The sequence below is a fragment of the Amyelois transitella genome, chromosome 10, assembly GCF_032362555.1.
Source record: "Amyelois transitella isolate CPQ chromosome 10, ilAmyTran1.1, whole genome shotgun sequence".
Lineage (NCBI taxonomy): Eukaryota > Metazoa > Arthropoda > Insecta > Lepidoptera > Pyralidae > Amyelois > Amyelois transitella.
The window spans coordinates 5,934,571-6,217,749 of NC_083513.1; the positions used below are offsets into that span (position 1 = coordinate 5,934,571).

A 283,179-nucleotide genomic window follows, 5' to 3' on the forward strand; every position below is an offset into this window, starting at 1 on the left:
CGATGTGGGTTAATTACATCTACGTGTTTAAGTATAAGTTATTAGGTTAAGTTTAAGAATAAACGTTAGTGTCAATGTGAAATATTTATTTTTTTATAACACATTTGATCCCTATTCATCAAATACTTCTATTGGAAACTGGCGCACGAGTCACTTCTAAAGGCTGTCACCAAGACACATGATCAACAAATCTCTACAAAAGACATATAGATTTTTATTTGCTAGGTATGCGTACAGTGTGTAGGTAATTTTTTTCTTTTCTATCTATCTATCTTTGTACACTATTTCTATTAATTTCCTTTGTTTGTTCTTACTTGGATTGAACTGTTGGGTTTTAACTAAGGTGCACGAATAACCAAAATTTCAGCCATTTATTTCCTACTTGTTTTAATTGTTATTCTACAGACAAAAACAAGTTTATATCACACATATTACGTATTAAATCCTTACGCGATAGACAAAGTCAATGGTCTCAAAACTATAACCTTCGATAGAAGGCGCAATACAACATACGTTATAATGATTATTTCCTCAGGTTTCTATAAACAATCCACAAACAATACAACTATACATTTACGTACCCGGTAGGTAGGTCTATAGGTAAGGGGTTTTTTCTTATCGGAAATCCTTACCGGAACTTAGTATTGATAAATCAAGTGAGTAAAGTTTCAAAACATATGATTATAGGTGGCATATTAATTCTATTATTGTCACGTTTCCTCTTTGACTGATCTATTTACTGGTATTACGTATATCTTAAGTAAAACCACTAAGTACGTTATCCATTTTTATATAAGGATCAGAACAATTAAAAACAATCAGCTTCACTTTGATAAGCATCAAAATGAATTACAAAAATTGCTGGTTTCGAAAAATATGTCATGAAGTGATTTTAAACAATGGTAACATAAATAAGTTATGTCTACATACAAGTAAAACATATTACAAATTACCTATTTTATTTTATAAAAGATAAGGAGATTTATAGAGGTACCTAATAAAATGATTCCCATAAATAATAATAACAATGACAAAAGCATAAAAAAATTGTAGATAATGTTTTAATGGAATATTTACATTATTTTCGCATATAGGTAATCTATTATCTGATCACTTCGATTGATAACAATGCGCTTTTAATACCTACGCAGTATAATAAAGAATATCTCCTCTATTTGCATTTCTTATATATAACATCTGTAAGTATATGACATTGCATAGCTAAATGTTTATAAACATAAACATATCCAGTCCAACCTCTTTGCTTATGCAAAGAGATTTTATCGCCATATATACATGTAATCATGTCTCTAACGGGGTAGACAGAGTATACAGTCTTAAAAAGAATAAAGCCATAGCGAGCGCAAAGTTTGTATTTTTTATTGTTTGTTTGTGGGCTTATCTTCGAAAATAATAACCCGGTCATGCATTCACCGTTAAAAAGGTACATTATCACCGTTAAAAAGGTACATAGCTGCAGATACGTACATACGTACTACAGGTGAACCGTAGTGTGTCATTGTGTGTGTGAAAATGAAAATGATCTGAATAAAATCATAGTTTAACTAAGTTTGTACACATTTCATGCATGTATTAGATCCTATAAGGAAGCTTAAATACACTATTACTACTTCTAGGAATCTTGAACTGTAAAAAATCTTACCAATTTTTCTACAACAAGTATTTATTTCTTAACCAAGGTAAATTGTAAAGATAAGAGCAATGATGTTGTGCTGCACAATTGACGACTAGCTGTAAAAGGCGTTATTGTCTACCAAAGAAATTCGGTTGGCGAAGGATTCCTTTACACTTGCTCTTCGTGGTTTTTGTGGAATGTCATTCACAGTCACAATAATATATATACATACATATAATCACGTCTATATCCCTTGCGGGGTAGACAGAGCCTACAGTCTTGTAAAGACTGATAGGCCACGTTCAGCTATTTGGCTATAAGATAGGATTGAGATTCAAATAGTGACAGGTTGCTAGCCCATCGCCTAAAAGAAGAATCCCAAGTTTATAAGCCTACCCCTTAGTCGGCTTTTACGACATCCATGGGAAAGAGATGGAGTAGTCCTATTCTTTTTTGTATTGGTGCCGGGAACCACACGGCACTAATATATATTTTACAAAAAAATATCACTTATGTTAAACCTGCACTATCTTATTCCTCTTCTTCCTCCAGGCTATAGTCCCGGCTGCGTCCTAACCACTAGAGAGGAGCCCGGGGCATGCCTTTGACCATGGATCCTGGATTGGGTGAGTTAGGTTCTTACAGAGAGCGACTCCTATCTGACCTCCGCAATCTTTGCAGGGGAACCTTGAATGTATTGGAATATGGGTACAAGTCCAGTTGCCTGAATATACAGGTTACCTGATGAGGAATAACATCGTGAAGTTTTTCCTCACCGTATCACTCTCTTATTACCCGCGGACAAACTATCCCACCAATACCTATGGTACCAACCGAAATACAGAATACATGTGATTTCTCTAACAGTGCACTCTTTCTTGGAAATCTCTTCTCCCTATAAAATCTTTGTACTGCCGAGAAGAACGACACTCAATTTCGTTCTCTATTACTCACTACCTATCTAGAGGGGGTTGACGAGTCGTAAGCAGAGTGTACCAAAATAACATCAAGGTAGAAGTGGATCTGGATTTAGGCCTCTTCCAAAGGATCAAACTTGGAAAATCTTTGAGGAAAACCAAGTTTTGGATGGAATTTATTAAAGCTGATTACAGTTAAGAAAAGCACTATGAAATTCTACAAAGAGACATTGTTTCTACGAAAATTGATAAGAGCAAAGGTCTAATTCGAATATGATTCACATATTTATTGGAACGACTAAATCAATTGCGTAATGGTTTACTAAAGCCGATGACATTACTCATAGTCCTATGTTCGTTTCTTTCAACTTTTTATCTTTTAAGCCTTGTCTAATCTATTGTATATAGAAAAATGCACGTCCACCACCTGTGCTGAAAACAATTTTGATTATTACTTGTCACTGTCACTATCTCCGAATCTCAATTCCACCATTAGGCCATCCAGCGAAACGTGATCTTCACGTCTTGTGACCATTCACTCTGTCTACCCCTAGCTGCAGTACAGCTGTGTTGGCCATTTACACCCACGATAAAAAGAATTAATAACTAAAAGCGATTATAAGCAACCTACGATTATAAGCAAGAGTTAATAGGCATTATTTAAGCTTGCGTGGTCCATCCAAGGCCTCATCTTGCTTACTTATTGATGTCAATTGCACTCAAATTATTATAAATAAACAATAATCAAACTACGAGAACTTAAACGTTGTATTAAACAATTATCTGCTAAAAAATTTGTAAAATACAAATTTTGCTAATAAATTCCAGTCCTTTGTTAATTTCTTTTCAAAATTGCAAATAAGGAGATTTTTATAAATACACTACACATATTAGACAAAACATATGCTATCAGTTAATAAACTCATTAACCCAGTTTGATACTAGTTAATGTTATAAAAGCGATAGACACTATATTTGCTTGAATAATCCCCGGTTATCCTCAACTAAAGAGATCGTTTATTCACTTCAAAGTTTAGACACTTCGAGTCAGGGATCGGTTGACCCATCAACTGGGTCAACCGGTCCTCTGCCAGAGTAGGTATAATTTACTTTCTACATCAACATTTCATTGAAAAATTAGTGATAAAGAAGATGGGCTCAATGACTCGTATAATTCATTTCATTGACCTTCTGATTCTTAGTCGGTAAGCATGAATGAAAACTTTCAGGTTTATATGCCTTCACTTATTATTGCGAAGAAGTGATCGATTGAAATCAACGGTTACCGAGGGATAAATAATAATTGCCAACAGACAATGGACAGAAAAAACTACTGAGCCTATAAAATAAGGAAGTGTGTGAGAATAATAAAGAATTTCTCTAATAGCTACGACTACTGTTAAATTAGGCAATTTTTTCAGTTATAAGCTGCCGTTTTGTCAAAGTTACTACTAAATTGCTTTAACTCTCTTAATCTGACATTGCCTTTTTAATTAATAACAAATAAACTACAGACAGTTTCATTTGCTTTTTGTTTATTAATTTCAGTCACGCCATGGAAGACACAAAAAGCCATTTCAAGATAAAAGTGAACTTTCTATATGTACATCACCAACGTCGGATTAGCAGTGGATAATGTCTCGAATATGATCAGTTGAAAATCCAATCAAAACTTTAAAGCTCGCCTTAGGCTTGTAAGGAGCTATATGGGACCACTTTAGCAACTTCCAGAAGGCCATTGTTCAATTTACCTGAAGCAAAGACATGCATACATAATTATACAGTTAGTAGTCTATTTCTTAGGCAGGTACTTAAATAAGGCTAAACAATCATGATCCATCTTTTATTAAAAGAAATGAAAAATGAAATTAACTGATACTGTCATAACGAATTACTTTGCCATTAAGATTAATTTGATTCTAGTACTTTACTAGAATTAAACGTTTTTATTAAATATATTACAATATTGTTTATTTTTATTTAAGTAACTAAAACTTAACCTTAAATAATAAAATTTTGCATTGAATATAACTTAGACGTTTTATATTATTTCTACATTTATAATAACAAAAACTTAATGTCATATGTAATTGTAGATAACTAACCAGAACAATAAGTGACGCCTTGATAAAAAAAATAAACCTTTCAGTGTTTTCAAGACTGTTGGCTCTGTCTATCCCACAAGGGCTATAGGCGTGACTATATTTATGCATGTACTAAAAACACATACAATTATGTCGTCACGTATGCAGTTTTCTGCGCATTTGTTAAGTTATCTATTAAAATGAAAACATTTAAGTTTAGTGACCGATGCGTCGACATATGCGAATTCTTTGAGCACCGATTATAAAAATAACATAAATTTATTAGTAATAACACTACTTACTGTGCAGCACGCAGTTTTCTGCGCAATTAGAAATACTTATAAATGTCTGAATTTGATTGCATTATGCACGTGCTATTGTATCAAAAGCATCAGTTGCGACGTCACGTTCACCAGAACTTACCACCTCCCCAATTTTATTTATCCCCAATTTTTATTTAGCTTTTACAGCAACTATTCCACTCAAATCGCAAATTCTGTACTTGCTATGTAAGATTAAAATTGTTGGATGTTACAACGTATTGGGTTTTCACAGGGAATGCCCAAACTGATAATGTCAACGTTGATAGCGTAGACTTGTATTTTGACAGACGTGTGATGCGTCTATTTTGAAGACTACTTGAATAATAGAGTTATTCGGAGTGATATTTTTAACGTTTACAATTATTGATATGGTAGGTACGAGGTATCTAAATATTTTAATATATTATAGAGCCCATTCTATCCATCTCCATTGGCATAGGTACATATGTCACGTTGTCACACGACGATGGCACTTTATTTTTAAAGTACACGTTCATGAAATCTCAAAAACTATTGAGCCAATAAAGATGATATTTTGCAGAATCGTAGATTGTAACTAGAACACGTCTGCTAATCATAGATTTTTAAAAATCTCGCGGGCTCTGGTTATAATTGCCTTATTCGCCACTAAGGGCGGCGCCGCGGGCAGTCTCTAGTACCTAATAAATTAAACTACATACTCTTCAATTTTTCAAAACCGAAACACCATGTAAATGTCCTTATCAACCGGGCAATTGTTATCACAGATTTTCGATTTTTCTTCTCAAATTAGAAAATAAGACAACTAAATCAGTCAAACGCTTTGGGAAATCCAAATTGAAGAAGCCTCAGATAATTCTTTCAAGATAAGAGGAGATATGTCTTGTGTTATTTAAAGCATATTTCAGCTGTGGAATTAGTTAAAACGATACTGCCGGTGCCTTAGTGACAATCTCAGGACTATACAGAAAAAGAAAAAGCCTTAAGGTCAGTATAGAATTTTCCGCATGAAATACGCTTCGTATGAATATAATTTCTCTTTCATTTTCAAATAATGCATTAGACTGATATACAATCTCTAATAAAAGTTCCACCTGATCTTCGGAAAATTTGCAAGGGAACCTAACCTGTCCTATCCGGTCACGGCTGCAGGCCGCACTTGATAAATAAATATATACGGGACAAATTACACAGATTGAGTTAGCCTCGAAGTAAGTTCGAGACTTGTGTTACGAGATACTAACTTAACGATACTATATTTTATAATAAATACTTATATAGATAAACATCCAAGACCCAGGCCAATCAGAGAAAGTTCGTTTCTCATCATGCCCAGGCTGAGAATCGAACCCGGGACCTCCGGTGACACAGACAAGCGCACTACCGCTGCGCCACAGAGGCCGTCAAAGTGTGATGGATGAGTGAACCTAGTTCCCTAGTCTATTATAATGTACCGGCAACCACACGGCGTCATTATATTCTTTAATAGCCCAAACACATCTGTTTAATATTTATCTACTTACCTAAGCATTTAATTATGGTTTTACATTTTTTAAAGTATAGGAGACAATTAAAAAATTTGATTATTTTACAAATATTGGTTATTTCTCATCTGCAAAATAATTAAGCGGCTTTGCTTCTTTTAATAGCAATTGATATACTTAGAATTACATTTATTATTTCTTTCAGATGTCTGGTCCCGGTGACAGAAAAGAGGATAAACCTTTCCGCCCACCGCCTTATGAGAGACCCAATGGAGCCCCGGACACCAACAAGGAAAGACCCAGGGGCTAACCACGAAACATTGACCCATGCTATATCAAACACACTGTGGTTAACAATTTTGATTTTTGATATACATAGATATCGTAATATCAAATACATACATACATAAAATAATCACATCTATATCCCTTGCGGGGTGGACAGAGCCAACAGTCTTGAAAGACTGATATCTTATATATAAAATTCTCGTGTCACAATGTTTGTCTCCGTACTCCTCCGAAACGGCTTTACCGATTTTAACCAATTTTTGCATGCATATTCAGTAGGTCTGAGAATCGGCTAACATCTATTTGTCATACCTCTTATTGATAAGGGTTGTCCACACTTGTCATTTTTTTTACCTAGAAATTACTTAAAAACTATTTATATGGCAAAACAACGTTTGCCGGGACAGCTAGTAATATATATATATATATATATATATATATATATATCGTTCGTCGTCGTTCTCTTATATAAAAGACAAAAAGAAATGCTGCATTGTGTTTAAAACTAGAAAGATATATTAAGAATGCACGCAGTTTTCTGCACAGTTGTAAAGCTGTCAAATACTTAGAATTAAAAATTCAATATCAAAATGGTGGTGATTACCATCAGTTGCGATTACACATTTACTTTATTTACACCAAGGTAATATACAAATTAAGACGTTTCAGCACAAATAGATATTTGGGATCACTTAACAATTATTTGTTTAAAATATCTAAGGTACAGGCACCGATGATGGCCCGCTTAATATTTGAAAACATTTAAAACCATTCGGTTAATGTAAATACGGAAAAACCATTGATATAAGTGTAATGCATTTCTTCATGATCCAAAATAACATAAAATGTACGCCTCTTCTATCATTGTAACATAAAAAATAACTACTTTAAAAATCTTTGCAAATGGGCCATCATGTAGGCATTTCCCCACCAGACAAGCCTGTATCGGGAAAGTCAAACTTAGCACTGATCACTTCTAAAGTCTCATATTATTCCGAATTATATGGTGATATAATTAGAATTAAGATGTGCTTGTTGATATTTTGTAATTCATACACGCAAAAAACGAAAAACAAAATAATAGCAATATCTAATAAATACAGATTTGTATAATAGAAAAAGCACAATAGTTATCGTTGATTTGTGTACTTATTAAAATGTGAATTAATTAAAAAATTGCTAAATTCGTTACAGAAAGTCTTGTTGTTATTTCATTGTGAGATATTTTTATTCACTTTCACTTAAATTTTTAATTTACAAATTAGTTCATATTTTAGAAGTTATCAAAATGCGGTACTTAATTAAGTTATTTTTAAATATTTATTATTATTTTTATCAATAAGTTTTTTTGATTTTTTATAGAATCTCTCTTCTATTATAATAAAGCCACTTGCTTCAGATATTGTTTCATTTCCATACAAGTATATATACGAGTTTAGAGATACATAGTACCTTACAGAGTTATTTTGTGTAATTTCAGGTTTTTATTCATCATCACTCATCATATAAACCGTTTTAGTTAATACTTTTTATTTTGGTTGATTTCATTTTCAACTAGCTTTCTCCCACATATGTATACAAAATTTCATGTAGATCGGTTCAATGGTTTTGACGTGAAAGACGGACAAACAAACACACTCTCACACTTATTAGTATTAGTATGGGTAAAACAGAGTTTTACAACGAGGTACAAATTCCGTTATCACTAGCCTCTGATTCTCGTACCTACGAGATCAGGTTAGATTCCGGACAGAAATATACTGTCACTTAATAGAACAATAAGATTAAATTAGCTAAATTATGTTCATAAATAATTTTGTTGCGCGTGATAATCTTATCGTTTCGTAGAATTTGCGATAAAGAGTGAGTCGTTGATATTGTAATGTGTTTTATACTGAAAGTTGTGTGAGACGCGAATCCCTTGTTCTCTTTTGTTTTGTTGCCAATAAAATCTACAAAATGTCCGGTTGTAAGTAAAGTTTTATATAATGTCTGCTCCATAGAAATTCCGATCCTGTTAACATATAAATATAAGTACATATCTTAAAAACTAAAATTAGATAGTAATATTTTCAATTATGTGCTAATGTTAATGCTTTTTCCGACATTTTTATTATGATTTTGACCTTGATACGAAACAAATTCATAGAATAATAGCATGGCTTCTAAAGAATATGTTATTCAAAGTATAATTTTCTTGTATCAGAACATCTTAATTTCTTGTGAAACAGTGTCTATTATATTAAATGGAAGATAAACATGTATCCGTTCAAATATTCGTAAGCAGACAAATACAGTTTTAATGCCGTTGACTGTACACTTACTGTACCTTTCATTTTTCTTTAATTTTTGTAGATATACCTAATAATAATAAATCATGATTGTTCAAAACCATTTGCTTGATATAATAGGATTATGATGAAAGATGTAGTCTCACGCCTACCCCTTCGGGAAAGAAGCATGATTTTATGTTAGTATGTAAACTTGTTCTAACCTTGCTTTGCTTTCTTTAATAGCAGGGCCACCACCGCCGTACTTCGGGCAGCAGCCACCAAACCCAGGTCAACCAGGGTACACGTACGTGCCGACGCCTGTATACATACCAGCTTACCCCCACCCCCCGCCCCCGCAGCCCTATCATCCCCCACCAAACTCTACATACGTCACTAATGTGTACCAACACCCACCAGTGGTAGCGGAACCTATCGTCCAGCTTCGTGAAGGTAAAATTACTTTTACTTTTGTTTATACTAAATCGGTCAAATTGGTAGGGCACTTGAATGTCATCCCTATCGATCTAATGGAATAACCCAGGTTTGGTTATATAAATGTGGTCAACATTTGGATAGGCGATGGATCACAATGTTTAAGGAAAAAGTAACCAAATCATATCCATTGGTAAGTACTGTCATTAACCCATCACTACTTATTCATTTTCATTCATTATTTATCATTTATTCATTTCCCTTTCGTTCACCATCGAAATATAAATACATAATTATCTCAAAATATACATATTTTTCTTTTTAAGCTGACATAGACTGGATTCCTGCATCAGCGGCGACTGCTAAATCTTTAGAATACAAAGCGTTCGTTGGGGGCAGGGAAGGTTGGGACGGCAGCCCACTGTGGGTCATCCGGGCTCGTCACAACGATGAGTACGTGCCCGGAAAGCTGGCCATAAAACATCGAAGCGCTTACATCCCGTACGGTGGGCAAGAAGTGACTGTCATGAATTTCGAGGCGAGTATTTTTACTTTTCATGTACTATTTTCCACTACGTTAAAACAAAACTCTTGTTAAATTTACAACATTGGATGGGATTAAAATTTTATTCAAGTCAATCATCATTCATCTAGTTTTAATTGCCAGAAGTAGGCCTTAAAAAAAGGTAAACGCTAAATTTAAAAATAGTATAGGTAGGCCTAGACGGACATACCGTGACGTAACGTGATGGTGTAAATCAGGGACGGTTAAGCTAAAGGTTGATCAAGACTGCGCTATACCGACAATCATGCATGAACATACTTTTTTCGCTTCATCCATATGCACTATATTCACTATGGATGAAGCAAAATAAGTATGTCAGGAACATGGCAAACAGCCAACCAAGGAAAAGAGGCGTCAATGTACATCACAGAATAGGTAAAATCGGTTCCAATTCACTGAAGAATGTCTTTTTTACCGGATCTAAAATAGTTATTATATATTTACAGGTGCTGTGTGCGAATCCCGGTGTATTGAGGTGGTTGCCGTCCAGCAACGGTCAGGTTCCTGTAGGAGCAATTCCAGCTGGTAATACTGTCAGCGGGGAACCATTGTACGTAGCCAGGGTACCACATCGAGGTTCTATTACACCGGGAAAGGTATATTTGTCTTTTTATCTCTTGAAGGAATATGTGACGACACATATATTAATTCATCCGGTCATTATCACAGACGAAACCACTGCCTACATGTCGTGTGATCCCCATGCCGGGGATTTAAAATAAAACCACTCCAGCTCTTTCCACAAGCGACTAAAATGAAGGTTTTACCATGATTCTACATTGTTTAAGTTCTCCCGAAAAGGTTGCGGAGGTCAGACGGGAGTCGCTTCGTATAAAAACATGACTTACCCAATCCAAGATTGTGGTCAAAAGAAACTAACAGGTTTCTACGCCTGAAAGAAGAAGATGGATGAGATATTCGACAACACATCATTTTAATGACGTAGGTGCAGGGTTTCTGAAAATTATACAGATTCGAAGCTACGGCGAAAATGAAACAATGAAAAATAGATAAAGAATGAAAATTGAGTAGGTATCTCAACTCATTCGAGAGAAAAGCTTATTGCCTTCAGATTCGTCGTTAAGGCGTTGGGCAAACAACTTGTCACATAAACGTGGCCCGCGACTCCTATAATTCTGAGTAACCTGTAAGGGAAAAGGAAGTCACATATTGTATTTATCAGTTTTAATTTGATATTCAGTAAGGTGTTTGTAAAAAACTTTCATTACTTTTATTATATTTCCAGGTCCACCCTAGCCATGGCTGTTGCTACATTTCGTTTGGAGGAGTGGAAATGCCTTTCAAAAATTATGAAGTTCTTTGCAAGATTGTCGGATAAAGTGGCCAGTTCTCGAAACTTTCTGCTCTACAGATGTGATATTTTTGAGATATTACACGTTATTAAGTCAATGTAATATTATTAACATTAAATGATTCTTTTTATAAAAATATCTGTTAAATTGTAACCAGTAACCAAAAGGAATCCCTGCATATTTCTGTCGCTTCATCCATATTCATAACTTTCTACATGCAAGCTCGTCGGTTTCGGGTACTCTTGACCAGACCTTTGCTAGAACGTCCAGATTATACATGAAACTATGGAAATATGTTTTTTTTACTCAGTTGTATGTACAAATAAATCTCATAAATAATATTGACAAATAAATGTCAGAATTATCCTGTGCACAGGGGCGTGTTGGTCCCGACATTAATGTATGGGAGTGAAAGTTGGGTATGGCAAAAGAAGCATGAAAGCAGAATAAATGCAGTGGAAATGAGAGCGTTAAGGAGTATGATGGGTGTGAAATTGAGTGACAGGATAAGGAACAGCGTGATAAGGGAATGTTGTGATGTGAAAGAAGATGTAGTTACAGGAATAGAAAAGAGTATGTTAAGATGGTTCGGTCATGTGGAGAGGATGAATGAAAGCAGGTTGACTAAGCAGATATACAAGGAGAGTGTGGAGGGAAAGGTCGGAGTGGGAAGACCTAGACGAACGTATCTTGATCAAATTAAGGACGTCCTGGTAAAGGGTCAGGTCAAAAGCACCCGAAACCGCCGAGCTTGTATGAAGAGAGTTATGAATGTGGACGAAGCGAAAGAAGTATGCAGAGATCGTGGCAAGTGGAAAGAGGTAGTCTCTGCCTACCCCTCCGGGAAAGAGGCGTCATTTTATGTATGTATGTATGTATGTAAATGTCAGAATTAAGAAACCACATGAAAACTTTATGGTGTGACAACATAACTATTCGTTGCGGCGACAGATCCACCGTATTTACCATTTCTATAATCTTAAAATATTCCTAATTCTATGCGTTTTCCAACTACTAGCGACTCGGCCTGGCTTCCTCTTGAATCACTCTATCTAACCCGCAACAAAATATGTCGTGTAATTTTAAAGATTAAAACTTACAAAGGGACAGACATCGTGAAACGACTTTGTTTTACTACTAAAAGTGATGTAATGATTCACTGCACAAATAAAAATATTATGAAAAAATTTAACAAATAATTTAATATTAACAATTATATCATCAATTGTGTGAACATCATCTTCCGACGTTGTCCCCTCCCATTGGCTGGTCCACCACCATCACGGGTTCAGGGTAGCCTCCTCCCCCAGGAGCATGGTCCACCACGTTGACTCCGCCCCCGGGAGCGTCGTCACAACAGCTGCAACAAGCACCCATTGTGGACTCCTACAAAGGATGAAGGTTATTTTATTAATATATAGAAACATTCACACATTCGTAATTTCTGTATCCCTTATAGGGTAGTCAGGGCCAACAGTTTAGAAAAGAATGAAGGGCCACGTTCAGTTGGATGGCTTAGACGGAATTGAAATATAGATACATAGACGACAGTTTGCTAGTATATCGCCTAAAGAAGAAACCTTTCCCTGCTATCACTCACTATGTTTTACTTTGCTACCAGACATATATATGGGAGCTTGCATTAGAGGAATAATTTATAAAAATCATAATAACACAACTAGTTCTTCATATCAGTTGGTTCACGAGGAAAATTTAGTGCTTATTTATCTAGTGCAAGCTTATCAAGTGCTTTCTTATTCACCTTCACGATATCAATAGGTATACAAATATATTAATTAATATGATTTGACGGCAGCCACCATAAATACTGATTTAAAAAAAAATAATACTGTACTTACAGTTTAATGAGGTGGTTACTCCAAAAGTAAGTGGAAACAACTGAGTATTAAAGTATTTACATAAGTTCATACTTAGCTATATGTTCCGACACTAGGCGAATTCCAGATAAGATTTGTTGATAAAGTCATGCATCATATCGCGATTGATAACATTATCGATATCTATTAGTACTTACCTACGCCCAATGCTTAATCATACATAGGAATGATTTAATGGCATATCTTTGTAAGAAAATTAAATGTTTATTTAGTGGTTGGGACAATAAATCGACCAAAAGTGACGATATAGCAAAGAACAAAATTATATTATTTAGTTTCCTTATATTGTCTCAAACTCTCAAAAATTATTTTATCGCTGCTTTTAAGCTTCCAGCTAAACGTTACTTTCTCTTAATGTGTGTGCATGACGCTTTAGAACATTAAATTCATGGAAATCACATAATAATCGTTATAATCCATAGTAACTGCGGTAAAACATTCACTTCGTTTCATGTATATATGTTTCCTTTTATATAGGTTACTGACTGTTTCCCAAGGTTTCAACAATATCTGTTTAAATCTTAACTGTACTCAACCATACATGCAAAAAGGGATTTAAGTGGGTAGGCTGACAGACTAGTTTCCAGCAGTCCCCGACTCTCCCGGGTGTGATGATGATTGGTGATGACCTGAGTGGGAGTCCGTAAAATTATTACCCCGTCGAAAACAAAAAAGTAAAGATTTCAACATATATGGAATTTCTGATTTTTTTAAATATTTTAAATACCCATGACACTGATTAAGCTTCATTAAGGCGCTTTAATAGAATAATTTCACTCTTTTTCTCCATGGATATCGTAAAAGGCAACTAAGGCACATCATTTAATGTAGGTTTTACCATGATCCTATGGGTCAGGTTCCCCTGTAAAGGTTGCGGAATTCAAACGTGAGTCGCTTCATGTAAAACCCTGATTTACCCAATCCAGGAACCAAAAACGGCTCCTCCACAAAGAGGTGAGGGTGTCACCGGGAGTAATTAGACTGTTGAGTCATCAAAGTGTTTTTCCAATTGCCCCCTCAGCATACTTTAAAGCTCAGACATTAAGTCACAAGTTTATTCAGGTTATGTAGTAATTAATTTTATACAATAATAGCTTCCATGCAGGACAGTAAATTTACATACATACATACATTTGGTCACGTCTATATCCCTTGCGGGGTAGACAGAGCCAACAGTCTTGAAAAGACTGAATGTCCACGTTCAGCTATTTGGCTTAATGATACAATTACAGACAGTAAATTTTTTCACTTATTTATTACATGTTACAAGACCCATATAATATGACATAACATTATTAAATACATTAAATTTTTATTAAAATACATTAAAACAATAAACTTATTATAACAATTGACTCTACACTCGGCAAGGTGGGATCGCGCCTGTCACAGTAATGCCGAGTGTAGCCGCTACATCGACAATCAATCGAGTCTGGCAGCGATCAGCAGTGTGCACCAGCTGCTTCTCTTCTCGAGCAGATTGTAAAAGTCCATCAAAGAAAAAGCAAATAAACTTGAGATTCTTCTTTAAGGCGTTGGGCTAGCAACCTATCACTTTTTGAATTTCAGTTCCATCATTAAGCCGTAACTACTCTTCTGCAAATGTCATTTTCAGAAGACTGTTGGCTCTGTCTACTACGTCAGGGATCATATGTATGCATGTAATACAATAAAACTATATAATTTACATATTAAAAAGTTTATTTTCAACGGATAAAACAAGTCATTCTGGCTGATGAGCACTGGTATTACAAAAACCACATAAGTTTTATTTAAATGCAATCTCAGGTTTCAAATCAAACTTCCATTTCGCATACAAACTGATATTTTTCATCGTGTCCCTGTGTTCTTAAATACAAATTGTCTCTAGAGTTGTAAATAGAACCGTATATAAAATTTTCATTTCTATCGTAAAAGTTTGAATACGTATCTTTAATATGTTTCCCTGAAAAATAAAAAATAATGTTATAAACAACATCAATGTCATCATCACATCCCGTGTCTTAGTTTCTATTTCTTCACAACTCTTTGGAGAGGAACCCAGGACGTGCCTACAACCATGATCCAGGACTTTTGTAGTTCGGTTTTTACAATAAACGACTCCCGTCTGTTCTTTTTGGGAGAACTTAAACAACATGGGATCGTGGTAAAAGCCTCATTTTAGTAGATTAGCTTATTATTAATAACTTAAGTGCAATAAAAATAATCATGTACAAATATCTACTATTTTTTTTTATATTTTTTTTTTACTTAAGTTGTTTTATTGTTACATGCTCATTTTCTTCTTTGTTTTGTACTCACAATGTTTTTGATTACTCAATCAAGAGGTGGGGCCTGATGACTTGTAATACAGGTAATACGCGTAACCTAGTACAAGCGTCAGCTCCCACAAACAGGCTGTTTAGCAGTACTCCAATCTTTGTACCTTAGTATTAAGACATTTATTTTGTGGAGAGAAATAAATGCTTATTATTATTATTTATTTATTATCACGCCCGCTTTCAATGCAGAGATATTCATTACAGACAGAACAGACACTCATCTCATCCTACCTTTATGCTCAAACTACCTTCATACAGTATGGGTGGTCCAAAAGCAGGCGGGCAAACCAATAAAAAATTGCCGAATACTTTTATGGCATGTAATGTATCACCTTAATGCTGTCTAGCTTCGAGACTCGAACTTGTTGCAGTCAGATCTACTTTTGCCGAAGAGTGTCAGTCAAAATATATTTTAACTGCAAATTTTGATAGTCAAAACTCCTAATAACCAATAATTTTCGATCAAAACAACTTTTGACCACCAATATGTTCAGTCAAATGTACTTGTGACTAGTTAAAAGTCCTGACATGCATATACGAGAGTATATAACATATGCATAAGAAACCAACTTTACCTTTTAAAGTGTAGTACTCGGTACTCGGAGGAATCATCCGAAACCCGGCATGATACATCTCATCTGTCGAGATCATCTTCTTTAAAATATCAGCTTCCATTTCATTTTCAATACTGGCCAAAAGGCCGCCTTCCATCACACAAGTATTTAGAGCTTCTTGCCAAGTTTGTTTAATTTTGTTGACTTTGTAGCATTTTTTATTTTCCTTCACATATTTATATTCTAGAACATATAATTAGGTGATTGATAACATTTTCTCAAAAGTATTCTGAAGGATAGGCATAATTTGAAGAGAAAGGTACATTCCTTCTCACTCATAAAGCAAACGGCGTAATAATTTATCATCTGAATAATATTTATACATATATGTTGTATCAATATAGTTATTTAAGTATGTTTACTATTTATTTGTGTATATTTTTCCCTTACTCTTGAAAACACCGGATTATTTGTCTGTTTGCTACTTTCTAAAGGTTGACTGTTAGAAAATGCTACTATCATAAGTCCACATATCGCACCTTTGATAGATAGATAGTAAATAGATAGATACGGGACAATTATGCTTATATAATTTGCTTTACTTAGACATCCCTCAGGAATTTTTATACAATACAAAAATCAGTCTTGAATGAAAAGAGCATTATGTATACTAATTAAACTAGCCTCGGCTGGAGAGAAAATCACACTGCTAATTTAGAGTTATAAAGTGCATAGATAGGGCCTTTCGTTTTTAATAATAATTTATAAGCAGTATTTTTTTTAAATTGTCCTAATTAATATGCATACCTAGTACTTTGCTTCATTTTACACTATAAAAAACATTTTGTAAATATTAGTCTTGAAGATTATGGGAACTTATAGATGACGGGCTTTAACTATGAACACTAAATCAGGGTGACATAAATAAAAAGACTACCTACTCGCACCGCGTAAAACGAAAGTTACCGCGGGAATTTCGGGAAATCTTGTTTATTAACCAGCGGTTTGGGCTGTTTGGGTTGTACGTCAATCAGTCAGTTTATTTTTTATATATTATTGATAGAATAGATATATGAAACTTACCACGATCAACAGTAGGGCATGATATGTCTTCAACCTTTTTACAAACGAACGGTACATCCTCACTGTCTTGGTTTAGGGCGAGACTCCTACAATTATCGGCGGATAATAATCCTGTCTGAATATTCATGGTAGTGCAAAACTTGAATAAAGGATATTCATAGTTTGATAATGGAAATGGAGTCGTGTTACCTGTAAATTTAAATTATACACATTAGGAAAACAAACATGAATAAAGCAAAAAAACACTTAAAACTTTCTATTACCATTATTAAAGAACTTTGCACTAAAAAGTGTCAATTTACAAAATTCTTTTTTTTTATCATTACCAATAAATACTCGTAATTTTAAATTTATTGTACTGTTTAACTTATTTAAAATAGTACCTACAATAAATATACTTCGGTCTGATATAAAAATTATATTAAATAATGTAAATACCGAATATATAACATCGGTGGGCCACAATTAAAATGTGAACGAGATAAAAGACAAAATCAGAGATCTAGTCTAGATCGTAGTCAAAGATATATACAAACATATTTATAGAATAGTCCTGTTCATTGTCCTGTAATCTGCTAGGTATCAAATTAAGAATTGTAGCTTAACTAACCTATCACTGAGTTAGTTGAACTTTTCATTTTATAGAAACCCAGCGTATGCTCGTGAATCCGTACGCGTTAAACGAAAACCCATATACGTTACCTATTTTATATATAGGTACACATTTTGCCGTGCTAAATAGCACAGAATACGCAAAAATTACGTTATACAATTTTATTACGAGAGTGTTTTAAGGGTTTGCTTACCATCAACAGTTATGAAGTCCTCAATCCCTTCGTTTCGAATACCTACATAAATAGAAGTAAAGTTGAAACTCAAAGAATCTTGTGCTTCTATTAAAGTGTTAACGATTCGCCATTCTTCAGGAGCCTTTGGATAGAAAAGCTGTGAACCTTCATTTGTACACTTAAAAAATGCAGTATACCAATCCAAATTACTTTCTGCGTGTAATTTGTAAAAAGCGTCAAATTCCACAAAATAAGTATAATCTTTTCAAAAAAATTGAACATGACGACACAATACCATGGATACACCTGAAAACATAATTTTTATTTGTAATCTTTAAATTTATGTTTTCTCTGAGAAAATCCTTTTTTCGGTAATCACACGGTGTATTTCTTGTCTATATCATGGTCACAAGTGGGACGGGGAGCAAAGATAAATGCCAGGGTTGGGTGGTGATGAAAAAATCTAAATAAAACGGAAGCTTGACGTATTAGTAACAAAAATATAAACAAATATTTCTAAGAATATAATTAATTTATAAAGCTTTTCTTAAAATTCTGAATAATTTAGGAGTATTTTCACTTGAAAACGGAAAAAGAAGACAGCAAATATGGCTCCCGGTCACAGCCCTGAACATGCAAAAATAAAAGGGTGAGGCAGAAAACAAAATTTTCTTACCAAAAGAAATGATGAATAGTTTTTGCAACATGATTACGTGCGTTGCGATCTACGAACAGTGGGAGTATATCGAAGTTAAGCAGAGTAAGCATTGCTTGCAGCAGGATGTTCTACGTTTCGCTGAATTATATGTACATACAAAATTTATGGGTTACATTGCGGGTAATTACCGAAAATATATGGTGCTTCTATTATTTGTTTCCCTATTACATGCATAATTGATATGATTTGGTTTGACGTTGCTTCATCAGGCTTTTGGCTAGAAAATATATAAGGGTGATTTAAATACGCCAACTAAAATATTCACCAACGAAATCAGAATTAATTTTATACCGAATTCCTTCGAATTGCAATCTTTCAAATATCTTGGAAATCCCTAATGTACCGGAGGATAAAGAGATGTGAGCAGAAAAATTTAAAGAGCCAATTAGCCATTTGACTAAAATTAACTAACAAATTAAGAAGGCTTTTAAAAACCAACCAAAAAACCTGTATTTTTCACGTGTTACAATAATTTCTTTATAATATTATATGTAGTGAAGTTCATAGTATCGTTAACTAGATTTCCATATGTGTTATGGAATGCTAGTTAACGATTATGCTAGTCTCGAACTAACTTTGGGACTGGCTCAATCTGTGTTATTTGTCCCAAAAATAACTTGGTTTACGTTTATTATATTGTATGAGTAATTTGAAAAGATGCACGCGGGGTTTTTTACATTTAAGTGTGGACCATAGTGAGTAACGAGTTGTTCTCTTTTGATACGACGGTTACAATCAATATAAAAAAATAATCGAACTGAATATTGATCATCCTGTAAAACAAATTATTAAAAACACTATGTCAGAGGTCTATTGCTGATAAGCATATAATGATGGTATTGTAACAATAATCATATTACAGTAACGAATTACATATGTATATAGTAGTTTTTTTATTTTGGTAAGTAATAATGTGATGAAAGTTTTGCCAATCGTAACCAAATTACCTAATGTCTCTAATTCAGCCCGCGGTCTTGTTACAAATAAATACTAGCTGTTGCACGCGACTTCAAACTTTTTATTATTATTTTATTCCAATGTCTATATGATATTACTTTGCAGTAAGTAGTTTAGTAGTTTGATGAAAATCCGTTCAGAAATTTTTGCTTATATTATAAACTTTCCGAAGAGGCCGCGGGTACTCCAATTATAATAATTTTAATTTATTGATTTGACAAGATAAAAAAAAGTATACTAAAATTCCGTAAAATAATTACATAGGTATTCTTTTAACTTAAAAATAAAATATTTTTAACAAAAACATAAATTCATTGTTTTTCTGATACGATCACCATCTTCCAGGCCCATGAGGTCCCGGTCTGTGGTGAGGTGGGCCTTGATGGTGTGGGCCATGGTGTGGTGGGCCGTGGTGGGGAGGCCCGTAGTGCGGTGGACCATAATGAGGTGGACCACAATGCGGTGGACCCCAACAACAAGAAAAAAGGAGCCCCATGCTGAAAATATTAAAAATATGTAGTAAATAACATTAAAACATAACCCTTTCTCTGCAGTGGAGTAAAAACATCAGAGTAATGGGATTCATCAACTGTTTCCTATGAATGTCGTATAAGGCGTCTTAGGGAATAGGCTTCTTCATTGAGTGCAGATATTACCATGATCCAATACGAGTATGACTTAGGTTTCCCTGAAAAGGTTGCGGTGGTCAGACTGAAGTCGATTCGTGTAAACCTGACCTAAACAAACCAGGCTCATGGTCATAAAGTACATCCAGGTTTGAGGAGGAGAGGTGAGGATGTGATCGGGATTTACGCCAGGAGGAAAAATAAAGTGGCCAAATGCGAGTCGCGCACAAACGTACCTATGTATAAAAAAATTGCTTTTCTTGTGTGGTAGCCTCCGTTTAGTAAATAATCTATTTTTATTTTGAATTTCAGTTTAAAAAATCTGTGAAAATTTAAAGCCACTACATACCTGTAACTATTATTAATATTGAGAAAAAATACCAAAACAACAATTCATTGCATGGGGAACCCCTTAATATTTTCATTTTTAGTATTTTTTGTATGGAGGCAAAAAAAATTTGTCAAAATGTCAGTTTTCTTGCTATCACGGTTTATGATATACAGTCTGGTGACAGACGGGAGGACAGACAGACAGCGGAGGCTTAGAAATGGGTTCCCATTTTTACCTTTTAGGTACGGAACCCTAAAAACATCCGATAATTACTTTACCTAACACCCACTTAATCTACTTATGTAAAGGTTAACTGTCAGATAATACATTTAGTATTAAGTCTGGACATAGTATCAATATTGTTGGTACTATAAAATTTAAGTAAATAATAAGTTTATAGTAGTTTTTCGTTATATTCGGGTCCTGTAATGAATGTGGATGAAGCGAAAGAAGTATGCAGGGATCGTGGCAAGTGGAAAGATGTGTCTTTACCTACCCCTCCGGGAAAAAGGCATGATTTATGTATGCATGTAATATCCACATAAAAGGAAAGTACCTTAGCAATACTAATTTTTATTCTGAATTATTTTTAACTACTTTTAGTTTCCAGTGCAGTGTAATTAATTTACATACGATAATGGTTTTATCCCTTACAGGGAAGATAGATCCATCAGACCTTAAAAGACTGTAAGACGACGACTTCTTAGCCTCAGTATTTTATCTGAAATGAACAGACATACCTACATATTTAAGTTTTTCTTCTACCTTTGTTTTTTTTTCTTTCAGCCAGTCTAGGATAAACCCAGTCTAATAGCAGCTTTTAATCAAATATTACATCTATTACTGACCTTTGTGCAAATGTGAATGATGTATGAAGTTTTTAAAAAGATTCACCAAACTTAGTACATAATACGGCTGATTTCGACTATTTAGTTTACTCAGTTGGATTGTTGAGGGGCTAAGTATAAATATGCAATGATAATATCGCTATACTGCCGATATCGATAAAGCAAGATAGCATAAGTACAGGCTAAATCGCTATACACACAGGTGTAGAAGTCATAATAATGAGTCATAAGAAATATTTTATTTTTATTTAAGACCACTCTTAAAGGCGACTCATAGAATAAGTTCTCGTACACTCGTAGAATTGCAAGATTCCGAGAGGCGATGAGCTAACAACCAGCATTACACAAATCTCAATTACATCATTAAGATGAATGTGGCCTTTGAGCATTATTCTGATTTCTGTGGCGTTGAGTTTTTCCAAGATTTGACACTTTCTGCCCTGTAAGGGATAACGATTTTACACGTCATACCAATCGAAAGAGAATCATATATGTAGGTACTTTAAAAAATAATAGTAATAGATAGTAGCTTTCTTCTTACCTAATAAATTTTTCCTCAGACTCTTGACTTAACTCAGATCGAAAAAGCTGCTATTACAGACGAATACTCAGTTTAATTATTAAAACACATATATATATATACATTAATTACATAATATTTTACTTATTTTAAACATAACCAAAACATATGTGAACATAGGTTTCATCATAAATCGGAAAAAGGGCCGCGCTCTTTATAGAGAGCTCTATAAAGAGAGTGGAATTTTCAAGTGGTCCTCAAACGAGTGAAACGACTCAATGCTACAACAAAGACGCCCTCCCGTAGGTACTGAAAAAAAAGTTATTAGTTTTCATAAATCATCTAGTGCATACTCAATTTTTTTTTTATTTATTATTTACTAGCTTCGCACCGGAAGCATTTATACATATTAACTACCTCTTGAATTACTCTATTAGTAAAAAAATACTACATCAAAATCCGATGAGTAGTTTTAAAGATCTAAGTATAAATTACATACATATAGATATAGACATCAAACATATGGACATTGCTATAATCTATGGAGTGATTTGAAACCACTGAACTTATTCCGAAAGTGGAATAATCTGTTTCTGAACTTCTTAGATAATATAAGTAGAAAAGTGGTTCAAATAGTAGAGATGTCTTATGGTCAGTGGTTGACGATCTAGACACTTTATCATTAAGTTTTCCAATAAATTAACCTAAGATTTACCAAAATGTAATTGCTTGATTGACTTTTACAATCTGCACGTGAAGGGATGTCGCACACACTATGTTTTTTATTCGCATTTTAGATCAACGTGGAAGCAAACTATAGAAGAAATAAAAGTTCATAATATCTACTAACCTACATCTGCCTCATGCACATTGTTGTCACATGTTGTGACATCTTACTTATTACCTCCTTCAGGCTTTTCCGTGTAAGGTGGAGGGAAGTCAGTTTTCAAAGGTACATCGCAATAGGCCGGGGGAGGTTCAGGGATTGGTCGGTCCCTGGATTCTTGTGAAATCTCCGTTTCAGATTCGCAGACACACTTGCAGCAAATGCAAGGGATGAAGCAACAACAGAACGGTCTCACAGTGATTTTGAAACCCATCCTAAAAATAATTTTCATAAACGCTGTGTGAACACGGTAGCAGGGGATGATGTTTCCTGTAGAATATTGCCATTTAAATTTATTGTGTCAAATCTCAACCTAAATTTACTAAAGTATGTCAAAATCTGTTTGACAAGTTTGCGAGCACAGAAATTGGACTATTTATTCCTATTTCTGTGATTGGGAGACAAGTGATTTTAGATTGTTTTTTTATATTCTCTATCTAACTATTGTTTTCCACTGTCACCATTGAAATCGGAAAAATATTGAGCCTCGATTGAAGGATTTTAAAAAATATTATATAATGGAAATAGGGTCATTTTTATAAGTTTTCAGGTTGCACTGAACCTTAAGGTGTTGACGTACTGCTTTTCATTATGATGTTCACACATGCTTGCAACAACCTGATAGCCTAAGTTTTCAACGTAAATAAATGTGTGTAGCTGGTCTTTCAAGGTCTAGTAAACAAGTCTCGTAAATAATAACAACAAATGCATTTGTTGGTTTACTGGTTAACAAATGGTTCATTCGTTTACTTACCTAAATAACCACTAAATAAGAACTCTAGTCACAGTTTATCAACATTATAATAATTTTCATAAAACAAACACTTTAATTTTCTTATCAACTTTTGTTATCATATGGATTGGAAATCGCTGCGTTCTTCAATTTCACTTGTTGGTGCGTCCGCTACGTGTGCCTGTTACAAATTGATTCTTGCGATGTATTTGCACCAGCAGTACCATCGCAAGGTCGAAACCAATTGTGTAGACGGATTGGGTAAAAAAACTATTAAAAACAAATTGTTAACGCTTCAAAAGATTCGATCGGAAGATATATTTATCAAGTATCTTTAGCCCTCTTCCATTTAAAGGGTCTAAGAAAATAATGAAAATCAATCGTTATAAGGAAGTATGTTGATCTAAGATAACATATTTTAATAGATGAGATACTTAAGTGTGTTCTGAAATAACTAGATGATATTTAATTCATCAAATACAGAATTTTTTTGAAGACTTTTAATATCTTTTTCCTACTGACGTTACAAAAGAAAAATAATCCTAACTTGTACAGATTGTAACAGATGACAGTATTTGAATAAAGAGCGATACTGAGATGTTATTACATGTGACCTTCTTTTTTAGAATCAGATCAAGTAGACATCCATAGTCCCTTACAATTACCTTGAGAGAACCAGGCATGGTATAGTGTTGTACATTTTTGAGTCCTCAATAAAAACAAACATTTAAGGTTGGTGCATCTGTCATTTTGAAGCATCATGGAAGTTGCTATCTACCCAGCATTTAGTTAACCACAAAATTCTATTTATCAGTCCATCCAAAGCTTAGCTTAGATTAGGTAGATCATATCGATTTCTAACTTTCTTTATGTTTCAGGGTTCATAGAGGTATTTATACTTATAATAGTTTTAAACGATAACCTATAACTTAAACACATTAAAACTAATAAGGCTTTGCCGGCAGTCAGTTTCTCGGCTGGTAGATTTTTTTTCAAGGTCCATCTAGGAGGTGACGAGTGGTTGGTGTACAACGACTTGTGGCTGAGGGACCGTGGTGACGTGGTGATGGTGAGTCTCGACATGACGCGGCGGAGGGTCAGCGCAGCATCCGCAGCAGTCGCAGCAAACGCAAGGGATACAGCAGCAGCAACAAGGACGGCAAGAGAAGTTACAACCCATACTGAAATATAGTGATCCTCGTTATTCTGACGTACCGTATACCATGCAAAAACTACCTATTGCCTGATGCATCGTAGGAAAAAATTTAAAGAGAAGAGTCAGTCAACTGATTTTGATCAAAAGATATGTTTTACTGGAAACATTTGTCATATTTTACAAGAATGATTAACAAGAGGCAAATTGGTGTATTTTTACAATTTCCGAGAATCCTCTCTTAGACCTCCGTGCTAAGTTTCTAGACCTAGCGGTAACTTTTACTTGTAATAAACTGTATGCAACTTTAAGAGTATTTTATGTCATTAAACCTTTATTTTCTTATAACTGAATATATTTTATAAGGCATTCAATGCGGCAAAAATAATTTAAGTTAATATGAGTATTATTAATTTCTAACAATTTATTTATTTACGCATGTACACAAATACAAATGTAGGAGTGTTACAATAAAAGTTGTTGCACAAAGTTGCTACTTATTTAATTTGTTCCAGTAGATCCGTACATAGTCTTTCTTTATTACTAACTTACTGATTAATTCAAACCCAAGAACACGGGAAATTTTCGGACATTTCGAAAAAAATATAAAAAGATATCGACATAAAAATAAGTCCTTTTCCAAAATTTATTATTTTATAAGACTTATCGAAATTACTAACATTTCACAAATATTCTTAATTTCAAAATCCATATTGCTGCTTGAAGTAAATAGTTACCTCGCATTTATTTACTTATATTGATAGTTACGTTAAATATAAACTTACCTTAAAAATAGTGTTATATCCAATTAAATCGTTGCAATATTTATGTATTAGATACAAATATTTTAAAAATTATTTATAAATATTGCCTTTTTGCGTGTCTTACTCGACCAAAGTTATAGGTAAAACTGTAACTTTTACCAAGCATGTTTATCTTTTTAGATAAAGGTATACTTAGTAACATACTCACTTTTTCGATAAATCCATGGACAACGAGATATATCAGTACGAATCATATTTTCTTCTATATGATGCATCATTAGTCAATGATGACTATTTTTGTTTTAGTCATGTTTCCTTTGAATTTAATTTCCATCGTTAGGTCATAGAACTGAACATTGCGTTTCACTCTTTTCAAGACTATCGGTTATATCTACCTCGCAAGGATGAAGACGTGATTATATTTTTGTTACCCTGAGTTTAACATTATGCGCCCTCATACGGAAAGGTCCAGATATGACCACAATCCAAAAATCGATAAACCTATCAATTATGCGGAAGCTATGCCCGACTGGTGTCTGTGACCTTATTAACTAGAGAACCTAGCACAGCTTGGAAACTACATACATTACATTACATATAATCACGTCTATATCCCTTGCGGGGTAGACAGAGCCGACAGTCTTTAAAAACTGACAGGCAACGTTCAACTGTTTGGCTAAATGATAGAATTTAGATTCAAACAGAGACAGGTTGCTTGCCTATCGCCTAAAAGAAGAAGCTCAAGTTTACAGGCCTATCCCTTAGTCGCCCTTTTCGAAATCCGTGAGAAAGAGAGGAACCATACGGCACTTAGCCAATACATTCAATTGCCTGAATGTTTTTCCTCGCTGTAAGAACGTCGTAAATCTCGATCAATATTTATGTTACGCAGGTTTGAACCCCACGAGAGCTATAGTTAAACCAGTAATGAATTACTCTTTTCTGAGTTACGTATCATCATGTGTCGCGCTTAATATTTCTTTATAAAGGTTCTCAAGTTCTCAGTGTAAAAAACACCTTTGCTTACATCTTTCACTTTGTTCACATTCATCACCCTCTTAGTAGTTCAATGGTGTGCCCGAAATACATACATGCGAGAATGTAAATTAATGGGAATTTTTGTCCAACGCTAACGAAGCCGCGGTCGCAGGCATACTATAGTTTGTTAGAGTACTTTCCACCTAGATATTTTTTATTACAAGTATCTACATCGGGGCTGTGAGATTCTTTTTCACAAATAAAGGTATACACCTAAACATAATTTATGAATCGAATAGAGTCAGATTTCAAACATCAATATTAAATCTTTCAAATTTATTTTATCCAATACAATCGATTAATTAATTTATAAAAAATATACCTACTTAACTATACGTAGATAAAGAATATACATTAGATTCTATTATATTAAGTAAAATATTTTAGAATTGCTATTTATGCCATAAATATGTTCTAATAAAGGAACCTAATTACAATAAACAAGTGTGACCACAAACCTGTTTCACATTTGTATGATCATTTCTAAAAATATTTATTTAATACAATAAAATCATTAAAAATATTTTTTTGTAATATAGCCTTACAAATCGGATCAAATTCCACCGGCTGTACGAGAAAATATCAATAAAAATTTTAAAAACAACAAGTTAAATATAACATAATAAAACAGTCGCATTGAAAATCTCCTTCTTTTTTGAAATCGGTTAAAAATGTGTGCTTGTACTTATTTAAAAACATTATTGTACCTTAAAACTATAACATGTGAAATCGGATCTATAGGAATTATGTACAACTGCTTGCTATATATACAGGATAATCCATTTATATATGTACCAAGGATAATGAGCTAAACGCGTAAGAGCAATAAATATTTACAAAGTTATAACTAAAAAGATTGAGGTTAAATAAATGATATTTTTTAAATTTCAATTAAATATTTAGCTATATACCTATAAGTAATATCTTTTTTATGATGTTGGATGGATGATTAAAAAATAATATATACTAATTAATTTTATTAAGTTTAACAACGCCTGTACGAAGATTACGCTAACTAAATGCCACGAAACTGCTGTATGTTTGCTATGATTAAAATGTTTGAAAACATTACGAAGCTTTGTCATAAATAGGAATGTTATTTCTAAATTAACTAGTGGTGAATTGTGTACACAAAACTAACTTAACAAAACTAGAACCTACCAAATTTAAGTAAGTATTCCACCCAGTTTTTATTTATATAATTTTTTTATTGAAGTAGATTGAAAATGATGAATTTTGACTTTGGAGAAAATGCACCCCATGGTTGCTACAAAAAATAATAACACAAAGTTAACCCTAATAGCAAGACGTTCCTGTTAGAAAGCCTAGCTGGCTAAGGAAAGAATGTCTAATTTTCCAAATCCAAACTAATTATTAGATAGTTAAAACTTACAACAAAAACCTTAAATCAATACCTGTAGAAGTTCATAAACTAAATTATGATTTATCTAGGTAAATAAACATACTTATAATAGTTTGTGTCGCGAAAAGTTTTGTTTAGTCCAATTAATTTTCGGTACGTATGTTGATATCCCATAAGCCGGAATAATATAAAACAAGAGAAATACCATATTGTACCTACTTGTAATCTGTGCAGTTGTAATAGTCAGAATTCTGTGCAGAATCTGACGAAACTGTTTGGTGCCACGTCACATTCACCAGTAGGTAGGTACTTTACCACTTCTATAGTCTTACATTATTCCGAATTCTATTATTAACCAGAGGTAACTGCCTGCCAGCAATTTAACGATCTTCATAGTAAATTGATCGACAAAATCATGTACCTAATAACGTAAAAAACATCCTTTTAACAACAGAATATTCTATCTATACGGAGGTGGTGGCTGGTTGATGATGACTTGAGGCTGAGGAACTGTGGTGACGTGGTGATGGTGCACCACGGCGGTGCGAGGAGGGTCTCCGCAGCAATCGCAGCAGAGACAGGGGATACAGCAGCAGCAACAGGGACGGCACGAGATGTTACAACCCATTCTGGAAATAGAGAAGATGATTTGTTAGCTTACACGGTCTCGGAAACCCTTGTTTAGTATTTACAGCTTCGCATTAGTTTGATACATACAAACATACATATGGTCACGTCTGGGATAGGTATTAGTTTGATAGTATTGTAATTTAAAAAAATGCTAATGTAAATTTATTTGTTTGATGTGAAAATTGGTACACATATAGTTGAGACCTTGGAAAAGGACATAGGACACTTTTTATTATTCCTACGGAGACGGGTAATTGATTATATGCGAGCGAAGCTGCGGGTGAAAGTTAGTATGCTATTATTTCAAAATAGTGTCAAGATAACATGATATTTGGATTCAGGGATGGCTTAGCAGATAAAACAGGAAAACATAAATTGACAAGTTACTTATGAAACATTTTAAAAAAGTATATAAAAACATCATAAACACTCGAAGTTATGCTTTCACTTCAAGAAGGATATTTAAATCTTGTTTATATCCATGACAATTCGTATAAGAAATTTCTACTATTCATTAATTACCAGAAAAATAAGGCAGATACTAACCTGGAAATTGCTTTAATTAGAAATTAAATTATTTCATAAACCTTATCGAACGTTTATTTAATCAGTACTCCAGCTTGACTTTGAAGGCAGAATACCCTTCGCATTATTTATGTATTTCGATAAAGATAAAACTTTAGATAGGTATATAATTTCATTAATTTAGATAAACAAGATACGTAGGTTATATTGTTTTTATCACTTTAAGAAGCCACCGCATTATGTAGTGTGTATGACTAACTGATTAGTGTGAATCACGTGAAACATTACCATAAATGACTACAATGTAATTGACTGAAATAACATACAACATTCATTATGGCAACACTGAAAACCCCTGTGTTAAAACTCTCAGCTATATTTTTAGTGCTTCTCTTATAAGAAAACATGTTATAAAAATATAACCAATTGAGTTTATTTGCTTATAATAAACGAAATAATATAGTCTCCTCTCTTTCTGTCTTATCATTGCGTATTTATTCCCGACTACATCCTCAACTGTTACAATAGCTTATTTCAGGTCTACTAACTTCATGAACGTGACAGTGGTAATACCAGCGCTTCTTGGGGTAGTCCTATTCTATTTTGCCAGAAACCACACACACACAATGTCCGTCTATTATAACCAACACTAAAATATCTTTAAAAATTTATAAAAAATGTAAGTACATTTTTATCAACTCTTTACAAATATTGATTAAAACTTAAACTTTGTACTAAGTGTATAGTTTCCCTTATCAGGTACGTAGCACTTTTATTGAACAAATAAAATTTTACCATTAACACAAAAAGAAACGGACTTGTAATACATTTCGACTTACTTTTTCCTGCTTACCTAAACAAAAAAAAAATATAGGTACTAAAGATACGACTATTTTTACAGTAAGCTTAGGGTCGTCCACTAATAAAAATGATTAAAGTAACCAAAACTCACCTCAACAAGACTAGAGATTATCTTCCTACTGGATACTGTGGGTATCCCGGCTGCGGATGTGGGTACCCGTGTGGTGGAGGCGGGTAGCCGTGTTCGTAGCCTGGGTACGGCCCTGGCGGCGGAGGTCCGTAGTATCCTGGTGGAGGAGGTGGCTGCTCGACCACCACTGGCGGATGGTGAACCACGACTGTTTGAGGTGGCTGTTGTTGTTGCCCACAGGCATTCGGACATAGACAAGGAATCAGGCAGCACGCACCTAACGCCATACAACAAGGATTGCAACAAACGTCGCAATCCCCACAGTCAAACGAAAAGCAGAGACCCATCTTGGTTTTTACTAAAAAAAAGAATTCAGCTGTAAGAACAAGACTACCAATGAAGGACAGTGAGAGAGAATAGTGTTCTACAAAATGGCGGACCGTTATCACAGCTACAGTATTTGTTGGACGTGCTGCTTTATCTATTGATAAAATGATAACATAAAGCACTGCACAAAGAATTGTTGAAGTTATTATAATGTAACTATATATATGTATAAGTATGACTAATTGCACATATGAGTAAACTAGGCCTTAGGCTTAAAATTCAGGTGAGGAATTTTTTAACATTCCGTGTTCTATATTATGGCCTCAAATCAGATATGAAGTACAGTCGCACTAGTCATATAAATTGAAATAATAAAGGATTAATTGCCTATTCCGCATACCTTACTTCTAAGATCAATCATCGTGCTTAAAAAGACACAATAAGCCTTTTAAATATTTTAGAAAACTGATGGTTAAAGGATCGCGAGGTCCATTATAAAAAGGAGCAAAACTGCTTTCCAACAATTATAAAAATTACTATGAAAATGCCAAATAAGAGACATATTATTTTCCTAATGGCATGGGAAAATGATAAATTCTAATATGTGGATTTTATATCAAACATAAATACGTGGTCCATTGTACGTTTGCAACAAAACACAATTAAGTCCCTACTCCATTTAAGTAAGTGAGTAATTAACACGCAGGTAAATATGGTGGTCATTTCATTAGCGTGGCTATGGGAATAACCTGGCTGTCTATTATACCACAGGGACATATTCCTCTGTCTGTGCATAACACAGGTACATATCCATATTAATTGTATAAGAGGTAAAGTTTGTTACTTTATTGTTTTGTTTGTCGTTCGGATATATCTTAAAAACATAATGAACCGATCATGTAAATTCTTTCACTGATATTAATTTCATTTCAATTGTGCTGTGCAATATTTAACTGTACCCTAAGCTGATATACTCGTATACGAGGTACGCCTGTCATACCGGATTTCCTCATTTCCATATTGTTCATTCCAGCGTAGACAAATATTTGGATTCACAGATAAATCATATTTTTTCTGTGTTTCTGTGAATTTTAGTGGTCTATTTCGTTTTGTCTAAAAGAAGCACTGCACTATAAAACAACATAAATGGCCATTAACGTTATGATTTATGTCATTTCATGGAGTACTTGGGTGTTGTGTATATTTTTGTGTTTTGTTCCTTCGTTATCCCAAAACAGAGTCCAAGATATGAGAACAACACAACTTAGACATTAAAGAAAAAGTTAGAAAGAAGTTAGATCTCCTTTACTTTATAATTCCTATTTAGAGAAATAAGGTCGTAATGGAACTAAGAAAGATCATTAGCATTAGAAATTCTAATGACTTATTTGTTTAACAGTTTTGTTTACACCTTGTTCACTGTAAGTAATATTAATAAAGCTATTAGTTAAATTAAATCAAGAAGACAACAACGTGCGTCACTCATATCAATCATCATCGAAGGTTGAAAGTGTATATGCTATAGGTAGGTGCCACTATATGTTATTAATACTTAAGTAAAATCTTCTTTTCTATACACAAAAGGAAAATTTAAAAAAACAAAAATCTCTACCAGGGTCACTATTCGCCGTGTGGATTCCATCCATATCCATACTTCTATAATAATATTGTGCCGTGTGGTTCCCGGCACCAATAAAAAAAGAATAGAACCACTCCATCTCTTTCCTATGGATGTCGTAAAAGACGACTAAGGGATAGGCTTTCAAACTTGGGATCCTTTTTTAGGCGATGGGCTTGCAACCTGTGACTATTTCAATCTCAATTCTATCATTAAGCCAAATAGCTGAACGTGGCCATTCAGTCTTTTCAAGGCTGTTGGCTTTGTCTACCCCGCAAGGGATATAGACGTGACCATATGTATGAATGTATAATAATATTGTAAATGCGAAAGTTGTGTATGTTTGTTTATTAGGTACCTTCTTCACAGCCACAGAACCGATCTTCATTAAATTTTTTAAACATTTAGAGTGGTGATTATTTTTTACGGCGATCTTAGATTTGAAAAGTAACAGAACAACAGACGCACCCCTTATTACTGGTTTTACACTAATTACAAAATTCAGTAGGTATATACAAGTAACAGAATTATTTGCTTACTTTGGCCATTCCATTGAAACCAATAACGGCGAAAGCCTTGACCTTACCATAAATAAGTCTACTAAAGACACCGTTTTCACACTTATTGATATTATTTGATCAATTTTACTTTCAAAAGAAAACCGATACCGATAAGGTAAGACCGTCACGTGATTACACTTATGCACTTTCTATTGTTAGTGGACGACCAGCTGTTAGTAAAAGCGGTATTTTAAATGCATTTAAATTATTGTTACCAACCTTGTATCCACGTAGAATAAAAAACATTTGTTTATTATGCTGTACGAGTTTTCAACCGCAACAACAACACTTTGTAAACACGTAAATTAAACTGGATCTGAGCGCGCTACAGGTTGTCATACAATGTGGGGGAAAACTGCGGTGACGCAGCGTCGGCGCCTGCGCATATCGCAGTACTCGGTGCTCTCACAATAACTGCAAAGGAAAACAAAGACAGGTATACCACAACATCACTACGTCATCGTGGAAAACGAGACCAAATTCACCTTGCAAGCAGCAAGGTACGAGAAAACGCTACTGAACTAAATTAGAGCAAATGTTGTTGGAGCCTTCACTATTTTTCAGTCACGCAATGTAAAAGTGGTAATTTAATCACATGTTAGTGTCATTAAAATGCTAAGTTTTGTTTACTTTTGTTTAAATTATTTCGTTTTTCATAGATTCAATATTCAGTAAGCGTTAAATTTATTTTACTTTGCTGCAAGGTTTTAGGGTAATCATTACGACACCATTTCAGATTTATGATAATTTCTATGCTGTTCTGATGACGACGAAATTCTTAGATAGTGTATACCATCCTGAGAGACTGAAAGCGACTACTTTCATATTACGTATTGATTACTATTTTGGTTCCTTTCCTTGTTGTTCCTTTGCAATCATTATCGGAGAAAAGGAGTGTGTACGAACTAGAATATTATAGGTCGCATCCTCTCAGGAGAGAAGCTCGGGGTGCGTCTTTTGACCATGATTCTGGATTGGGTAAGGCTGCTGTTTACGCAAGGTAACTTCCGTCTGCGCGACATTTTCACGATAACCGACCTATATTGGATCATAATAAAAGCTGAACTGAATAAATTCATAGTTACTTAATTGCCTTTAACGATATCCTTTTGAAAGAGATGAAAGTGGTCCTATTCACATAAAGTTAACCACATGGCACCACTACTAACTGGGTTTGTATTTCGTAAATGTTTGTTAATTTACAGTACAAACCACGGAAGGCAACGTCTCGGCCTCACGGCGAATGCACACAAGGCCGGAATGAGAGTTGGTCACGCCATTTTTTATTTATTTCGTGACACAATTTAACTGCATTGTTATTATTTATGTACTACTTACAGTTTGATAAAATATTTTCAGTAAAACAACTAGTTATTTCGTCACTTGTAGTTCTCAGGCTGAACTGAACTTACTTTTGTCCCTTTTACGTCTCCCCTTCGAAGGAAGGCGGATACTGCGCTTTGTTTCGTAAAGAAGCAATGTACCAGTTGCAAAATATAAAATAAACATATGGAATGATCCTACAATATTTAAGTGCAATCTTCAAACCAGGCTGGCAAAAAAGATCCATATACATATAATAAAACTGTAACTCAACTTTGTCTGTACATTGAAGATATTTAAGAAAAAAAATTATAAGCGGTCTTTTTAGGGTCAATAGAAGCCAAAACAATTTTTTTTAGAATTTTTGTCTGTCTGTCTGTCTGTCTGTCCGTCTGTCTGTCTGTATGTTTGTACGCGCATCACGCAAAATCTACCGAACGGATCTGAACGAAATTCGGCACAGATATAGTTAGTAACCTGGATTAGAATATAGGCTACTTTTTATCCTGAAATTCTATCCCAAGGGGATGAAATAGGGGGTGCAAGTTTGTATGGAACTTCGTCATTTTTGATTTGAATCGATATAAAAAGCTATAAATAATTATACATACATACATACATATGGTCACGTCTATATCCCTTGCGGGGTAGACAGAGCCAACAGTCTTAAAAAGCGTAGTAAAAAGGCTGAATGGCCACGTTCAGCTATTTGGCTTAATGATAGAATTGAGATTCAAATAGTGACAGGTTGCTAACCCAACGCCTAAAAAAGAATCCCAAGTTTGTAAGCCTATCCCTTAGTCGCCTTTTACGACATCCATGGAAAAGAGCTGGAGTGGTCCTATTCTTTTTTGTGTTGGTGCCGGGAACCACACGGCACTATAAATAATTAATTCTTATATTTATAATAATGATTAAAAAAAATAGCATTTTATTGATTTAATTCATTATGCTTTGTTTATTGATTTAGTTCCCGTGGTTTAGGTATTTATTTTTTTACCACCCGATACGAGATGGCGCCTCATGAGAATTTAAGAAATAACACGATTGTAGCCGCCGGCAAAATTTTTGATTAATTAAGTTTTAATTAAGTAATTTTAGTTTCGCCAGTACTTACTGTTTCACCACATCTTTAAGAAGATTTTTTTTTATGTATGAGAAGATTTTTTTATGTAGGTAGTTTGACGCACCCCGCATCGGCGACGGTTGCCATGTTCCTCAAGATTAGCAGGAATAACACACATATAGCAACGTCAGTACTTACCGTTTCACCATTGATTTAGTTCCCGTGGTTTAGATATTTATTTTTTGACCACCCGATACGAGATGGCGCCACATGAGAATTTAAGAAATAACGCGATTGTAGCCGCTGGCAAATTTTTTAATTAATTAAAAATTAGTTTTTCATTGATTTAGTTTCCATGGTTAAGACATTTACTTATTTGGAGAAAATAACAGGGAATCGCATTATGGGTGGTACCACTGTATTATTTTGTGGTGATTTCCGCCAGACTCTACCCGTAATAAGCCGAGGTACTAGAGCTGATGAAGTAAGCGCATGTCTCAAACGATCCATACTCTGGCCTCAGGTTAGGAAATTAAGTCTAACACGTAATATGAGAGCTCAGTTGGGTGGTAATCCTCGAGAGCAAGAATTCTTAGATGTGTTATTAAAAATCGGTAATGGTATGTTGCCTGAATCGAACGGGTTGGTGACTCTGCCAGATAACTTCTGTCAAGTAGTCACTTCGGTGGAGGAACTTATCCATTTCGTTTATGGAGACCTATCTCAAATAATTCATCACGAGGATTCTTGGATATGCGAGCGAGCAATCCTAACACCCAAAAATGAGCAACCAGCTGCTAATAATTTAAGTATTTTGAAAATAAAATTATATACCAATCCAAAAAACAGTTTTAGATAGTACCGATGCTACAACTTATCCGGTAGAGTTCCTTAATTCACTTTCGGCATCTGGACTGCCCGCGCATACAATTGCACTAAAAGTAGGCATTCCAACTTAACGCCGCCGAAACGTTGTAATGGGACTCGCCTTAAAGTGGTGTCGCTTCATAACAATATTATAGAACTAAAATTCTTACTGGTTGTGCAGCTGGTGAAATTGTTTTTATACCGCGCATTCCCCTCATTCCCAAAAACTTTCCATTTCAATTTAAGCGTGTACAGTTTCCAGTGGCTATATGTTTCGCGATGACAATTAACAAATCGCAAAGTCTTGGAGCAGCCGGAGTCGACCTCAGGACGAATTGCTTCTCACTCTGCTCTACGTCGCTTGCTCGCGGGTCACCAGCTGTGACAGTTTATTTGTGATGTCTCCAATGGGCAAGACAGCGAATGTTGTATACAAAGAGATACTTTAACTTTCCATTATTATACTTACCTTTTTTTGTCTTTAGAATTTATTCGTTTTTTAACAGCTGCGCCCCCGGGACTTTGCTTTTGTAGGAAAAATAAATTATGTTCTATTCCAGGCATTATTCTTCCCGTGTACGTAAGTTTCATCAAAATCTATCCAGTTGAATTTGCATGATTGAATAGCATCCTCAAACACGCACTCACGTAGGCACATCAATTTTTTTGCATAATATTAGTTTATGTCAATGCAAGGCTCTTAATCTAAGCAATATTTTTATGGAAGTGAAATTAACGCAGGCGAAGCCGCGGGCAAAAGTTAGTACGTAATAAAGTTACATCATCATGTTTACCCCTTGCTAATGTTTCAATACAATAAATCTACTGATAGGTTTCAGTATTCGTTTCTTATCTTTTTGGATCTTATCAAATAAATTTAGAAACAGAAATGCATATGTAGGTACCTACATACACAAACAATCCAACCAAAATCATTGCTGATTTTACCTGATCCATAAATTATGGACGTATGGCTTTATTTGTAATCACTATAATCTAAATATCTTATCTCCAAGATACGTCACACTCAATCAATGCCAAAGAGCTCACTCAGTCGTGATATTCGGCTAACGCTGCTTCATATCATGTGAACAAACGACGTATAAGTTATGAGTGGTGAGGATTTTCCGCTGATCGTTCTAGCAGAAACTACTAAAAACTACGTAGAATCGTGCCCATGTGATGAAGTTACTGAAAGAAGACAAAACAATAGAAAAAACCATGAGGAAAAAAAGTCCTTGTTGCGAAGACTGCCGAGCTTTCAAACAGCGCTGAGACCAAACTTGGGGAAAATCCAAAAAGGCATTCGGAAACTGAACTGCTTTAAAAGTCATGAAGATGATGATGATTCTGCTCCCATGATGGAAGTCCCAAGACATAAAAGCATAGATATTGGAGTGGGGTTGGCGCGCAGAGTCTCTCTATTCATCTTCACGAGGAAGACTGTATCCGCACACCCCTTCCATCCTTATACACCTACCCAGACGACAAGAAAATTGTATTTATTTGCGGATGAAAAACATTAATAAGGTGTATTTACCTATTGAAATGGCCAGGGTGTTTTGTAGTTCGAGGAAACGTATTTGGATTTGCAAAACTGTTATGAAGTGATTGATGTTAGCAGTAGGAAAATGCAAAAATGAAGCTGTGTATCGATTTGCGTGGTATGATGTCATAGATTACAACATGGAAAGTTATATTAATATTTTTTGCTATTTGATTATATTTAAGGTTTTCCATGGAAACGGCAAGTTACTCAGAGATCTCTGTATTCGACATGGTTAATGTTAAGTTATTTTATTTAAAAAGAAAATAAAACATATTCCAACGTTTTCTATTTTTCCATGAGCCACTATTTTAATAGTTACCATAATTTCATGTGTTGGGTAAATCTTATTATGAGACCACGGAGCCCAGAAATCAGTGTTCATGTTAGCATTGTGAAAATTTTAAAAAGTACAGGTACTTATTTATGTACCTAACTATTAAGTATCTATTGTTAAAATTTTTATTATTAAGTTTTACCTAATATTGGTTAAAAATATCTGCCTACAATTAACTCTTTTTCAAAAGAGGATTCGCTTTTCTGGGGTTTAAAATATGACAGACCAACCACAGTTTTGCATTAAATAGGTACGTACCTAGTGTATAGATTTTAGTCAAAAATTTCATTATTTATTGTATTTTTTTATCTGATTTGTTTATTATCAGGTACGTTAGATTCTTAAGACTAACACAATTCTCACTCAAGTGTAGATGAATTATTTTGATAACATTATTACTGTAAGATTCAACGCATTTATTTTAATTAGCGAGTTTTAACTGGTTTTGGCGATAATTTGGCCATACTGTAGGTTCATACGTGTAGTGTGCCTTGACACACTCAATGTAGGACCTATCTGTTGAGTTTCCAATGATCTCACTCGAGAACAACAAACAAAATGAGACTGATACTACTTTCTGTCATAGTCGCGTATTCAGTAAAATACAATTTAACAAAAAACTTTACGCGATGCGATTTGGTGAAAGAGTTGCGGTATCAAGGTTTTCCGGAAGAGCAACTTAGAACATGTAAGTTGAATCACTTTACCGATTAATGTACCTAGGTATATTACACGAATACTATACTACTGAGATACTGTGGTTTTTCCGGAGTTTGCTTTGTACCTCGTGAAAATTCTTATTCTTAGGCTTATTTTAGGGGTTTGTCTCGTAGAAGCTGAAAGTTCCAGGCGTAGCGATGTGATTGGGGGACCAGACGACGACGGTTCTTATGACTTTGGGCTCTTCCAGATCAACGATCGATATTGGTGCAGTACTGGCGTAAATCCTGGTAAAGGATGCAACGTGCTTTGTAAAGGTGAGTGCGACAACTAAATTGGATTGCAGTAAATAGGGATGCTATTCTTTCGAAAATTGCGCCCATGATACTAAAATGACTTAGTGTGTGCAAGCTGCTTCCCGCGCAATAAATAAAAAGGCTTGGTAACTTTGAATTCTTCTTTCTTCTAGACGATGGACTTACAATTTGTCACACCACTAAATTTTAATTCCATCATTAGGCCTTCCAGCTAAGTGCAGCCCTATCTAGACCCTGTTCACTCTGTCTTACCCGTAATTAATAAAGACAAGATCTTATGAATACTGCATGTTTTACGGTATCACGAGCCAAAGTATTAGCGGACAAACTGACATGTTGACATTAGATTTGGCAACTAATCCATGCCTAATGATTAGTCACTACATCAAACAAAAAAGAAACATCCAGCAAAGTCAGTTCTCATATGCTACGCGGGAGCGAGGTATTCACCAATTCCGGCAAGACGTATGTCTACCATTCAACCACCAACCACCGCAGTCAAACTGTGAAAACAGTTTTGCGGAATATTGTTTAAGTTTAAAATGAATATTGTGTAATATATAAATAAAGGCGTTTGCAGTTTTGCATATTTATATGAACTTTAAGGCCAGTCTCCTTTTTCAGAATTCTGGGGTGGGCAAATAGACTATATATACTAGGGTATGCTTTAGACTGTTAATGAATTTCATAAAAATAAGCCATTGAAGGACTTATGTACTATTTCACTTCAAATATATATTTTTTTAATTTCAGATCTTTTAACAGACAACATTACTAAAGCGTCATTGTGTGCTATGAAAATCTACAAACAACAAGGATTTTCGGCGTGGCTTGGGTGGAAGAACGAATGCTATAGTCAGACTTTGCCAAACCTTCGAAAATGTAATGTTTAAGCAACCTTCTAAATTAATACCAATACTTATGATTTATTTTGTTCTTAATTGTGTTCTTTATAGTAAAGCAGCCAGTATAACTTCTGAAAGTCTAGTAAATAATGGTACAGCAGTATTTGAGTTATTTGTTACGAACAAAACTGAAAAACACAAATCTTATCTTTGTAATATTTTAGTTTGAGTTTTTAAAGTTAGTCATTTAAAAGGGTAATGAAACCTTATCACCAAGGCAGACAGTTTAGTTTCAGTGTGAATTATTAATTCTTATCAAAGCCATATACCAAGACTAAAATAAATTAAGTGGAAAAAATCCAAGCTGTAAATTGCCTTAGTAAATTTAGTATCGACAAAATTCATTCATCGAAATATTTGATAGTGATCAAAAATTCTAAAAGTATAGCATATAAGCTATGCATTTAATACAATGATATATCTATTTTATACCTCCTTTGACCATGATAACGAAAAGTTATGCGTAATTCGGGAGTTTGATAACATTAAAAGATAGTAATAAGCGAAGCACTTTTAATTTATTGATGTCTTGAAAAGTAAACACAATATAATCCCAGTAATGCTAATGTGCAATCTTTGTAAAATAGATAGGTACATACATTTTTTAACAATGAAATTGGTTAAGCATAGAATTCGTAATAATGTAAAAACCATACAAATTTCATATCTACTTTATAAATGAAATGTCTTGCATCACATGCAGATTTCTGCGCAATTGTAAAGTTATCAAATAAATACCAGAAGTAAGATTCATTGTGAAAACATTATGGTGTCACAACCATCACTGGCAACGTCACATTTACCAGTAGATATTTACCATTTCTATTGTCTAATATTATTCTGATTTCTATGGTATTCACGCAAGAAAAAGTAAGTAATGAAAACAATACATTCAAAAGATTTCAAACGAATTTGAATTTCAAATTTTTCAAATTTGTGTTTCAAAGTAATTAAATTTTGGTTAAAATACACAGTTAAAATAACCCAAATACAACTTCGATTTATTACACCGTTGAAAGATTTTCACGTTATACCGTATATAGCGCAGCACACATTTATGAAGAACAATCGATTTTTTTATAAAGAATAAATAAATTGTTGTACTTTAAGTACTTTTAATAAATTTAATATAACATATACATTACATATCGCAGACAATTTAACCCTCCTTTTGAAGTCGAGCAATAGGAAACAAAAACCTGAGATTCTACAAAGAATGTTATATTAAAGGAAATACTGTCACATTTAACCTAATTTTATTTCAAGTCATAAGTTATAATAATAACATTAATATAGAGGCAAAAAATAATAATAATTAAAAACTTGTTTAATACTGAATAAAATAAAAAAGTAGGCACGAATACATTTGCACTGGTAATTTACAAATGTTTGATTTTATGGAAAGATTCAATAATTTCTAAAAACTTTTTAAACATTTTATATAATCCGCTTGCTTTGTTGTTTTTCAAAAACTATGTGTTTACTTCAGAAAAAAAAAAGTTTAATAAACGAATGAAAGTGAATGAAAAACAGCTCCTATACCATAACCATATTTTAACTATTGCTAGCCAAACTATATATTCTAAACCTGAATAAGTATAAGCAATGAGGTATACAATTGTGAGTATTGCAATAATGAGGAAAAAATTCACTGGATTTTGCGCCAGCCAGCAAATTTAAAACAAATTGATTTCGTCAATGTTACTAAGAATCTTATCTGATCAATAATTCGAGATCAGATAAATCCAGCAGATATTAAGTCATAAATACTGCGAATTGAGTGATAAAAAAACTATGTGCTATTTTATTGTTGATAAAAGGACGCTTATCGATCACAAACTATCAATGTAGTTGTCATGGTGTAAATAAAATAAATAACATAACCATATTATATAAGTGTGAGAATAAAATTTATACTAATTCAGATCATTATTCTTCTATTACTTCTTTCCCAGCTCTCTGCTCCTCAATGTTGATGCTTCAACTGCGGCAATCAATGTAGACCTGAAAAAATTAGGAAATAAAAATTATTAAATGCAGTCTGGTTCCGCAAAATTTAGAAAAGGACTCTCTCATTCAATCTCTTTTTACTTGTAATGTCGTATAAATTTACTAAGGGAATCGGCACATTTAACTCAAGGTTTTCTTACCCAGGAGTCACTCTGTGTAATACTTGGCTTACTTAAACCAGGATCATACTTAAAACCCAACTTCTCTCCAGAAAGAAAGGTGACTATCTAACGTAGAAGGAGAAAGAATAATAAAAAAAATCATTATAATAAGCAGTTTAAACTTTATCTGAAATTTACCTTATCTTCCCCTGTTCCAAGGCAGCCACTCCACAAATAGTGGATCCTCCTGCAGAGCACACCTCGTCCTTAAGGATTGCAGGATGCTTGCCCGCCTTCAGGACCATCTGCCCGCTGCCCTTGACCATTTGGGCAGCCATGCGGATAGCTGTATCACGAGGAACACCCTGCTTCACAGCTCCATCAGCTAAGGCCTCTATCACTATGTACATCTGAAATGAAGAAAAACAATAATTTCAACCTACATTTTATTTCAAAAGACTGAGATCTTACTTTGTGAAGACCAGAGTCTACCGAACATGCCATCTTACGAGTTTCAGCCAGAGTTATGCCTAATGTCGTAACTAACTTTGAGACTAATGGAGGCCTAGATAGGTAAGTGAATTTGCCCTTATTTTTTCATATTTTTTCGACGAAAACCACTTTAAATAATTAACTGCCCCATACAGAAAAAAATCCTGGTGTATTTGTTAGAAACAAAAGGAAAATGTTAATAATTTTAAAATAACTTACAAATGCTGGACCACATGCTGTCAAACTCCCAAGGGAATCTATAAGGTACTCAGGCACCTTCTCACACAATCCACAACCATTCAACAGCTTTTCAAGCAAGAAACACTGTTCCTCAGAAACAGTTGAATCAGGAGTGTACAGGCATGCTCCCGTCCCCACCATCATTGGTGTGTTCGGCATGATACGGATAACATTTACATTCAGGGATTTAAGAGCCTGAAATGCAGTAAACAGAAGAAAAAGTTAATACTGATATATCTATAGAGTACTTAATTTTATCGTCATCATAATTAGATAAGCAGTTATTTTTTTTAATTAACAAACAATACAAAAGCTCCTAATGGCAATTTATGGTGTTATATGTAAATATTCAATCTGTGAATAGCATTGCATAATTAATAATATGTGCATACCTACTTTATTTTATTATTAAGGTTATATTATGTAACTTTTGTGTTTTGTGTTATTCTTAAATAAAATAAAAATATATATAAATAAAATAAAAACATTGAATACAATACAATGTATCCCTGAATAAGTGGCAGAACTAATTACACTTTCACCTATAACCACAATGCTGAAAGGAAATATATTATAATAACATTGTAAGTTCCCTATTATTGGAATGCAATTGCATTCACGGTGATTTACTTTATTATACTTTTCTCTCCACTATAATCTATTTTTAAGCTTATTGTTCTATGTAATAACCAGAGATCGGAATAGGTAGATTGATTTTATGTACTTGCATCATGAATTTCCATAGAAAGCATAACATGGATAAGCCTCTTTTCCGGGATTCCATTGCAGTACTTACACTTACAGTAAACTACATTGTCCGCGGGTAACATAGGACTACAACTTACGTGAACGAAGTCGGGGAAAAACAGCTACCACTAATATATTCTTCATCCCACTTGTAAAAATTCCAGAAAAAATCTTAATAATTTACAAATTCCGCAATCCCGGACAGAGGCATGTCCATATTAATATATATGTTTCAGTTCATTGACCCCAATTCAATCTACCTATTCTGATCTTTAATAATAACTATGTAATACTATGGAATTAATAATTATATGTACATTGTGGATAATCATTAATTACACTACAAAAATTATTGGACAGACTTCAATCTTAATTTTTAAATGTTATAATGTTAGAATGGTATAAGGCTATAAAATTCATGCATATTTAGACATAACCTAGTAAATTAATACACAGACAGCTGTATCAGAAACAAGGGCTCAAATTGTTAAATAGAATCACTTCTATATACCTATGCTTTCCTGTTTGATTAATAATAAATTGTTTGTGTATTTTTTTTCCAAATGTTTTCTAATAAGGAATGTATGAATTTTTAGGTATGTAGGTACTTTATTACTTAGTAGGAACACAATTTTCTGGCAGGTGATTTAACTATTTGGCCAGATAATTTTACACTGGCAAATTGCCTAATATTAAAATACTTTGGTACCTATCATGCCTTAGTATCAATTAACTACATAAATTATGTTTTGGCTATAAATACTTGTTGTTGGACATTTTTAATTAAAACCATATTTAGTGTCCAGCATGCTGATGCTGAGCACTTATTTGGTTTTTTGATATACAGAAAGCAAATGTTTTAAAGCTAAGTCACACTGTCAACAAACCTTATGTAATTGGTCAATAGTAACTCCGCCAAGCATGGATATAAACAGAACTGGTTTGGATTTACCACTAGGTAAAGTACTGATGCATTCATCAACAGCTGTGTTCAACATGTTTGGTTTAACACCCAGAAACACCACATCACAATTAGCAAATACTTCACCATTTTTCGTTGTGGTATTAGCCCCAAATTCACTCCATTGTCTCAGGTTGTGTAATCGGGGTCCAGACACCCACATATTTGATGATGGATGAGCATCTAAAACAAGAAATTACAGGCTATATTATATGATATGTAAGCAAGGGCAGATTAAAGACTGCTTGTGCTAAATTATAAAACCGGTTATCTATTGAATAAGTAATAAAACTTGGAAAATAAAAAATGACACAAACAATGAGATACTAACTATCATTTAAAATTCCCTTAGCTATTGCGGTGGCCATATTCCCGCCACCAATGAAACCTAAATTAAACATTTTTTCGGGGATATTTTAAATAAATTAACAGATTTTCTTTAGAAAAAGAGCCGCCTATTGGAATTGTTTTGCTTTGCTGAACTAAAATATTGTTACTTATTTTCCCACGTTGGCAAATGAAAATCTTTAGCGACATTGACAATGACATGAAGTAATTGCGGCAAGAGAAACAATCTATGCAACCACTTTTATGTTTAGTACTTCTTTACTTAATTTCCTACCAATATTAACTGTAAAAATCTGAGGCACCACTCACACAATCAACGTTTTAGTGTCAATAACCCAAACGCATGCTGTCCATGAATAAAACTGTAAGCTGTCGACGCAGTAAAAACACAAGATTCTACACAAAATTAAACATCTCCCTCCTCTTCTCTTGATCATTTCCATCAAAGCTCTGTGAAGAGAAGATGTGGAAATAAGGAAATCCAATTATTACGAAAAACACATCTCTCTTCTCCTCGCCTCTCTGCTTTGATGGAAACCAGTATTTACGACTTGTGAGTCCTAACTTACGTATTATATTGGGGTATTACGGGGTATTGTCTCAATTTCTCTTCTTTGAGTGTATAGTTTTAGGTAATAATGGATAAATATGCATTTAATACGAGAATTGTTACACAAGTAGCTAATGTCTATAACTTTATTCGTGTGGCTTAACAGATGTTATCAGTTTAGCTGGACTCTGCATTGGATAGTTCTTCGATATTTGTTCATCAACAGAAAATACTCATCGAGCTGAACAATTTTTATAAGTGTGTTATTTCCATACCCACACTAATAAAAAGCAGAAAAGATTTGTATGTTTATAATGAATAAACACAACTGAAGCGAAACCCCGCACAAAAGCTAGTTTATTAAAGTTTAGCTAGATTGGTTCTCCATCAGGTGTTACAGTTATATACGAGTACAATATCATTTAGGTACAATCTATATATTGCCTAGGCTTAAAAGCTATAATTATAACAAAAAGTTTCATTCGGATTTACATTATACAGTATTTTTTTTTTCTAATTCTAACTCTTCTACTATTTTATCACTTAATTTTGTTACATAACAAACATACATAAAATCACGCCTCTTTCCCGAAGGTGGTGACAGAGACTAAAGTAAATCTTTCCACTTGCCACGATTTTGTTTGCTCCTTTAGATGGGCAGAAATTTTTATATCTACATCAGTTTTTGAGTTAAACCAAGCCGGACATATCTGAAGACACCGCATTATTCAACTCGAAGTAATAGTTTTTTTCTCGATCTGATTAAAAATCAAATTTTAGTCTTCTGTTGGTTATAATAGGTCTTTCAAATAGACTTTTAGACAGGAAATTTCAAGCGCAGATATCGGTCGCTAACTTTTTTTTATGTGTATGGATATGAACTAGTGTTGAAATACGATTGGTGAAATCCTGTGGTAAATTGAAAATAAACCATGATGAAAAAAAAAGTACTAATTGTCTACCATTATTGTCAATAATTTGCAATGATGGTAACACTGACAGTTCGTGGCTTCATTTTCTGGGGGTGAGGCGTGAGTTGTATTTTTCGGATTATTTTGATAAATTATTATCAATATAAAATGCTAAAATAGTGTAAGAAACTGGAAAGTGCTCAAATATGTGTCGTAGTAGTGATTTTTCTATTTGTAATTTGTGTAAAGTGTAGTGTCCAACATGTTTCGATGTATACCTTTGTTTAAATGTAATCGCCAAGTGGAATGTGTAGACAAGCGGCATTGCTCGTTGCCAACAGTGCCTGAAGACATATTGAGATACTCCAGGAGTTTGGAGGAGCTGTTTTTGGATGCTAATCACATACGAGACCTACCGAAGGTAATCTTTCATTTTACGCGTGGTAAAATTTTACGTGGGCGTTTACCTTATCATTGCAAGGTGTAAACTGTAAATAACATCAATATTAATAACGTCTATCATCGCATCAGAGTTGTTTTGACTTTCTTAAGAATTTACTTTCAATACGACGATTTAAACAGCGTAGATATTATGTTTATGGTTTGATAACAGTTGATAAAATAATATATTTTTGAATTTCTAAACTTATACTTCAAAACCATCTGATAGAAACAACCTGAATTCGCTTTAGGAGGGACCTGTCAGTATATTACCGATTTTCTGAAGTATCACAGGTACAAAATGTAGAGACTACAAATTTATCTACTTGTGTCTAAACATATGTAGGTAAAATAGTTGTATATGATAATCTTCAACATGTCTCAGTCCTACAAAGAAAAAATGTTACCTGAGTATTTGTTGGTTGTGACATGTATCTTTTGAACTGCCTGTCTGATTTTGATGAAATTTAAAATGTATGTATGATCTGCTATTTTAAAGTTCATAGGGCATCAATGCTTAGTGTTTAGTTTAAAATATAGCGTCTCCAAGGTCTTTGTCCACTGGGAACAACTACGATAGTATAGAGAAATCAAATTTCTTTCATGTTATTAAAGCAGAAAAGAAAAAATCAGTTAGCACAAAAACATAAATGATAAATATTAAAGCCAGCTAGCTAAAAATTTAAGCCAGGCACCTATACTCCTACCCCATACTGTGAATTCAGTAACGGCAGGGGTAGTGCGCTTCTCTGTGATTCCAGAGGTCCTAGGCTATTTATTATAACATCGTTAAGTTAGTGTCCATAGTAACTCAACTCTTTAACTAACATCGTGACTAACTAAATCTGTGTAATTTGTCCCATATATGTTTATTTATTAATTAACAAAATAATCCCAAGAGCAGAATCTTATTGAGTTTACAAGAACCTTTTCCTTAAATTGCCTTCAAATCTGTTGGTCCTGTGAGGTGGACATGAGGGAATATGGTGTAACTGTGTTGAATAGGTATGTGTTTTCCATTTAGATTTTAATCTTGCCGTGTGAAGAATCTTGAGTACCTATATAAAATAAAATAATATGTAGAGTACTCATATTTATTATTTTTTTTATATAACAAGCCAAAGCTTGATATTATAAGAATGGTATTAGGTCCAAAAATATGAATGTATAAAGCAAATTATGCATTAACTAACTACTTGTAGTAACAAGGTAAAGAAATTAATTACCTGATGACCTGATTGGGTAATCAGGTCATTGTGACTATGAATCATAATGACACTACCTTGAGCAACTCAAGTCTTTATGCTATGATGGTACCTAACATTAAATTCTCTGTTTCTCATTAAATCACTGTTTTCGAGGTTTCAATTTTGAATACAGCATGTAGCACATCCCAATTCCTGACTCAGGAACTAACTTCATAGATGCTAGTGCCCGAGTCAGGGCCTGGTACGAGCCATGGGTTAACCTTGGAGAGATAACTTATAAAACAGATTTTTTTTGTTTCAGAATTTCTTCAGACTTCACCGGCTAAGAAGATTAGGACTTAGTGATAATGAAATTCATAAACTTCCACCTGATATTCAAAATTTCGAAAACTTAGTGGAACTAGATGTTTCCCGCAATGGTAAGTAAATACTTCAATATGTCACTATATTATTTACAAATAGTTTACTTATAAAGAAGCATACATACATACATATTGTCACATCTTTATCCCTTGCGGGGTATAAAGAGCTAGAAGTATTCAAAAGACTAATAGGCCACGTTCAGCTTTTTGGCTTGATGATAGAATTGATATACAAATAGTGACAGCCCATCGCCTAAAAGAATAATCTCAATTTTATGCGCCCATCTCTTAGTCGCCTTTTACGACATCTATGGGAAAGACAAGGAGTGGTCCTATTTTTTTTTTATTAGGAAGCAATTAGATATTTTCCTAAATAGTTCAAATAAAAATGTTATTTCTTTTAAAGAAATTAGATTTTTATTAAGCTTTTAATAATCCTTACGATTATAATTATCTAAAATACTTATGCCTGCACTGTTTTGAGCATTCCAACTCATCTAAAGGCTACTCTGCAATAATTTTGTACATAAGTTTGGATTAACTATGCTCAGAATTTGATAATATTAGACTCTATCCTATTTATGGTTGTTGGAATTTTTTGAACATCAGACAGGATGTTAGCGGGACATTCATAGCCCTCGCCGAAATGGCATCGAACCATACACAGATTTATGGAGTATTGTTTGAATGCCGCTTCGATATCACATAACTGCGCGTACGCAGCAGGTGTGGTTTATGAATGAATTTTTTTGATGCTTTGATTCCATGCAATTTTGAAATGGAAAAGTCATTTGCTCAAAAAGGTAAATGATTACTTAGTTTTGTAGTATATGTCATAGGCATTTATCATTAAGAGCGCGGCGATTGCAATGATTTGACTGATTGTATCTGCCTGAGACGAATCTCATAATAATATCCAGATATAAATGTCGGTTCATTTAATTCCAATGTTCATGGTACTCATCAGATTCATCTCCTGCAGATCTAGTAAGTCAAGTTATGCAATCATTCATCATCATCATTGTTATAAAAAGTATAAAATGTCTAGCATGAAAAAGTACTTTTACCTACGTAGTCTTGTCATAAGCTGCATTGTCAAGGTGCATCCATTCGGAAGAGCACTGCAATTTGCACTGCATTGCTCATATGAGGTTTCCGTCGACCTCGCTTCATATGCGAATGCCGCACTCGGGACGTAAATCTCGGTTTAACGCCTTCTGATGAATCATACGCCTGTGCGTGGTGCAACCTTAGAAAACAAAGATTTTTTTATTATTCGCAATTTTCCCCTTTATTCTGCGAATCTACCTTTAATTAAGTAATTAACAAGGTTTTCGTTCGAAAGTTTGTAAACGTTATTACTAAAATTCAGAACTAAAACTTATCTAATAATTGCTGATTTCACTCATCACTAACTTCGAAAGGTTGCTCAATTTAGTTAATTTCAAACTTTGTTATATGAAACTTTTGTCATCGACAATATGCCTTCGCTCGTCTACGTCATAATTAGATACTCCTCGACGTATCTTGATATAACTGATTTCGAGAGAGTTTGCTGGTATGGACATTGCTGGAATGTACTCTTTATGGTTTTATATAAACAAAATCCACCCTCCATTAGAATTTTAGAACACAGGTGACTTCTTTCTTTATAAAGTAATTTAAATATATTCTTCTACCATGAAACTACAGAAATTTTTAGAAGTTTCACACTGTTTTTGCGTACGTATCATAATCACAGTAGCAAGTGCAACATCAGTACAACGAACGTGCATTATAATCTGCTGTTGTGTACTGTCATTGAAAATGACTAGCTATTTAACGCGGAAATATCGCTAATTATTAGGTAACAATTAATGCAGGATATAATCGACATTCAATATATTGAAACAAAGATTTTCATAGATTCAACAAGTATTTCATCCTTCTATACGCAACCATCAAAGTATACATACATACATATGATCACGTCTTTATCCCTTACGGGGTAGACAGAGCCAACAGTCTTGAAAAGATTGATAGGCCACGTTCAGCTGTTTGGCTTAATGATAGAATTGAGATTCAAATAGTGACGGGTTGCTAGCCCATCGCCTAAAAGAAGAATCCCAAGTTTATAAGCCTATCCCTTAGTCGCCTTTTACGACATCCATGGGAACGAGATGGAGTGGTCCTATTCTTTTATTTTTATTGGTGCCGGAAACCACACGGCATCAAAGTATACAATATTACAATTATAGTTTTTGTTACAATAACTATAAGTTTGTTAAGCATAATACTTTCGAAATAACGTTTCTCCATTTGTAATTAATTTTGTTAGGAAATGGGACGCACCTAATTTGAGATGTAGAGGTGTATTGAAAGCGCTACAATACTTTGCATTATCCAGCGGTATTGTACAATACCATTGTATTATGCATTTCGCGAGGTCTATCAAGATGATATTTGACGCAGAACGCAATGATTCTGCTTACACCTGACCTGTAGTAGAATCTTATAATAATAAGTAAGCGATATAAGCAAATAGGTACATCAAAAATAGGTCAAACTACTATTGCAAATGTAGCAAGTGGAACAGCAACTAATATTGAAATGTCGACGCGGAAGTAATAGTATTAGTAATGTATGTGACGGATATTGTATCCCACATACTAACACAGCTCTGAACTTAAATGTTATTTCCGGACTTATACCAACGGACATCCAGTTGTAAGTGGTATTTTGGTAGTGGTTTGAGAAAAATTTACCAACTGCATTATTCGCGGATGTCAAATATAGCTACCAAGTTGAGAGTGAATAAAAGGATTTTTTTTGTACAAGAGTTTTTTCATACGGTCCGCCGACATAATGACTGAGTAAAACCACAGTTTAATAAACACTACTTGGGAAAACTTACTTATACTTGTACCACAAAATATTTATACCGTTAGATGTGACGTCATCGTATGCATATTTAAGACCTCGTTGCGCATGAATGTGTTCCCACATTAGACTGAACTAACAGAAGCTTGCGAACTGATACTGTTTATTTGCAAATTATATTGGAATTTGTTTATAAAAATAAATCCAGATTTCTATACTATCTTTGCCTTCCTGTACAAATTCACTGAGGAATTCCTGAACAAATTCTCTGAGTAATTTAGTAGTTTCTTCTTTTGAGTACTTAACCATAGCAAAACCCTAGGAAAGTGTTCCTTGCGAGTTCTTTTATCTAGTTCCTTTTCTTTTCCGTGCATTATGATGCATACAAGTTTAGAATATAAGCAGGATATATTCTCCCTCTACTTTATTTTTTCGCCCAGTTCCTTGCCATAGCTGTAAAGCCTAACTAGATGTATTTTAAACGGTTTTATTGTAGTTTATGCATTACCCGACTGCTGTAGCACTTGATACATCGTGAAGGCTGTAGTAATCAGGTTAGTCCGAGACACCTAACACTGAACTGATATTATCATGACCTTGTTAGGAGTAAAGTTAGTTATCTATCGAATATTGAAAATCTGCTTCAATTTCGCTAGAAGAATCTTAATTTTCTCTCGAGTTTTTGCGCCATAAAATTTTGTAATCATCGTTTAATTTTTTAAGTTTCATTTTACGAACGTCAATTAAGTTACCTTAATTTTGCGAAATACCAGTGTGCACTTCCCCGGTATCGCAAGCAGCAACTGTGAGCCAGCCAGAAGCCCCGTTGAGTTTCACTTCATTAGCTTATTTGACGAGGGTACGCTTTTACTCAAATGTAATACAATATGGCTATCCTTTTATCTCTTACTCCATACTTCACTAAGCTGTTCACTTTATGTCTTAATGGAGCAAAATTACGTAATTTTTGTTAAGCTTTCTAAATCAGAACATGTCTTTTATGCCTAACATTATATGTCGTCATCACTAAGTGCGTTTACTTGGCTTTGAATGTACGTGGTCATTAATAAATGGTCTACTGATGTTTAAACAAGAAGCATGTGTTTCTTTTCTTTCTCTAACATGTCTTTTGGTAAAAAAAATATCTAAGCCGCGGTACTTCTAACCTCTTCATTTTACCCTTGCAAAGCTATTTCATTAAAGCCTTTCAAATTAACAAAATTTTATAATCAGATGGTTGGTTCAATTAAGTCATCAATGTTATTTGCCTGCATTGCACATTAATTTATGACATATTATTATATTATTATTACTCAATTTCCCACCTTAGTTATGATGTTTTTTTAACTGACAATAACGGCGTATTAGATATTCCAGTTGTACACTGTTAAATTACAATAGTTTTAAATTGAGATACCGAGTACGTTTTTTATGTCGCTATTTATTAATCAATACCCTAAAAGGTTTGGTTTTTTTTTATAACCTTTCCCATTTTGTTGGCAGCTAATGTGCATGGAATGCACAGTGGAGTAATCGGCCATCCGCCAACCTCGTAAATCACCTTTTCTATGAGGTTATTGAACCTAACTTTTAGTTGTATCTTGGCGTGTTTTAGCTATGCCACTTCCGCGGTAGTCAGTCCTTTTCATTGTAATTATTAGTTTGTCGAACATTTTGAACTGTAGGGAACATGTGTATTTTGCGAATTGTATTGAACATGGTTTTTATTTTTACATATACATCTCGTCTTGTTCCTAGAGACGTAAGCAGAGAGGACATCATTCCACTTACCATATCTACATTATTTACCACAAACACTATAATCCTGCATATACTTCTTTCTTCGTCTACATTCTTTAATCTTTTCATTTATATTTGTCTGAATATTCCTAAAGTAATTTTTTGCCATACAAATATTTCCTGAAAAATGTGTTTTATCGGGGTGTATACGTATTTACAGTGAGTGATTCGAATACAGCTGCAGCGACCCGTGGAAGTGAACTAGATTTCCTGTTATAACGCAGCCTCCGTTATTGTGCTCGAACTATCTTCCCATCCTATCATTTCAAATAAAGCATCTTTACCGTCTCTCGACACACTGTTGAACAATATATTTTTGTTGAGTATTAGTAGACTAGTTGTTATACGGAACTCTTTTCCATGGGAATTAAAAATAATATATAATCATGGCAAATAAATAATCGTTTTATGAACAATATGCAGGCATATTAAATATAAAAGGGTCTAAGGGTTACCAAGTGCGGTTTAGCATGACATTTAAGTGAATCAGATATCTATTGCTTCCGTATGGTTACTTATGATTGAGTGATTTAGAGGATTTGACTTTTAAAGATACATTAACGACTGTCAAGTGCTTTCCCAGGCTAATTATAAATTTAAAAGAACACACCACAGATACACTAGTCATTTAAGCCGTCTGGAGAGAAGCCGCATTTTTAATATTACGCAGTACAAGGGCTTAGTAAGAAAATTAATTTTGCGAGAATCTCTAGTATCTACAGGGATATTAAAAATCGTCGTTATTACAATTATCCTCCCACATCTATCGCAGTTATCACAAAGTTTATTTTGTATAAATTTCATTAATTATAATTTGTATACATTTTTACTAATTCTTATTGTACTGGAAAAGTACGTTTTTTACTAAAGCGCCTGGCAACATTGTTACGAAATAGATAACAGCATGAAATACTCGAGGCGGAATGCACCTGATAACATGGGCTGTACTTAGATAACGTTAGCGTGTTTCATGAACAGACAACAGCTTAGCAGCGAGCAGAGTTGGATTAACGTAAGCTATGTTCCATGTTGAATAAAGAACCGTACATATCAAATTTATCGTCATAGGAAGATCTCAAAAACAACATTTTGATTCATCATAATGATCGTATGTCTGTTATATAGTCAAACCATTAACCGCTTTATACACACTAATTTAATAGAAACCTATTTTGAACTATAGTTTTTATAGCAAAATTCTTGTCGAGTTCGGCATTGGCATTCGTCTGTAGGTCGCGTTCCGATCAGAGGTGACTAGTCTCGTGCTCGGGTATTGAACCGGCAACCGCTTGGTATTGTCCCGAAAGCAGACTAGCTACTCTCCCACGCTCCACGATCAACATAAATCTGTGCCAGAACACGAAGCTCCCATGCTACTAATTGTTAAATTCTAAACACCTTTCTATTGTTAACCCCGAAATTTTCTTCCAGCTTTTTGTAGATAAATTAAAATGCCAAAGCTGGCGAATCACCAGACAGTGAGGTCACTTTGCGAACAGGTTTAGATACGATAACAAGGTTTTCGAAATGTTGTTTAGAAGAAAGAACGCAGCCGAAAGAATAATATTAAGCGCAACTAATAAGCAAATGTTTACTTTATCAGCGCAATAATTCATTATTTACGCGTAAATATAACATTTATTCCTGCGTAGATACGTTATCCACTATTTCTTCCGTAACTGATTACATCATAGGTTTGGCTCAGTGGATTGTAGGTCATAACTACCTAGAAATACCAGTTGGAGGAGTGGATATGGAGTGACAAACGCAGTTTATGCAGCAATAAATGGTTTCTCTAATATTCAACTTTGTATAACACAAAATACGAAGAGGCAATAAAACGTAATATGGATAGTAAAATGCTCGTGGTTCCATCTCTGGTACAGGTTTGTGTCCAATCTTTGCTCGAGCGAATATATAAATGACGTAGTGGGCACGTGGAAATAGCACTGGCTCTTATCGGTTTCAATTTATTAGTAAACAAATTTTAAGTTCCCAAATGTTAGCGGCCGGCACAAGGCGGCCCCGGAGAGCGATGTGTGAGCCATCAATCGTCCACTATGTTTATATTGTTATGCCGGCCGTCTGTTCGTTACCACCCAGCTTTTAAAAAATAGATTTCAGAGAATGCACAAGTTTTATATTATACATTAAAATTTAATGAATAAATATATTACCGGTGAGTATATGTGAATAATTTTATTTCTGTGTGCGTTCGGTCAACCCGACACTGGCCACTGCTTCGGCTCAAAATAAAGGAAGTACAGGACAACTGTTAAATCTGTATTGTTCCACGTGTTACTTACAAATCCTTTATTTTACACTAAAGGCCGCCCGCGACTTCGTCCGCATGGAAACCCTATCTATCCCGCGGGAACTCCGGGATAAAAAGTAGCCTATATGTTAAACTGGGTCTTCAGCTACTTACATACGAAATTTCATCGTAATCCATTCAGTAGTTTTTGCGTGAAAGAGTAACAAACATCAATACTGACATCCTGGCATACTCACAAACTTTCGCATTTATAATATTAGTAGGATTATCCGGAATAAAAATCGCGACAAACCTTTACATAAACAGGATCATACGAAGCATAACGATGACAGCGGTTTCTGTAATCTTTGAAATGCCTGCACCAATAATATTTTGCAGTATGATAGGGTATAATTCCTAAAATGTGTTTCTTTGATTTCTGTTTTAACTTCTGTTTTATCCTCAATTTGCTTAGTTCAGTCCGTTCGTCGCTTTGTGCTGTGTACAACTCAATAACGCCATAATGGGATCCACTCGGTGGTAAGCCACGCGAGACCGCTCGACCGCCGGCTATAACTTTTACTGCAGTTCACTTTAATCAGAGAATGGCCGCTCTTATCGAGCGACCATTGTTTATGCAGCCTGCTGAGCCGACCTACAAAACGCTGGATTAAAGTTCAGTTAGTTAGAACCTCTGCGTTCGTAACGGAATTCTATGCAAATCCCGTATTGTGATTTAACGTTGGCGTATTAACATTTTGATTAGAGCAAAATTTTGCGTAATGCTGTGTGAATATTTTCGAACTTTATAACAATTTACTTACTTTATGAAGAGATGTGTCCGATCCATATAAGCATCAGTCTTCCTTAATCTGTTGAATGAGGGTCGCATATTCGTCAATAATAATAATCTCCACCAGCCTTACTAACCTAATCTTATCAGTTGAGTTGAGAAGAGGGGTCTATTTTTAAAACTTAGTTAATGGAGGTTACGACCCTTTAGACTTTTAACTGATAACGATTGCGCTTACAAATTTGGTAGAGTGTCGAGTAGTGTCTTATAAAGTTTAACTCACAATGATAAATAAAAAAACCGATTAAAAACATTTTTTTAAATTATGAAGCGGAAGTCATGGAAACATGTAGAGGGGCATCAGCATTTGCGATCCCGAGTAACTGGTTTTTCACGAACGATGACAAAGCATTTGCTTTGTCATCGTGAAAAACCCGTTTTAATTCCCCCCTCACTCTCTCACTCTCTGAATCTGTAAGGCTAGTCGAAGGGATAAAGAGGAGTTATAACATAGGCCTTACGTTCGTAAAAACGCCCCGTAAAAAAACTGGACAATAAATGATGCCCATCTAAGAGTATGTCTCCATGGCTTTCACGTGAACAGAAAGTAGGTACTAAGTAATATGCCATGTACTTGACAAAATACAAGGCCCAAGATTATTCCGCGAGATGAATGACAATTTCCTATAAGACTCGAGTGTCTCCATCCCATTTTATGTATTCTACGGATATTGCGTTACGTGAGTACTCTTAAATATGTAATAAAATCACTAGAAAAAGTTATTTACCTTATGTCCTCTTTTTGCATACAGTGTAATTAATATTGGGCGTCGTTGCTGAAAACAATAGAGGCCAGTAGGTCACAACGTGCAACGCAGCAGCAACAGATGTTTTATTTTTAATTTAATTAAAGTAGCTATGAATTTTATGTTTCTTATAAAAATGGAAAATAACTACCCATATTTAAAATGATATTTGTGTCTTGGATCTACCTAGACCAGCATATCCAATCTCCAAAACACTATCGATAAGAAAGTGCCAATTATATTCACCTTAACCTTTAGATAAGCGTACTTGATTACGTTGTACTATTAATAAATTCTGTGATAATATTTCGAAGTGGCTACCGAGTAAATTGTTTGACTTGACCTACAATTGTGAATAACAATACGCTGAATCATGACAACAAAATAGTGGAACTTATTCGTGCTACTTTATTTTCACGTGATTGGTTTCATTTATTCTTCAAAGAATTTAATTGCTTTCATTTTTTTCGCGAGCAAATGGGAGTGTTATCTAGGTACTCTTATGCATAACGATTATACTGTTTATAAATAAACGTTTTTAAAACCTCTTAAAACAAGCAGCGGAAACAACGTTGCCGCAGGCTTCAGACTGAATAGTGGTTCGTGCACAGCGCCCATAAACAAAGCAGTGCACTCAGAGACATATTTCCCGTAGCCGTAGAGCTGCATACCTTTCCTAAAATAGCATCTCTCTCATACAACGCAAACATTCCTCGTTCCCTTTGAAAAATCTGTAATGTAAACAAAAGGCTATTGTAGATCGCTCACCTACGATAGTACCACATTTTAAAATATTTTTTAAAATCAATCTCGTCTCCCAATTGACACGAAATGTTTGACCTAATTGCTTTGTTTAAAATCGATAAACGACAATCAGCGTCATCGTTTCGTGGCGTTTGCTCATACATTGTGCTGGTATCCTGTGCCCTGTAGCTAGACAAATAGATGACGTGCTCGCTGGTATTCTAGCCGCAAACCGGAAACCGGGGCGCATTACCGTTAACACCATGAAATTAGAAAAGCAGACTGGTACTCAATGTCTATGATAAAACTATTACAACAATGGTTATCGAAACATTTCAAAATTACAACATCATGACGTAATTATTTAGATAAATAGGCGGCATCCGAGTTTCGTCATTTAAATTTTCAGGTCAAGTTATTGTTATAGAATATTATTAAAACGAAATATTTTCAAGGAAAGTCACAACCTCAGTAACCGCTTTCTATATAAAGAAGTTAAATAATTTTCATTCTGCTTAATTAATATTTGGGGAACTCTTTGAAAATTTCAATTTGCCCAAGACTTTTGGTTTGAATTCGTTACTTTTCTGAATTAATATAATATGAGAATGGTTCTAAAGGCAGGCTTAAATTTTTAAGTGTGCTCATATAATTTGAATTTCTACCTTTTAGTTCTTGAATGTATGTACATATGTCATGATTTTGTTCATCAGTAAGAAATTTATATACCTACACTAGAAACAACCATAATCAGTTACACAATTTTAAAGCCAGAGATTCAGAAACTAATATTTGAATTTTCGATACTAAAGTTGAACTTTTACTAGATCCACTCTGGAGCTGGCTAACATATCCGTGAAGAGAACAACAAGTTTCAACATTTCAAAAGTTCCTATGTCGCTTCTTCTTAGATCATGCTCACATACTACTTATACTTACCAAAGATATTTCACCGGAACGAGCCGAGTTGCAGTTAATATGCATATCAGTTGGAGCGTGCTGCTGTTTGCCTCAGTTTGCACTCCACACACGTACTATATACCTATCTACTAGCAGTTTTACAACTGAATTTTACAACAACACAACAATATCCCTGTAATATGTCAATATAACAGGCATATCTTTTGTGCCTTTTATCATAACTTTACATGAATTACCGGATTGGGATTTCGCGAATATCAAAATGATTTTATATTTTTAGGAGAAGTCTAAAATGTATTATAGCTCAAGGTGTCCCTGAGTGGGAAGACCTAGACGAACATATCTTGATCAAATTAAGGACGTCCTGGTAAAGGGTCAGGTCAAAAGTACCCGAAACCGCCGAGCTTGCATGAAGAGAGTTATGAATGTGGATGAAGCAAAGGAAGTATGCAGGGATCGTGGCAAGTGGAAAGAGGTAGTCTCTGCCTACCCCTCCGGGAAAGAGGCGTGATTTTATGTATGTATGTATGTATGTGTCCCTAAACCTTGCATGAAGATAGTGATGAACATGGATGAAGCGAAAAAAGTTTGCAAGGACGTGGAAAGTCGAATAAGTTAACAATGTTCTCTTTACTTTTTTTTTATGAAATTGCATCTCTTATTTTATGTACGGAAGACAGCAACGTCATCCGTTATGTCTCTTAATAGATCTATTTTGCGCATGGAATCGTGTTACCAATTGAAGCCAATAAACGTAATCTGTTCACTTCATTTTTTTGTGGCGGTAGTGTAGACATAGGCAAGACCAAGAGGCATTTGAGTTGTTTAAATTTGTCAATGAGTAATAGTAACAATACAATTTGCTGCGAAAAAAATATTTCTAAGATTACCTAAAGAAATATATAACTTAAAAGTCTCTGACACCATGGTGTTTGTGTTCTCTGTTCACTATAAGGATTGTAACTGTTCGTATTTGATAAGCTCGTTAGGAGCTTCAAACCGACTAGAACTTTCATAATATTTATAATCCACCAAGCAGGAAAGTTTTGATCTGAAGGAAATATTTTATTACTATAATAATCTTAACCTATCGAATTAATGAAGCTTGTTAATCAGTTATTTGAATTAAGTATGACCATTTCCTGTATGGTAATGTAGTACAAATTTGTATAAACAATAATGCACATCGTTTTTTAATAAGGTTATTTGCAACTAGCGACAAGATTGTTATTGATATTGAATTATATTAAGCCTGTTAGCCTTGTTTTCGGTTCAATGTTTTGTTTTACGTCTGCAAAACATGAAACAATTGCGGATTATTTTGAGGACCGCAATGTTTACACGTCCGTGTGCCAATTATTCTCGTATCGACCTTCGACAGCCCTTACAAGCCACGTCAAGAGTTGAGACGCAGCGCCGCCTCTTCGTCATCACCAAGGTTCTGTTCAATTAACTGCACCGCAGGCTCACCGCAATCAAAATCATGTGGCGTTATAGCCATGTACGGTTTCTCAATGACTTTCTTTCGTAATACACATGAAACGAGTTTATGTAAAACACAACTGTCATGATTACCTTAAATGATCAGGATTTCATCACAGGAATTTTTAAACTTGTTGGTATGGTCATTTTGTTAGTTTTTCTATCCTGTTAATTACCTCTTTTGGTTAAGGCACTTATTTGTGTTGATACTGTATTATAAGTTATTATATCTTTTTGGCATCTGAGTCGCTTGTCCGCGTTCATAAATAAGTAAGCGCCGAAACAGATACTATCTTTTAGACGGTTTTAAAGAGGAGACGTGGTTGTCAATGCTTCAAACGACTTTACTCATGATTTTGCTTAATCCAAAGTAAAAATTAAAATATTAGGAGACATACATACCTATGGAATTCGGAATGATATAAAACCATAGAATTTAAAAATATTACTGTTAAATGTCACGTCTTAATGCAACTGATGGTTTTTAAATTGCATCGGTCTTAATTCTTAGATAAATTTGACTGCTTGCAACTGTGCAGAAATCATTGCTATAGTTTTCATTACAACATGGCATTTCTATTTTTATTATTATTTTGCTCGTCTAGCAAAATAATATTATATAAATATATATGTTCTTTATTTTCTGAAGATCCATTTATCCCTTTACCTACTATAATTTATGTCAATAACTTGAATACTTTGTTCCCAGACATTCCCGACATCCCCGAGGACATCAAGAAGCTGCGCGCGCTGCAGATCGCTGACTTCAGCAGCAACCCTATTCCCCGGCTGCCGGCGGGCTTCAGCCAGCTGCGAGCTCTCACCGTCCTCGGCCTCAATGATATGTCGCTCACCAGTCTGCCCAGCGATTTTGGAAGGTAGGATAGCTGGAATGCTAAACATTGCATGAACTATACAGCTAGCTAGTGCCGTCTAGTTGCACATTCATTTGTTATATTCCAGCTTTTATCATGTTCCAAATGGGTTACGTTCCCCTGCAAAGGTTGCGGAGATCAGCCAGGAGTCGCTTCGTGTAAAGACCTGACTTATTCTTAATCATGGTTAAAAGGCACACCACGGGCTCCCGGTTATGTATGATGTAACCAGCACTAACGCAAGAGGAAAAATAAATTACACAGCTAGTTTTAATCTACTTAGATTATTATGTTTTGTAGCATATAAATATTGAATACACGCTGCTTCTAACTTTAGATGGTGCTATCGGTCAACCCATTGGCAGTTTAGCTCGGTTTTTGTCAGCTTGTTTTATGCTAAGTGACATTTTTGTTTTTAGAAAAATCAAATCGTAGTAATGTAAGTTAGTTACGAATTCACGCCCTTTTCATATGTTTTGACTGTTTCCTTTGTGTCAAACAAATATAATATTTATACAGATACTGAGGCTCAGAGAAGGTAATAAACTTGAGTGTTTGTTCATGAAAATTGAAACGGGTTCTTACGTACTAAAGCTGTGTTGATATGCGAATTTAATATTTACGTAAAATACATAACTTTACCTACAATAACGTAGGGAATATTGTTATTGTACTTTGTTATTGTGGGTGTATTATAAGCGGTTTGCCTGTGACTCGCACTGTTAGTTAATTAATTAATTCTGTGTCTGGGTACATGTATACAGAATAGGAATAATGATATGTTGTTAATATGGTGCAACGGGCACAAGTAATATATACTAAAAAGTAGATTTAAGAGCATGTACCATTTTTTTATATAATCACATTGTGCTTAGTTGACATAGACAAGTTCAAGTAGGTACACATTCAATGTCACTCCCAGGCTCCGAAACACGGGGCAAGGACAAAGCTAGGATTACAGCCCTTTTTGTAGGTACTATACTATGTACCTTGATTTTATAATTGTGTGCTTTAATCAAATTTATAACATTTTAAGCCCACGTTCCATGGTAAAATTCCATATTCCTATTTAATAATACATTTAAACTACCACGAGACAATATACTCGTACATTGCGTGATGGCGATTTATTTGTTTAAACCTCCATCTTCTAAGTTAAATTATTCAAGAGTACTTTTATAAGAACTCTATCCTAATTCATGATATCTTTTTACAAAAACTTTCTTGGATGAAATAACCCCGAAGGTTTATTTATTTCAAAGGTCACAACATTTTTACAGGCAGGTCCAACTTTGTGTGAAAGTATGGTCATTGTAAAATAAAAATTCGATAGAATTAAATATATTTTGATGAGATTTCCTGGAGATCATTATATTCATTGAGCTTATCATGTCGCCAGGAGGTGGCGTAATAAATTGATATTTCCAAGTATATTGTCGCTTCGGTAAACAAGCGTCAAACCCATAAGAGAATTTATTCAAATGCGATTAACGGTAATTGATGAATAATATCGGCTTTTGCTTGACAACACGGTATAGGTGATCAAACCCTGTGAACGAGAGTACAAACGAAAGCGAAAGTTCGGGAAAGTTACTGGTCGTTCGGTCCTTATAAAGGCGCTGGCTAGTTCTTATTGTTACAAACAATACTTACATTTCGTGTTCATCGAGTTCTCAAAGAGTTTCTATTTATCGATTCTCTTTTTATTGTGTTTGTATAAATCTAACGTTATAATCATATCATGTCTTTTTATCTTGGATATGTTATCCATTTTAATAATATACTCCCTGGCTCAATATCATATCATTTATACATATGTATAGTCGATCTCCTACGCGTTCAAGTTTTATGCGGCCGCATCATCATTGAATGGATTGACCAAGCATGACTAATAAAATTGTTTTGTCCGGTTGTAATTATTATATGTTTTGTGATTGATGTAGTCTCTGCCCACCCCTCCGGCAAAGATGCATCTATATTTGTAATTATAACAAAATTTGTATTGTATTTGATGTTCTAATTTCAAGTTATATCTAAATTTGCCCGATTAGGTCATTAGTATATATTATGAAACCAACCACTTCGGTGACAATTTAATTTTCGATCTTGAGCGAGGAGCCTACAACATTTCATGAATTTGAGATTGAGACCCTATGATTTGAATACGAAACCACTTAAAAGCCAATTAGATGTCGGCAAAGTATTAGAGCATTTTCGTTTAAAGATGTTTGTTTCATGATACTGTCTGATTAATTTTGTTTAAGTATTAAAACACTTTTGCATGCCGTCGATTTATTATTGTAGATAAAACTATAATAAAAAAGTGTGGTTCAGTCCGAAATAAATATTTACCATAGCTATCGGTTTTGCTTGTGGTATTATTAACAGCATCAGCATGGATCGTCTGTCGTCGTGAAGTTGATAAAGGTTTTGTAGATTGTTTTGGTTGTATAATTAAGGGGTTAAGTACTATAATTTGTATTTCTAGTATTGGAAAGATTTAATATTTTAACCGACAAACCGAGTGCGGTTAACTCTTTTTCTTAGTCATTATGGTTGGACCGATATGTCCCATCTTTTCATTTTTATTTTTATTTACCCATATCTTTAGGTTTTTCATTCAAGGCTAGCACCATCTAGGTAGTGGCGAGGTACCTCCTTCTAAAACCTAATGCGGAAGGCCTCTTTGGTTAGCGCCTGACTGGCCACATGAGCGATAGTGTGTTGTTTTTCTTTTTAAAAACATTATGTCAAAATCTCTAATGTCGGAATCTTCCGAATTTTTCTCTTCTCCGTTCTTTTAATTGATCTTCGACTGAAACTGTTAATTTATGAGTTTTATTGAGTCGTTAGTCATTATACTACTTCGATTTGTGAAGTGAACATACATACATTTGGTGCAATCAGTATTATTCAAGGACTTTACAATAGCCGGCCGGCAGAACTTAGAAGCCTCCCAGAGCCCTGGTCAGCCTCACTGCGAGGATTTCTCCTGCACGGTGGATGTTGGTGAGTACCTTTTAAACTGCCTAGTTATACGGTCGTCTAGCCTTGAATAATATCATATTTTTTCCATTTCCTTTCTCATACTTTTCTTTTCGGTTAAGCTCCCCGCAGGATAGGCCCTATTTACACGGGCTATCCATTATTTTATTTGGTCCATTCGAGTACGGATACGAACTGGTTTAGGTCAATCTTTTGAAATATAGTGCGTAACTATAATTGGCACGTAAATTCCTTAGGGCGACCGCCATTTTGTTTTCCAAAGAAAGTGCATAATTATTAGCATTTTCTCATTTTAATACTATTCCATCTTTATTTAATATTATTCTCATTAGGAGAATTTATACGTATTAGATAGGAAATACCTAGTTGAGTATTCGTACGTAATTATTGGTACAGAAATTCAACAAAGGGATTTCATCTGTCGCCATATTATAAAATTTGTCATAATTGCATAATTTTTAGCATTTCCCTTTTACGTTATTTTCGGTTTTCTGATATTATTTCATACCGAAATAATCAATAATTATTATTTATTGGTTTTGTGAAATACCGCAAGACTTCATTCATTTCTATTTACGTAATGGCTTCATCCGATGTAATGGAGAATAATCCCGAGATTTCCCTTTTGAATTCTAAAAAACAAATGCTTTTTTCCCGTATTAGTGATATATTTGAACTTTCAAAGAAGGTTACTAGTTACACATTAAAATCCTGTGAAAGTTTCATGGCCACGTCGGAGACAATTGACGATTTGCGTGGTAATTTTGAAAAAATAATTGATAGACTCAATTTGCTAATGCTGGAAGAAAACCCTAAATTTGTTCCTAATTATCAAGAGTTGGCCGTCTTTGACGATCTGTACTGTCGTATCAAACGTGTTCGTAATAAAGTGAATGACGAGGTCAAGGTCAAGGAGCCCACGGTATCAAAATGTAACCAGAAAACTCATATTAAACTTCCTGCCGTTGAGATCCCTAGTTTCGATGGACGTACTGAGAACTGGCCTATTTTTTATGAGTCATTCAAATCTAACATACATAATAATACTCAATTGTCAGATTCTCAGCGGGTGCAATATTTAATAGGTAAATTAACGCACAACGCCCTCAAGATCACGGCCGGAATCGTACCTACTGGCGAAACCTATAGAATAATATGGGATAGCTTAGTTAAACGATACCAAGATAAACGCACGCTAGGTGCACATTATTTGTCTAATATTTTTGATTTGAAAAATACTTCTTATACTGCACAGAGCTTAGAGATATTCATTGAGAAATACTCTGCTTCTATTTTAGCATTAAAACAGTTAGGGATTTCGGAATTGTCTGATTTTATTTTCCTTAATTGTGCATTACGTAATTTTGACACTCAATCTGTACAAGCTTTCGAGTTATCGGTACGTGAGAAAGAAATACCGTCCTCTGACGACTTAATTACATTTATTCGTGATCAAGTTAAAATATTACAACGTTCAAATAATTTAAGCTCTAAAAATTCGAACGTCAATAAACCTCTTTCTCAGTCTTCTAATAACTCGCGTAAGAAGAATACGTACACGTTGTTAGCTCATAGTGATAACGCTGTTGATTCCGTGTCACTTGAGAAATGCCCTTGTTGTCATGGCAATAAGCATGCGTTGTATCACTGTTCATCTTTCCGCAATTTAGATTCACCTAAAAGTAGATATGATTTTATTAAACCTAAGAACGGTTGTGTTAACTGTTGTGGATTAAATCACACTGTTTCCAATTGTAATTCGTCAGCTGTTTGCGGATTATGTAACAAGCGACACCATTCTTTGTTGCATTTCGATAGAGTACATAATTCTGAGCAAAATGCTATTAAAAGCAAAACTCATTTCCAAACTTCGCAAGTCGGTAAAACTGATTCTTCATCTCGAGTCGAGTGCGCGTGCACTAGTCAGCGGCCCGCTTGTCAGGTCGTAGAGAATGTTTCGAACCTGAGTATGAACTCCGCCAGTGGCGCGCAGAACCCGCCGTATCAACCCGCCCCTGTGACGTCATCTTTGTTTACCGATGCCGCTTCGATGTCTTTTAATGCTAAAGTGCATTCGAGCGCTATTTTACTAGCTACGGCACAGGTCTTCGCCAAGGGTAGGGATGCGAGTAAGATGTTGATTCGTTGCTTGATTGATAATGCTTCAATGAATAACCTTATAACAACCGACACTTGCAAATTATTGAACTTACCAATAATTCCATTAAGTAATTCTTTTGTTAAGGGAATTGGTATGTCAACGCGTCCTATTCATGGGCATGTTGTTTTAAATATAGAGTCTCGTGTAGACAGCAAACAGTCATACCGAATTAGTGCATTAGTGGTTGATTGTCTTACGGATGAATTGCCATCCTGTTTTATTGATAAATCTGATTTTACTCATTTAGAAAATATTTGTTTGGCTGACCTTACCTGGAACATTCCCGGGGATATACACTTAATCCTTGGCGCTCAGCTATTCCCCTATATTTACCTAGGTGACAGAGTTGAATCAGGCACTAGCGCACCACCCGCTGTATTGACTACCTTTGGTTATGTTTTAATGGGTGATGTACCCAAAACATCCTCTGTTACTTCGTTCACTGGGTTCGCTCTTAACGATGTCCTTCAGAAATTCTGGGAGTTAGAGGAGATACCGCAGATGAAATATTTAAGTCCGGAAGAAACAGAATGTGAAAATTTGTTCACATCTTCGGTGTCACGTGACGAGTGTGGTCGCTATTCCGTTTCTCTGCCGTTCTGTCGCACGCCTTCAGAATTAGGTAACTCAAGGGATATTGCTCTTCGTCGATTTATGGCTTTAGAGCGAAAATTTAAACATACTCCCGGGTTAAGGGAGAATTACAATTCTGTAATTCATGATTACATCGATAATGACTATTTATCTGAAGTTCCCCAATCTTCTTTAAATGTTGAGGGCTATTACATTCCTCACCACGCGGTTATTCGTGCAGACAAGCCTATGCCTCGTATAGTTTTGGATCCAACCGTTAAAACACATACTGGTCTTTCTCTGAATGATATCCTTTACGTTGGCCCTAATTTGCAGGCGGACTTATTTTTACTACTTATTGATTTTCGATTGTTTCCAGTAGCTATGACGGCTGATGTGAAACAAATGTATTTACAAATTAAAAATCCCGAAAATGATCGGAAATATTGGCGTATTTTGTTTTGGTTCAATGAGAACAAACCTACTCGTGCTTTTCAATTCAGTCCTTTACCTTTTGGACTGAAGTCAAGCCTTTATCTCACTATGAGAACTGTTAAGCAGTTAGCTGAGGGTACGTCTCATGAGTTTCCTGAAGCAGTCGCTGCTTCTAAGAGTAGGCTTCATATAGACGATTTAGTTTATTCAGTGCCTAATGATAAAATTGCAGTTTCTTTGTCCAAACAATTGGTTTCCCTATTTAAGGCAGGATCTTTCGACCTTATCAAGTCGACTAGCAACTCTTCTGAGCTGTTGTCCCACTTACCCGAGTTTCACCGAAGTACGGTGAATATTTCTAATGGGGGGAATTTTTCCAAGGTGTTAGGTCTCGCGTGGGAGCCTGGTGATGACAAGTTGTTTGTTACTGTTTGCGATGTACATGATAAATGTACTAAGAGGAATATCCTCTCTATTGTAGCTCGCTCATTCGATGTTCAAGGTGTAAATGCCCCAGTCATACTATATGCTGAATTATTGCTTTCCAATAGCTTGTGGTGGAATTACCTTCCTTGGTTTATCAACCCACCAAATATGGATTATTTACCTGAACTCAAAGTCAATGTTTTAACTTATCAAAATGAATCGCTCGTATTATATGAGTTCTCTAAACGTTTTTCTTCCTGGGAGAAACTTTTGCGTACTACGATTTATGTATTGCGTTTCAAAAAGAAGGTGTCAGTTATTAATATTAAGGCACATTTAATATGTGAAATACTTTTACTACGTGTCGTTCACAGTGTACATTTCCATAAGCATATAAAGTTAATCAAAGCTGATAAACTTCTTTGTTTCGGTTTAATTATTTACATTCTGAAACTAAAGTTCGGGATATTAGATGCTAGAACTGTCGTAAGATTTAAACTTAAAAAAAGTAATACTTATTTCGGGTCTCATCTCATTCACTTCGCTTCATTTACTTGGCCTATAGGTTTAATTATAAAATTATATCCAGGCAATGATGAAACTATCAGAGTTGCCTTAGTTAAAAACAAAATACGGTGTTATAAAAGACCGGTTGTTAAATTTTATCATTTATAAACTCAATAAATAACTTTAATTCATTTGCCTAAAAATATAATTTTTAAATTACGTTAATTGTTGAATTGTCTCTTAATTCAGCCGTGTTCTCTCTCATCATATATTGTAATAATTAATATACTTCAACTTTCTTTTCTTTGAAAGTTCTTTGAACTTCCAAGCCGGGGAGAATGGTTGGACCGATATGTCCCATCTTTTCATTTTTATTTTTATTTACCCATATCTTTAGGTTTTTCATTCAAGGCTAGCACCATCTAGGTAGTGGCGAGGTACCTCCTTCTAAAACCTAATGCGGAAGGCCTCTTTGGTTAGCGCCTGACTGGCCACATGAGCGATAGTGTGTTGTTTTTCTTTTTAAAAACATTATGTCAAAATCTCTAATGTCGGAATCTTCCGAATTTTTCTCTTCTCCGTTCTTTTAATTGATCTTCGACTGAAACTGTTAATTTATGAGTTTTATTGAGTCGTTAGTCATTATACTACTTCGATTTGTGAAGTGAACATACATACATTTGGTGCAATCAGTATTATTCAAGGACTTTACAATAGCCGGCCGGCAGAACTTAGAAGCCTCCCAGAGCCCTGGTCAGCCTCACTGCGAGGATTTCTCCTGCACGGTGGATGTTGGTGAGTACCTTTTAAACTGCCTAGTTATACGGTCGTCTAGCCTTGAATAATATCATATTTTTTCCATTTCCTTTCTCATACTTTTCTTTTCGGTTAAGCTCCCCGCAGGATAGGCCCTATTTACACGGGCTATCCACATTATGTCCCATGTATGTTTATTTTTAAAATGTTACCCTCATTTATAGACGAAAATGCATGAGGATATTGGGAATGCCTAGGTTTTCTTATAATAAATTTGTGGTTGCTTCATGAAAACGTGGTATATTTAAAATAATATTTGTATTTAATTCATACGATGTGGTGAGATAAAGATAACTTATATCGTTTAACAATGTTAGGTAATTGGAGTGTACACATTCACCTATCTCATTTGCTTCATCCAGTTTGCAACAAAGCCGTGTTGGTAATCCCAGAACTGGATTAAAGCGTAATGCTTATGTCATGTAGCTTCTTGTCATAGTCGTACATAGGTCCGTATGGTGTTAGTGATTCACTTCGATGCCTTGTATACAAAACCAACACTAAGTACTTTGACAACTGTTTAGGAATGCGGCCTCCGTTCGGTACGCGAGGCTCGTTGTGTGTTATCAGCAAACAATATTGTTTTGCGCAACAGTTCATTCTTATACTCATCAGAACTTGCTCAATCATCTTCGGTGTAGGATGCTTACTTATAGTGTGTTTTGGAATTGCGATGTTATCTTATTGAGTACGTTGACAATTTGGATCTTAGTGTTATTGCATTGTAGAAACCTAATTAAATTTAATTAATTGGAATGTAAAGCATTCTGTGGACTTAAAATAAATCTATTAACCTTTTCTCGAGCATAATGGAATTACTTTCATCACTGGGTATATCAATGACAATGGAATTTGTTTCTTATTTCTTTCCTGGTAAATAAAAATACTCAGAACATGCATTATGAAATGACGACAAGTATTTTTCCTTGTTCATTCTTCCACGCTTATATTAAGGATGAGGAAATATTTGTATTTTTGTTTGATGTGAATAGTCCCAAAACTTTCTGGAAGAAATTTTACGGACATAAGTAAACCTTCAGGACATTCAAATTTTCTAAAATAAAAAAAAAATTTTAATCTTACAAATTCAATTAAATAAAAAATTTTGTTTATTTACATACATACATAATCACGTTTATATTTCTTGCGGGGTAGACAGAGTCTTGAAAAGGCTGATAGGCCACGCTCAGCTGTTTGGCTTCGTGATAGAATTGAGATCAAATAGTGACAGGTTGCTAGCCCATCGCCTAAAAGAGGAATCCCAAGTTTATAAGCCTATCCCTTAGTCGCCTTTAACGACATCCGTGGGAAAGAGATGGAGTGGCCCTATTCTTTTTTGTAATGGTGCCGGGAACCACACTTGTATATTTATTTGGGAAATAATTTGAATATTTGGTAACTTTGTTCTTGCAGAGCCTTCTTGTTGTTTCGTTTTTAAATAGGACGTATTCTCATCTACATTTCACAACAGTAAGACCTCGACTCCAATACGATAGCCAAACAAATTGTGTACAATTTCAGTTTAGTACCATTAGCGTCCCTATGGTGTTTGTTAAGAATTTACAAGCACCATAACTAGTAGGCTTTATTAAAGACCGTTCTATGATTCGTTCGATGTGAGTAGGTACATTTTAGTTTTGTTGTTAATCGTAGTTTATTTATTCACTGTTTTAGTTTGGTAAGGTCCAAAATAAAATCACATGACTGTGGGTACCTACTTATTCATGAAGTACAACTTAAGACATGGTAGGTATTTATTATTTCTTTGTATTTTTAAGCCTACGACGCGATTATGCTATGTGACGGCAATAACTAGAGTTAGCGTTTGAGAGAAAACCTTAAAAGGAAAACGTCTTCCACCTAACACTGGTGCTACTGTAAACAATCCCTTAATTTTGTTGAATAGGTTTTAAATTACCACATCATACTCTGATTGTGTCTTGTCCCTTTGCTTGTGATACATGTCAGGTATCCGACGGGTCGGGTAGTACTATTTAATCCCTCAAATGGATTGAGCTTATTTCAATTCCAGTATTATTATTCTGACCTAAGGTACAATTGTTTTTATTCATATTTAACATGATAATGTTTTATTTTCTATGAATCCCACTAACATTATGAATGCGATAGTTTGGATGGATGTGCGTGTGTGTGTTTGTTCTTACACGCAAAAACTAATGAACGGAATTAAACTTTGTAGTTACTTAGCTTGATATTGGACTGTCATAATACGTTCAAATTTAAGATAAACGAAGTCGTGGGCAACAGCTGGTAATCTATACTAATATTATAAAGCTGAAGAGTTTGTTTTGTTTGTTTGTTTGTTTGTTTGTTTAAACGCGCTAATCTCAGAAACTACTGAACCGATTTAAATAATTCTTTCACTGTTAGATAGTCTTTTTATCGAGGAAGGCTATAGGCTACATTTTATCCCGGATTTCCTACGGGAAACGTCAACAATGCAGGTGAAAGTTGAATGAGTCGGCCATCTGCGAGCTTTCCACGCGAACGCTGCGCAAACCAACAAAGATATAGTAAAACAATGTACTAAAGATGTGAAGTACTCATTTTTTGCCACAAAAAAGTCCGCGAGAGCATATATCTATCTCTTAAGGTTTACTTACAATAACCATTTTTATGTTCATTTTTTAAGATTATTTTTTCATTATAAATAAACATAAGTTATTTTTAAACCAATTTTCTTTAATTCAGTATTAATCCTTATCCAAATAAATATGTTTATTACTTTCGGCTTTTCATGTAGACTAAAATTGCCATTTACAGTATATAAATCAGACGAATAGGTTTTGAGATATAGTCGTTATAAGCAATTTGCAGTGAAACATTTAATACGGCGAACCAGCGTTCTTTCTAATACGCGTGACCGCCTGACCGCCGAGGAGGATGTTTGCAAAAATAAATATGATGCCCAAAATAACTATTCCACGCGGACGAAGTCGCGGGCACAGCTAGTATCATATACTTAACCGAATATTATTCGGGACGTACGTCTCTTTCATATTCCTTCTGTCAAATACCTTTAACATACCCTTATCCCTCATCACCCTTCAACACTACATCTATTTCTCTTCGGTTTCAAAGAGTACTTAAAATAATTGTTTAGGTCAGTGGTTTTTGCTCTGCGTTGTTAGGTATGTCAGTCATTTTTATTTTTTATTCACACTGGAGTTCGTCCGTAAGTTCAAGCCCATGATGAACCTTATGATAGAAGACATTTACCTTTATCACAAAGGCTAACCTGTATGCAGACATTTCGAACAACTTCAGTCACCTTTTCCTTATATCCTTATAAGTTTTATAAAACCCTTGTGACGCTAATGTTATTACGCTGGTAATTTGAATTGTCTTGCTATGAAATTATTTAACCGGTTTCTCTGCAATAACAGAGTAGTTGTTGAGTGTATTTGTACCACATTCCTAACAGGATAATTTTCTGTGTTGGTTCGACGTGTGACACGATGCAAAATAAATAAAACCGGTTCATGGACAAGTCAACTCGCTTGGTGTTACTGCATTTAATATAAGTTCATAAATTAAGTATTTCCTTTCTTATCACTAATAAGTATAAAGAATTATAGTAATGATTATAATGATTTAACAAGAAAATAGCAAACCTTTTATACACTTGTTATACCTAAGCATTGCAATAAAAGCTCTTATTCTAACTTTATTCGATGTCCCTAAGGAAGTGGTTGAACCCGTTAAGCCTAAAATAACTTTGCATTGAGATCTCCTTTATTTAAACATCAGCCGCTATCTTCTGTGAATAACTCAATGCTATGCAATGATTATATGGTTAAATTAACCACATGGTATGACAACCTTGCACTGGTGCAATGAGATAGCGGCGGAACGACGTCCTGTGCGGTGGTTATTCCATTGTGTTTCCACACCGCTGGTTTGTCTCGTCAAATTATTATGTCATACCCATAGCTAGCGAAGGTTACCGCGGTTTCCTACTAAAACTATCTTTGTAAAATTACTTCCAGTTTTATGTGTTGTATCAACAATTTTTCAGAACCGGTGGTTTGTAATATGTTTAGAAACGTCAGAGATGTTTTATGATTCTAGTTTTTATATGTTACCGTTATAATTTGATGAAACGAGCTATCTAGACTTGACAAGAAAATTATGAGTCATTACTGTAATATAATGTTTATAGTCTCATCATAATAAAAGTTATATGGTAGTTTATACCAATACTTACGAAGTAAATGATGTTCTTTTCAGTTTGGTGTCACTTCAGTCGCTGGAGCTGAGAGAAAATCTGTTGAAGTCATTGCCTGAGTCCCTCAAGAACCTCACTAAGTTACAACGGCTAGACTTGGGCGATAACGAAATCGAAGAATTGGTATGTTTCGGCCATTTAACACTTGGATGATGTGTATTTTTTGTTATAATTTCAGGGTTTTAATTTAATTTTGCAATTCTTTTACAGCCTGGATTTATTGGAGAATTGCCGGCACTGGAAGAATTATGGCTCGATCACAACAAACTTCAGTACTTGCCCCCAGAAATAGGAAATTTGAAGGCTCTAGTGTGTCTAGATGTCAGCGAGAACAAATTAGAGAAGCTTCCAGAAGAGATAGGAGGGCTCTGTTCTCTTACCGACCTACACCTATCTCAAAATATGTTAGAAACAATACCCGGCGGTATCGGCGATTTATCCAAGTTAGCTATACTGAAGTTGGACCAAAATAGATTACATACGTTAAATGAAAATGTAGGAAGGTTGGTACACTGTTCGATGTAATAAATACAGTAGTTTGTTTATCGCTGACCTATTTTTAGATTCTAATGATTCCGTATTTCTCTTTCAGGTGTACAAATCTACAAGAGCTTATATTAACGGAGAATTTTTTAATGGAACTGCCTAAATCCATAGGGAATCTCAATGAACTGACAGTACTGAATGTAGATAGAAATTCCTTGGGTGAAATACCGCTAGAGATTGGGAATATGACATTATTGGGCGTGTTAAGTTTAAGGGATAACAAGCTAACGAGACTGCCGAATGAACTGGGAAATTGCAAATCACTGCACGTTTTAGATGTCAGCGGGAATAGGTGAGTTTAAGTAAATTTATTGTATTATAATAGGTACTTTGGGAAGTGAGGAATTGTCTTTTGAGAACCTTACCTAACCAAGAGAGGTTAGGGTATTACGAGAACACACATGTTTATACACAGTGTGAAGGAATGCAAATAAATAAGTGAATCTGTATTACATTCATACTAATCTAGGCTTTTAGGGCCATTAAAAAAAAATTGTAATAAGGAAATGACTTACTTACATGCGGTATTTATACTGTAACGACGCCATGTTGTATTTATGGCATAACACTATAACGACAATGTGTAACTGGAATGTGGGAAACTTTTAAAATGGTTGTGCATTTTAATGTTTGTTAATGTCAATGGGCAAACAACGTGACGAAATTAACGGATGCTTTAATTAAAAAAGTTAAAATCAAAACATGAATCATGGAAATATTTAATAAAGTTCGCAGTATTGGCCAAATCTTACTTTTTAGTCTGAAAAAGATAAAGTGACAGAAATAGTTATTTGTAAAGCGATAGTAAATGGTAACATTGAAAGGGGAAAGCCTAAGTGAACGTACCTTGATCAAATCGAAGACGTTCTGGGAAAAGGTCAGAGAAGCAAAAGAAGCATGCGGCATCGTGGATCTGTTGATTTTTAATCGGACCAATTTCATAGGGCCCAATAAACAGAGCATGTATGATTATGATATTTTACATATGAAAATGTTAGGCATTATTATCGCAATGTACTCGTTCCTCATTTTTTGAACCGCCTTCAAAGAAGGTGATTCTCAGTTTAACCTATATGTATGTATGTATGTATCTTTGTCCGCTATTATCTCGCATTGTGCTGAACCGATTTTGATGTGGCTTTCAGGAAAGTGTTTGTTACACTTAGAAGAAGGTTTTACAAATCAAACCAATTTTATAAATGAGAATACCGATTGGAGGCTTTTCTCTTTTTTACAAAAGTTATTATAACTGATGATTTCTTACAACAACATCATCATTTCAGGTTACAGTACTTACCATACACACTAGTAAATCTAGAATTGAAGGCGGTGTGGCTGTCTGAAAACCAAGCACAGCCGCTGCTCACCTTCCAGACTGACAGGGACGAAGCCACGGGCGAGAACGTACTTACCTGCTTCCTACTGCCTCAACTCAGTTACACCCAACAACCAGGTATAAAGAACAATAATTTACGCTTTTGGTGTTATTTAATGGTTACTTTTGTATTTTGTTTCTCTATTTAAATCGTAAATAACTGATTTTATTTGTGAACTGAAGTTTTGAGACGGAACCTTATATTAAGAATGTATTTGGATAATTTAAGTGGGTAAATTTTAGGCCCAGATGATTCTGATCTTATGAAACCAACAAATTGTTTATGCATTAGCGTAATTACCGCATTGTTAAAACGATTTATTTATTTCAAAACAAATCATTTGGTATTAAATGAACGGATGCTCACATTTTGTTTGTAACATAACATTCGACTAATAAAGATACAGACTTGTTCCTTTAAATATGCGTTGAATGTCAGTTGATCTTCAACAGACGAAACAAATCCCTCAAAAATCATTCACAATAAATCAGTTGAGTTACATTTATCTCTTGATATGCATTTTTCAGTCGCCTTTCTCATGGTGGCAGTTCATTAAGACTGTAACTTACCACCAAACACCATACAAATTGTGCATTCTATCATCAACCATTTCTCTTTTTAATTTTGTTATCTCCATATATCGGTGTCTTAACAATATCTTATTCACATAATTTGGTTCATTGATACCACTAAACTATAGATTTATAATTTAAGATCTTAAACTTTTATCTTATATTTTTTCCCGTGTACCAAATTATGTGAGCAGTTAAATTATGTGAGCAGTTAGATAGTTATATACCAGTTTGAAAAAGACTATTCGAAACTGACATGCTCCCCATGCGGCCTGCAATTCAAGGTTTTCAATATCATCCACTGTAATTTACTTTGAGGTCGTGTTACGTAGCCGTGTCGGTATGGACAAATTGTCGAACATTGTTTTATAAATAGACATGTCGTTTCAATAATATTATTGGAAGAGAAGACTATTTGTTTATGAATTTGATTTCCCGTGAAATTTCACTAACGAATAATGTAAAAAGGGCAAGTTAAAAATAGAGTTGACTGATGATAAAATGCAGAATGTGCATGGACGGAGTAAACATTCTTTTTTAAATATTTTTTTCTTCTTTAATATTTATATTTCACGTGTTTTTTTTGCTTACACTGATGCGTATTTTACCCCCTAAAATGTTGTACGAGTCTATTAAAGATATTCTTTTTCGTTATTGTTTAAAAATATTAATAAAAAATGAATCTTCATAGTAATATCTACTATAAAGAAAAACGAATATAAAACCTATACTTAAAGAACTATGTAATCAATGAAAAATTTGACATTATATTTAGTCCATTATTTTTGTTTATTTCATTCATTTTGTTATAATGCAGTGTGAAAAAAATATTGTGTCGTCAGCATATGTTATATTAATGTTGCCCTTGCATATGCTTTTTTGTGCTTTTTTTATTTGGCTTATATCAGCAAAACCTTTTCGACTTGACACACTCAATACTGAACTTTATGGATAAAGAAATGTTAAAATTGATCAGAAAAGGTTTTGCTGAATATTTTCCGTTTTGTTTTTGCCGTGTAAATACTAAATGCCACTTGTCACACAATGAATAGAGTTGGAACACACATCAGAGGTCGGCAGTCAACACTGGTACAGGGACAGATTTAGTTCACGATCTCAAGACCTGTACACGCAAGGTAAGGGATATATGCAATTAAAATAGTCTTAAGTGGGTAAGCCAACTGAGGAAAATGGAAACGTGTTATATTAAATTTTCAGAGTCTATTATGTCACCTCAGTTATGTTATGACACAGCCACAGCTTATTTGCAGAATTTATAGAAACACTTGATTGTTCAAGAATTATTAATATTTTAGATTAGATAACTTCAAATTGTCGCATATTTAATTACTTAAAACTGCCGTTTCTTTTAACCTCTGTTGACTTTAACCCCAAAACAGGAATTAATTTACACCGATTCACCGCTAAACACAGCCTTTGAGCACTTTATTAGTTTGCACACATATTGTTTGTAGATACCATATTTATTTTATTAAACATGCAATCTTTGATAGTGCCATCACGTCACGAGATCATTTGAAATATTATTGCTGTCGAAATAAGAGTGAAAATAAATTGTGTTCGAGACGCTATCGCATTTATCAATGTTGTCACTCTGGTATCAGATAATTATATGTTTCATTAGTTACGTGGATGTTTACTTGATTGTATTGTCTATGTGATTGTATCTTGTAATCTGTGTTGTCTTAGTTAAAATGCATCAAGTATTATTATATGATAAACAGGTCTCAATGATATTGGAAATCAAATAATGCTAAAAATATTTGATTTTCTTAAAAAAGAATATAAAGTTTGTTTACCCTTAAATTTCTTTTTCCAAAAAATTCTTAATTTTCTATGGAAGTTTCAGCTTTACACTAATAAAACTTCGGCTGTCGCTATCAGTCATTCTTCTAGTCGACAAATGTAACAATACATATGTACCTATATCCGTATATATAACCGTTGCCGTGGTGTATTTTCCTAACGTAAACAGTATTTTATGAATTACCAGATACAAGTTCACGTGATCGGGATCTCGACGACCCTGACTGGCAAGAGAAAGAAGAATCTAGAACGCATTCCGTCAAATTCACAGAAGAGTACACCGAAGCGAAAGAGGTGAGCTTTTGCTGTTGCAACTATATGGTAACTAAAGTAAGGTATTCGCATGATTCTTCGCCTACAAAGGAAAGACACGCTTACAAACCGCTAGCGAGCTTCCACGGTTTTGGTCGCACTGTTAGAGGAAAATACAACAAAACAAGGTATTGGTTCAGGAGCCATGTCATCGAAAAATTTCGTATGCGTAGGGCGTATGTAACTTTGACACAACTTTAACACTTTGAGCACTTAACTTGTCGCTTTGGATTGAATTGTACAAAATGTCGTTGACAAAAGGAAATTTGATTTATTATTATTCTTAGTTGCATCATAGTAAAACTCGGCGTTTTATGCAAGAATATAGTCGTGAGACGGAACATGAACATGCAATTTCCAGTTTTGTTATCAAACTCAAATTGTGTAGGTATACTTATTATGATATTATATTTTATGTTTTTGTATGTTTTTCTTATATTATATTTTTTGTACATTTGTATAGTTGTATATATTTTTTTGCTTTTTAATTATTTTCTCAACTGTATCAGTATTATTATTTAACTAGGCACTTTAAAGGTGTCAGAAAGGTAACTATAATCCCATTGTTAACGTCGAAATAAAGATTGTTACTAATAATTGTAGTAATTTTATTTTCGTTTGAAAGTCTTTTTATTTTCCAACCAACAAATATTTATAACATTATTTGATCAAATACTGTTTGCGACTAAGCAATAACGAATAATTAAATGACATGATATGAAATAGAACATAATTTTTTAAACTGCTGTCTTAGGCAGTATCAAGATAAAAAACATCTGTGCCATAAATTTATGGACATTTGAAATTAATTTTAATTTTGAATTGCCACTAATTAAATATATTGTTTTCTAAAGTCTCATTCATAAAAGACAACTATTTATTTAACAATTTTTTTAAAACTTTAAATTTAAAAACACGTGTATATCAATTTAAATTTCATTTAGTTATTAAAAACATTAAGTATACAATGAATTTTTAACGTCCGAATATTTATTCGTATCAAATCAGCTTAGTAACGCAGTATGAGGGAAAGGCGTGAAATAAAATAAAAACACAAATGATCGCGTTTATTAATAGTGTAGTAAAACTTTTATTTTCTACTGTACAACAAATGGTTCAATGGGTGCACTGACGGTGAAAATGTTTTAAGGTTCCAACGATTCAGGAGGAGAGCGAAGATACCACGCCCTCCGACGTTGCACCGCAATCGTTGCTAGGGCTCCGGAGGCCCCTTAACGTAGTCCGCAAGCTTGTGACCACGCAACGGAGGAGTTCCCTGCAACGCCTCTCCTCCTCTATAACTAACCTCGCGGAGGTACGCGGCAAAGCGTCTTTAAGGGTGCAATTGCAAATTAATAAATTAAAAAAAAAATGTCGAGTATTGTTGACAAATGTTATCGTCTGTTTAAAAGAGTTTTCATTAGTCGTAAAATTAATTGTAAATGCACCCAAAAGCCCGTATACGCTGCCCGCCATCAAACCTCTTGTTCTTTTGTCAAGTTCTGTGAATAGATATAGATTATAATTTTGCTAAGGTAGACTGATGCGCAGTTAGATTTTGTTTTTACTTCCATCAAGCATTACTTTACACTTATTTAAATATACACTTAAAATCCTCTCGCTGTCACAAGTCCTTGTATGTGAGAAACCTTGCCTATTTTCGCTATAATTTATTCTCGCAACTACTATCCATAACTGAACCAGGCTTGACAAGAACGACGCAGGACCGCTCAACTCATCTCATGCGGCACTATTTAAACTGCACTTATTTGGATTATTTTGTTATCAGCACAGACGTCGTAGTTTCACGGAGGCGAATATACGTGTGATATCATATCCTGTGATTCACTTGTCTTACCTTATGTCAAGAATATGTGTGCTGTACGGTTAATAGGTTAATTGATAATTATCTCTCGTCGGATATTTGAGACATTTCTCTGAGGTTTTAGGTCATATTGGATTGACTTATTTTTTTACACTGTGTCGTTTCTGACGTTTATGTGTAATATAATATTATGCTATTATAATCACTATTCATACATGCATACGTCAAATTAATATTATCATGCACATATCAAACTTACAACTTGTAAACTTTTTTATACGCTCAAGCACAGCATATGCTATTTATTTTGTAAATATTACTGAGTAATAATAATGCTTCCTTAATTTCTATATTAGCTTTCTATATTTTTATACGCATTATAATGCATGCGCACGTTTTTATCAATCTAATTTTATTTTTATGAAGCCCGTAGGGCTGCTATGTCTTTATTTATACCAATATTAAATTTAATAATATTTTGCAGACTCCTTTCGTGCGCCAGAATACGCCTCACCCGCGGGAATTGAAAGCGAAGGCGCAAAAGATACTCGGACGTTCGCCAGAGATCGCTAATGTGCAAACTGCACAAGAGCCGCCCGCGACAAATGGTCTTCCTTTATCTCCCCCTGAGCCACAGCCAATAGCCATGGATATTAATGAGGTAAAGTAATATTATCTTGATACAATATTCTTAAATGTTTGCTTCTAACCTTAGTCGAATCGGTGACGACTTGGCGAAAAAATCAAATAAACAGACAGATGAATTCATAATAAAACAAACACAGGTATTGTCACATATTTCAAGCCCTGTAAAAACAGATTAAAAAATAAGAAATTAATTTTAATTTGACTTGTACTATTTAATAAAGATACTATTTGTACATTTCGTTTGTTTATATTTTGTTTCGATATTATTTAAAAGGCGTAATTATTGCGCAGGCACACGACACCCAAATACCCGATACCAGAGAAGACGAGAACGAATACCAACAGTCGATGGATCGAGAATCGTCAGAAGGCGAAAACGAAGATAATGACGACTCCGATGAATTAGAGGTAAGCTTACTACTTTTGCAGCAATTTAACATTTATTTGACTGTTAATTGAGTAGGAGGTCCACGTTTTAAAGTTTAAAATTTTTATAAAGTTAACGATGGAAATATTTACCTCTCAAAAAGCATTTTTTATTATTAAGGGGTTATATTCCAACTGACAACCGATGACTAAATGACTTTCATTCTTTAAATTATTTTCGAAAACTGTATAGAAAATAATAATTAGCGTTTGCTTTTTCGAAAAAATTAAGCATTTAATTAAATTCATATTAAATGGCATGTCATAATTATTGAGTTTTATCTTTAGTCACAGTATTCAATTCTATAGTGGCCTCTTTGTAATATTCGAATTATTTACTGACAGTTAGTCACAAGGAAAAGATTACTTCAGTCAGTGGTTATAAAGTTTGAATCACCTAAAATTAGCTTTTAACCTAATGAACAACATTTTCCCCACCAGTGGTTCAATAATAAGTAAATAAATAGGATTTTATAAGATATCACATGTAGTGTTTATTAACATTGGGTGCAATGTAGAAACTAATATAATGCAAGTAAATCTAGCATCAAGTAGTATTCAACTTATTAACATATTAATCTTATGATAACATAACACAAATTTAGCAGGTGTTATATTTGCCTAGCTTTTAAGATTATTTATTTAATTTATAAGTGTAATGGGTTTGCATTCAGTTACTAGTACTTACTTTGTTAAGACTCAAAATTGAAAGAGATAAATTTACGACCCAATTCTTTCATTAAGTAATCGTTCATAATATATATTGCAGTAAAACGGCGTTTTTTATTTTTAAAATATTCTAATGATAGAAGTACACCAATTCTTTTGGTATTAAATTATGATCGTTCTCAATCCCACAAATTCATAGATTCCTTGTATAAGCGCAAATTACCGCCACATTAGCATTTTAATTAGAATGAGAAAAAATATTGAATGCACAGTAATATTCATTTATTTTAATAAAATGGTAATTTCTATTACATTCTTTATGTCAATGATAATTGGCACTAGTTCTAGCAGTGGCGCTAGTGTGCATTAGAAAAAAATGTGCTTGACAAAAACCAGAATAATAATATTCTTCAGGGGAAATTATAAAATAGTTAAGAAAATTTATTAAATGATTCGTGGCATTGAGAAGATGTTACAAATATCGGGTGTGTGTCGGTGGCGGGTAGCACGGGCCCCGACGCGTCGCATGGCGAGCGACCGTGCAGGAGCGCGCAGTGGCGCCAACTGGCGGACGATTGCATCGACGCGACACACCCCACCACTTGAAGAACAAACGCGTCAACCAGATAGACGCGGGAAGGGCGCGAGATTTAATTGCGCAGGTGCTGCTTGTGTGTTGCATGGATAGACAGATACGCAAAATGACAAAGCACAACACCCATTCTCTTAATATTTTGCATTATATTGTGCTTGATTGTTTTTTCTAACGCTTATTGGGCTTATCTATGGAACTTGGCAATACTATTTGTGTATACCTATTTAACATCAAACGGTACAAATGCGTAAATTAGCTTAAACTGATTGATATTGTAATATATACCAATTATGCAAATCTAAAGTCGATTTAAAAAGTAGGCATAACAGAATAAAAATCTGCTCAAGATTTCTACAGTAGGCCAATGAGAAACATTGTTTCTCGCATTATCATTACTCGGTCGGCACAAGCCGACTGCAGTTAAGTATGAAAACTGCAAAACAGTATTTTGAAATATATTAGTCAAGGCATCTGCCGATAAAGTGTATATCAATACTTACTTGTGGCTATGCTGAATTGGTTGCGATCTACCATAGACTGCTGTATTGCGTAGTTTTCATAAAATAACTTGTGTTATAACAGTTAAATAGTGCTTGATTATAACGCAAAACGCTCTTGTCTGTGTTGTTTTTGGGGTTTGAGTTATAGAATAAGTAGTATGATTGCATGTTGTCTTCGTGTTTTAGTGTATATGCCTGGTTATTTTATCACATAAAAATGCTATTTACATAAATCGATATTTACCTGCGAAATAAAAAATAATACACGGGACAAATCACACAGATTAAGTTAGCCCAAAAGTAAGTGCGAGAATTGTGTTATGGGATACTAACATAACGATCCTATATTTTATATCAAAATATTGAATTAGATTAACATCCAAGACTCAGGCAAATCAGAAAAAATCTCTTATCTTTATGACCCTACCACGGTTTTCATCCCTTTTGGTTCAGAGACAAGAATCTGACAGCTTCGCTAAACAGGCTAGAAAAATAATAAATAATACGTAGTTGCTGCCATTGTTGATTTGATAATGAAAGAGAAATAGTGTATAGATATTTTTATACGTGTTTTTAGCAAACGCAAGGCTTAGTTTAAGGCATAACTATATGCTGTGATCATATCATAAAATACTGTCATAATGTTGGTATAATAAACATACTTATATTATTTTGAAGCCTTCATTCTTGTTGCTCCACATAAAAGTATGCGAAAGGGTAAAAGTTGACGGTGCCGCACATCGAAATTTCTTGCCGGGCGGAGAATAGATGAAACAATAGAATCGTGAGATTGTTTCGCATAGCACCCATAAAGCCTGTAACCACAGTAACGTAGAAATGTCGACTACATCCACGCCAACTGTTACTCTCTCGTCTAATTGGTTCTAGTATAAGATATAATAGCTTCACGTCTAATTAATTTAACTATTTTATATACAAGTTGAAGAAGCGTACAGATAAGATCGAGGTGATTCATTTAAATTAGCAATAAATCCGTGTAGGAATCGCTCCGTTTCTGCAATCACGCCCCGACCGTGGGTAATTGTTGGAATACGGCGGGTGTTACGGGCTGGTGAGCGCGGGCCCTCGACCACGACGCTCGCAGTAGACCCTCTGTGAGGCTCGCAGAAATGACTGTCTTGCACTGAACCGCTCCCAACAATGCTTCGTGTTCCGCGATTAATCGATAAGTGAAGTGCTGGAACTGCCGCTTTCTATACCGGTGTTAAATAAATCGCCAATAAACACCCACTGCGGCTTTATCGTCTATTAAAATGAGGTGCTTGAAAGTGGCAGGAGGATGGCTTGCCCGGGTGAGATACGTGCGGCGATAAGGGCACATTCGGCGCGAGATTTCAATTTAGATTCAACTGCATTTTGTTTTGCTTGTCTTGCTTCCGTGTTGTGGTACTGTGTTACTATCTTTATATCAGGAGGAAGTAGTGTCCTCGTTCATTAAAACACTTTTCGTCTCTTGCACGAACAGCATGTGATTATGTTAAAAAACATAGTTTTGTAATGAGAGTTTGTTTACAGGCGATCAAAAAACGCGAGCAACAAGACGAGAAGACTGATGATGAAGAGGGAGTCGAAGACATTCCTGACGGTAAGCTTGTTTATTTTTAAAAATTATTTTTATTATTTTTCTGACATTTTTATTAAAAACTGGCTGCTACCGTTAACATGTCTAATGTAGCGTTCTAGCCTAGATAAAATAACTGTCATATGAAAACAGAATGTAATGTAAACGGGGCAGTAGTTTTTACCATTCCAAGCAAACAAACAAAATTTCCATTTTATTATAATAGTTAAGATATAATGTTTTGTTACACTTTACTTGAGTTTATGAAAAAGATAGATCTACTTGAAGAGGAATATAAGACAGTTAGTTGACATCGGTAATGCACGCTCTATCTGCAAGTTGGTCCCCGGTTGCGACACGGTCGTGACCATCACAAAATATTTAAAGTACAGAATAGTAATAGATTTTTTTTGTTTATTTGCATTTCACGTAGAACAAGAATGTCTTACACATGAAATTGGCGATTAGTATAGGAGGAACAGAAAGTCGAATATTGTTTAATATTATTTATTTATTTAATCAAAATAAGAATCAAAATACTTCTGCCATTGCATAGGAAGTTCATTGATCCCACAAAAAAAAAACCGTTCAGACAGGCGGGAATCAATAAAATCTTTGAAGGCGGTTTGGACTGCCCTATCGGAATTGAATTTTTTCCCTCAAATTTTGAAAAAAGTGGTAATTGTTGTGCAGTGTGTGGTATAGCGTTGTCGTGAAGCAGCAGTGTCGTGGAGCGATTGAACAGCCTCGGTTGTTTAGCAGCTACTTTTTCCATTATAGTTTGCATTTGCTGACAACAAAACGCCAATTTCATATGTAAGGACCTAGTATTAATAGGCGATAACTGTATTGGAATCAAGTGAACACATAAAAATAAAGTAAAATGCACAAGTGACTTAAATTAACTTACATAGTGACATTATACATTAGAAAGTTTTTTGCTTTAGGAATTTTAGACCATTTATAGATGAGGTACAATTTAAATTGTTTAAATTATATAAATTTTCTAAGCACATAACAATTCGTAGTGAATATATCATACTCATTATTTTGTATATACCACGCTCAATCGCGAGCGTGAATCGACCTGATGTCACACTCAATAATACACAAAGACGCCAGCTGGGATTTTTTATATGAGAAATGCAACTTTCCAACTTCTTACGCCTCGAATGCAAAAATGTTTACAGACTCGAATGCACTCAGCATTAGTGAAAGCTCAAAAGTTACTGCCAGTTAAATAAAAATGCATACTTGAATTTCATGTGTATCAGATTTTAAAACAAGCTTATCAAAATGTTTGCGCTGTGCATATGACACAGATTTTACTTTGCAAACAAGTCTGTGAATATCTCGCGGTATATCGCAGTCATATATAGGTAATAAGAGTGTTAGTTTAAATATATATCTGGTCTTCACTATCTGTTTTTTTTTTAATTTCAATACAAGCTTTTTTATATGTCTTCAACCACGGGTGAAAGCTTAAAACAATAAGCCCATGAGCTGCGCGAGGCGGAAACCTTGATAAATGATCTAAAAACTTTGTCAACCGTTATAATGAGGATTAAACAAAAATCCGCAATGATCATCAGATTAAGTTTGGTTAAGCGATTTGAACAACAAATCTGCTTTATTCGATATTCGCTATGTGTAGCATCGGTATCGGCAACGTTATCAGCTTATCTCCAGTGCCCGCGTGCCATTTCGCGACGTGGTCGAAGCCCCGCAGTGTTTCGTTGGCTTGCGACTGGTTTGCTTCAGATTCTATCATCATGTGCTGTGAAATTTAATAATCGAGTGTTCATGTCGCGTGACACCGCATGCCAGCTCTACGACGTAGAATTCATGATCTGTGACAACCAAAGATATCAACGTACCCTGTGACTCAGGCTAGATACGAATACAATCGATTAGTATGAAAACGGTTTGCTTTGACGCGCTCTCTAACCTACACTAAATTTGGGGACAGATTATAAGTGTTTTTCTTGAATCAAATTTGTGCAGTGTACCCGCGCTTTATGTGATGTTTTTGTTAACGATGAATACGTTCATTAATGAAGAATTGAATTATTCTTTTGGTTCACATCTAAATAATCATGTGTTAATTACACGTTTCTTGTAAGAAACGTCGCACATAACCAAGCGCATGAAGGTCAAACTTGGTTATTGTTGTTCGTAATGAACATTGTACCGTAAATTCTCGAATTATCTAGGTTTTTCCATTTCATAAATTCCACTTTACACGGAAGTTCTGATTTGCTCCGTTTACCCTAAAATTGCAGGTTGTATCCAGCACTTAACGAGTGGCTACCATACCAACTTTCTCTGTGCCTTAAATGCACCGCACAAAGTGCTCGAGTTATTTAATTGTTTATAGGCTCGCTGTCAGCACATTCCTCTTTGCAATAACTTTTTGCTTTCATACAGAGCTATGCAAGCGAATTCTATAAAATTTGCTAAGTTGAGTCATATCATTTAAGTTTAATACCTGTGGCGATTGTTGTAATGGTAGATAATTGTATGTTTGACTCACAAATATAAAGTTTCCTAACATTTGGGCTCATACCGTGTCGAAACGTTTACGTTACACGCTCATCTGATACGCGATAACATTCCAAAAGATACGATCTTCGCGGTTTTTCTTCCACAAATAGGTCACTAGCCGCTACATACTTTTGTCCTATTATTTACTTGGAAACCTTAGTAGAGCACGCCAACTACAGCTGTAATTTCATTACGTTTTGATTTCATTTATGTTAGAAAAGCGTAAACCTTCTTGTATCAACTCGAAATTGCTTATTTCTTCATAGTGCAGAGAAATAATTAAAGTTAGCGCTTAATTGTTGCAACACGTGTAACACCTTTTTATCGCTAGAACAATGATTCAAGTGTTCGTAGTGATCAAATATGTGTATCGTATAAGGAACGACCTTCACCTACTATTTTCCCTTAATATTCGTAGCCGTTTCCTATAGCGGCCAGTAGCATCTGCCATGACTTTGTTTGGAACGTGTCATGGGCATTAAGCCAACTACATGCATTAGTAATCACCTTGTTAAGACTACATCATGAAACAATAAGTCCTTAGAGTATAAACATATACTTATTGCTTATTGTTCATGTTATTGAACTAACGGACGACGCTATCTTATCAATTTCAATATTGATGTTTCCACTGTCACAGTCCACTGTTGCATTCCAACAAGAATTGGAGTCTTATTTCTATGGTAATGGATCAAAATGGATAAATTCTTTCTGTGATCAGTTCACTCCCATATTGAATGTTTTACTTGCTTTGTGAATTGTGTTCAAAAAGTGTCATTCAAATACATTAAGTTAATTGTGACCTGATGAAAATTATCATCTATATTGTGGTTTCCGCATTGAAAAAGTTGCACTAATTTCTCTGCATTTTCTCGCGAGGTTAGAACCGAGCTGACCTTATCCGAGATCTTAATTTGATTGATACCGGTATTGATGTTATCACACTATCGAATATACGCATAGCTTTGTGTGAAAGATTACATACTAATCATCTCACGATTCGCCATCGATGTATTTTCTCTCGTCAATTTTTTTCTCATCCATCGTATAAGAATTTTGACAGTATCTTTGTCTGAGTCGTGTCGATGTTTCGGCTCTGCTATTTGAACCTCAATTAACTCCGACAACGGCGTTCTTGTTCTCGGTCTTGTGGTCATTTACTAATACATCAACGATCATTACTCATCGTAGTCATCGTTCATGAAGAGCTTCGCAAACGTCATTTAACTTTCCTTCATGATAAGTTACTTTGTTGTGTAATGCTCTATGCGATGAAATTAAATTCATGTAATTTTAGAGAGTTTCTAATTTCAGCAATCTAAATAAATGTCGGTGCGATATTTTTAAACGTGCGGAAACAGAAACAACTTATACATTTGATTATACATACTATCAAATAGATAAATATGAAAGATAAAAGATTGGAATTAAAGATTAGTGTACGTGGAGATGGTTCGCTAACCCGAAATAGCACCTTAAGGAGTAGTAACAGAAGCAATCGCAGCATCGAAAGTAGTAGAAGTGGCGGATCCGGACTTCCGGTTAGCGAAATTTTTGCTATCGACCGTTTTGGGCCCCCGCAGAATAGACCGTTCCAATTACTGGATAAATATAGGCGGCAGCCTATTCAATACGGGTATCCCGGACAGAGTTTACAAGCTCTAAATCAGTACGAACAGAGACATAATAGATATGAGCCAAGAGAAAGAAGAAACTCTTACTTCGAGTTCCCTGAAAATAAAATGGCATATAGACCGCAGTCTAGGTATCGACCAGATTTTCAATATATACAATATCAACCTGTTTTTGAAGAGTCTTCTGGTCAAATATATGGCACATTACCACGCACAGCTTCGACAGTGTACCATAACCAATACGGAGAAGCAAATGCTGGTCAATATACGTTGCCGGTGAGATCGGGGCCAAGAAGAGTTCGAATAAGTGAGCATCAGCCCATTGTATACGGATATGGTACGTCATAATCATAACTCAATTAGATGTTGTTTTAAGTTGTTTTTAATAAAAATATTTCTTATCGTATATTTTCACAAAAGCCCAAAGAGCAGAAAATTTGTATTTAATAGGAACTTCTTTAATACAACTATCTATAAATTACAAAAATTTTTGTATGTGAAACCTTACGGGCCATGAAATTTTTTTCACAAATATTTTACATTTCACGTTTTGTATGGTCAATTTTTTTCGATAAAGTATATATTCTACTCTGATTGGACCTCTGCCGGCTTTTTTTCCTTATATTTTTAACCTTACAACATTTAACGAAACAGAATTGTAAGCAGGTAGGTACCTAGTAATGAAGTTATCAATTGCTGAGTAAATTGTGTATCCTAAAACGCAAGGTACGGCCCTATCAAACACAAGCACCCATTAATTTTTAAAATTAAATGGCCTCTAGTTTTAGCGGGGAGAAATTGCCTAGAAAGTTTCTGAACGGGAACTAATCTAGTCGTTAACCAATAATATATCACATTGTAGGTGCTCCTAACATAAATTTTCACTTTCAATCCATTGCTCGGCCACTGTCTTCAGTGACATCTACATAGTTTAGAAATCTGCTGTAGAACGCTTAGGGTGTATAAACTATGTATAACTGTTATTGACATGAGAAAGTGGTTGCAGTAAATTAAGTTTTAGTTGACTCTGTAGGAATTATAAGTGTATGTGTTTCAACTGTCAGACGTGTTATTCTAAATCGCTCGCACAAGTTGTATAGATAGTTCTTAGATAAACTATTAACGGTGTAGTGAGTCTTTATAATGTCAATCTAATGACTTTTACCGTTTTAATATATCACATTTATGCGTGTGTGCGTAACTAGGACGAAAGCTGGCCTCACCTCCCTAGGGATGGACAACAATAGCTGCAACAGGCTCCCCGCGTTAAATGGTGCGCTCTAATGAACCAGGCGAAATCAGGTGCACGCCGCCCCTGGCCTCAGTCAGTATTTCTAACTGGCACCTAACATTCACACGTTCAGACCCAAACAGTAAAAAAAGGAAAAACAATAAATGAACTAAAAATGGCGATCACTAGATCAGCCATCCGCGGAGTCATGTGTTCCATCATGGAGATTACTTTCAAAGCAAGTAAGATTGTATCCTACACATATCTTCCAAACAAGAAAGCCCCTATTTTTTTTGTTGTGGTTATTTTTTTTTAATCTAATTTCTTTCAATCTCTTTTAACCGGACGAAAACACCAATATACCGTTACGATTCGTTGCGGCTGATATTTCTGAAGTCATCTCCTTGGTATGTGCGATACACAAACGGCTTTTTGTTTTTGGCACGAAGCTCTCCGATAGTTAATTTATTTGCCTTTGACTGTAAACTTTTAATACTCATGTCTAATTTTTATTGACTATCAATTCTATGATTTATATTCATAACGAAATCCGTTGTAAGTATTTTAGTTGCTTTACTGATGTCTGAGATGTCATAATAGATAAACGACTGGAATTCTTTCTTGATTTGAATGTTGCGATACATAGTGTATTTGAAAGTTCAAGCATAAGACCTTTATATTCTTTATTTGGGAGTGTATTTTGATACGGATTTATGTAATGAGTTCTTTATAAGCAACAAATGGTAGTTCCAACAGTTGTATCTATTCAGTTTAAATATCTGATGGAAAGTAAGTAGGTATGTCGATATAAGGTTTTATAGAGTTTTCTAATTAACAAAACCTATATAAAGGTCTGTTAATAACTTGTCTCTTATAATAGTGTATTCCCAGTCTGTAAAAACAATTTTCCTATAGCAAAAATTATCTTAGGGTAATTTATTTTGGAATCTGGTTCAGCTGATATCGAACCATAGCAACTCAGCTAAACTATAGGAAATATCGAAATGACGTCAAAAGTTGTTCAACCTGATGAGCATTTTCTGTTGGCGTTTAAAAATCGAAGATCTGGATCACCTGATGCAGAACCATTATAGGCTAGCTAAATCATCCGAATTATGGAAAAGACATCTTGACAAAAGTTGTTCAGCCTGACGTGCAATTTCTTTTGGCGTAAAAAAAAAATTGAAGGTATCATGTGATGTCGAAGCCAAAGGGAGTAGCTACTCTGTAATATGTACCGAAATTTGAGAAAATTTTATAACCTTCGTATTTCCAATAACACGCAAGCGGAGTTGCGGGCGTCAACTATTGTATTCATATAACTGAAATTCAAATTAATTATATTTTATATTCCTGATTATATGTATTCAGTATAGCCTTGTGTGGTCTTTAGCCTGGTAAAACATAACGGGAATATTTTAAACGATGGGTAAATAGACACGAATGAAAAGCTTATGGCTTGCCATCAGCTTGAAGTCGGAATTCGTGAGTAGATGGCCGATAGGCAGAGAGAAGAGCACGATTGACACTAGTGAACTCACTGTGGCGTTGAAAATAACTTGTACTTTACAAATATATCACCTTATACAGTTAGCATTTCATAGATCTTGGCCATTGCGTACCTAAAATTAATTTACTATTAAAATATGAGAATATTGGAATCTATAATGTCAGTAAATACAGTACGTTTTGTAATACCAAAGCATTTGACAAGTAATTTAACAGTATGTACACAGTGTATCTTTCTATATTTTTCATTCACGGTGGGTTGAGTAATAAATGAAAATGTTTCTTTGCATTAGGGTACTGTCAGTCATGAATATGAGTTTAAATTACTGCGTTTACTTTCGAAGTGCGATAAATTAATGTCATAGATTGTAATTTGGGACTTGTTGTTGTGTTATACACAAAAACACCTTTCTCTATATTGTAATTAACGTCCGCAGTGTACTCACGTTTTTCTTTTACAATATCAATCTTCGTACATCCGTGTCTGTACATTGTGAAAGTCCTTGTTATTATATTGGCCTTACGAACTTATTTATTAGAAAATATATTGTTTTATATATGGTAACTGAATGTCTTTCCGGCTGCTCTTGAGTTCTGCCTTATAGATTTCCTCTGGTCTTTGATTTTATCTTTTATGCGCACCATCTATCAGTTTCACTCCAGTACTTATCTCTGAGAAACTATCTCGACAGATTCACTATTATCCCGACTTTGTACTCTTGGAGCTAATTCATGCAATCTGTCTAAATCAATCTCGACGTAATGACTCTTGCTCTAGGTGGAGTTTCTAACATTGTTTGGTTAGGGCCGTCTAACCGCATCGTACATACAATCACAGCTCAGGAAGCCCTTTGCGGTTTAAATCCCTGCTTCGGGCGCCTATCTCGAAAGCGAACCTACAAAATGAGTTATTGAATCGCGACGAAAACATGATACCCTGATCATGCGATAGCCAATTCGTTGTAATTTATTTTACACCTTTATCTACGCTCGTGATTAAATCGTTTATTTACCTGTCATCCGAGTTCACGATAAACTTAAATCACCGCTCCCTTTCCAATGTAAATCTAATTTAAATGTTGGTTTTGGATTCACTTTAGTTTTAAAATAAATAAATATTAATTTTTGATGTTTTAGTGTCAACTCATTCAAAATGACGAAATCGTTGCATTTTATCCGAAACGTTGTGTCTAATAACCGTTACTTGAATAGCTGATGAGCAAATTTGCAAGGAAATATCCTTAAGAGAACGAGTTAGATTGTTAGTGTCAGTGGGTCTTAGAGCCCATTACTGATGACGCGTGCCGTATCTAATTGGCATCCTTGCATATTAATGGCAAATCTCTAGGTGCATCGGTCTATCTAGATCACTTGTTGGACGCCTATTTGAACGAGTGCAGGTCCTGTTTATTAATCGGCTTTATACTTGAGAGCTATATTACTTTGCAGTTTCTTGTTTTCTCTAATAGCTCAGCGTAAAGCATGGTTGTTACCTTTCATTTAAATTTGCAACCGGGAATATTCAATTAGGGCTTACTATCTCACATCAATTTATTTATATGTTTTTAGTCAAGATTGTTACAAGTTGTTGATGGTTTATTTTTAAGGCCTAGTTTAGAAATATTTATTCATGATATGAAAATGCTTTTACAGTTTAAAAGTAACATTATCTGCGGTGTTATAGGTTATGTATGGGGTGAAACCATAGTAAGCCAGTAACTGAGCCAAATGCCAAACTACTTCTGTACCTCATAAAAATGAAAGTTCTCTTATATAGTTTGATAATAATGTAGATGAGATCTATTGGCGCAGATAATGGGTAGGCTACGCAAGGGTAAAAATAAAAGGAGTCGGTATGCGCCAGGTTACGACTTTCTATTTTTATTCGAGCGGAGAGGTCGCGGGCGCGGGCGCCGGCGCGGGCGCCGGCGCCGCAGCCTCCGAACTAAAGCGGTTCGGTGGTGCGCGGGCATTCCGTCACTGAATGCGCCCCGGGCTGCGCGCACGCACGCGTAAACTCGATACTCCACCAAACACTTTTTTGTTTGTTTTGTTTACATCCAAAATTCTCGACGTCGTTCGTACTATTACACGCATCATCACTCAATTCTATCTAATGATAATGGACAATGACCGGTTGGGAATGCGTTAGACTTAGGGTGAACCCGTGCAAGTTGATTGACGTCCGATATTAACTCGATACCAATATAGCAAAAGCCGGTAATTCAAGATCCGCCTACGGATATAACTGCTCCTGATCAGGAAAATTATCGGCGCTTGTCTGAAGCGAGGAAATGGGTGTCATAAGAAGGAAAAAGCGTAAGTTGACTTTTATCACACTATCATTACTTAATTTGTGTAATTCTATGTTACTTAATATAAAATATAATAATCGTTTGAGGAAGTAAATATTGTAACATACTAAGACTTAGTATGACTAAGTGTTCAATAATGTATAATGTTCGTTTTCGTTAAATAGCCACATTTTTAATGTGTTATCTTTTGGTAAGAAATAAAATGGCTATTATTTATCCTTTGTTTTTATTTTGGGCGCTAAAATTTTTGAACCATAAATTCTTAATGAAACATCACCCTAAAATCTTTTAACTGTAAACGACTTCCTTTTTACCACATGGTTAATGTTTGTATTAATCTTATCCAATACGAAAATTTACAAGCATAGGCCATAAATATTGAAATGACATCGTAGTAAATTATTATGCTACGGATATGACTATCCATGTCAGCGATTGCCAACTCTATAGTATTTATTATTTCTTAAGTAAATTGCATTCATTATCAATGCCGTAGTAAAATAGCTTTTACAGTGATCTAGCTATAGCGATTTATTGATTTGTTAGAGTCGTGTCTGTGTTATGATAGTGAACCGGGTTGGTCTTTATTACTTGTAAGTGCATAGTAAATAACTGACTCGAAAGCCACCATAGCGAAACAGATCAATATAATCTTTTTTTTTTGTATGTTATAAAAAAAATATTATTTTTGAAAAAACAATTCAACACATTTATAATACTCGTAATAGTCTATGTTAACTACTTACCATCAATGGGCCGGGTTTGATCTGCATAGTATGGAGTGTACAAAAATCTGAAAGTATCAATAAAAGTAATATCGAATTTTGTAGAAGTCTTTTTGTAGGAGAATCTTTAATATTTTTTTTGGGTCTTATTTGCCAACTAACAAGTAGATCGTTAAAGGTTCTATGGAAAAATATAATAGAGTTACATAATGATCTGCGCTGGTAATAATCAATTTGAAATGCTTTTTATAAAGAATTAGAGATTTAAATCCTAAACCAAAACATCAAAGTGGAAATAAACTTTATATTCATTTAGGTAGGATGACAATCGTGCCGAAAAATAAATTGAGATCGAAAATACCGGTGGTTTCACTCCCTGCTGAGAAAACAATGGTGTATCAAGAGTACCTAACGGTGATCAGATTAATTTGTCGATATAATTGCCGCAATGTATCACTTGAATATTCTCATTATGCGCTCAAGTGGTGCATCGGTAAATGAACTCGGTAAAGATTAAATGTTAAATACGCATCTGCTATTGATATATATAGATGTTATAATAATAAGAGGAACATTGTCTAGTACACTTATATAAAGCTTTTGCCTTGGCTCATAGGAAATATGTTGGCATGGCATGTTTCTTCTTTGTGATTACAAGTATATTGAAATTTTTTTTCGCAATAATTGAAACTCAAAGTATTTGTATAAAATTGGTTTCTTATTCATGTAATAAAATAAAAAAATCCTTTTTACAGGGTGTTGTTATTTACTTAATATACCTCTTTATGAATTGTATCGTGAAATAATATTAGTATTGCTCAAATGTTAAAATTATCAACCACAAGTGTTGGTTACTTAAAACGACCATAAACAATTAAAATTAACAAAGCCATATTACATGACTTGGTCATGTATAGTGAACATTCAATATAAGTTATAATAGACTGACGTCTTTTCAATAGACTACGTAGTTTGTTTTTATGTTCCTCAAGAATAACCCGCGACGCGAAGGTAGAACAGTAGTAGTTGTGATGTGGTCATCGCTTACATATTTTGTTTGGGCGCGTCATAAGACCATGGTCACATTCAATGAAAAATAATTGTTTGTGCCATAAGCTTGAGGGGTATACAGTCGTATGTAGCTATGAGCTAAGTTACTTCTTCGTTTTGCACGTTTGTTTTAATTATTCCAACCTTACGATGTTTACTTCCATTTGTCTATCTTTTACTTATGAAATATCAATATCATTTCTGAAAGTTCCAACAACGGAGTAAAGAGTCAAGACATGCACGTTTTGCACGGTAAACAAATCTAGATACCGTGTTGTAAGACAACGGTATTTGAATTTGTATCTTGATTGCATTTGCTTAATAGCCTGCCGTCTTCCGTGTAGTGTAGTCTCGACCTTAAGTAACTTTGATGTGTATTTCGCAACTGCGTAACAAGAATTATGTTTGTTTATTCATGGTGTTATTGCCACTAAAGTAACTACTCGACCTGACCGATTTGTAGGCTTTTGGGTAACCTTCAATTATGTCATCTCCAAAAGTAGCTTCATGAGGTTTGTGTGTTAAGTTTTCGTTGGACCAGTTCCTGGCATATCATTATAGGTTAAGCAAAGAGTAAGATACCACAATGAGATTCCTAACATAGGATACTTACATACTATCCTTACAAAAATATCGAATATCAATTGGCAGTAACTGCATAGTATTAAAGATAACATTACAGCAAACAGTGAATAGGTCTACTATGTGATGATTATAGGTCACATCACATCTGATCTAAATGATGTATGAAGTCATGTTTTGTAGTACGGCTCGGCCTCGAGGCCACAGACAGCGGTAGTACATAACTTGCGCAGTTCGCGCACTAAACATTTACACCCATTACGCACAGTCGACCGCTGTCATTAAATCAAATTGCCCCTCTTAATTTAACTTAACGTCCCGCCTCCAAGCTTTTACCTATCATAACTGCAATTTCTTACATTACATTTACAATTTCCCTTATTAGACTAATTGCTGCACCCGTCTTTCCCACAGAGGTAACGGGTGCAATTTTATCTTCGTCACTTGGCGTAATCTAACGAGATAAGTCCGACACTTGTCTTTATTTATATCCTGACTTTCACCTGTCTCGAGTTTCAATCGGTACTAAATTACATCTGTACTTAGAAAAGAACATTTTCCAATAAAATAAGACTACTGTTAAACCTTAGTCACGAATCCCACTGTAAACTATCACGATTCGATTCTTCGTACAATAGTTGCGTTGTTATTCTATTAAGGTTATCCCGGGGTGAAAGTTACGTCTGATTGGCCATTGTGACTGACGCAGGACGCTCTGGATCATGATTTCACTGCGAACAATTCATCCATCTTGACATGTTGATTGTCGTGCGAACGCAATACTCGCGGTCTATACAAATCTCCGTCTACTTTGTGACTTGTTGCATAGAATGAAGCTAGTATTGGATGCCTATCATCAATTGTTGTCAGTTGGATAATACTTAGCTATTTTCCACAACAAAACTCGTTGTACGTCACTTCCATTGACAACATTGTGAGGAAATCATTTCCGAAAAGGAGCGTCTGTCTAATCTACATAAATAAAGATACAAGATGTATAAAAGTTGCCTTTAATCCACAAATATTCTTCTCTACGCGTGCCTATTCTTATACAACCCTTGCGAAAGTATAATGAATAGATGGCATTTCTACCCGTTAATGATCTCCAGTCACGTGATGTCGTGACAATATCATTTCAAGATCATGATGTTAGAGTCACAAGGTTGAACTTGTGAATGAAACCACATTGCATCCTCCATGCATTCGTGTGTGATTGTCAAAGGGCATCTGCGTCGGCTCTTTTATAACGCCCACTCCCTATTAAATCACTTATTTTAAAACTGCACTGCAATCCGTAAATAAAAGAATAAAGACGCAGAAAGCATCATTTATAGCTAAAAGCAGAAGACTCAATATTCGACTTTACGGAGACGCTTTTCAAATTAACCCTAATTTATACTTGAATAACTCCGTGTAGAGTTACATAAAACGGTGTCAATTTACTACGACTTCAAACGTAGTAGCGTCCTTATGCATGATTAGCGATAGCCTGAGTATTTTAGTGACTAAGACTGCCGTTATATAACGTGTGATAAGATCGACTCGCATATAATTTGTTATATATATATATTGTTTACAGCAGTGATTTATCAACCGTGATTGTCGCGACCGCAACAATGCGATTCGGTATCACGACTTTCTATTATTTCTGGTACTTGCTAGCATTTTAATAATACTTTCTTTGACAGATTGTATACCCTTTGGGTTCAATTTATCATTTTCGAAATTGTGCCATATAGAATGCGATATAGAATTGGTTTTAAAGTCTATACTTTAAAATCAGAAATACACTCTTAAGCTAAAAAGATCCATTTTTGTTTAAACGAATGGAAAAACACTCATATTTCTCATCTTATTTCTCAAACCTTTACAAACACACAATGACGTATATAAACTGAAATAAACGTTTCTAATTTAAGTATTTTTTTAAGATGAAAGGTTTTGATTAAGTTCTATTCTATCAGAAGAATTAACAATTACTTCAGGTGGAGTATTTTTAAAACAAAATAAATGGTTTTAGGCATAGGTATATCTAATGGGACCTATAAAGAAATCAATCGTTAAATAGCGGTCGCAGCATGTTCCTGCTATAAATATAAATGATGTATTTCTTACTCGAGCGTAAACAGGTTGCTTAGGCTATTTTATCGCAATTAGTGTTGCCCAAATGCAAGAACAAGACGAGACTTAGCCAGTCTTGGTCTTGGTCTTGCGCCAATACACCTGGTCTTGGTCTTGGTCTTGGTCTTGCGCTCCCAGTCTTGGTCTTGGTCTTGCAGCAAGAGTCTTGCAAGTCTTGCAATTACCTATTAGTCTATTACTATTTATTAAAGTTTACTTTAAATCTTAGAAAAACGTATTAGAATTGGAACATTGTGAGCTTGAATTAACATAGCCATAGTAAAGATCAAGCAGATTAATAAATAACTGAAGATTTGATAAGAAATTCGAAAAATCAACTGACCTACGATATATGTCGTTTTCCATGGAAGTAACTGTTTCTTAACCCTTGGCATGCCTGGTAGGGTTTATTAGACCCACCACTTTGAAAAACCTATGATATTTTTTTAAATTGAAGGCTATTGTTGACGTGGGTTATAGTAGCTTCGCGCAATAAACCGGCGGCCATTTTGACGAGCGAACTTCAGTCTCACGTGAGCGTGCGTGCGAGTAGCACGTGTGTAAAGTGCGCGCGGGCCCGTGGGACCCTACCAGGCATACAACGTAACATTCTGTCGGTAAGAATATTTTCTTTATTTTTTGGCATTTCTTTGTTTAATGTGTTAAATTATAATACGAAAAAAATATTGTTGCAGTAGAAATGGCCAGAGGACTAACAGATTTAGAAATAAATCAAATTTTGGAATTGGAAGACTTAGAAAATGACGTAATTTTTGACGAAAGTGGAGACGAGTCCGATCATGTTAGTATAAGGGTTGAATCGGACACGGAAGAGGTAGAAATACCTACTCTTGAGCCTCAACAAGGAAGTAGTGACAGCGAAAATGATCAGCCTTTGTCAAATCTGGCTCGTAGATCTATTTATAAAGGCAAAGACAACACAATTTGGAACCGTGCTCCTCCGAATCCCCGCGTCCGCACAAGAAGTGAAAATATAGTCACAGGGACACCAGGAATTAAACGTCAAGCAAAAAATGCTCTTCTTGAACTGGATTGTTTTCATCTCTTTGTCAACGAAAGTATACTATCTGTTATTCTAGAACACACCAATCACAAGATTCGGAGTGAGAGACAGGGTAAGAATACTTCCAATGAATATGCTTATTCAGAGACTACTTTGACAGAACTTAGAGCTGTCATTGGACTACTTTACTTAGCTGGACTATTCAAATCTGGGAGACAAAACCTACAGGATTTATGGGCATCCGACGGAACGGGGATCGAGATATTTCCAATGACAATGAGTCTGAGAAGATTCGCGTTTATTGTGAACTGTTTGAGATTTGACGATAGTGATACGCGCGAAGAAAGAGCAGCTATTGATAGATTGGCACCCATTAGACAGATCTATGAAGAATTTGTAAAAAATTGCAAGGACGTTTACACACCATACGAAAATTTAACTATTGATGAAGAACTCGTGGCATTTCGTGGTCGATGCAAATTTCGGCAGTATCTACCTAATAAACCAGCGAAGTATGGGATTAAAATTATAGCCCTAGTAGACGCTTATACTTACTATTCCTTGAATATGGAAATATATGCAGGGGACCAGCCCGATGGGCCGTACAAAGTGAGTAATAAGCCACATGATGTTGTCGATCGCATTGTCCAGCCCATTTCTCAAACAGGCCGAAATGTAACCATGGACAATTGGTTTACAAGCTATCCCACATACGCCCACCTATTAAAAAACCATAAACTGACCGCAGTTGGGACTATGAAGAGTAATAAAACCTGTATCCCACCAAAATTTCGTGAACGTCGTGAAATAAACACCTCGCTCTTCGGGTTTCAAGATGATTTCACTATTGTATCTTACATACCGAAACGCAACAAAAATGTTTTCATGCTGTCATCTCTCCATCATGATAGTGAGATAGATTCTGAAACAGGAGAACAGCAAAAACCCTCAATTATAACGTTTTATAATAAAACTAAGAGTGGAGTAGACAATGTGGACAAGCTAATAAGGACATATGACGTATCGCGAAATTCAAGGAGATGGCCGCTAACAATTTTTTTCTGGATTCTCAATACAGCTGGGATAAATGCAAAAATAGTACAAATGCTGAACAGCTCCGATAATACTCCAACCAGAAGAGCATTCATAAAAAAATTAGGCATGTCATTGATTGCACCACATCAAGCTGAAAGAAAAACAAATTCTAAAATTCCAGTGAGTCTCCGCAAACGAATTGGCTCTCATCTTGGTGAATCATCAGCGTCACCTGCCAAGATACCTAATGTTGGCGTGAAGAAACGATGCTATATATGCCCAGTGAAAAAAGATAGGAAGTCTAAATACATTTGTATATCCTGTACTAGTCACATTTGTTTGGAGCATGCAAATTTCGTATGCGAAAATTGTCGCCGAAATGAAGAAGAAAATTCAGATAGTTCCTAAATCTTTTCGATTATCCAAAGATAATAGTATTTTAGTTGATTTATTAGTGCCTTAAATTAATGAAAGTCTGACTTCGATCTCTGCATTATATGTAAGATTGTTAATTATAGAACTAAGAGTTTAATTTCTGTTAATTAAAATTAAGCGATTTTGAATAATTGTTAAATAAAGATATTTTCACATACATTTACATATTTTATTTATTATCTGTAATAATAATACATTCTAAAAGACATAAATATAAAACAAAATTTTCCTAGCTTGTTCATTTGTGTAAAACATGTATTTTCAATATCGGGTTTGACAGACCCACCAGGCATGCCGTGTGATTTTTATGTACCAGGCATGTCAAGGGTTAATAAACATTTATGATTTATAAGCTTACATTTGCTAAAACATGTAAAAAAACAAATTAATTACAATAACTTGACTGTATTTTAAAGAACAATACTTATCTGTCTAGAAAGAGATTGAACCCTCAACTTATAAGAAATTTAATAAAAGATTTTTACGATTTATCATTTATTTGAAAAAAAAATAAAATACAACACAAATCAACAGCTTTATCATTAGGTTATGATATTTTATATCAATTTTTTTGACCAAGAATTAATACAAAGTAACCATCTGGCTGACTCATCACTTAACCTATTTCTATGTTTTCTAATTACTAATGATGCTTTAGAAAATAACCTCTCAGCAGGTACTGAAGTTGCAGGTATTAAGAGAAAATCACGGGCCATTTTCGATAAAATCGGATACTCTGTCTCATGCGTCCTCCACCAATCTAAAATGTCATCCGAGCTGGCAGTTCTTGGTTATCTCAGGTACTCCTCCAACTCGTCTATCACTAAGCCTTGAAGACAAGATCCAGATGACGTCGAGGGACATTCATAGAGTTTATCAAAGTCTATTACGTCTTCATCTTCATCACATACTTTATTTTCTTTTTCTGGTAATTCCAGAGATTTGTTCAGTGAGTGTAGACTTTTATATTCTTCATAAAGTTCATTGAACTTGCGCAGACTTTCTGTTTTAAGTTGCTTCCCCCACATTGTCAGGTCAAAAGTCTGAGTCTTATTCCTTGGGTCTAAAATTAAAGAAGTACAATAAATCCAGTTGCTCTTCTTGTAATGTTTAAGCATTTTGTCTCGAGCTGCTTGGAAAGCTAGAATGAGCCTTTCATCCACTTCAGATCGATTAGGTTTCTCATCTAACTGTTTTACCATGGATTCAATTTTATCTAGCAAGAGATTGAATGATACAATGACTAGCGGTAATGTAACATATTTGTCTCCACCAAGTTTTGTACTTAAAAGTTTAAAGTTTATTAGTATACCCTCCCTATGGCGGCAATCAAATAGTGTCAAATGTTATGATTTCGGCGTGGCGGCAACGATTGTTTTTAGATTTTAAAACAAGCCGCCGGCGCGTGTATCATAACCATGTACTTCCGAAAAGCGGCAAATTTCTTTGAGAAGTAAGTACAAAACCTTTGATGCCGCATTATCAAAGTGCCGATGGTTAAAACATAACTATGCATGCACTCAGTTTGATTTTAATAGATATTTATTTATTCGCTATGTTTATGGTATTAGTCGTAATGCGCATAGGTCCAGTTTTTCATATTCTTTGATACAGTTTTTTGCGTCTCTACCTACCTATACACAGAACTGTTACACCTAACAACTCAGTGAAATAGCGCTAAGTCCTAGCTGCAAGACGCAAGAGTCTTGCAGGCTATGTCTTGTTCTTGCTCAAGTCTTGCACGGTCAGTCTTGGTCTTGGTCTTGCACCAATACACCTGGTCTTGTTCTTGGTCTTGGTCTTGCAAAAACGCAAGAACAAGACCAAGACTGCAAGACCAAGACTGAATTTGGGCAACACTAATCGCAATAATCGTTCACGAGCGCATTTTATAGATAGATCACATGGAGTTTTACGTGTATGGCCTTCTCATTTAAAGTGAAATTATCAAACTCGTAAAGCTTCTTTGATTACGACAGTACTATGAGAATAAATAATCATATTTAAATTTCTCTCATTTAACAATAAGCTTTTTAATGGGGTGTTTCTCCGTGCGAATTTCAATTTAAACTGCTTAGCGAACCTTACGTGATTATAACATGCTTAGCTTATTCGTTCTTCTATTTCGTTTTTGGGTTGATAAGTTACTCGTCTTTGCCTTTTGAATAATATAGAGAGAAAGAAAAAGAGGGTTGATTTGAGTTCATTTGACTTCTAAACTTAGGAGAAGAAAATATTTATTCCATTAATGTCTCATTATAACAACGTCGTTATTTTTAATTTTATTGTTATGTCCCTAAACCGTTATGTGTCACGGATTGTTGCTGCGTGCGTGCACACACACCATGATTTTAGAGTCCGAATCTAGCCATTATAGCTAGCATATAACACCTATATTGGTAAATTCTCATAAACTTTCGCATTTATATCAAAACTGAAATTGTGGTGTAATAAGGACACCACACATTTAAAGGTTATTGAGTCTAGTTAATGCTAAAATGTTCTATCAAATTCTATTAACGATTTTATATCGTATGAAATTTATACACATGTTCACTCAAACGTTGAATATGTTTAATACTTGTTACACATTCATTCTTTCATGTTTTTTAATGAAGACAATGTGCATTCGTCCACGATTTAGATTTAAGAGATCTATATTTGTATGTATTGACGTCCGGTGAAACTGCTGCAGTGTAGTTTGTTCCGCCGCTTCTCCTACACATGCGCTTTAGAAGCGGTAGTAGTTATAATTAGATTTAAGTGATGTGACGTCAATAAGTGATACCTTGTATCCAATTTTTAAAATAAATCTATTCTATTATATTTTACAAATTTAAGCTTTTAAATATCCTTAGGACAACTAAAATATAAAATATTACTTCAAATAAAAACTATATAATTGATCGGTTAAAACTAAACAATAAAAGTAAACTATCTTTGTAGCATAGACGTTTCGTAGGTGATATTCTGTTCTCTTGTACATTTTAAAAACAAACTATGTATATTGATTAAAGTTTAATGTCGATATTATTTATTTATCCAACTGACTGTACTAAACGTATTATATTTCATGATATACCATGATAATTACATATATCATCAACACAGCTTATGACGAACCCTGTTAACGCATTAACAGCCATTAATCATCCGATAACATCAATTCCAGGTGAATCTGTATCGGAGCGAGCAGAAAGTGAGACGCGAGTAGTGAGCGACCAGCGATGCATAGAAGTGAGAATCGCCCGGGCAGCCGGCGGGTTAGGCCTGAGCATCGCCGGTGGAAGGGGCTCCACGCCCTATATAGGCAATGATGAAGGCATCTTCATATCGAGGGTCACGCCTAATGGGCCCGCGTATTTAGCTGGATTAAGGGTAAGTTTCATTTTCTCTGTTAATATGTAGAAAAGACCTAGTAAATCACGGGAGACCGGACGCTTCCTTTTCAAATATCTATTGCTTAGAGATATAACTCTATGGTATTCCGGGATTCATCGTTCGAGCTGTTATCATAGTGACTATAAATATAATTGATATTGACTATTATATTATTCTTACCTTGAATTAAAGTTGTTATCGATTTTAAATGTTTTGATTATCGAAACATCAATTATTTATGTAAGATCATGACATTGAGTTTAAACTTGAAGTTAATGAAATGAAGTTTCATACATAAACGAAAGATCTTAACAATGCTAAAATCAAATAAGGTCAATTCGATTAGGAATCGCTTAGCACTTGGTTCTAATTTTATAAATCGGGTTGTTGATCTTTCTTACAGCAAATAATATGCAACCGAAAGAATATTGACAATAAATTTAAACATCTTATTTATTCTAGGTTGGTGATAAGGTGCTATCAGTGAACGGGACTTCGGTGGTGGAGGTCGACCATTACTATGCCGTAGAAGTCCTCAAGGCAAGCGGTCCTGTGTTGACTCTTGTTGTTACTAGGGACTCTCCGAATTCCACCAGGTGACTATAACCTATTATTATTAACGAACTTGTTTTCAGGCGATATTATTTTGTGTTACCTACTTGTGCTATTCAGACGTCTCCATCTCTCGATTATCGATTGCTGGGAATTCATTGTCTTTTTTTAAAATTTGGACTTTTCGATTTTGTAATCGAATGAGTATATCCGTTTTGTTAAATATGTATTGTTGTATAATGAAATAAATAAATTTTATTATTTAATAATATCGTCCCTTTTATTATATTTAAGTTAATAGATGAACATTTTATTTAATTTATTTATTAAGATTCCCAAGCTTAGCTTCCGGATGTAAACGGATAGGCTAGCGACACACTTGATTTGCTACACGGCTGGGTAGCTGACATATAATACTTCAAGTTTACGGATGGGAGAAACTGTGATATGTAGTTAAATTACATGAAAAATAGTTATGTTAAATCAACACACACTCCGTGATTTATTAATCAGGAGAAATGAGTGCATTATTTTGGTACCTTGTACTGTGTGTTTCTTTTTTTCTAAAGCGTAACTAAAACATTGTCTTTGTCGATGCACGTGAGTAGTTTTGCAATATAATGTCGGTTTGGTTTTCCGAATGCTGTCTGAATTTTAATGTCCAAAATTTAGGTTTTTAACCTCTCAATACCGTTCGAATGGGAATCGGCGTTGGAATCGTTTATACAATCCACAAATTGTACAGCCCTGTCATTTCTGAAATCTAAATTACCCAGAAAAATTAAGAATTAATTATTCAAAATTTTTATTTGAACTGATATCTTGAGATTACTATGATTATGCATTTGCAAAATGTTTTTGTTTCAGGACACATAGTCGAGCGCCGAGCGGCGCAAGTCATCATTCTGTTTCGAGTACCACCGATACGATCTCGACCCTGGAAAATGGACAGGTTTGTACGAATTGTATTCCTAGTGTAATTATTTCATATAACATCTGTTTCTACATAATTATCTATATCCCTCTATATCGTAACGGCCTCTGTGGCTCAGCGGTAGTACGCTTGTCTGTGACACCGGAGGTCCCGGGTTCGAATCCCGGTCAGGGCATGATGAGAAAAGAACTTTTTCTGATTGTCCTGGGTCTTGGATGTTTATCTATATAAGTATTTATTATAAAATATAGTATCGTTGAGTTAGTATCTCGTAACACAAGTGTCGAACTTACTTCGAGGCTAACTCAATCAGTGTAATTTGTCCCGTATATATTTATTTATCCCGTTTTATATACTTTATCGAAAACGTTATTTTTATTTTTTATGAAATCAAAACATACACTAAACCAATCATAATTAGTTCCTTATTACCTTGAACTGTTTATAGGTAGCAGCAATACTTCATTATCAAGAGATCGCAAGAATTAGTATTCAGTTGTATATCAAAGTTGCCACACAAAGTAAACCTGTATGTGGCTGTGTAGTTGTTTATATTGTTTCTTTGTGGGCCTATATTGGACCGCATAAAGTTTAATGGCATTATCATCTTCTTGGCGTTTTGTCAAAGTATCCTTTTAACGTTATGGGACTTAATATGCACGCTTTCTTTATCACACTATAAACGCTAAAAACATAAGTTGATTTATATTTGTGAGTTTTTTACGAAAATAATTTATTTCGACTTTTAATTTCTACAGGTCCCAACCGGCCGCGGCATACCATCCAAGCCGTTGATAATAGGGAACCAATACGCCCAGGAATTCGAACCGGAGTACAAAGAACACAAGATCAGCAATCAGACGACGCCTATAGCGACACCTACCGTCAACTTCAGTAATGTCCCGGGTGAACCTGTCACAACTGATACGTATCAAAGGTTGCAAGCATCGCCGCCGCCGCAAACAACACCTTATATCCCACCTGGTAAGTTATATTCCGTATTTAATCTTATTTTACTGCTTAGTAAGCAGGTATATGCTTTCTGACTTAGGTGAATAAGATACCTACTTATAACAATGGCAAAGTCCGACACAATGAGTTGAGAGAGAATTTAGGGTATGAAAACAACTCATTGAAGACCTGATTTGTTAATAAATAGTCAAAAATATACTTTACAATCTGTTCAATGTTTATTTTTTATGTCAGTTTCCATCTATAAATTTCCGCTAATATGTTAGTTAATAAAATTTAAAACATTCCGTTTTTGTACAATTTAATCAAATAAATAATATATATTTTTTTAATTTCCAGTGTACCAACAAAAAGTACTAGTGCACACAACATTGATCCGTGATGGAGCGGGATTAGGGTTCAGCATCGCGGGAGGCAAGGGTTCTCCTCCGTACCGGGAGGACAGTGATGCCATCTACATCTCGCGGATATCGCCGCAGGGCGCCGCTAGTAAAGACGGCAAGATGATGGTCGGGGATAAGGTGCTTTCGGTGAGTCCGCTGTGGTTTTAGAGCGAAAAGCTTTTCCGTGAACGCAATAGTATACACAGGATTTAACGAAACGGGTTAATGTGTTTTTGTGGTAAAAGTAACTGACATATCTATACAGCACAACATAGTCCAATCGCTGAATCTATTGAAACAGTTGAGAACAAAAGGCACAACAATGAAATAAGCATTTTGTGTCTGTTCTAAAAAATAATTTTATTACATATCTTAGAAGTGGTTTCTTGGGATCTTCCGGGATTGGACAATATGGGATTTGCGTGTAAGATCTACGTTCTTTAATCCTATCATTTCTTACATAGATCAACGGCGTAGATATGGAGAACGCGCCCCACGAAGCGGCCGTGTCATTGCTAACGGGTCACGAAAGGTTCGTGAGGCTGGTGCTTCAAAGGACCATCACTTCAGAACAATGTATGTGAAAATGCAATCAATTTATATCTACGTTATTTATTGACAGTCAGGCATGCACAACCGATACTGATTTTATAGAGAGAAAATCTCACAAGAATCTATTTTGCGCGTACAAAGCTCTGGACGATATCTAGAGCCAACTAAAATCCGCCTTTGCTCAACAAATTCATTATCACCGTATTTTTTTTTTATAAAATAAGGCAATAAAGATAATTTGTATTGTATTGTAACTATAAGTCCAGTGAAGAACTACATATACTTTTAATGTTTTTAATTAGATTTAAGGTATATCGCTGTGCTGTGATTTTGTTTTTTATTTATGCTCTTATTATTCTGTCCAGGCGAGAAGCTCCCGCGGAAGTCGACATCAGACGAAGTGAGAGAGCACAAGACGAGCCTACAGAATGTCAGCATCACGCCCACACCGAAACCCACCAATCACATGACAGCACCTGTAGTCGGCAACCACACGCACACGTCGCCGCGTGTGACGCACATATCACCAGCACCCACACCGACACCGCCACAAATAAAACCGCAACCACAAATAAAACCACAGCCGCAACCGCAGAAACAAACTAGTTTCGCGCCCAATGTGCCGCCTCAACCGGCGCCGAGGAAACTGAGCCAAACCAACGGACAGGTGAGGCTAAGTAATGGCTTTAGATCAGACTTGAAGTCGTAGTAGCTTTTTTTATAAATACAACACCCGATTTATTCCACAATATAGAGCATCTCAATGGGTTGAAAGGTTGCGCAAGCTAAGGAAAACTTGCAATTTTTAATTAATTTGAGTATCAGTAAGTTTTACGCACTAACTTGACTCGTTCACTCAATAAGATGAAAGCGCGTTATTTTTTTTTTTTTTTGTTGCGCATAGTCAAGGAAGTTTATACCGATTAATCAATATTGGGTGTCAATAGTCTGTGCCATTATTATGCTTCACGCGTAGTAGTATGCTTTAATTTGGTTTCAAGGTTAAGGGTAATGTAGTTAATGTTTCAACTTTTTAATTATTACAATTAATTATCTTGAGCATTTGCTTGTTGTCTTTCCAGAGCCAAATCCATAGTAATTAAAGCACAAGCGTCTCATAAAACTATACAAGAGCTTGCTTGACACAAAATAATATATAATAATTCCACCACAGGCGCCCAAACCAACGACTAACAGTACGAGCACGCCGCTAACAGGAAATAACACGCACGGCTCCAATGACGACGTATTCGACGACATACAGGTGAGCAACGATCATGTTACCAAGTTATTAATGTCCCCAGTCGTTTCGCAGGTGATGGTCGGTTAACATGTTCACATCGCGCTTCATTCGCTTACAGCCTACACTATGTAGTCAACACATTTGACTCTGAAATCGATCGAATTTAATAATTGGTTTTCATCGATTTAGTTTTGGGTTCGATTCGAGATGTGTTTTTCAAGCAATTTATTAAAATTGTAAAATGTATTTCGAATTGATTAAACTATTTCTATTGTCACACTTATTTATTCAATTTATTCTTTAAATCGACGTAAATTGATTTTCGAATTCGATCGTCAGTCGCGAAAGATATGAAACCTGCTGCGTTTTGAAGTAACGAGCTCATACTTCGGAATGACAAGGTGTAATATCGATTTCGACTACAAAAGAGTCAAATGTAGCTAACACTGAACGCTTAACATCACCGTGTTTACTTTTCAGAAACGTTTAGTCGAGTCCAGCTTTAATGTTTATTAAATTTGGGCATTAATTAGACTTACCTGTGTAATGTATATTTTGTAGGCCTGATTTTCACATATATATGTATAAAAAAATGATAATGTTGTTTCAATAAAATCTTCGTCATATTTTATTTATGCAAAGTGTTATACGAGTACTTGTTTTTTTTTATGCTACTATTGTTTATGCTTGTTTGTTTTTTATTTGAACCCAATTTTGTTCTTAATTTTTTTATCACTGCAGCGTACCAAATATAAATACAACGGGTAATTGATTCAGAGCTATCATATGCGAATCATAGCAATCATTTTGTAAAAAAAGGTGTATGAGTGTGAGAGAATATTCAAATTATAAAAATAAATGACATCTAATAATGAAAACTTTCAATCTGGCGGACTGTCCAGAATAGCGGGCTAGTTACTACTGGCCCTCCCGTTGATATTATTTTGTAAACAAAAATTTTGCTGAAATTACTACAAAAGCGACGGAATACAAAGAAAGTTGACCGATTTGTGTCTCAGATATGATTTGTTTATAATTTCTTCGTATTTAATTACCTATTAAATTAAAAACGTCCTAGTATGATAACTTATCACAGTTATTTCAGTATCGATCACACATATAGAATCTAGCAATATATTCATATTCTTAAAACAAGAAATCATCATAAGAACACATTTTGCAATGTTGGGGACTGCAATCCATTTTTCAGTATTTTCTTTATAAAATTCACTTTCACCCGAAATATCTTACACACATAAGTCATTGTGTTAACAGACCAATTCGCCCTATCTATCAATCAACCAATAACTGGACACGACTAACTTCCCTATACTATACTGATACGATGTGAACGTGTTAAACGCGCAGCCCTCTCGACCAATCACGAACGAGGAGTTCCAAGCGATGATACCGGCGCACTTCCTCGGTGGACCTCGGCCGACTTCGGAACCTCCCGAGCGAGGCGTCCGAGTCACAGTGGAGAGACCCTCGACCGCGGGAGTGGTACTTCCCCCCGCCCCCTCCACCCTCGGCAGAGTCACGGAAACCATCACGAAGTCAACCTTCACGGAAACGACGGTCACGAGGATCACGGATAACCAGCTCGTCGCGCCGCTCATCATTGAAGTAAGAGTCGGTTTGTTAAGGTTTACCCGCGATTTTATTACGTGAAATATTTATAAGGCTTTCACTATTTCGCACAGTAGCTATTAAAAGTCTGTCCTTCACACAAAGTGGCGCGTTTAGAAACGTGAAATAAATAGCGTGATATACATTTTCCATGGATTCAACACTGAAGCGCCGTTGCTGTACAGGCACGCACGTGCGGTGGATCGAATTTTCTGAAGTCCGGTCGGATCACGTTCTGGCCATGTCCCGGGGTATGACCCAGATGTGTGGGGAAGGTTAATAATAACGAATGAAGATACGACTCATTTTAACTCAATTTTCGGGCTACTAGCTTTCGCCCACAGCTTGCCCGCGCTGCCAGCAACTCGCGTTTAAAGCTCCCCATGTCCTCTATATTCCACACGATATGTTTTCGAAATTTAATGGAGTTCGATTCAGTGGCTTTGATGTAAAAGATAGACAAATAAACACACTTTCACATTTTTGATATCGGTATGGATTAATTCCAATCTAGTTTGGCGTGTTTCTAATTTTTTTGAATCGTGGGTGGATCTTTAACAAATGGTATATTTATTTAGTGCACATTTCTTATAGCTTTCGGCTGAGCATCAGCTTCAATTATATGCGGCCCGACGATATAGGTTATATAGCAAAATAGTTCCAAGGCCGAAATGCATGTTGGATATCAAAAGTAGATTTTAAATAGAAAAAAAAAAACAACTTTCTCGATTCAGTAAAATTAAGTGAAGGTGAATCAAGTGTGGCAGACAGACCTACTAAGTGACCCTGTACGATATCTTATTCGTTTTGCATTATAAAGTGCGCAATCCTAAATGCCATATTTGGATACTTATTTAATTCTTCCTAAGATATCCTCAATAATTACTTATGCAAAAAATAAAATATTTTTTGATCATATTATAACTGACCAAATTCGGCCGAAGTTTTTGTATTTTTCGTTTCGTTACTTATAAATTAAGAGAGGCATTTGGGTTTTGATGAATTTCAAGGATAGCTAGAGCTACTGTCTGTTGAAATTTGTTGTAATTGTCAAATTATAATGCAAAACCAAATATTCTGATACCCAAATAGGGTCATTTTGTAATAAATTAGCAAAAAAGGTCGATAATAACCCAGTTTAGAAATAATCCTTGAGAGCCTGCGCACAACTATGAAATCGAGGTGGAAGGTAGTTGATAATAGCAATTTAATATAAACCTTAAATACAGTAAATTAACAAGAGAAAACATTAACAACAAATTACGGTTATTGCAATTATTGACTAAAAGACGATGTCATTAAGGGTTATTATATCGAATTGCAGTACTATCTATAATTCAAAGAGTATTCAAAGAGTATCCCAATAAAATGGTTTTTCCTCATTGTTCCAGGATGTGGTATTGGTTAAGGAAGGCGGCTCACTAGGATTCAGTATTATAGGTGGTACAGATCATTCGTGTGTGCCATTTGGTGCTAAAGAACCTGGCATATTTATATCGCATGTGAGTATGACGTTATGTTTCATTCATGTACTTTATCTTATTTTATAGATAAGGTCCAGTGAAGACTAAGATCAAGGCATAATATATAAGGACCTTATGTTTACTTAGCGACAATGATCTATCGCCCTATATTATATTATCTGTTTGCGATAAAGTTTTTGTTATTTGATAGTATTTGTATATTGTAGACAGTTTTAGTACACTTTTATTTGATTCCCAAATGCAATCACTAGGACTCTTGTTTATTAAAGGGTTCAAATATATTTCGTAATATTGATTTAATCTTATTTTCATAGAAATTTTACCGTGTCAGGTAGACATAAAGTTTCAAATACAAATTTATCCCAGATCGTCCCGGGCGGAGTCGCAGCGCGTTCCGGCAAACTTCGCATGGGGGATCGCCTCATCAAAGTCAATGGCAACGAGTTGACTGGCGCGACTCACCGCGACGCCGTGCAGCTGCTGCTGCAGCCGGGGCCGACGCTCACGCTCACCGTGCGACACGACCCGCTGCCGCCGGGATACCAGGTCGGTGGGGGGAGGGGGATGGTGAATAATGGTACAGGATTCGCTAATTGAAACAGCTAATCGGAGCTTGATGACTTGCTTGAGCTAGGTAGAAAGGGGTGATTGAATAATATGTGGTTAGAAAGACTCTGTTTAAGAGATTAAGATAACTTTGTATCTGTTATGTATTAAATAATCACTTAAGAAGTACGTAGCAGATGAATTCAAAATATATAAAATGATTCAATGGGCATCCTGTACCAAATATTTGGTTCATGTTACTTGAATGAATGCAAATCGAGTGATTATTAATTGTTTTATTGGTTTTTTAAATTGTAAGCGGTACCTACTGAATTTGTGACGAAATGGAATTAAGTGTGGTACTTACAACAGCCGCAATGTTTTGCATGAGTGCAAGCCGAATTGTGGATAATAATTGACATAAATTACGCAAGCAATATCACACTAGAGATTTAGTGGGTAATTCTGGCGACGCAAATTGAGCGTTTGTTTAGAACTACAATGAAAATTGCCATGATTATATGACGTTAATGGGTATACTTATTAGCCGTGCGTTATAAACTTGTTACTTATATCAACATATTAGAAAATTTGGTCTACTCCCTCTACCGCGGATGTCGTAAGTGGCCACTAATTAAATAATCATTTTCAAGCTGGGTAACGTTACCCTCTTTGCGTGCTCAGGAAGGTCAGTCGGGAGTCGTTCCGTGCAATAGACGGGCAGACCCGAATAGCTTACTTTGATCGTGATCATAAGCTGAACATGGGATCCTATCCAGGGATCTGGGACAAACGACGTTCAGATAATAACTTTAGGTGAAAGAAGCAACTGATACAATAGTTTGGTTCTGGTAATTTTATTGCACGTTCATTCACCCGAGCGCTCGGTTAATCCTTGCCCGACTTACGTTCGCAAATTTCTAGTGTGGTATCGCCCTAATCGTAATGTAAGATTGAGTAGAATGAGTTATTGCTTACATGTAGACTTTGGCGGTAAACAGAGGAACGCTTATGCACATAATAAGGCATCTAGACTATCTGTGCTGCGAACTCTATCGCTTTCTGCAGACAGACACTAAGACATAACACTTTGATGGAACTGTATTGTTATAAAGGGTAAAATGTTTTGTTCCACACGTGCGCACGACGGCCGTCGCGGCATAATCAGGGTCTCATACAAGTTGAGATTGTTGACGCAACTGTAAGTGTGATCGTCGCCCGCCGATAACGAACCTTTGTGTGTTACTTTACCGATTTATGTCAGACCCCATCCAGTCGATCCGTGTGCCCAGCTATCGTCATATCCTGAATGGTTATTTGAAGCTTTCTTCTATTGTAGTCTGTGTACAGTACCCGGAATTGTTTAGCATTTGTTGCAAATTAATTCCAATAACTTGTGCAAATTTCTGGGAAACTTGGATAGGAGAAGGCACCTTTATCGAGGGTTCAAATGTTATTTCACAATATTATGCTACTTTCAATGGCCTTGCCACAGGCGCCATGTAATTTTTCTAGAAAATTTGGGCAACTGAAATTCTATTCTATGTGAAGACAAACACAAAGAACAATACATCAAATACTATGTAAGTTGTCTTATTATTTTAAATGAATAAAATCTAGAACTAGGTAATGAAACTCGCTGCCTTGCTGGAATAGCCTACTCTTTTACTCTTTTTACAATTAAAAATGTGACCAATCCAACCCCATTAAAGAAAAACTCAGATCTTTTTAATATTTAAGCCCGGGTACTGTACCTCTTTGATACTCTTAAAGCTGTATGATTTCTGTAGCTGACACATTCAAAGTTTAATTTTGGAACATTTTTATACCATATCTCCACTTACAGCTATTGTCTTGTGCTAGGATGTTTTATTTTTATACGTGTTATGGTGTCTAGTGTGACAGCTTAAATACGAAAGCATGAAGTGTATTTTGGCTTTGCATGCAATGTTTTTAAGTGTGTACGTGGCGTGTTTTGACGGATTGCGATTTAATATTTCAGATATATTACAATTTAAGTCGATAGGAATTCATTTTCAGATTATTCTTGATTAATAATAATTTATGTTCAAAGTTTTCATAATAACAAGTACAATAACAGTACAATTGAACTCTCAATCTGTCATAGTCAAAGATTTTTTTAACAAAGCTTTAATTTTTTTATTAATATCAGTAATAAATTGTGTAGGACCTGACGATAGTGAAACAAGAGGGCGAGAAGTTAGGCATGCACATCAAGGGTGGTCTGAATGGTCAACGCGGGAACCCTAACGATCCTAATGATGAAGGCGTCTTTATATCGAAGATCAACAGTGGCGGCGCTGCTAGGAGGGATGGCAGACTAAAGGTAATTTCATGTTTATAATTACGGAGACATAAGGTTCATTCTCTAGGAATTAGAAACCTTCTTCTCTTCGCTTATAGCCTAGCTTATTGTATAAATAATTTGAATATATGGAAAATTTATGACCTGATCTTTAAAAATTCTGCCGAGTATTAACTCAAACTTATACTGAACGAAAAATAAAAAAGATTAAGATTTTGTGAACTCACAAAAAACAACATTTACAGGTCGGCATGCGTCTTCTAGAAGTGAACGGTGTTTCGTTACTCGGTGCCACTCACAACGAAGCGGTGAACGCCCTCCGCTCCGCCACTAATGCTCCGCTCCACCTAATAGTGTGTCACGGGTACACACGCCCAGAGAAATATACGGTACGATTTTTTAAAAGTATATGTGTTTTAAACATGTTCTTTTTTTCCTTTCCACAACACTTTAAATTGTTTCAGTTTCTATTTATATTTTCACTTTATTAAATGTAAACAGGCGAACAACGACTGAACCTGTGAATAGCAAATTGAAGTGTAACGTTTTTTTGTTATTATGCACCTACGTGTTTTAAATACGGATCGAGGTACGAATGTTCTGCAGATACATAAATATCTTGCAAACATTTGAACTAAAATCAGAATACGACACAAATTGTATTGTCTTTTTTAATGCATTAATGTATGTGCACTATCACGCAAAATTACTTCTTTGATTCGCTTCAAGTTCACATTTAGAAGTAGTACCATCACGAAGTTTATTTGCACAGACCGGCAGCGAGAGCGGGACGGCAGACACGGGCGGCTCTCTGTCTCACTCAACCTCCAGCCTCGATCGGGATGAGCCGTTGCATCATCATCAACAGGTGACTCCTCGTCGTAAATTAGTTTAGACAATTTACTAAAAGATAGAAAGAGAGAGATAATATGACATACCTTGACAACGTACGTGAATAAAGGGGCAGATTACTTCTATTAGACAACTTCATGCAAGCATTATACATCTATTGTAGATCTAAAATGAAGCAATGAATGGGCGAGTGTAAAAGCCACCATTGATTTTTCACGCGAGTGTTCAACCCACTTTCTACCGCCCTAAGTTAAGGTGTAAAATATTCAAGCTTGACGACCTGTTCCTAACAATCCCTCCTCTTTTTCTACAATAAGCAAATAAGGAGCATAATATGTTGAATCTTACAGTTGAACTACTAGCAACGAAGTGCCTGCACTAAGCGCTGCACCTTTTAACTAAACGGTTATAGTTACACATGTCAGTGAAATTTTTAAGTTTTATTTAATTACAGGAGCAACAATTCCATCAGGATCTAGTTGAGTTTGAACATGAGAAAACAGTCGCAGAAATGAGGGAGAAGTCTACCCCAGAAAAGGTAATTACCGGCACAATTTTTCATTTCTATTATCACAGAGTTTAGTAAGATTAAAACTTCTCAATTTTAATATATTTTCTAAAATTACTCTTCTGTATCTGAATGTCATTCAATGCATATACTTACATACATTTTCAAACGAGAAAAATGTATACAACAGGTACTAGACATAGTCCACGCCGTAGAAAGCATGGCCCTAGAGCCGGTGCCACCAACCTCGCCCGAGCCGCAACACAAGACCACCACCGTCGTTATGTCAAAACACACGCTTCAACCTCAGGTGAGAACTCATTTAGTATCGTAGATTTAATCATGCTATTTACCATGTTTTTCTAATGAAACATTCGATTTGAATTTGGAATATTTTACTTAATTTTTATCTCTTTTGATTTCACACATATTTTAGATTCTCGCTCGCACCCGAATTTATAATAACGCTGCTAAAGCGAAGTAAGCTAACGCTGAATAATGTCTGCTGTCATGCTACATCATGTCATGTTAATCGACTTTACAAATCGTATGTTTCACTAAAAAAGCTACATACTAATTTAGAAAATTGTATGAAAAAAGAAAAGAAGTGTGGTGCTAGTGTTAAAATTCCTGTAAATATACTCGTATCGTGATGCTATCACATACCTACTAGAGACAATTACTTGAAATTTTAATAACCAGTAGACCAAAAGTAATTTAAGTAGGAACTTTCGAACTTGCATGTAATTTTCAAATATCTTGACCTTAACAAAATATTTCAATCTAAAATAAGCTTGATAATTAAATATTTTAGCATGAAAATTAAATTTTGCTTTGTAATATACCTACCTACTTTTTAACTAAGTATTATGGCCAAGAGAAAGTTGCAGTGTATTTTTGCGTGATTAGCAACCTTATCTTTTCGACGGCATGCACTGTATATTCTGTAGTTTGAAAATCTTGCTTGCATGAAAATATACTTATGTATACCTTATGTATATTATACGTACGTATATTTAACAATTTATCTTCCAAAATAAATGTTTAGTCTATTTTACATATAGCCTTTATTATGTAGATGATATGTTAATTGTTATGGATGAATCTGAAGGGTGGCACAATACAATTCAACTATATGGTACACCTGTTTATCTTGACTTTAGGTATTTTTAATACAACTGACCTATTTTTATCTATAAATTGAGGTCGATGTTTTGCATGAACCCCCTCTTAAGTTCGATCGTCATACTATTTGAAGTGTAATCGCGGTCCTATTGGATTACGGTAGCTTAGATCAATGTCGTCACGTGTTAGCTTGCGGCCATCTCCATATAGAAGAGATGTTCACTTGTGTGTTATTGACAGACAAATTACGTCCATTGCAGAATGCAAACCCAGAGGAAACGGAGGGAAACACATAGTACATCATGTATGACATCTGTCCAAAATGTAATTGTAAAAAGTAATTTATGTTCACTAGGTTATATTGAAATATTTTATGTCCAGTTTATCTAAAAAATGTATGAGAAATTTGAGTCTTTATTATCGCTGTAAGAATTAACGATGAAATTTCTTCACTGAGGCGAATGGACCGATCATTGTCGGTATAGGTCATTTGGAATCAGTATTCGTCCTTTTTGACAATTAAGTAGTTAAAATGTCATGATTTACAATCAATTATTTACACCAATATTTATATTACAGTTGTAGGATCGGTGCATTTGCGCTAGTTTATAATATTAAAACAATGTTATATTTACGATGAAAAATGGGATTTTCGGTCATGAATGTTTTACTATAGCGAATTTTTCCGAGCTAAATGTATTTAAGGAATTATATGTGTGTTCTTGGTAATGGTAATGTCTAACGTATGTTAAGTGTGATCGTAGTTATATTTACGAGTGAGAATACAAGACAAAGTAATTCATGTCGAGATTCTGAGAAATAAGATAGACGGCGAGCGAGGGGCTCGTGCATTGAAAATGCACGAAATGTTGCGCGTATTTTACTATACATTTATGTATATAAAATTCCTACTGTGAATTATTTTTTTAACAGGTGAATCAAAAACAATTTTGATAGTTTATATTGTTTTTCTTTACCCAGCCAAATAGAGTATTATTAGTGGTTTAAATTGATTTACGTACGACATTGTGTGTTGTTTAAAAAAAAATTGTTATAATAATTCTCTGGCATATGAAATAGTTAAAGATTCTAATCTATCTTAAAGTATATTTTTTACAATATTTGTAGGTAGCTTTACAACTTAGTATGTGATTTTACAATTTTTTTTATTAGAATAATTTGAGTATAAAAAGAACTACGCTGTCTCTGGCCTAGCCAAAATAGACTCGATATGTAAGCAAGCATAAGCAAGCGAGCAAAGTTAAACACATATGAAATGATTTTTCTTCGTATGCAAAAAGCAAGCGAGCAAAGTTAAACACATATGAAATGATTTTTCTTCGTATGCAAAAATAATCCATCATTAAGAAAAACCTTAATAAGGCGCACAACCGGGTTCTTCTCAGAGAGGTTAGGATGTCACCAGGATGTACGCCAGAAGGAAGGAGAGGAAAATATATTTTCAAATATAATATCAGATATTCTACGTAAATCATTTACCACACATGCTCGCTGGCGGTTATATTTATAAAGTAATTCGTTAAATCACAGAATAAGTTAACCTGCCGGAGTTGCGTAGAACTAAGTAGGTAAGTGATGTGTATATGTCTCTTGTATTTTTGTGAAATCATGACTGTTCCCTGTTATTTAATAGTGTCTTAAATATATTCAAACATTCCATAAAGATCAACAGTATATTTCTGTCACAGTATACCAATAACAAAGACTTGACTCCCAAAATCCTGAAAACTGGTCAGTCTAATATCAAATAAGCTGTTTTGGATGTAACCTTTACTATTACAGACCAATTTTTATACTATTTCACCTCGTTTTTGTACCCTTATATAATGTTCCAAACGTTTCGTCACTTGTTAACCATGAATCTGTTTCTATAAGTAATCAATAATATTTTCATGATACCTAGTTAATTAGAATAAAAAAAAAATTTATTCATTTTTACAATCAATGTTACAGTCTTTATGTAAAACATATCGATAAAATCCTTTTACTCATATTATTCATGTATTGGTGATCAAATCATTATCAGATATATCTTCCTTTAGTCGAATGTAATAATTTAGCTTGATAAGAAATAAATTTAAATATTGTTTCAGATTTACGTAAGTTGTGATGTTTGGCCAAATGTAATGTTTGTGACTGCCAATAATTATTTTAACGTTTCTTAAATTACCTAATTGTTAAATGTAAATCCTTTAAATATATTTATTTTTAAGAATGAATTATTATAATTGACGTTATGTTTTGGTGTTGCATTCAAATACATGATGTTTCTGAAAAAAATTTCTTTAATTTTTTACGCCATTACGTTTTAGTAACATTTATTTTGGAAGATTTAAGTTCTTTTTTTTCTGTTTTTAAAACGAGCTTATCAGTCATTTCGTGCCTGGTTTATTTGTGAATAGCATTTCTATGTTTTCGTGCAAGTGGCTTAGATAGTAAAGTGTGAGATTTGCTAAAATTACCCTTTTACTTTTTTATATTGGCTAATAATCTCGCACTTCGCCTTTCGGTTTAGCCTTATTTAGCTAATGTAATGAGTTGCATTTGTACCGAGAGGTACAACAGTATATTTGTGTTGGTTTGGTTAGTCGTCTAGTTCGCAAGCGGCGCCACCCTCGCCGCTCGCGGTGTTTACCCAGCAGAAGGTGAAGACGCCGCCGCCCCCCACCCCGCCCCCCGCGCCCGCGGACGGCACGCCCGTGGATCCGCCCGCCGCGCCGCCGACGCCTAAACAGCAGCCGCAGCGACCGATGCAACCGCCGCCGCCTCCCCCCGTGAAACAAAAACCACAAGTGCCACGCAAACCCCAGACGAAGCGAGTTAGTTTCACCCGGGAACCGGAATATGAGCCCGAACTGTACGAACCGTTGTCGACGAACGAACCGAAACCGACCCCCCAGCCCCTACCGCATGAAGTGCATGATGCGGGACCTAGAGATATTGACACTAACGATGCATGCGCGGGAGTTAGCTCATTACTAATACGAAACCGACCGCCGAGAGCCGAAGTAGAGGTCTCGCAACCGGTACCTCAGGCGAGTCTTGTCCTTCCCGAAGACTACATCATTCCCCCTCCGCCCTCCTTCGACTCGAACGTAAGTGGCGTTCTTTTAGAAAATGAGTTGTGTGTGCCGCCTATTACTATAGTTCCGAAACGCATAGTTCTACCCGAACCAGATGTTGCGGAAACATCCATGCAGTTTTCCAATACGACAAATTCTCCCGAATCCGAAGTACCTCCTCCAATTAATTTTGATGCCTATCCGGCTGCAGTTACTCACCTCCCGATCATTGATCGTCCCTCACATTCTTCCATAATTTCAGATGTGCCATTATGTCAATTTTTGCGAACTTCAGAAGATCCTAGTATAATTTGTGAGGATTATGATGAACTTTTATCAGCTAGCCCTATTGGTGAAGCAGTTCCCGAATTGCTCCAAGTACATTATAAGACTTTACCTGAAGTTTCACATATTCCTAATACTCCATGTATTATTCACCCAGACCAAACATTCCACAGTGACAGTCCGAAAGATTCTCCTTTACATCAATCGTTAAGAGATTTAAGAGTAAAAAGTTTATCACCGGGTATGGTGCATTCGACAACATACCCAACTATAAATCCTTATCCGTCTTTGACGACAGTTGCGGGAACATTTAATCCCTACACCAATACGATTCCAGTATGTACACATCAAACGTCCCAGCATCATAAGCCGCAGGTGTCCCCATCGTTACCTTGCTCGCTAGGGAAGGATATAAACGCAAATGTCACACAGACAATTAAAACTGATATACCTAAAAGTGTTCCACCGGAGAGAAGAGTACGTTTCGGCGATGTGACCACTGCGCCCGAGTCCGAAATGAGTACTTTGTTGAACAGTTCGGATCTCTTGGAGGAAGAGAGTTCCCCGCCCGCATCCACTCCGAAACCCGCATGGAGCAGCAAAATCAAAGCCTTCGCCATCGGCGAGGTAATCATCAATGTACGGCATCTTACCCACACACAGCTTCTTTTGATTGTGTTCGTCGACAACCTTAAATTGACTAAAACACACATAGTTTTTCATCCCTCAATCTCCCATTTATTTTTTCACTTACCCAAAAACATTGTTGTTAACTAACTTGCAATTATTTATATTTTGCATGATTGATTTTACACTCACATTATGCATTCTGGTTTTATTTCGAGTATTTCGCTGAATATTAACAACTATTAAACTGACTGCATGGTTGTTGCCTTAGACAATGGATTTTCATGGCTTGTAAATATCATCGGCTTTTTTACTAACTTTTTTTCTAAAATTTTGTTATTCATTGCATAGATTTCGGATATAGAATTTTTACTAACGGATTATATCCACAGGCTTCCCCACCTCCTTCCGGTAACTTTGTGAAGGCATCTGTCAGCGACAAGAAAAAGTTTTTCGAAAACGCTATGGAAGAAAGTCACAAACCGTCGCCTAAGCCAGGTAAATAATAATTCGATATGACATTATTTAGGCACATATGAATCTTGAGAAATTGAAAAATTCTTTAAGTTGGTACTTTGCTTTCCTTAGCTATAATTAACCAATAAAACACCATATTTCGTAGACATCAATGATGAACACAAGATACCTCTTTATTGGTGTGCCCTAATAGTGGGACAGCTAGCTAACCTAACCTGTCATTATTTCAATCTCAATTCTATCATTAAGCCGCAGCTGAACGTGGCCTACCAATCTTTGAAGACTGTTTGGCTGTGTCTATTTCGCGATAAAGATATTATGTTTTCGGGATATAGACGTAAATTTATTTTTGTATGTAAACTTCGATTATTTTTTAGTATATAAACATGATTTTTAAAACTTCCAACAGAGAGAGTATTCACATTCTTATCCGCGGATGAAGTGGAGAAATTGAAGCAGGAAGAGGAGAAGAAGATGGCGTCTCTATCGCGTGCGGAGCTCGGCTCGTGGTCCCCGGGGGAGGACCGCCAGAGCGACAGCTCGCACTCCGACGATGAGCCATACGAGAACGGCCATAGGTGAGGACGGCGTTGCTTTTATCTTAATCTTAATTTAGATAAAGGATTTATCTTTACTTTATTTGATTTTACCTTACGTTTCTCTTGTTCAGAGTCCCCAGGGGACTGAACTGTCAGAAAGCCCGACGCTTGAACCATATTAGTTCTTTTTTCCACAAACACACACTTTACTCATACAAGAATACGTATGAGCAAATAAAGAGGAAGCTTTTAAAAAATATATATTTTATTCAGTGTGTCCCTGGGCGGTGTTAGCCCATCAGCGAAGTCCCAGCGTCGACGGGCGGCCCGCGAAGGGAGCGACGGTGAGAGCGCCGACGAGCGAGCGGCCAGGCGAGCCGCTTGGCGAGCCGCCAGGCTTCGGTCTTTGGAACAGGTGAAATAAGCGTTCTCATATACCTACATATATTTTCTTTCGTAGTCAAGCTATCGGTTGGACGAGCCGCCAGGCTTTGGTCATTGGAACCGGCGATTCTTAGTGATTTTTTCCTTTCTTGGTTGAGCGAGCGGCTTGGCGAACCGCCAGGCTTCGTTTTTAGGAACAATTGTTTGAGCGTTCTTAGGACCTTCATTTAGGACTATTCATATGTCGTTTCGTAGAAGGATCCAGGGGGTGGAGGAGAGTCAAAAAGGATCCATCTATGATAACCATCTATGAGCGAGACGGCCAGTGGTTAAATTATTAAAGTGGTGCAACCTTTGTGTCATCTTCATTAAAGCTACCTTTGATAGTCTTACACTTCTTTTCGTGACAAGGTTTCAAATACGAATTATAGCATTATTACTTCCATTTTTTCTTCCAAGAGTTAGTTAACTTACATGAAGTTTATCAATCCGGCTCTTAAAATTTTAAACCATGGTTTACAGTAACTGCTTACCAACAGCTGTTACTTGACCAACTCCAGAGTTATTTCACTAAGGTCCTTAGAACAATAGTACAGCTGTATTTGATATTTAGACTATAACTTTTTATTTCATTACAGGAAGCCATTGAATCGTCTAAAGTGATAAAAAATATGGTCGGGCCGGCAAATGATATTATTGGTGAAGACAAATCTCCGTCTGAGGTAATTATGTTCACCTCATAAAGCCTCCGTTTCATTTGAATGTTGTCCTGTTAATACTACTAAGGTTCGAAGTTAGGTGGAACATAGGTATATAAATTTTTAAATCACCCAGAGATTATTGTTTATCTATATTTAAATTACAAATTATACATAGGTAAAAACTTCTATTTTGATACTTCTATGGATAATTTAAATCAATAACAGCATTTTAATCAATAATATTAAAAACAACGACTTAGGATTTTAATGTATGTACCTTATTTGCATTTGCATGTCAAAGAATGCCTATATGTTCCACCTTAGACTAGAATGTGTTGCCATAATCCAATTAATAAAATCTCATGTTGTTTGTCTGTAACAGTTAACATCCAATATAATTAACTCTATTAGTTGGTGTTTCAACTATCATTGAATGAATTTTCGTTAGCTCGTTAATTATCAAATTACTGATATAAGAAGGATACTTCTTCATTAAGTATGTCAGGTTTTACCAAGTACCTTTATTGGTTACACGTTATTGTCACTAAAACTTAACATGTGGTAAATAAATGTGGGTGGGGTTTCAATGTCGCTTGGTTGGCGTTTGTCCGTCCAACGGGTTGTGAATGTCAAATTGGCTTTACATATTATAGAAATGGCCTCTTCCACGTATCGCATTACGTACAAAACCTGGGCCTATACTAGCGGTGAAGGAGAAGGAAAAATTGGTAGACGAGAGAATAACACTGCGAACAGAAGAGTACGTGTGCCCCTCCACCGGCGAGACGAAAGTGCGGACAGTCGAATGCATTGAAAAGGTGTTTGAGAAAGAGGTACGCGTCGACCTGCACTGTAAATTGTGCCGCATAGTATTACGACGCTGTACACAAAGCAATGCCGTATCGTGTGTGGTTTTATATATTGTAATTTTTTTGGAATATCGCTTAGCTTTCTACGTGCAGTTATTGACTCGTGACTTTTCTTATTTACACTTGAGGGGATTGATTTAGGAATGTTCGCAAGCAGACTAAAGTCTAAACCCTTTTTTTTAATTTTATGGCCGTATTGTTGCTCAGGACACGAGGTTTTGCCCGGTTTTTTAGTTATCCTTTCTTTTCCAATAACAATGATAATAAAACAACGAAACTCGGAAATGTTCTTTCATTAAACGAATAATTTTCTCAAGTGTAAATTTGTTGGACTGAAATGACAAGTCGTGTAAATTTTGTCGACTACGTGACATTGAATTGACTGACTAACTGTTGTAAAAACATTGGATATTTAGCGGGGCCTATTCACACGCACTCGATGTGATATATACGCGTGAAACACCATCGTTGATTTAGAATAGAAAGATAAGTGAAACACGTAGACAAACTTACACTGTACTAATGTGGTGATTGGTTAGTTCATCGATAGATAATTATAAAATTGGTGTCTTTTCTTATAGCAACTTAAATTAAACACTGGCACTTTATCAAAATCTAATCAATCATCGATTGTTTGATCGTGTACACCCAGAATGCTCATTCATCATTTTCATAATACTTACTTGTTTGAAGGAGCCTTGTCCATAAAATTTTTAGGAATCCGATAAATCCTTTAGTTCACTTGAATCGACACCAATATACACCCACACACATTATCTGAATGTTGTCTCTTGTTTTGCATGTTATTATGGCATGGCATGCTAATATGATTGTATGTTATTTGTCAGACGATACCTGGATTCTAGAAATGGACACTTCATCGACAAAACAGTCAACGGTTTGTGCATTTATTACTATGTATGTATATCATTCAACTGCTTTTATGCTGAACATATAACGCATATTCTTAGTGCTTGCTTGCTTTTATTTCAATACATGGTGGCTGTTTTTATTGTTACAAATTTAGTTACTTTAATAGTTAGTTTTACATTGCTACGCTGGTAGCGCATTTTCGTGTATTGTAGTTTTTTCTCGTACCTACTCTTAGTTCATATTACTTTAATGTAAACTTTAGTACATGTACCTACTTTTAATGTAAAGAATATTTTCCACGTAATGATATGAACTGAACTGCTTGTTCATATGAGGGAAAAGAGAGAACAGTTATTTGCCCATGGATTTTTCCAAACAAAAATATTTAAGCATACTTTCTTATTTATTGTAATTAACTGGGTATTCTTGGAACTTGTATGTCTCAAATGATGTTCATTTAACCTAGATATGAGATATTATAGTAGAACCGCCTAAATGAGTCCTCGCCCGCGGAGTACAGGGGCGCGGGGGTATGACGACGAAGGGGACCGAGAGAGGTGCGGGCGGCGGGCGCATTCTTGTAAAAACTCAGTTCGCTCGCTACGCGGTTAGCGATCACACGTGTTGACAGTTGCGGACGCCTTGTGAAAATTATACATGAGATTACATTCTCAAGATGAGTCGAAATATTTTCGGACATAGAATTAATAGTCAGTGCAAACAAATGGCGTTTAACGTATATGAATATTTTAGAAAAAAGGAACTCGACCCAAATTCTGATGAATATAAACAAGATATACCTTTAAATAAAACTGTAGCAGAAGTTACTGGACTATCAGAAAAGACTGTATCTAGAATTGTACAACAAGGGAAAGCATTAAATGACAACGAGAGATTTAAATCACCGAGAAAACCAAAACAGGTTCGTAGAAAAAGAGTGGAAATAGACGATTTCACAAAAGGAGTGGTAAGAAGAAAAGTCACTCAGTTTTACACAATTTTCAAAAAAATACCTACTCTGAAAACTTTGAACGCTGTACTTAGAGAAGAGAATATATTACACTGCGGCAGGGAATATTTAAGGCTATTATTACATGATCTAGGTTTTAAATTTAAGAAATGCGGATCTAAAAGGAAACTCCTTATCGAACAGCCAAATATCACATCGTGGAGGTGGAAATACCTAAATACTATTAAAAAATATCGTAGAGAAGGAAGACATATTTTATACCTTGACGAAACTTATGTAAACGCGTCTCATAACGTTTCAAAATGTTGGCAATCAAAGGATGAACTTGGCGTTCTATCTCATATTGGTAAAGGGGACCGTTTGATCATCGTACATTGTGGAGGTCAAATTGGATTTGTAGACGGAGCCCTTGTGATATTCAAATCCAAATGTAAAACAGGTGATTATCACGATTCTATGAATTTCGCAAATTTCAGTAAATGGATAAATGAAAAGCTCATGCCTAATATACCGCAAAATTCTGTCATAGTAATGGACAACGCAGCTTATCATTCGGTTCGAGAAGAGAAAAAGCCAACTATGGCTTCTACCAAGCCAACTATGCAAGAATGGCTACGACGACATAACGTGCCTTTTGATGAAAAACTTAGAAAGGATGACTTATATAAATTAATTAAAAGTAATTTCACAGAAGATATTTACAAAATTGACGAGGTATTGAAAAGAAACGGACACGAAGTATTGCGTTTGCCTCCATATCACCCAGACCTGAACCCAATTGAGTTGGTCTGGGGTGATATCAAAGGACAATTAGCACAAAAAAGTATCGACTCTAATTTGGACCAGAAAAAAGAAATATTAGAGAGATTATTTGCTGAATATCCCAAAGAGAAATGGGAGAATTGTGTTAAACACGTGATTAAAATCGAAGACGAATATTGCAAACATGATGGAGTCCTAGATGAAGTTGTTGATTTTATTATTAATGTGCAAGACGATTCTGATGATTCTGATGATGGCTGTTGTGAAAGTGAAGAATCAAGTTCCAGTGATAGTGATATTATGGACATAAGTGATTGATTTATAATTTTGATAAATTTTGCATAAATAAATATTACATACATAACTTTATTACCTTTTTTTTACCTACATATCATACCTATATATCATAAAATCACATTTTTATCGAATTGTTTTGTATGAAAAATAAAAATTTGAAAATAACAATAATCGAAAAATGCTTATGCTATTTAATTCATGTACGTGGTCTCGTTGATACCATGGAGTTATGGGATAACAAAAGGAACACGTTGTATAGTTTACAGTTGTTTCATTCAAATTTTGTATAGCCATTATTATTTTTTTAATAAAAATCTTCACCTGTTTGCCGCTAACCACTATGACGTCACATATCTCAAGAAATGTCCAGTAACATTTCGCCCCTTGTATTACACGCTACGCTCGACCGCCGCCCGCACCTCTTTCGTTCCCCTTCGTCGTCATACCCCCGCGCCCCTGTACTCCGCGGGCGAGGACTCATTTAGGCGGTTCTACTATAATTTTTCTTTTCGTCTAGGTGGAGACAACGCAAGAGAAAATAATATCACTAGAACTCACCACTAGTCCGAGTAGCGAAACGGCGCCCACTGAGCTCGCAGACGCCAGTATCAGTTTAGGCGAAGGGGAGATCGAAGGGGGAGACGCGTCCCTTCAACCCGACATCGTCCAGGTTGTTAACCCTCTACTTGACGGCAGCGCGGGAAGAGTTACAGCCATCCCCGTGGGCCCCGCACAGAGACTTACCGCCTATAACGACCAACAACAGTAAACCGGGCCCGGCACAATCTCCGCCTCCAAAACCATACCCATGACAAATAATCGGACCCACAATTACCACGACTCGAACGAACTCGATTGTAGATTTCTTCAACGAAACGAACAGCGACTGCACTGAACGAACCATCATAATTTGTATTATAAACTGTGATAATAAGTTTAGATTTCCACCACCGATTTCTTGTGTTACGTAAACGGCTATTTTGAAGAAATCCACTAACGAGGACACCGGCATAGTGGCATTTTCTGATCACAATTATTTTTATATTAGATTATTTTGCGACGGAGATTTTAGTTGTACTGTACGTAGGGAACTCCTATATATTTTTATATAGAAAACTATTCTTTGAATACTTTATGTATTTAATTTTAACGATTTTCATTCCGTGGAAGTTTTTAAAGTTTGACTGTTTGATGCATTATCTGCTAAGTGGAAAGTGTTAAGAATGCGAATGGTTAGTAGATTACTATCGCGTATTTAAATAATATAAATTATGTAAATACCATCAGAATCAAAGCATTAAATATTTTAATGCCATTTGATTCGTGAAGAGGACAGCTTTTTTAGGAATAGTGTCAAAATTGAAAAGATTTATTCGTAATATTAATTAATTAATTAGTTTAAAATGATTTGTGCATTGTTATTATTAATTATTACAGTATTCTTTTTTTCTGGTGAGCTAGTATTTTATTAATTTAATCTTTTAGAAACTTTTATTTTATGTATCTGGTGCCTTATTTTCTCAGATTGATTTATGCAATTATGTATTTTATTATCAACGTTTAATAAACATTTTAATTAATTCTCTTTCAGTATTAGATTAGTTTTCATGCAGTTTCAGTGATGAACAATGCATTTTCGTCATAAATTCTATAAGTTAATTGTATTGTATATCCTGTCTGTTGTCATATAATCTTAATCTCAATGTATATTTCCATATCTGAGAAATAGTATTTGATAAATATTTAAAATGGGAGTAACGAATATTGATGTGTTGTATGGGAGAATGTTTTATATGTGTGACCTTTATACCTTTTTAAGTCTTTAGCGATATGTGAATTGTAAACTAATGAAAATATTGTATGTTTGTCCCAATTAAATGGTTTAATATATATTTTAATAAAATTATTCATTTGTTTTGTTTCCTACAGCTTGAAAATTCCTTATCTAAAGAATTTGATTATTACAAAAATAAATTATGAAATATTTAAACTTTTTATTAGATATATTCTGTTAGAATACATATTAAATATATAATTAAGTATAATTTTTTGATACATCACAATTTAAATGAATTATAAGTCTGCAACTATAACAAAAACATCTTAAAAATAAGTAATAACACACCCTTCTTATTTCTTCGGTGCAATGATTCCTTCCAATTGCGCCTGAAATAAAAGAAATGGTATCACTTCTCATAGAAATACAAGAAATTTCATTCCGTTAATCCAAACATTCTAATATTATTCGCACGTTTAAAACCGCATTAATTGGGTTTTAATAGACAGAGGAAAGAGAGAGTGGGAGAACATTATTCTCTATATAAACTCATAAAAAAAATTGAATAAAAGAACATACTTTGAGTTGTGCGTTAGTCTTTTTCAACGCCAGCAATTCTTCTTGGTGACGCTTCTCTTCAGCGGCTCGCAACTCGGCCGCGCGTCGCTCCAGTTGTTCAGTCTTTTGTTTTAGTTCCATGCACTGTTTCTCCAAAGCTGAACGTTCGGCTTCTAACTTCGCTACTTGGTCCATGAGGTCGGATTTGCCTTGTTCAGACTGAAATGTATTTTTAATTATAAATAGGTCCGACCTCCTGGCTTTAGTTTCGGTTGCATTTTGCCGTTCGACCACCGACACTCTTTAAATTATGAAAAAGTTTGAATTAACTTTTTAATATCGAAGCTATATAAAATAGAAAATAACGCAAAATCACAAGAAAGTATGACCAGTGACGGTCTATTTAATTTATCTGCATACATTTTTTTAGGTAGGTTCGTTTGTTTAGTCTATTAGTAGTTTGTTTAGGTAATTATAAAGTTATTTTTATAAATAAAATATATTGTGTTGTCAGTGATATAAAATGTAGAACGTACTTGTAATGCCTTCCTCATACCAAACGCGATTGAGCTGCAGTAAAGCGTTTGGTAGGCTTCCATTGTGATTCTCGCTTCATCACGTACTCGAAGAAGTAAGAGTCCTCTTTCTCCACAATTTATTGTTACCTGTCATGATTTTTATACCACTTTAAAAACCTTGATATAAAACGCGGCTATTCAAAGTATAAGGTTCATAAGAGCGCTTTATCGGAACCATATCGAAAATAAGGATATAGAAAAGAGCATAAGCATTCATTCGCTTACCAATTTCTGTTAAAAGAAGTTCCCAACTAACCAATTTCTGTTAAAAGAAATTCCCAAGTATACAAAGACTAACGATGTGAATAAGATTTTACAATATTGTACCACCTTATAATAAACCAAACCTTCTTCGTTTCGTGTGGCGTGTAGTTGTCGAACTGGACATTTAACCTTAACCTGTCTTATCTCCATCTCTTTCCCATGGACGTCGTAAAAGGCGACTAAGGGAAAAGCTTATAATACTTGGAATTCTTATTTTTGACGATGGGATAGCAACCTGTCACTATTTGAATCTAAATTCTATAATTAAGCAAAATAGCTGAACGTTTTAGCCTTCTGAAGAATGTTGCTCTGTCTACCCCCGCCAGGAATATAGACGTGATTAAATGTATGTATGTAACCTGTCTTATGAGTTCGTCGAAGCATTGCGTGTACAGTTGTCGTCGAACCGGACATATGCCAGTTTCCCGCGCCTGCCGCTGTTGCAGACGGGTATCCAACATCTCTTGCAAATTGATGACATCTAGGCGCGTCGCAGGCGTCGACGATATCTATAATTCAATAAAAATGTTTGAAGAATAGATAATTGTCTTAACGGTGCCTCATTGATGGAGGTAACACCGGCACACAGAAATACGATTAGAATAGAAAGACCTTTCACACGGAGACCTTTGCGACGAAATCGTTCGTCTTCGTCGAAAAGGCTCGAATTTAAATTTTATTAGCTGAAGTATTACCGGATTCTGTGTCGCGATTTAGAGCATATTATTATTGTATTTGGAGACAGTGCCAATTGAAGCACAGAAAATGGCTTCAAGTCAAGCACAGAAAATTTTCAGTATAGCTAACCTGCCTACTTATTATACATACTTACATACATAACATTACGCCTCTTTCCCGGAGGGGAAGGCAGAGACTACTTCTTTCCATTTACCACGATCTCTGCATACTTCCTTCGCTTCATCCACATTCATAACTCGTCATGCAAGCTCGGCGGTTTCGGGTAGGTACTCTTGACCTGACCATTTACGTTTTACGTATCTTGATCAAATTAAGGACGTCCTGCCTTAATTTGATCAAGATACGTTCGTCTAGGTCTTCCCACTCCGACCTTTCCCTCCACACTCTCCTTGTATATCTGTTTAGTCAACCTGCTTACATTCATCTTCTCCACATGACCAAACCATCTTAACATACCCTTTTCTATTCCTGTAACTAGGTAGGTAAATCTTCTTTCACATCACAACATTCCCTTATCACGCTGTTCCTACTTATTATGTTTGTTTAATTTTTACATGCAGGAATTTTGTATAAAGGTAATTTAATTACCTTCTGGGTCCAAATCTGTCCGTCTTCCTCCCATTCCTTAGGAGGTAAGATGGCATTCAAAATTTCTTCAGTCTCACGTTTGGCTTCAGTCGGCACACACGGTTGGATTACATTGGCGCTGCGGGGTGATGTCTGGAAACGGAAGAATATTAGGACGAAAATGTTTGTTCAAAGAACAATCATCCAAGACCTTAAAAATTGGATTGGAAACTGCATCAAAATCGGAACATACTTCATGGTTCTACAACAATACAATAACTTTTTGTTGTACCGCAATAAATTATAGCAAACTAGCGACCCGCCCCGGCTTTGCACGGGTGCAAAATTATAAATGTTATTATACATAAAAACCTTCCTCTAGAATCACTCTATCTGTTACAAAAAACCGCATCAAAATCCGTTGCGTAATTTTAAAGATTTAAGCATACAGACAAACAGACTAAAATAGCGACTTTGTTTTATACTATGTAGTGATTCAACACCTCTCCTTTGGTAGGGGTTAAAAAGCAAATCTTGGTAGATTTGCCCTACTTACAACTTTTTCGGGTTGCTTAGTCACTAACACTGGGTTATCGTAGCGAACTAAGGTATCCTCAGCCGACACTGGGGCTCTTTCAGCCATTCTCAACTCAGATAGAACTAAAGAAACTCAGAATAATAATATTTGGTTTAGAAAGCTACATTGACATTAGAGCAGTCATGGCAACCACGTTGCTAGGCAACTTGATGTTGTTTTCAAAATCTCATTGCAACGGTTCAGGCTGTTTTACTTTATTATTGTGTTGAGGCAAAATATGTTTTAGTAAAAATATTATTAGGTATCATAAAAATATTTTGTTTTAAATAAAAATATTTTATAAATTAGTATAGAAAGGAACCTTTTCATGTTTTTGTTAACTTTTCTCAAACTGTTCAAACAATTTCAAATATAACAAAAAAATTAAAAAGTATTTTCTTATTTACTAGCTTTTCAACAACATTGTATTGCTTCAGTAATCATAAACTAATTGCCATTGCTTGCCTAACATTTAGAACTTAAATAACAACAAAACAGATCAGATCTTTACCGTTTTAATAAAGATATATTTATTGTTTTAATGCTTACATTTTTATAAAATACATTAGGTGGTAAGCAAAACTATTATAAAGTACATATTTTCAAATCACATCATACAAATAATGTCCACATACTAAATGTTCAGTTCACCATTTTCATCATAACCACAGTTCACTACACTTTTCAAAATTTGATCGGAATAAGTCCGAAGGCGCTGTCTTTTAAAAGAATTTATGAATAACCTAGCAATCCACGAACAAGAAAAGAGAAAGGTTATTACACGGAACAACCTCTTTTTGTTGTGGCACTACTTACTGTAAGTGCTTCTTTTCTTAGTAGCTTCTTACGACATCCGTGGGAAAGAAATGGAATAGTACTATTCTAAGGAGACACGAGAATCACACATCCTGTTGTATATACACTATTTCTCCAAAAATGATTTGCTAGGGTGGCATCACAAACAGTCCAGCCCCGTATTGTTCACTCTTCATTGAGAATCACTGCTTGAACTCGAACTAGAGTCGGTGGACATAACTTCTACGTCCTCCTGCGTGTGCGCATCTTTGCCGCGTCCGTCTATCGATACGGAGTTACCCCCTCCTACTGACATGTGAAGCTCCCCTGATGGGTGCCATGTGAACTGGTTGGTGGCTGAAGCTGGAACTGTAAATTAAATAATTAACGTATGTTTTATTGATTGTTTAGTATCATTTAAATAATATTATTATTCTGCCTGTTGGTTAGCAATATGATGTTTAAGATGGAACACATGGTAAGGTGGTATATGTTTTCAAAAATCGAAAGTTTCCTCAAATTTTCTAATGAAAAAAAATCCTCTTATCACCTTAATGAGATTATTAAAAATGTGTCTGCAATAACCACTGGGCAAGTGTATTATGAATCATACACTAATTTATTGAATTTGTTTAAAATACAAGCCCTAATCACAAAACATCGAAAGTTTCGAGTCATAATAAAAAATGGGAATTCCCCAAGGTATGCAGAAGTAATATACATAATTCATGACTCAAGGAATTGTCACATTTTATTTATAAAGGGCTTTTACCTCTCCAGTCACCTAGTCTAAATATTTATAGTATAGTTGGAAAATTAACATATTAATCATCTAACATGGACAAAGCTAATGTTTTTCATGTGCTCTATGCATGTAACATGATCAACTCAGGTTCCGAGTATTGAGTGATGTATAAAGACGAGATACCTCCTCCTGTGGTGATTCGATGAAGCTCGTTTAATGTGGAAGGAGTGTGGCCGTTGCGGGGTAGGTCACAGAGACGGCCCAGCATTCCCAGTCTCATTTCAAGGTCAGTGGGATACGGACGACGAGGATCGCCTGGCTGCCATGATAGTGGCGCACTCACTGCGTTTGATGCGCTGATTCTGTGATCAAGAGGTAAGTTTAAGTAAAAATTGTCGATAGTTTATCATGAGGTCAAAAAGTTCAGCTAACTTTGGTCCAGTTTCATTCTTATGCTAATATTATTTAATTTATTTTATCTAAGTAACTAATAAACTTAGTTTCAACTTTAGCTTGTTGTTTGTAATTATTATAGCTTTTAGAAGTTAGCACTTTCATGCAATGTAGTTTACCTTTCATTGCCAAATGATGCTATTATTAATTAATATTGGATTATGATAAAATTTTGCCGAGAAGAAACAACACATGTATCTATTCTTACAAATATAAACAGCTATTTCATAAGGCATCATCCTATCAGAGGACTAAATAACCCAAGAAATGCCTAGATATTTCTTGGGTTATTTAGGTTTAAGAAGAAAATAAAAGGAGCGTGGGTTTGTCGTCTCCTTGCTTATTTCAGAATGTTTTTCAGATTGGAATTGGAAATGCATAGTTTTAAAAGTGCTTATCGGTAAATTGTAACAAAGCTATCTAGTGCAAATTGGTGGAATTACAATGCAGTCAATACATATTGTTGTGTGTCCACTACTTCTATCTAGTGCAAATTGGTGGAATTACAATGCAGTCAATACATATTGTTGTGTGTCCACTACTTCTATCTAGTGCAAATTGGTGGAATTACAATGCAGTCAATACATATTGTTGTGTGTCCACTACTTAAAGTTCTGAGAAACCAGTTTGATGACGCTGTCGATGATGTTATTTATTATATTTGTTTCATGTCAATATTTGTTTGCCCTTACACAAAGACACCCATGCTTTATTCTGATTACAATTAAATCAAAAATGTCCCAACATTACCTATGTGCAAATTTAATCAACTCCTCAGAAGGTACTGGTCGTTTCCTAGACTTTACAATTGATGCTAGCTTCTGTCTCGCCTGGTATAATGAGGTGGCTAGGATTTGTTCAGCATCCTTCAGTTGCCTTTGCAGAAGATGGATGTCTTGATCCTATAAATGAGCATGATATGCTAATACAGGTTGAGATTATTGTATCTTGGAAAGATTTATTACAAGACCGGGGCAGTAAGTGAGACTAGCAACTTACTAGTTGTCCATAAAAGTAAATCCCGATAGTCGTGCCAGGGAACCAAAAGACATCATGTTAGAATGTATAGTCGATCACATGATGCCTTCACAATGGCAGGAAGGCAGCGCATGAGAGGTTTTAGTGTGTTAGTCTGGCACACTTGGTGCCAAGGGTCCCACACTTTCCCAGGTGAAGACCCGAAGGCTTGTCAGTAAAGGGATTTCCCCTACATTAAAAATACAGGCAAGAATTACCCTTCTTAACCTCAATACATCAAAATTAAAAAGGGTTACTATTTGAGGCAAAAATGCAATTTTTGTATGAAGGTATGTTTGTAACCACTAATGACTAGTTACTAAAATTTATATTGGGTACCTTATTATCCACTTCAGCTTTTAATTCATTCATCTTTTGCTGTATTTTTGCCTGATCATCAGCTAATTCCAACGTCTTTTTTAACTCTACATCCTTAGACAAAAGCAAATCTGTTAACTGGGCGAAGTCTGCCGCCGATAGTTTTTGAGGCTTTGGTGCTATAGAAACCTCAATAATCTCTCTGAAAGTATGAAAAATTAAAAAAGGAATGTAAAGAAGGAATTGTAAAAAATGCAGATAAACACAAATTACACATAACTTACTTTGCTATTAGTTCAATGTCGTCCACCAGCGACAATAGACGATCTTTTGTGCTTAAATGAGACGCCATAGCGATGTTCTAATTATTTATTCTTATCACAAGTAAATCAAACAAATGAATTCACATGAATTCTTTCTTTTTTGCTTGTCTTAATGTTTATTTGTTGATGCTGTCCTGAGTGAGCTGGATGGCTGTCATGTCACTTGCCTGTCACCTATCTGTTAAGCTTTATGTTTCCAACTTTATTTTTTCAATAATATTGAAAAAAAGATCAAGTTATATTAATTTTATGAAACCTACTAAGGAAATGCGCAGTATAGCAATAGTAGGTAAGTACTTAGTAAATAGATATTAATAAAATACCACATCGCGATATCATATATAAGGAGTGGATTTATTTTTTATGGGAATATTAGACCCTAGAATATTTCTACCATCAAGTTTCCTAGCCGAACATGATTATGGCCGCAGCTGCCATAACTCTGTCCCACTGGTACTGGCTCGTCATCGCTTGTAGGATGCTTGTAAGCAAGCTGAACGGGCAGGTACATGGCAATGAGACAGTACTGGTCCATGAGACTCTCACCAGGAATGACTTTGCAGTTGACCACTCTGCCATATGATGGCGCCTGGTTAATCGGAATCGATATGGGTAACGTGCCTGCCGCTTCTGTAGGTAATTAAGGTGTTACGGTTTCTTTTTAAAGAACGAGTTCACTATATTTTGTATGATTATAATATTTATTGATAGAAAAAGGGCCTAAAATAACTTGGTATATAATTATACACAAAACTACTATGTAAAAGTTGGAAACACTGCTATAAAATACATAAATTAAATTAGCCAGTGACAGAACTGAACTGACTATAAATGAATATTAAAATTTGTGGAACTGACAGACATGTTTTTGTAATCCTGTTTTAATTTTGTAAAGCCACATTCTGTGGGTATCACGAAAAATGAATAGCCTCCTATTGTTTCTTGGATACCAGTTTTCGTGACTTATCTTAAAAATATTTTTTTCCAATTTCATTTCGACACACATGAGCCATGATCTAGGCTCTCCAGCTCTGTGATAATCAAATAATAAATTTGAATAATCCATTGATAGCTCCTTTTCAAGAATGTAAAATACGTCGACTTATGTACCTACACGTATTCAACAAATAGAAAATTGTAAATAGTAGCTGTAGGATATACTAATAACGAGTCAATGTCTTAAATTATTGTGTTGTTGATGTTTCGATGATATTACCTAGGTAGGTAACCATAGCCTTCAGATTAGGCTGCTACCTCCAGTTCACAAAGAAACTTCAACGCAATGTTTTTCCTTACAATTTCCATAATATGCAACGTTGGTGTCTGCCTGTGCAAACTGCAAACCGGCATTTCAAGTTATGCACGCGGTCACCGCGTGAACATAGATGTCAGAGGGGGGAAACGTGGTGAGGGGTGACCGTGCCATGAACATGCGCACACCACGTGCTGAGGGGCCTTTATTGCTGAACCACAAAATTTTGTTAAAATAATTATTACGTCCAATAAAAAACAGTCTTCGTTCATAACAAACGCTACATATCTAAGCATAAGTATGTATATTACGTAGAAGTTGAAGATATTAGTTACTTTTATAGATCTACTGTATGTAACTACTATAATATAAACTGCAATAACATTTAAATATGTATTCATGTATTCAAAACCATTAAACGTATACCTAAGTTTTGATAATGAGGTAAGTACCTGTGAAGTGGTACACAGGTGGTGGTGATCACAGGCACCTACTTCTAAATTATGTGTACTGCAGGTAAGGCATACCTGGATAACAAATGAACGTTGACATCTGATAAGGAAGGAATTTTGGAAACTACTAAGATGTCCATAAATCTTCATATTCTGCAGAACTTCTGGAATTCTCCGAAAAACTGTTCCTAACTATATTTACTACCAAGATTTTTAATGAAGTCTTCAGTAGTAATTAAATTACATAATTACTTAGTATATAATTAAATTACATAATCTTGCCTCCATAGCGAAGCAGGTAAGATAACTTTTCGGCACACTAACAAAGGCTCATGGTTAAATTCAATACCACAGTACAATTTTTGCAGTGTCTAAAACTTCGAAAGTATTTAAGAACGTGTATTAAATTATTTCAAATTGAAGTGCGTCTTTTAATTCTGTTATTATAAGGTTTAAAAGTCCGTCAAAGAGCAATTAATAATGGTATATTCTTAAATTTTTATAAAACAAAAATACGAAATTGTCCTACTGACATGTTTATGTCCTTAGTCTGTGGCACAAGTTTCTTTTTTTACGGCAGCCATCTGAAGTAGGGGAAGCGGGGGGAGGAGTTATTGTTGATTCGATCGTATGCTGACTCCATCCAAGTCTCCAATGTTCTAGTACCCGTTTGGCCGTAGAGGTGTAACTGGCTCCTCTGCCAATCTAATGGAACAACGTTCCTTCCAGCCAGTGTCAGCGGTCGTATTAAATAAATCAAACATTCGTCACAAACGAGACAACTGCCGTAAACAACAAATCCTGCTCCTGCTATTATGTTGCTTAAACGGATCATTGAAGGAAAGTCCATGTTGAATGACTCCAAAAAGTCACCGGAGAAATGTTCTAGACGGAAGTCTGAATGCGATGGATGTGGCGAACACTCCACGTAAGTTATGTTATGATCACTTGTTACCCTAAGATCAAGGTTATATTCATGTTAGATCCACCTGTCAACTTATTTTCTTACCTTCTGCTCAAATGATTGCATAAAACAATAATTATAAGGCCATTGGAACATCTCCAGGTAGGTACCTACTTAGTTACTTACTTAAGTACTTTTACAGCTTAATAAAAGGTACCTAGTGACTTTTATGCCTAAGTAATAACTGACCTAGACAATAAATTTTAATTACAAATGTCAATAATAACTCATAACAAGCAGTGATTATTTATGTAGTTATGTGCCTGCCTACGTAAATACCTACTCCTACTACTACCATACTTTCCTTTTTTATATTGGAATCACAGCACACTTAGGTCTTTGGGAATAAGCCGTCAGGAACATTCAAGTCAACAAACATAAAACTTGCTTTTTTATCAACCATTAATTAATCTATAAAATTAATTTTTTACTTAGATAAGAAGTATCTTCCCTTACATTATTAATAATTTTGGATACTTATGAAATACTAAATACAATTTTACAATAAATAATTTCTATACAAACCTACAAATACAAAAATGTTATAGTATATAATAAACCATTTGTGTCATCAAATTAAAAAACATAGCCAACTGGTTTGAGTTGCACCAAATAGCAAACAAACCAGAAAGCCTAAATTTTAAACAATAGAAAAAATAAATTTATAGCTACAACAAATAAAAAAAAAATACAAAAACGTAAACCAAGATGCAAAGTCGAAGCGCTTTCAGCAGTTTTTATTATTTTCATCATGAGTAGGATAGCAATTTAAATGAAGTCATCACCTAGGTTTGTTCCCATTCAGTCACACCCCGATCTGTAACATTTTCACAATATTTGAAGCTTACAATATCGAAGTTTAATCTGCTAACGTAAGCGCATGCCACGTAACTAATTATGTACATTATGTCTTTGAAAATCTTTCTATGTGTTTTATGGAATGCGATCATTATTAATATATAAACAGGGTCATCACATATCGCGAACCAAAACATCTGTTACACATCAACCAAAACATCTACATTTCAGTGACCAAAATACATACGCTTTTCACCACATTCATAATACTTTTATGTAGTAAGTACTAAATGGATTGTCTATTCATTCAATTCAACGAATCATTAAAAAATTTATGAATATCTATTGAAAAAATATTCAAAATTTTCTTATATATGGTAGGTATAGTTATATGAAAAAAAATCTGTACCACTCATAGAATGTAGACCATAAAAATCAAAATGCCTAGCATAATTTGTGTATTGGACTGTAGATACATAATATTCAGTTTCTATAACTGTGCTAGCATGCATAAATACGTAGGTAGTATGTATCTACTATTGAATGATCCCGTGGTCACTAAAATGGGAAATTTTGAGTAAACGCCGCGGGAAAATATAGGTATTATTCTTTCATATCATTCACTCAACCCTTTCCCCACCAGCAGCCACCCTTCACCCAAACTAGACACTCGGAAATTATATACTTACCTACATTCTGCGTCAAACTTGGACTGTTAGGGAGATCGACAAACATATAAAAATTCTATGCCTATGTTCGTAAAAAGAATGCATAGGTACATACATTTTGCTTTAAAGGTATCGGTTTAATAATTAATCTACTCACTATAATGCAAGGCAATCGTTGCACATGCAACTAGGTACAATTTTGCTTGAACTTGGTTGTTTATTTAAAACAGCTTTGAATTAAGGCTGTTTCACACTATCGAGTTCAAAATACTTTACAAAAACATTACACTATGTTTAGCACACCAGCTATGGGTATGTTGGTCATCTTATGCTAATATTATACTAAGGCGCCATGCTTGATAAATATTAAAAAGGCGTTGACAAAGCCTTTGAAAATCACATTAGTCTTCTGAGTTCTAGAGGCTAGCGGTGTTTTGAGATGTAAGTTGCAATAATTATTTGTTTATGTTTATGAAACGTTAAAACAAAATAAAGTCGGTGTTGATAGATACATTAACTTATTCATGGATTAAGAATCAAGAAAGAATTAAATACTCATACCTAAAGATGGACACTTGCATCAAATTTCCAATAGATACCTACTCGTACCTTAAACTTTTAAATCTGTACTATCAGTTGCTTTCAATGCATATGAACACCATTAAGTCAACTCCAACTCTCTTGCTTGAATTCACTCTGACCCTTCGGCTATGCTTATGAGCTCGGGGTCCATTTTCCGAAATTTCAGGTCTATTTGTTCTCATAATATGCGCCATTGACGCAAATCATCGATGCTTAAATTACTCTATTAACGTAAAGAATTCTTCATTGTTGTGGTACCTGAAAAAAGAACCTAAAAAGATCATAATTTTATCATAAAGACCTGTTTTGTTCTTAATCCGTATTAGGAATTGGTTATTAATTAACATAGCTACGGTATAATTATTAAGTAAGTGTAATCAGCATACTACCTACCTACTCTGAAACATTTTTTTTATCATGTTCATGTGAAATAAGCTTTATACCTACCTAATTAACATTACTTAATATCAGTTATGATAATAATCAGTACACGCGTTACCAGATAAATGTTGTTTAGTCGTGAATCTAGACTTTGGATTAACCACAAATTAAACAAATAAATACTGTTGATACTTATTATCTACGTAAATAAGACCTTATAATGTAATATTTATTATTAAAATTTTGTTTCTGATTGGATCACTTTTTGATAAATATTTTATGAAAATTGCTCAGAAAACTTAAAAAATATTATCGGTTTAGTGTTATATTTCAAGTAAGTATAGGTATACATTATTAATTAATAGTCATATCAAAATAATTTGTATGGACCGTAAAGGTGTAAGTATTTTATTGAAAATCCTTAAAACTTAGTAACGGTAAAAACAGTAAACCTTTCTTTATTTTTTTATTTATTTACCTAACAACAATTTGATAAAAGATAATAGTGTAATACAGGACTTAAAGTATAGGACAAATAAGAACACGTGTGGAAAATATCAAAGTTTTGTTGAGTAAAATAGTTTATATTAGGTATTAAAAGTACAGACTACAATCAAACGAGAATAAATGTCCGCTGTTGCGGCTTTCTGATTGATACGGGGTAGGTATCTGATATGATTAAAGCTGAAGAAAGAAATATAAGAAGAGATTAAGGCGCAAATCAATGACTTCAAATGTAGGTAGTTACTAATCATATTATCACGGAAATCTCGAGATGAATGAGGTATTATAGGTACTTATACAACGTATTTACGTGAAGGGGCTCGTCGCGCCCATCCTCTTTGTTTGTGACGAAACTGATATTAAGGTCAAGTTACCAAAGGTCGACAGATACCCTATCTGCAAGTCTTTATAAAACTGTTTGCCCGCACATTTATCGACCAGTCTCATTAACAATTCCACTAATAGAGTTTGTCATTTACGAATGGACGTCAAACGGTTAGTGAATTATGTGACAAAAATGCCTGTTAACTGCTGCTGTGTAGAACAAAAATATCGACAAATAAATATAACAGAAAAATCTTAAAAATGAACCTACGGTTTTGGATTGAGACTAATCTAGATATAGTCGCTCTACATTAAGGATTTTGGTAAAGAAATGAAATTTCTTTGAAAAATCGATTGATTATTGTTTGTTGTTGCAGCATTCTCGAGGAAATGACGAAGTTGGTATTGCTTGGCGTGGTGCTGTGGGCGGGAGTGACGTTTGGAGCACACGTGGCCCCGTACCCACTCAACTTGTTTATTACTAGTGGTAAGTACGTTAGACGAGTTTAATTCTTGTTTAATGATCGTTTAAATTGAGTTTGTCGGTATTTTGTTCGCTTCACTTTTGAATGAATATTTTCGAATAATCCAAGTCTTAATACAAAAGTGCTCTATGTGTATTTGCGGTAACCAGTTAGTTACGCACATTCCGCAAAATAAGTTTATAATTATGAACCTCTAATATCTATGTAGGGAGCCTAGCTTAATAAGAAACAGTCATTGGAGCCATACAAACCTAAACAAATGTAAATCTTGTCCCCAGACATAATCCACCCCCCACCTATGTACGACTTTCCGTTCCCAAGCAAGGAGATGCTGAAAAGATTGCCACCGGTGACTACGGCTCACACGAACAGATCGATTGAAATAAGCAAGTTAACCGTTAAAATGCTTGAGAGGTTCGAAAATAACCTGCAAAGTGCTGGTATCATGCCCAAATCGGGTTCGGCGGCGAAGGGACTGGCCATACTCGGCAACCCTTCCAGTGATGCCATGCATTATGAGGAGTCCTCCATGATTATAACAAAGGCCTCCCAGAATTTAGTCCATACGAGATGCGGAAGGTGAGTTGATTGTGACCAGAATAACATTTGAATGGTAAATGCTTAACTACGCATTTGTCATTCTATTTTACGACGTAATTTTAAATTTACTTGGTACTTACCCAACCCGTACCTACAATATCTAAAAGTGTGACTGACCTTCTAAATTCGTTGTAAATATTATTATGACCTATAGGCAAACTCAAAGTGGCATCGATTGAAAATTGATTCGAACTACGGTTTACTTCTATCTTAAATGGTACCGAAATAAGAAAACCTCGTTATTCATTCAGTTGGTGGCAGCGTACCAAAAATACGACAGATTACCTTAATAGACGATGACCCGTACAGATCACGTGATTTCTTTGTTTACCTTATTTTAAATACCTAGAATAACATACCTACTATAAGTTATGTTATAACGGGAATCGGCTACCGTGATAGTTTTACTTTAGGGTCATACGCGTTTGTTTCCAATTTATAGTACAAAAATGTAGATAAATGAGATTATATAGGTACCTTGAAATTTAATATGCATTAAAATTTAATTCTGACAATTAATTGTACAATACTGAGTTATTCTCATAAGAACTTACGATACGATACAAACCAGATATCAGTTCACACTATATAAAGTTACCGTTAGGTGCCTCCTTGATCCACATAGGTAGCGTGAATTACAACAACAAACATTTTACGCAGATACGGACTAGCAAACGACGAATGTGCGAGTTTCATCAGCACATTGAACTTGAAGGAGAGTGAATATGGCGGGGAATGCGCCGCATTGGAAAGATTCACATGCCGGACCAATAAGATGTCATCTAGATATAGGACCTTTGATGGTTCCTGCAATAATCCAGTGAGGTCATCGTGGGGACAAGCGCTGACGGGTTACAAGAGGTTACTGCATCCGAGATACGCCGATGGCATTGAAGAGGTTGGTATTGTGTTAATTGCATTTGTAGTATGCATTTGTACGAGTACGAGTTAAAGTTATAATATGTAGGTTACAAAAACAAAACATCTGCTAGGTACTCCATTAAATACAAAGTTGTAGTAGTAAAATATACTACTCTGTCAAGAAAGTAGCAGGAAAAGATCAATAATACACAAACTGTTTGTTATTCATCCAAATTTATTTTATCACCTTCAAAATATGCTCCTTTAGAAACGATACACTTACGCCAACGAATAATCCAATCATCAAAACATTTTTTAAACGCTGTTTCCGGAATTGAGGTCAGTTCTCGCCGCGAATTCTCTTTTATGTCTTCTACCGATTGAAAACGGGTGCCACGAAGTGGTAATTTGAGTTTAGGAAAAAGAAAAAAGTCGGCTGGAGCCATATCTGGTGAATATGGTGGTTTCTCGATGGTATTTGTTGAGTGTTTGGTTAAAAAGTCGTTCACAATGATGGCCTTGTGCGAAGGCGCATTATCATGGTGCAAAATCCAAGAATTTTCTTTCCACAAATCTGGCCTTGTTCGTCGGATTTGCTCTCTTAAACGCCGCATAACACTCAAATAATATTCCTTATTTACCGTTTGACCTTCCGGCAAGAATTCCGAGTGCACAACACCGCGATAGTCAAAGAAAACAGTCAACATGACTTTGACTTTTGAACGACTTTGGCGTGGTTTTTTCGGTTTCGGTTCAGTTGGAAGGCGCCACATTGCATGTCAAACTCGTAAACCCACGTCTCGTCACCAGTAACAATGCGTTTCATGAATGTTGGGTCGGAATTGACTCGTTCTAGCATGTCCTCAGCGACTCTGATGCGATTGAGTTTTTGAAAAAAATTCAGGTCTTTTGGGACTAGCCGAGCGGCAACATGTTTCATACCCAAATTATTAGTTAAAATGGTACGGATCGACTCGTGAGATACAGAAAGTTCGGTGGCTATCTCTCTCAAAGTTGAATGAGGATTTTCAGTCACTATTTCCTTCACTTTTGCGATGTTAACTTCAGTTGCAGACGTTGATGGCCTACCAGAGCGAGGCAAATCTTCCATCACATCTCGACCGCTTTTGAACGCTTTGTACCACTCATAAGCACGAGTTTTTGATAAAGTCGATTCACCGTAAGCCTTCTGTAACATTTTCAGTGACTCCGAACACGATATTCCATTGGCAATGCAAAATTTAAGACAAACTCTTTGTTCGATGTTTTTATCCATTATGAAATTAGCAATACACACTAGATATGATATAACTAAAAATAGCACTGTATTTAATGTAAACAACAGATGCAACTCAAACTCCGCGCCAAAATGGAAAACAGTTGTGCCAATCTAACAACAACAAAAAAAAACAAAAATTTGAATTTGGAACCATAAATAAATAATCCATTCCCGATACCTTTCTGACTGAATGTATGTACAATTTTAACTGAAGAATAGTATTAGCACATAAACTAATTAATATCAAATGGTTTTCCAGGTAAAGGGTAATAGATTCGAATTGCGACGAATTAAAAGAGCCGACCCTGTGTGAAATGGGATAAGGCCATTTTAATACTAGGCAAAAAAAGAAAGGTATGATCTAGATAATCTTCATACCTGTTATGCAATATCCATGATTCATTCTGATTTTGGATATAAGGTCAAGTCAGAATTTTTTTGTTTCTTACTAGTAGTTTTTCTTACGACAACCACGGAAAAGAGATTTATAGTCGTTTTGCTAAAGTTCTTACAGAGACGGTGATTGTTTGTCTGTATAATTTTGAGATATAAACTGAATTCCTTGTTGCAGCCTCGTCGTGCCATGAGCCACAAGGCTTTGCCGTCAGCTCGTGTAGTCAGCACCAAGCTAACGAACAACTTAGACCGACCTGACGACTCGAAGACCATAGCCTTGGCTGTTTGGAGCCAATTTGTTTACCACGACTTGGCCCACACTCCCGTGCGAAAGACGAGTAAGTTTATTTATATATCTAATGCATAATGTTCAGCAAAATATTAATTAGATATTTCACAATAGTCACATAAATTATATTTTTTTAAATTGTAGTAAGACATTTTGTTCTAGAAAAAACTGATTTAATTTTCATAACATTTATATAATATCTAACATCACAGAATATGTAAGTACTTACATAAAACATAGTTATATAAAAAACTTACTTGCAGACGTCGAGATTTTTTAAAGACTTTTATAGATTTTACATGCATACATAAAGTCACGTCTATGTCCCTTGCGGGGTAGATAGAGGTTTTAAAACGACTGATAGACCAAGTTAAGTATTTTGGCTTGATGATAGAATTGAGATTCAAATAGTGACAGGTTGCTAGCCATTTCGAATGGCGCATTAGCAAAGAAGTTGATGTGAAGTTTTTTAAGGGTGAAGCAAAAGCTATGTAGGGAGAGATAAAGATATGTATGTGATGCTAAATAGATTCGGTTTAGTTTATTAAATATAACTCTAGTAACAGCATCGATCTCGATATGAAAGCAAGAACCATTATCATAATTACAGTGTAAATTAATTAGAAAAATATCTATAAAGATAGATTTACCCATTTAGAAACTGTGCTTCGATAAATGTTATACTTATCATTTTTGACAAAAAATATAGGTATATACTTTGTACCTAAGCTCGTAAAAAAGTTATTTTAGTGAATGAGATTTTTTTATTGAGCATTAAAGATAGCTTTATCAATAATTTTTATAGGCATAAATGACTAAGAATTTAATAATCACATACACTTGATGTGAATATGATCGTATGATTTCTTGGAATTAAATTATGTTTTTTTTTTATTTTGTAGTATTTTCCCGATGTCAGTCTTGCGATTTAATCTAGTCAATATATTTAGGCATGCTGTGCGATTGGATTCCACACAATTTAAAAGAACCATAGCTTTTAAATTTGTTCCTTGAAAATTTCGATATTTGTTTTCGAATCTCAAAAAAGCCTGAAAAAATGTTATTGTTTTTTATTCGTTAATAACTGAAAATAAGTACACAATTTTTTTGATATAATAAACGCACTTAAATTTACTTTGTGTCACACAATATCGAATCTTATCAAAACATATTTCACTTTCTTGTGCCTATTTTGGTGTAGAGAGAGAGTCTCAGTTCTCTCGGAAAGCGAATCACTCAATGTTATATAGCACAACTCACATATTATGATTCTTGGTTTTTGTTCTCATACAGTTAACCTTAGATAACTTAATTACCCTAAGCAACGATAACAATGTTTTTGTTATAACAGTCCACACCGATGAGGCTATCCGTTGCTGTGAAGACTCTGGCCTATCTCTGACTCCTCGATACATCCACCCTAGCTGCCTACCTATCTCAGTGCCCAACGACGATCCGTTCTTCAAAGATAAATATGTCACCTGCATGGACTACACGCGATCTGTCACCACGTTTAGAGGAGATTGCACTTTTGGAGCTTCGGAACAGGTGAGAATAAAATATACCCACTTAAGTTAATCACACAAACTGTCATTGTATTAAGCCCCTAATGTTGTGAGACATTTGGATCTGGGGAATTTGGGAAACGATACTTTCAAATATTTAATTAAAATTTATATTTCCGTGCTACTTTGTATTTTTGTGGAATTTTTTTTTTTAAATAACTTATGAGCGGTAAAGCTACCAATAGAATTTTTATGCGTTTGTATTCCGCGTAAGAAGATTTTTTTGAATCAAGATTATTTAACGTCTTTAAAAAGTCTTTTGGTAACAGTATTAATATCATGGACGGAATATCAAGAGATACTCTTATGTCAAGTTAATAATAAGGTTAGCGATGACTTTAAGTACATACGTGTATTAAACAAACATTTACTGTAAACTATTCAATTACATTACACATCACCACGCAACACGTATTTACAATTTTACTACTAGAAATATAAATAAGTAGGTAATAAAGATTGTGGGATGATACGATAATGTACCTACAAACATGCATTCACTGCGTGATTAGAAAAGTCTAGGCGTGTGGCGAAATAATGCATCTACTCGTTATTATCAATATGCGATAGACTGATAAGAAAAAAAGTTAATATATTTATAACGTTTTAAATAATATCGTTTTTACATGCCGTTACTGTTTTATAAAAAACAATCTTATCTCGACCGGTAAAATGTAAGAAACATTCGATTCATAAAATATTTTTAAATTTGTGAAGATACTCGTAATTATTTTATTCGAAGTTTACGTGGATTGTATACTCTGAGCTTAACTTACTTTTTGATACATATTACTGCTGATAACAACTAAATATTTCAAAGCAATTTTTCTTTGCTCCACTAAATTCCTAACGTCCGCATTTAGATCCGACCTGAACAAAACAGTTTAAATGCATACAATGAGAACAATTAATTAGGTAAGTGATTCGTTGTATTGGTTTAAACAGTTAGCTCTATTGGTTCGGACTTGAACTCTAAATATTGATGAGGATTGATTGAAATAAATTTAAATTTTCCATCAGAGTGCATAAAGAATGATTTTGATTGTAGAAAAAGATGATAGGTAGATATTTTTGCCTTAGGGTTTTCCCATTAAAGTTTCCGTACATGATAATAGCCAAGGGACAGGTGTAGTCTAACTCTTTGGAGAACTTGATCAAATCGGTTTAGTAGGTACCTACCCAGTGTTTTTATTTCTCACAACGATCAAAAATACAAATCTTTTTTCTAATGCTTATTACGAATAACCGAAAGATTTTTAATTGTCTTTTTGAACATTATTCAGTTGCTACCACTTGTTAAATTTAAATCTTCATATCCTTAATGCGCTTATCTTAAGATTATTTAGTATGCCCACTACAAAATTTGGTTGGCTATTTTATTAGGTAGGATGAAATTTAGCATCTATTTTTATTCTCAATCGAGTTGTTTACAGAATGTTAGATAACTGAGGAACTGCGCAATAACATACAATATGCTGTAGGTATGTAATGTCACATGGAGGCGATGACTAAAGGATTAACAATGGCAATTGAACAGAAGACCGGCGGGGTTATTACGTAAATTTATCAATCAGCAATCTATTTGCAAGATCAATTGCATCATGCGTTTGCTCCATAATCGCCATAAAAGTCTTGTACTACTTACTTGTCATTAAATTGCAGTAGCAAACCAAAATTCAACTAAAAACGAAAAAATAAGATAGATATATAGATAGATTCTTTATTGCAATATAAGAAAAAAAAACCACAGGTAATGTGGTACAAAGGCGGTATTGGTTGGAATATTGGACTGTTACTCATTCCTAAAATATTTAGAGATTTATAAATTTTGTCGTTGTTGTATTTGCAAGTTTAAAGACCTTCCGTGAAATGCTCCAAAACTGTTCTATCTTATCAATGTAACTAGTTAACTTTGATTTGGAGTGGTCAAGTCATTACTCCAGTTTTATATAGTTATCTATAAATACATATCTAAATTGTACATTGACCCATATGTTCTTTGTTATTATTAACTTACCCACCTACTTACGCACGTAGTGAATCAATCTACTACCTAGCATATTCTAGACTTTTCAGAGATGCCAAATCAATCGCTTCGTTTAGGTCATAGCTCGGTATAGAGTTTCTTGTTATTGTAAATATGAGATTACAATTATAACAGTAGTTATTCTGACTCTTACTGTGTATGTCTAAGTAATAAAAGGTCTATACATTGACAAAATTAAAAAGTTTTTAGTCACCAGATTTAGGCACTAGTAAAGCGCATAGCTGAATTGTATACAGAAATAGCGAAATATTACTTGTTCCTAAGATATAGTTGCGGCCGTTCAGCCTCCATGGACAAACAAACTCTCTGACTTTACATTTAGACGAATATAACTGACTAACTGATTAGGGAAAAAAGGACTATCGTTTGGACTGAGAAGACGACGTCTAGACAAGACACGCCTTGAACGAAGATCTGAAATTCTGGTGTATTTTTATTGTGACTGAACCACCAGACATTCGGCTCATTCGATAAATAACTGAAATTTCCGTACAGACATAAGATACAGATTAATTTTAATACTAAACCAGTAAATTAAATTTTAGGGTTTAATATAGGTATTTTGTTAACATATTTGTACTGAACTCAACTCTATAAAAAGATGGAAAAAATTACAGATACATGTCATAGCTACGTGACATATCGCATTGCATGCAGATAAAGAAAGTGAGGCCTATTGTTGCCAGTGGAAAATTTCTTTCTCAAAACAAATGAACGTTGTTCGTGTAAGCAAAACGAGAGTTAATTTCCATTGCTGCACAGCATATACGAGTTACGTGACGTTGGCTTGTTATACTTACTAAAACAGTATGCGTAGCGATGCATTTAACAAATTAATAGGGCTTTTATAAGATAAACATAAATTATGTCAGGTAAATCCTATAAATATCCTATTTCTTTTTTGTAATAGTGCCGTGTGGTTCCCGGCACTATTACAAAAAAGAATAGGACCACTCCATCTCTTTCCCATGGATGTCGTAAAAGGCGACTAAGGGATAGGCTTATAAACTTAGGATTCCTCTTTTAGGCGATGGGCTAGCAACCTGTCACTATTTGAATCTCGGTTCTATCATTAAGCCAAATAGCTGAACGTGGCCATTCAGTCTTTTCAAGACTGTTGGCTCTGTCTACCCCGCAAGGGATATAGACGTGACCATATGTATGTATGTAAATCCTATAAAACAATTAATTCATAATACTAAATCGGATTCTATGATTTTTGTGATAGAATTTCAACATTTTATAGTGCAGTCACCTGCAGATTTGACCCCCATAACAGTACTTTTGGCTAGACGAGTCCTGTTTTTATAAATAAGGTTTAAGGTTATTACATCATACTTACCTACATTCTATAAAGGCAGGTACATATTTAACAGATTAATAATAATGCTAACGTAACCTACCTTAACAACGCAGTCTATATAAATAAAAAAAAGGTAGGATAATAATGCTGGCCGTTAAATAATATGTATGACTCAAACAAGTTTGCCTTTATTTTTATCGTCCTGGCTGCACAGCCATGAGTTAGTGTAGTGTACATGTCCTCGACCTTCAGATGTCCAGTTCCACAGAGTACTTTGATATTCGAAATGCAAAAAATATTTACATACTTTAAAAGAGGCCAGGTTCATAAATATCATAATATTTGACACTGATGTGAATGTTGAATGTTTATTTTTATTCCGCTTATAAAAAAATATAGGTATAAACGTTTAAAGTTCGATAAGAATAAGATCCAACGGAATAAGAACAAATTCAGTGCATTTATGTACAGAACTCCATTTCTCAATTAATGGATAAAGAGAGAAATTATTACCGTGACGTGATATACCTATTATTGCGTAATTAATAAAGTTATACATACATACATGTAATCTCGTCCATATCCCTTGTGGGGTAGACAGAGCCAACAGTCTTGAAAAGACTGATAGGCTACGTTTAGCTGTTGACTTAATGATAGAATTGAGATTCAAATAGTGACAGGTTAGCTCATCGTCTAAAAGAAGAATCCCAAGTTTATAAGCGTATCTCTTAGTCGCCTTTTACGACATCCATGGGAACGAGATGGAGAGGTCCTATTCTTTTTTTTTATTGGTGCCGGGAACCACACGACACATAAAGTTATCTCTATACCAAATATCACTAATTTAAAATTGTAGAATATGGAACTATTAAAGAAACTATTTAATTTATTATAGGTATGTGCTTAGCTTTATAGTAACAAAAATTTGGAATTGGTAACAATTATTTACTTTTTTTGTTGCACAGATGAATCAAGCCACTCATTTCTTGGACGGCTCTCACATCTACGGTTCAAACGGCCGTGACGCAGCAGCTTTACGAGAAAAGACGGGAGGCCTTTTGAAGACTTCAAATATTGATGATGAAGATCTTCTGCCTTTAGCTAACAATCCAACGGAAAAATGCCTTGTTGACTCCAGTTCTGGTACTTGTTTCAATGCTGGTGAGTTATTTATTTATAAGGTATTTATTTAACATAATTATAAAAATATTTAAATGGCGGCTTAGAAGCCTAAAGATTTATCTGCTAGTCTAGATAGTTCTGGGTATATCACAGTTATTTTGTTTGAACATATCGGCGGGCACATATTTGGTTATAATACTTATTTTGTCAGTGGATGGCTAAATAAAAAGTGCATACAGCGTATGCGTAAGCGTATATACTTCCTATGAAAAAACCAAAGGTAAATAATAAATAACAAAGATTTTCACTGTTAGTACTGGTTCGTCACTCTCTCTTTCTCTGATTGTAATAAAAAACCGATCATATCTATTCGAACCTAGGTCTACAGTTACGATAGCATTTGAGTGGTAATTTATTGCTGTAAAAGTTGTGCTGACTCTTGCTTGTAGCTTGCTGACCAGTAATACTAAAGTAAATAAAGTTTAGTTTATTATACATATTTGGGAAGTGATGATAAAAAAACTAAATATTCCTTTGCAATTATGTAAATACCAACAGAACTGATAAGGATACATTTTTGGAATTTGTACTGTAACATCATGTGACTTTTGATGGCTACAGATTTTTAGTTAGGCACTAATAAAATTGGCACTATCATAAGTCTTGTTGATGCCTATGTTTACGCTTAACATAGCCAGTGTTAATATTATGCTGATATGTGGCTGATAAGGTAGATAAATTTTGATAAAGTAAAAGATAATTTTGATAAAAAGCTTAAATAGGATTATTAAATATCACTGTGTCATTCAAGATAGAGAAGATGTTAGGTTTCGTTTATTTCATGGCAAACACAAAGCAAGGTGAAGGTTTTCTGAAACTTCATATAATTTAAATACCGTACCTAGTTAATAGACCACTATTGGAAAATTCTTGATTTTTTCATACAGCACCTCTATGATCAATAAATGCGTTAGGTTTTTACTATGGCATTTAGATTTAAAGTAGCCGAAATCATTCAAGGTTTTTGGCTAAGCGTTAATTGAAATATCTATCTGCCACATTTTTCTTTTATTTAAAAATAGGTATGAAAATTATGTGATGTCAAGCTATATTCTTATCTAGCTGCAGCCCGTGACTAGTTATGGAAAGGTTTATCATGATGATACTTAATACCACAGATGTTCTTGTTACCAGAATGACTTGTAAAAGCTTAAAAGACAAGAAAAAGTTTTATCATATTCCGTATAGAAGTTCCGGAAATGAATGATCATGAGATGAGATGATGAAGCTAATTTTTGCATTTTTATGTCCTATGTATTGATGATATATCCGAATTATAATTTTGTCTCCAGGTGATGTCCGTGCTAACATCCACCCTTGGATGCTCGGCATGCAAACCCTCTGGGTGAGGGAGCACAACCGCATAGCCCGGGCCCTCGCGACCCTCAACCCTGGGTGGAACTCCGACAAACTGTACCACGAGGCCAGGAGGGTCGTGGTCGCTGAGATGCAGCATATCACATACAAACAATGGTTGCCTGCTCTTACTGGTGAGCTTTCTTCTTGTATATCTTCTTTTTAAATTTAAAAGCTGACACTTGTCGGTGAGGTTTAGTGAGCGTCTTCCAGTCATCTCTTTTCTCTGTATTTTTTTTATTTGTTGGTATGATTATGCGTTTACCTACTTTTTCTTTTATATGATAAAAATATTTTATTCTTGGTCATCATCTTTATTAGTTCTACTATTTCAATTACTTCTTAAATTAAATTACTGTTGGTTTACGATAGTGGTTGGCAAATCCAAAATTACGTTTGTATTGCTTTTATTTAACACAACTAAGTATTTTGGCGTGAAAATATATTTCGGCTACGAATTTATCGGTGCGTAAAAACAGTACTTGTTTTACAAATTTTAATCTGAATCATTATACCAGGTAAAAGCTTCGACGAACTCCACGAAGGTTATGACACCGGTTACAATCCAGAAGTAGACCCCACCATCACCAACTCCTTCGCCACAGCCGTGTTCCACTTCGTCAACAGCCTTCTCGACCAAGACGTGCAGATGTTCGACGAAAACAATAACATTACGACATCACGTCTTATGGACAGTTTCTTCAAGCCGCAACTGCTGGCAAAGCATGGTGCCTTGAAGCAAATCCTGAAGGGAATGATCAGTCAGAAGAGCCAGGGGCTTGACTTCAATTATGATGATGATGTAAGTTTATTTAAAATGTATAAAGCACTTCTAATTAGAGAAAAAATCCTAAATTTGTGTGCCCATTTTTCGAATTTTGCGTCCCAAAATCGGAATGTCTTGATTATATTTGCGGTGTCGGTTTCATAAACCAGTCATTTATTGGTATTTAAAATATATTTCACATTGAACAGTGGGATGACTGACCTTTTTTTTGTGTCAAGAAATGTAATGTTTTTTGCAATTTTTAGGTATTTGGGTTAAAAAAGGTTACATAACCCCAGGTTTAAGACATTAGGCATTGTATTCAAAATCATTGTTCTCAAGGTATAAAATATAACAACACACAAAACAACACATTATTATACATGAGTATGAATTTCTTAACATATATTTTTTGAAATTCGAGTTCAACATTTTTTGCAAATATTTACCCAGCCGAGCCTCGAACAATAGGTACATATGTAGATATCTCAGTGACAATCACCTTGAGCAAAACTGAATGAATCCGACTATTGTGTTGACTTTATTTAAACAATAATTACTTATCACAAATCTATTTAATGCACCTTATATCTAGGTACCTTTTATTCGAATTCAGGTAATGTGAAGGAAAATTGTATGGTTAAATCAATCCATTTTAACCTGGTCGTGTGCAGTACACCATGTGCCCCATACGTTAAATATAAAGCCACTAATTTATTACTTACATACCACTAATAAACATTCGAGAAGAAGACCCTTGAATAATTTATGTCCATAAAAATCAAAGTTGTAATCAATAATACTTACTTAGTAATAAAACAGAATCGATAAAGAGAGCGGTAAACAGACCGAAGATCTTGTTTATATAATTTAAATCATCTTAATTATCTATTAATTCCTCTTTGACACGGGGGCACGACGTTTTACTAATTATTTTAATTAACCACATCCGTATTAATCAGATGTCGACGTGTTTCATTAATTAAAATTGGCTTTACTATAAGTGCATTAATTAATCATAATGAAATTGTTTTAGATCAAACATCAACATTAAAATAGTCGCTTCGAATATTTTTATATTGACATTAATTCTGGAGCTACAATTTTTTTTATCAAATATTGATTTTAATAAGTTTAGACAAGAATGTTACGTGGTCAAATTGAAACATTGCAAAAATATTTATCCATACTAATTTATTATGCTTTTTTATGCCTGCGGGAGTGAAGCAAAAAGCAAAAGCTGTAACTACTAAACTATTATAAAATAACTTTCTTAACAACTTTGTTTACAAAAATTAAGACTTCATACTTAAATCAGAGCGCCCGTAGCATTTCTTATAATCAAATAATTTTGTTGCGTTACCGCATTATGTCTGTTTTTTACACCAGTAAAGTGCCAGTGTCGCATTCCTCATTTCTAGAAATATTTAATTAAATAATACAAACATTTTCCTTCAACAGCTTCACAACCATTGGCTGGGCGGTCTAGACGTGTTAGCAGTAGACATACAACGTGGTCGCGACCACGGCTTGCCCGGGTATACGCAGTACCGGGTCATGTGTGGTCTGACCGCCGCTACCACCTTCCAGCACCTTGATGACGTCATTCCTCAAGAGGTAAGCTAAATTGGTTTATGCTACTTATCATAATCAGTTTAAGAGTTCCTTATGTAGATTCAAGGGTGTTAGTTGTTCTTTTATGAATTTTCGATCATTTAAATATGATTTGTTTTGTATAAAATGCGTAATCAGTAGATCATGTCCTCATAAGTCAATTTATGTTGACCGTAACGGACACAGATAGGTATCTTCTCAATATGTTTATACTTAATACTACAGTTACCATAGTACAGTTTCGCGATGAAACTACTGATAATAATTTATAAGGAGAAACTACATTTTACATATAGCAATTGTTTCATGTAATCCCCCATGCAGGTGCTAATTATCTATTTTTAACTTCCAGGTCATAGACCGGTTGTCAGGAGTGTACGAGCACCCTAACGACATCGACTTGGTTGTCGGCATGATGGCGGAGACTCCATTGCCTTCATCTCTTGTGGGACCGACCGCCACCTGCTTCCTTAGTGAGTATCAGACATTGATAAAAAATATCGTTTTCAACTAATAGGTTTTATTAATTGAAGGGTACTCACAGTCAATTATATAATAAACCAAAAAGGCCCGTCTAGTGGTGTGTTGGTTCTAACCAAGGTTACAAAAAAGGTTCTAACTAATAGATAGTGTGGCAGAACAAGCCCAAAGGCAAAATAAACAAGGTGGGAAAAGCGTAAGGAGTATGATCGGTGTAAAACTGAGTGACAGATTATGGAACACTGTGATAAGAGAATATTGTGATAATAAAGTATGTATATAATAATGCCAGGAAAAAAAAGAATGAAGAGATATTACTATCCATATACATTTAAGACATTACTATCCGTCTCACGCTAATTATCATTGTTTAAAACTTGAACCCCTGTAAAAAAAAATCAAGTGGCATAAACTTTCATTTATCAGTTAAAAAATATTTCTTTACAGAGGAGCAACTCTGGCGCACGCGAGCTGGCGATCGTTATTTCTATACGCACATGAACGAAGCGGGCAGTTTCTCTAAACGACAGCTATCTGAGCTGAAGAGGGCTTCCTTGTCTAGGCTGCTCTGTGACAATGTAGCCTTTACTGAGGTGCAACGGGATGTCTTCCAGCCGCCTTCTGAAAGGTACTTAGATGAAAAGTAAACTTTTAATTAACATTTAAAGAAATGAAATGAGTAAAGAGAGTAGTCAGATCTGATTTAAAAAAAATTCTGGATAAGATTCGTCACATGATGATAACATTTTGCGGATTCGGAAGTGCAACGGCCAAGGGTGCAACTGGGAACACGTAATGAGAGAGATAGGCGTACGAAAGAGTTAAATCAGCACCTTAGAATACACTCGGGGATACATAATTAATTATTACAGTAAACAAATAGAATCCCTAATGGTTCGTTTGTTTTTGGAAAATTTTATTATCAAGTATTGAAACAAAGCGAGACAATTTCGACACGTAAATATAGTTCATTTTGAATAATTTTACAAATACTTGTTCCAGCAACCCCGTGGTATCTTGCGAGGAAATCAAGAAAGTAAACTTAGAGGCATGGCAGGAGTCCTCGTCCCAACCTGACATCCTTACGCGCACTAACAAATGGATCAAAAATAAAGTCGGCACAGGAAACTCTACTAAATAGCCTGCGCAATATTATTTAGGGCTTCGCAATTTTTATTCGAAAAATTATATTGTTTTGAACAAAAAAGCAATGGACGCGAGGCTTCAAAGCTTGCGGCTTAGGGTGCATCTGGGTGCACACTAACAAGAGCGAGAAAAATAACAACTAAATGAACCCGTTATTAAACCCTGGGCTCCAAAGTATATCGGTCGAGGGTGCAACTGGGGGAACACACAAAGAAAAGACAGAAAAAAGCAACCTTCTTTTACTGAATAGAAAATAAAAAATTTAAACTAAGACCTTCTCAAATGGGGATTGACCATTGTCTTTAATTGAAAATATCGAAAACAAAATGATTTTTCGAGTAGAAATCGCAACATGCTTTAGATTAGTATCCAATCATTGGTTGGTGGTCACGGTGCAAGTTGTGATGCCGTCAGTGAAATTTAAGACTGATTTTACCATAACACGGTTGGCATTTTGTTATCAATATTATTTTCTTCTTTCAATACACAGTTTTCTTTTATATTGGTTTTCTTTCAATATCCCAGTATAGTATTGTACGACCTGTTTTGTAGTTAATTTTTTTTATAAATTTTTGGTCGATTTAAATAGTTGAAAATAAAAACAACTTGTACCGTGGTATTTAGTACTTAGTTGAGTGATTCAGTATTGATGGTCTGTAGTGTATTAGCTGAATAGTTCCTGTGAACATAACGAAGTAACTGTTTACAAAGCTTGTTCGTACAACCGCGGCCTCTTAGAATTCAGAAAGACTCATCTATTATGGATGAAATGTATTTAGACAAAAAGTAATAAGTATTGTTGGTGGACGAGTGGTTATAAAGTGTCTGTAGGTAAGTAAGGCGGGTATCTATTCCACTGCGGTCTAACCAGTCTTTTCCGAGTTAGTTTTTTGCATCAGTTTAATAGCTTACCGATGCTCCTACGGCGAAGGGAAATATCGTGAGGTGAACGGCACATTCAGACAGCTGAATGTGTAACCCTGTTAACAGGGTTTCCGTTGGTCAAATGGAGTCACTCCGTGTAACCTTAAAGTTCCTTGGTCGTATGTGTATCCCGACCTCTTCCCTAGGGAGGGTGAGGGCCAAGGCTAGGAGGATGGAGTCATATAGTCGTAAGGTTGTACTATACAGTACAATGGCTGTGATAAAGACAACGTGGGTAAAACCACGGATCACTATTCATATAGGTAGCATTTGTGTAGTCCTCGTGATCCATATGTTAAAAGATCAGGGGACTCTAGCAATCATATGATGTTATTTCATTTAAAAATGTTATTAGCGAAATCTGAGATTCAAGGGGATTTGTACCTACATGATGATTTAATTTGGTATCCTGATTTGGATAACAGCTAGTATATCAAATGTATTCCCAAATAGCCAGTTCTAATTCAGTCAGAACCAGTTGCTTTAATTTATTTTGTTAGGTTAGTGAGATTTGGAAAAAGTTAACGACCAAAATTTTAAGTTTAAAATAAGTTATTTTAAGACAGACATTTTTTTCGTCAAATTATTTTTATTATAAAAATCATGGCGAAACGGTAGAAATATATGTTTTTGATTTAATTATTATCTCGTCTCATTTAAGTAAGCAATCTCAATATCATCCTTAACATTGTATTTATAAAAAAGTTCTTGCCTATATACAATAATTAAATACATGAGGTACATTTTAGCATGCCCTACGGTCAGTAGCTAACTTTTAGTGTTACATTGTTCAGGAATATAGAAAAAGTTAAGAAAAAGAATAATTAACGTTGATAAATAATCTCACTTAAGTACATAGTATTTATTACCAATTGATTTAAAAATATATTTCCTTCTCAGAGCTAATTTTTAAATACTGAGTTGAATAATGCGTCACGGCTATTAGTGAATAATTATGCAAGTAAGTTTATCAAAACTGCAAATTTATCATGACATGAATTTTGTAAAATGTAAAACATTTTGAACATCTCACCAATACGTCACCAAAATAAAGACCAATCAAGAATTCAATAAGGGGCTTGCATTGTACCTATTAATGTAACAAGTTTTATAAATTATAAAATTTTGTATTTTTGGGTGACATATTGGTGTTTCTTTATATTATTATTAATTAAATTAAATTTTTTGCTTTGTCTGTCACATATTTTTATAAAATCGATTTTTTCTGTCGGAATGTATCAGAAACATTATTAAATTTGTGTCCCGATTATGTAATTAATTGTTAATTTTATACGATTTTAAATAAAATATATTATCATCTTTAATACAGTGGTTTTTCTTACTATTGTTTGTCTAAACAAGTATAAAAACTGAAGCATTTCTCATTTCTTTTTTAACTGTTTTATTACTTAAATGTCAACCCTTATTTCATTGAATTAAATACTAGTTTTAGCCCACGGCTCTACCCGCGTGAAAGTACTCTATATCCTCTAATTATAAGGTGAGAACCGTTGGGAACACGCAAAAATGAGAGAAACAAAAATCTCCCTCTCATTTTTGTGTGTTCCCAATTGCTCCCTCCACAACGCATTGAGGCTTGAAGCTCGCGAAAAACAATCTGTTAGTCATTCTTTACAGTTAAAACTAAATATTTTAATAATATAGAACCTTTTTAAATTCCAAGATTTTTGAAAAACTCATAAAAGAAATCGTTCTACCTAGATACGATCAGTACAAAGTATTTGTTAGAATGAAAATTTTCACTTCAACGGATTTCTATTCGACTGAACCTCGCAAATGTAGCTTAGATGAGTTTAAAGGGAAAGTATGTACATTTCAATGAACTCTAGACGTAAATGTGGTGTTATTTAAATACCTATACTGACTGAAAATAACAGATGAGGTCCGTTCATGTGAAAAGCCAAATTAAGCCTCAGGTAATACATGATACAAATTGTTTTTTAGAATTGTATTTTGAGAATAAAGTAGTACAAAAGGAAGAAAATAATTATTTCATTGTAGTCTACCGTGAGGCGCGGGAAAATCCATTCTATATTGCACCAAAATCATTGATGCACAAGTGATGTACGAGTGCTTACCTACTTCATAATATCTACTATATAATCTAGGACACAATCCTTCTTATATTAAAAATGCGAAAGTTTTTAAGGACGTGTGAAAATGTGTCTGTTTTTTACTCTTTCACGCAAAAACAACTAAATGGGTTTTCATAAAACTATGCAGCAATACCAGCTTAGATATTGGAATAACATAATACCTAAGTAAAAAAATTTAAAATTTATAAATATTAAATGCTGTTGAAGTCGCGGGCAATAGCTAGTTTAGTAAATGTTTCTGATTTGACAAAATAATAATATTGTATAACCAAATCGATGTTATTCGCACTCATTCCAATTGTCTTACGCAAGAAATAGCTGTGTAGAGGCGTTCTTGGTCCAGCGCGCGAAGCATTCAAGGGTAGTGATTGTATGGTGCCAAACAAAGCGGACATCGTTATCGGGCACAAATAATGCATGTGCAGAAATAACACGATATGTTTCAAGGTCTGTCTAATTGTTTGGCATATTTCTTATCTTTTGTCTGATTTTGTGTGTGACAGCGCCGTGTGGTTCCCGGCTCTTTTGAAGATCAATCTACTCGTATGTCTTTCCCGCATGGATGTCGTGAGAGACGACTTCTCTTTTTAAACTTGAACTTCTTTTTGTAGGCGATGGGCTACCAACACGTCACCATCCTGTCACTATTTAATTGTAAATCTTAATTCCATCATGAAAAAATTGAAAGAAATCTTTTCATGTTCTGTCTATCCCGTATGGGATAAAGACGTGTCAGATTTTGTACAGAAACCAAATAATCGGTTATGAAAAAATTATAGCACTGTCTCTCTCTCCTTTCCAACATTGCCTTTCACAACCGAAGCTTAACCAGTAACGGTTAAAGCTTTTATGATTCCCTTTTGACAAAGAGGTCATAATAAAGCTTTAACTTTAAAACTATTACCAAATGCAAACATTGTTCAAATCATTATTTCCATACTTATTAGTATAATAAGTCTATATATTTTTGTATTTCTGTTTGCAAATTTAAAAACTACTCTTCAGGATGTAACATAGGCTATTTTTCATATCTAAGTTTCCTTTCTGTCCTGTTTATATTTTTATTAAAGCTATTACCTGAGAAGCTTACGTTCACAATCGTACAAAACAATTAAATTATTGAACCTTCCGACAGTAGTAAAATGTTGTAACGCGTTAATACGAGTATGATATTGCTAACATTTGTTTTATTCTTCGAGTTTATGCAATGAAACTATGAGTGAATTATAATTGATATAAAATTGTTATATAGATGAGTTATCATTTCATTTATTTTCAGACAGAAATAAAATATCGTAATAAACTTTGATGATAATACTGGCAAATGAAAATAACAAAACATAAAAATTGTTTTCTTGTAAAATGGTTGGGAGGAAAATGACTGAGGAGAAAACACGTGTTATGCAGGAGGTAATGAGTATGGTTCTTAAATTAAGTGAATCTATTTTTCACAAGTCAACATTTAGTTACTTTTAAATATAAGCTGCTACTGCTTCCAAAGCGAAACTGTAAAATAATACTAGTGACTTTTAAATAGGTATGTATCAAAAAATTATATGTAATAACTTGAAGGACTTTTGATTGAAATTGGAAATTGTTATATTGAATCATAATGTACCGGGAATTACCTTAAAAGGCCACATGGATATAAAGCCATAAGTCGCAACCAGTTTATTAACTTTTAATGTTGACGGAGCCTAATCAATCTCTTCCATATTTAAAATATGATATATTGAACCAGTTCTATTTGTTGATCGTAATTCCACATGTTATTAGGTATATTTTATCAGAGTGGGGTAAAATTTAATGTAAACATATCTCTCACTTAATATATCGCATTAATTAAAAGGGGTAAACTTAAAGATTTAAAATTTCGTATGTACGTTCCTTAAATGATCTAGAGACGCACTAAGAGAGGAATTCCCGATTTTCGTTTTACACAGGCTTACTTTATCACGGAATCATTAAATAGGTGATCTTATCAGGACTATGATATGATTCATGCTTTTTAGTTCCATGCAAGGGCATCAAAAGGAAAAAGGTGGAGTAGTCTTATTCTAAAATACAGAGAATTTTACGGAATAAGAAATGATCAGATAATCGACAAGATTATAATAAAAAAATCGATATTGCTTGCAGTAGGCTTACTTATATCTATCACATGACTCCCGAAACAAGTTTTTGACTATATATTGTGCTTTATAAGACCTTCACAAGTGGTTGCAACTCACGTGACTTTCAACTAGTTTTACCGAGTTCATGAGCTAAGTGAAATGGTATCATGTGACTTAATAAATTATGTCAAGACCCGATTGTGATTTTAGTGGGCTGGATAATTTGCATGTCTATATTTAACCCCATGTTGCATTAATATACATATAATATTAAATGCAAACAAAAACTGAACTACTTTTAAGAAGAAATTTTAGCGTTCGGCCATGTAGACTTTCGTGCCTAATTATTTATTTCTTGCGGACAAGGTTGACAAATTGAGCTACTAGGTACGTATTATACGAGTATCTACATGTTTTGTTACTTTTATAGAATTAATTTCAGATCATTCATTTCTTTATTTTTTATTTTCCATAGCTAGAATTGGGAAGTTTTTTTAGTAATTAAATTTGAATACTTTATTAGTTAGGTATATTTTAGACTATTTTGTAGGGTATTGACAGTTTCTCAAATAAAAATAAAAAGGATAGAGACCAGGGTCCCATAATAATATAGGGTAAAGCATTGTATCTTTTTAACTTTTCAGGAGAGCGACCACGTGCAAGTTTGACGCGGTCACACAATATTTCAAACCATAAATACTACTTCTCTGAAACATTTTATGCAGTATGTTGGTGGAAAATGAAGCTGTGTTTGCGCAAGGATTTCACTTTGCAGTAAAAGAACAGAATCTAATATTTGTACTGCTTGCTGTTGCTGCAAAGAAAGTGAGATAAGATGTTAGGTCTGAATTTTTTTCCTCTTTCATGAAAATTATTCATTTTGAACTAAGTGTGGTATTGCAAAACTTTTGTTATATTAATTTTAAGAGAATCAAAAATAAAAATGTGATAACTTAACGTGTACGTTTCTAAATATTAATTCTACATTTACCGTTTGTTCAGTAGGTAAAAAACAAATAATATGAAGGCTGTCCTATCAACGTATCTATTCAAATACTAACTATTGTTCGTTTGATATACCTAGTTATTTGAATTTAACAACAATGTATAATGCGGAAATTAATACGATTGTTGTAGTTTCATGTTCAAATAAAAAATGGGTTTGAATTTGTATGTTAAAACAATATACCTATCTATTTGTAACTTAAAACAAACAAAGCGTACTTAAAAAGTTTAAAAATATGTTAAATACAAAAATACTTGTACAAGTACATTTAATACGTGCCTACTTAAAGATATCAAAGACGTACGTGGCGAAAAGTCAGGTCGAGACTTACAAGCATACCTACCCTCTGCCTAAACTGACGACCTTGCATTTAGAGAGATGAATGTGGAAAGCGATAGAGATATATGGAAAGATGTAGTTTCTGCCTAGCCCTCCGGGAAAGAGGTGTCATTGTTGTTATGGAGTCGTTATTCACGGTAGACCCGCAGCTCTCAGAAATGCCCTTTTATTGCGACAAGATTAATTAAAATACGGTCTTTACTTTTCCAATGACAAAACGAAAACTCAAAATATTCAAAAAACACTAAGTTAAAAAAGAATCATTTTAAAACCCAATCTTTTTGGTGACTCTAACAGTTGTTGTATCATATCTTGCTTCTTCACAAGCTTCCAAGGGAACCTTATCCATATTTGACCAGAATTATACAGTTGCCTGAATATACAGTTTTCCTTACGAAGCTGTTCTTTACTGTTAGAATGAATTAGAAATCAAATTAAACTTAGAACAAATTTAATTCAGTTATAGTTTTAAAATTGAAAGCTTAATATATCTAATAAAAATAAGAAGTTATTTTTATACTTTTGTAAATTGAAACATTGTAATTATATCATAATTTGGAGTTAACTTCATCCTCTGTATCGCAACAATATTGTGTCATTCTATAGTACATTGTAATTGAAACACGAGCATCAGAGATAAGTCGTTGAGCAAATGCCTCTAATGACATCCTCTCAGCCTAAATACCATTTGCTGGGCAACATGTTATCTTGGAGAGCCTTAAATATAAACGTATTACTATAAATACACTTAGTAGTAATCTTCTATGTTAATAAAGGCATAGACGTTCTTATATTTGATCGAAGGTAAAAGGATTTTTTTCTGGTTAAAAGGTTATATTTTCCTTATATAAAGTAATTTTACATTTTCTTATATCTCATTAAGAAATGATTGTAGATAATTATTACTTTTGTAAAAACCTTGTTTTACTTGAAATATTATCCATCAGTTTCCACGTTAAAATATAATTAAGGTACATACCTACTTAAAAATATATTTTTATAACCCTAGATTTGTAAAAAAACCCTTTCATTATCTTCTTCTTCTTCTTCTTAGCCTTCTTCTATCAGCATTCTGATGTAGGCCTCCTTCATCTCCTTCCATTTTTCTCTATTTTGGGCAGTAAGAGTCCAATTGCTGCCCGCCACCTGCTTGATGTCGTCTTTCCATCTCATTTGTGGCCTTCCCCTGGGTCGCTTTTGGTCCCAAGGTCTCCAGTCTAGCAATCTTTTGCACCAAGATTTAGACTTCCTGGCAATATGACCAGCCCACTCCCACTTGAGCTTCGCAACTCTTCTGCCGACATCCGTGACTTTGCTGCGCCGTCTTAGGTCCTTATTGGTCACACGGTCCTTCAGACAGACGCCTACAATTTTCCGCTCCATATGCCTTTGTGCCACCCCCAGCTAGTGTATCACTTCTAGGGTAGTCACCCAGGTTTCGGCGCCATATGTCAGGACGGGTAGTATGCACTGGTCGAAAATTTGGGCTTTTTGTCGTGACGTCAGGTTCATGTTAAAAACATATTCAAGCTTGGAGTAGGCTGCCCACCCCAGTCTTATTCGTCTGTCAATTTCGTTACACTGGTTCTCTTTGCCTATTTTAATTTCTTGACCCAAGTACACATACTTTTGGACTTGCTTAATTTCTGTCCCTCCTACTTCAATCCTGATGTTGTTTTGTTGTTCGGATGTCATAACTTTGGTCTTATCGAGGTTCATCTCCAGTCCTACTCGTAATGATGTGTTGTGTAGGTCCTCGATCATCTCTTGTAGTTCAGTAGGGTTGTCAGCAAATAAGACTATGTCGTCTGCGAATCGAAGGTTGGTTAAACGTGCACCTGATATGGAAATACCTCGTTTTTGCCAATTCAGTTTTTTAAATACGTCCTCGACAACCAGTGTAAACAATTTAGGCGATAGGTTATCCCCCTGTCTATCTATATATCTTTCATTATAATTACTAGCAAAAGTTTATGAAATAATTTTGTTACAGTTAAAAGAAAGTTAAAAGTCAACATCATTTTACGAAAAGCTGTTCCAAAATCAAGCGTAGCTTCATAAAATTATCAAAGCTGTAAAATTCTATCTCGTTTGATAGCGTTCGACTAGATATTGGAATAACCGGATGAAGTTACCATAATTTTATCTGCAATATCGTTATCAGCTCACTTTATTAGCACTTTTCTTGTGTCTATAAATACGCGTACACTTATGTATAAAAGAGAAGGACACCCTTGCGATATTAATGCCCATTGGATTTCATTTTGCAAATACCATTTGACATAATAGCTGAAGTGGCAATGGCATTGAACATTTCTCGAGGATCTGATGACCGATCGGGGCCAAAGGAACCGTAGCGTGGGATGGCATCCTGCAAGGTGGACCAACGCCGTTGTGAAGTCCTCGGGGAAACTTTGGATGCTTACATTAGATTGATGTGGAAATCATCGAGGGCCGCCTATGATCAGTAGAGTGGACGTCCTACGGCTGATATGATGATGATAACTTGGACCAGAAAAATGTTTGACAGAACTGGTGGAAAGATATTAGGGAGACATATGCCAAGCAGTATGCGAATATATGCTGAAAAAGAAGAGAAGAAGACTAACTTTTATAAATATTTCTTTAAGTTATCAACATCGGTTATCTTACTAGTTATTAAAGACAGTTGTTTGACTTGACAAATAAATAGGTTTTACTTTATACTTTTTGGTCAAAATTTAACATGAACTAGATTCATATAATCGAAGAAAGACAAGAAGCAAAAAATAAATAAATAAAAACTTTTCATCTAGTCTATCCCCGTAGGCTGTTAGTCATATAAAATTGATACGCGCCCTACTCGCGGCTTAGTGCGTTTGATAGCGGGCAGGGCGCGGGAGAGTGTGCGCGCGCGCTGGTGAAATATTATCATTCGATCTAGTTTTTAATTTGTGTATGTGTTTACGGACTTGCCATTTTGTGAAAAAATTGGTAAGTTTTATTTTAATATCTTTTTCTCTTATGAAAAAAGAAAAATGTATTTATATCTATTTCTTGTAATGTGTAAATTTTTGTGTAATAAAGATATTATAAACTAATTACATATTTGATAGTAATCTCGGTGATATCCATTGATTTATGAATACGTATTTTTTAAATGTAGTCGAAAATTATGTAAATAATAAATTAAAAATATAAAAATATTATACTTAAAGAAATTTAAGAAAGTACATAATTTTATACTTAATAGAATTGCTACAAGAATAAAATATAAAAAGAATTGAATACAGTAGTAACATGTAGGTACTCGTAACACTATTGATAAATCAACAGAGCCTTCATGTTCTTATTTAGATAGTTATTTTATTTTCCGTTTATTATGGATTAACACCCAAGGCTTACAAAATACTATAAACGTAAATAGAAGATATGAGTTAGTTATTATACCAGCAACATTTACAATGTTTATGTAAAATATAAAAAAAAAACTTTAAGAAATATCAATTTACCTATTTACTGTGAGCAAATACATATATCATCAGGAAGAAGCCTTCAGTATACCGGTACTGATTGCAACTCATTCTACCATTGACGAATTTATGTGTGGTCTTTTATTATACTAGGATTATTATATTTTAAAGATTGTGTCAAGAGCATATAAATTATTAAAAAGTATTGAAGTGCATTTTTAGTTTTTGAAATGTAATTCAAAAGATCCTTCAAATTTTATACTGTCTGTAAACAAACTTCATAAACTTGTATTAAGTTTATGTACAAGATAGATAAAAAAAAACAGAAAATGTTTTTCTGCATCACAATGCAGATGCAATACCATGTTGTTAAGTAGTATATACGTACATGAAATACACCTGTTGTTTTGCATAATTTGTGTCAAATTCATTACTGTTGCATGATTTTCAACTATGATATCCAAACTTATATTATAAATGATACAATTAATATAAATATATTGGCATGTAACACCTTCACACCTTATAGACCTAGACTAAATTTACTAAATTTTTCTCGTTACCGTTCATCCAATTTGCTCTTATTAAAATCTACGCCAGCTAGCATTCTCTATTTTTTTTTATTTTGTAAATAACGTAATCTTGTTGAAATTATTGTAATCGGTAAGAACAGTAATCTGTCCAGTAATGAACAGCACTGATCCGGTGCCCAGGAAGTGGGAATGCCTGAAGCTCTTATGTAGGTATAGATTATTATATTACGTTGTCATTTTGTAGCGTAGTCATTCATCAAACAACCAGTATTATATCATTTAGTGAATAATTCATTTTTATTTAAATTTTGTATGTTTAAAAAAAAGATTTAAATTGAAAGAATCACTATTATAGGCATTTCAAACAAACACTAAAATATGCATAAAAATATTGGCGCATGCAACTCTAATATTACATGACATGTTACATAAATGTTTTTATCAGATGAACAGTCCATTTTCGAATTAGCATACATATAGATGCTATTAAAAAATCGACCATATTCGAAGATATTCAATATATTCATAACCAAAATAGGAAAATCCAAACCATTTTTATTTTCTAGACCCTTTTTAACAATACTTTGTTTCTATTTTCAATGAAAACATAACTGAAAGCCGTTTTCAATTTTACTAGATTTACCTAACATCAGTATATGTTTTTTCTATCTAGCTTTATTTAATGTTCTTATTGCTATAAGTTAGTAGATGACTTATTTTTTTGGGCAATAATTATTACAATGGTTTTTGTGAAAATATATCTACATATTACGTTCAGTTACAGTATGTCTAATAATCGAATGAAATGCTTATTGAACTTGTTAAATATTCTTGAAGACGATCAGTCTGAATCTTTAAATCCTTCATTGGGCTCTTGACTCTTTGCACTGTCACTTTAGTAAAGTATATTGAAGTATTCCTTTATATCGACATGATATGTGTCAGTATATTGTGTGTGTATATGTTTGGAACCGTAGCCGTGGAGGGTGCAACCGGGAACACGCTACAATGAGAGAGATGTGTTACTTATCTAAGTTTGAAAAATGGTCTGTAGTATTACCTCTTAATAGTTTCGGATATACGGATGTTACCGATGTTCCGAGCGATGCTCTCACTATCACAGTTTGCGTGGGCGCAAGCATCCGGAAAATCTCCGATTCCGTATGTTGCTGTAATCTCATTACAATGCCGATTTTTTTACGTAAGTTTTTGTAATTCACGCCTATTGTTTAATTGACTGTTAATGTTAAATAATGCTTTAATTACGCACATTATTTAATTTATATCGGTTCGGGCTGATACTGCGATATACTGAAATGCTTTAAAAAAATAAAAACACTGTAAAATTAAAACAAAGAATGGATATTTAGATAATAACAAATATATTTCAGTTCTATAGTCGCTTAAAACTTGAAAGAGAGAGAACGAGATATAATAATATTAATAATGGTGATCATCAACACGTTACGGGTGCTCTATGACATGGCGCCATTCTTGTTATATCGTAGGCCTTCGGATACACTCATGAATAAGGAAGTGTGTTTTTGTCACTCATCTTATCGGATATATGCCGCACGATCTTGGAACGTTTGATAAAAAATTACAAAATTTGTATGATTACTGAAGCAGGTCGAAACTGTCTGTATAGGTTTAGGCAGCATTTTGATTTCAAAAAGATTTCTGATAAGAATACTATTCACACTCCTTTTTCTCTAACTCGTATATAACATCATTTAAAGGTCGGTATTTAAAAATTTTAATCGGCAAATCAAAGCACTTACATTAAATTTTCTTGTTAACCAAAATTTGCATTGTATAAGGATTAAGTTATTATCCTCATATTGTTGGGGAATTTGCTCTATAATAACAAAAATTCCACTTTTACGATATGCAATGGTAGAGAACCAGTGTAATGTTCGCTTTCTCATCAAGGGAAATCTTGGTTTCTTTTTTACGTATAATTCATTTTTATTTATTCCTATGGCATTGTTGGTTTTTAATTTATTTACATAATTGCACTTTTCATGGATAACCCATAAACAATACTGTGCAACCGATTTGACTTTGCCTTCAATTGGATGATAATTGTTATTATAAATTATAATATTACTAGAAGTGTCACGTGTAGTTCTGATAATTACTTAAGAATATCAGAAGAGATTTAGAAATGTTTTATGGGTAAGAAAAAAATGTATGTGAATGTTTTTGTTATATATTATCAATATGTTCCTACATATTTGAATGTGAATTGACAATTTTCCTCTATTTATTACATTTTTGTACCTCAGAGCTAGAGGGAAGGGAAGACAAGAAATGTGACTTGTTAACGATAAGGAACAATTCAGCACATCTTATAGCCTAGGCCTTGGAGCAACATGCCACATGAGCATAGCATATTCCTTTATATCAGCCGACAAGAAGCATTAACAAACCTTAATGAAAAGTATTACGCGAGATAACTATCTGTGGTTTGTTTATCTCGTGTAGTACCTAGTGGTTGTAGTTTCGCTAAGACAATGTCAGCCGTGTTTCCTTGCGGCTTCGGGTCACAATGACTTATTCTTTGCCCCTCTCGCACGTTTTTCCTCGACATGGTTACGGCTCGGTAGAAACGATTGTTGTGAAAGATTTTGTACTTGCTTCTATTCAATCGATTTGGCCGTGTTATGTATGCGAAATAATGGCCTGTGTGGAATGGGTGATTTACCGTGCTTGATTTCGCTTATCATGCTGTTATCATTCTTATATGCGTTCTATTCATTTAATGATCACATATAAGAATACAATCTGATATGCAAATCCACTTTTAATATATAAGAGCTTGTTAAGAGTTGAAGACAGCATCAACATAAAAATTAACATGTTACAGCAGCATGTGCAATAAGTGGCAGTGATATAATTCGCCGGAAGTTTTACTATCTGCTATTGCTTCCTAAGACATCTCCTGAAGAATAAGATGAGAGAGGATGAGGAGAACTCGTCGATGCACTTACGTAAATGTGCAAACCGGAATAGACTTTTGTATAAGGTGAATTGCAAAACGGTGTTAAAAACGTACTTACCTCCTTTTTAAATTTTTCCTTATTTGTGTATTCCGACAATTATAAGAATAAAAGTATTTCAAGTTCAAATGATGTTATAACTGACGTCATTAGTAATCATCTCTGTAAAGGACAGAACATAATGCAGTTTGCGTAGTTCATTTCCGATCTTATCTTTATGTAAATGTAGCATCTATGTTTAGGAGAGTGACTCTCTAAAATCATATTTTCAAAGAATGGCTCGGTAGCAAGAAGGTGTGTGACATTTGATTATTTCAAATAATTTGTACAAATTATACATCCGATTAAACTTGAACAGAAAATATACGAGTAGATGTATAATATAAATGTCTGTCTTAATAAAATTTTAATTTGATACTTTGCAATTCATTAGAATAGTAATACTAACTCAGATTAAAATTAGTTACCGGAAAGAAGACCGGACTTATTCAATCATTTTTTAGTTATGCATAATCAATTCTAATTTAAACATTACTAGGAAATATTTGAAATAAAATAAATCAGTAGGTACTAATATAAAAGCCTTACTCCAAGATTAAACATAGAATTTCAAGAAAGTACAAATTCTTAGATTTTTAAAATTACAATGTCTATTACTTCCATTTAGAGTCATCCATCTGTTATATTTTTAGTGGTACTTTTAAAAGTAATAAATACATGGTATACAAATCATAATTAAATCAACTGATAAGAAATCACTAAATATAATTTTACGTGACTATGAATAAATTTTCTAACCGTGTCATTCTATAGTTGTCTATGATAAGATGCACAAACATAATCAAGATTGTTGTTTCATAGTCTTGATATATATATACTATATATGATAGTATCATCCTCCTGGCGTTAAATACAAATATAATAGTGGTTTTACGAATATGAGTATTTATTTTAATTGAGACATATTATTTTATCATAAATAAGTGATATTTAGTTTTGTTTGAATTATTAAATACTCGTATCATATCTAAAAAGCGAACTTTTTTTTTTAATTCTTTTTATGGAAATTTCTCTTAGGAACCAAGTTCATGAGGAACAAAGATCGATCAAACGGCTTACAATATTGAACCGCATTTTAAACTAGTAAGTAATTTAAAAATGAAACGTACTTTCATTACTAATTATATCATATTTTTATAGTTTTTAGCGCCTACAAGGAAATAAATTTTACAACCTGTAATCACGACAATAATATAAAGGCTGCAGGTACAAGTAAGTACCTACATAAACTTGACAGATATGAAACAGTGCAATGATACAATGATTTCGCAATTTTACTTTATTGTTATAAAGCGTACTATAATTATTTCCGTATATTGCATAGCATTTCTATTTGATTTGACAATGTAACGTGTTCTGCATAACACAATTTTCATTACTTGCGAAATTGAAACCATGAGACTAGTGAGTTAATAGCATTACATTCTAAAGCACCTATGTGTAATTTTCCATTTTATATTATTATCGTGACTAATAAGAACATTATTAAGGGTTAACTACATTACATATTTATAACTGTGCAAATAAGAGGAATCATATAATGTCCTTATTATTTACGGGGTAGACAGAATCAACAGTCTTGAAAAATTTGAAAGATTATAGTGACAGGGCCGATCAGAATCTAATAGCAAAACGTAAAACAAAGCGAAACGTCCAATATATATAATATCTTAAGTTTGATACACATCTAAATGGTTATTTATCCTCAAAAATCATAAAAGTTTGGTTGTTTGGATAAATATAGTAAACCTATTAAAATTCAACCAAGAAAAGTTAATAAGTTGATAAAATGCAATTGAGCTGAGATAAGGGAAGGCGTTCGGCCATCTTGCACGCCACAATAATTTAATCGGAAACAAATTAAAGAGAAATTAGAAGTTAGAAATAAAGGAAAGTAAAGGAAATCCATAACATAATTTAAAAAAAAAATCACATAGGATATTTTAAGCCGCCTTTGGTTGAATATAACTGCATATGCAAGGCAAGTCAAAATTTGTTAAATTGTTCCTTACTTCTACCTCATTTTAGGCTACATTTTTGTAACTTTATTCTTTGTTGTTAAAGTTATATTTTCGTTAATTACTCGAATAATACGTGTTCAGTTATTAGGCAAAGTATTAAACAAACTTCTCAAATTTGCGGAAAGTTTAAACGAGTTATAAAGTAAACCACACTTAATTTAAAGTCTTAGAAATTATGTAAATATGTTATCAAACTCATAGAACGTTACAACATCAACCATATGGAAATCGGCATACATTAATCTGAATAACCATATAAAGAACACGTGAATTTTAACGGATGTAAACTTGATTTTTTGCGAATGACCTTGTATTGGAAATATATAGACAGGGCAGTGTCGAAATGTTGATAGATCTCTAAATTAATGTGTGAAGATTATCAAAATTGTTTATCTTATTAGATGACTTTAGGTCTGAGGCGATGTTGTTGCATAAATTAATTTAAAATTTAATATAGAGTTATCAGTAGATAAAAGGATTGGTTTGTTTCCGATTACAATGTTCATGGCAATAGCCAGATTCACGGAATGTAAGTAAATAATTTATCACTTAGTCTAAATGGACTCCAAGTAGCGAAGCTGTGAATGTAAATATGTTATATAAGGAAATTCCAAGACGAAATAAGGGCAAGGGAACACTTTGAATCCAATTATGAAAATGCAATAGGAAATACATTGTTATAAGAGAGTAACAAGCCACATTGCTGTGCCTAATACATAAAATCACACCTCTTTTACGAAGGAGTTGACTAAAACTTAGCAGGTACATTTTTACACTTGACACGATACCAATTACCATTTTTCGCTTGTTCTACATTCATTTACTGTCAAATTAAATGTAAAATTTCAAATATAGTTCTCTTTTAATGTCAATTATCATAAAATGTAAAAGCCTTAAGTCTTCAAAATTATACTTACTTTATAATATTCAAAATGCCATTCAAAATGGTAATGCTGCCAGCCTTCTGGACACACTCCCGCAAGTTGATGCTTTGCAGGGACTGTACAATTTGTAAATTAGATTTTAGCTTGTATTCATCTTTTTTTTTCTTTCTTATAAAAATAAGTAGTTTTAGTTTTAATTTGAATTCATGTTGTTTAATTTTATATTCCTATTTAAGTAATACTTTTTATTTACTAGAACAACACATAATAATAAAGTTGCCAAAGCTTATAATATTATAATTACATTTCTTTAATGTTTCTAACATGTTTATTTACAGTTAATAGGTGGAAATTATTAGTGTAAAGTGTATCGAAAGTAATTTGCAAAAGTAGAAAATGTACGGGCGGAACCGGTATCTAATATTAATTTGAAAAATAGCGAACATGTTGTATATAATTTACTTTAATAATGCACACAATGGAAGAAAGTGCATTTCCAATGTAAACGTACGTGTGTAGAATAAACGTACAGAAATTTAAAAAATATGAATTGATCACTAGGGATTTAAGCTAATATGCAAAATACACTTTGAAGAAAACAGCTCTAGGCATATTGTTAACAAACTATGAGCAAGTTTATTATAATCGAAAAAAATTAAAATCGAAAGTATCAAAACTGATCATAAAACAAATACCTATAGATATAAGTAGCTATAAGTAGTATGAACATTGATGACTTGACTAATGAAAGATAAAATCTACATTAACTATGTATGCTAGCAATGGAACTGTATCATCCATCATAAAAAGGAGAAATTAAGTTCACTTGGCATTTTAGATGAAATTTTCTTGTATCGCCAATCTAAAAACCAGAAACTAGTAAACAAATTACGCGATTTCCATTAAAATGTACGACTTGTTTCAATTTTTTTAGTAAAAAATATTCTAGTTAAAATCGATTGGGTTATGTAAGACGTAATACACGTGCTTAACTCAATAATGCGGTCAAGTTACGTAAGTAATTGAGCTTTCGTTAAACTGCACGGTAAGTTAACCAAACTCCTTTCTTTACTTCACCTTGAAAACTTTGATCTCGATTACGAGTAACCATGTTAGTATGTAATTTTGTTCCAAAAAAGTAATTGCCCTTTTGTATCAATGTCGACAGTACCTTGAAAATGAATCAAAATTAAGTAGAGGTAATCAATTAGGTGGCACAAATTGCATTACATTCTTAACTTGTTTGTTTTTTTTTAATACAATAAAAATATATCTTTTTTTTCGTCAAATAATTCTAAAAAAATATTATTATATTATTTAAAAAAAACAAACAAGTAAAGAATACATAAAAAGAAGTACATAAATATATTTATCCTACAGTTGATATGGACCAATGAGTGCTTCGGAATCCTAAAAAAATAATAACAATTTATACCTGTTTTATCACTGAAGGGCTGAAGCTATTCAACGTAATATATGGTATTTCATTCATCTCTCAGTTGATTCGATTACGTTAATCTTATTCACTAATCGCTATAAATAAAGCACATTAATTTATGTACTTATTGCTCATTTCATTATTGCAGACATTTTCATACTGATAGAACACGAGCGAACAAGAATCTAATTACGTCAATAAAGGACAATACTTCTTTTGTTCCGATATGATTTGCCTGAGCTTTTCCACGGATAATACGATATTCCATTACGTACGACACATTTGATAGACATACAATTACGACATAAGTATTTCATGTCATTTTTGTACTATATATACATAAGATCGCACCTCTTTTCGAGGTAAGTAGAGAAAGCTCGTTGGTAACGGTTGCTCTTCGCCTGTTGCCAGGGCGGCCTCGATTTAGGAACGTAGGTCTTGGGTAAAACAGGGGAAGGCTCCTTTAAACGTTTTTATTAACGAGTTTGTACTGTAAAGTTTAATTTAATTTTCAGGATGATTATTGGTAACGTATCACACTACATTGCATTCTTTCTAAACCATATAGCTGAACGGGGTCTTTCAGTTTTTCATGACTTTTTGGTCAATCTACTCCGTTACGGATTTGATTATATGATTGTGTACATATAGTACGTACTCTTTGTGCGATACTCGATAGAAAACAATAAATAGGAAAGCTCTACGTTAAGGATAAAGATAAAAACAGGTATCCAAAGTAATGCCAATTCAATTATTTATAAAGGCCAAGTGAATCATAAATAAGTTAAGTCCCATCTTATTCATCTTAGTCTCAAAAAGTGTGTTGACGACAGACGCAAAACACGTTGACATAGATAAAAAAATGTGTTCAATTACAGTAATACCTAAGTATCGTTTATTTCATAACTCTTCAATATGTATTGATATAAAAGTTTGGTGAGCGAAATGTAAAAAAAGGTTTAACTTGGTCAATCGATTAATGCAATTAGTTACTACTTTTGAATATTCAAATGATTAGATTCATACTTTTATTTCAGTAATTATGTAAAAGTACTTATAATATATTTTTGTAGTAATATAGCATCAGTCGGTCGTTACGACCATATATATAAAAGCAAAGATGGGTTAGTCGGTAGTATACCAATAAAAATATATGAGAGGCGTCATAATAACATAAGGCTCTTCAGCTAATCCTATTTCTGGGATAGCAATAAAAAATGCCTGAACGGTTATCTGAAGGTTATTGTGTGAGGCAATTTATTTCGATTAATGGTACTCTTTATGAGATTTAAGGGATTGTGTATGGTGACATTGATATTCGCTTTGGGACCTTTAAGTGAGAAATGGTTTTGTTAGCGAATCCTACTAACCGTTTGCAGTTTATTAAGACGACTATTAGTATAGTTTTGTTTTATATGCTCTACTTATAATTGTGAGTAAAAGTTATCGATGTATTACGACAGACACATTTAAAATTAATTTTGTTTTCTTTTTTATTCTAATACCAATTAAAGACGTTGCTTCACTTATTTGAGTGTTAATGTTGACATAGCTACATATCAATGCAACCTGTTAACTATATTATCATCTGATTTGTAATAAAGAACCCGTTAACAGCAAATTACTGAAATAACCAGTTTTATAGACGTGTAATTTGGGCGTGTTTCTGAAAAACTAATACTAGTTATAGAGTATCATCAGTCTGTAATATACAATTAGACTGCCAATTTTTCGTGCGTTACTGTCATACTAAATAATTTATAAGTAGTGCTTTGTTTCTGAAATAGGTATTTGAGCATTATTTATAATTAAGTGATATTTTAAGGTTTTTCAGACTTCGATGAATCTTGTCCGCATGTGGGATTTTAATTGACAATATTGACATACTTACATATAGTCTTATTCCGCTTTATCCCTTATGGGGAAGACAGAGCCAACAGTCTTTAAAAAACTGTAAGGCCACGTTCAGTTGGGCTTAATGATGGAATTAATTTTCAAATAGTAACAGGTTACTAGTCCATTTAAATAACAGCTAAAACTATTATAATGTAATAAGAATAATTAGGTACCTACTTAAGTTCAACGTCTTATTTATATATTCCATCGGTCAGCTCAGCGGTACACTCGTGATGCGATATTTCGAACTACATATATAAGCACTATTAAAATTATGTGTTATGATTTATTTTCCTGACGATTACTATTAATTAAAAAGTAAATTCTGCCTATAAAAGGAATTTCAACATTTCTATTATAAAATGTCAACTTTTTATACCTTGCAGATATAAATTTACTATGAAAGCACATGTTAGGAAATCATTTTGTTAGCGAAACTGGTTCTGTATTACTATGCTACATTTATTTACAATATATTTCACATAAAACTTGACATTTTGACGATCATCAGTGGTTTTTAGTTTTTTATGTAGATCAATTATGCGGAGTTGGTTTTAAATTATACCAATTTGGTACATATATGTTAAGGTCTTTTATATTATTCAAATCAAAATATGTAAAATTGACTAAAAACTAACTAAAAGATACAACGTTGATACATAAGGTTTTCCAGTAAATTTAATTTTAGATAGACTTTTAAGATAGAATTTTTACAATTTCATCACGGGTAAATAATTCAATATGGTTAAATTTAATAAATTAAACCATATTTTACAACAAACTTGATAATGATAGTCATGAACTTTGAATGCAATGAAGGTACTCTTAACCGATAGTGTTTTACTTTTCTTATTCAGTCGGTTAATTAATGATATAATAAAATGGGCAGAGTTGGTTCACAGGCACTTTGAATCCCTGTTCGAATTCGCGATAAAAAAAATATTAATTCGAGTAAAATCGCAGGCGAAATCTAATGTTAACAAGGTAAATTCTCAATAAGAATTGAACAATAAGCAAATCGTGTTTTGTATAATAATTGTGCAATATTGTGCATTGATTACACATAACACATCTACATAAAAAATAGAATAAAGTTGCGTATCTTAATTGTTCTTCCGTGCATATGCATGCTAAAACGGTAGCATAATATTGAGGTGTGTGTATGAATTGGCTTTTCACGGAATTCATATTACATTTAGCATATGAGTTGGGCATGATTGCGCCACAAAGAAAGCAAGCATTTTTAGAAATTCCCATGGGATCGCCAGCTGAAGAGGAGGTCAGATCCCGCGAAAAGCATACTACTCGTATTTTTGGTTAAGTTATACATAATTTTTCGTAACGCTGAATGGTTATATTAAATCATATAATATTGCCCTCTCATTGGTCATTATCAACGGACAGTCAGCTAAACATTTCATTATTTGTACGGACCAATAAATGTAGAAATAGAATGTAAAAAAGGACAATAATTCATATTCCCAAATTGACGTTTGTATTTAAATTACCTTCTATAAAAAATTGGAATTCTTCTTTTAGGCGATGGGGCAGCAATCTGTCACTATTTTAATCTAAATTCAATCATTAAACCTATCAGCTGAACGTAGCCTATCAGTCTTTAAAGACTGCAGACTCTGTTGGATATAGACGGGATAATATGAATAAATGAATGAATTTGTACCTTATTAATGGAGAAAAACAAGGAGAAGGCGAAGAAAAAAGAGCACGAAAGGTCGTACTTCGTATCCTGTTCATTTGAAACGCAACTTGTTGATGCAAGAAATAGATTAATTTATGAAATGGGGTACTAGAATTTACTTAATGACGTCAGACTATACTTGTAATTGTGTCTGACTTTTAAGTTACAATTAAAGTTACTACATAGTCCAGTAATTTGGGCTACACGTTGATAGATCAGTTAGTCAACTTTGCGTTTTATATACATTTGTAGATGTAATTCGCGACAATGCGAGACAATGATGTGTGTACAGATTTCAATAATTCTTGGGTTCTAATGAATTTGTTTTTACACTTCACCTTTGTTTCAATTCAATGCTCTTTGTCGCCGTAGACAAAGTTTTTATAGAATCTAATTATCCTTGGATTTTCCGATCTAATTAATTTCATTGTCTCAGAAAAACTGTTTTTATAAATCAACTATTTTATTTGGAAACTAATAATGCCTTAAATTCCTTTATCCAACGTACGATAAATATGGTAGACACCTTCACTTTTGAACAATAATATCAAATGTGTAAAAATTATTCTAATGCTGTTGTAAAATGTACAAATTAGGTTAGTCAAATTAAAGTTATGTCAAATCTTTAAAATACGCAATTTAATTTGTAACTTATAAAGCGTATTTATGTACACCCAAGTTTCAGAAGACGCGAATAGTAATTTAACCATCATCTCAGAAATAATTGTTTACATTGTATGGGAACCATAACTCTCTCCTGGACGGGTAAGAAGAAACTACATCTTTCCACGATCTCTGCAACTTCTTTCGTTTATCCTTATTAATCACTCTCTACACTCGTAATTAAGTATAAGTTAATGCTGTTTTCAACTTGATCTTGATCTTCTACTAGCGTAGTAAAAGTATATAAATATAGGTAGTTAGTTTGCAATAGGTAATCTTCTTTGGTAAATCCAAAACATTGGGTCAATACTAACATCAATGAAATGCCTTTATTAATTAATGCAACTTGATATCGATAATTGACTATCGTGCTGAATAAAAACAATATCTCCGGGATAACCGTGTATAATGATTTTAAAAATTAAGAATACTGACTTTGAGGAAATCCCATAATTTTAATTGTTTTTTAGACCGTCATCATTTTAATATACCTTGGTGCGGTAATTAAAGTTTGACCAGTGTATTATAATAGACTGATATCTGACTGAGTATTGCCGCTTAATAAGTAGTTGCAGTCAAATTTGCTAGTCATAGAATGACGTATAATTGCAGTTTCGCTTGCGTCAATGCTATTGTTCAGATAGTTACTTCCAAGGGAAATATTTAAAACTTGGAGTTACTTGTCAGACGATAACTTAGCACACACATACAAGCAATACTTTGAATTTCACTTCCATCAATAACCTAGATGTAATATTTTTTTGACAGTAGGTAGCATTTTCACCTAGTAGGTACCTACAACAATTATCAAAACTGGCTTAAGTCTCTTTCCATGTATGGGATTTCGGGTATAAATTCTTAAAGGAAAACGCGATATTCTGTTTAATCAGTAAGTTGCAATCGGTAGAGGATAATGACAACTGACTGGGCAATAATTTTTTTTCATAGTTTTCACCAATTAAATAAACCGGTAGTTTTCGTATATAATTCAAACAATTTTCAAGTAAGTATTCGAAAATGTATAGTAAGCTCTATTTCCTACTTCTAGCTAGGTCATGCACTAACTTATATTCCAAGTTTGTTTTAATATTAATGTCGTGCATTCAAACTGGGCACTTCGCCTTTATGCTCTTATCCGGCAAGTGAGCCAGAATCACCGGTATAAAATTCATTATTCAATAGAAATGATTCGAGTGAAGCTTACTTACTGGTGCTTTTTCAAAAATTTCGTAGCTTTTTATTACATACATAAAATCACGCCTCTTTCCCGGAGGGTAGGCAGAGACTACCTCTTTCCACTTGCCACGATCTCTGCATACTTCCTTCGCTTCATCCACATTCATAGCTCTCTTCATACAAGCTCGGCGGTTTCGGGTACTTTTGACCTGACCCTTTACCAGGACGTCCTTAATTTGATCAAGATGCGTTCGTCTAGGTCTTCCCACTCCGACCTTTCCCTCCACACTCTCCTTGTATATCTGCTTAGTCAACCTGCTTTCATTCATCCTCTCCACATGACCGAACCATCTTAACATACCCTTTTCTATTCCTGTTTTTTTGGGTATCAAAATATCGCAATTATGAAATCAATTTAAATAATTTTAATAGTTTAGGCATATTTAATTGTGTTTACATACAAGTTCAATTATTGCAGCGACACATTAGTCAGTCATAGCGATACATTAGCCAGTCACGCAGTGTACTGCATGGGTTGTTTATTTAAGTACATATTTTTATTAACCAATTCATGTAAAATAAAAAATAAAGAAATTATAATCACAAGAAACCATCGTTCATAGGTTCTGCTCAAGTCTTACAGTAGGCTCGAGAGGTGAGAAATGATGAAAAGAGTGACTATTACAAATATTGTAAAAAAATACACGTATCTAAACAAAGAATTTACAAAAATATGTAACAAATTTTCCAGAAGTGAGAATTTATGTTTTTGTTAAATTTGTTTCGGGTGCCCTACATCTATTTCTAATTTGGACAGTCATTATACAAAACAAATGGCTGAATGGCGACTAAATTATATTTATTCTGTAACGTCGTCATGATCGTGACAGGTCAGAATGATACAAAGGGGACCATGTCGAATCTGTTTGCTTCCGGCCCGAAGTAATGAAGGCCGGTTTTGTTTCGTTTACTTATCGATACTTATAGTAACAGTAAATGGAACAAGTGTTCAAGGGAATAAAGGGTTAGAAATAGAACCAATGTACGTATTACTAATAACTCGGAAGCGACATTAATAATGGTAGGTCATCATAATGACACGAATACCTCAATTTGCCCGAATAGAAAAGCGTGACGCACAGGATGGTACAGGTTCAAATACTGCTGCAGAGATGTCTAAATTATATTTTTCTGTGTTTTATATTTTAGTTTCTATTGAATAAATTATATGTAATATTTTGTATTATGATATGTGTGATGACAAAATAAATTAGTGTGATTGCTAACCGATGTCCTTACGGTGAGAGAAAACGTGAGACCAAACAACCTGCACACCTAGGCCTATAATGCCAAGATGATCAGGTTTTGGATACATAGTTACGATCCAACTAAGTTCTATTTTCGCCTGCAAATGTTACGGACGACAGACGGCACACACCAGGATCGTAGTCATAGGCGCTCCCCGGGGTCATCTCCAGAGAGGTGAGGACAAAACGTGGGTTAGCACCAGGAGGAAGATTTTGGGCTTGATTTCCACCATAATCTTAATATAACTTTTTTATACTCACTTATTTCACATTCTGTGATGTATGAAAATAATTTAAAATTACAGATACCGAAAAAAGGCAACCCGTCCTTTGTCATTTCAGCTGTCATATACTTCCAATCTAAATTGCACCCTTCACACATTCTATACACCCTTTTGTTTGACTGAGATATGTCTTTTTAGTTTCCACTAAGTATACTTTTTTAAAATAATAGGTAGATGTTCAAACTTTTGTTTCTTTAAATTCATATGCTGCTTCTATTGTAGTGTCAAACACATTTTTCAAAATGAATTATATTATGAGAAAGTTTGTAGGTATATCGATAACGATATTAAAGGATTTGTGATGTTATTACAGTATTTTTTTTGATCAGGAATAACCAACGAATGTATATTGTATAATGCCTTGTAAAGAATCTTTACCATGCATAGCATTTAAAGGGAAATATATTTCCTTGACCTTCATAGTAGCTGTCACTTTTATTGATGGTTCACACCCGAAATTGGGCTAAGTCGTTAATTATTCAAATCAATATCCGTATTTATGTAACTACTTATATCAATCACTGTCGTAATATTTAAAGGAAAGCTACAAAACAATTAAATAAATCATTAGTTTCATCATTAGGTTAAATAGTTAATTAAAAACATTGAACCTAGAAATAAAAATTTAAAATTAAAAGATTAGAAGAGTCTAAGACATTTTTTTTCTGACGACATTTTATCGCACACAGATGACGCCATACAAATTATAGTACGAGTTATTTAATGACACATTTAATTGCTTGTTTCCGAGTTTTTAATATCAATCGGCTTACGGCCCTAATATCTTGCTTTACGATATTAGCGTTCAAATATAGCGTTAGTGATTGGTGTTTAATGTCCGCGTATTACTCACACGTCGACCTAACCTAACCTAAATCCAAGGGACGTGTTGAGTTCAACCGATCAAAATTCAATCATTCCTAACTACCACAGTCCGGATTTGGATTCGCCATTATTCATGCATGTAGCGTCAATTCTGATTGGTATTTTAGAATTCAGTGGATTTTCCGCTTGTAAGTGATACTTTACTATCGGCTGCATATCTGATAAATTTACTTCTAAATTTTAATTCACTATAGTCGTAAGTTTCTTAACACTTTCGTATCCTTACAGATCCTTAGGGAGATGTAATATATGATTCTGTCAAAGGACTAGAGTATTGTCAAACAAATTTTATTTAGGAAAATTAAATTGACCACCGCGTTAGAATAACTTACTACCTACTATGTGCTCAAAATAAGCTAGACATGGTCTCTATATTTATCTTAAAGGAAAGATAATTAAAGAATAGCAAAGATCAGACATAAACAGTCTAAAAGCGGGTCAAAACATAGTACGAGACGATGCAACAGAAAACACACAAAAGATGGGAGAGAGAGATTGAATTGTACCCAGAATACGTTAATAACACACCAAAAATCCAATGATATTTGTCTACCTGTGCGATTTGAGACAGGTACGAATATGTGCTAGAATCGTGAAAGGTCACGAACCTATGATAACAGGGTCGTTCAATCTCAAGACACCTTTGAACTTTGCTTTGCAAATGGGTGTTATTAGGGTACATTTACGAATAAACTGCGTTAGCTTTAAAGGCAAAGAAAATAAATTTCTATGAACTTTCTATGGCTTAATAATGAAATTGAGATTCAAATAGTACCAGGTTGCCAGCCTGTCGCCTTAAAGAAAAGTGCTAAGTTCATAAGCATTTTGTTTTCACATAGGTACATAAAATTAAAGAAAATATTAAACAATAGCGGCGGCCTATAGTAAAGGTACCAGGTAGAAATTATGAAGCATTACATTACATGTGTACTTTCCATAATTTGTGTTACAACAGACGACATAACTGCGAATATAAACAATAACCAGTGTAAAACGCTATTTTTTTAGCAATTTATTAGCTATTTCTTTAATTGACTCTTAAATCTGCATGGAAAGAGAAGCAGCTAGCACATTACGTTTAGAAAAATATATAGAAATAAGAATAACATAGTAAGTTCCATGCATGGAAGGACTGGATTCACAATCAACCGAAAAATAAAGATATTTTGATTTCTGTGACACGTTTATAAGCACTTTCACTTTCAAAGGTACTTTAGGGTGAATCAATTTTAAATAAAGACATAACAGAAATATGAAATATCGTCATGCTCCACATATTAGTAAATAACTAGCAATTGTCAGTTAAACTACTGCTAGGTTTCGCTTGTGTGGAGATTTTCGTTATTATATGTATATTACCTAGTATTTATCTTTATTACACATTTCAAAGGATTCTGAGCAGTAATCATGTTTACTTTGGTAGGTAATTATGTCAATCATATTTTCTTTTATTGTTTAGACAAATTATAATTATGCTGGAGGTGAATATGGGTTATATTTATTTAATCATTGTTGCACAATTTTATCATAACGCCATACAGCCATGCTTACGTGATCTTTCAGTCATTTCGAGACTGGCTTTGTCTAATCCTCACTGTTTGTATTAATTATTATTGCACTATCGGCGGTAAAATCATTATCTAACAACCAGAAATTGAGTTACAATAGAAAATTTTTGTATAACATGATGCACAAAAAGTTTTGTCTATCAACTGTTTGTGCCAGTTATATCAAGGTTCAAGGTAAATCGGTCCATTCTTACCCATTAATTAAAAGCGTGTCGATTGTTACACTTGTATAACAATGCCTTAAAAAACTTCGGGTCACACCGCCCACCTTACCGCGCGATGGTCGTTGAAATATAACAAATTAAAATCTGAAACTATACTCGTATGACCCAATTGGGATAGATTTTTATCTTTTAGGCATTTATTATTTTAAACCAGATAAGACGGAATGTAAAGAGTCAGGGTAGAAGGATGTATGCACGAGGAATCATTTTCATGCTAAAGAATCTGTCTGAGTCAATCGTACAAAAAGAGCACACGGTTTCCCATTTCGACGAGCTGTCTTCAAAGAAGGTTAACGAAATAGTTCTTTCTAAAGTACATCATATTATGTATAATACACACATCACTCCATCATCCCTTCGGACAGTAGTTACGAAAAGATTCTAATATTTACATATTTATCCATAGTTGCCTCCGAAACCGCTCTGTGTCCGAAGTGACTAAACTATAATTCTTCTCTGCCGGCATCCACATAATAAAACACTAGGCAACCTTCTTGGTATACGCCATAGCAACGGTTGCCATGATTTTGTTTGTTAGTGAGATGTCAAAAATAATTTTTATTTGTAAAATATTCTTAATTTATACGTTGAATAATATAGTCATTTTAAACTGATTATTATCTCCTCTTTTCTCCTTCTATCTTCTGTAGGAATAAATAACTTTAATAAGTATACTTCCTACATCCCATATTTTATACATATATATTAACTCTTCCACGAGTGGATTTTTCTGTTGTTTGGTTAGTTTATGTTAGTTAAGTGAGTGGTGACCTTTGTTAGTCACGATTTGTGATTATAGCTCACATAACCTGGCCTAGGGGTAGGCTTAATTCTTTTGTCTTAGTTTAAATTATCATATCACATGACATGCATGCCGTGTGTTGATGTGCCAGACTTTAATGGAAACATTTGATTTACATTTTGAGATTGTTTTTGCAACTTACTTTAAATAAAACGAAAGGATAATTACATTAATGAATTAAACAGTTTAAAAGATTTTGGTGTGGTTGATAAACAATAGGAACTTCTATTGCTATAGGATACCGGGTTCTATGCAGTTGAAAACACAAGTATAATAAAGAATTTAACATTCTATTTATTTTAATTTCGTGATAACGATAAAACAGATAATAACAATCGTGCCGTTAATATAATTCACAACTTACCATTAAATGTATAACGACAATATAACTGTTTGATATTAAAATCGATAACTACACCGTGACTAAATGAAATCGGTGGTAAGTACAATCAGGAGTATAATTTAAATCTAAACAAATAATGTGTACGGGACAAGTTACATATATTGAGTTAGCCTTAAAGTCAGTTCGAGACATGTTTGATAAGAAAATAACTCAATAGACTTGTAAACTTGAGATTCCTCTTTAATAAATCATTTAAAAATAAAATGTGATTAAAATAAATATAGTAGGTATATTAAACATTAAACAACAAGGATTGTTATATTTCTCAGGAACTATCCAAGTTATCAGGTGTCTGTTTTTTGTTTCTAAAGGTAATGTTTAGGTACATTTTTTTGGTGTAATCATATTTTATGTACTATTTATAGAATAGGCGATGGGCTAGCAACCTGTCACTATTTGAATCTCAATCTATCATTATGCCAAACAGCTGAACGAAGCCTATCAGTCTTTTAAAGACCGTTGGCTCTGTCTACCCCGCAAGAGATATACCTAGACGCGATTGTGTGTATGAATTATAGCTTATTTTGCACAGAGATATACTCGTAAAACTAAATTTTATGTTTAAGTATCAGCTCCTGTCTTACATGACTATATAAATTATAAGCTGCACGTTCGCTAAATTCAAGGCAAAAATAAAAAGTCATTCTTACCTAATAGTTTTCGAGGAAAATAAACTCAATTAAATATACGCGTATAAAAAATAGGAAGTGTCTAGTCTGCCACCAGTGGTCATTTAATAAAAATAAATATACTGCCACTTGTGGTTAGATAAAAAATTATATTATTCTGCCGCTATAGGCACAATAACAAATAAGGCTATTCTGCCACAAGTGGCAAGTCAAACCAACAAAATATTCTACCGCTAGCTAGAGGCAGCATACCTACCAAAAATAAACAGCCACCAAAGCTGAGGCAAGCCTTTTGCGGCAATTGATATACCTATCAAAAGTAGTAAATGATACACGATTTCTAAGAAATATATTTATTTTTCATGTACGAGTACATAACAACGTTTATTTAGATATTGTTCTTTTTTTTCTTAACTCCTACTACTGTTAGATCATGTCCTTTGGGTCGACCTGAGCGTTTTCGGACAGCTGGTAATCTTATTGTTTGATTAACAAGAGCATTACAGGTCTATGCCTGATTTAATGCCTTTAGCTAATGCTATTTTTGTCATTTCTATCTTCAGTTTTTACATGATTCTCAGCCTTTTCTAGATTTTGTTTCTGTTCAACAGGTTTCTCTATATGTAGATTTATTTCTTTCTCATCCTGTTTATTATGTATTATAAGTTGTCTCTCTGCGTATTCTATATTTACTATCTCTAAATCTTCTGCAGTATGGTCGATATGTAGGTACTAGAGGCCGCCCGCGACTTCGTCCGCATGGAAACCCTATCAATCCCGCGGGAACTCTGGGATAAAAAGTAGCCTATGTGTTATTCTGGGTCTTCAGCTACCTACATACGAAATTTCATGGTAATCGGTTCAGTAGTTTTTGCGTGAAAGAGTAACAAACATCCATACATCCATACAAACTTTCGCCTTTATAATAGTAGTAGGATGTGCCTTATTTGTTTTTATCGTTACATTTTCATAGTTTTTTGTGTCTTCCTTTTCTGTTTCTGGTTCAATATGTATTATTACATGTGTCTCTAAGTTTATTTTATTGCTTTCTTTTTGTTCATTATGTATTATTACTATATTTTTAGCAAATCCAATTTGCTCTGTTTCTAAAACCTCTGTAGTGTTATTGTTAATTTTTATGTTACTTGTTCTTTTAAACATATTTTCATCTTTATTTCTGTCATCATTTTCTATTTCTTCGTCGTTTATTTCTAAATGTTGTATTTTTTTGGTCTCTTCCTTTTGATTAAGTACTGTTATTGTTTTATGGCCTTTATTATTTTAACATAGCTGTTTTGTATTTTTGCGGTACACAGAAAAAGCACTCTAAATGCTTTTTCTGGGTTTTATCGTTAATTATAATTTACAGTAATACAAACAATGAAAAAAGTTTAAAACTTCCTCATCATCTACAAAAACAAAAACCGAAAGGGTTATGTTTTTGTTTTTGTCACATCGCTAACTTCGGTACGATACTTTAACATAATGAAATATATGCTTTATATACAAGTTATAAGGAACATATTCCAATAACTAATAACTTGTGGCGGAATAGCACTTTATATTAGTCTGCCGCAATAGGAACAACTTCACTACGCTGCCCTAGTGTATTTTTAAAATTAGACTTTATTAGTTTGACTAAAGGAACAAATTTGAATACCACAATACTTGTGGCAGAATTATTTAATTTCTTATTTTACCACTAGCGGCTTAGTAATTCGATTTGTTAAATGGCCGCTGGTGGCGGACTAGACACTTCCTAAAAAATATTATCTTATAACACAATTTAACCGTATTGAATAATTTATCATTGTCACGATACAATGGTCTATTTTGTGTTTGCACAATTATTTTATATCCTTGTTAATGGCAATTCCACATTGCGAATTTATATGTTCATTTGCTACCTCAGGGTACAAGCAGTTAATAAATTAACAAAAGAGAAGACGGTGTTTTTATAGTTGGCTAAAAAATCATGAGAAATCCTGTATAATTAGGTAACTGGATGTGTAACCATGATCAAAGGTGGGTAAGATTAATAACGGGAGCCACTTTGTGGAAGAAGTTGACTAAGGTAATCTATCTACGATCTACTATTGGGCTTACTCCAGAAAAAGGACTGAACAGAGACTATCGGTATGAAAATTATAGCTGAAACATATCACAAAAAGCGATGATAGCAGAGTGAATTCAAAAATAGAAATTATCCCCTAATCGCTTATCAAGTGATATAAAACTGAAGGTAATTTGCAAGGTAATCTGCAGACCACCATAGTCAGTGTCCTACCTGTTAAAAGAGTCACATAGGTTAGAAAGTAAACGCAGACTTTCTTACTTATATATAGTGGTCATTATATAAGCGGAAACCAAACATATGTCCATAAGTTCGAGATTAGTTCCGTAGGTATCTTGCGATGGAGGGCAACTGAGACAATGAATTCTACAAAAACATCAAAATAACAGTATAAAAACTTTTATTAACCTTTCATTTCGAAAAGAATTAATCCATGTTTAATTAAAATCGACACTCTTTGAAGCAAATAAGTAAGATTTAATAAGAAAGACTTGAAGACAAGTCAATGGATTAACCAAAAAAGCCGTACCATTTATCTGGGATTCAATCGTCGGATTACTATGAGTAATCAATCAGAACAAATACTCAAGAAAACTCTGCAAGAACTCTCGGGCCTAGAATAAATTACGATAAATTCGTGTTAATAAATGAGATTTTCTGCTTTGTTGCATACATACTATGTTCTTGACTATTGATATAAGTTAGAATTTTTTATTTTCGAAAGTTAGACGATGAATTAACAATGAAAAAAGTTTCAGAAAGAAGAAAAGTCAAGTAGGCTAGAATCGATTTGTCCAAACTCTTTTTTGTTTATAATGATTTTTTTTTTGTTTGTAAGGATTAAACTCAATGAGTGGTTCTATTCTTTTTTGTATTGGTGCCGGGAACCACACGGCACTGCTGGGAACAACACAGCACGGAATTGATATTTAAATATTAACAGGTTGCTAGCTCATATCCCTTAGTCGCCTTTTATGATATCCATGGGAAAGAGAGGGAGCGGGCCTTTTCTGAAGTGTCGGGAAGCACTGTGAACCAAATTTTTTATGTTTGATATAATTTTGTTTTTTGACTTGAAACGAGAATTTATTAAGTTGGGCTAGGTAACTAGTTGTTTTAATTTTTTTTTAAAGTTAGACTTCCGTTTAATGCTTACTAAAGCATTTAACGTTTATTTGTAGAGGACACTGTTTAACTGTCGTATTAATACATTAGCCCAAACCGTTACATAAATTATTTGGCGGTTCGGGCTAATGTGTAAATGTTCCTTATGTGGTTTAAGGGAACACTTAGACAGGATATCCAAAAATACTGTGACATTAAGGAGGGCAGTTACCGTTGATTTATACTTGTTATATAGTTGAACCTACACGAACTTTAGCTGATTATGATTTATTAAAGAATTTATACAGTTTATAGAATATTTTATTTCTCTTAATATATTTCATAGTTGAACGAAAATATAGTAATTTGGTCTTTGAAATTGATTGTGATGAGAGTTTTAACAAACTTGTCAAAAGAGCATTAATCTGACGAGCAAGTTGTGAAACTGCACATGGAAAATGCAATGCATTCGCAAATGTTGCTTCACAGGCATCACAATAAATCTAGATTTAAGCCTGCTTTCAGACATGTTTATACAAAGTAATCCTTTGATTAGTTTATAATAACAAGTTTCGGGAATGAAAATATGTTATGATTTATGTTATATTAATCTGAAATGAGAATATTAACGATTGATTAGTTTTTAGATTGAGTCGAACGAAGAGCGCAAGTGAACAATGACAATGTCATATTTAATTAACTTGTGCTACGCTGGTTTGGTTTCTATGGATAATTAACCTTTCTTAAAAAGAATTACTTTTCAAACATAATGAGAAATTACAACAAAATAAACGATTATCTTTCATAAATTCAGTGCAAAAAAAAATTTGAATAAAATTTTATGTTTGTGAAATACACCATCGGTACCATGACGATACATTAAGGAAAACATTATATCGAAATTTGAATTAAATTAATTTAAAAGTTCGTCAGCCAATGTACCTGTTAGATTAAATTATTTACCCATACTGTTTTCTAATTAGTTCTTCTAAAGTCATTATTTTGATGATCGCGTGCAATAAAGTTAATGGTATCAAGAGATGTTGACAAACAGAAACCTTCTCGTGGGAAGTTAGCTCGGTGAATGCACTGATCAAGAGAATGCGATTACAAAATGCACCAGGATGCATAACTTGGCTTAATCTGGTTTGTGGCCAGAAAGAGGCCATTTGAATGAACTCGAACATTGTTTATAAGAGGTATTGTATATAGTATCATTAAAAAAATTAATGGAGACTTTATTTACGAAAAATCTACTCCATATTCTGTGAATTATCTATTGAGATTTTTTTTCATGTTTTCCTTATGTTATAATAGGCCTTTTGTCTTTTTGGTAATATTATTTATGCTTCGCTACCCCAAACGGAAAAAGATGTTTGTTTTATTAAAAATTTGTATATAATTTATTATGTTGACGAAAAGTCGAAGTGAAAAACATGTATGCTTAGACATAAAGAGTAAAAGAAATCTAGAAACAACATGATTTGTATGCAAATGAATTTAATGCCCTATCACTGAGGAGGCGCAAAATCTAAATAACACATCTCATCGTAAATTAATTTGATTTGACTAGTATAATTTAATAAATTCTTTTTGATATTTCGCATGGTTTTGCATTGAATCATATTCACGTAATTAATGAAATGGAAAGTGCCATTATATCGCGCACCGCGGGGTGAATCAAGGTCGTTCTACTTTATTACATGCTTTGTTACCTACGTGTGTCAACCAGACGGGCGTTTGGAACGTAGTTATACACATTCAAGTAAATGAAAGCATTTCTAATTAAACTTTAATTACTTATATTATAATGTGTACAACAATGTACATTTACAACTATAGTTGTAGAGCTGTTCAATAAATGTCAGAATTAAGAACAATATAAAAACCTAACGGTGTCACAACGTATATATTATAGTATAATTTCTAAAATCTGTTATATAAATGATATAATCTAGGTAGATATGATTAGTAGTATATGATCATGATCTAGATAGATCATGATAATAAAAAACTGAATATGAGTATAATAAACGCACCAGAATATACAAACGGTCATTTCATGTATATTCTGGTGCGTTTTTTAAGCGCTCGTCTGTTCTGAAGTTCATTGAGCCGCTAATGTTGTCTGTCTACTGCAAGGTGTACAAACGATTTGTAAATATCCTCTACACTTTAATTCGAGTATAAATTTAATGAGTAGGTGTGGCATGTTCGTTTCAATTAATTGATTTTTTCAAAACCAAATGTTTACAATTTATAGTTTTCTGACAAAGTACAATATCTTGAAATAGCATTAAAATCACTGTGTGAATATCAGCTGTACTTATTACTTTAACGAGGCAGATCATTGTCTCATCTATTGGCGGAACGATTTTCTCACGAATTTATCATAATCACAAGAGTAATAATGATATTCTTGTAGATATTTTATAAAAATGTTTTAATAACAATAGATTGTTTAAAACTTTATTTTGTTACATTTTGTTTTTTCATTTATATTCATTAAGTACTTTACATTTGTTTTACACAAAGAAAAGAAACTATACTAGTAGCTAAAAAAGAGCAGACTGTAGCATAACTGTTGTGTAGAGTAAATCGTTCTAAAATTCATTTTTATTTATTAGTATACCTACCTATCATATCACACTTAAGTATGACCCAAATACACATTATAAAATCGAGATCTGTGACCTAAATTTACGAAGTGTTAAAGAAATTCCACAAGCAAAAAGTACGAAAATTGAGAATGATGTCGCTTCAATATCGGACGTGATGGCACATGGCAATCATTTTGGTCACATTTGTACGCTCTCTCTCAGTTTTATCTCTATAAGATGTAATAGGCAGGCGGAAGGAATGGTTGAAATTATTTCTTTCGATACGTATTTTTCTTCCAGTAAAGCTCCGTGATTTGATTATTTCAAAAGCATGGCACTGAAAACCGTAGCAAGAATTGCCTACAGACTATTAAGATTTGGGAATAAACTTGGGAAACATCTGATTTTATTTAAGCGGATCGAGATGGTTGCACGAGACGATATCATAAAACATATTCCAACTATCTTAAAAAAAGTTAATTTTTTATATTTGGTTGTCACGTCTTTCTTTACCAAATCAAGCTTCCTCATTTTTTTATATACAAAGTTAAGAAACTAGTAATAATGAATGTGTCAGTTGTACATTTAGATATTCATGTTTTTTAAATGTAGACAATGTGCAATAGTCCACGATTTAGATTTAAGAGATCTATATTTGTAAATTGACGTCCGATGAAAATGCTGCAGTGTGGTTTGTTCCGCCGCTTCTTCTACACATGCGCTTTAGAAGCGGTAGTAGTTATAATTAGATACAAGTTATGTAACGTCAATAAGTGATACCTTGTATCCAATTTTTAAAATAAATCTATTCTATTCTATTCTGTACTGTACTGTGACTAGTAAGTCTATATTTATCTGTAGGCGCCAGAGAGGGGTAAGGACGAGTTCATAACAAATGTGTCTGAAAAAGAACTGTTAGTGTAAGTATTTCCTTTTATTTGTACGTCGTTGTTTTATTTTGTCCTCAAATTGAATACGAAGTAGCGTTTATTGGTGTCAAAGACGATGGGTGAATTTTGATGTGCGTATTTTCTTCTAGGCTGGAATGATAGGAAAAATATATTTTTCTCTTATTTTAAGAAACGACGTTATACTCAATAAATTTAGATAATTTCTATAGCTCTCTGAATACTCAGCATAAAATTTTAAAGATGCATCAATTTAAACAAAAGTTCTAGTTCAAACTTTTGATTTCGTTATTTTAATTTGAGATAAATTTTATGACATGTTATCTACCCAAACATGAGAGTCGGTTGTAAATAAAGTTAACTGATACTGAAAATAACTGATATTGTTTATCTGAGGTATACTAGATACATACAGGAAGGAAACCAACACCGCGCCAATCTCACTATCTTTCTTGTGCTTAACCAACCTTATTCCTGTTTCCACTTTATGATACACGGAAATTGCGATATGAGTGTAATACATTCTCCCCCAATCGATTTGCCACCCCAAGTTTGAGATATATGAAGTTAGGGACTATGACATTGGAAGTTTGACAAATTTTCAATATCTACATAAACAGTTTACCTAGGATGAAGGATGAGTGTAGTGATATAAACGAGTGTGAGTTCGAACGAATGATATAAGATATTGTAAAAGAATTATGTTTGAAGCCATTAAATGTTTTTTTACCATCTTTTCAAATTAAAAAATCGAGATAGATAGAGATATTTATTTAATAGGCAGCAGTTAATGGAAACGGATGAAAAAAATATTTGAGAAAATTGATTATAATTTCAAGTTTCATTACTGCACAGCTAAGTTAAAGTTCTTTCCACAACAAAGAAACGCAATTTACAAGCAACGTTGGCATGTGTTGTGGTCACAAATACCGACTGGAAAATGCTCATGCTGGAAAATCTTTGGTCGAGGTTGCAAAAACACTAACATTTACAATATTTATTTAGAGTTCCCTGCCTCAACAAAAAAAAACATAGCAGCACTTTTAATTTTTATCTTTGTAGGTACCTGTAAAATGTTTTCTTGACTTACGACTATTGGCTGGTCAAGTCAATCAAGTCTGGCAAAAGATCTTGCCTTCGGTGGTGGTCGAGCCCGAAGGATCGTTCCCGTGCCAATACCGCATATACTGGTTTATTACCTTTCATAAATACAAGGTTATAGCAAAAAACTTTTTCTACATCTTTAATTTAGCGAAAATGCGAACTTCCCAGTCAGTTAACCGATATGCATTATTCATAGAGAAATTCCTTTGTATTTATGTACACTATTTTTCATTAAAGCATCGCTGGTCTTTGATTAAAAGGGAAATAAAGAAAAAAATAATAGGTTTCGTTTATACAGTTTTCGTAAATTAAGAAGAAAATATGGCTGCTGTCCGTTTTTAATGACTAATTTTGAATACTTATTTGGTTATTTTGCTCAAGATGAATGTAAACTATTCAAGTGAAAACAATGAAAGGATGTAATGAGTATGTATTTGTTGAAATAATATTAGAAGTTTGTCAACATTTTGAATTAATACAATGTGCTTATAATCAATACAAAGAACGCTCCTTTGGGAAAAGACGTCAATTTAAATACGTTATAGTTTAAAAAAAATCCATGTTTAGTTATTGGAAGTTGTAATAATAATGATTACCCTTGAAAACTTGACTATCTGAACAGCTCTATGATTTCCTATAGTGTTTGTCATATTAAAGATGTTTAAAAGACACAGCCTCCTTTGAGGTCATTCGAGATGGCGAATTTGATATCGGCCATACCCTTTTTATCACTCCCGAGTGTCAAATAACCCTATTTCTATTTTCAGCTTCCGTAACTTGCAAAAATATATCTATATTCGATTGAGTAATCCTTCTAGAAAAATTTCTTTAGTTCGTTTTCAATCAAGAAATAACATTCTAGGTTGTTATTTTTTGCATGATCATTAACTGAATTACACAGACAAGTTCCTACAAATACTACTTAATGTCTGACGAAGAATTTTAACACGCCCACTAATATGGTTTCATAACTTGACACAAAAATTCGTATTGAATTCTTTGTAGTCAATTTGTGTTTCCGTTTTTGGTATATTGCAATATTGTTTGATTTATAAAGCGTGTTACTTTGATACGGATTTAATATTAATCATAGTGACGTGTAAAATTGGCTACTCTGACCGTCAAATTTTGCGAATACATTTCTCAGCATGTAAAAGTATATACAAATACCTAATCATATAAACAAATAATCACGTCTATATAATCTTTACGAAGTAGACAGAGAAATGGTATTACTTTAATGATAATTGGCGGGCCCTGAGCTTCATAGTCTATAATTGACATACACTATTACAAATAATAGTATAAAATAATACGAGAGAGAGAGAGAGAGAGGGTAACGAACCGTATGCGGATTGTTTTACATAAGATGTCATTGAAAATTGATTCGTTTTATTGTAGTGGAGAATTAATTTCGTGTTGGGTGGGTGTTTTAATTAAAGTTATTATCAATAATTAGTCATATGTAGTATTCACGCAATTATCGCCTGCGCATGAATATGATGACAAGGCAAAGATTATACATATCATATAATCACGTCTAAATCCCTCGCGGGGTACACATAAGGCTTCGTTCAGCTGTTTGGCTTAATGATAGAATTGAGATTCAAATAGTGACATGTTGCTATCTCTTAGTCGCCTTTTACGACATCCATGGGAACGAGATGGTGGGGTCATATTCTATTCTTTTTTTTTTTGATGTCGAGAACCACACGGCATGGATAATTAACAAATATGAAAAAAAAAATTTTTTTTACAATATTTACACTATTTTTTTTGTACAATTATTTTTTGATCACCATTTCTTGTTCATAAATGTACATATATCTTGTATTAAACAATTGCGTTTAAATTGTTGAATTTCATTTAGATACATAAAAATTGCTCGAACATGTATGCTAAGTACATGCATATGGTAAGCATAACGAACCAAAACAAGGAAATGTGTATTATTACACCTGTACACAACAATACATTTTCATTTATTTAATTTCTTTCATACAAAACAACAGAAGACGAGTCTCTTGTTGGAAATAATCTGACGTTAACGTCACATCCAGATCTCAGGTTGACCTCGTTTGTGTGTTTTAAAAGAAAATAGGTATTAAGGGATATTTAAATGACAACATCTACATACAATAGATAGGTACTCAAATAAAAAATGGAACCTTTTTCATTCATATAATCAAGAATATGCCTTGTGGGATAGACAGAACCAACAGTTTGAAAGACTGATAGGCCGCGTTTAGCTGTTTGGCTTAATGATACAATTGAGATTCAAATAGTGACAGGTTGCTAGCCCAGCACTTAAACGAAGAGTCCCAAATTTATATGCTTACCCTTTATTCGCCTTTTACGATATCCATGGGAAAGAGATGGAGTGGTCTTATTATTTTTTATATTTTCTTAATTAGTTACGCCCTTTCGCTAGATTTCAACGCTTCCCTGTATATATAAGCTGAAAGTCTTAGTCGTAAAATCAAAATAAACCTTTGAGCTTCTGTGGCAATTACCTGCCCCAAGAAGTTACGTATTTGCAAACGACATTGCGTTTTAGTGTTCGGGGTGTAGGTGAATCTATATTTAGCACTGTTCAAAAGGGTTCAAAAGGGTTCCTATTTAAACCAGCGACGACGTAATGAAATTATAACTACTGCAACTGTATTGCAAATGTTAACCTGGATATTTTCGTTACAAATCCAACAAGTATTCAAAAGAAAAAAAACTGGTCAAGTGCAAGTCAGTAGGTAACAATAATTCGTACGAAATATCGACAATATATTTATTCGTAATCATATTTGCCCAAGTTCTTCCCATTTTGATGATTTGTCTGCGTAACTTGCATCTATAATGTACATCAGCGAGCATAATTAAAACAAAAACAAACTGCCGATACTATATATTACTTCTATACACAGACGCTAAAGGAATTTTTATTATTGTAATTAAGTTTAGTAAGGTACTTTTGATCTGACCTGACCTTTCACATTACATTTATACATCAGAAATTGTATTCACTGTCCCTTCCTGGAAGTGTTTTGTTTTGTTTATAGATTGAATAATAAAATTTGTTTCAGAGCAAAACAATTGAGTTTTCAACTGCCTTTTGCCCATCGGAAATTTTACTATTGTTTGCGGTTGTGACCCACGTTATTTATGGTTCGTAAATTGAAAGGGTGTTAAAGTTGTGACGTGCAGAACTCAAACTGACCGTGCGTGTGGGATGAATAAATTATTTGCATAGATAAAAGGGAAAGGTGACTGCTTCATGTATCAAAGAACAGCAGAAACTAAGAGATTTCGTTGAATAGATAATGACGAAAGTAGCTTATGTTATTTAAATATGACATACCTAAATAAGCTGAAACATCGGTTTGAAAAATCATATAATGAGATCGCACCTCTTTTCCGGAAAGTAAGGCAAAGACTGCATCTTTCCACTTGCCACGATCACCGCAAAGTAAAAAATGTTTCGACGTTTTAATACTCGTGATGACTAGTATAAGTTTGAGACACTTATAAATTAGCTCTATCTGGTCAAAGAGACTTATAGGTCAAAGATAATTATAATTATCTTATCGCTATTATAATTTACAAACTATAAAAGCGATAAGATAAAGAAAGCATTTGTTTTCCTTAAAAATCGATGATTGAGTCTCAAAAGAAATCATAGTAATTAAAAAATCACTTTCCAATTTAAATATAAGTTAACATGACGTATGTTCAAATAAATGTTTTCAATACATACACATAAATCTTTTCTATAAAGTTTGAAAGGCAACATTGAGAGCAGGTAATACTGCACTGGAAATATCGCAAAGTAAGTTCAGAGTGAAAGGAGTAAGTTAGTACTGAATGCGGTTTAATACCGAACGGTATTAAATTCTACTTCACGTCATAATATCCTTAGGAGTTATTCGTTCTAATAATTTCTTATTGAACTTTTCTAAGGGGCTTGAAATCCTTTGTTGTAATGACATTAAATGTAAAAATAGTAAAACATAAAATAAGTCACAAATATACGCATTTAGGTAACTTTTAGCAAAATATTTTTTTTTATAAAGGTTACTTGTGCCCACAAGGAAGCTATTGCTATATTTTCTCTCTAAAACACTCTTTATACATTTTATCTAAGCGCGCGAATGAAGCGGCAATAGAAAATGACAAATCAATATTTCTAATGGATTTCCTATGTAAACGCGAAACGAAAAATGTATTGAACTGTTGAAAGGACTTCCGAGTTTGAAACTTGCGAGATACAGTAAAACTTGTAAGATGGATAACGGATGTGAAAATAGGAGTATGTGCAATGTTTGTCGTAAAGTTGCAGTTCCGAGTTTCGTGAAGTATGTACAAATTATTTATGTTATCCCTTAAGTTTGCACGTAGTCGTCCTGAGGCGAGTTTTAGGGGGGAACAAGACTCAATTTTATGTTCTCTTTATCTGATGTAAAAATTTTGATGTAAGCATTGGAAAGGAATACCTTCATTCTTTTTTTTCTTTTTGTAGGTAATCATGGCGAAGTACATGGTATTTTTCGCACTGGCCAGCATCAGTCACAAAATACTGGTTTGTTCTGCACAAGGATTTCTCGACCGCGCCCCAGTGCTGCACCTCACCGGGCCGGGGGCGGAATTCGCCAAGATCATCACGGCGGGACCGCCGGCGCAGAGGTTGCCCGTCGCTGGTTTTGGGTGAGCAATTAAAACTATGAAACATGTATTTGGAAACATTTCTCTTTCCATATACATCTACGTAAGTATGGGCTTGTTATCTACTAATTAAAATATTTTTAAAAACCTTTGTATGGAAACTACATACCCGTCAGCCTAAAACAATAATCGCACTATCTAATCTTTGAGGAAGTAGTTGTTTCAAAGATTTCCATATTGGCTGAAACTAGGTTTAAATCCAAAGATATTTTATAGAAGTCCGCTCTCTGTTAGCTTTTTATATGAAACATTTACACTTGCTAAAATACTTGCAACACTTTAGTGTTTAAGAGAAACTATAAGATAGCATGCTTATAGATTTAATATATAGCCTTTTGTAGATTTCAGGTTACTGTTTGGTTTGTATAATTCCTTATTTATTTTCCCCTCAAGCATGAATTAAATTGGACGAAGTGGTTTAGATGCAACAACCCTTAATGTTTTTTGTAGTTACATTCTTTTTCAAATACACCCTTTTAATTTCATGTCTATAAAGGTGATCAGATCTTCAATATAAATCTTGAGAAAAATGCATTCTAAAATTAAATTAATATGATTGTTTGAAAAAAGTTTTTAGTTTTTCTACTTTTCTGGTAAAAAAATATATATATTACTTTTACGAACTTGTGCATTTTATTTTGTTTATTTTTTTATTATCTTCATAGACATGTTTGTGTATAGTACCTATGTTAATTACCTGAATGTTTATGTAAAAAGTGACTTTCATCTTTACAATATTACACTGAAATATGGTTTTTAATATTTTGAAGATTCCTGTAGATATTTCATTTCTTTAAAAACCTACTATGTGGTATATCTATGTGCACACATTTTATCAGACGCGAATGGAACTGTCAATCAAATTAACTTAATTTTATTTTTTAATAAGTATATTGAAAGAAAATATAACGTTAGACTATGAGGCCAATTCAAATTGTTTGTGATTAAAATTTAGACAACGGAAGCATTTTGGTTACATTTAATAAATATCTATTAAATTAACAGTAACTTGTTGTTAAAATTTTGTTCTATAAGTTAGGTACAATTTAATCATTGATTTCTTACAAAACGAACATAAATTAATAGTTCATAAAATGAGAACAACGGTAACATCAACATACATCGTATCCAACAAAAACAAACAAGTTGACTGAGATACAGCTACAAAAACAGCTAGTGTATAAAACAATTAAACAGTAAACTTGTAACGTGGAAAGTAGCGCACTTTGGGCGTTGAAATTCCCCAAAACTCTTAAGTCACCTGTGGCCTTCTGCCCTAATTGGGTTTAAGTCACTAATTACAAACTAGGGTTTTGTAGACCTTGCGACTTTTGATTTTGACTGGCTTATATTCATTGTTAAGTCCAAATCTAACTAAAGTCCAGATTTCAGACAGTGGTTTCTCCCAGTTCGTATTATTTTGAGTTTGAATATTTTATAGCCAAATTAGTATTATTTTCTAGTTATAATATGTATTTTATTTTAAGGAATGAAGGAGAAGGTAGAATTTAACAACACATAATTTATGATGAAATCAGTATTTTGAATAATAAAGTTGAAGGCGGTTAAGATCATATTTTCTATTCTATTTTCTTTCAAGTATTCCACATAAATTTTGTTTATCACGATGTAAATTTCTGCTATCGAGATGATATTTGATCCCAAATCGAATTTCTCTTTGGGTTAAATTGGCTCATTTAAATCATAAGGATTGAAGTCCCGTGGGATAAGTAGCAAATTTAATTTCATCACTTTTCCCTTCAAGGCAATCAACTTAGAAGATATTGTTTTATAATTTTGTTCTAAAATTGAACTTGTAGCTTAAATGGAAGAGAATTTTGCTCGTAAATGAAAATGGTATATAACTAATATAGTATTAATCTGTTAATCTTTGGATCATTTCAAGGCTCCTAAATCGTCGTAAAGATAAATTTTCATTTAAAATAGCCTTCATTTCTGGGGTACAAATTGGTTTAAGATGATATTTGGGCAATTTAAAGAGATCGCATCCTATGTCTAGTCTTTTAATAGGTTTCCTATACTGCTATCCAATTTAGATGCATGCCACAATTTACTGGGATTCACATTAAGTACACACTTTATTGACAGTTTCAGTCGCGTACTTTTGTAAATACTTATAGCACTTGTCCCCTTGTATTGCATGTGTAATATAGCACTGATTATGTCCCCAGCAAACCGGCGGCAACCATCCCAGGATCACCATTCGGAGGACAAAGGTTAATACCTCACATGTGATTAATATTATTTCCTAACTTCTCTATAAATAACGTAGCCTTATGTACATTTCTAAGTAATTTTGGGGGTAATACAGGCTCAGTAAAGTTTTGACAACAGAAGTAATTTTTTGTTCAATTATGGTGCGTTTCCACTGAAGCGGGACGGAGCGAATATGATAGGAGCTGGAGTGTTTCCATTGACGCGGTGTGGAGATATACGCATACCGTTAAGCTCTTCTCTGCTCATCTCCGCGTTAGTGGAAACGCAGCCTTAAAGGCCTTAATTTCTGAATTTTATTTATTTATTTGAATTTGCAGAATTTTAAATAAATTTTATAACAGACAGATAAAGGAATAGGCAAAGCTAACTAAAAGCAAGTCACAACTGTCCAAAACACCCATTTATGTAAATAAACTTGTTATTTTAACTAAGTGAAATGACATGTGAAAAAGACGATTAAATTCAACTTGATTGATATTAAAAAAAAAATGAAAATAGAGTGTGTCATTTTAAGAAACAGTTGTTAATTTGATTTATGTTTTGTCCACAAAACAATCCCAATATTTAATAACCCTTAAAAGGTTTTCCTTTACGACGAAAAACTTCAATTTATATAAGCAAAGCTTAATCTGTGCAAACAAAAGAATAATCTGCTGCACGCCCACAAAAAATCTTTTTGGGCCTTACGCCCTTTACTGTAACCATGAACGTAAAAATGTTAATTTATACCCCAGAGGGTTAATGTAAGTAACTGTTTTTTTTCCCTTAAACAAACAAAAGATAAGAAACAAAATCGGAATGCTTATAGGAATATCATATCTGATTTGAGAACGGTTAATGTTCTAAAATTTCTTTGATGAATAATACTTTTTGATTTTCAATATGAAATTTTACGAAAATGGCCAGTGATAAAGTTTAGACTGCAAAAATAGTAAATATTTATATTGAATTTTCATTTCTTACGTGAGTGTTTAGGAAGTAAAGGAAAACAAGATGAATAAAAATGTATATTGGATTTCACGATCTGTAAACCATTTGCACATTAGATTCCTGCATGTTTGCCTATTGGATGGGTACACAAAAACAAATATTAATTACAAAGTCGAAGTAAATTTCAGTTTCAGTACTGATACAAATAATAGTACATCTAGACAATAAAATGTCCGAGGATTCAAAAATATACAGCGTGGCGGACACGAACCCTAAACCAAATTTATTCTTAAAATTTTGTATTCAAATGAGTTTGAAATAATAAGTTCTGTCGTTTAAATATAACACAAAACCGTTATATGGCACCTTCAGGGGTATTAGTTATATACAAACACGTTTTTTTGAACTATCTAAAGACATGGAAATACCAGTAACAAATTATATAACACTGTTAACATCCTGACATACCAAGTAAACTCGAAAAATTAAGAATAGCCTTAACAGTAACAAAGATTAACTAGTCACATCACTTAGTTTCAGCAACCCACCCCCACCGCTAGGTTCAGGCCAGGACCCCGCGACCCAGACCTGTGGGTTGTCCCCACCGTTCTGCAGCAAATCTCGATATAGGTCCATTGATGGATCCTGTAACAATTTGCAAAGACCATCGTGGGGTGTGCCGCAAACGCCTTACGGAAGATTGTTGCCTTACAATTATGGTGATGGTAAGTGACTTTTTCATAGCTACATGTTTTTTTTTTAATTCTTAGGAGTTTATTAAGAACATTTGCTATATTGTTGGACGGTTAGAAAATACAAGTCAAGGTGGAGAGTACCATTACCTTAAGAAATAAATAAAACCATGTTTATTTATATTTAAATATTCAAAGAAAAAAAAAATTAAGAAGAATACAGTGCCTATAAAAAGTATACAAACAAAAATACAATAAAATAAATTTGTCATTGAATGAACCAATCCACATTGATACAAATTGCCTGCATTCACTTGCTATGTGATTCCGACATTCAGTTTCAGCACGGGTAGGTAACCCGTGTCGTTTTCTACTCGGCTGGTTCTACTCGAAAATAGAAATTTCCAATTCGTTCAAACTGAAAATTGGATTTTTTGTAGGTGTAGTTTCTTATCACTATCAGAATGTCTACGTATTAGGTAAAATGTAGAATTCGCTTTACTTAACACCATTAACGGGAATAAAAATAAATTAAAATATTAAATGGATGTATAATGTAATTTAAAGTGAAGAAACTTTTAGGTTATTTAATCGTATAATGAAAAGTACGATGATGATTTAAAATTATTTTTTTCTTGTTACCCTTGAAAGATTTTATTCATTATACCAGATGCACGTTATCTTCACCTACCCTGGATTTGTTCTGGTGGCTTGGGTCTTCCCTAGGGAGCACCCTGGGTCCGTCATTAACTACAATCCAGGGTAGCCAGGTAATTAAGTACACGGAGCGACTCCCGTCTAATCTCAATAACAACAACGATCCAATGATGGCACCATATTTTGAATATTGTCTCATAAACCAATTCGACATGACAAACGATAGATAGATAGAATTAACTCTTTATTGCACCATAAGAGTAAAACATTAAAACGGCACAAAACAGATTTCTTTTCTAGTCTACCTTTGGATGGAAGGAAACCAAACAGGAGATTGGTGTTAGCGCAGAGCAAAATAAATAAATGCTTTAACATAATACAATGCAAACAGAATAAATATACATAAATACATAATAATAACATATACTTAGGATAAAGTAGAAAGATAATAAGACCTAACGAGATTTTTTAAACTATAATTGATCTGGGCTTTCCTTATTTCGACAGGGAGAGCATTCCATAAACGGAACGCTTGTACGGTGAAACGGTGACAGTATCTTAATTTCATTAAACATACCTACATACATATATAAAAACTTTATTTTTACTCGTACCTCAAAATTGTTATAATCCATTAGTAAAGTAAAGTCCTCAAAGTAGTTACCCGTCTTGGATTTACTTTTTCAATTCTATTAAGTTATATCATATTTATAAGGTTATTTCGTTTTATCGTATATTACAAATTAGTCAAAATTATATTCATGGGAATTAATTCTTCGCTTAAATAGCACTTCCTCCATCTGCATTCTCAACGCTTGATTTGAAAGATTGAAGTTATAAATTGATCAGAATAAAAAAGCTTACGCCTGCTGCTGGACTCTTACGTCCAATTGTTCGTTGTCATATTGTTTACTATCACATGAAGGTCCGTGCCTGTCGTGGTTTTACTCTACGGGAAATCAGGGCTGCTAGTTCGAGCCCTTGGAATTGCAGTGGCCCCACGTTAGGCGCCACTATGACGTTTAGGTAAAACGTAAGGCAAGGATGATGAGAGATAATTGAAAAAATCATAGAATAATGGCAATTTTTATTGGACTAATTTTAAAATTGTTAGAGAGCGTGGGTTTAGCTATAGATACGCGATCCAACAAAAAGCTGCCTTATGTTTATAAATGGTCGGGGCGGTGAAGAGGGCGCAGGGGAGGCCATGGCTGCATGACGTCACATTACGAATCAGCGACTTTGCATGCTTTAAAAGATTACATAATAGGTATTTTGCCAGGAGCTCAGGCTATAAGTATATCGATTATAAAATATGGCACGATATGAACAAACAATGCAAAATGAATTTATATATTCAGTTTCCGTTGAAAACCAATCTGTGGAGATTTGTACTGGTTTGTATATAGGATTCGTACGTGTTTGAAATTGGCACGAGTAAAGAGAAAAAAATAATACATACATACATATATATAATCACGTCTATATCCCTTGCGGAGCAGACAGAGCCAACAGTCTTGTAAAGACTGATAGGCCACGTTCAGCTGTTTGGCTTTAAGAACCACACGGCATAAATAATGCAAACGAAATTTATTATATTAGGTGCATTTGTTTGTTAAAGACTGATTTAGTGATCGTTAATTGAAGACTGTTAAAACATTATCAGACTTGCGGTCAGTGTAAAACGGTAATGATTTCTTGTAAAATTTTACATGAAATTATTTATTTTATTGTTATTCTTTCGTAACTTGTCTAGTCTATGGTCTAGTACTTATTTGTTAACATTTTATAGATGTAGTTCATAAACCTATCGTATAAAGTGAGAATTCTTGTTGGCACACTTTCATGATGGTTTTACGACAATAACAAAGTATTGTATGTAGTACCTAGAAAACTATTACTCAAAGGTGGTTTCAACCTACTAAATAAAAAAAAACCTGGATATACATATAAAGTAAATATTATTACTATACTTACTCAAAATATAAGATACTCGTAATACGTTACACTGGGCTATTCCTGAGGGAATATTAAAATATCTGAAAAATAATCTTTAGATTGGGTAACTGATAAAAATCTGTTGAATCTTCACTGCTACCAATTTCGACAGATCTTCCCCATCTAACAACATAACAAGCTCGGACGCATTACATTTTTTTTGATTTCACAATTTAAGATTTCATGTATTTTCAGGTATAAGCGCCATGCCAGTATCCCGCTCTGGGAGTCCCCTGCCCAATCCCAGAGAGATCAGTTTACGTCTGTTCCCTGATAGGCAGCTGGTCGACCCTATTTGGAACCTCAACGCCCAGCAGTGGGGACAGATTATTACCCACGATATGTCTCTCACAGCTGGCGTCGCCCAATCTCGTAAGTAAATACCTAGTATTTACTTTTAATTTTTTTTACAGTCAGTGTTTCAGAAATTAATTATTAGGTCTCATTTTATGTAGATGGCCAGTTTTGTGGTAAAAATTCTTTATTTGATTTATGGAATTAATTGTTTATCCCATAAAAACTAATAAACTTTATCACACACTCGATATTATCAATATTTCAATTATAGTCTTATTACGACCTAAATAACCAATTTAAATAAAAGAACAAAAATTATTTATATTGCAAAACGTGTACGTATGTAAACTGTAAAGCATCAATGAAAGATTTTTGCTCCCATTACAGGTGATCCGATGAACATCACTCAAAGTAACAACTTATTTTTATGATTTTGCTTTGTGTGTGTCAATTAGTTTTTTTTTGTGGTCTGTCCCCATTTCATCATCACTCTATTTCTATTACTATTAATTCATCAGGTTTGATCTCCTTTCGCCTGTGGTGAATGTGGAAAACATCGTGTTTTTTTTTTCATTTTTTCTGCCCATATTCATACACGTAAAATACATTAAATAAACGTTTCCCGGAGAGGCAAGAAAGGACTGTATCTTTTCACTTGTAACGAACTTCTTACGCTTTATTCACGGATGTTAGTCAGTTTAGGGTAGACTCTTGACTTGATTTGACTTTTTTTCAATACAATTTCAATACATCCTTGATTGTAGTCTGCCTATGGATACAAGATGTATTTAAATAATGAAATACGGACAGATATAATGTATCTATAACTCATATTTAGATGTTTAATTTTACAATTTTTTTTTTTTATTATATACTCGTCCTAACTTTCCGAAACACGGAAAAATCTCATATAAGCTTTCATCTTCTTTTTATATTGAATAATTTTATTCCCCTGTGATTATTTGATCATTTTTGTCACTAAATTGTAAAAAAAAATGAAAGATTTTCTTCAAAAATAATTGTGTTCAATATTTACAAAAAAAAAAATATACTGTTCATGATGAACTTACGATGGTACAAAGTTAATTGAATTAAACCATCTTTAGAAAGACGCGTTTTTATCTTACAACAAAATTACCGGCGTAGCTACCCAGGTCAATCAAGCGAGGTCGCATGTAATTTGACAGTTACAATTTGCCGGAATCGGCCGTCGGTTCAAAGGGACTGCAAAGAACCGATATGGGCACATACTGATTGGAGCTAATGAATCGACGCGGATCACGCTAGTAAACATGGGGCAGCAATTTTCTTTTCATTTACTAATTTTCCTTTTCTCCATCAATTTTGGTGAATGTACTGTACTTTATTATCGAGCCTTTTCATGAATATTTTCCTGGTATTAACTTACCCTTAATTCAAACATTCTGAAGTTCCCATCATTTCTAAAGTTTCAAGAATAAATTGCTTTTCTATGGTCTTATGTCATTCTGATGGGATTTTTCATCTATTTTTCATTTATTTTGTAGTGTGTTGGACAAACGCTAATGCTTATTTCTCCTATTTGTGTTTGTTTTTGGCTTCACTTCTTCCCAAACCATCAGAAACCTTTTCGATTGTCATCATTTAAGTGTTTTGGGTGTTTCTAGTGTTCTGGGATTAATATAAACTAAACTTATCAACAAACTGTAAACATCCTTATCAACAGATAAGGATCAAATTGTATGCTGCGACGACAACGGTCAGCTCTCATTCGACGCGAACGTGAACCCTGCGTGTGCGCCGATCCTGATTCCGAGAAATGATCCTGTGCACGCGTCTCAGGGGACTCAGTGCATGAACTTTGTGAGGACGACTACTACGAGGAACAGGGGATGTACCGGTCCTAGTGCTCCGGCTGAACCGGTATGTTAATATGACACGTTTTATTTTTTAGCTCTATCTGGCTTATTTCTCGAGTATTTAAACTACATTCATACCAAGTTTCATTAAAATATATCTACTGATAGCCGTAATGGGCAGACATGGAGTATAGATGATAATACCTTAGTCAAATGTCTTAGCTTAGATCGTCGATCCATATGGCCTACATGTAGACCATATTTTCGGAGTCTTATAGAACAAGAAGCGTACTCATTGTGCGCACGTTTTGATTATTATATCTATAAAAGGAATGACTACAACTAAGGTGGTAAAATTAAATGGAAACACTGATAATCTCATGAAAACATTAATATATCGTTTAGACTGCTCGGAATAATGATTCTATCTTCATGTCGGTTTTATGCTAAGTTCCTTATTAATAGAGAGTTATCCGATTTCAGCTTACATAAAACCCACGCTAGGGTTCATTTAGATACCAAAGCGTTGCCAGAAGCTAAAAATAAGTCTGTTTTATCTTATATTCACAGCTTAAAAGCTTACGGTCGCGCCAATGTTAGGTAACGTGTGTAATTATGCTTTGTGCTTGACTTCTCTATTTTAGGTAAAGCTTTTTTCCTATAACCTCACAAATTCCGTCCCAGATACTATTAAAAGTGCTTTTAGAACCAAAAATTTAACATTTACAAATACGTTTGATTCTTTTCCTAGATCTACTCTAGGACTGTTTATTTTACTAACTTAATTCATTCCACATTATTTTTTTACTTAATTGGTACCAATAAATTAACGATTTTTTTTCTTAGATATCCACCGTGACAGCGTACATGGACCTGTCCCTAGTGTACGGTAGTAGTGCGACCCAAGCCGCGCCAATCCGCGCGGGAGCAGGCGGTCGTCTCCTTACAATCCTGCGCAACGGCCGCGAATGGCCGCCTCAGGACCCCAACATCACTCTTACTTGTGAATCTGCGTTGTCCCCGAATGAGCCCTGTTATTTGACAGGTGAGAAAAATTGTAAAGATACAACAAGTTAAATGTTAAGATATTATCTATGTATCCTCAGTTACATACATAAAATCACGCCTAATTCCTTGAGGGGTATTCAAAGACTTCTTTCCACTTGTCACGATCATTGCATTCGTTCATGCAACAATACAGCATATTGTTAATTTGTAAGTGCGGTTTACGCATACACTTTGTCTTCATTTTTTGATAAAGACGTAAAGAGTGTAAGTGATATTTTGTGAGAAGATTTTACTAATACTGTAGCTTTTCACTTATACCATTTTAATAGTGCTCTTAAGAGACCAGAGCCTTTTGGCCTTCAAATCAATTAAGAGTCAAAACAATTTATAATGGCATTTACTAATAAAGGGAAAATCATGTCTTTGATAAGATCAGCAGCTTATGATTTCTAAATTGCTTGGTATAAAATGAAAATTAAATTTTTAACAAATGAAGATTTCAAACCAATTAAAAGTATCTTAAGTTTCCGAGCACGATTTTAAACATAACTAGAGCAAGATATTACGCTGGCAACAGATGTGCTTTATCGTTTGTACCCATAACTAATTTATATGTATTGATTAAATTACCTATCTACATTTCGATAATTAATGAATTTAAACTTAAATAATTTATCTATTGTTTAAATTATACTTCTAGTTTAAATTAATAGGAAAAAAGATAACAGTGATTTTTATCACATCTTAGTACTTTGCTATTTCAATTAATTGGTTTATTTAAAATAATAAAAATATATTCCAAACTTTTCGCAAGTAAATTCAAAAAATTTAAGTCAAATAGAAATTTACATTTTCTTAAGATATACTCTTATTTACGCAGAGTACCGTGGTCGTCAATTAAAATAAATATGTTTTAAAAAAATATCTTCTTGAAATCTATAAATTATTTTTCTTCTTCAGGTGACATCAGAGTCAACCAAAACCCACAGCTAACTGTCCTGCAAATCATATTGCTCCGTGAGCACAACCGCATCGCAGATGTCCTAGCAACTTTGAACCCCCACTGGAATGACGAGACCATATTCCAAGAAGCCAGAAGAATACACATTGCCGAGATCCAACACATAAATTATTACGAATATTTGCCAATTTTCCTCGGTATCTAAAATTGCAATCTTTGATAAACTTTATATTGGATTCACGCCCATACTTTTAAACGTCATTTTACTATATACCATTCAACAATGGTTCTTAATTAATAAAATTAGTTAATTAAGAACCATTTAATGGTTCTAAATTAACTTTTTTGCTTAACGTGAATAGGCATAGGTCTAAATTTTTAAGTTTGTGTGCTTTATTGTAATACGTTAAGATACATTTTCAGCGGGATTGTGAGTCTATAAATATTATGTCTATGATTGCAACGGTCATAAATATTCCTGTTAGCCGGGCAATCCACTCGGGAATAAATCTTTCAGTTTTCGGCAAGTGATCTTTTAAGGTTCGGGAAGTGAATAGATTGCTTTTACATAAATTTTAAGGTTTTATTGATATTCTTTGGAAATTCTCTCTTTTATCGAGGTTGTTTGTGAAACAATAAAAAGTTTTGTAGGTACTTAAATAAATACTGAAATATAAGTTCATTTTGATCTTGGTTATACAAAACTTTTAAGTATGATAAGTGTGTATTTTTGTCCATTTGTCAAACTAACATTAAGTTATTCATTATAATAATTTTTCTCTTTTTTATGCATGAAAATATAATGATCTGTTATTTTCAGAAAAAAAAATGATTACTATTAGCAAATAAAACTAAAAGTAATATTTTTTTCTTTAAACAACAAAACATTATAATTACATGCAAATATTGTAAAGAGTAAATGTATTATAATGAATAATTTAATGTTGGTATAGCAATGTATTTTTCAAATTTGACTTTTTTTATGAAAAACAGGTTACGAGAATATGGTAAAGAACAAACTGATATACCCCGGAGTAAAGGGTTACGTGAATGACTACAACCCTAACGTGGACCCTTCGATTCTGGATGAGCACGCCACTGCCGCGTTCAGACATTTCCACACTCTCATCAGAGGATTCTTGAAGTAAGATTTAAAAATAAAAAAAAACAAATAAGAATAGCTATGTAAATGCACTTTGAAGAATTATCGTATGACTGGTGTTAATTTATGTGACTGTTATAGAGAATTAAAATCATTATGATTATCGGTTTGATTTCCCAAATCATATCGTAAATAATGCTTAAGGCGATTACATGCTTGTTAAAGGTTTAAAGTGAATTACGATATTACAGAAGCTTTACATGAAATACATCGAAATTGAAAGGAAAAGTTCGATTACTTTGTCAAATTCATCAAAAGTTATGATAAAAAGTAAAGCCCATTCTCATTTTCAAATTAAATTGACAAGATGCATGTTAGTCATAGTACTTAACATAAATTATACACTTTTAATTAAGTCTGGCCACTGGAGGGCAATAGGGACTTTGTAATATAATAAAGTTAATGTAAGTCTTTGTTCAGAAATTCTGATTTGGATGATTAATGCGTGGGACAAAAGGACCAAAAGGTTTGGCATGTTTTCCATGATCGCGACAAAATGCTAATAAAGTTAGATAAAACTGGTCAACAATAACTTAGCGAAAAGATCCATATATTCCTTTTTATCTTGTGCAAATATGGACCGAATTGGGAAAGTTTACTAATTTGTTTATCTGCGGTCATTTATTATTTTAGACTGATAGCGGAGGATCGCGCCCACATCGGTACAGTTCGGATGAGCGACTGGTTCAACAGACCACTTTTGCTTGAGCTGCAGAACTCCTTCAACAACTTGGCAAGAGGGCTCACGGTCCAACAGCAAGATTTCAGCGATCAGTTTTGGGACAGCGAGATAACACAGTTCCTCTTCAAGTAAGAATGTTTTTCTTTGTGTGGTAATGAATTGGCTTCTCTCTATATGAATGTTTAAACAAAACTTGTGTTATATCTCTGCATATGAAGTTTTACAGATCATAGTTTTTGAAATGTAAACAAGCAAGCATAATTTAAGCACATACAAAAATTTATGATATTGCACATATATATATATATATATATGTGCATATAATAATTTTTTTATCCTTTACGGGGTAGACATAGAGCCAGCAGTCTCGCAAAGACTGAAAGATCACGTAAAACTCTATGGCTTAAGGATGGAATTAATATCTATGTACTTATGTAATTATGTTCCTAAGCGTCAATAAACATTATTAAATATTGGTCTGCCACAACGGCACACTTCTGAAGCATCACGAATAATATTTTCTTCAAAAAGGAGTTAGAAGAATGTTCCTGTATCCTATTGCTACTACAAATACAAATCCCCATAAATAAATGGCAAATTAAATCAACCCTGATTACATGCTGTCAGATACAAGCCCACTTGTTACTGCCATGGGCGTTCAGCATTCAAATATATGCTCGATATCTAAAGTTCCAGGACTTAAAGATTAGTTCAGACTGTTGTTTATCAAACATAATTGTAGTGTTCATGTTTAAAAAAATATGGTGTAATTGAATAAGAATAACATTTCTCAGCAGAAAATGTAATGTGAACGTAAAGTTCGTTATTTTTAAGTACTTTGTTTTTTTTTTAAATCCAATATACAATAAAACTTTGAATTACTGTAAGTATAAGTTGCTCTTCATTTTCATGGAAATTTATTCAAATACAATAACTTTCCAACACGTATCTAAGTAATCTTACCGACCTTGTTTCAAAATCAAAACCGCAACAGAGAACCCTTATCATTATGATCAATCATGCGTTTGACAACATTTTTTGCGCCAAAATTTAGATAAATTTTAATTTGGTTACAGAATTTTGATAACAGTAGATTTAAATTTGGTTTGTTTATTTAGGGCTAAAGCCAAGACTGGAATGGTTATGAATAAAAGGCAGATTCGCAGAATATTTCCCTGAAAATTAATTAAATATAATGTTTAGATAGAGCCTCGTTATGAGTTTTATAATTTTCACATTCTTTCTAAAATAACCTTTGGTAGAGTCGACAAAGAAAATGATAAAACCATATTTTATTTCTAAGTTTCTCGAGAACAGTCTGTACGCGGTTTTATAGCATCGTTGCGGAAAATTGCCTACGTGTTGACGCGTAAGATCACGTTATTGTTTATGCCTCTTCTTTCCAACTTTCCTTCTATTTTTATTCTTTTTGATGTTGAACTTCTAAAACATTACGTAAATGAGTTTTGTTTTTTTTATTAGTAGGCAATCACTAGTATGATCAATACCAGTGCGATACATGTCACTATTTTTACGATACCTATTTAATTCCATCTTGTTTAGGAAAGATTTACCCTTTTACCCTTTTTTTTTCTTTCATTGCACAATGAAGAATTATGGAGCTTTTCTCAATTTTGTATGCTTTTTTAATTTAAAGTTATTCTTGTCCTCGTTAACATTATTATTATAACTATTCTTATAAGTGTAACCCGTACAATAAATTTAAAGTTTGTTAAATTAAATAAGATGATATTAATAGATAATTAATAGATAAAAATAGGTGATGACTGAAAATCAGCGGGTTTTTTTCTTTCAGTGCAAAAAAATCGCTGTGTTTTGACCATTTCGACTTGCTACAGCACACTTGTGTTAGTTTTAAGGATTTGTTATTGTTATATTTGTTTTGTGCCTGTAGCACTGTCGAACATTTTATCTATCTATCTATCGAATCTATCCATTTAATTAATTTCACTAAAGTTACGAGCACTGTTTATGATGCGGGATTAAATAAATAGGTCGTTAAGTCTATAAAGCCTTATGCGAACTTTGAAAATACCATTTGTAATACCAATTTCGACATATTTCCTAATCCTGCTGGGAGTCGAGATTTTAATTAATTTGCAGACATTATCTCGTTAAGAACTTTAGTGCCTTTGAAGCACTACAATTACGTTTATGCCTAAGGTTGTATATCTATAATATCTAGTACTATTAAAATACTTCTGCAGTTGATAGGTAAATATATATTAAAACACATATTTATAAATATTTATACAATAAATCACAGGACACGAATGCCTTGGTTTTTCATAATGGGCCCGCATGGGTCGCCGCACCACAAATAAACAAGAACATAACAAGATGGGGATTGTATAAAATCTGAAACTTATTAGAACATTTATATCATAACTTACGTACATACATACATACATAAATCACGCCTCTTTCCCGGAGGGTAAGCCGTGATCACATCTTTCCACTTATACCTTCACATTTATTATATGAACCTGTTGAAAATTATGTATGTAAATAACTATCAACAGGTTTATATAATAAATGTATCTCTTAATGATACTTATAGAAAGTCGGGGATTGGCGAATCTTCTTTACTGATTGATGTGCGCTATGAGTCGTTTTGACAATTCAGTTTAAAATATACTTAGGTATTATCTGTAATTATATTATTTATCTTATATTATATACTTATTGTCTGAAATACACAAATCACAGACGCCAGATACCTTAGCTGAAAATCCTGAGAAGAGATAAAACGATTATCTCGTTCATACCTCAATTCCCTGAAAATTTCAGGTTATAGCTCCTATGCACTTATCAAGGAGATAGATCATCAGCTTCAACTATTTAAATCGACTAGTTTAATTTCAATTTCAATTTAACGTTGTCTCTCAGTAGTTCGGTACGGTAACGTAAGAATTTTATTATATTGGGTAATTGAACAACTCTCGTAAACCTACCATTAAGCTTATTGAAGTGACGTTGTCTTTTCAATGTTACTCACAGTAAACTTCGTTACTAAGAAATAAAAGCTGATATTAAAAAGCAATTTCAGTGGCAATAAGACTGAAAGTTACATTTGAATCGTAAATCTTCAGTAGTTCTAAAAAAACATTTCTATATTTATGATTTGTTTGGTAATATTTTTTAAATGAGATATTAACATTTTATCACTACTTAAAATAACAAAAATGAGTTATTAAGGAAAATTCATATTCAGCAACGTTATTACGAATAAAAATAAATAACAGACATAAACTATATTCGTCTATATCTTTTTAATTTGTAAAAGAACTATTATTCACTTACCTACTAGCTTTTGTCTGATGCCCCGCTTTGGGTCAATGTCGCTTATTGTAAATTAGTTCTATCCTTCTTAGTACTCCAAACAATGTGTGTCAAATTATCACGAAAGGAGTAATTTTTATCACTACCTTATTTTCCTAAATACTTAATAGTAATATATTTTATTACAGACGCAACAATACATTCGGAGGGGATCTGCGTGCGACCGACATCCAGCGAGGCCGAGATCACGGCCTGGGCACGTATGTGGCGACCCGAGGTGCCTGTGGACTTCCAGTACCCGCCAGCTTCCATGACATGCTGGACTATATCTCACCAGAGGTATGTTTGGTACAGATATAAATTTTTTATAAAATAACACAATAAATAAAGGAGATTGACCAAGGAAATATAAACTGTTGTATCGCAGGCAACTTAACTGTGTCACAACAATTGTTTAATTATTTTGAAATGTATGAAAATATCTATTATAATAAAAACATATTAATCGTTAAACTTACATTATATCTAATGAAGCTGATAATACCATTTATATTTTTGATTTTTTTAAGTTACAAATGAACAGAATAAGAATAGACCTTGCAAAGTGAGATTACTTTTTAAGGCAGCAAAGTCCCGGTAAAGTCTTTTTTAGATTAAATTCAAAAACTCGTGGTTATAAGTGGTATTGTTTACTTTTTTCAACATCCATCTTTAATCATCAATAGAAAGTAATCCGACAATTTGGTGGCGTATTTTGCCTTTAATATACTCCTATGGTTTACACCCACATATACCTCGGTTATGTTCATGGCGGATGTTTTGTTTGAATGGGGTACTCAGGTTAAATTGTTTCGGCAGATAATTACTTAAATGTACGAATTTAATTAAGTCGGCACGTGCTACTTTCGATCACATACGAATTTTTGGAATGAATTTTGCATCTTTGAATACGTTTTGTCGATTTCATTAACCAGATTTGTGTATGAGAGATGTTTTGTTATACAAGTACCTTTTATAGATTATTTAATATAACGTATAGTAAACCATGGTAATTGTAATGTATTTTTTACCTTTTGCGATTGTACAAAGTATTAAATGTCATATTAATCACAGTCTACATAAGGTTACAAATTGTTTAATATAAATTTGTATAAATTCATTACATATATTATTACATACATATCATCACGTCTATATCCCTTACGGGGTAGACAGAGCCAACAGTCTTGAAAAGACTGAAAGGCCACGTCCAGCTATTTGGCTTAATGATAGAATTGAGATTCAAATAGTGACAGGTTGCTAGCCTGTCGCCTAAAAAAGAATCCCTTGTTTGTAAGCCTATCCCTTAGTCGCCTTTTACGACATCCATGGGAAAGAGATGGAGTGGTCCTATTCTTTTTTTTTATTGGTGCCGGGAACCACACGGCATATATTATTAACAATACCTTATAGGATATTGTATTTACTGAAGATAGATAAAACTGTCTCCCTTTACGTATAAACAAAACAATACTAGAAGAAAAGAAATTATGTTTATTTACATCTGAAATATGGATATCTGATATGTCTAATTAAAGATTTATTTCTAGAATGTGGAGGTCCTACAATCCCTATACGAGTCGCCTGCAGATGTGGAGCTGGTGGTAGCTGGGTCCCTGGAGCGCAACGTACCCGGGGCCCAAGCGGGGCCCACTTTCCTGTGCATTCTCACGGAACAGTTCTATAGGACTAGGGTCGGTGACCGCTACTTCTATGAGAACGGGGTAGACGCTGTCACTGCCTTTACACCCAGTAAGTATCGAAGTTCATATGTGTTATGGTTTATTTGTTAGATACTGTAGACTGGTGGAGTCGTAAATGAGGACGTTGGAGGACAAGGTCGGCGGAAAGTCTTGCATGAGCTGAGAAAAGCTGAAAGAATGTGGCTCAGGATAGAGATCGTACAGATAGTCTTTGTATGCATCTTAATTGCTTTCGGGGTAGACAGAGCCAATAGTCATAGCACTTGAAGGACGTTATACAAACTCCTATAATCCATTTATAAATTGATTACTTACAAATTACAAAGATTGAATGATTCAAGTAACTTGAATTTAACGGTCCGCTTAAGTGAGATTATAATACGCAAGAGAAAGGGTTGTTATTAAAATACAGACAAGTGGCTAGCGACCTACCATGCTTTCGTAATCGTTATTACATTAAGCAATAATGGGATTGACATGTATTTAACAAAAGGTTTCCTCCACACTTGGGTCTGCGGGATTTTGTTAAATAAATAAAAGGTCCTTAAATCAATAAAGTAAAAAAAAGTAATCACTCCACCATATCACTTATATCGGAACTATCTAAAAACTGAAAATCGGCTGAGTAAGCATCTGGGATAGGCTTTTTACTGCTCAGTAACATAAAAAGGAACCACTCTCGTCGAACCCGGTTGCCCAACCTTTTAGTAATACATGATGCGTCCCTTATTTCAAATATTTTCCCCACACAAAACGATATTTAAATGACCCTATACTAACACTTCAGTAAAATTACAAAAGCAAAGATGATTCTTATATCATTCAGCCAAACAAATATTTGTAAAGTTGGAAGTGAAATTATTGTCTAATTTTTCTGGAGGTCAAGATATTTCTATACTAATGTAGAACGAGAAATTTCCTATTTTGGAAATAAGAAGTTTGGCAACCAATCAGACTTGAAGTTGAGATATAAATACTCAATCAAAAACTTGGATGACAAGCGAGGAAGATCATTTTGAATATGGGAAGTTCGTTTTTAAGTTTTAATTTGTTTTCTCTGAATTTGGTGATTATAAGACATTTTCTAAAAGAAATATTTAAGAGTAGTCTGAAAACGTTATATGTATACCTAGTGTAACTTTGTTCTATGATACTTTAATTCTAATTGTTCAACATTTTGTTTACAAGAGGATTTAAAGAGCAAACTACCGCGAGATTGCCGTGGTTTTTTTTAAACATGTAATTATATAAGCTATTAACAACTCAAAAGAAGAAAGCTCCCTTTGTTAAACATTTCAATTGATTCCAGGCCAGTTGGAGTCGATTAGGCACGGCGCGTCAATGGCGCGGCTTTTCTGCGACAACGTTGAAGAAATCACAATAATGCAGCCTAAAGCCTTCCAGCAAATAAATCACGCGTAAGAAAATATTGAATTATTTTGTCAGAAATATGTAGACGAAAAGTATATTAAGTTTTAAATGGGGATTGGCTTCAATAAGAATATTGGTAGCTTTGTTCTGTAGCCGAAGTACCTATGTACCAGTAGGGACTGGTACTATTTTGACTATCTACTTTTAATGTTTATATTGTAGATGGCCAATTTTGTGTTCATGCGTAATATAAGTATGACTTAAATTTTATTAGCCGATCTTGCTAAGGTAATGTTGAAACTTTCATTAATTGATATCCCATAATTAGATTTGAAATAATTGTATTTTATATCAGTCTGTTTATAACCTGTTTGTAGTATCGTAAAAATATATTTTACAGGCAACATCTCGATTTTATAGACTAAAAGTGAGGCTATAAAAACAACATACTTAGCAAATCAATGTAAAAAGATCTTTGCTTTGATATAAAACGAAGTTCAGAAGACGTAGGTAGATAGATCTCTATACCTAATGAAATTGAAATTATTTATTTAGAAAATGATTAGCCTTATTTCGTTATGTAATTTTTTTCTAGCTTAGCTATTATTTTGTATTCATTTTTCGGAGATTTTGTTAAGTGAATTTTTAGCGCAACCCTTTTACTAGATGAATTTAGATAGGTACCCTTTTTGATTTTCTTTGCCTAATACCTTCTATAAAATTTGAAACAAGTATAAGTAAGTAGTTGTTAGTTTAATAATGGAGCAAAATATTATTATTCCTGAACTTGCTGAATTTCGGAAAGTCAGTCATTTTTTTAAAGATGTTTAACCTTCCTCTGACTTGTAAATTTATTTAACCTAATACATAAGTCTTTTCTTTTACAGAAACAAACTGGTTCCATGTGCCAATTTGCCGTTTGTAGATTTGACTCTATGGCAAGACGCCAGAAGAAACAGCTACAAATAATTTTCTTAATTTTAAATTAATATTTTAATTTAAATTTCGCGAAAATAATATGTAGTTATCATGTATATTTTTTTAAATACTGTAAGATTATATTTATTACTTAATTCATGAATATTTAAAAAATATGATTTTATACGTGTACTTACTGTTATAATTACTGATGTGTTTAAATGTTACCTCCTTATATCTAAATTGAGAATGTTTAAGCTCGAATAATTTCTTTAACTTATTCCGTGAATACTTTTATAGTTACCGATTTATATTATAAGTATAAAGTGTAATATACCTATAATAATTTGTAATATTTTCGTGTTTTCGTGCACAATTCTTAAGTTAGTATTTAAAAACAAATAATGTTAATTTATTTGTACAGAATGTGAAGAATAAGCGAAAATGATAATCTTTGAACATGTGATAAAAGTTTACTGTTCAAAATAATTTTGATCGAAATAATACTGTTAAGGAAATAAAAGAAACTTCAACGCCATACAAGAATAGCCAATTTTTATTAATTAATATACAATACACTCTACGTTTACAGTTTTTTTCAGAAGCTATAGGTACCTATTTGTAAATATTGTGATCATTTTGTAATGTGATAATGAATGAACGTATGTTGTAATTTTTAGGTTACGAAAATCTCATGTTTGTGTAAATACAATTTCATACCTTTCAATTTGTTTTATTTCAAAAATATTTCTTTTTACACTGAGAGAAACATTATTTTAGTTAAAGTGTCACCTTTCTTTCTTACGTCGTCGTTACCCTTTTCCACTCTTTCCGTGGAGTCGACACGGTACAATTTATAAGTTTTCGGTTCTCTTCTGTTTCTTGCCATCACCCTTTTTTACGCATACTTTACGCTGTTCATCTCTGTTCTGGACTTACTATTTCTAGCCAAAGTTTCACCACGCCTGATTTGATTGAATAATGAATACTTATTCAATATTTTCAAACAAACTTTAGTTCAAAGTGGTTTCCAGAATAACATGACAGAAATCTCTAGCAAACTGCTGAGCGAGGCGATAATGCCACAGATTCAGAAATCGAGTGGAGCTGGACGTTCTTATCACATGCTGAATGAACGTGCAATCAATGAAGGAGTTTGCCACTAACTCGACTAAGTTAATCGATTTTGGATGTAGCCAGCGTTTTGATTTAAATTTCTATTTTAAAATCAGTCAACAAAAATCAACTTCCACTGTTTGAATCTAAATTTCTTCCTAAGCCATAGTACATCTGAACGTGGTATCTCACTCTCTCGAGACTGTTGGGTATATCTACCTCTCAAGGGGTAAAGACGTGATTACCTATATACATATAGGTAGGTATATGTATCAACAAAAAATACTCTCGCCGGTTTGGTCCGTTCCATTTACTTATAGTCTTTTTTTAGGTTTTTAACTTTATGTTGCCAAAAATTTCGCTTTATGATTTACTAGAACTATAAAATATTTGTCAATTAATTAAACAAAAAGAAAAGAATCAGTAAAATTTCTTTTTTTATCAATGCAGGTATGCGTATAATTTTAAATGGTACCTACAGAAAAGCGTGAGGTCACATTTACTAAATTAAACAAAGGAGCTAATCAACAAACAATCTTCTTAAGTTATCAATACAAAGTACTTAACAGAATCAAATCTAGGAAATAAAGCAATCTCGATGACCACTGGAACAACAGTTCTATTTGTGTTATACTATTCGTGTTATTATTACTTCTATAATTTTAAATTTTATTTTATTTAATGACGTCTGTAGTTTGTTGTGCCAATGGTCATAAATTGTGAGCCTTTGAAAGTTATTTAGAAATTTATATAATCCAAAATGTAAGTATATTTGTTACTATTATACTATTGATGTTAAAGCATCATGCGGAATGATAGTTAGTGGATATTTATAATGATGTACGAAAGATAGCTTGAAAAGGCAAGTAATAAAGGTACTTAATAAACTTGAAATTTTTCTATTGGGAGATGGATGGACCGATTAGTTTAAAAATACATCAATATTAAAGCTTGTAAAACAATACGAATACAATTTATATTGTGGACAAATATGAAAACTGGTTAAAAGTGCTCATAGCCTTTCCATACATTTCTTGTTATTGACTATGCAATGCATGTTTCTGACGGAAATTAAAACCCAGAGCCTGAATCTATTTTGAATGTCTGAATCCATGACTTTTGCAAAAAAACGTTTTACGTGGCGAGAATTGAAAGCTGTTGTGGAAATTCCTTAGTTTATAGTAATTTCATACCCACAAATGTTTAATGCAATGATCAATTGCTCTTTTCATATAAACTTTGGTAATTGTCTTTATCAATTCTTAACTTAAATGTATAGGTATATTATCTTTATTATATAAAATAGTTACTTCTATTTCAATTATTTAGTGATCACAATAAATCATGTTATACGCAGTATCATGTTTACTACAGATTTATTTTTGATAATTCAATGTGATAATTCAAACATTCTTGTGAAATAGAATATTTTGAGATTAATAACGATTCTATTTATACGCTGGGCTTCTAATAAAAAAGGACTGAAATATTGATACAATACTTTCTCAGTCCATGCCTAGCTTTATTCCCTCGACAATTGTTTTATATTTATGGGTCGGGATGCGGCATCAACATTCCTTTTTTCTAAGGCAAGTTTGTGGCACGTAGCTAGCTATAAAAACTTTGTCCACCACGGCACAGCACGTAAATGTTACTCACATATTCTTTGTAGCAGAATATACACGAGAAAGGCTGGGGTGAATAGAAGCTAAGTCATATAAATAGGAAAAAGTGTGGCTATATGGAAGCAGCTACCTACATGGAGAGTGTGATTAGGAACGTAAGAAAGGGAAGGCCTTGACGAACTTACTAACCTAGATCGAATCGGAGAGTCGTGGTTCTTGATTTCATATTTATAAATATGTAAATAAATGTAAACTTTCAAATAGAAATGAACTAAATTTTGTAGAAATCAGTTATGACAAATGTAAATGGATAATATGTTTTTATTCTAATTTATCTACGACGATCATAAAGTTACCATCGCAGCTTGGCAGCATTTATTTCATTGCTTTACTGCTTTGAATTTTTATAAAAATAAAGCGATTCAAATTTTTTTAAATTAATAAATGACAATATTAATAACCAACACAAGAATTTCCATCAGCTACCCTGCGGTCTATCAATATTTTTTTTGAGGCAAGAACAATAATAAGCTATTGGAATATCCTAACATATTATACTTCCATAGATAAACAAACTGAGCCTTGTTTTTGTTATTAGGTCACCTCAAGGGCGTGTTTTGTTTCGACGTAATTTATGATTAGAACAAAAGAAGGTCATTGTTACAATATAAATTATTGTCTTCTTCCTCTTGGCGTTAGACCCGGTTACATACTCACCTCTTTTTAGAAAAATCCGGCCGGCGTTCAACTTTGACAATGATCCTGTATTTCACCTCTGATCTCGGCAACCTTTGCAGACACATATCTAGTTCTCTCAATGTGCAGGTTTCCACGCGATGTTTTCCCTCGCCGTAAGAGCATCGTTTAGCAAAGACTTTAAGAACTTTATACCAAAGACTTGCGAAATGAAACTTAACTGGTATTTTTATAGATCGGCTTAGGGTATTTCGATCTAAAACTTGATAAAGCTTGCTTATTATTATCTATTACTATTTAAAATCAGCAATTAATAATAATTTTGAATAAGAAAATGTGTGATGAATTAGATTATACCTTCTAGTTTGTGGAATTTATAAATTTTTACAAGTATCTCAATAAACGATTTAAAGTGATTGGTTGGTGCCGCTGGCACTAAAATCTTATAAAATGAAATTTAGATTTTCTCATTGAAATCTCAACTTAGTTTGGATGAAATGAACGAGAAACATTGAACCGAATGTTGCCTTTATACTAACTTTTACAAATTGTACCCACACTTAAATTCTCAGTGGATATAATTAAGAAGTTGTATGGGCAGTTATATCAAGTTTAGCGCTGCAATTGTTGTCGGATCATCCCTTTACTAAAGCAGCCGAGGGCACTTATTCGAATGAAATTTATGTTCACAATAGTGTATATCATATGTGTAAGTTATGTTTTTACAAGAAAATTAAACATTGAACGACAAGATTAATATGACAATTATCCAGCACTATAAGTAGAGATAGTTTCTTAGATTTCTAAAATTATTTATTTCTAAATAAAGCAATACAGGATTAGGAGTTTGTTGTGAGAGTTTTTATGTTGAGAGAGAGAGAAAGAAAGATATAACATCAAACTAAATTAAAATAAACTATCTACATAACTATCTAAACTATATATCGCATTTATTTATTGTTTCCTCTAACCAGTAACCTTTTGTCGTCAACATTAATCCTGGGACACTAAAGTAATCTTGCGGTTTTCTTGCTAGTTTCAATCCATCTTAATTTTACCGTCAGTCCATTTGGATCCATCCTACTAGTTGTTTCAGAGGTTTTTGCCGTATTATAATGTCATTTACACTGAATAATACGTTTTTTTGCACGTATGATAAAGAATAACGAAATTACTTTTTGATTGCAAAATAATATTTCGTAAGTAGGCATTGCTTTATTTAATAAGCAGCCATGGCTTCGCCTAACTATAATTATTTATTTCTTATGAAAGTCGAGTAAATTCGAAATAAAATTCGTGTTGTGTAAAATATACTTACATGATGTTAGTAATTTGACAGTAGAAATTTCGTTAAAATTCGTAATGATTTATCATATTCAAATATTTTTTCCGTAAATAAGCTAGATATTAACCTAAACAGCAAAATCTGAAAGTCGGTCAGATATTAAACGCGACTTGAACAGGGTCCTTAGAAATGTCAATTCAGACTTAATACTAATTGTTAGACAAACATTTGAATATTGTCTAACTTTATAGGCCAACGAGAATTTTATTGCTAAATAGTGACAGCTATCTGAAATTGAAATTTTGCTATTTCTTAGTCTGAATACAATTAGACTGACTAGGCAATCGCATGATGGTAGTATTCTGAATTCAAAAAGTGTCATAAAGTTTATTAGTCTATTGATGGAATTGTGCTGTATTCTAATTGTTTCAATTAACATTTTAGTTTAATTTACTTTAACCTGGTTGTCAACTTTAAAGAGATCATGTAAAATTTTGTTTTAACTACGAATAACAATAACTCTTCTTAATCAAAATATGTTGAGTAAATAAAGTAGTTACCTAGGTACTTATTTAGCACTCAGTAGTACTTATTTTTTTAATCTTGATCAACCCAAAGATTGACATAAATATTCTTTGTAAAGTGTTAAGAAATAAGAAGATAATGAAAAGGTGAAATATTAAACCTGTCACTATTTAAATCTCAATTCTATAATCGAGCCAAGCAGCTGAACATGACCTATCAGTCTCTTCAAGACTGTTGGCTATGTCTACCCCGCAAGACATTCGCGGTCTCATAGCACTGATGAAGTTAACTTATGAAACTCATAAAAATACAGTTTAGCGCTTAGAAAAGGACATTGGCTACTTTTTGGCAATTCCTGCGGGACAGGAAGAACGGGGATTCCAGTTAATTCGAGCGGAGTTGTGAACGAAAGCTAGTATAAATTGAAGATATATATAGTATAGTATAGTCGATTGAACTACAAGATGAAGGGCGACTTGCGAAGGTCCTCAATTTGAGGTCGCCAATGAATGAAATTTCTGATCACGTCTCGTCATTCTGTACCTAATAGTTAGAACTTGTTAGAAGTGGCTGAAGATAACGGCGACAGAATTAAATCAACTAGGAATACGTATGACATAGATACGTACAAATAATAACGTCATTATCACTCACGGGGTAGACAGAACCAACAATCTCGATTAGACTCAAATACCACCACGTTCAGCTGTACGACTTATTGGAATTAAGTCTGAAGAAATGAATTGATGGTTACATTAAGATATTGAGGGATTCAAGAATATTGATAAGATATATATTTTTATTATTTCTCTCTCTTACTTGCGGTTAACTTAAAGATGGAGGAAAAGGGAAGATGAGACATATAGGAAATTACGAATCTGAAAGTTTGTTACTACGCCTCGTCACGTAATTCCCAGCATATGAATTTAGGTCTAAGTCTGATTGTGGACGGGAACGAAAAATTAAAATCTTACTGAAAAGCTCACAATATCTTTGTAGTTATCTAATTCAGAGGCCACTTCTAGATTGGAGACCTTTGCGAATAGAAAAATAAGTTTATAGGTAGGAACCATTTTCAAGTTCTAAATAACAATTATTTAAAGACATAATATTTTCATGTTATAACACCCAACAAAATGCGAAATTTGTAATGAAGAAGGAAACTTTATTTTAGACATATCCGGTGTTGTTGCTTCTAGGAAACCTTTCTGACAATTGAAGCGTCATAAACTTTGGAAATTAACTAATATTCGGTGTAACATTATACTCCTCGATTCAAATAACGCGAAAAATATTGCTCCGACCTGAATGCGGTTTTCTAAAATGTGTTAGGCTTAGATTAACTTAAAAAATGGATATTAACATTTCTCCCCCCGATGTCTACAACTTTTTAATTGATATTTTGTTTACGGTAGACGAAATCGCGGACAAATGCTTGTAGGTACGTTTAAAAAAAATGTGAAAAAGAACGCCAAGTGCTTAATATTAAACTTAATATTATAAATGCGAGCTGTCAGGAATGAGAAAGTGAGGTGTTGGGGTATTTTTCATAGGGGAGGAGCCACGGGTGAAAGCTAGTAGATATATGAATAAAAAAAGTAACGCAAAAACAAACATGCAAAGTAAGGTGCTAGCTGTCCCGGCAAACGTTGTTTTGCCATATAAATAATTTTAATGTAAAAAAAAAATGTTAAGGGTAGACAACCCTTATCACTAAGGGGTATGAAAAAAAGATGTTGGCCGATTCTCTACTCAATATGCTCACAAAATTTAATGAAAATCGGTCAAGCCGTTTCGGAGGAGTACGGGAACGAACATTGTGACACGAGAATTTTATATATAAGATTTGTTTTAATATATCATAAGTAGTAAGAAGAGGTTTTTCGTGTTGCGTAGGTCCGTACTGAAAGTCAAATGCAGGAATTGGGGCGAGAATCTACACGGCTATTTTATATTTCTTATTGATAAAGAAACCAAAATCAGTAAATCAAACTCTTAAAATTAGTCAGATCACGTAGCGGCTTCGCGAAACTTTTCGACTTTTCTTGATAACACGATTTGAAGGTTTCTACGCCAACACATACACTAAACAATCTCAGAAAGTAACTCTTGATTGTTTACAGAAAAGAGCACAATAAACCCTTTTTTATTCTATTCAACGTTAGAAACCTGTTGGACTATTCTCTTCGAGTCAATGTTATACAAAACTTTCTATATAGATATTTTGTATGTAATAGAAACGGAATGCTTGGAGGTTAGGACATGAAGAAAAGATGAATGAACGTAGGTTGCCTTAGAAAGTACAAGGACATGTTAATGGAATCGTTAGTAGGGGAATATTATCCTTTAGTTAGTAAAATTAAGAGGATAGTGCCAAGCGGAAAGATATAGACTTTTTCTTAGTTAGTTTTATGTCTCTTATGAAAAAGCAATGACGCAACTAACTTCGTAATTGAAATGAATACTGCAAAAGGCAAAAAAGATAGTGCCAATCATGGACTTCATGGAGTTCATCGTGGGAAAATACTATTTCTTATCTTCGTCTGTTCAATTTAATTAAGAGTCTCTACATATATAAAAAGCACCTATTCATTGGTTCAAACAGGCAGAAATTGCGGGAGCCATAAATAAAACAGGCTATTTACATTATTATTCGGAGTTGTTGTGAAATTCGCTCGCGGTTCTTACGACGCCATAAAACCCAATTTAAGGGTAGCCATGGAACGTGCTATTACAACTTAGTACAAGATGTCGATAAATAATACACCATTTAACGGACAGCGACAAGCTAGGTCGGGAGCTGTGATGTAATATTGTTTATTGTTGCTTGCGTTCAGCATAAAACATGCGAAGGTACATAGGTGTTTATGGATTTGAGAGAATTAGGAGAGCATAAAGCAAATATTTCCTGTTATTTACGCGGACGAAGCAGCGCGCTAAGGGGTTAAAATAAGTTTACTATAATTCCATAGTTTTCGAATATAAACTTATTTGAATCACCTTATTTCGTAAAAAATACTAACTACTAATTGATATTTTTTCAGTGATGATCAAAGGAGAAAAGGAACAATCAAAAAATATGCAGACTGATGATGACTGATATTTTGTCGAAGTTTAAAGAGAAATGGCGACAAAAACCCGTCAAAAACTGTCGCCAGCAATTCAATACGGTTAGCTTGACGTGATCGGTGTTCTCAAATCGGCAGCATTATCTCAGTCACTGATTTAAGATTGAATTTAGTCTATTTTCTTTGATCAGAGTGTTGTTTGAAACGTGACTTAAGAACTTTTTTCGTCTCACTTTTCATAGCAACGGCTTTGTTTCTACCTCGCTTTGTTCTATGCTGAGTTTTCATTAGAAACAATTTTCGATTACGTACATTGTTTTGGGTAAATCGGATTCGTTTAAGATATCATACATACATAAATTTAATCACGTCTACATCCTTTGCGGGGTAGATTTAGCCATCGCTTTTGAAAAGACGGATAGGCCACGTTCAGCTGTTTGTTATTAAGTATATAGTGGCAGGTTTCTAGTCCATCGCCTAAAGAAGAACCCCAAGTTTAAAGCCTATCCCTTTGTCGCCTTTCACGTCGTTCATGGAAAAAACATTAAATTGTCCTTTTCTTTTTCTATTATGCCCTGGAACCAAAAAGCACAGAAATGAGCTGAAATTTGATTTTTTTTGACACAGTTCTGCTTTTGTTTCAAGAGAAAGGAGAAAGATAATAAATAACAACAATGGACAATAGCAACACTACACGTTCTAGGCAATGGCTGAGGGTTATGAATTTACGAGTTTAGACCACTTGTTTTGTTCAATTACCCATCCTTTATTTGGAGCATCCGCCGTTTGTCACTTGTTCGTAGCGTTAACTGTTGTTCTTCGCACAAGTATCGGAATATTTTGTGTGACGCATTCCCACTTCTTATTTCCTCCTGGTTGGTCCCGTTTATGTATTCACCTCTCCGGACACGAGGAGCGAATTAGACCGCTGTCCAGGTTTGGGTAAGTTAGGTTTTTACACGAAGCGACCGCCGTATGACATCAATCTTTACAGGAAATACACACACACACACATGGTCACGTCTATATCCCTTGCGGGGTAGACAGAGCCACCAGTCTCGACAAGACTGAATGGCCACGTTCAGCTATTTGGCTTAAAAAGACTGATTGGACACGCTAAATTTTTTGGCTTGATGATAGAATTGAGATTCAAATAGTGACAGGTTGCTAGCTCATCGCCTAAAAGAAGAATCCCAAGTTAATAAGCCTATCGCTTAGTCGCCTTTTACGACATCCATGGGAAAGAGAAGGAGTGGTCCTATTATTTTTTTTTTATTGGTCCCGCACGGTAATAATGTTTCAGACAAATATTTTAAACTCGTGCTTTAAATTTGATAAGTTTATTTTTTTTTTAATAATGATATGATGTGTTCGTTATACTCGTAAGTAGGCGCTTATGTTACTCAAACGTTTATTCTCATGTGATTTCTAGAAGCGGGTTTACGTACCTAGTAACCATACAATAATAATTCTAGCCAAAACATGGGCCCAAATCTTAAGGTAAATAAATAAATAAGATCATAGATGAATCTTCCTTGGCCTAGATTACTTATAAGTTGACTTACATAAATGTAATAAATTTTATAAGCATACCTACTGTGCAAGATTATAGGTAAGTAATAATATCTTTTTACATTAGATGTAAGAAAAGATTTCCAAATATATTTTTGTCAGCAATTCTATTTCCAACTTGAAACTAAAACCACATTAACTATTTGAATTGCCCTTCTCAAATATTACAAAGAAAATAGTTTGAGAATAGAAACAGACAAAACAAAAAGCAACGTGGAAAATATCTTATTACATCGCAATAAATTCTTGGTGCGAAATAAAAAATATCCATTTTCACTGTATTCGTGCAACAAAGTAACAACTCTGGTCTTTCATCTTTCCTCTAATAATAAAAAAATGAAAAGTGAAGAGTTTTGTGAAATGTACGTGACTTAACAGTTTTTGTGTGGAAAATCTTTGAATCCTGATTTTGTTCATGAATTTTAAGATGCGAACACATATTGGAGTCCGTTCAGTTTTCAGTTGGGTTTCGTGCGCGCTGCGGTCCACACGCGTACTTTTCGGTTCTAGTCATTTAGCAAAATAACTTTTAGTAATGTGAAGCTTTAACTGATCATAAATGAAAGTGATATAAAGTTATTTTAATAATGTGAAGTAAAATTATTTTGTTTCAAATGTATGAAAGTTTGATAAGTTGCAGTGCGTTTTTAGTTTTAGTGTTTCGGATGATATGTAATTGTGAATAAGTAAGATATGAATATTTAATTTTTATGAAAAATATTAATCTTGTTATATTGTGTTGTGTTGTAAATATCGCCGCAATAAATTTTTCAAATATTATTTTTCGCAGCCAGAAAGTTAAGTCAGATACCTACGACATAAATATTTTTAATCTTTATTAGGCTTTTTTGGTTACAACAGTAACAATATAATTTCTGTAAAAGCTTGAAGTTAACTATCGTTAGTTCTTATAATCATCACAGGCTTAATAAAGTACTGATTGTGCAAATTGCGTTATAAAATATCATTTGGTTCACAAATAACTTAAGAATATTAAGTAAAAATTACATTGAGTGAAAGTTCACACTCACGAAAGAATAAATAGCAGCGTTAAGTTCTGTGTAAGTACACAGAACTTAACGCTGCTATTTATTCTTTCGTCGTAATTCAAGTAAATAATATTTTAATTAAATGCATAACCGGGATAGTTCACATTTTAAGGAAATTAAGTAACGGGGTATCTGCTTAAATTTATTACTTCGTCTATGCGTACCTTGGTTTTACCATAATGGTGTTTATGATCAGCGTACTACAGATGAATTAATAAAAAAAATAGGATTTAAACAGTTCAGATTAGGCTTATTCAACTGTATGTAGCCTATGACGCGGAACGCGGGTCATGTTTTGATAAATAACTACCTACACATTGAAATTGTTCAAGCTGGCGAGAGGATTCCGCTGAACCGAAAGAATTTGAAATGGATTTTTCGTGTTCTCTTTTGTTTTCAGATATTAATAGTGTGTAACTGGTATTTGTTCCATAATCTAAATATATTTATAAAATAGGACACTAAGTGACTGATTGACTGAGATATTAATGTTCAGTTAAAAACGGTGTGTCATTTGGAATTCTGGCATGTAGGTATTTCATGTGGTCTAGGGGTGTGCACAAAAAAGTACGGTCGCGTTCATAATTGCAGTCATAGTTCGCAAAACTTTATAGCTTGCACCGCTGCTATCACTCACACATTCACACAAATAACACAATAAACAACAAGTTGGGTAACCCGCCATCAAGAAGAGGGTAGTGAAAAAAAAAAAGTCGTCCGCTAATCAACACAGCGACACGCCACACAGCGGAGATCCATGGTGGAACAGTACGAAAATAATGGCTTCATACCGACCAGAATATTTGCGGAACAGTTCGACACATCAGTGGTTACTGTTTTGTGTTTGCACCGTGAGGGACTACACCACAGACAGCCAGCAAGAAAGCCGTATTTATCAGAAATAAATAAGCAAAAACGTTTAGAATTTGCTCCGCAGTATTTGGATTTTGACTGGAAAAAAGCGATATTTACGGACGAAAAGTTCGTTTATTTTATGTCATCACAACACGGTAGACTTCATTTATTTATGGCGAAGAAATGCAACTCAGTATGAAGAAAAAAATATTGTGCCAAATATGGAGTCTGGACACATCTCTGTAAATATATGGGGCTGGATGAGTGCTGCTGGACCTGGGGAACAGGTGTGGATAGCAGGACGCGCTACAGCTGCTCATTATGTGCAAGTGCTGCAAGAAACCATGTTACCAACTGTGCGGTGTATTTATCCGATTGATGATATGCCAACAATATCATTTGTGCAAGACAACTGCCCTGTGCATCGACTCCATATAGTGCGTGAAAGGTTCTGCCAATTTATATTAAAAGTACTAATTACTTAGATAGTATTTTAAGGACAGCTTCAATATCTTTTCTTTATGAAAACGAATAATTAAGCTGTAACCTTAATAACAGGAGATAAGTGGATGATACAATAAGTGTAATATACTATATATGTATAGCTTTATATAATAATCAATATGTAAATAAAACTATAGGTAAACTGTTTCAATAAAATTTACTAATTTTAATTATTGAATGTTTTATTTTGCTCCCTCTTGTTTAATATTTCTTGCTGATTTCCGTGTTTGAAAACACGGGTATTGTAATTCTTAGATATCAGTTAGTTGGTTAGTCAGTCAGTTACTTAGTTCAAATGGCACCTTGAAACATTAAAAATTGTCAATAACATTAAAATAGACAAAAAAATCCTTGAATAACTTCGGAATCCAAGTAACGCTAGGAGTTTATCTAATATATCTTAGATCTCACTTGCTCACACGAAGTAATAAAATTGCTACCCAATAACTTTCAAAGGAACCACAACCTATGTTAGGGTCGTGTGCAGACAAACTTTCAACCTTATTAAAATGACATAAGTCTGGCAGGCTTTCCTCTATAGGTAAATCTTATGCAAATAATGAGAGACGACGATATTTCGATCGACAATTATCGGGCCCAGTTCGGCCATCGTTGATTACCGTCTCTTTCTGTTTTGTTATGTTATATGTCATAGAATAATAAACTCTTTTACTTAGTAATCATTGGTATTAAAGACCGTATTCATTTAAAGGAATATTTATTCTTTTAAATGTGCATGTGTGTGTGTATCTAGTGGAACCACAGTGCACGCTATTTTAACCCGTAAGAATTTTAAAACTATGACTGCAAATATGAACGCGATCGTACATATTTCCAAAAATTTTCACAGGAGCAGAAATAAGTGATTTTTTTCTTTTCAAGCAAGTAAGGCCGCGGGTGTTCTATAGCAAATAAATAAACAGTGCAACACACTTACATAAAAAGATAACAACACTTATCCAAAAATTTTCAATGTACGAAATACGATGAATTGAGTAGATATTACGATATATAATCGATTAATATTTATAAGGTTTCTTAGACATTTAAATAAATCCTCTTGGTTTGCACACCAAGTAAAACGTTTCTTCATTATACACACCTATGTAAAATCTTTTCTTCATATATACTTACATATAGTCACGCCTATATCCCTTGCGGGGTACACAGAGCCAACAGTCTGGAAAAGACAAAAAGTCCTCGTTTATGGCTGTATGGCCTGTCTTCTGCTTCGTCGTTACCTTTTCCCACTTTCTACGTGGGGTCGGCACAGTATATTAGTTTTTAATGTATTTATATGTATTTATTTAGCCTGTGTGACCTTTTTAATTATATAGTGACAGATTGCTAGTCCATCACCTATAAGAAGAATTCCAAGTTCGCCTTTAACGTCATACATGGGAAAGACACGAAGTGATCCTGTTCTAAATGGCCGGGAACTACCCTGAACTGTTCTTTTTCCCGTATCAAGAATACAATCGATTGATTACATATCATTAGTCGACGTCGTATCTGGTAACCGAATCCTAATCAGACGTTGACGAGAAAAACGGCTGTCATATATAACTCATGCACATTTGGGACCTGTACATAAAAAAAGAAGTATTAGTACAAAAGCTTGAGACATTAGTTAACGATGTATTGGCCAAAGTTAACAAATTATAGTTGAATAGAAAAAAGTCTTAAATATACTACACTACTTAGTTATAAATTCCTTTTATTGGCGCTTTTAATTCATCATGTTCCTCTTCATTTCAAATTTTCTACCATATGAAATTCCATGTTAATTATTAAGCGCAATCTGGACAAATAAATTTGTTCAAATTTTTTGTTTTCTCTATGTTTTCATTATTTTCGTCACACATACATACATACATAAAATCACGCCTACATACATAAAATCACGGTAGGCAGAGACTACCTCTTTCCACTTGCCACGATCTTCGTCATATATCTGTCATTCTAGATTTCTTGATAAAGCTGTAAGGAATCTGTTAAAAATATTGCCTTAATTATCTTCTAAACCCTTTAAGCTAGTGAAAATGATACCTAGTGCCAGTTAGGTCGTCTGTTTGTTTCAATCTCAGACCGGATTGATGCGGATTATTTACTAGATAAATATAGTACTGTTACTTGAGAAACCACTTTAACTAGTCTTTATTTTCTAGTCGCATTGTTAGGCTTTTTAGTTAGACATTTTATTATTAGTAAATGTGGTTAATGCATAATGTTGTCAAACAAGTTGCGAACAAAACAAATTTAATTTAATTTTCCAGCGCACCTGAAACCTAATTATAAATTTACTACGTAAAATATGGTCATGCACATGATCTAAATGACCTTGTCATTGATAATCAGTGCTATTAGCTAACTCAAATCCATTATTTGTGTTGTGCTAGTGTGCTTTATCAAAAAAGGAAAAAAAGGCATACAAAGAACCGTACTTTCAAAGATCGAAAATATTTTATTAGGCTAAGTACACACAAGTGTTAAGTTGCTAGTTGCAATGAAAATAAGTTTTATTTTAGGCCTGCTTTTGGCCTGGCCTGCGTTGTAACGCAAGCGATAGAGGCTCTAAAGAAAATTGCAATATTCTATTTTTAACTATTTCTTTAAAACTTCACTACATTCTATTTAAAATTCAAATGCTGTTAAAGTTGAACTAATTACAATGAAGACTAAATATAGACTTTACTTTAATGATGATGTATGGAAAAATCCCAGTCAGAACTGATTTTAAGTAATTTGTTATTAGGGACAGTTTTGATTGTCTTTTTTAAGTCACATCCATATTAAAGTAACTTTTTTTTTATAACATTTTCAACCAGTAACTTTTACTGCCAGTGCAATTCTGTGGACGTAGTACCTACACCTTTTCTCTTTTCTTTCTCTTTATCCTGAAATTGAGAATACAAGTCGTATAAAGTGCACTTCTTCCATTTTAAATGGAATTTTTGGAAATCCTCTCTCAGTGCCAACAACTTTATTAGTATTGAAACAAACAGTGATAACTACCAATTAAGCGATACGCGTTCTCACAACACAATTAGTGTATAGCGACTGAATGTGTAAAGAGGAAATAAATTTATATATCCCAGTTGGCCTTTTTAGGACCCTGCAATTGGCGCAGTTTTCCTCAATAGATATAATCATGATATATTTTTGCACATCGTTTCTCGCACCAAAAATAAATAAAACCTCTCTTCAGATGTAATGCAATAAATAGCAAGTTGTTCTTTATAACAAAATGCGAAGTACATACTAATGTACTTCGCATTTTGAAAAAATAATCTAAACAATGATTTTCGTACTAAAATTTTTTATTTCAGCCTTTTTGCCCTGTCAACTTATTTATCTTTCCAAATCTTTGAGTTATCTTTTGACATAATCATATTTCAATTTCAATGACATTTGAGTTTCTTTGTGTTAGGAGTCTCTTTTATCTTAGACTCTTATCTAACGAAATTGAGAATGCAATCTTTAGTTATTGTGTTTATTTTATTTAATTTGTTAGCCTGTTACTATTTAAATCTCAATTTCATCAAACGGAACGCCTCTTTTCAGCCTTCAATCGATCCTTTGCTAAGTCTACCCCGTATGGACTAAAAGCGTGTTTATATGTACCTATGTTTGTTGGCCAGACGAGTTCAGAGATCTTGGTTTATTGCGAGGGGAATGTAGAGGATGTTATTTAGTGTGAGCCCAAGCCTATAAGTTATAAATGTCTTGGCAAGGTGAAATAGGGTCTAAAGTTACTGACCTCGGGAATAATGGAACCCGACCTACTGTTAAGGCCGGTATTTCGCCTGATTAAAATAATTGGCTAAATTAATTTCACCATTAGTTACGATACAACTCTCTCTCTCTCTCTCATGGTATCGTATCGCGGATTGATATAGTTTCAAAGTTCTATCAAAAACATCTTAATGTGTAATGGATTCATAATGTTTATACAGTTAACTTTCTCCGTAAAAATCTGATTTATTATTACTAATTGGCAATGGTTTGTCTATTCGTCTATATCCTAATATTCACAGAAAAATATGAAGTGGTAGTTTTAAACTATTCTTTACTACATACCTAGATCAATATACCTACTTTATTAAAATCACCTTTCAGACGAATTTAGAACCCCATTTTTTTGTAAATTCGGTTAAAAAGAACAGAAATCTTATTGCTTATTCGCAATTTTCAACATTTCTTCTATCACTCGGGAAACTGGAGCAAGTAGTATGAAATTCCTTAACAATATCCCTTTTTTATCGCAATATCCAGAGAGAGCAACCGGGATCCTACACGATCCTATACAAAAATATATGTAATACCTGCGCGTTTTCATATTGTAAAATTGCGTCAAGTAAAATATTTCTTCAAAAAGAAAATTTACGTTAGTATTAGATGAATGTGACGACATTTTAAATAAGACTATATATTTCACATTTCGGCCTGCGATCATTTTTTAATAAATATCTTCCTTCAAATTAATGAGCACGTAAGAATTTTGTCAGCTTAGTTAACGATCTTGTAAAAATTCAGTAATGGAGCACTTGAGATGAATCGTTTTCATTAAAAAAGGCGTGTTTTTAAATATTTATAACATGATAAATTGGAAATCTTAAGTTTATATGTATGTAGTAGGTGTGTGGTGTGCAGTGAAGTGTAAACAATTATGCAAATACACAATGATATTAAAAGAAAAAGACACTATAAATAAAATCATAATTGTGAAAATAAAGTGCAGTGTAAGTTAAACAAGTGACAAGATGGACTCGGACACTGACTTGCAGAATTTCTTCAACTGCGCCCAGCAGATCTTGGCCAAGGATAAACTGTCCAACCTGAATGCCACGCAGATGGTAGATCTGCTGACGAGCGAGATCTTGGGCGATATTAATCTCAAGTAAGTAAAGCTTAAAAGTTTACATTTAAAACAAAAAAAGGCATTATCAGAAATAAACGACTTTTAAAGTGTTAGCCTTTCTCGTGCGTTTATTGGTGTTATAACGGATAATAAAAGGTATAGATTAATTATTATGAAGGTATTTTCTGAAAATACCAATGCAATAAATTAGTAGGACAATCATGATAAATGATTCCTTATTTGATTTATGGGTCATTTGCAATTTCCATGAGAATTTCCATTGCATTGAATTGCATTTGGGAATATGAATTTAAAATGAGCCACATACATCGTGACGGAATATCATTAATTCTGCAAATGCGCTACTTTTTTTAAAGATCTTATAACTTTGTCACAGAAACAAATCGATGAAATCGATACGAATCTACCGTGGACTTCTGCCATTCTAAAGAAGTAAATAAGCGTCAGTCTAGTAAGCGAGAGGCGTTAACCTGTTTAAAATACCACGACGACAATTTGCTGATGATGTTTTCTAAAGTTCATAAGTATATAAATCAGTGACCGTCCTGATACTCCAAAAAGCAATAAAAAGATTTGCTCCAAATTACATTTAAGGCATAGGTATATACAATCAATACTTACGATTTTTTTTGCAGCCGCTCATCAGACTGAATAAGGAAAAAACTTCCAGAAAATATCGACTGTATTTTCTGGTCTCCAAAAATTACTCCCCATAATACAAAAACGACTGAGAAATAAGTAAATACTATATCGACGACTAGCAACTTTGGTGATATTTTTGAATTCCTTTTATGAAAGGTCAGTTGAACATTCAGGTGTAAAATATGTTCTCAAAATCCGTCTAAATCCTATTATATGGGACCATCCAATATTTTACACCAAGCCCTGCTTATTGTGTGATAATGTAAATTAATCGAATGGTAGATGTATAGATTTTATCCCAGTTTAATAACGTTATTTTATGTTGCTTGACTTCATTCTACGCTCACGTAAAAAATCTAGGAAGAAAAGTAGACTTCCTAGGTATATCAAAGTTCAGTTGTATGTTTTATCTCTGTACCAATTACATATCAATATTTAATATTTTTTCATAAGAAATATAAATAGAAAGAAATGACAGCATGTAATATTTTGATTGAAGGAGAAAAAGTTGGGCAAGTGAAAGAGTTTGTATATCTAGGATCAAAGTTTACGAGTACATCAGATGGCAAGTGTGATAGTGATATTGAAAGGAGAGGTTCGCGGGGAACATGGCGAATGGAGCTTTGCATGCCTTTATGAGCATTTAGAAACTATCCAAAAAGGCTCGACTGGCTGTGCATAGGGGCGTGTTGGTCGCAACATTAATGTATGTGAATGAAAGTTGGGTATGGCAAAAGAAGCACGAAAGCAGAATAAATGCAGTGGAAATGAGAGCGTTAAGGAGTATCATGGGTGTGAAATTGAGTGACCGGATAAGGAACAGCGTGATAAGGGAATGTTGTGATGTGAAAGAAGATGTAGTTACAGAAATAGAAAAGGGTATGTTGAGATGGTTCGGTCATGTGGAGAGGATGAATGAAAGCAGGTTGACTAAGCAGATATACATGGAGAGTGTGGAGGGAAAGGTCGGAGTGGGAAGACCTAGACGAACGTGTCTTGATCAAATTAAGGACGTCCTGGTAAAGGGTCAGGTCAAAAGTACCCGAAACCGCCGAGCTTGCATGAAGAGAGTTACGAATGTGGATGAAGCGAAGGAAGTATGCAGAGATCGTGGCAAGTGGAAAGAGGTAGTCTCTGCCTACCCCTCCGGACAAGAGGCATGATTTTATGAATGTAAGTATAAATAGAAATGATATTATTAAAAAAGTTTAGATTGAAAATGGTTAAAAAAAAACATAAGTTAAAAAAAAACCTTTTGTGGGCCTTTTATGAAGAGTATTTTTCAGAGGTCACGTGATGGGTTTACGCAGATGTGAAGAAATTTGAATAGGTAATGTTTCTCAGCGTGAGTTAAGTCAGCAATGGATAATTTTTATTCTTTAGTGAATGTCAAATCTTTAATGTTTAAGATTCATTACGATACTAGTTTTTGCTGGCGTCTCTACTCGTGTGAACTTCTCCGTAAATATAAAGTCTCGGAATAAAAGAGAAATGGAACAGGGTTAAAAGATTGATTACGAAGTAAGGTTTTGAGCAATCTTACCCCATTGGGTAGGTAGATCAATGAAGCTCCTTATTCAATTATTTTTAGATATATGACATCTTGAGTCTAATTTTAAGCTAGGTTTTAGTTCTAGAAATGTTTTTAATTCAATAAAACAAAAAGAAATATGTAGGTTTACTGTTTTATAAGATATACTAATATTATAAAGCTGAAGAGTTTGTTTGATCGCGCTAATCTCAGGAACTACTGGTTAGAAAAAATATTTTTGCGTCGAATAGACCATTAATCGAGGAAGGCTTTAAGCTATATAACATCACACTGCAACGATATTTGGAGCGAAGAAATAATGGAAAATATGATAAAAAAGGGGAAAATTATTCATCCTTGAGGGTTTCAATGATGCCCAAAATAACTATTCCACGCGGACGAAGTCGCGGGCACAGCTAGTTAAGAAATGAAACCGGAGATAGGTTCATTAATAACGAAATATTATTGATAATTTACCTTCATTTACCGTACTTTTCTATGCGATATGACTTAATTTCCCCTGCGCGTATCCTTAATATTTAACCTTTGGTAAAAAATATTAAATGGAAAAATAAAAGGTTGAACACATACTATTAATCTAAATGGTTGTTTATTGAGTTGATTGCTCTTCGTTGAAGTTTACGACTATTGTGAAATATTGACAGTGCATTCGATTCCGGGAAATATGATCGATGTACGAGAACGACATGTTTCGTATTGTGTATAGTTATATCTATGTAGCTCTATAACTACGAGTCTAATGTGATAACATTACTTCAATACGGTGCTGGAAAAAATGTTTTGTGTCCCAACTCGTCCCGAAGAAATAAGAGCAAATTAAGTAAAAATATAGATTTTGTATTTATCTTTTTGAAGATAGGCTTGCAATCTCTCACTATCTTCTCTTAAATCTAAATTTTAATGAATTAAACGTAGCCTGTGTGCCTTAGTTTACCCAGAAAAAGATAAAGGAGTGATAATTTGTGTGTGCGTTGTTGTAACTTTTTGTGTATTTCTCACTATCATCTGTGTGTGTTACACCCTCGGCTACTAACTTACATTTTTCTAGGACATGTAGTTTTTCTGACAATTGGTGTTACAAAGATATACATATGTATATATATATATATATATATATATATATATATATATATATATATATATATATATATATATATATATATATATATATGTATATGTATATATATATAATTCAGAAAATATACAAAAATTAAATTAAATGAGGTAGGTACACTCAAATCCATGAAAAAATCGATCACTATACAAACAATAAATAAATATAATATCATCAAATTGACAGTCATCAAATTAGCACGTTACAAAGCCATCAACGTATAATTATAATAATTGCATGTTATTCCATATGGGAGCGAAAATAACACTATTAGACAGTCACGTAGTATCAAATTATTATACCGATTTTGATCATGTCAGTCGTGTTTATTATTATTTTACATGCAACATCAACGTCAATCACGGATGGTTAACATCATTCTCTTTGTGTCTTTTTGTGTAATCGTCCCGAAATTGGACCCCGGGGTCCACTTATAATCATAATACAGGACCTCGGAATTAGAGCGTGAATTGTCTCATCGTCATCATCGTAAATCAATTTTATACAGAAAACTATTTCCTCACGTTGCTTCATCATTCGACATTATTAACAAAAAATAATTATTTGACATTTCATAAACCATTGTTTTGGCTGTCATCCCTAGATACTTTCTAAAAATAAGTGTCTCAATATTATCCATATCCACAGAGAAACTACACATGTACATATATCTACCGTAACATCTGTAACAGAATATAGGGAACGTATAAAATATTTGGGTAGTCACATCTTATCAAAAAAGGATACAAGAAATGTGTTCATATCCACGGAGTTATTTCATGTTACGCAGAGCGGATGCAACAAAAGGATATTCTGTAACTTCCTGTGTGGGTGTGGAAATTAATAATACTATGATACATTCTATTTTAGGTTGTAGGCATAAAGCGGGAAATGATATATAATATTAATCGCAGTCGAAACAAAATGCTTTTCACGCCAACATTTTAGGCATACCTAGACCTATACCTAGACTTATAAAATCTGATAACGCTTAATTTCTAATAAAGTTAAAGTCTATACTTTTATTGTAGAGTTGTAAGCTAACTCTTCGCGTGTTGTCTAACGCTGACGTGATCTATAAAATTACTGTCAGAATCTTGAAACTGTTGAGTTATTATTTGATTTCTGTAAGTACTTAAGTAGGTATGTTTTATTAAGAGTTAACAAAATATCTATTATGCTGGCTATGTCTAGGTTATGTGTACCTCTCGCTTACGAGTCTTAAACATTGACCACTCGTCTCTTGCCTTAGGCTACCGAATAATGTGTCTTTATTTCTAGGGTGCGGCTGGGCAACTGCATGGGCCTTGGAGAACGGCCCTTCAGCCCTCCGTGGTGGGCACAGTTGGCCTGGTTCATCGTCTTTGCCGTAATGCTGCTTCTCGCAATTCTTGGAAATACCCTAGTCATTTGGATAGTTCTCGGTAAGACTTTGTAAAGTCCCGTTTATAGTGATTCCCCTTTACCCTATCACAAAAGAAGGACTTGTGAAATTGCGTCTAGTAGTTATTTTGTACCTAAATTATGTTTATTATAAGGCTTCATTGCCAAATTATGCTATTGTAAGATCGCTTGTATGGAGTATAATATACACAATTATGATTTTACAAGGCATAGTTTTACACATTGTATGTACTTTGTTTTATATATTGAATTAATGCAAATAATTATTGTTTCGTGGAACACAAATATGTATTCGAGCATCGCAAAGAGAAAATGTTCATTTTTAATATTTTTTTGTTTTTTTCTTTTTGTCCCTTTCTTATACCATGATCAAGTACTTATAGTCGGTCTCACTAAATATGGACTGAATATTCCATACTGAACTTTGGACCGGCGTTGTTCGTTAAATTGACGTAATTTGAAGCCTGATCAAACGGATATTTCGGGGAAACGAGAATATTGCAAGTCTTCTAGGGAACAAGAGAGGTCAGCCCTCTTCCTATGTGTAAAATCTGTTTATTATTCTGGCCACGTTCGGTACACACTGAATATGTTTTATTTGAACTCAAGCTCTGGAGAAAATCAGTTTAATGTGAGTTATTTTTTGTTCTAATAAAATACTACTCCAAAACAAAATCATGTTTATTAGAAACATTTGTTAGTTATAATGATTATATTTTTTGACATTTAGTCTCCTAAAGCTGAGTTTGAAACAATATTTTTCGTTAAGTCAGTCCTGTTCTTTCATAATTTATATTTTTAAGAACTAATTCCCCAAAAAGGGAATATTCCATAAAATTTTCTTAAAATGTTCGATGGTCGGTATAAGTAATTTATTAATAAAATAGTAAATTTATAACTTACTTAATCAATATATAGGTAAATGTTAAAGACCAATTTATCTATTCTGCCTTTAAAGTCAAAGGGAAGCCAAATATAGTAAATTATATCTTGAGACAATATCAGCGTATTCAATTTACCACAAGCTTCAGCTTCCAAACTGGTCTTATCAGCACTGAATCGAGCCTCCAAGTAATTGTTCATAATATCGATATTTCAGTTTCCGTTACTGTCTTATTTGGTCTAGCTCAGTACACATTATGAATGAAAACGATTTGGATCCGCGACAACAGCTTTTGTATAAGAAGTTCATTTTTCAAGGTACGATCGCGTTCATATCTGCAATCATAGTTTTAAAATTCTTACGGGTTAAAATAGCGTGCACTGTGGTTCCACTAGATACACACACACATGCATATTTAAAAAGAATAAATATTCCTTCAAATGAATACGGTCTTTAATACCAATGATTACTAAGTAAAACAGTTTATTATTCTATGACATATAACATAACAAAACAGAAAGAGACGGTAATTAACGATCGCCGAACTGGGCCCGATAATTGTCGATCGAGATATCGTCGTCTCTCATTATTTGCATAAGATTTGCCTATAGAGGGAAGCCTGCGACTGCCTGACTTATATCATTTCAATAAGGTTGAAAGTTTGTCTGCACACGACCTTAACATAGGTAGTAGTTCCTTTGAAAGTTATTGGGTAGCAATTTTATTACTTCGTGTGAGCAAGTGAGATCTAAGATATATGAGATAATCTCGCTTGCTCACACTCGCTTGTTCTAGTTACTAGCGTTACTTGGATTCCGAAGTTATTCAAAGATTTTTTTTTGTCTATTTTAGTGTTACTGACAATTTTTAATGTTTCAAGGTGCCATTTGAACTAAGTAACTGACTGACGAACTAACTAACTGATATCTAAGAATTACAATACCCGTGTCTTCAAACACGGAAATCAGCAAAAAATATTAAACAAGAGGGAGCAAAATAAAACATTCAATAATTAAAATTAGTAAATTTTATTGAAACAGTTTACCTATAGTTGTTTAATTTACAAATTGATGATTATATAAAGCTATACATATATAGTATATTACACTAATTGTATCAACCACTTATCTCCTATTATTAAGGTTACAGCTTAATTATTCGTTTTCATAAAGAAAAGATATTGAAGCTGTCCTTAAAATACTATCTAAGTAATTAGTATCTACTTTTAATATAAATTGGCAGAACCTTTCACGCACTATATGGACTCGATGCACAGGGCAGTTGTCTTGCACAAATGATATTGTTGGCATATCTGACGGCCTCTGTGGCGCAGCGGTAATACGCTTGTCTGTGACACTGGGGGTCCCGGGTTCGATTCCCGGCCAGGGCATGATGAGAAAAGAACTTTTTCTGATTGGCCTGGGTCTTGGATGTTTATCTATATAAGTATTTATTATAAAATATAGTATCGTTGAGTTAGTATCTCGTAACACAAGTCTCGAACTTACTTCGAGGCTAACTCAATCTGTGTAATTTGTCCCGTATATATTTATTATATTTATTATTTATTATTTATTATATCATCAATCGGATAAATACACCGCACAGTTGGTAACATGGTTTCTTGCAGCACTTGCACATAATGAGCAGCTGTAGCGCGTCCTGCTATCTGCTGCTAACACCTGTTCCCCAGGTCCAGCAGCACTCATCCAGCTCCACATATTTACAGATATGTGTCCAGACTCCATATTTGGCACAATTTTTTTTTCTTCATATCGAGTTGCATTTCTTCGCCATAAATGCCGTGTTGTGATGACATAAACGAACTTTTCGTCCGTAAATATCGCTTTTTTCCAGTCAAAATTCAAATACTGCCGAGCAAATTCTAAACGTTTTTACTTATTTATTTCGGATAAATTCGGCTTTCTTGCTGGCTGTCTGTGGTGCAGTCCCTCACGGTGCAATCTCGACGAACAGTAACCACTGATGTGTCGAACTGTTCCGCAAATATTCTGGTCGGTATGAAGCCATTATTTTCGTACTGTTCCACTATGGATCTCCGCTGTGTGGCATGTCATTGTGTTGATTAGCGGGCGACTTTTTTTTTTTTTCACTACCTTCTTCTTGATGGCGCGTTACCCAATGCTTCGCCGCTTGTTGTTTATTGTGTTATTTGTGTGAATGTGTGAGTGATAGCAGCGGTGCAAGCTATAAAGTTTTGCGAACTATGACTGCAATTATGAACGCGACCGTACATAAAGTCATTAAAAGTCGATTTAAGTTATTTTTTTAATTTGTTTTTTTTTTTTTTTTTAAAAAGATCGTGTTATTGAATATTTTAAAAATAAAAGGATTTTTGATGTATTGGATGTTTGTACCCTAATAGTATGTATGTGTACCATATTTGTGTGAAATCGATTGACTTGCCGTGTGCTTTTATGGTTGTTTTAATTTAAAACTCGGGATCTGCTAAAATGTTCATAAGGTAGGTAACAAAATAAAATCCAATCGTTGCCATTTTAGGCCTGAATAACAGCATAATATAGGCAGAGAAATTAAATAAAAGTTATGGTGTCAATACGAGGTCAGTATTATTAGGTGTGTCTGATTATATGACTGTCCTTTACGTTTAATTAGATTCATGTCGTTAGCTTTTATTGGGGATTAACGATTAATCTACTGAAATATTTTCGAACCGAACAAAATCATAGGATTGGTAATATTTTAGTGATTTTATCTTCAAGCTTTTCAAATAGTTAGATCATAACACATTTGTTCGTCAACAGCTCACCGGCGAATGAGGACGGTCACCAACTGCTTTCTCGTGAACTTAGCGGTCGCTGATCTCCTTATGGCGACGCTCAACGGGGCTCCAAACTTCGTGTTCCTGGTGACTGCTCATTGGCCCTTCGGTGCCGTGACCTGCACTGCAAGCAACTTCACTGCCAACTTGACTGTGTCAGCGGGGGTATTCACATTGGTCGCTATTACCGTGGATAGGTGAGTTTGAAGTCTTTTACTTCTGTACTGAGCTGCCTCGTAGCATTCATCAAACACCTATGGTTCTACGCCTGTCTTCGGCGTAGCATCTACAAATACAATTTTGTAGAACAATTTTTGTTGGGAAACTTCTGAAGGTTATATTTACAAAAATAGGAATTGTAAATAAACAAAGGAAATGCCGGAAAGTGTTACCGCTTCGCTACCGAGGCTGATTATCATATCATATCAATTATATAAAACATGTAAGTGTTCATAATTCCATTACTACTACTTGCTATGTTGAAAGCATGCATTTGTTACACAGGATTTCGCAAATCTTGAGGAGAAACTAAATATTGTTCATAGAACTGTGTGCACTGTACGAATCGATCAAATATTCAAAATAGATTAAGCTGTGACACTTGTTTTTTATAAAATAACAAGGAACTGAAAGCTTAAAAAAGCATCGCAAAAACATATTTTTGTTATTAATATTACAAATGATCACTAATTGTAGGACTATAAAGTGTACTATGCAAAAATCGTCTATCATTAATTTTTGTTTTAGTGTGAATCTCTGAAATAAAATAAAGTCTACATAGTTAATGCTTATGTTAATAAAAAAATAATGTTGAGAACATTTGAGAAAAGTCTTTCTGTTATTATTTTTGCTGTGTTGTGAATAAACGTAAATGTATGTACACGCTTAGAGAAATTTGTAATTTATCGCATGAACGGCTTGCCAAGAGAAGACCCAAGGTTTTATCTAAGAAAGATAACAACAAGATATTACCTATGTAATTATTAGGTCTTCATCTAAATATACTTAGTATATGAGGGTCATATTTAATGGTCTCATTGCTCTTGCCCTGAGCTTAACAAGTGGTACTGTGCAGATTTCTAAAATCCATATGCCTATAGTATGCATTGAAATTTAAGAAAATTTCATCATTAACTGTAATTGCTGTAGAACCCTAAATATTAGAACTTATTGATGGATATAATATTTTATATTATTAGTTCCTATCCCTTGTGTTTACTATTTTGTATTATTTCTTGTTTTTTATCACACAATTTTTTTGTGATATTATATTTTATACTAGCTGACCCGGCAAACGCTGTTTTGCCAATTATTTTTATATAATATTACGGAACCCTATTTTTTCCAAAATAAAATATAGTCTATGTTACTCGAGGATAATGTAGCTTTCGAATGGTGAAAGAATTTTTAAAATCGGTCCAGTAGTTTTTGAGCCTATTCATTACAACCAAACACACAAAGTTTTCCTCTTTATAATATTAGTGTAGATTTCTAAAATGTTTAACAAAGCACAAAGATCATACCATTTTGGCGGCAGCAATATTTCACCAATTCGTTGACAGACACACACTACATAACCACAAACTTAGGGAAAGTTTCATCAGTTCTGACGTTTTCTTATTCCACGTCAAATTATAGGGTGTTAGGAAATAGCTGTGATATTTTTATAATAATTACTCTCGCATTTTGAGAGGAATTTTCATTTTTCATTCGCCATTTTCATTTCCGCGTGTCCCCAGGTGGTAACAACAAAACGACTACCCTGAATTACTAATTTTAGAATAAGCCCCGTTTTACAGTGAACCGCAGTTAGATAACAACAGATTTGGGATTTTAACATTTTGTTTTTAACCTTTTACGCTCTTGGAATTTCAAGTTTGTATACAATTTTATTGTTTGCTTTTATAACTGAACTTGTATTACCTTATCAAAAAATATCACGGTTCCTAACACGAAAAACATTTACCACCTCAAAGATTCATAGGTATACAAAAAGTACAAATTTTTTATTTGGCAAACTGTACTTCAGAAATCAAATTCATTATTTTTTTTTTTTGCTATGGGCGTAATCCCACATGATCCCTTTTCCAATAATGCTTTTGGAAATATTATTTTATTTTATGAAATTTGAGTGTTTTTAAAGGGATTAATCACATTGAATAAAATGCAAAAACGTTTTATCACTTTCTCTTTTGTGATGACCTATTTTATTTCATTTTATATTTTGGTTCTTGAAGTGTACTTATAAATAGGTATAATTACATATAAAGCTCTGAAGGTATTTAACAAATATTGTACATTAATTTAGTAAGTTATTACTTTAACGTGATTACATAGATAGTTATTAATATAAAAAAGATAATGATAAAAATAAAAATAAAATATTTGGCACAAAATTATTTTCAAAATATATTTCGATTTGAACTTTTAATTACTTAACGATTCAAATTAAAGATTCCTTCCTTGACCGACCTCGCGGTAATTGAATGCTATAAAGTTGTCAACTTCTAATTTAGTGGCGGAAGTCCCGACAGAAACGTATTACGATCAACGGAATGTGAATGATCAACGGACTCTATCCTCATTCCTCCACTTCAAAATTTTATTTTATCAAAACTAAGTCAAAGAGATGCATTTTTAGGATTGATTAGTCTTAAGATATAATTGACTGATAGGCCACGTTCAGCATTTTGACTTAATGATAGAATTGAGATCCAAATAGTGACGGGTTGCTAGCCCATCCCCTAAAAAGAATCGGATTTTCATAATCCTATCCCTTAGTTGCCTTTAACAACATCCATGGGAAAGGGATGTTGTGGTCCTATTCTTTTTTGTGTGAGATGAAGTGCCAATGCCGGGAAATGCACGGTGACAAAAAAGGAGATTAAGTTATAGACAAAATATGAGTCCAATCCCAGTTTTGTTTATCTTATATTTATTGAGTTGGAATAACAGTTTTGATATTTTGATGAAAGAAGTTTTTCCTGAATTAAAAAGACTCCGAATTATTTTGCAATATACCGTTTAATCTCAAGCGGGAATTTAATTTAAAGCTATTTTTAGGATTTTCTTCATAATATTAGTGGATCTCTAGAACAATTTTCTCAAGATTTTAATTTAAATTTCTCATTTTTGTTCAATCATAAGATTTATCTACGAGTACCTAGCTATTCGCCTAGCATTTTGACAATATATATATGCAGACGAAAAAAGTAAGAGAAGAATTCACATAAAATAACGCCTCTTACTCCAAAGGGATAGTCAAAGACCTAATCTTTCCATTTGCGATCCCTGCATACTTATTTCGCTTCACTCATTCATCATTATCTTTATGCAAGCTCATCAGTTAAGGGTGTACAGTTAGATCCAAGGTTACTTTTATTAAAAAAATAACGTTATAGGTACCTAAATCTTTGGTCATAACAAATAAGTTTTAAGCAAAAAATTTTCATGCAGGTACGTGGCTATCGTGAAACCACTGCAGCACAGGCTGAGCCGAAAGGTGGCGCGGTCAGCGCTTTTCACCGTGTGGTGTGCCAGCGCTTTGCTTGCGCTCCCCAGCCTCCTCTATTCTGACACTTACAAAAAACAGTAAGTAAATTTATTGCTTTGAAATTTTTTTGTAAATGGTCGAAATTTATAGTTTGCTTTTTGCTTTAGAAGAGGCAAGAAAGCAAACTATACATAACATTCAACATTCCGACCCTTACAAAATTAAAGGTACATTTATTTCTATGTACCCAACTTATTCTAGTACTAAGCTAAAGTTTAGTTGACATTTCAAGTGAACTGCAGTTCCGTTGATATGATAGAACATCTTTTTAACTGAAACGCAATAAATGCGATACAACCATTACTCTATCATTATTATTATTTAAAAAGTTATTTCTATAAAGGTGGATTAAATAAATATGTATTTTAAGTTTTGTCCTTCAACACCAACACAACAACTACGCAACATCTCAAAGTTTTTTTATACAACACACAAACAAAATTCTCCGCATTCTAATGAATTTTTATGTTAATTAAAAACAGAAAGGCTTGTTAAAAGTTTCGCTGTCTTTAATCGGTATAAAAATGATGTTATTTTTAAACTTATGTTTGCGTAACTTGTGATCGTTACAGCTATTGTTTTATCAGATCATGTAATCTATATATTTTTATTTCTTTGTTTATTTGAAACAACAACAGCCATACTTTAGGATACAATATGGTTTAATCTAATCACACAATATATTTCCTAACAAAACGTTGTTCACAGTTAAAAATAATGTACTAATATATAAATAAAATTCTTTCGTTACTGACTGACTGCGACCAACGAATAACCCAGTCCGCTTTGTCCTAGCCAGCTAATTGCCATGTAGCCTAGGTTCCTTGTGTAGTCTTGGTGTGCAATAATAAAGGAATTTCCGAAATTCCCCCGGGATTTTTAGTTTTACGCGGGCGGAGCCACGGACTTCCTCTAGTATTAATATAAAAATGGAGTGGTTTGTGAATAAAATAATATTTTTTATTACAATAGCTGTTATGATGTACTATCAAATATTCTGTTATTTACGTAAATTCACTTTTCCTGTACATAACTTTTACTAAAAATACGCTTATGTAAATATATTATTTCTAAGAATCTGGCTGAACGAACGTTGTCGAACTTTTGTTTACTTTATTTCTTGCATGATTTGAATATGTTTGTAGTACACACAATAACAGAGGAAAACATCAAGTTCATGTTTACTTTACTTCAAAATATTTGTTTATACATATTTTTTTTATGAATAAAACAAATTGATGGTTACAATCCTCGATCGTCTATCGTTTGTTGCCCTATACTTATATCGCACAACATTCGTATAAAATATTATGAAAATAGATGATCATAGTTATTTTTGATACCTTTTTGAGGAAAAGAAAAGACATGATAAAGTAATTAATGATGATAAAAATATTAACCGCAATATAGGCGATTGATTAACAAAATTGGGTTAAATCTTGTGATTATTGGCTTTTTTTGACTTGGTATTGATTGATTATTGGATTTTATTGACTAAGTTTAGAAATTATTTTCGAAGTTTTAAAAATCCTAAATTCAATTTTGAATATAGTTAGGAACGCCGTATCGATTAGTATCATCAATTTAGTAATGTAGCTATTCGGATATCGCGACCGATTATGTAGGTACACTTGGTTTTCTTTAGTTACCAGTCTGTTATGCTATGACAGAATGAAAAATGAAGTCCATCAACGTACATAAGTTAATTTCGAATACTCAATATCCATTTTGTTAATCATTCAAAATCGGATTTCATGTTCAAAATATATGTAGGTATATCTCTGTCAAATCTATGAAATTTATGATGTGTCCATCACGCGATGTTTTGTATAGACATTGACCCGATTTAACTAAAGATAGGCTTCTGCCGAGGCTTTGGTCGTGGAAATCTTTTTTATGCGATGAGCTAGCAACCTTAATTCCATCGTTGAGATTCAAATGGTCCTTTCCGTCTTTTCGAGACTGTTGGCTCTGTCTACCCCGCAAGGGATATAGACGTGATTATATGTATGTATGTTTCAGTCATAAATAAGTACAGTTCTAAAATTAATTAACCAGGTTTTGGTCATAATCTTAAATATGGCAAATTTGGAGTTTTGAGTCAGCCATATTTACTGATACAAATCTAAGTATTAATCTGTGTAAAATCGTTTGCCTTCAAAATAATTAATCGATATTGAGGAGTTCCCGTGAAATCATTCCAAAGAAAGTTAATGATTGAACGATTCAGAAAATGACGGAAATTAAATTTTATTTTAATTGTTAAAGGTATATCAACGGTGAAAGAGAAATTTGTTTCATCAAATGGCCAGACGGTAGTTACCCCACGTCGAAAACTGATTATTGGTAAGATTTTTTCTATGTATTAAGTAATTTTCAGAATTATAATTATAAATACAGAAATATCAGTAAAATATTAAGATGGTAAGGCTAATAAACTTGGGATTCTTCTTGTAGGCGATAGGTAAGCAACCTGTCACTACTCTCTTGAATCTCTATTCCACTAGATGAATGTGGCCTTTCAGTCTTTTCCAAACTGTTAGCTCTGTCTACCCCGAAAAGGATATAGACGTGATAATATGTATGTAGTGATAATATGTATGATAACATACATACATACATACATACATAAAATCACGCCTCTTTCCCGGAGGGGTAGGCAGAGACTACCTCTTTCCACTTGCCACGATCTCTGCATACTTCTTTCGCTTCGTCCACATTCATAACTCTCTTCATACAAGCTCGGCGGTTTCGGGTACTTTTGACCTGACCCTTTACCAGGACGTCCTTAATTTGATCAAGATACGTTCGTCTAGGTCTTCCCACTCCGACCTTTCCCTCCACACTCTCCTTGTATATCTGCTTAGTCAACCTGCTTTCATTCATCCTCTCCACATGACCGAACCATCTTAACATACCCTGTATGATAACATTATACTAATCTTTCTTAAAGCCAAATAGCTGAACGTGGCCTATCAGTCTTTACAAGACTGTTGGCTCTGTCTACCCCGCAAGGGATATAGACGTGTTTATATGTATGTACATTATGTACATTATACAAACATCGATTCTTTTGTTGTCTACATTGCAAAAATAAATAATTAACTAGTAGTACTTCTGCTTTCAAAAACTAATTGAAAACTCTACATACATATATAATTTATAAAACCAGACTAATTTTCACCAGACCGTAATAAAAGGTTCTCAATTACACCCCTTCCCTTGCAGCTACAACATCGTGTTCCTAGCTGTGACGTACGTAGCACCGATGTCAGTAATGGTGTGGGCGTACATACGCATGAGTGCGGCCCTCAGGGGCAGGGCTATCGGGGAGTGCACTCATCACCAGATGCAAGTCGTCAGGGCTAAAAGAAAGGTATTGTATTTGTTTATTTTGCTGTGTATTTTGTTATAGAATAACTTTATTTAAAGAGTTTTGTATGATTGTTTGTTAACTCCTTATTGCACATAAGAAGAAAATTACAAAACAGTCATTGGATTTAAAACAATGGTAATTGGGATTTCTTTCAGTCAATCAAATATGTCCTTTTGAAATAATGATTATCAATAGTATAGTTATGTACTTGCTTCTGCGCGGGGCTTAGCTGGGAATTTTCCAGGTAAAAGTAATGCTCCTAAAGATTTATGTGTCAATAATATTGTCGAAATCAGTCTAGAAGTTTTTGAGTTAATTCATTATATACAAAAATACTAATATATTCTCTTTATTGTCTCTAGTATAATTAGAAGTCCAAGTAACATGTAAGAGAATTAAGAGTTTTTTTGTTTCGGATATAACGAAAAACGAAATAGTGTTGTCGCTGTATGTTCTGTCAGAATTAAAACCTATCTCAAAAGATATCAATCTTTTATTTTCTTTTTCTTTTGAAAACTTTCGTTAGAAATCTGACTGTGTAATAAACACGCCCCGTGTGGACGCTCTGCTTTGAAGCAGATGAGGAAATTTACCATACCTCACATCTCTGAAAGTTTAACCCTAATTACCCTTGATTGAAGTGTGGTTCCTGGCACCAACAAAAAAAATTGATGTCGTAAAAGGGAACTAAGGGATTTGATATAAAGTTGGGATTCTTCTTTTAGGCGATGGTCACTGTTTGACCAAACAGCTGAACGTGGCTTATCCGTATTTTACGGCTGTTGGCTTTGTCTACCCCGGAAGTGATGTAGACGTGATTATATGTATGTATCTATATACAATTGATTATGAAATAAACTGCTCTAAAAATTATAAAGGCGACCGATAATATGGTCCGTTGAAATACCTACAGTATGTTCTGTTTGACTATAGTCGAGACTATGTTTAGTCGAAGTAATGAGTATGTGTGCGAATTTCTATTACACACACAGATTATAACTCTACTAACTATTGTTAGAATAATAATCCAAGATAAATACTACCAACGTGGCAGGAAAACAGTTTATCCACATTTCGAGTAATGTTATTTTATGATCTCCATTAGTTGGTTGACAAATGTTGAATTACTCTTACTGGTATAGCATTTTAATCCTTATTAACATCTCAATAAATTACTTCAAACATAATTACTTTGTTTTGATGACAAAATGATTTTCCTGTGCAAACTCTGAGAACTTTAATTATACTTATATATACCGCTTAAATTGAAACACTTCAAATAAGATGAATGAAATTTAATTGATTAATACTCTAGAATTATGTTTCTTTAACGGGAGATTATTGTATTTTATTAACTACTTTATATTGCTAATTCGTGAAACTTTACACCATAGTAATGTTTATTAAAGAGTATTTTCAGTGGACCTAAAAATAAAAATAAAAAAAGAGTAAAAATACATCACGCAATAGATTTTTATTGAACGTGACAAAGTTGGATTTTCGCTATTGTATCGCTGACCCTCATAACGTAACGATAAATAATATCTTTATCAAAATGATTGCGAGCATTTTCTGTAAGTGACCATCGAAAAAAATCGTTTTCACATAGACGGAAATATTTTCATTTTTTTAAGAGTTACCTCTCCGAAATGATTATTAAGAAAGTCATACTAATTAGTTAGTAATATAGACTAGACTTTAATTTTATGATACAACAAAGGCAGTAATCTTGTTGTTTATAAAGCCTATCCCGAGATCCGCTTCAGTCATAAAATAGTCTTTGAGTCGCGTAAAATTGAATGCCCTCCCCAACATTTTCGCCAATAAAGCTTACCTACGTAACCATTACCGAAACAGTAAATGTTATACGTTTTGTAGATGAACTTTGACGCGTTTAGTACCTAAATATTGTGTTGAGTTATTAAAAAGGGTTTTTTAATTACAAACCAAATTGACACATAATGTTACTTTACGATTCTTAAACGTTTATTTAAGTATAATTGTAAGAATCATATTTAATGAATTTGAGACAGTTTTCATTCCGAAAATTATTGCAAATGGTTTGTACTTTATAATGACTTCATTGGGTAACGGTAACTCTATTAATATAAAAACAGTAAGTAAATCGATTAACATTATTTATTATCCTAAGTGATATCCAGCAAACTAAAATACGATCATTTTCTGATTTTGTATATAGTTGTTGTACGTGTAAGGACATTCACATGGACGTACTTAGGTACTGACGGTTTCTCCAATATATATTTGTTTTGTTGTTGTTAACAGATCATGAAAACTGCATCTCTTCATGATTTCAAACTACCACATTATATAAAATTTATTTTATAATATAACTCTGTAAAAGCGTGCGTGTAAGAGGTCTCTAAACAACAATACTTTTACAGCGTCATAAATTCCCCAATGAATCATTACTGTCCCAAGTACAAGGAATTCTCCTATGATTTTACGGGTTAACTTCTCTTTTCTTTCGGGATTCAACCATTATACGGACATAAAATTTTCAATAAATGTATGCAGGGGTGGTCGTGGAAAGCAATAGAGAAGAGAAAATATGTAAAAAGTCCTAACGCTCCGGGAAAGAGGCGTGACTTTATGTATAATATTTTGTGGCATTTGTAGTGCATATTACACTGTCATAGCGGTTCTTATGATAGTTGAGATTGGTTTGTACCACTTTGTGAACAGCAAATAAACGATCATAACTCTTTATTAAAAGTATAAGTAGGTATAACGTTTTACATAAATACACATATGACAACGAAAATGTCTGAAATTGAGAATATAAAACTACCTTTCAGTGTAACTAGAAGAATCACTTTTTATTTATTGAGAAAACTATCATAATTTAGGTACTATTAATATGACATAAACAAGGCCAATTAAAGATTTCCCTCTTCTTCTTTATCTACCTTAATGATTAAATCGATACATATTTTTGTGTTTTAAGTATAATGTTAATAAAGAGCAATTTTGTAGTAAATCATTGAAGCAGATCTTACATTGTCCATAAATGTACTATTAGAGTTATTATTTGTATATTTGTATAAATGCAGTCTGTATTTCTTTTAGAAATCGATGGTTCAAGATTTTTGAATAACCAAACTTAAAATAATTTATCGCTTCACTTAGGTACAAAGTGATGTATAAGTGTGTTCACGATCCTCAGTATTAAAAAAAGTGACGTTAGGATTGTTGAGAGCTACATACACACATGCATATGTCTTTTATCATTTCTTAAACCTTCTCCTTCCCAGTTCCCAGGAAACCGCATCAAAATCGGTTTAGCGAAACGCGAGATGATTGCGGACAAACTAACATACATTGATACATACAAGTTAAACTGAAAAAAATCAAAAACGAATCAAAAAAATGTATTCTGTATACAATAACATCAGTGAACTAAATAAAGTACACAATAAAATGTAACGGAATTATTTGTCACACAAATATCACTCTGTTTGGTGTAACAAAACTGTTTACGTTCCCTAATTTCCTCTTCCTTGGACAAGGTAAACGGCACCGTGTGAGGAAGAATACCTCATTTCCGATTCTTTGTTGGAGAGGAAAGTTTTGAATGACCCGAAAATTTCCATACTCTGGTTTTGCTTGTTTTGTTTTCAATACACGGTGGATGTAATGTAACAAACGAGAGCATATATTTGGTGTTATCTTAACTCTTTGATATTTTCTTTCAGATTGACTTTTACTACTTTAGGATGTCTAAAAGTTCAAATATAATTAATATTTGGAACAGAAAAAATTTATTTGTTATAAAATTAATACTGAGTACTATCGGAGAGAATGCAAAAGCGATCATTTTGATGTAGCACTATAGTATAAAGATTCTGCCTACACGTCAGGAGAATGGATTATGCACGTCATGTTTGTGTGTCACGTTAGATTAAACACGTCATAAATTTATTGACATATATTTATTAGGACTCCTCCGATGACGCTAATTGGTAATCCTACAGTTAATCATTCATAAATCTACATCATAGATAATAACGACACAGTTATAGTAGTATTCGTTTTGAGTACTTATCGATCTATCGTTCATTCATTTGTAATGAAATTGTGATGTTTGATGACTCATGTATTCATACAGAAATCAGAATAATATAATATGTATATATTACTTGCATTTTATTCTTATAAGTTCCTACCCACTTTGCGTTTAACGCAAAGATTTTTTATGAACGATTTATTATCTATGTAATTTAATATTTATGTCCATAGGACTGTAAGTAAGAACAGATCCTTATACAAACGAAATCATTCATGTAATGAAGACGTGTCAGTGATTCAAGGATTTACAAATTTTCGCGTCGTATGCTCATAAATCCGATGAGATTCCCGTGCGAGTAGCATGTGTTCGTGACAATGATACGTGACTTGTAAGGGATACGAGTTCAACCCAGCTGAGATATTATTATCAATTTCTTAGAATAAACTTAGACCCTTTGGAAATTTAGGCAAAGAAAGAAATATATAGATAGATGATATTATATGGTAGATACGGAACTGCTATTTGCGGATGAATGTATATTGAACTAATGCAAGAATTTTTTGTATGGAAAGGGTTGATTTAAAATGTTTGATTGACAAAAAGTCTAAAGTGTCAGTTGGTTATAAATCGGTAGAATATATCTAAGAATAGAAATACAATAAGTTTATTGTATTTGAACCTACAGGAATGATTTAATTTTGTTGTCGTCGAATAAATGTAAACACTAAGTAAAACACGTTTTGGACTAAACTTTACTACACTTATTTGAATATCGATTTTATTCTAAAGTAAAGTAGAAAAAAATCGATATGACAATTGTCACCAACATTTGTACTCAAGAAGGTATAAATCCACCTTAAGAGAGGGCTTGTTAAGCTCCATTGAGGGTGATTGATATCATCAAATGATATGTGAAGTACCTACCTATCTTATTCCTTTCTTTACCAATGTCGTCAAAAGGTATTGTGGAGAAAAGTTCCATCTAAATGACTATTTTAAGGATGAACCCGACAAATCACATAAAAACCAATCCCATTTCACGTGGCACTTAAAGTTTTCAAATAAAATCAATGATCATAAAATTGGAAACTAAATAGATACTTCATTTATACGAACCTTACCCTACCCTACCTTCCCTTTCCCGAAGGGGTAGGCAGAGATTATTAAGTAATATAATATATTAAGGCATTATTTACTATGATTTGTAAAAGTTTAAGACTCATTGTAAGTGAATTTATTTCTATGTTAGTCAATAAAGATCCTTAAACCTTAACCTACATGGGTTTTGTGATACATGTAGCGGTAACAGATCGCTCTAGTTGGTTTATTAATATATTTAAAAAGTTTGTTTACGCCATGTGGTTTCTGGCACTTTAAAATAGAACCACTTCATATATTTCCCATGGATGTCGTTAAAGGCGACTAAGGAGCTTCTACACAGCTTTGAAGCATTAATACCTAGTTGTATTGAGTTTTATCATGAAACACATACCTATAGTACTAGATTTATGGCAATAAAATTAATTATTGCAACTTTTTTTCAACTGAAAGCTCACAATTTGGTTTATTGCTAGTTCTCATGATAATTTGCAATTTAATTTTAACAAAACCTTGCAGAATCAGAGCTTTTGGCACAGACTTCAAGTTGGAAATTCGTTAATTATAGAACAGTTTTAATACTTGTAAATCTGAGGTATTAATACAACCAGTTGTTATTTAAATGATTTTGAAGTTCTGAATGAATTCATTAATAGCTTACAATAAGTGCGAGAGATGATTTATGTGGTGCACTATTAGAACAACTATTATTAAGATCGTGTTTAAAAGCTTTTATTATTTACATAATATATTAGATTAATATTTATACAAATTCTTATAATTGTGATATTTTTTTCGATATATTTATAAGAACAAGAAAAAATATTCATCTTTATATATAATATATAAAAGCGAAAAACAGTCGTTCACTCATTCACTTACAAACTAAACGCTAAGTCTCAAAAACTGCTGAGCCAATAAAGATTTAATACAAAAAGTAACTACTCATAACTGAAGTAGCTAACTCTAACTCATAGCTGTTCCTTATCCTGTCACTCAATTTCACACCCAACATACTCCGTTGGGTGTGATATCGAGTGACCGGATAAGGAACAGCGTGATAAGGGAATGTTGTGATGTGAAAGAAGATGTAGTTACAGGAATAGAAAAGGGTATGTTGAGATGGTTCGGTCATGTGGAGAGGATGAATGAAAACAGGTTGACTAAGCAGATATACATGGAGAGTGTGGAGGGAAAGGTCGGGGTGGGAAGACCTAGACGAACATATCTTGATCAAATTAAGGACGTCCTGGTAAAGGGTCAGGTCAAAAGTACCCGAAACCGCCGAGCTTGCATGAAGAGAGTTATGAATGTGGTTGAAGCAAAGGAAGTATGCAGGGATCGTGACAAGTGGAAAGAGGTAGTCTCTGCCTACCCCTCCGGGAAAGAGGCGTGATTTTATGTATGTATGTTATTTTTTTTTTCATTCATTTTCAAATTCATCTTTTGTTTCAGGTCGTGCGAATGTTCGTGCTAGTGGTGATGGTGTTTGCTCTGTGCTGGCTGCCGTACCACGCGTACTTCGTGCTGGTCTACCACCATCAGTCACTGGCCTCGTCTCCATTGTCCCAACACATCTACTTGGGCTTTTATTGGCTTGCTATGGCCAACTCAATGTTCAACCCGCTCATATATTATTGGATGAGTAACAAGTAAGATTTTCCTAATTTTGTTTTTTTAAATATATAAATTACATCATTAAGCCAAATAGCTGAACGTGGCCATTCAGTCTTTTCAAGACTGTTGGCTCTGTCTACCCCGCAAGGGATATAGACGTGACCATATGTATGTATGTATGTATTGTTTTTTTAAAGTTCATTCATCGTCAGTTTGGTCGAAAAGTTTGACTGGCAAAGAACGCCCTATGGCAGTAGGTCTACCTATTGTTTATGTTTTGGTGCAATAAAATTTAAATAAATAAAAAATGGTATAGGAAATACAATAATCGCTTTTTAATTGTTTTAAGAATTGATTTTTAATTTTTTAACGCAAAATAAAGGATTTTTAATTACGGAAATGCCCCTTATTCCTTACACAACAGAAATAAAAATTAAAAGAAATTCTGCTCGTATTTGGTCCATTTTAAACATAAAATGTTTATTGATTAGACTGCCACTGTGATTTCCCATCGGTAAAAGATGAATTAAATATTCAACTCTACCTCTAAAGTGCTTACCACTCGGAGCATGAATTATTGAAACTATATTTGCGGAAAGTGCAATAAATTTCAACGGAAAAAGTGTTGTTGTGCATGCATTTTTATAGATTTATTCGTGTTTACATGGTTACAGGTAACATAGAACTGAATAAATACTACTTACTTATTCCTACAGAAACAGACACACCAAATGATAGTTAAAAAGGGATAAGGCAAGTCAAAAAATATGATCTGCATACACACACAAAATAATTCGTATATCTTAAGTAAAATATTAAGGAGACTAAGATTATCGGAAAAGGTTCTGTATGGTTCCCGGCACCAATATAAAAAAGATCACTCCATCTTTTTCTCATGGAAGTCGTGAAAGGCGACTAAGGCGGTGGCTTGTCAGCCTTTCAAGGCTGCTGGCTCTGTCTAATCCGCAAGGGATACAGACGTGATTAAATGAATGACTGAATGAATGATATTTTTTAATAATAATAAAGTAATTTTATTTTATAATTTAGTATAGTTAATTTAATGGACTTACATAATTTAGCTTTTTTTAATAACAATATAAACCAGTAAACACAAGTAAGAAGCTCAAGTTCTAGATAAGCACATAAATTACTTTTATCTCAGAAAAACAAAAAAAAAAAAGAAAAAGTACAAAAGAAATTCATCAAGTTACTTAACTATCGCAATAATGTAACAGATATGTCATATAACATTTCTCTTAATCGCTATAACATCTTATCCCTTCAGAACCGTCGTACCCAATTCGATATAGCATTTTTACATAAGATAATAAATAACTTGATTGATTCTTCTACACTCCTTTCGAAAGTAAATTTCATATCCAAAGCTCGACTTCCACTTCGCTCCTCTCGCAATCTACACATCTTAGTACCCCCTCAGCTTCGCAAAAATTACACTCGGAATAACTTTTTCTACCGTTGTTTATGTAATTACAATAAAAATTTCTCAGACGTTGACATTTTTTTAAACTCATTGCAGTCCACAAAAAATTTAGTTCGTAATAAGCTGTTATCAATACAAAACTAAGGTACAATACTACATATACATACTTGTAACCGTTTGATGTCTACTCGTATTTCTGTTTGTATTTGTTTTTCTACGCAACTCAATGTCCTTCTCTTACTTTATATACATAATTGCCTTTATCTGATACCTACCAAATTAGTTTTTCTTTTACCATCTCTTGCTGTTTGTTATAAGCACGCAATTTTTATTGTATTATTGCTCGACACTGTTTGGTCTATCTTTTTAAAACTGTATTATTGTACTTTTTGTTTCTTATGACTGTTTGTGTCAAAATAAATAAATAAATAAATAAAAAACGTGGTCCCGGGTTAGCTTCCCTTTCCCCGCTTTCGAGGTTGTAAATTATCGGAAAAGTAAATTATTTTTAATTATTTTCGTAGGAAAATTTTTTAAAACATGGCAAATTATACCCTATACATAAGTATAGGTACTGTTTGATGATGGGGTGACAAGCAATGAGACCTGTTTGTCTGAGCTTTTTATAATTGTGTTTATTTACTCTCAACTTAGCTGTTTATACCATTTTTCAATTTGTTGTGACTTGTCTTAGGTTCCGAATTTATTTCCGAGTGGTGCTATGTTGGTGCCGAGCAGCGAAGACTGAAACGCCAAATGATTTGAAGAAATTGGACATGAATAGATCATTTTCAGGTAACAATTGTACACATTTATTAAATGTATGTTAATTGTTTTCATTTCAGTGTAGTTTCGAACGTTGTGCTTTTGATGTGGTTATTTCCAATCGTGTAATAAGCGGTCCCTAGTAATTTAAAGTCTTGCACCCTATGACTGTCATTAATACAATATTTAGGTCGGCTGATATTCTACATAATAATAATTCTAAGATAAATGTAATTCATATGTTATTTATAATTCTTGATATTGTTACATAAACAACTATCTTCCATGTCACTCGTCATAACACATTTCACAAATTAATCTTTTTATTATTTTTCCCAACTTACACACTTTATAAACGCGGTTTAATTTCAACCTTAATATGTCGTAAACACGGAAGCGTTCTCATTAATATGAAAACAATTTTATGTTTCGTCGAAGTTTTCCACTTAACACATTCAATAATACACTCCATATGACAGGTGTTATATGGCGTTTATTTATTGAATATGTAATATTCAAAACATGAGTATGTACATGGTATGTATGGAACCCTCTCAAAAGTCGTCAAATCAAGAGACTGACAGTTCGTTATTTTCACCCAAGTCTCATAAGAATACACACTTTCGTAGATATCAATAAAATATTCAGATAGTTACGTTTGTTTTGTAGCTATTTGTATTTCTTGGAAAGAAGAACAGAAAATATTTGTTATCTTTGTATAAGAACCACTTAAATATTATTGTACTTAAATTAAAATAATTATTATACAACAACAAATACTTTCTAAGTATTAAAAAAAATACCTACAAAGCAAGCGCAATTTATGAATGATCTAGTATTTGTGGTCTAATTATAACTTCAATAATAATATATAGGTATAAAAATAATGATCAGATTACAAACCTTGTTACAATGATAAATTATAGGGTTACGTAGGTACCCCTGCAAAGATTGTGGGTCTTTGTGAAAAAGGAAAATGAAAATAAGGAAAATAGCATTAATATAGTAGATTCCAGGACTCTTAAGCTAAGACTTCGCTAACTACTTAGATATTTTATTGTCGGCTCGAAATGAAATCAAATGTTTCATAAGTAAATAGATATTAATTAGTTTAGAAGGGAGACTTAAATGAGTAGGTAAGCATCTTAAATTCCTCCTCGACAACTATACATAAAAGTTCATAGGTTTTATTTCGTGCTACTGAGAACTCACGTACGTTTAATATAACACGTTTGTAAACTAGAGTAACATTTCACTTAAAAGAGTACAAGTCGGTATTTGAGTTATAAGAAATCGCTGGACTTGTTCTTGTACGAGCAGACCAAGTTTGTACCATCTGCTCTTACTTCCCAGAAGTTTTGCAACTTTTGATACCACATGATTGGTATTCTTGTTGCGACTTCTTTTCTGGTTGATTACATCTATACAGGACAAAACGATGCTTATGTTCTGTCTCTTATGCTTATGTAAAGTCTTCTGCATGGCCAAATTTACTAAAACATTTATTAAAGACTAGATAATTATTTTCTGTTTTTTCTATTTTGGAAATAATTTTGCTATGCAAGACGGTGGTGGTGAATTTAAAGTATTGAAACGCTCGTTATAAAATTTGGTTCAAAAATAGAATAGAAATCGGAAAAACAGATTGACCTTTTCAACGGAAGCAAGTGGCGAATGAAATACTTCATACTCGTATTTACCATTCTATAGTAAAAGAACTCACAAATATTGTAATAGCTAGTTAAAAATTCAGTAAAGGGTTGTAAACAATTTGTTTTGACATATGGTTAACATTAACAAACCAAAAAAGTTTTGACGTTTGATTACTATTGGCTCGATCAATTTATTACTAAGCACCTAGAGTTCCTTAGACTTGCACAAATTAACCAATTCTTAGTAGTTATCAAATGTACCAACAACCTGTCTGAACAACCTGTATGGACATCAAATCTCAATTACCAGCTGAATATGACCTTTTAGTATTTTAAAGCCTGTGGCCTCTGTCTTCCCCCCAAGTGATATAGACGTGATTATATGTATTTCAGTCGCCTTTTCTGTATAAAAAAGATTTATTTCTTTTTCTTACAAATATATTATATATTATTAGGATTTACTCAATAATGGTTCAAAATTATTAAGTCTTCCTGATATCTTCAACAAGATGAAAATTACGTCTGAAATTACTGACGAAGGAATCCACAGAAAATTAATATTTAACCAGGTGAAACAAAAGACGCGGTTGCAGCCTCTTGACATTGTTATATGAACTTATTTCATCTTCCTACGAGTTATTCTCCAAATTCTGCTTATACTTAGTATCATGAATACTGAAAATAGGTTATAGGACTTTCGAACAGTTTGTAAATTGGCCAATTATTTTCGCATTAACACAAGCAGATTGATATCTTTGTTCATGATTTAGACATTTGCTATTCGTAGGTATAATAAAAAAACTGATTTTAAATAAAGGAAATAATATAAATTAGTATAAAAATTCGTTTCATGTGAAATTTTGTGACTGCGGCATTTGAATCTGTCGAGACATACTTAAGGCTCTGTCTACTCCATTTACGTTGATATATGGCAACTACGAGATGAGTTATTTTTAGTATTTCAATATGACATTTCGCACTGAATAACATTTATTGCAAATTCGATCTATAATTTCGCGATTCAAAATAAACTCGCGTCTTTCTGGTACCAAATAATGATTTGAATATAAATTATCGGATTTTCTGAATACCGCCAATTTGTTACCCCATGAATATTCGTATTCGTGTCAAGGTCAGTGTGATTAAACCTTTATCTATAACTTGGCACAGTGTTCCCCATAAAATAAAAAACACCGCTGAAGATTTTTTAAATTGATGTATTTTTTACTTCACCGGATATTCAAACAATTACCTTCTAAAATGTTAATTAATAACTCTACTGATCGGGAACTTTTCTATTGTTTTGATCACAAAAACTAAATTTGATACGAGTAGCTTTAACAACATCTTACGACTTTGCAGCATTTCACGTATTTTAATGTATAAGGAACTTTATTAATATTTTATTGAATGCTGCAAAGTAGGTAAGCCAAGAATTATTCTTTGACCAACTTAATATAACACAATGTACGAACCATATTTCATCCGAAGTTTTTTGTTAATGTTACATCTGTGTCGACGCTTATTATATTTTCTGACTTCCATTTTATTAGATTGGCCCAACTATATTATATTTTATACCGCTACATGTAGCATCTTTACGGTCCCTTACGGGATAGACAAAGCCAATAATTACGAGACTTGAAGGCTAGTCAGATTAAAAAAACAATCAAATTTAGTAAATATTTCATTGTAAATTGACTGTTATTTATCGAGTACAGGATTTAGGACTTAAGGGCGAGCATACGACCACTCTGAAACATAATAATTTACCTTTTTTAACACACTGACATACGATTATGACAATAGGCTATTACACTCTTTTTTGAAAACTGTTTTAAATCAATCCTGAGACTGTGTTATACCTATAGAATTTTTATTAAAATTTTTTGAAGCCGAAAAGTGCTCTAAAAACGATTTATTATTTATAATTTTGTATTTTCGCGCGAAAACGCCATCCGCCATGCTGTTTTGACTCGTGACGTCATACTTTTAGTAAACAATACGGCTCTACGTAAGACTAAAGTAAAAAGATTTTTGTAATAATGAATTACAATACATATTGTTGGTGTAAGAGAATGTTTAATACAATAAATACTTACATCGCTGTTTTAACATTTCTTAACTCAGCAGAACAGAAATCGGGATTGGACGCAAAAAATTTCGCCACCATCAACGTATTAATCCTCGGTAGATTTATATTGTCTGCTTTCACAAAACCGTCTTCCATGATTCTATTAAATTATTAAAGAGTAAAAACCCAAAAACGTGATAGAAATTTTAAAATTTCAAAATAAACAGAGCCTGACATCATCAATATGTTTTCGATTCGATATTTGTTTACTAAAAGTATGACGTCACGTCAGTACCCAACATGGCGGATAGCGTTTTCGACTTTTGAAGAACAGATTAAAAAAGAGGATTTTTTAAATTGAATTATAAAATCCATATTGCACTTTTATGAATAATGATCGATGTTTTTCTTTTATTTTTTACAAAATCTATAAGATACGTGCATTTTTATATTTTTTTTTACATGGTGTAAAATAGCCTATTTCGGAGTAAGAAAGCAGTTGAGAACGCAGTCGAGAAGTGTAATGATAAGAAAAGGGATCAAATTATCTATATTGTCTATGTCTAATCATGCATGTTCTGTCACTCTTTCCTCTCAATACTTTATGCACGACTACAATTTGGTCCGCTTTACGCATTACAAATTCTAAATAGGCTTATTTCATATTGAATTCTGTTACAGTAAGCCAGAGGCATTATCGAGACCCTTCTTCCTTCAGCCGAGCATGACATTCGCGGAGGCGAAGCCACCTCTCTCGCTCCCTCCCTGCTAATGGTATGTTTTGTCCTTTTCTAATGATTCTATTTTACAGGTTCCCTCTGATCTTCTACCTTTATTCTTGGGTCTATGATTATTACGTGCTATGAATAGAATACTAATATTGTGTCCTAGTCACATATACATAGGATAAAGAAGAGTTACATAGTTGTTAGTGGTTTAATTAAGGTGAAGTTATTGTAAGAATATGCTATTCTTAGAATATATTAAGACATGTTTTTAAAATATTAGGTTAACTTTTAAATTTACTAATATGCTGAAATATTTGTGAAAACAGCTTCAAGTAGACTCAAGAAGGTCAATAAGTGTATCTACGTTGCCGTTAAGGTATGTCTGAATTTAAAAAATCATGTAGTTTTAGTAAATAAATGTCCTCTATTTTAATATTATGTTAAAATTAAAATGCTTAGTGGATTTTTATTAGAAATATTTATTCTATGATTGGCATACAAAAAAAGAATATATCACGGCGACTTTTATATTGTCTCTTACTAATAAAAACATTTAGGTACTATTATTTCAGTATTTGCCTTCAAACCCAACACGGAAAATGGAAATTATCTTCACTCTTTTGTCCCTTAGCCCGAAGACAAAAAGACTCCATTAATTAGCGTTTTTTAGACAATATTAATCACTATTAAATGAGGATGACGGTTTGAACCGAAGCTTCGAAGGAAAAAGTATCTTTCTAAATGAATTCGAAATGTTTCTGAAGTCTCAATTTATTACTGTTTAATTTGGACACAGTTCAAAGCTACTACGAAAAATAAGCATGTCCAACGCTTCATTGGTTGTAGCTTAATTAAAAGCAATTTTGATGGGTTTTTTATCTTTAGCTGACTATTAAAAGCTTCTTTTTAAAGTTACTCAAAATGAAATGTTTTTTTCTTATTAATACTATCTACTTTATTGTACAAAAACAATATGTTTGGCACTTAATGATTTATTTTTATTTATTTATCATGGTACACATACAGGCAGATTATTCACTCCGTCTTTTATAAATTTCGTGGTAAATAAATTTGTCTAGTAAAAAAATTATGTTATGGAAAATTCTAAGAATTTTTGTTAGATCGAACTTAGTAGATTTTAATCACCATCCATCATTGAGTCTTACATTTGACAGGCACAAATTATGTACCTACAGATGATGACTTCGATTTACCAGACACTCTGAGGATATAGGCATTGTAGCGATGGCCGTTTAAATTGAATATATTTTTTTAAGTGCGTAAATATTAACAAAGATGGTCCGGTTTTCGGCGTCCTCGGAGTTTATAAGCTATCTGGTAATAATACTTAAATAGTTTCTTAGGATTTGTCGTAACTGTAAAATTCTCCATAAAAGCGCAATATATGTCTGAGACAAGTTAATTTATATAAGTAAGTATTATATAAGTAAGTTAGTTATAACAACTATTGTAAGACTTTAAAGATACATTGGTTTTTAGGTTTAAGCTTTAAGTATGTCACCGTGTTCCTACATTTTTCACCTACAAATATCAAAATATAGTTTAAATCAAAAATATTGTTCAGAAAAACTAGGTAATTATTAATATGATACGAGTACAACAGCAAATAAACACGAACATCAATAATTGATGCTGAAAACCGGCGGTTTATCATGATCCACGTGCACAGGCTATCCAGCTTAATTATCATTCCATTTGATAGTTACTTAGCATTAGCATGATATATTGAATAAGTATATATGGTTAGACGGGAAATAAGTAGGTACATCATAAATGCCAAAGTAGTGTTGCTCAACTTTCGATAGTTTAACAAAGATACTATCGATAGGCATATCGATAGTTTGTGTTTTTATTTTGTATCCTTTCGCACTTAATTTCCTCGACTTTTTAAAGTGGAGTTGAAAAAGAAATACAGATGTACCTTTCATCCTATGAATATTAGATAATGTTCACGTGATATTTGCGAAATATTGAAACCGCGACTGAAAGTTGTCATACATATGACTAGCTTTCGCCTGCGTATCTCAAAATTTCATTGAGATCGGTTTAGTACATTTGACGTATTAGACATACAAGCACTCTCACATTTATAATATTATAATAAGAATAAACTCGTGAGTTACGATAAGGATAGAGCCTCAGTGTTGCTTATTTAGGTTTTTTCTTTAAGTTTGGGAGATATATCATTATTAACATTGCTTCTACGCAGTATTGGCTTAATCATTAACTACTTTTATGTCACATTCAAATGACAGTGTTTATATCCTTTTTACGAGTTTCCTTGATAATTCAATTACGGGCTCATAAATTGTTTTCGGCACAGAGGGCAAATTTATGACTCTCATCTAAGACTAACTTCGGCCCGTTGATCTGTCTTTTTTAATGAAATTTGAGATTGAATATTTGGTCATAATAGTTTTCCATTTAAAGCATGTTTTCAGAAACTGTACAACAAACAATATTGATTCATTATTAATATTTCAATTCATTCCTTATTAACATTTGTAAAATTCACTTAATGATAAGGAATACGGCATTTGACTGAGTAATTTGCATGGACACAAAGTTACTTTCGTATTCTAACACTCACTTATACATTGATAGGATTAAATACAATTATTTACCAACAGATTATAAAACTTAGATTCGACTGACTTGCTCAGACTTGCTTTTACGACTTTAGGAGTTTAATATAAGAAGAGTAAAAAAAGTCTATAACTTTTTACGGAATGGTAGATTTTATGTTTCTTTTGTATTGGATAAAAGGTTGCTTCCATTAACTTTTATAAACTTAGGTACCTACTAAGTTTAGTTTTGAATCCTAATTTTCTTATTATATTTTTGTATAGGTATATTCCTAGGTGCATATAAGTTCAGTTAATAGTTCACAGTATTGTTTAATCTTATCAACCTAAACTACACGGTTAATTTATACACAGATTAATATTAGGTACCGAGTTGCTTATGTCAATAAAGAAACATCAGGTTTTTAATATAGGTACCTACTATAAGACGTTTAAGGATTGGTACGTATCTGAAGAAACTGATACAAGTATAATAAGATTGAGGATTATTATTTTGCTCTAATATTGAAGAATTATAATGAAATTGTTCGGCATTTCTTTCTAAATTTTAGCGCTGAAATTATACAAAACTTATATTTATTTCACGGTAGTTGCCGACTAAGTTGCCGACGGAACAAATTGTCAGAAAGTTAGTCTGCAAAATATTCGAGCTAACCTTTCTATCTTTTCCCAAAGGTTAACCTACAATAAACTTATTCATGTTATTTCATAATCAGGACAGGTATTGTTACTTACAATATAACCTCTCTGACTAATAATAAAAAAATGGGTCATTAGATTTATAACAAGATTTTTTGCTCTTTTGTACGCAAGCACTAAGTTGTTACAAATTCTAGTGTATAGCACTATAGGACTATAGAAACATTGACAAGATTGCCCCTGGGTCAAGAATTTATGTTTTGACCATTCTCAGAGTTTTTTATTTACCTGATTTTTTTTCAGATAATTCCAACGCCACGGAGCTTCTAACAAATGGGAACGTCGTGAGGATGAATCCCAGGGGAGACCGGGATAGTGAGAGACACTTACATATGTGTGATGATAGATTATAAGTGAGAAAGTGATATTGCAAATATAGTTATAATTACTATGAAAAAAGAAAAATAATTAGGTATATCCGTCAATACAAATCACAGATTCAGATAGCTCTTAGGTAAGTTCGAAATGTGTGTTATGGGGTAACTCAACGATACTTTATTTTATAATAAATAAATACTTTAATATATAGAAGATGTTCTTCCATGTTGGATTTTCGAACTGTATTTTTTTAATTTTTAGTGTTAATTCGGCCTGTGACCTTCAAAACCTTAAATATAATTGTGTTTGATTCGACTACAACGTGAGCCTGTGAGTGGTAGTAATTAGGTTTTTTATAAATTAATAAATAAAAATAATTCAAGTGTATAAAAGGTGCCCGCAAGTGCGCTTGCAGCTAGCAGCTAGCTAGGTAAGAATTAGTAGTAATTTTAATATTTGACTAGTCAAGATAATGTAAAAATAAAACATCATAATCATTTGTTTTACCAAGAACAAAAAAGAAATAACATAACAAGGAAAATATTTAAGTAGTAATCAGAATATAATTATGTGTAAAGAAATCAGTCTAAACAAATATTTTTCTAAAATTTAAAAAATACCTAAACAGAAAGTATTTATCGAGTCAAAAATGGTAACTATGAAATGGTAATTAAAAGATTTGCTGACATGAAATTGCACTGTTTTATTCAAATGCGGTAAAATCCTGTTGGACGTAATGTAAATCTACATATAAGTGTATGTTTAGTGAGAAAAAATTTCTTTTTTATAAAATTACCTGCAGTATTAATATTATTCTACCTCGGCATAAATTATAAAATAAATCAAATAATTACTAATATTTTAAATAACTATTTATCACTACTAAAATAAAAAAATCTATTTATTTATCACATAAATGATGTTTATTTTTGTAAGTAGTAAGACAATATTACCTACATTAAATGTACAAAGAGCAAACTCATCCAATGATAAAATGTCATGTAATTTTTCAATAAAATCTGTTGTTGTTTCCTTGTCTGTTTCATTTTGCCATAATACTAGCTTTAGTTTTAAGTTTCACATGAGAACTTAGGATTGTGGAAGAAAGAAGTAAGTATGCAGGGATCGTGGCAAGTGGAAAAATGCAGTCTCCACCTCCGGGAATGCGGCGTGATTTTATTTATATATAGTACTAGTATGTAATAATAGGACAATGTGTGAAATTTGATGACGTTGTGACGTGAGGTTAAATGCATTCAAAGAACAGGATTATTCAAGAGAATAAGTAGGTCGTTACCTGACGTTTGTTCTGGTTCCGTCAGTGTATAACCACAATCAAGGAGTACGTTAAGTCAGAAGGCGGACCCCGAACCCTGAAACACTTCTGTGGAGGGTGCTACCGAGTACACGTAGAGATGAGAGAGACGGAGTATGTTATATAAATTCCAGGGAGCATCTCTTGCCTGACCTCGACTTAATACCAAAACCACTTGGTGGATTCCAACGTTAACCGCGTGGGTGTCAGGACCGATCTCACTCAGTTCTAGGGCGGTTCTCGACTCTGCCATTCTCCATGGACTGTCAGAGGATCATCCTGCCATTCAAATCTAGTACTTCACAGTATAACGGAGACCAATAGCGACATGGAATAAAGAAATGCATGAAAGGCGTTTAGCACGGGCCAGGCAGTAGATTTTTAAAGGATAACCTAGCTGTATTATTACCCAGTGAAGTTGCAAAATACTTAACTAAATATGGTAAGTAGGTATGTAGTTACAGCAAGTAAAGTAACAACTAGTTACCGTGTAACTCAACTTCGACAAGTTATCTCTTCCAATTTATCTAGGGCCTGCTCTACTAACCACAACATACGATGTTATCAAGATCTAATTAAGACTTCGAAAGGTTAGCGTTCATACTACATGTATTCTTTCTCAGCAAGTGTTGAAAGAGTTTTTTTTCCATTCTACACACAATGTCTTTTTGATTTTAATCTTAATATAAAAAATAATCAACACATTGAAATTGCTGAACATAATTAGCTAAAATTTGTGGCACATACAGGCAACGTACCTAAAACTTGGCATTATTGTCGATTGACTCTTTGGTAACTAATCTAACATTCTTATTAAATTATTTTAACAGATTTTAAACATTTTATTTTTTTAATACATACATACATACATAAAATCACGCCTCTTTCCCGGAGGGGTAGGCAGAGACTACCTCTTTCCACTTGCCACGATCTCTGCATACTTCTTTCGCTTCGTCCACATTCATAACTCTCTTCATACAAGCTCGGCGGTTTCGGGTACTTTTGACCTGACCCTTTACCAGGACGTCCTTAATTTGATCAAGATACGTTCGTCTAGGTCTTCCCACTCCGACCTTTCCCTCCACACTCTCCTTGTATATCTGCTTAGTCAACCTGCTTTCATTCATCCTCTCCACATGACCGAACCATCTTAACATACCCTTTTCTATTCCTGTAACTACATCTTCTTTCACATCACAACATTCCCTTATCACGCTGTTCCTTATCCTGTCACTCAATTTCACACCCATCATACTCCTTAACGCTCTCATTTCCACTGCATTTATTCTGCTTTCATGCTTCTTTTGCCATACCCAACTTTCACTCCCATACATTAATGTCGGGACCAACACGCCCCTGTGCACAGCCAGTCGAGCCTTTTTGGATAGTTTCTGACTGCTCATAAAGGCATGCAAAGCTCCATTCACCATGTTCCCCGCGTTCACTCTCCTTTCAATATCACTATCATACTTGCCATCTGATGTAAACTTTGATCCTAGATATACAAACTCTTTCACTTGCTCCACTTTTTCTCCTCCAATCAAAATATTACATGCTGTCATTTCTTTCTCCATTTCAAAAACCAGTGTTTTAGTTTTACTTACGTTCACTTTCATTCCTTTCTCTTTTAAAGCTTCATGCATACAGTTTACCATCTCCTGTAACTCCTCCGCTGATGACGCCAGTATAACCTGATCGTCGGCATAGAGCAGACATTTGACGAGTAACTCATTCATCCTTAATCCACTTTTAGACTCTTTCAAATCTGTCAAACAGCTATCCATAAATAGGTTGAACAGCCACGGTGACGCAACACATCCTTGCCTAACGCCTTTCTCAATCTTAAACCACTCAGTGTGCGCTCCGTTTATCCTGACACAAGCACTCGAATCCTCATATAAGGATTTCAGTGCTCGTATTAAGAGACTGCTCACCCCATGCATACTCGTAGAAAGTGCTGACCACAATTCATTCCTCTCAACTCTGTCATAGGCCTTTTCCAGATCTACGAATGTGCAATAGACTTTTTGACTCTTGGCCAAAAACTTTTCGGCTATGCACCGCAAGGAAAAGACCTGATCAGTACATCCCATTCCCTTTCGAAATCCCGCTTGAGCATCCCATATTTTGTCATCAGTTTCATTCCTGACTCTATTAATCAATACCTTAGCATACAATTTGCCGACGACGCTAAGCAGGCTTATACCACGATAATTTTTGCAGTCCAGCTGTGACCCTTTTCCTTTGTAAAGTGGCACGATAACAGCCTTACACCAATCTTTTGGTACTCGGCCGCTTCTCCAACACAAATTGAAAAGGCAGTACAACTGACTAGCTACTACGCCTTTTCCTGCTTTAAGCATCTCGACCGACACTCTATCACACCCAGCAGCCTTTCCCGCTTTCATACTCTTAAGTGCTTCCACAATTTCGAACATTTCAATTTCGCCTTCCATCTCATTCTCTTTTTCTTCGCTATAGCAGAAATCTTTCTTATTTCCTTCCTTTTTTTCAAATAAACTTTCAAAATAGTCCTTCCATATCTTTAGTACACATTCTTCTCCTTTCACAACGCTACCATCCTGGCATCTGATCCTAGTCAGCTCTCTGGTTATAGTATTTCCTCGGGCTGACCTTACGGATTTCCAGAATACTTTCAGATTTGACTGAAAGTCTTCTGATAGCCTTTTATCAAAATCCTCTTTATACTCTTCTTTCTTTCTAATCACAGCTTTCTTAACCAAATCTTTCATTTTCTTATATTCCTTACGTGCTTCATTCACATCTTCATCTATAACCTCTTGCATTCTTAAGTTAGCTTTTGCTGCTAACAAATCCAGCCATGCTTTCTTCTTTAATCGCACAAGTTCTTGCACATCTTTACTCATCCACGCATTTTTGTGATTTTTTCCTTTCCTTCTTCTACTTACACCACACACTTCAACAGCTACTTTCACAATTCTTTCTTTAAATTCCTTCCATCCATCTTCAATATCGCTCATTTCCTCTAAATCTTCAAATTCATCCTTCAGTCTATTAATACTTCTTACCTACATCCATATCTTGCAAATTTTCTACTTTTACTCTTTCCAAAGCGCTGGTTTGCTCCCTTACCCTTATTTTTTTAATTTCTGCATGAAATTAATCCCACTTGCCAGTGCACTAGAGTTATTTTTTGTAAATATAGTTTACACATTCCGCCTTTGCAGATCACAGTGCAAAGAACCAAACTAATAATATGAGTGTGAATATTTATTCTCGCTGAGAATCGAACCCATTATCTTATGGCAGAAAAACGTAATACTGTGCCGTAAGAATAGAGTAAAAGAGAAAGACTAACAAATATAAGCAGTAAACTCATATCATTATTATCCACAATCTTCTATAAATAAAACAGGCGGTCTTTCGTAATGAGAAAACACAAATAGAAATGGTTCAGCTAAACTGCTCTCAGGAACAACGTCTTTAGCTGGTAAAAGAAAAACTTATTAAAGTCATCTTCACAGTTCTTTGTGTCAAAGGTCTTATACACAATAAAAGACTTAGGTGCACGTATGATTGCGTTTCGCGGGTCATTTTTTTCATATACTAGCGACCCATCCCGGCTTCGCATGGGCTTCCTCAGAAAACCCTCTTCCAAACATTTCAAACAGGCCCATATCCATCCACAATTTTCCGATATTTCCGCTACATACTTACAGATAGAAAAATCAGGAGGACTTTATAATAGATAATGAAGTGTTGAAATAAATATCTTTTCAATTATAACAGAAAGAAAATCAACATAACGTCAGCAGAACAAATATCTGAAAGATCATTGTTCAAATATATTTTTATTTTCAGATTTTGTTATTCAATTATTTTAACGTGTTTGATGAGAGTATAATTGAAGAGCTTTCTTAAATATACAGAACGAATAAATGATTTTCTCTAAATTAATACAGGTATAGTATAAGTTAGTTCATACATGTAAGGTTTTGATTCCGTGAACAAAACTTCGCGCCTAAACATTGCCTAAGCTTAACTAGATGCAGTTATTACACCCTCTTCTCTCGAGTAATAGTAGTTACTTTTACCAACGAAACAAACTAGGTAGTAAGTCCAACTATTGCAAAAGTGAAAGTGGGTTAGTTTGGTTCAATTATTTTTATTTTTCTTTTTATCTTCTAGAAAATTAGAATTTAGGAGGATACTAGGGCCAAACTGGAGAAAAGGTAAGGAAACAACATGAGTATATTATCACATCCATATAACTTGCGGGGCAGACAGAACCCACAGTCTTGAAATAGACTGAAAAGCTACGTTCAGCTGTATGGTTTACTGATGGAATTTTTATACAAATAGTGACAGGTTGTCATCATCATCATGCAATCTATCGCCGACAAGAAAAAATTAATTCAATTACAAAAAAACAAAAATTATGTTGCCAGATGGACTACTAAACTATCAGAGGCAAATAGAGATTCGATTTCGATTAAATTGCGAAGCGAGCAAAGACACCTGCAGAAGCTTGTTTATACATAAATCACAGAACCTTGTATAGCGGGGTGTTCGAAAATTTACTATAATAAATCACCCATGTATTGTTTAGGCTGTCACGCGTCGCTGGTATTCTGTAGGGTAATTTGAGTTGAGTTCATTCAAAATCAATAACAATTAATAGTAATATATACGTACCATTTTATTAAGAAAAAGCGACATAAAGGATAGATTTCGACGGCTCTTGAATCAGATTGAAATTGATTTTATTATTTACTTTTTATTAAGTGTAGTCATGTGTTTGGTCGACTATAAAATAGTATTCCTAAATCGCAACCTTCTTGCCATTTCTGGGGGCATCATGGGAATCGCAAGGTTTTCACCTTAAAATGATGTTGAAATGTAGAAAAAAAATTAAATTTAAATTGATAAAAATAATTTTATATTTAAATTTTGATTAAAGTGTAAATATTTAAATTTCATTACAAATAAAGTTTAATGTTTCAATCAAAAAATCAACAAACATTAATCAAAGATTAATTTTTGATGATTTTTAAGTTTATTTAAGTGCAATAATATGCTAAACCTAGACTGCTGTGCAGAATATTTCATCCAGGCAGTGACCCCGACAAGGTTTTGCTCACCGTAAAAAAAGTTAATTAAATTCCATATTCTATGAAAGCTCCACGTAAATAAAGTAACCACGAGTAAACACATTTATAAAACTATTTATGTGATTAAAATATAATAAAAATAAATATCGACCTGAGATAGTTAGATATAACAAACTTTTGGGTGTCTACATACAAACGCATCTATATAACATCGCCTACTACGATATTCATGGTAAGGATTGATGAAAACATTGGTCCTATTCTTAAGTGCCGGAAACCTAACGGCACTGTATGTATGCTCATATATTCATACAAAAGTACTTTTTCTCTAGTTTTCTTATACCCAAGCTAGTAGCCGGCAGCCCAATGGCTTAATTATAATTATTCTCGATGACACTGGACTATAGATACGGCGGCGGCGGCGATCAAAGTGATAATCCAGAAATTAAATATTTAATACGCTAATAAATGTGTAAAATAAAATGGTGTTGAGATTGAAAACTAATTTTTTTTTAATATATATACGTAGGTCTTTATTCCTCACAGGGTAGACAGACCCAAATAGTCTGGGAAAGACTTGCACTTACGCTTTTCTTTTTAATTTCTTTACAAGATTTAATTTAATATCGAATAGTACTCGGTGCGATTAGAGGCAAGCCTCGATTGGTTTACAGATACTACTTTAATTTAGTTACGCGCATTCCATTGTTCCAAGTAATTGCTCCAAATGTACCTTTAAAACGTGCCTCTGGAGGAAAATTCCGAGTCCTTGCCCTGACCTTGCATAGAGACTAAAGATTGTTTCTTGATTTCTTTGGTGTTTTGGTCTAATAAATTATAGGCAGTTTAGATGTGCTTTGCTTGGAAGAGAACCTCTGAGAAAAATGCGAAGACTTTTATTATTAAATATCTGTCAAATTAATTATCAATCAGTTATCAAATTGATCAAAAGGCACTCCCAGGTCTCCTTCTTAGCGAGATTAGAATGTAACCGAGTTTAACGCTAGGAGTACGCAGAATCAGGTATTATTATAAAATAACTTTTGTTCAAATCTGTATAACATATGAAATAAACGTTATGAGGTCACAAAAGTCTGGATTTTATCCAACATCACTTTGCTAAATTCTATTCAAATACTGCTTAGTTAAAGCAATTCTTAATCACAAAATCTTTGTTTTCAACCATAATAATATACATAGTAAATAAACAGATAACAAAGATAACTTTTTGTAATAAAATGTGTTATTGTCTTAAACAGGCAATTTATTTATTATTTCCAATATACCAAGAAATATTAATACCTATTAAGGTTTATGCGACCAATTTAGATTTCCACCTACTCGATAAAGTCGGTCTATTTCTAGGCTAGTCAGTGAGATTATCATACAGATTAACACAACAAAACAATTGCTGAAACAAGTTTCACGTGAAAATAGCTACCATTTGTTCGTACAATTTTCCGCGACAGCTTCATTCCGCCCCGCTGAATTCTGTCTTTAGGTGTTGAACTTTCTGAGTTATTAATGCGAAGAACTTAGTGAGTAGTACATACTGCCTAACCTACATATTTATATCAGAACACATGTTCGTGTATTAAAAAACTTGATGTTTATTAATATGAACATATTTTTCTGAGTTTAAATAGCCAAAACAAATTTGCATATTTTTTAAACACAATGTACAATTGTACAGTATAGCCACACTTTTCTATGTATTTTATTATTATTGTAGCCAAAATATACGAAAGCCCAGCTTTTTTACCTGGAGTGTGATACTAAAGTTTGTTGGTTTACGACCAGATTTTGTCATTTTAATTTCGAAGTGTTGTACCAAAAAGTTTTAAGTAGGTTCCCGTTATCGCTTGCTTAATTTATGACTTGAACTTGAAATTATACCTCTGTATTTGTTAGCGACGTTGTGAAGTTTCAGGAAAGTGGCCACTTGTTGTTTTGGTTATTTATTAGTTACTTATCTAAGAGTTGTCAAAACATTAAACAGTTAAGACTTTTATCATCTATAAGTAGTATACACAAGATGATTTGTACTTAGTTGCTTGTACTACAGAATAAGAATACATTTCCCGAAATTACAAAACAAGCAAGAACAATTTAAGGGCTAGCTAAATTATATTGTATATATAATTGAAAATAGTAGATATAGCACACTCTTCTATGATGCGGTGTCTCACAGCATTGACATTTTGCACGATTTATGCATCTTACGCTTTGCAAAAAGGCGTGATTTTATTTATGTATGTACGCTTTGCACTGATAAGTTTCACTCAATGTATATGCCTGGCTCATGCTTTCCACTGGATTTTTCTTCCATTCTAACTGTCTTTTCCTTTGTCATTACTACAAGGTCAATACCTCGGTTGAGGGGCGTAATTTTTTTGAGAAATCTAACAGCTAGATATGCTGAAAAATAATGTTCAAACTTTTCCAGACACTCTCCTTCGTCTTAATTTACATATTATGAGAACAATATCTACTGCCAAAAAATGGAAAAACACGGTAAATTATGTTCTAAATTCAGTTTTCCAATGAACTATTCGGAAATTCTTGTGCACATAATGGCATGATGCCAGCTATGTTTGTGTGAATGGAAATTAATAGAACTTGAGCCATTTGGACAAAAGCTATCTGGCAACTTGAATTGCCTACATACTTCGTATCTGTGATGTTGTAAAGTAAGCCGATACTTTGAAATGTAGGTATCTCCTAGCTAAAAATTCTGTTTGAATAGAAATATAATAAGTTGTAAGTTACTTTTCTGCAAGATAAAAGGTAAATAACAATTTTCTGATTAAAAAGAATGGTCATCAATTATCTAAGAAATATTTAGTTACAAATACATTTAGGCCTAAAAATTTACTGAACTATTTTGGAAAGACCTTACCGCTTTTTTATGTATATTGTTTCCATTATGTTCTTATTTTCGCATGTACATATTTGCAACAAGAACTCTCCTTGTCACGCGCATCGTTATTGACTCATCAGCTTTTCTACTCCCGCCTGTAGGAAGACTAGAAGTTTTGTTCATTTTTTTGTAGACCTAGTTAAACTCACAGTTCACAATTTTCCACTAAGTCTCAGAACAACAATCTTCAAGTAATTAAAACTTCACAAAATTCTGAGTCATTTGCCATTCATTTGTGGTCACAAAAGAGCTTTTTAATTATACTCATGCGCCAAGGCTCTTTGTAAAACGAATTTTTGATGTAGGTTCACTTGTCGTTTACTTTAACACAGCTTTGTTTTACCACAATGAAACGACAGACATAAAAGAGCAAACAATGCATTATGTACAGTTCATTAAATTAAGCAAATTTTATTCAAAAGTTATGGCAATATTGTTTTTTCAGTGTCTACCTAGAAAAATAACTAATCTAAGTGGTCAAGATAGAAAACTAAAGCCAGTCAATGAAATCATTTGAATCACATACAAAACGAGACGATGTTTTGGTAAACTAATAGGTGGACTAATTTACATACCTTAGTAAGAATATTTACATTTTTTAATTCAAAATATATTGAAGACTATTTTAGTGTTTTTAAAAAACTAAGGGCCAAAATGTATCTACATTAAACTTAAACCCATTCAAGGATAGATTTTACCATACTTTTTATACTAACAAGTTAACCAAAAGAAGTTTACGAAGGACTGCAAATAAATTCGCCTTTCTCGTCACACAGTTCCCGGCTGCACGCATGCATACTCGTACATAGCTTTGAAAATAATTTGAAAGTTAATTAAATTTATGTTTCGCTGATTCCTATCTATCTCGTAGGTCGATATGAGTGATGTAGTATGTACGCAATTATACACGCAAACTCAAACACAAACTCATACTCTAAAAGAAGAATTACGTATATCAAGAAAAGTTTTTGTTTTTAAAAGCGTAATATTTTTGCTCGTTAGAAGCCTAGCGTTGATAATTATAAAGCTTTAAACAATAAATCTGCTTAGAATACAAAATTTAAAATAGAACTTCTTAAAAAGTGAAAATAAAGGCACGCATACAATTTATAAAACTTTAGTAATAGCCAGCCATGCGGAAATTGAAAAATCCTTTTGTAGTCAGCAGCAAAACGTTTATCAAGAGATAGAGATGAATCCGCACAAGTAGAATAGAAAGAACAAAAACATACGTACGGTCGCGTTCATAATTGCAGTCATAGTTCGCAAAACTTTATAGCTTGCAGTCACTGCTGTCACTCACACATTCACACAAATAACACAATAAACAACAAGCGGTGAAGCGTTGGGTAATACGCCATCAAGAAGAGGGTAGTGTAAAAAGTAGAACGCGGAGCGGCCGTCGTCCGCTAATCAACACAGCGACACGCCACACAGCGGAGATCCATGGTGGAACAGTACGAAAATAATGGCTTCATACCGACCAGAATATTTGCGGAACAGTTCGACACGTCAGTGGTTACTGTTCACCTACACCACACACCACAGACAGCCAGCAAGAAAGCCGTATTTATCCGAAATAAATAAGCAAAGACGTTTAGAATTTGCTCGGCAGTATTTGGATTTTGACTAGAAAAAAGCGATATTTACGGACAAAAAGTTCGTTTATGTCATCACAACACGGTAGAAATAGAAATAGAAGAAATGCAACTCGGTATGAAGAAAAAAATATTGTGCCAATATGGAGTCTGGACGCATATCTGTAAATATGTGGGGCTGGATGAGTGCTGCCAGGATTAGGAACAGGCGTGGATAGCAGGACGCGCTACAGCTGCTCATTATGTGCAAGTGCTGCAAGAAACCATGTTACCAACTGTGCGGTGTATTTATCCGATTGATGATATGCCAACAATATCATTTGTGCAAGACAACTGCCCTGTGCATCGAGTCCATATAGTGCGTGAAAGGTTCTACCAATTTATATTAAAAGTACTAATTACTTGGATAGTATTTTAAGGACAGCTTCAATATCTTTTCTTTATGAAAACGAATAATTAAGCTGTAACCTTAATAACAGGAGATAAGTGGATAATACAATTAGTGTAATATACTATATATGTATAGATTTATATAATCATCCATATGTAAATAAAACTATAGGTAAACTGTTTCAATAAAATTTACTAATTTTAATTATTGAATGTTTTATTTTGCTCCCTCTTCTTTAATATTTCTTGCTGATTTCCGTGTTTGAAGACACGGGTATTGTAATTCTTAGATATCAGTTAGTTTGTTAGTCAGTCAGTTACTTAGTTCAAATGGCACCTTGAAACATTAAAAATTGTCAGTAACAAAAAATACAAAAAAAATTGAATAACTTCGGAATCCAAGTTACGCTAGTAACTAGAACAAGCGAGTGTGAGCAAGCGAGATTATCTAATAATATCTTAGATCTCACTTGCTCACACGAAGTAATAAAATTGCTACCCAATAACTTTCAAAGGTTCCCACTACCTATGTTAGGGTCGTGTGCAGACAAACTTTCAACCTTATTGAAATCACATAAGTCTGGCAGTCGCAGGCTTCCCTCTATAGGCAAATCTTATGCAAATAATGAGAGACGACGATATCTTGATCGACAATTATCGGGGCCAGTTCGGCCATCGTTGATTACCGTCTCTTTCTGTTTTGTTATGTTATATGTCATAGAATAATAAACTGTTTTACTTAGTAATCATTGGTATTAAAGACCGTATTCATTTGAAGAAATATTAATTCTTTTTAAATATGCATGTGTGTGTGTATCTAGTGGAACCACAGTGCACGCTATTTTAACCCGTAAGAATTTTAAAACTATGACTGCAGATATGAACGCGATCGTACATTATAATCACGTCTATATCCCTTGCGGAGTAGACAGAGCCAACAGTCTTGTAAAGACTGATAGGCCACGTTCAGTTATTTGGCTTTAAGATAGAATAAAGATTCAAAAAGTGACAGGTTGCTAGCTTAAAAGAAGAATCCCAAGTTCATAAGCCTACCCCTTAGTCGCGACTTTTACGACCTTCATGGAAGAGAGATTCTGATGGAGTAGTCCTATTATTTTTTTCTATTGGTGCAGACACACGGCACGAACAAAAACATCTGATCAAAATAGGTCGAACAAAATCATTTTCAACATGATGCTATTCAGAAATAGCAAATAGCAATAAGGGTTTCCATATTGTAATAGATACTAGATTAACATAAAATAACTTTGTATCATTTTCAAAATAGCGATAAAGTCCCATACCTAATTAGATATGGCACTATATGACTTACGTTTTGAGAGAAGTTAAGCCGTGCGAAGTGCGATCATAATCTATAATCTACATATGTGAACTTTTACGGAGAACGAAGTCTTGAATAAACCAAAGGTTATGCGGGTTCAAAAGTGGTTTTCTACTAGGTAAACTGGAGATGAGCCCTATAGTAATAAATTTGCTCGTAGTAACTCTACTAATAATTGTATATCAAAATTATAAAAACAAGTTCCCGTTGGAAAAAAAAACAAACTCTATTTCTGAAGGAAACACGGTTTGTGCATTTTCAAATATTTGCAAACAGCAATTCGTTCGTCGTTACTTTTGTGTTTTTTCGAATGCAAAAGCTAAAAAAAGCTTTGAAATGACGCTACCGTGCCAAATGCCAGGGGATGGTAATAGTAATTAAGTACGTTATAAATTTTAAATCTAAATGAGTTTTGACGTGTTATCCCTAGATACGTCTTCATCCATTAAGGGGTAGACAAAGCCAACAGTCTTCCAAAGACTAAGGCCAGGTTCAGTTGACGGAAATGAGGTTGAAATAGTGACAGGTTGCTAGCCTATCGCCTTAAAGAAAAATCCCAAATTAAGTCTTTTTTAGACTGTTTCTGATTCAGTTAATAACCAAATGTAGGGAGATTTTATTCACTTTAGAATGGGACGACTCCATCTCTTTCCCAAGGACGTAAAACGTGACTAAGGAAATAGGCACATTCATCAAGTGCAGCTTTTACCATGATCTGTGGTGCAAAGGTCGTCACAAAGGCGAGGATATCATTTAGGAGATTATACATACTATATATAATCACATCTTTATCACTTTCTGGGTAGAAAGAGCCAACAGTCTCAAAAAGACTGAAAGGCCATGTTCTGCTGTATGGCTTATGATATAGCAAATCTAAATGCGTTAATTCGGGGATTAAACGTCTATTTTAAGAAACCAAATGTAGGGAGATTTAATTCAGCTACATAATGTGATTCGTTTGTGTACTTACGATTCACCCACTGGATATATCGCTGAACGAACGTACGATGGAAAGTAAATGGAATGTTAGGTTGGGTTCTATTCACTGATTCTAATTTACACGTAAATATACTCAAACAGTACTTATGTAAAGCTTGCTATGGAATATTTTAAAAATAGCTATAAAAAAACATAGAACAGACAGATAAAAAATAATAACCTATTAGGTATACACGCATGTAACTAGGTACTTATATTTTTCTTCAGAAAATAGTCCAGGCTTAGTATATATATAATTTTATTGTATATATCTTATTGGTCTGATATATTAAAAAATATTTGCCAAACTTCAAAAAGAAATTTCACAACCGGTTTTAGAATTTCATTTCTCTATCTATTTTCATTAATAAATTATGTTTTATTGTATTTACTAAATTCAAAGACGGATATTCAAGGATGGTGACTAATTAAATATATAGTAAGAACATGACACAGTTTTAAAATTTAACCTATTGGTTGGATATTCTGTAACTTATGTTTTGCAGAAAATTCAAGGAATATTGTAGAACCACAAAACCTATTTATAACATTGAAACCATCTATCAACGTCCGTGTTATCCGAGAACACATTTTCTAGTTTGTTCTTATACAAATTACTTACGCCAAGAAAATCTAACAAACTTTGAAGCAAGTCACGTTTGTTTCATAAAAATAAATATTCAGTGTAGCTAACAATCAACATTCCCAAAAACACTTTATATACTTAGAGTTAAGGGATAACACAAAAATGGTTCTTCTTCTCCCTAGTATTTTAAACTTTTTAGTATGTTTTCCCGTAAGGAATAAAGACGTGATATTTGAAGTAATGTGGTAAATACTATGAATTTAGCCGTATCAAACGTCAGATCTTACTGATATAACAAGTTCAATGCGTGCTTTTGAAAATATAATTTTAAAGCCTTCGACATTCTTTATGAAACCCTCCTGTTGTTTACTTACATTGTTTCAGACAAGTTTCCCCTTCAATAAACCTGGAATGCCACTAAGGGTCAATGTCCATTAACATTCTGGAGCATTTAAAAGGCAACTTAAGTTCACAAAGCGGCTGTTTCAATAAAACAAATGACCATTCGAGGAACGCAAAAGATTTCTTTATGAAACTTTTATAACTTAATCCACGGCATATTTTCTTTTTCTAACAAAATATCAATCATCCCTTGCTCTTCCTGGAGTCAGTTCCGATTACTTACATCCTCACTCATAACTTTTTAACAGTGATCCTGAAGCTGGATCCGTGATTTGGTGCATGAGGTTTTGCGTGAGGTGAGGCGAAGCGACTCCTAACTTATCTGTGCAGGGTATCCTAACCCGTATTAGCGTCACTTATTGTCGTGTGGGATCATTGAATTACTTGGACAAAATCACTTGACCCAACTCAATACGTTATCATCATCATCACATCTCATCAAATTTCCTCACGATGTTTTACCTCCCCGTTAAAGTTTCAGTAAGCTAGTGTACATAACTCAGAAAAGAGACTATGGTACATGGGCGAGGAAAGATATGAAGATATGCCCTCCACGCGCAATATGCATTTTTTGGTTACCTTGCCGATTCGACATCCGACGCTTAAAAAATCTAAATAAATATAATAAAATTAACTTGGGATTCTTCATTAAGCCGACGGGCTAGCAACCAGTCACTATTTAAAAGTCAATTTCATCAAAATTCAAAATTCAAAATTTTTTATTCATTATTATAGGATATTATTATATCGCTTAATAATTGTCGTATGGTTTAACAACTTGGTTGACGTCAAATTAAGACTAGCAAGCTTAACGTGGCATTTCAATTTTTCAAGACTATTTGGTATGTCTACCCCGCAAGGGATGAAGACGTGACTATATGTATGTATGTAATAAGGTAGGTACTCTCATAAGAGTTTAAAATATAGAAAGGAATTGTACGAAACACTTCGCCCTTTAGTAAATTCATTGATAGAGGTTGCTTTGAATTGACTTCACCTACTTTCTTAGGTACCTATATAAAGGGTAGACTATCTCTTGTATTACGCTGCATAATTAATTTGGCTCTCACTTTACCCACATTGAATTGATTTCCATTATTGCAGTGGAGGAACAAGTTACTGGAAAATAAAGTGTTTTACTTTTATAAGGTATATGCAACTACTCGTTAGTACTTACAATTTCTCGTATTCTCAATAAGAATTTTTAATGTACCTACTTACATATGTATGCAAACTTATTAGGTAGGTACTACGAGTATTATCATGTGAATATTAGTTATTAAAATTATTATAGGCCGATAAAATAAGTAAGTTTACGTAACGTAAA

At 33.8% G+C, this 283,179-nt stretch overlaps 10 protein-coding genes and 2 long non-coding RNA genes across 22 annotated transcripts; 6 read left to right on the forward strand and 6 right to left on the reverse strand.

Annotated features, from left to right (window-relative positions):
* Positions 1 to 8,520: 8,520 nt before the first annotated feature.
* LOC106137666 (uncharacterized) lies at positions 8,521 to 11,432 on the forward strand. The gene is made up of 5 exons (XM_060946297.1): positions 8,521 to 8,680; positions 9,228 to 9,434; positions 9,743 to 9,954; positions 10,428 to 10,577; positions 11,228 to 11,432. Exons 1-5 carry the CDS (start codon positions 8,671 to 8,673, stop codon positions 11,318 to 11,320), a joined length of 672 nt encoding a protein of 223 aa, XP_060802280.1. The 5' UTR covers positions 8,521 to 8,670; the 3' UTR covers positions 11,321 to 11,432.
* A 1,045-nt stretch (positions 11,433 to 12,477) lies between these two features.
* Positions 12,478 to 21,727, reverse strand: LOC106137678 (secretory phospholipase A2 receptor). The gene is given in 6 exon segments (XM_060946298.1): positions 12,478 to 12,680; positions 13,154 to 15,137; positions 16,089 to 16,310; positions 17,151 to 17,339; positions 17,957 to 20,110; positions 21,419 to 21,727. Coding segments are annotated over 4 exon segments (858 nt in total). The 5' UTR covers positions 18,255 to 20,110; positions 21,419 to 21,727; the 3' UTR covers positions 12,478 to 12,680; positions 13,154 to 14,988.
* Positions 21,728 to 21,735: 8 nt separating this feature from the next.
* Positions 21,736 to 25,652, reverse strand: LOC132902193 (uncharacterized). Its single transcript, XR_009657039.1, has 5 exons — positions 25,496 to 25,652; positions 23,579 to 24,738; positions 22,789 to 23,039; positions 21,960 to 22,247; positions 21,736 to 21,858 (listed from the first exon to the last, which is right to left on the reverse strand). It is a non-coding gene; the product is annotated as an uncharacterized LOC132902193 (long non-coding RNA).
* Positions 25,653 to 31,265: 5,613 nt separating this feature from the next.
* Positions 31,266 to 34,031, reverse strand: LOC132902194 (uncharacterized). The gene is made up of 3 exons (XR_009657040.1): positions 33,879 to 34,031; positions 32,686 to 32,880; positions 31,266 to 31,413 (listed from the first exon to the last, which is right to left on the reverse strand). It is a non-coding gene; the product is annotated as an uncharacterized LOC132902194 (long non-coding RNA).
* Positions 34,032 to 37,414: 3,383 nt separating this feature from the next.
* LOC106137669 (lysozyme-like) lies at positions 37,415 to 40,399 on the forward strand. The gene is made up of 3 exons (XM_013338533.2): positions 37,415 to 38,293; positions 38,424 to 38,582; positions 39,336 to 40,399. Exons 1-3 carry the CDS (start codon positions 38,164 to 38,166, stop codon positions 39,473 to 39,475), a joined length of 429 nt encoding a protein of 142 aa, XP_013193987.2. The 5' UTR covers positions 37,415 to 38,163; the 3' UTR covers positions 39,476 to 40,399.
* A 766-nt stretch (positions 40,400 to 41,165) lies between these two features.
* Positions 41,166 to 44,558, reverse strand: LOC106137668 (pyrroline-5-carboxylate reductase 3). Its single transcript, XM_013338532.2, has 5 exons — positions 44,370 to 44,558; positions 43,965 to 44,221; positions 42,310 to 42,525; positions 41,797 to 42,008; positions 41,166 to 41,491 (listed from the first exon to the last, which is right to left on the reverse strand). Exons 1-5 carry the CDS (start codon positions 44,437 to 44,439, stop codon positions 41,428 to 41,430), a joined length of 819 nt encoding a protein of 272 aa, XP_013193986.2. The 5' UTR covers positions 44,440 to 44,558; the 3' UTR covers positions 41,166 to 41,427.
* Positions 44,559 to 45,925: 1,367 nt separating this feature from the next.
* LOC106137664 (protein lap4) lies at positions 45,926 to 127,908 on the forward strand. 10 transcript variants are annotated; one of them, XM_060946109.1, is made up of 36 exons: positions 45,926 to 46,268; positions 47,798 to 47,915; positions 60,227 to 60,395; positions 72,568 to 72,688; positions 72,776 to 73,068; positions 73,158 to 73,403; positions 74,395 to 74,564; positions 76,112 to 76,195; positions 77,074 to 77,180; positions 79,508 to 79,684; positions 79,963 to 80,079; positions 81,273 to 81,428; positions 83,398 to 83,467; positions 102,821 to 103,026; positions 103,492 to 103,625; positions 104,449 to 104,533; positions 105,274 to 105,499; positions 105,827 to 106,017; positions 106,335 to 106,446; positions 106,788 to 107,089; positions 107,597 to 107,686; positions 109,034 to 109,291; positions 110,686 to 110,796; positions 111,145 to 111,324; positions 113,513 to 113,671; positions 113,896 to 114,039; positions 114,423 to 114,518; positions 114,957 to 115,040; positions 115,201 to 115,320; positions 118,745 to 120,142; positions 120,523 to 120,628; positions 121,017 to 121,185; positions 121,420 to 121,561; positions 122,169 to 122,252; positions 123,949 to 123,998; positions 126,520 to 126,659. In XM_060946109.1, exons 1-35 carry the CDS (start codon positions 46,110 to 46,112, stop codon positions 123,964 to 123,966), a joined length of 6,402 nt encoding a protein of 2,133 aa, XP_060802092.1. In that variant the 5' UTR covers positions 45,926 to 46,109; the 3' UTR covers positions 123,967 to 123,998; positions 126,520 to 126,659. The 10 variants fall into 10 exon arrangements, with proteins under 10 accessions (XP_060802092.1, XP_060802087.1, XP_060802088.1 ...); XM_060946104.1 differs by lacking the exon at positions 123,949 to 123,998 and having other exon boundaries at positions 126,520 to 127,908; XM_060946105.1 differs by lacking the exon at positions 123,949 to 123,998 and having other exon boundaries at positions 118,745 to 120,130; positions 126,520 to 127,908.
* Positions 127,909 to 128,059: 151 nt separating this feature from the next.
* LOC106137646 (putative inner dynein arm light chain, axonemal) lies at positions 128,060 to 131,353 on the reverse strand. The gene is made up of 6 exons (XM_013338506.2): positions 131,002 to 131,353; positions 130,467 to 130,598; positions 129,539 to 129,688; positions 128,874 to 129,002; positions 128,359 to 128,556; positions 128,060 to 128,168 (listed from the first exon to the last, which is right to left on the reverse strand). Exons 1-6 carry the CDS (start codon positions 131,086 to 131,088, stop codon positions 128,133 to 128,135), a joined length of 732 nt encoding a protein of 243 aa, XP_013193960.1. The 5' UTR covers positions 131,089 to 131,353; the 3' UTR covers positions 128,060 to 128,132.
* Positions 131,354 to 131,521: 168 nt separating this feature from the next.
* On the reverse strand, positions 131,522 to 134,834 carry LOC106137647 (mediator of RNA polymerase II transcription subunit 4). The gene is made up of 5 exons (XM_013338507.2): positions 134,635 to 134,834; positions 134,372 to 134,552; positions 133,766 to 133,917; positions 132,746 to 132,924; positions 131,522 to 132,186 (listed from the first exon to the last, which is right to left on the reverse strand). The coding sequence occupies exons 1-5, from the start codon at positions 134,700 to 134,702 to the stop codon at positions 132,011 to 132,013; spliced, it is 756 nt and encodes a 251-aa protein (XP_013193961.2). The 5' UTR covers positions 134,703 to 134,834; the 3' UTR covers positions 131,522 to 132,010.
* A 2,182-nt stretch (positions 134,835 to 137,016) lies between these two features.
* LOC106137703 (peroxidase) lies at positions 137,017 to 158,216 on the forward strand. The gene is made up of 13 exons (XM_013338599.2): positions 137,017 to 137,305; positions 140,976 to 141,085; positions 141,362 to 141,662; positions 142,344 to 142,581; positions 144,395 to 144,557; positions 145,860 to 146,056; positions 150,389 to 150,584; positions 151,898 to 152,095; positions 152,480 to 152,763; positions 154,189 to 154,344; positions 154,694 to 154,814; positions 155,269 to 155,449; positions 155,824 to 158,216. The coding sequence occupies exons 1-13, from the start codon at positions 137,193 to 137,195 to the stop codon at positions 155,960 to 155,962; spliced, it is 2,397 nt and encodes a 798-aa protein (XP_013194053.2). The 5' UTR covers positions 137,017 to 137,192; the 3' UTR covers positions 155,963 to 158,216.
* Positions 158,217 to 165,334: 7,118 nt separating this feature from the next.
* On the forward strand, positions 165,335 to 218,416 carry LOC106137635 (peroxidase). 2 transcript variants are annotated; one of them, XM_013338494.2, is made up of 15 exons: positions 165,335 to 165,440; positions 197,694 to 197,878; positions 200,089 to 200,133; positions 201,599 to 201,789; positions 204,607 to 204,783; positions 205,096 to 205,119; positions 206,414 to 206,610; positions 207,393 to 207,591; positions 208,515 to 208,712; positions 209,509 to 209,659; positions 210,311 to 210,487; positions 213,851 to 214,001; positions 215,252 to 215,453; positions 216,714 to 216,822; positions 217,663 to 218,416. In XM_013338494.2, the coding sequence occupies exons 1-15, from the start codon at positions 165,405 to 165,407 to the stop codon at positions 217,742 to 217,744; spliced, it is 2,124 nt and encodes a 707-aa protein (XP_013193948.2). In that variant the 5' UTR covers positions 165,335 to 165,404; the 3' UTR covers positions 217,745 to 218,416. The 2 variants fall into 2 exon arrangements, with proteins under 2 accessions (XP_013193948.2, XP_013193949.2); XM_013338495.2 differs by lacking the exon at positions 205,096 to 205,119.
* A 16,289-nt stretch (positions 218,417 to 234,705) lies between these two features.
* On the forward strand, positions 234,706 to 263,651 carry LOC106137658 (tachykinin-like peptides receptor 86C). Its single transcript, XM_060946260.1, has 9 exons — positions 234,706 to 234,888; positions 239,460 to 239,602; positions 243,252 to 243,465; positions 246,725 to 246,859; positions 249,090 to 249,167; positions 250,050 to 250,197; positions 256,781 to 256,977; positions 259,081 to 259,181; positions 263,559 to 263,651. The coding sequence occupies exons 1-9, from the start codon at positions 234,752 to 234,754 to the stop codon at positions 263,603 to 263,605; spliced, it is 1,200 nt and encodes a 399-aa protein (XP_060802243.1). The 5' UTR covers positions 234,706 to 234,751; the 3' UTR covers positions 263,606 to 263,651.
* Positions 263,652 to 283,179: the final 19,528 nt, after the last annotated feature.

Coding starts and splice junctions, on each gene's coding strand:
- LOC106137669 (XM_013338533.2), top strand. CDS start 38,164: ATGAGACTGATACTACTTTCTGTCATAGTCGCGTATTCAGTAAAATAC. Junction 38,294..38,423: donor GGAAGAGCAACTTAGAACAT/GTAAGTTGAATC, acceptor GGCTTATTTTAG/GGGTTTGTCTCGTAGAAGCT. Junction 38,583..39,335: donor ATGCAACGTGCTTTGTAAAG/GTGAGTGCGACA, acceptor TTTTAATTTCAG/ATCTTTTAACAGACAACATT.
- LOC106137703 (XM_013338599.2), top strand. CDS start 137,193: ATGTTGCTTAAACGGATCATTGAAGGAAAGTCCATGTTGAATGACTCC. Junction 146,057..150,388: donor CTTTTGGAGCTTCGGAACAG/GTGAGAATAAAA, acceptor TTTGTTGCACAG/ATGAATCAAGCCACTCATTT. Junction 152,096..152,479: donor ATGGTTGCCTGCTCTTACTG/GTGAGCTTTCTT, acceptor TCATTATACCAG/GTAAAAGCTTCGACGAACTC.
- LOC106137664 (XM_060946104.1), top strand. CDS start 46,110: ATGTTTCGATGTATACCTTTGTTTAAATGTAATCGCCAAGTGGAATGT. Junction 106,018..106,334: donor TCGGGGATAAGGTGCTTTCG/GTGAGTCCGCTG, acceptor TTTCTTACATAG/ATCAACGGCGTAGATATGGA. Junction 114,519..114,956: donor CGTTGCATCATCATCAACAG/GTGACTCCTCGT, acceptor ATTTAATTACAG/GAGCAACAATTCCATCAGGA.
- LOC106137658 (XM_060946260.1), top strand. CDS start 234,752: ATGGACTCGGACACTGACTTGCAGAATTTCTTCAACTGCGCCCAGCAG. Junction 250,198..256,780: donor TCGTCAGGGCTAAAAGAAAG/GTATTGTATTTG, acceptor CTTTTGTTTCAG/GTCGTGCGAATGTTCGTGCT. Junction 256,978..259,080: donor TATTATTGGATGAGTAACAA/GTAAGATTTTCC, acceptor GACTTGTCTTAG/GTTCCGAATTTATTTCCGAG.
- LOC106137666 (XM_060946297.1), top strand. Junction 9,435..9,742: donor TATCGTCCAGCTTCGTGAAG/GTAAAATTACTT, acceptor TTTCTTTTTAAG/CTGACATAGACTGGATTCCT. Junction 10,578..11,227: donor GTTCTATTACACCGGGAAAG/GTATATTTGTCT, acceptor TTATATTTCCAG/GTCCACCCTAGCCATGGCTG.
- LOC106137647 (XM_013338507.2), bottom strand. CDS start 134,702: ATGGCGTCTCATTTAAGCACAAAAGATCGTCTATTGTCGCTGGTGGAC. Junction 134,553..134,634: donor GACATTGAACTAATAGCAAA/GTAAGTTATGTG, acceptor TCATACTTTCAG/AGAGATTATTGAGGTTTCTA. Junction 133,918..134,371: donor AAGCTGAAGTGGATAATAAG/GTACCCAATATA, acceptor GCTCATTTATAG/GATCAAGACATCCATCTTCT.
- LOC106137635 (XM_013338494.2), top strand. CDS start 165,405: ATGTGTTTACGGACTTGCCATTTTGTGAAAAAATTG. Junction 200,134..201,598: donor TCACCATTCGGAGGACAAAG/GTTAATACCTCA, acceptor CACATCACTTAG/TTTCAGCAACCCACCCCCAC. Junction 204,784..205,095: donor AGCTGGCGTCGCCCAATCTC/GTAAGTAAATAC, acceptor CTCCCATTACAG/GTGATCCGATGAACATCACT.
- LOC106137668 (XM_013338532.2), bottom strand. CDS start 44,439: ATGTTTAATTTAGGTTTCATTGGTGGCGGGAATATGGCCACCGCAATA. Junction 44,222..44,369: donor TAAGGGAATTTTAAATGATA/GTTAGTATCTCA, acceptor TTCTTGTTTTAG/ATGCTCATCCATCATCAAAT. Junction 42,009..42,309: donor CAGCATGTGGTCCAGCATTT/GTAAGTTATTTT, acceptor TCTTCATTTCAG/ATGTACATAGTGATAGAGGC.
- LOC106137646 (XM_013338506.2), bottom strand. CDS start 131,088: ATGGCTGAAAGAGCCCCAGTGTCGGCTGAGGATACCTTAGTTCGCTAC. Junction 128,557..128,873: donor GTATGAGGAAGGCATTACAA/GTACGTTCTACA, acceptor AATACATTTCAG/TCTGAACAAGGCAAATCCGA. Junction 128,169..128,358: donor AGACTAACGCACAACTCAAA/GTATGTTCTTTT, acceptor CTTTTATTTCAG/GCGCAATTGGAAGGAATCAT.